General features: G+C 39.3%; 5 protein-coding genes across 20 annotated transcripts; all 5 read right to left on the bottom strand.

The window, feature by feature from the left end:
• Positions 1-112,040: 112,040 nt before the first annotated feature.
• ralba (v-ral simian leukemia viral oncogene homolog Ba (ras related)) lies at positions 112,041-126,480 on the bottom strand. The gene is made up of 5 exons (XM_020090108.2): positions 126,347-126,480; positions 116,044-116,237; positions 114,644-114,852; positions 113,826-114,003; positions 112,041-113,700 (listed from the first exon to the last, which is right to left on the bottom strand). The coding sequence occupies exons 2-5, from the start codon at positions 116,200-116,202 to the stop codon at positions 113,578-113,580; spliced, it is 669 nt and encodes a 222-aa protein (XP_019945667.1). The 5' UTR covers positions 116,203-116,237; positions 126,347-126,480; the 3' UTR covers positions 112,041-113,577.
• A 5,117-nt stretch (positions 126,481-131,597) lies between these two features.
• On the bottom strand, positions 131,598-135,580 carry nepro (nucleolus and neural progenitor protein). Its single transcript, XM_020089644.2, has 9 exons — positions 135,380-135,580; positions 134,739-134,893; positions 134,566-134,654; positions 133,853-133,981; positions 133,645-133,719; positions 133,201-133,508; positions 132,901-132,959; positions 132,619-132,815; positions 131,598-132,527 (listed from the first exon to the last, which is right to left on the bottom strand). The coding sequence occupies exons 1-9, from the start codon at positions 135,540-135,542 to the stop codon at positions 132,185-132,187; spliced, it is 1,518 nt and encodes a 505-aa protein (XP_019945203.2). The 5' UTR covers positions 135,543-135,580; the 3' UTR covers positions 131,598-132,184.
• Positions 135,581-138,382: 2,802 nt separating this feature from the next.
• Positions 138,383-141,014, bottom strand: tex30 (testis expressed 30). 2 transcript variants are annotated; one of them, XM_069533221.1, is made up of 5 exons: positions 140,907-140,956; positions 140,485-140,721; positions 140,346-140,397; positions 139,286-139,500; positions 138,383-138,587 (listed from the first exon to the last, which is right to left on the bottom strand). In XM_069533221.1, the coding sequence occupies exons 1-5, from the start codon at positions 140,946-140,948 to the stop codon at positions 138,417-138,419; spliced, it is 717 nt and encodes a 238-aa protein (XP_069389322.1). In that variant the 5' UTR covers positions 140,949-140,956; the 3' UTR covers positions 138,383-138,416. The 2 variants fall into 2 exon arrangements, with proteins under 2 accessions (XP_069389322.1, XP_019945385.2); XM_020089826.2 differs by lacking the exon at positions 140,346-140,397 and having other exon boundaries at positions 140,907-141,014.
• Positions 141,015-141,334: 320 nt separating this feature from the next.
• On the bottom strand, positions 141,335-147,808 carry poglut2 (protein O-glucosyltransferase 2). The gene is made up of 10 exons (XM_020089766.2): positions 147,390-147,808; positions 145,849-146,054; positions 145,509-145,714; positions 144,268-144,345; positions 143,814-143,986; positions 142,673-142,910; positions 142,205-142,414; positions 141,982-142,071; positions 141,658-141,762; positions 141,335-141,495 (listed from the first exon to the last, which is right to left on the bottom strand). Exons 1-10 carry the CDS (start codon positions 147,587-147,589, stop codon positions 141,478-141,480), a joined length of 1,524 nt encoding a protein of 507 aa, XP_019945325.2. The 5' UTR covers positions 147,590-147,808; the 3' UTR covers positions 141,335-141,477.
• An 835-nt stretch (positions 147,809-148,643) lies between these two features.
• On the bottom strand, positions 148,644-270,561 carry stxbp5l (syntaxin binding protein 5L). Of its 15 annotated transcripts, XM_020089623.2 has the most exons (30): positions 269,483-270,561; positions 251,867-251,964; positions 217,665-217,746; positions 211,272-211,372; positions 205,201-205,335; positions 197,462-197,525; positions 194,737-194,820; positions 192,270-192,393; positions 188,766-188,841; positions 187,787-187,941; positions 187,309-187,381; positions 186,308-186,455; positions 185,867-185,934; positions 185,592-185,632; positions 184,175-184,389; positions 183,837-184,006; positions 183,319-183,444; positions 180,663-180,814; positions 177,948-178,016; positions 176,734-176,799; positions 169,658-169,762; positions 165,746-165,799; positions 163,014-163,190; positions 157,589-157,690; positions 156,336-156,575; positions 153,574-153,937; positions 153,133-153,298; positions 152,633-152,744; positions 152,199-152,419; positions 148,644-151,476 (listed from the first exon to the last, which is right to left on the bottom strand). In XM_020089623.2, exons 1-30 carry the CDS (start codon positions 269,648-269,650, stop codon positions 151,435-151,437), a joined length of 3,798 nt encoding a protein of 1,265 aa, XP_019945182.1. In that variant the 5' UTR covers positions 269,651-270,561; the 3' UTR covers positions 148,644-151,434. The 15 variants fall into 15 exon arrangements, with proteins under 15 accessions (XP_019945182.1, XP_069388892.1, XP_069388893.1 ...); XM_069532791.1 differs by lacking the exon at positions 165,746-165,799; XM_069532792.1 differs by lacking the exon at positions 157,589-157,690 and having other exon boundaries at positions 269,483-270,560.
• Positions 270,562-288,358: the final 17,797 nt, after the last annotated feature.

The raw sequence follows: 288,358 nt of genomic DNA, 5'->3' as shown, positions 1-288,358 counted from the left end.
GGTAATTAGTTTGCCCATTTAGTTGCTGACAGTTGAACTGCTTTCATTCAAATACCACGGAATACCACAGAGGTGCTTCACTTTGCCAGCCATAACACGTTGGCCTCGGTGACCGGTGATTGCCAGCAACTCCCAGAGAAACAAGTCCTCAACCTGGTATCGTCCTAACTATCTATGTCATTCATTTAGCAGAGGATGAAATTCCATCTCCTGTGCACATTTTTCCCCCAAAGAAAACAACCCCTCTATGCCGGAGATGTCAAACCTCCTGATTATCTTTGTAACAGTGCTTTGTCTGCAAGCCAAGGCCAATATTGTGAGTAATAAGGGAAAAAGGGGCCTTTGAACAATGTCAGCTTGTTTCCGCAGGTGTCCACATTTTTTCCCCTCCTTTGAAAGGCTCATTAAATTTATGCAAATGACATTGTCACCCCTTGAAACATGCAAATGCAGTGTTATGAGATGAGCACCCTGCAGAAAGTGAAAATTTCCTCTTGGCAGTATTAACAGAGGTAGCATATCGGATGCTGACAAGGTCTGTAAATATTTTCCCCAAATCTTATTTCCTGTTTTCAAAACATTATGGAGTGTTGTTTATCTTATACCTGTAACGGAAGTAAGAAATAATCATCATATACAGATGCATTGATATACATTTCCCTGCAGCTTTCATCTTGACCAATCAGAAAACTATTATTTACAAATTTTAATTTGCATCCACAGACTTTTGTGGCACTATCTGCAGTGGTGCTCTCTAGCAGGGACATTAGGAGAGTAAGGAAAATAAATCATTACTCGTAAAAACACTTCAGGTGTGAGAAATAAAGGGTAATTAATGTTTAGGTTGCACAAAACCAGCAGACGCCATCTTGTTTAGTGTGTACCACAGTTAATTAGATTCTTTTTAATCAGCAAAGTCAATAAGATTGCTCCTCTGGGCACTACTATATTTACAAAATCCCAAATGCTGAAGACTCCAATGATGTTTTGATTAATGTGTGCATTGAGTTTGTATTTTTCTTTTCTTGTTGAAAAGATCTCTGCTGTAGGTCTCTTTATTAGAAATTATGAAATCTCCTTTGTGACAGAAACCTTCAAAGGCTTAGTTTGTCCAGTCTGGGCTACTGTAATAAACATTGCAGCTTCCATAGAGAGTATTTAGATATACATGGCCCATTCTAGGGTAAAGAAAACAACAATTTGTACAATTTAGATGAAACACACTATTGGAACATCACTAGAATTATTTTATATTCAATTTCTGCTAATAGATCCCTTTCACCTAAATCTTACACACTGAATCTGTAATATGTTGTTAATATAAAACATGAATAACCGTAGCTTTAACATAAGCCTGCTATGCTAGCACTGCATAATATATGATATGAAATGTGGTTTTCAGGAGGGCGACTATAATGAAAGACGTAAACAGAGCCACCCTCTAACTCTCTCACCAGCCACCGCCGCTGTCTTCGTCTAATTGGCCTTGGCTGTTTGTCCTTTCTTTCCTTCTTCTGCCGCAAGTACAGTTTATCTTTTTTTCCCCCACCTCATCTGTGCCTTCCATGATCCCATCCATGCCTCCAGTGTTGACCACACATAATGTATTTACAACTTAGACTGTTGATGCCTCCAGTGAAGCTCCACCGTGGCACCCACTGAATCGCCCGTGAGACCATCTGCATCTTGCCGTTCAGCTACTCTTCAGTCTCTCCGGTCCAGATCTGCAGGGTCTAGTGGAGCACCAGAATCTCCAGGCTTTGGTTCTGGCTGGAGTGGATATCAGGCAGCTTTCCCCCAGTTGAGCTCTTTAAAATAGGATTAGGCACGCTCAGTGGCTTCTTTGGAAACACAGCTCCATTGGCTCACACTTATCTGTGATGAGCAGTCATGAACTGATGGTAGAGGAATGAGAAGCAAAATTAGCCTTGAGGAAACACTTCAAATGGTACACAGTCTGTTGTAGCTGATCTGATTTACAGCATAACCTTGGTCCATCTAATTATTTCAGGAATGGAGGTCATAGTTTATCTAACTACAAAGTCATGGCCGGTGCCTGATGGGTTGTGTAGTTAGTTTTTCAGTTACATAAATTTTCATGAGCTTCATATAGTCAGAAAGGACACTGCAGCAACATCGTACACTTGGTAGGATATTTTATTAGTCAGATAACCCCTAATGAAGTACTTAATGCGGCCATGATGGGTCATTTGAGGTTGTGAAGTTTTCACAAAAAAGCCAATAATATGACAGTTTTCTTCTAGGTAATGACGATAATAATAAGAAATGTCGTCTGAAAAAAAGCTGAGCATTTATGTTTAAGATAAAATTATTCTCACATGAAAATCATGATATCATACTGAAGAATCTTTCATTCATTATCTGGAGTATCTGCAACAAGTTGGGGTGGGGCTTGTTGGGTTGTAGTTGGGAATCAATCATGATATGTCTGACAAATTTAATATTTTGTGGTCAATGTCTGTGCTTTGCCAAAGCCACTCAATCATGGGGCAACCTGAAAAGTCAAAATACACGTGTTTTCTGTCATATAAGGTGATTCAATCACACTGATATGTGTTCAAGTGCTCATTTATCTGGTAAGTTTGAATTAAATGTTGTTGTTGATGTTTTAAAAACAAGATAGCATGCACTTCACTTAAGAACATGCATTTAGTAGATAAGTCAGTAAGTTTGTTTTATCAAGGTTTTACATAAAAGCTCTAAACATATGAATAAAGAATTGTGAATATGAATCACTGTAAAGAATTCTCTGAATGACATGAAAATAAGCACTTGAACCATATCTTGACCTTCCCATAATCATAGCTGTGCGTTATTTATTGCAAACATGGTGATAAATGTGCGATATGTTGTTCCTGTTAGACTCCATGTGTTAATTACTGTAACCAAAGGTCTGAATGCCTGCCATTTTAGGGGCGCTGTTTCAGGAGATGCTCTGACAGAACATATCAGAGGGTATGGACAAACAACCTATATGATTGTCACGTTGTAGGGTGTGTTTGAAACTCAAACAAAATAACTGGAAAACTTAGTAATTCACTTAGATAAAATATTGACATTTTTAAGAATTGACTATCCTTATTACTAAGCTTGTGCTTCACTTTGTTCTGTCAGCTTAGCACAGTCACACTCCCCCCTACAAGATTATCTCAATTAGATACATCTCATGCAAGAAAATCACGGGTGGCATCACACTCGTCTGTGTGATTTGTGACCCAGCAGATGTTAATATCATTCTCCGTGCCAGTTCCTTGGAAAGCTAAGAATAAATTACTGTGATTCTCAAGGTCAGGTAGAATACAGCATTCCATATGAAATTCTCTTGAGTCTCTGGTCTATTACCATGGGGAAATCCTTGAAATATAATCTGGGGATCTGTGGCTTGGTTACACTGACAGAAAGTCACATTGTATGTCGGCACACTGTTTGCTAGTTCCATGATAAGAGATGCAGATTTGATTCATATGTCCAATTTGCAAGGCAGATCAGATGTCTTTTTCTCTGTTGTCTTGGTTTTTAAAATGTATTCATAATTTAAGATGTCATAGTGTTGTCTCAGAGTCCCATCCATTATGTTCTAACCCAGTGTTTTTCAGCACCCAGCCATGCTTTTTGAAGTAACATTTCCATATTTGTAATGCATATTTCATCTTACAACTAAAGTGCATGTTACATAATTACTACTCAAAGAAAACATGCCATACAGTGTAAAGGGCTGGCTTTGATTTACTGCAACATTTTATTAGTGTAGTTGTATTTGCCAGTTGCCCTTTATATCATAGTATTTCTTTCTCGGGCTGATGAAATAAACCCATACATTTTCAAATTTTGACATCAGTGACACAGAGTTCATTATAGTGACAAGGTGCTTTGAGCTAAATGCTAATGATCATGCTAACACTCTCTGAATAACATTGTTAAAAATGCTGTTGTTAATGTTTGCTAATTAGTACCAAACATAAACCAACAACCCGACACATAGAAACATAATTTATATACAACTTTATAAACCACTGCAACATAAGACAAAACACACATGAGACAAAACAACTAAATTTGTCAGACGGTTGTGACTTTGGGTATTTAGACAATTCAACATTTTAGTACAGTTTTCATCAACAACAGTTTTTTTTTTTGCCATATTTAATGTGTTTTTCATGTTACACCCCGTCACAATCACCACCATCACCACCTTGTAAATGTTAAAAATGCTGGTTGAGACCTAAGTGGTGGACCATATGCTGGACCTTCATTCTCATCTGTAAAACCAAGCCTGCGGCACAGCTAAAGAGTTAGGATTGATTTTAGAGGTGATATGGTGGTTGGCTAATAACATGTTTCTCTACCGCCCACTTTGGTCTGATTCAGTTGCACCAATGATGATATGCATTTCCACTACAGCCTAACTACAGAGAATAAGCAATATGCTGCGGCTCTGCTACACTGCAGGGCTGACCTGGGCCGACCCATTTCCCCCTCTGTCATCAGTGGTTACTCTGTGCAGAAGACCCTTTGTTTGTCACTTTGTGTTCAGCTCTTGCTGTATTTAGTGCTTATGTTGCTTCTACCTGAACCCTTTTGTTTATTTCCCTCCTGTGCTCCTCAGATATTAGACTTATATTGCTGTTTACTGATCCCTTTCAGCTGTATCAAGACTGTTGTTATTTCACATATGACCCTGTGGCTGTTTCACAATAAAGAATTTGCGCTGGCGGACGAGCACAGGGTTTTTATTATAGAAATGCAATATGTTTGTCACCAAATTATCTGGGTTTTTTTTCGTAAAATACATATCACTAGCCACCCACTGGAAACATGAAACACAGGAGAGTTGGTTTCACTTCATTTGTCATTTCTATCAGTCTCCATGAATGACAGCGGTTGTTTTACACCACAGCAAAACACGTAAGGTAAGTATCACTGGATTCATAATAAATTAAATGTCAAGGTTATATCTTAGAGTTAAGTCAGTGCTGCGCCAGGTGATAAGGTCATTTTATGAGATACAGCCCTGAGTGTTCAGCTCCATTTATACAGCCAGGCATTCAGAAAATCCTTCTTTGCATATGATGACATTTATGATATGGCCTGAGGGGAGACTGAATATGGAATAAGTAAAGTCAATGGAAAGTTTCTCCAGAGAGCTCTGCGCTAAACCCCAAAGAGAGGCAATGACAGTATTCCTCCAAACATTTTATGGTCAAGGTAGAGCTTTGAGAGAAATATAGAGGGTTGGATCAATACTCCCTCTCCCAGGATTTCTTCCATTCAAGATAACCTTATCCCAACCGAGAGGGTGCCCCCAACCAAAGCACTTGATGTGAATGACACAGAGGTAAGGGCTTTTTCCAAAGAGGCTTGGATCTCTTTGTCATTGTTGTTACCAGATAAGAGAGGGGAAAAAAACAAAACACACCTTATTTATCTCTGATTACTTGTTATTTAACCAAGGTCTTTACATGTCAAGCTCTAATCATCACCAAATGACACATCATACCAAAACAATGCTGTCAGTTATAGTTCAGAGAAAAATAAGACAACATAGAACATTTGCAGCTGTGTCTCTTAATTGATTAGCACAGTCATTTCCAATTGTGATGATGCTTCTTTCAGCTCATGGTCTTGACTGAATGACAGGATCATAACAGCTTTTGGCTTTTGCTGCCAGAGCTCCTACATTACTGTGTTCCATTGTGTGTGTGTGCTTGGTTGTTCTCTATCTGTCGCTGCTTTTTCTCCCAGTTTGGCTCCCTCAGTTTCCTGCGCAGTGCAGACCTTGTCACTGCTAACCCCACTGTTGGACATGTAGTGCTGCATGCGCTACCACTGTGACAGGTGTCATCAGCTGCTTTCTCTTCCCTGCCAGCAGTGAGCTTCACAGGGATGGTGCAATGCATTAGATGCCCATAATATCCCATTCAGTCCCCCCAGTTCCATCTCCCACTGTGCTGGCACCACAGCTTAACAACCAGCAATGAGATCTCTCATTGGCTTCCCACCAGGGAACATGGTCAAGTGTTTTGTACTTTGAATATACTTTAATGCTTTTTTGTCACTGTAACAAAGTAGAAATCTGGATGATGCTCTACTGATTATTTGCATGTGTCTCTGTAATAGGTTATTGAAGTATTTTGGTCTTCCATGGCAACACTGGCAAATTTGATAGAACTGGTCGTTTTGGATTCCTTTTGATCCTCTGAATGTGAGCGTGTCTTTGTGAGACCTGTGCTGTCCTGTGGTCTCAACAAATGCCCTCTTGGTGAACCCATTCAAATATGGCCTAATGTCTCCTCACGCATACAAGTATCAAATAGGGAGGTTGATGGTTTTCATTCAGGAGCCTGATCATCAGTAACGATTCCTGTATACAGCTCTTTTTCAGTCCCCACCTCATATTGCCAATGGAACATTTGAGCACACTCACATCAGTTGATGAACATTTAAAGTGCTCATTACAGTTATTGTCAGGCTCTGATGGCGATGGCTGACGGGTTTTTTTTCGCATTGTGACTTTCACCATGTAGAGGTCAATACCTGACACATCTCAGAGCCTGCACTTGTGAAGAGAGAACCTAGTCACGGAAAAATGTCTGTCTCATTCCCTTTCACAAATACCTTACAGGTAAATCAAACAAAAGAGTGTTTGTTCTGACAAATCTATCCATTACAACATATCCACATACGGTATCAAGCATACAATCAACACAAAGCCAGTGTGTGCTGCTCGGATTTGCTTGTTGTTTAGGGTTTGCTAAAACACAGTGGGTTTTTGTACTACAAGGATTTGCATGGCAAAGCTTTTGAACTATTGTTTATTCACACTTTTTATTAGACAATTGCCAGAATTGCAATGACAAGTTTCCAGTCCATGTCCATCTAAAGATTCCATCTGTATGTATTTATTATCATTAGGGGTATTGGTATGACTAGACATGTCCAAATACTTTTGTCCACATTGTGTGTGAGGGTGGTGTCTAGCAGACAACGAGTCAAGTTATACACAATTTAAGGTTAAGTAGTGTGTGTTACTTCTATAAGTGTGGTAATTGTATTCCATGTTCAAAACCTTTCGGTTGGATTTCTTTACATAGAGAACGGTGAGGATTCTTTTTTGAAGAATCTTCAATTCAGACGAGAGACAATGATTCTCAATTGAGGCACCCTAATACAGCCCTGGTTCAAAATAATCTCAGCACGCATTCATGAAGATATGAAGACCAAGGGAGGCAGAGAATTTATATCTCTCTTGTGGGGTAACACAAACAACACAGGAGGCTTCTACAGGAAGAGGCATCCTGTGGTAAACATTCCTAATGACCCTAAAATGTACCATTAGCTAATTTCCCATGGGGCATAACTTGTCAGTAATGATGCATGTTAATCATATGGACATGATAATACAAAATTCGAACAGCAAAAAACTGTCAAACTAGTATCAGTGTTGACTTTTGCTGTCAGAGCTCCCTCGTTTCATTCTTTTAAATGTGTATCACATTCATTTCTATTTGTTGTTACTTCTTCCCCCAGTTGGGAAACTTCCAGACAAACTGGCATATGTGATTGCTATATTTATTTATAATGTTATACACATGCAATACAACAGGATGGAGCAGCATAGTGGTTATACCTTATAATTCTGTTATTGGTAATAACAATAACAAACTTTTTTTGCACCTTTCATACAAGAAATGCAGCTCAAAGTGCTTTACATAGGATATAGATAAAAAATAAAACATGTTAATAAAATAAAAACTTGTTACAATGTAATTCATGTAAAATAACAATGGTGGGCACCTTTCCAATGGGGTATGAGGACATCAACAATTTATACCAGTTATTTATAATTCATAATTTTTGGTAAGAGGTTAAGAGCTAGAGTTGGTAAGTATGAATTTAAGGTGAAGATTCAAGTTGGTTGCATTGTGCTGGGGTATATTTGAGGCAATTTTTCAGTTTCCCACCACCAAAATTGTAAAGGTAGGACAGGGGATATACACTTTTTACAATAAATTAAAAATACTTTTAACATTATACAACAATATATGTAGCTATAAATAGTACTCAAATGCTTTGATTACAATAATAATTATATTTTTAATCGTCTTGCTAGCTGAGTAGTCAACTGCACACAAATTAGTGGAAAGTATCTTAAATTGAAGGGCAGTTGTTCTGCATTCATCAGGTATCGTCAACTTAGAGGCCAATTGGATGTATGATTAGCTACCATTAACTACTACTAAACTAAATGTATTGTTTACTTCACGTACTGACGGTAAGTAATGGTGAGGTCCAAAAAATATTGATTATGCAGATCATTAACTGTAATGTCTTTTAAAAAAGCTGTACATCTACAGACCCAGACATTCCTACAGGTTTTTACTTTATGTTGTTTAAAGTTTTAAAGTTTAATTCTGCCTAAACCCTATGATGTACTTTGTTTTAAGCCCACTGTTGCTATAATGGCCTTTTTTATAGTAACTCTCACACATTACCATCCTCATGTGTACAAGGCTGTTGTGCCCCTTGAAATAAAAATGTCCATCCATCCATTATCTACACCATTTATCCTTTGAGGGTCGCAGTGGAGCTAGAGCCAATCCCAGCAGACATTGGGTGGAGAGGCAGGGTACACCCAGCACAGGTCGCCAGTCCATCACAGGGCCGACACACAGAGACAAACAACCATTCATGCTCATATTTGTGCCTACGGGCAATTTCGAGGTCTCCAATTCATAGGATTCCTTGAACGTAATTTCTTGCTTTACTATCCCATACATCACAATGTCTATGAAAAGTGTTGTACTTGAACACCAGGCCTTCTGCGCTCCGACCCGAAGACCCCTACTGCATTCTTTTTAAATGTCATTCACAAAAGTATGCTCAGCCATAATATAATGGGTTGTAGTGGACATAATCATTATTAATTTTTAGTTTAAGCTATTTGCTATCTGTCTCTCTCAGCTCTATCTCCCTTTCTTGAATCATCACATTTTTGTTAAATGTGTAATATGATATGTCAGATTATAAACATATTAAAAACAACATCAGCTCTTCTTTATTTAACAAACAGAATGGTACATGCTGCGATGTTAGCATTATAACTTACACTTTATAATGTGCCTGCTAGTTACTGGATTATTTATTGGCGTTTCAGTTATTCATGGTCATATTTTAAAGGAGGGCCGCCTCTATCATAAACATGGATGTCAACAATGTAAGATTTATACAACTTATACAACTCAGAGCTACAATCTATATAAAAAAACATTCATCTGTGAACAGTAAATTAACCACATCCTGTTTATTTTCTGGTGAGTAATTTATTTCAGAATATAATAATTGCAAATATAGCAGCCCTCTCATATCAGAACATTAGTCAACTCTGACTCGTTTACAAACCTAATAGATGTTAACACATGTTAAAAGAGATGTTGCACACTCAAATATGTTCTTTTTGAGCTGTACACTAAATTATATGGCAAAATGCTGGTTTTAATAGCACATTTATTATTATTATATTTTTATATTTATGTGTTGAACATGTTGCTCATAACTTGGACCTTGCAGGGTAAATGCTTGCATAGTATAAAAATATGTATATATATATTTGAAAATGTCAACACCTTCTAATCAAAGGTTGGTTGCCGCACCCCACCAGTTAACACACGTGAGTGGGAATCTTGTGCTCATTCTCATACGTATTCTAAAACTAAAACGAAACCCCTGAACCACGTCACCATTCAGAGACAACCTCCATGCTCTCCTGCCCCTCGGCTGTCTCACACACACACTGTTTGAACTGCTATGCTTCAGTTGCTTCAGCCCCAGCTGTCTCAGTGGTTCCAATGGTTCAGGATAATTATAGTCTTGCCAAGGAGGTTAGAAGCTTCATAAGACATTTCTGCTGCTGTAGTAGTAGCAGTATAAACGTAGCATGACAACTAAGCTAATTGGTATGTTGTATCGGAGTGTGTGTGTGTGTGTGTGTGTGTGTGTGTGTGTGTGTGTGTGTGTGTGATGGTTAGGTGATAATCAACCAGAGCTAAAATAATGACATCACAACAGTTTACGTTTAAGACACTAACAAAGCAACTGAAAATGAAGAGAAGGCATGAGAGACAAAGCATTCTCCCTTAAAGGCTCGTCAGATATGGCATCAGACTGCAGGGCTGCTGAAAGGTCTCAGTCTTTCATTCTACCCAGAGCAGCACCTGAGCCAATGAGATAAAGGCTTCAGTGTTCATAAGAGCCAATCAGTAATACCTTAAGCACACCCAAACCAATTAATCTCTTGGGTGACATGAGCTTTGGAGAAATGGCCTGGTTTACTCCTGGTGGCACGCTAAGTCTAGATCGAAACCCTGCTGCTTTTCTTTCATCTGGCGGCAGACAGAACCGTGATGTTCCCCTGCAGCAGAGAGAACTTTTGAAAGATTTTGTTTCTGTTTGAAACTATACCTGCTCTTTCAAGCACTGAAAAGACAAGCTCTATCCTGGAATCACCTCAGCAATCTTTTGAAGAATTTGCTGTCAGAATAATTTATGCAGACACTTAAAGCATCTTTTCAGCCATTTTTTATTCCTCTGTAGTGACATACTTGACTAACTGGAAGACCAACATGTCTGCTCTCAACCCCCCGTAGATCAAAGCTAAGGATACGGTTGGGTGTTCCACATCCTCTCCCAGGTCTAAATGTCATGCTCTCTCTCTCTTCAATCACTTAGAGTTTTATTGAGACATTTTATTAAAGACCTGAGAAACACTAGCATCCTTAGTACACTGTGGACTTCAAATCAGATTGACTGAATCACTGGTGACTGTTGCTAAAGGATGTAAATAACACAACCAATGAAAACAAAAACATCACAATGCTAACCCATTGTTCTCCCTGCAGAACACCCACAGTGATTTTACTTTTAATATTGTGCAATTTGATTGAAATGTAATTATATTTATAGAATGGAGGCAATCACATACTTGAAGCAGGCACTGAGCACGTCTTTTCACAGCCATGATTAATGTTGGGAACGTCCGGTAACAAACACACTGTTGTTCAAGGTGTTCTCTGTCACAATTGCAGGGAGGGGGAGGAGTAATACATCATTAAGGCTGGTGGTTCGATACTAGACAACGCTGGTCTTTTTTGGATGAAGAGTGACTTTCATGTAGAATACTAATACATCAAACAATTTGTCATGTGCAACGGTTGCTGAAAGCAAAACGCACTACTGATGTTTCTTTTGAATTTCAAATATTTAAAATGCTGGTTCTGTTCATAGTATTCAGGTTTGATTGCTTCTGAAAATACTATGCCAGTCTCGATTAGAATATAATGTAAGGTAATTCAAAATTCAAGTAATCAGGTTCGTCCAAGAGCTTTCAATGTCATTCCTTCAGGGCAAATGTTAATAAGATTAAATTAATGAGTATATCATAAATTAATTTATTATACTTCAATTAAAAAAGTGATTGGTTATTTTGTTATGAGAAATTGTTTTTGTTTTTTAGTTTTTTTTTTTTGAGGACAATCACTGGAAATGTGGAGGTCAAGGGCTCTTAAGGGCTAAATATAACGTATTGGCTAAGTGTTGCACTAGAGCACCAAATTATATGCTGGCCACAATTAATATGTGTTCATTTACTATCAGAAAGGATGCGTACAAGCCAGCTCAACAATAAGCCTGTGCTAATATTGTTATGATATGTTGCCAGTAAACCAACAAGCTTAAGCAACATTTGGTGAACAAATTCATAATATTTGAAACAGCTAGTTAGCTAATGTTATAAAGGCTACTACAGCTGGTAAACAGCCATGTCGTGGCTGTTCACCTCAGATAAGCCAGACCATCATTGACTTTCTTGGAGGAAATTCTGGAAGGTCTCTTTCCCCTGAACACTTCAAGCTGGACTCTGAGGTGGGCTATCTGTTTCACAGGGAGGGATATGCAGCAGCATGCACATGAACTATTATGCATAAGAAATAACCTAAAACCAAACAAAGATCAGAAAAGCTCAGATCAACCTTATAAAAAGACAACCAACAACACATGCAAATATGCATTCAGTTTGGCGGTTCATTAAAGTAGCCAGAAAGCATTGTCCATGCAGCACTGGGTGCTTTAAGACTAAACAACATTCTTTGGATAAGAGTGGTAACTAACTGTCTGGAGGAGTTCATAAGTAGATGAGGCAATGTTTTGACAGAACCCAAGCCCCCTGATAACCAAGCATAACAGATCTGTCTGCTCTATTTGTCCATCTTGGCAGAGTGCATAATCCTACATGTCTCATAGCCAAAAGAGTCTCACTATCAGTTTGATGTAAGAAACAGAATGTGACAGAGGGGGTAATGGAGCAGGCACGTTGTCTTCATGCATTCAGGCCGCATATCCACAACACTTTGTACGCCACTTGCTACCCATCAACCCCCTCTCAGCCTACACGCCATCCTGGACAGGACCTGAATCAAAGAGAGGTCAGAATGATTGAATATAATCTTATGTCTTATCATGTTGAGTAAAATATGATTTGACACTGGAAGAAATGGGGGGACGGGGTTGGCTCGGGTTGGTGACGAAAGGCAAAGAAAGAGACATAAATGCTGTTCAAACAGGAATAAAAGCCTGTAGGTCGCTGTGGGAGTTCCATCCACAGGGGACAGATCTGCTTACATGCACAATGTGCCGCTCTTAGAGAGGCTTGGGTTGGGTGGGGGATGTTTTAACATCTGCATATCACAAAGCATCGACATACTTTATCACTTTGCTCTATTTTCAAATCTATCCATCTTTAGAAGAGATAACATACTCGCTTGCTTCTCATATTCAACCTGATTCTGTACAACTCAGCATCCATTCACGTCATAGATTCATCTTCTAAAACGCTACATCATACTGCTTGTAGACTATTGTATCAGCATGTGTAAATCATCAAAAAGAAGTGCATTAGTCAAAATGAATATTTGCATATTCTAAAGTGTACAGAGCATTATTGAAATCAGCACACTGAGTCATTTCTTATTCCCGTAATGTGTATCAAGGAAACTAGTGGCTATAATAGGATCCATTATTATTTAGACCAAGAGACCACTGAGCACTGGAAAGTATTTGAATTTCAAGCATGCTAGCTGTGTAATGGATAACAGAACAATGCCCTATTTGAAAACCTTATATTACATGATCTCTTCATCCTCCAGGTACAATGGATTCATGTGAATAAGAAAACAAGCTGGACCCCACTGTGAGATATGTACAGTAATGTTCAGGCCCCCTCTGTCATCTATGCACCCAATGGGCTAATCGTTGCGTAAACAAACAACTCCAAATGTGTTGTAACAGGAGCTCAGCGCTCTGCTGAGGTGAGATTATGATGACAGTGAATCAATGGGCTTCAATAACAAGGCTCTGATTTAAATCCTCTGTATGGCCTGAAATCCCTGCTGTCTAACATCAGGCATCAGTAACCCTTTTTTCACATGACAGTGAGTGACACAACAGGATTAATAGCTGCCGGTGTCCTCTTCATGCTTATTACACTGTCAAGTTGAAGTGTCCAAACTTGTGGGATGGAGACGTTTAAGGTCAAACGTGTGGAGAGGTTGTAGACCAGGCGTAGAAATAACACCGCATGATATCACAACTTTACCTCAGTTTTATGTCGGGCTTGGGCTCAATCCTGACGATTTAAAGATTACTTGTTTCGAATTATTCATCTTAAACAGCTTAGTTTGTTTTGTATTTATTAATAAAACTTCCTCCAAATGTTACCAAAGTACTTAAACTTACTTCAAGACTCTTGAGATATTCGGAACAGCACACCGAATTGATTACATATAAATTATAATATTATATAATTATTATAATATTTGCAACTTGTTCACAAATAAAAACACCAAAACAACTGCAAATGCAAAAATTGTGGTACAAAAATACTACGAATGGTGCAAATGAACTCTGAAATATTGACTTGCACCAACTATAAACAACTTGAAATTTGCTTACAGTTTGTTTAATTTGCTAACACGGATAAATACATTTTAAGAAAACATTCTATGTCTTTGTGTGTATGGACTCCAAATCTATCTAAGCTGCAAATACCAAAACCATCCAGCTTGGGTAGATTCTGTGTTACATATTTGTGTGAATCTTGGCAAGTTTTAAATCTGTGTGTTGCACTATGTTAGAAACAGGCCATTACCTAAGACTCCCCAAATTAATCTTTTTTAAATTATTATTATAGTAATTTGTTATAGGTTTTAGGTCACAATCTCCTCCAGCTATTCTGCTCTGATGGGCACTGGACCTGCACCTGCACCTGCAGCATTTCCTTGATTCTCAAGTTCCACCATCTCTGCCTGTAAGGGCATCTTTCATTGTCTATCCTCCATAGGGGGGTCAAGGAAGTAGAACTGTGTGTCTACTTGTGCTCATATTATTGTACACAGCCTGCAGCTTGTTTTTATGTCCTTGGTTAACAGAACGTCCTCGTCTGACACAGCAAAGACATCTTGCCTGCATAGCTCGAAACAGAGGCTGGTCAAGTAGTTTTCTCCAGACAAAATATCGTGAAGTCGTAGGCAGGTTATGGTTCTTTGTGAACAGCCTGCAGGACATCAGAGTCCTACTATTTAAGGGCATGGTGCTGTCTTTAGCATCAGACAGGTTCAGACAGACAGTTATCTCAAGAAGGCTCTGTGTTGTTGCTAGTTTCGATCGCAGCAATCAAAGCAGCCTTGTCCATTTTGAAAACAAGCCATTGATTTCCTCATTCAAACCTTCTATAGCAGGGGCATTAAATTAAAATTCAGAGAGGTCCAGAGAGAGAAAATAATCAATATTCTCACAATTATATTGGTAAGTTTTCATATTCAAGTGTAGGGATTATAAAAAGAACTTTAAAAGAAATTCTCTTTTGTAAAGTAAAATACAGATTATACAACAGAAAGCATTTATACACATTAAATCAAGCAGTTATGTTTCCCCTTTTCTTTTTTGGTGAACTCATTTTCAGTGTCAACCAAATTTATAACAATTTTAACATCTTATCAACTGAACATTTTCTAAACCAGCTTTTCTCTTCCTCTTATATTCTACCACCACTTTTCTTGTTCAGTGAGAGAAGTGACCTCTAGGTTGTCTGGGCTGGAATGGTGAACTGTTGGTTGACATTGCTGCTTTTAACAATCACAATGGACTCTGAACATTTTTGATCTACTGGTTTTGAAAGACCCATTGAAAGAATGAGCATGTTATATACTATGCAGTCCTGTTTACTTTTCTCTTTTGAGAGCACACCATATGTTTCTTACTTTTCTCTCTCTCCCCCCTCTTTTCTCTCCATGGGGAGTGAGATACAAACATCATCATCAGAATTCACAGATTCACTTGGCTTTGTGGCATCAAGTGTATTCATCAGTTATAGGTCTTGATCCAGATAAGACGGCATCTGGGTCCAGATCCAGACCACCGTCCACCTTTTTGTGACCCCTGATCAATAGTGTCGTCTGTATAAAATATATTTCTACAGCAAAAACAAGAGAACTAGATTTTGACCTGATTCATGTTCAGTTCTCTAAATGTCTTGGTAATACCTGCAGCTAACACACTGCCAAAACTATTGTGTTACTCATCACACCTCTAATTCCTAAAATCACACACTGGGGTGGCTTTATAACAGCTAGTTTGGTTCAATGTAAACAAGCAGAAGGGGGATTACAAGGTGTCCTCTTAACAGCATTATAGTATATCTCTGTATAATATGAGTGGAGGAGTTGAGCTGCAACACAATCATATTGGAGTAGTTTTTTTCTTAATATTGGCTTAATAGGGTCTTAATAATGCTGTTTTCATTTTTAGTGTAGCCTAATAATTATTAGTAATGTGAGATGCAGACAATCATAAATAAATAAAAACAACAACAATGGAAATTGTATTAATCATAATAGAACATATTATAAAATTAGAAATTGGTACATATGCCACAGTACACTATATTCCAGTTTTAAGAATAGTGTATTGAAAATACTGGGTAAGAAAATGTGAAACAACATAAATGATCAATAGACACAATAAAGAATCAAGTTTGTAGAAAGACATGTCGGATGCTAGGGGTAACAAATGACATTCAAGCCCCTCTGGCAGAGATGTAGGGAGCTACAACCCATGGGGATAGATGGGTGGGCGATAATGTCTTCCCCGAGGCCCCACTGAGCCCAGCACCCAACTCCCCCCAGGAGAAAAGACAGGTTGAGTACACACACACACACAAACAGAGAACAGCTATTCACCCAAGAGACTCCTGAGCCGTACAGGTGAGACCACACATGTATCACTTCAATTTATCATTCTCACAGGGCAGGCTTTGCAAACACACCATAGCTGTGCTAGATCAGCTGATATGAAACATGGCCAGACACTGGCTTCCCGACAGCTCTGTTGTCCTGAGATGGCAAAGGTGCACAACAGGAATTAAGTCAATGTGGCTTGCGGCGAATACAAACAAACACGTGGCATCAGTATGATCCAAAGTAATATTGTTATCTCTGTCATGAAAGGCACAGAGTAGCAGCTCATTTTGAAATGCTGGCTACGTACCAGTATCATGTCTGTTGATTTTCATCTTGGTGACTTTAATTTGAACAAACTGACATCATCTATATTTCTGTGCAGGTACAGTTTATGAGATTGGTCAGATATCACACTGTACATCTATTTCTCATTCAGTGAACAATATGACATGTTACCGCCATAAGTAGAACCCAAAGACACGATGGAACTATTGCTTCCTGTCATGGTGTTGAAAATCGGTAAACCCAAGGAAGAAAATGTTGTCGATTCCTGGCAGTCTGCTACAGATATGCTCAGTTGGCCGTTTATTGGGAACAACAAGCTAAAACTAATGCAGACTAATAAACCAGTCGTGCAATAAATCCTCCCTTCATGAAGGTTATAATGTCCTGTTTGTGCTGAAAACTGAGAGTTATAGTTGTTTTTAGAGAGTAGGGCATCTCCCTGTATAATACATTTCAACAGCAACACAAGATGCATCCTCCAAATCACCATACAATTGAATCAACACCTCTCTGAGGCAATTTCAATAAAGATTTGGCCATTATAACCTTCATGGAGGGAGGATTTGCTAGAGTACTGTTGTATTAGACTGTATTAGTGTTGGATAGTTGCACTTAAACTGCTGACTGGGTGTATGTCATGACATATACATCGATCGATTCCATGAGGAACAGCTGATCATGTGGCCGGTGGTCAGATTTGGCTGTGCGGTTGCGGTAGATAGAAAGAAAAGTAACACCACTCTGGGATGGGCTGCAGACCACTCACACATGAGGCTGTAATTGGAAGAGACCACATCTTCCTACAGTAATACCTTTTCTCAACCTATTTCATAGAAATCATCAGGTAGTGAGCATGTGTCTCAGCATGTGCCTCATGTGTCAGTCTAGATAACAGTAATTTTATGTTAATATGGTTGTGAATGCCAATTTCATGCTTTTTACAACAGCATGCTAATGTCCAAAATGTAGTTTAAATACAGTGGTCATGGCTGGGGGTTGAATCAAATAAGATGTCGTTATTTGTAGGCATTTTATTATAAAGATTAATCTACAATTAAGTCCACATAGACTACTTCTGGTGGAGGGTGTTTTGTGTTTTAGCCATCATTTCAATTTCAAAACACTGAATTGTAATCTTTTTATTACCCACGTGAACATAACAGATAAGATAAGGTTGAGACTTTCTGACAATGGGGTTTATTGAAAGTCTTTATACAGGATTTTCATTGAGATTGTTTAAATGACCTTATCCTCTGGTCCTTACTGGGTTTGGAATGGTATTATTGGTATAATAGTATAATTATTATTTTGTGTAATTGTATTTTACATCATGGTATGAGGCCATGTTTCTAATTTAATTCACATATAAATATGCAAGAAAGCTGAGAAGTCCAGTATGTGGACCTTTTGGAACAGTTACATTTTTTCATGACATGGATTTCACAAAATTTTCATGTTTACGTGACTACAATACATCACAACCCAAAGTTAGGCTGCTGAGGCCAGATTCTGACCCTACTGCCTGCATAACATCAGCAACAACACAGGTGATTGTATGCGGGTAGTAGGCTACTGAAGAAAGAATACAGTTTTGTTATTGACATTTTTCCAGTCTTCCGCTGTAGAGTTGTCTCCTCTATAGCCTCAGATTTATGTTCTTGACTGACAAGTGACAACCAATAGATCCTTCTGTTGTTGCAGCCTCAAGGTTTAACTTGTGCATTCTCCAACTTAAGGTTGTCTGAATTCCCCAAGGTGATTATGCATCACATTGTTGCCACATAATAATATACACAGTGGATTAATAAACCTTAATTTAAAACAGTCAGATCCTGTTTCGGTTTGATATGTGAATTATTTATAAAATCTTATTTGTTTTTGTCATCTTCAATAGGGCCAATCATCACATACCATGGAGCAATCACTGCACTAACAATAATGTGAAAGGGCATGAACTCCCCTAGCACTAGACCAAAAGCCTGGATTTAGATGGAATCAGTGGATGATGGATTTACCAAGGGAAGCAATTTACTGGGGCCTCAAGATTTCCGCATGTGTTCAACAGCAGAGAAAGCACAGACAGTTCAATGTCAAATCCATTAGACTGAACGTCTGACAGTATTAATTTGCACTCATACATTGCATGTTAAAAGCTTCAATAACATAGGGCAACACTTGTACACTACTCTATATTAAAATCAAGCATCCTGTACTACACGCAGCAAATGAAAAAGCCAATTCACACTGGCAGCAGGTATTGTTTTACCTTGAAGTGAAAGACTACAGTTGATCAGAGAATGTTGTAACAGCTTCATAGCTTAGTAAAAAAAAAAGATTCTTTAGCAAGACACAAGGTGCTACTTTGTGCAGATGCAAGCACAGCACAGTTTGGTGATAAAGACGGACGGTCAAAGACGGAGCTTATTTAATCCATGCAAGACGAATCAGGGGAGGGAGAGATATGGTGGCCTTTGAACCCAAACAACAGACTAGCTGAGCAACCGTCACCATCAGCAGAAAAGTCAACTCCCAAAATAGGCTGTGCTCTATATGATTCAGGTTACACCACTGTACATATTCACTGCAGCAACACAATCGACAAGTGAATGCAATGTTTGTTTTTCTAGTCTTTTTTTAATTGACTTTTTAGGGCTCTTTCAAGTTCCTATCAAGTGGTAAAAACATACTGTACTGTTGAGCCCCAGCAGCTTACTGTGACATTGAAGTCTCTGGATGCCTGTGCCTTATAAACACAGTTGGAGCTTAAGCACTGTGTTTCAACTCAACAGTATACCTCACGATATGTTGAGGTTATACTGCTGAAGTGTGAGGCAGTTAAAGCAAATGGAGGGTGATCAATATGTGTCTTATCTACCTTATACTGCAAAGTTATTCCCAAATTTCTCACATTTTATTTCAATGCTCCCAAGTGACAAACCCTCTGTTCACTCAGCCGTCTATTGTCAGACACAGCTGAAGCCGTCTTGCCAATTACAGGAAGAGGAGGCCTGGAAATCCAACCCGCTATGTCTCTCTACATTTCAGTGTGGGTAATAGCTTGGATATGACAGCGGTTGGATGAGTCATATACAGTACATTCTGCCAAGGAAATACATGGAACTGCTGGAACTGTAATGATTAAGGATTTGTACAGTGCTATGGCTGCAGTTAGAATAGCCTGGCTGTAGGTATATTATCACAACATAACCTTGGTTCACTATCAAACATCAATACCACTGCAAATACAGCACTTTCACATAGAAGCTTCAAGTACATGATGCACATGTAAGGTGGTTTGAGAAAGGGAATTTGGTTTTTTGTAACTGATGTGCAGTTTCTTGTGGTTTGATGGGTGCAAGAGCAGAGTCTGAGTGACTGATGAGATTACAGAGATTTGTGTTGGATGAATATCAGAGAGCAATTTATTTAAATATTAAAACAGAGGGCTAACAGTTAAAATTCAAGCACCCACTTAAAAACATAATAAATAAATAGCTTAGCTAAACTGAAAATCACAACTCGAACCCCTGTTGGACTGGGGTCTTTCTGTTTGGAGTTTGCTTGTTCTCACTGTTTCTGCCTGGGTTTTCTCCAGGTACAGCAGCTTCCTCCAAGAATTCAGTCATACAGTCTCTAAATTGACCATAGGTGTGGGTGTGAGTGCGAATGGTTGTTTGTCTCTGTATGCCAACTCTGCAATACACTGGCAACCTGTCCAGGGGCTATCCCGCCTCTCGGCCAATCTCAGATGGGATTGGTTCTTACCCCTCCTGTGACCCTCCAAAGGCTAAATGGTACAGATGATGAATGGATGGATATTTATAAAAGTTCCAAATACCGTGGGCTAAGATTCGTAAAAATACAAAGTAAAGGAGGTTGTGGAGAGGGAAATTAATTTTTAAAAATCCCAGCCAATTGGGACATTTGCATATGGTACCAGTCATTAATTCTGTGTGCCACTGATGCAGCATCTTTCTCACCAGGAGAAATGAACACAACCGTCAGGTGCACAAAGCAGAGCTCCTCACCCTGTCGTGCCACCACACTCTGGTCGTGCTTCCTCTCTCTGACCCTAGACCCATCCCTCGCACTCCCCTCTCCCATGGTGGAACATCTCCTGTGGTTTCTGGTGCAGTTCTGCTGCTCTTTTTTCCTTTCTCTGCCTCAACATCCTGTCGTCCTTCCTCAGCGCTGCCATCTCGCCATTTCTTCCCTCTTCTGTGTCTCCTTCTCCATCTGCTTGCTCCTGTGCCCCCTGCTCTCTCTGTCTTTTCTTCTGCTTTTGCTCATGTTGATCATCATTCTTTCTACCCTACTGGTTTCCAGGTAACAGCTTCACAGTTACAAATAATCAACATTAGCGTCATCATGAATCAAATCATGAATATATTTCAAACTAAAAGCATCATGGAATAAGAATCAAACAATCATAAAAACATAAGCAGAGGCAGAGTACGTACAGTACATAATGTAGTTGGAGTCCCAGTAGTCGGGCTGGTTGACAAGGCTGACCTTTGGATCGTTACGTCTGTTGTGTTGTGATTGATGAATCATTCTCTCAAGCTCAAAGCTACACCAATCAATGATTTCAAATTAACAATGGATCAAATAACTACGTTTTATATGTATGGTGTCATTCATACTGATTACCATGGAGAATATCCTGTGAAAACGTTGTGATAAGTGCACCCTGTGCTAACTGCCCCAGGAAGTGAGCAGTGAACATAGTGGAGTATATACATTTTTCTTTTTCAGGGGATTATTGAGACCTAAACCAAACTGAAGAAAAACTATATTTGTGAATTATGTGTAGCTGTTAGGCCATAACACATGTGTACAATGACAGTATGTCAGTGTTTTGATTAAATAGTGATTTTATTCTGAAGAAAGTATGACACACTTTCCTGCTGATTAGACACTTTTAGACAATGGTATTTATTTCACATCATTGATTGCATCCCTTCATTGCTTTGTCTTCTTGTTGGGTTGTTGCAAATTGGCTCAATAGGAAAATCACTGAGAGTTTGTGGACCACTCGGAAGATGTCTCAGCTAATGGCTACAAATAACTCTTGTTATGTTGTTTGTAGATATATAGTCGGTCAATTCAAAACAGGAGGAAATCTATGGTTACACGGTCACATTCCACCCCAAAATACAACGTGAGGTTTTTTTCTGACAGGTCCATATCCACAAAATGGAGAATACAAGATAGTAAAATTGTGTCCATCAGACTGTTGGGCCATTTAATAGCCTTTATTCACAAACATGGACAAACACATGGAGTAAAAAAGTAGGGGAAAGAAGCCAGCTCAGGGGGTCTGGGGGCATTGTTTATTTGTCTATTTGCTGGTGTTTGCACTTAACATGAGTTGACATGCACTCTGCCTCAAAGAGACAAACATTTTTGACACTCGCCTCCCACACTTCTCTCATGTTACTGCAGCCATGTCAGGGCTTTCGCATGTATCGATTATTGCTTGTGAGCTGACATTGTGTAAAAACAACTACCACTTTCTGCAAGACTTTGTGCAACTTTGTGCCAAGCAGCACTTTTCTTTGAATGTGTAATCTTTAAAGGAAGCATTGAACAAAAGCGGACTCCCAGAAACTGCAATAATGATCTCCTCCTCCACCGATATATTTTCCATTGTTGGTTAAGACAAAACTTTATGGCTCACTGTATTTTTTTAGTTATTTTCAGACATTTGGCCAATACGTATGGAGCTTTCAGAAAATGTTATTTGAATCCTTCATTGTCTCATACCTTGAGGTAATCCTACACCTTCCTCACAATGCCAGCAAAAATTATTACAATGCAATATCACTTAATACTGCACCATGGCAGGTCGGTCTTCGCCCTCCACAATATCACCACATAGCACATCTGCTGTGTCCCTTCCTTCTCTGGAGAGAATGATTATTTTTCACCCCATCCCATCCCCCTCTTCACACATCTGTCAGACCTGCTTGCGTTTATGAAATGTGGAAATCACTTTGTGTCTTAATGCGTGAAATGTCATCACTAGTTTCCAGTTAAAACATATTATCGTTTCAATTCTCATCTGACCTAGTCATATGATGGTAACTAGGGCATTAATTAAAACAACATTGTACATTGAACTGTTTTTTTAAATACATTTCTATGTGTGTTCTTGTTTTAATAATTGGTTTATGTAACTCAGTGGTGTAACTCAACTGTAAGTTTGGCCTCTCACTAGAACCATTACAGATACTGGTGGTTTTGTAGATCCCAAAACAAAATCTTGTGCTATGGAAGCATTGTTATTACTTTACTGGAGAAAGAAAACACACTCACACAAACAGGAAATGTGAAATGGACTTGGGAGAATCTGAATATAACCTTCAGGATCTGGACAACACTGTAAACATTGGGAAACTGGTATTGGTTTTGTTGGTGTAAAGATGTCGTCTGTGATTTGATTGTTTCTGTGAGAGAGTTCCAGAGGGGGGGGTTAGATCTGGTTCAGCTTGGTTCTGAGTGTAAGGAGGAATGGAGGCTACAGCAGGGCATGTGGTGGTGGAGCATGTCAGTGAGGTAGATGGGGGCCTGGTTATGGAGGCATATGCGGCTGAGGAGAAGGACCAGTTAAGTGTGTGTGAGCAGTCGAGCAGCGTATGTACTGCAGTTTATTGAGGACTAACAGTTGGTGCAAGTATACCAACTTTACACCAAGTCCACCAACTCTGTGGAGTGAGGCTACCTTTCAGCATGGAGCATTGTGTAGCTAGGATACATCAGTCTGAACTATTTATGAAAGGTTGTATGAAAAGTCTTTGTATCAGCACAACATGAATGTTTATTCCTCTAGTGATCTGCAGTTAAATGAAGCAGCATGTTGAATTAGCTTGATTGAGACTCGTTGTCATGTCTGGTGTTTTTTTCTTTAAACCTCTTTGTGTTTTTAAACTTGTTCTCTGTTAAGACACTCGCTCTGTCAGAAATGTTAAAGACCATGTTCCAATTTCCACTGCCCCGCTGTTGTTCCCCATGAATATAATGGCTCTATCTACTTTTTGGAGCTACCAAGTCCTGCTCCCAGGGAATAAGAGGGGAGGGAGGGCTTTTAGCTGCTGCTGATGAGGCCGGCACACTCCCCTTAAAGTGCTCTACTGGGATATTACTCATGTTTAAGCACAGCCTTTAGGTGAAGGTAATCTAGCAAATAATACAAATTTTAATCACCAGCGCGATTGCCAACACAGGTGCATAGGTGAATTAAAAGGGAGGCCTCAGCATTCATCTGGGACTTGCTGTAGCTAGTGGGAGGTGGAGATGGAGACTAAATTGTGGGAGCATTTGTATGCAGAAGCAGATGCTCTGCATTTTAAACAAGCAGAGGTAGGTTAAGGTTAAAAATTCAGGACACAATACTTACCCTAGATGTAGAATTTCACACCAGCACTGTACTCATAAACAAAACTCAGCTGCAGAGTTGCAATATGGCTTTTTCTCCCTTAGCTGCAGCAAGCATGAAAAGAGAAATTAGCCAATGAAATGCAATGCAAAGTAAACGTGGAAATGTTATTTGTGGTTTTAAAAAACCCTAACATATCATATACATAATTCTTTCTAATATAAAAATACACTGGTTTAGTCCGTCCTTGACGGTGTCCTTCTGTAAGAACAGTGAACATGTGTGGGTGTAATGCTTTTGGGGGTTTTGTCTGTCTTTGACATTTTGCCTATTGAGACTATGCTGCTTACGCACGTACCCAGTCGCAAACCATGGCAATTACTCCGGGGTCTTTTAAAATAAGGTGATTAGGATTGTGCATGGCACTGAACTCAGTCACTCCTAATTCTATTACAAACCCTCTCGCTCCCTCTGCCCGTCTCTGTTGCTCCCTCACACACACGTACCCACATGCACACACCTTGATAAGGATCACAGACTCTGAGCAAGACCTGAGAGGCCTGTGACAGAAAACTGTTGTCAGGCACCACATTTGCATTTCACTATTAGCATAAAGTACAGCGACAAAATCTAAAAAGGATAATGTTAAACCCCCAGGACTGTCCTCTCAGGTGGGGCCAAGGTTGGGAGATAACCACGACCAACTGCTCCAAAGATAAAAAAAAAATTCTCCAGCAGGAATCTAAAGCAGGACATTGAATTCATCATGACTTCAAAAGGAAATGACAATCAGAGTGAAACTTCAAAGCTAAAATAACTGCATGAATAAGCAAATCTTACACGGTGGCTCTTCAGTGACAGGTGCATGACTGTATTCCATATTTTATCAGCAGAGGTCGAACGAGGAGAGTAGGCAGTGATGAATTTTCAGAGGTTCATTTCTAATGTGCTGTATTCTTTGACATCATGGGACACCTGCCGTCTATCCAGCCTGGCATCGATCATGTGCAGTCAGCTGTGATCTGATGTGGCTTGTGGAAAAAAATTAATAAAAGCGGTGAGGCTTTAAATGACAAATACTTATTATCGTAAAGGAAAAAAGTGCATTTCTGTTCACATTACTAACAGTCAAGTGATCTGTCAGTCATAGCCCCTCTGACTTTTTATGCTGCAACACCATTAGTTTGACATTTGAGGTGCTGAGAGGAATTATTTCTTGATGAGTTGGCTGCAGACAGTCATTACCCTCAAGATGACATATATAAGCTGACAGCCCCCTGACCTTTCATCATCGTCACGATTTCAGTTTGTCCAATACTTTGGTTTATAATCAGATACCTGATGCCAATGCATCAACTTCACATCTATGGTAACATGCTATAATGTAAGATGGTGAACACGGTAAACATGTTTACATGCAAAGACCAGGATGTGTATGTTGTAATTGTGACTGTGCAAGATGGCAGTGTTTTTGTCCAGGGTATTTTGGCTTCAATTCTGGATAGTGGGAGGAAGTGACAATACAAACTGTATCACTTGAAAAATATTTTTAACAAGAGTGCAAAACACTCTCAGTGACTTCTAATGATTCTAAAACAGTAGAAAACAGAGCTCACTGCTGATTAACTATCAAGCAGGATTTGCAGTAACTCATACAGAGATCTGTCTTTTTGCTGCGTGGTTTCCCCGATTCTTACCCCTGCACTGTCCTGTCAGTAAAAGTGAAATGCCCCCAATACATCATTAAACCATTATTTTACCATCATGCTAATGTGAAACTACTGATTTATTCAGCAATCACTCAACAAATTGCAATTAACCAATAGCGGGTGATACGTGTGTAAAAGGTTCTAATTCATTACAAATATCTCAATATGAAGGATATAGTCACTAGTTCCTTTGTGGATAATTTGGGGCTATTGTTTTGCAGTTAGCTCATGGTTGGGTGCTTACACGTTGCTGTGTAACAACACTTGTGTGCTGTATTGCAAAGTCTTACCAGACACACAAAGTGTGATAAAAAAAAGGCATGAAGAGCCACCGGTGGCTGGTGACACAACACCTGAATCTGCTGTGTCCGTGTAGGCTTGGATTATCTATGCTTCAGTTTAGCCAAAGGGCTGAAGATTAAATACTGCAAGTGGCCCGAAGTCAGCAGTCTTGACCTCTGGTGCCAAACGAACATTGGAGTCTGGAGGCTCCGTTAGATCAGGGGCGATTTATTCCTCTTTCATACCATGGTTTAACTCAGGGGGCCACCTTGTAAACCAGCAATAAATCAGCACCGCTCCTTGTGTGGAAACCTTTGTTTCTTTGTGCTCCCTTATCTAATTCCTAATTTATTGTTGGTAAGACCTCAGGCCAGTGGTATATGTGGGAATATCAAGGATGAGACCAATAGTCCCCATATTATTCAGTGCTCTCTCTCTCTCTCTCTCCCACACACACACACACACACACACACACACACACACACACACACACACACACACACACACACTACTTTTTCATAATTAAAGATAATTGAAGAGTGAACTAAGTAGTAGAAATAATTTACTTGGCATATAAGGTACATATTTGAGATATACTCACTCCCCCATAACTCTTGCAACTAATGCAATTTTCCGATAGCTCTGTAAAATTTGATCATTTTAAATGGCCTATGGCTTTAGACACTGAGACAGTAGAGTATAATGATGTCTTTAAGTGAGTCAGATTCAGTTATGAGGGAAAGTGTTAAATAAACAACAATAAAACCTTTATTACTTCATCATCAATTCAACATTCTTGTAGAATAACATCTGAAGCTTTCACATTTTAAGACAAACAGTCCAAAGGTTCAGTGTATGTAAAATACAATAATAATTATTAGATTTGTCTGCCATAGAGAGGATTGTAATCATTAGAATAAATTGGTAAATTGGTTTTTCTCATGCACATCCCTAATTCCATTCAGTCCACTGGATGGTGAAATAATTAAATGGAGAACTGTGATAATCTGTGGAAAGTCGTCCTTTTGTCTTTCTCCACCCCCGTGTCAAGTAATGTGATCACAGGCAGATATTTAATTTGGCTGTAGAGCCCCGACAAGGTCAGGAGACACTTTGTGAGAGCTTGTTTGGTACGTACCCTTTCCAGCCCAATACAATGTCAAGAGAGGATGGGATCTAAGGGGCAAATTTGACATTTTTGAAAGCAAGTGAGAATTAACAGTACTCCGGTGTCACCATCTGAATTATGCAAAAATTCACCTTGTCATCAGGTGTTAGTTTGTTTAAAAAAAAGAAATTTCAATAAATTGCCTTTGTGTGCTGTCTCTATGGTCACATTTGGGTTTTGCCTCTGATACGATCAGAGGTGAGAAGTACAAATACTTTTTTTAACTGTACCCAAGCAGATTTTGCAGGTATCCAGACTGTTACTCCCAACATTTGAATACAAATATCTGTACATGTGTTATCCCAGCCTTGCCCTTTAAGTAGGGTGGCTGTGTGGGCATGACATAGGCCTTTAGAGGGGTTATAGGAGTGTGTGTGGGTGCAGGAGAGTGTTTGCTACATTTGTGGCCTGTTCCTGAACGCAGCACACCGACTCCTCATCCTTCTCCAGCCTAGTGCTCGAACCACTAAGCTAGTTACCTGCTAATAATCCAGTGCACTCCTTACTATGGTTCTGATAAACTGACAAGAGGTAACACAGGCTTGTTGTTTATGTTTTCAATCAACAGCGTCATACTTGCAAATCGTATATTATTTTTTTTCCTCTTATGTGAAGAGTAGTTTATGTGAAAAAGAAAAGTTCCCCTACTTTTAGACTATTAGTAAAGAGTTTGAATTAGTATTGTTACTTGAACCATTTTAGTACTTCCACTTGAATGAGTAATGTGTGGATTTTTTCCACCTCTGCAATTGAGGGACCCAGACAGCATTCAATTAGGACTCTGTCGCTGCCGCACCACTGTTAGGTGGAAGGTCAGTAATAGTTTTAGTAGGTTTCAGGCATACATGCATTAAAGATAACACCATACCAATTAGGGTTTCTGTAATATTTAAATTCAAGGAGTGAGCATGATGTTATCCAACCACAATATGTGAAGACAGTTACAGCTGATATCATCTTGACAACGTGTGCCCTTTTATAACAAAGCTTCATATCATATTTAATTCATATTCAATCCTCATTATATTGAAAATTTGCAGTCTGATTGAATGGTATTGTCAGCAGTGAAAAGGGCTGTGAGCAAACTGCATTTGGAGATCAATACCATGGAAACTAAGCTCACATAAATAAGTCAGGGTTTCTTTAGTGCTCAACTGAAGGCTCAGGTGGTATTTAACAGGTTTGGGTGATGGGTAAGGCCATAGGGGGGGGGAAAGCTCACCTTATTATGTGTATTAGAAGTTGGGGGTTTCGCCCAGATGGCATTTAACACCTGCCCCTTTTAGTTCAAAGTTGAAAACATCTGTTGAAAATAAAGCCGTAAAGACGGGTCAACAACTTCTTACACTAGATAACCTGAGCTGATCCACAGCCCGACACGAGCTGAATACTAAAACGTAAGAGGGTTCAAAAAGCTGCTGCCACGGACAGAGCCATAATTTTCTGTAAAGAATGGTTGCAAGGAAGTAAAGGCTTTTTGAAGATTCGTGGTGTTCTAGAAGATAACAGAAGCATATGAATGAACCCCATGAGAGTCAGAGCTCAGTGAGATGAATGAGCGTTTTGGTGTTTTTAGCTGGGATAATGTTCCTTCACAGTTAAAATGCAAGGTAGGGCGTATTATAAAGGACATCATATTCTGAAAACAGCACATCTGAGCTAGGATCTCTTGAGGTTTCACTACAATTACTTTGAGAATTTAGCCTTTAAATGGCACATCATGTTTAAACTTTGCCGTAGTTTCACAGCTTGATGTAAGGACCACCCTGACAGTTGGAGGAGGATGGACAATTAGCAGCATGCACTGTGGTGGATCGAAGTTTTACACTACTGGCAAAGCGACCGCAGGTGGGTTTGAAGGCGAGAGACAGTAAGGAGGTGTTTTCCTTTGCGTGAAGGTATTTTTAGTGTTGGGATATTTCATCTGCTCAGTCAAAAAAAACACAATAAGCAGTCTCTCAAAGACGATTTGAGCTTTAGGTATGCACTTTAGGTTCGAATCAGCATAAAACTTTACTTGTGCAATTATTATGTACCAATTATTTGTGCTTTTATGTAATTGAAATCTCAGAGCCCATCAGCTATTATGTGACGATGAATTAGCCACTGGGGTCAACAGACAATATTTTAGGGCTCCTGGAGTAGCACATACCCAGACTCTGTCTTCCATCGTACACTGTCTAGAGTCCAACTAGTTTCTTTTACGTTTCTCCACATTAAACATAAACAGTGAAAGTTTTTGTAGGTGATTCAGGCCCAGTCCCAATTCTCATAAATGTGAGTATAAAATCTTGCAAAATAACCATGAAAATGTAATTAAAACACTGTGACAAGCGTTTCAGGAAAATCGTTTATTAACACTGTCAAAACAAGTTACAAATAGTCAGAGGGAGAGTAACGAGTAACGGTAATTTCTCTCGTGTCCCATAAATGCAGTTTGAAAAAAACCTCCCTAATGCTGTAATGTGTTCAGTACGGTACAAACGTTTCTGTGGACAGGACTAAAGAAACATTGAAGTAACTGATGTAAACACGCTGACTGACTGTGTATTGATCAATAGATCAATCTGTCCTTTAGTTGTCAGATGTGTCACTATTATATTGTTGGTTGATAATGGTTTTTAATTGATATTGTTTGTCACTGGTTAGCTGCTGATGACATAGCGAGTGGTGTCCCAATTCCTAGGGGAAGATTTTCTAACCCTCTCCCCTTGTGGATCCGTTTGGAGGGGGAAGCTCCAACACACTAGTGAAGGGCAGTTCATGTCTAGGGGTAGGGCAAACAGAGAGGAATATGGACAGGGCATTAGATCCAGAAGACATTTCGGCTAATCTTTTAACAACTATCTGCATATGAATGCAGATAGATTAAAAAGACAACAGCTATATCTTGTCTGCCTCATCAGAAAAAGAGGAATAAATGGACATAAAAAGACTTTAACCACAATGCAAATAAACTTCAAGAACACAAATGAAACCTGCCAACAAAGTTACAGCTACGTTTTCAAACACAATGCAGAGGACGCAGCATGAGTACGGATGAGATTGTGCTGACAACACACAGCAGTGTGTGCTCCGGTGGCTCTAAAACCTCAGACCGAGCTGTCACTATTTTCAAACTGCTCAGCCTCCTTGAAAGATCCATCATCACCACAACCTTAAGTGCGTATGACCTGTAACTACACCTACGCACAAAGATATAACGACACAGCGAGAGGGGGAAGCAATAATGATTAAATCTGCATACATTTCCATCAAGCAAATATAGCCCATCTCTGTAAATCTCACCTAAGATAACCTACATCTTTCACTATCAACTTCCTGATGAGGACGGGACGGCAAATTCTTTTTTTATTAAGTCGAATTTCCTTCCTCAACTTGTGGAAGACACTAATATACGTTTTTCAAGTACCATCTATAACCCAATTAAAATTACAAGTAGAACTACATATTATAAGGAAACAAATGTATCAGAATAAAATATAAAAGTTCTAACAGGTTATGTGTCCACCAGCTTGAATGAGCATGACGCCTTTAAACACAAGAAAATAGAGACACGGTGCAAGATGGATGAGAGAACCAAGTAACACACAACAGATGTTTTCACAGCTGGTATTTCACAGTGGACTTGTAATAGCGCAGCACAGTTTGTTCCTGAAAACATGTACTAGACTGAAAAAATGCTACAGAGTCCTCAACCTGAAGCGGCAGCATTTTTTACACCTGTGGAGGACAGAAAAAAATGTGTGAGGGATTCATCAGTTTTGTGTCCATCAGAAATGAATGCATTGGTTGGACGTTCTGCTTCTGCATAGCCACTATACAGACACACTATGGCTGCCCAATAGGCTCATATCTTACCAGCTGACCTAGTTGTGCAAACCATCTCAAAGTGACATAGTCATGGTGATGAGTAAAATATTCCTTATTTGTATAAAGTTTAAAGTAAAAAAGTATGATAAAATTACATAAGATTTATAACCCATTATCCATATAATCCTCTTGATGTACCTTCTGTAGCCTAGAGTTTCATCAAATATTCAAATGTATTCTCTAAATCTGATTTATTTTGGTTTATCATGAAATTGGTGCATGATCAGAGACAAAACAAAAAGAAAGAATGTAAGAAGGGAAAGAAAATCCACATCCAGAACCTGATATTGTTGTGGCAGGGAGAAGATTAGAAGTAGTGAACAAATACAAATATCTAATTATATTATGTCTCATTAGCTGGACACAAACAGGTGGGACCACTTTGCAACCCATTCAAAGATTTTATAAGCAGGCTTTAAAATCATTTGATAAGAAGCCAAATTATTTTGATCACTGTAAATATGGTTTCTTGAGTGCTTGAGAAAATATGGTCAAATATGCAGATATTTGACTTGTATTTAAAATCGTCCACAGCTCCCCTTCCACTCAATGAGTTCATCAAACTGAATCAAAACACATCAGCAAGAGCTTCCACCAGAGGAGATTGTAAATACCATTTACAAAAAACTGTGCTGTCATTTTAATTTGAATTATTTTCCTCCATTTAATTGTCTTAATGTTACTGTGGGTATCGCCTCAGTGCGTATTGGTTTTTTACTTACATGCTTCGTGTTTGCTAATCATTTGGGTATTTGTGCTTAATAATTAAACAAACTATTGTTTTCTTTTTAAGCATCAACCTGCTAAAAGGGACTGCAGATGAAAATTAGTCTGGTACATTCCTATGAACCATTGTCCCTTTTTTCTAAATAAAATAAAATACAAAAGAAATATATATATTTAGTTTGTAGTTGCCATGTATTTGTGCAAAATGGTTTCCTTCAAAAGTGTTGTTAAGGGAATCAACTAAGTCATCCAGTAATTGCTCTCTATAGGAGACCGAAAAGAAAGCAAGAAATACTCTGTATGGACCCTGTATTCAGGGAATTCAGTGGTTCATGCTGTGAGTTGCTCAGTTTTAACAACTTAACTGACATTGGTTTGTGTTCTTCTACCACTTTAAAACCTTTACACACACTTCGTGAATGTGACGCTCATGACATGAGCAACCTTGAATTCTGCCAATTAACTTGCAATAATTAGATTTTTTTGGGGCTCTTGGTGGCAGTGTAAACAATAATGGAAGATATTACATTACACTATTGTCATGATAGAAGTCAAATTGGAATTTTTCTTACATTTTGTTTTTATTGTAAACTACGAAAACAAGTTAACCTTTCTTTGTCTTCTTTTTCTTTTTTTGCCAATTTGATTTTGTTTTCATCAGTTAAAAACGATTTAAAAAGGGGAGGTTGAGTAAAGAGACAGACACCAACAATAAAAACTTGAAGCTCCTGAAGTTTACCAAGATAAAAAACCTTCATGTATAGTATATGCAAACTTAACAGTTGCTAACTTGTTTCTAATTCATTTTATTAAAATGAATTAAATGCAACTCTTGAAACTGAAAACAGTTTTTAGGTATGTGTTGACATGTTGTAATAACATTACAAATGAGTTACTGGTGCATACAATTAACATAAACAAAATAATACAATAATTTGGTTTCAGTATATTGAGTAAATTGTGGCCAGAGTTATTATCCGAGTCCGCCGAGACGCCACGAGAGCGGCAAGACTGAATCGAAAGAGTAACATCACAACACAAAAAGCTCAATTAAGCTGAGGGGAGCTGCAGATTTGGGGGAAAATTGATGGTGATTGGTGACTCATACTGTGTAAAGTGATCATCAGTAGAAAAATAAAAGAGCAGGCCTCCCATGTTGCACTCCATCGTGATCCCAGGTGCATCACACAGTCTGAAATACATTGTGGAAGCTAAATTACTCCTCACAATTTAAACAACATGTTGAATCAGTTTATCTATCATGTTCTTAGGAATAACACACAAGTACATCACCAGTTTGATGCCTGAATAAAAGTCCTGTAACATTAGGATGATGTATTAGCTTGTCACAAATGTGATGGGGCAACAGAATGATGGGGAAATTATAGGATGTCTTTGAACTTGAGCAAAGAAACTCTTTTTGTATAATAAGGACGTTGTTCTACAGTGCAATAAATCGGAAAAGGTCGTCAGGCTTGGGCAGCCACAAGATGACTCAAGTAACAAATCCTGAGTGTAATTAGCTTTTAAGCCATCGCACATTCCCTTTTTCCGTGAGTGCTGCATTGAAATACTGACAGGTATGACAAGTCATAAATTATGAACTGTGGATATCCCCCCGCTGTCATGAATAAAGAAGCAAATTTAGCATTTGACATTACAAGAGCTTTGTTCACATGGATTTGTCCCGAAGCTCCACTTTGATTTAAATAAATATTAGTTGGATTTCTGACATCAAAGTTTCAGCTGATTTTACTGAAACACCATTATACAAACATGAAAAAACATCATGTACATCTCTGCTGGCAGGATTGCTTTCCTCATGTCAGCAAAACCTGTGGGTAAAGTAATGCAATGGTGATTTGCTCCAAGATGAAGTGAAAATATATCAGCCCTGGCTCCGTTCCACAGTATCACTCCACCACAAAATGTTACCTTGATATTAAGGCATGAAACCAGGCCGTTAAAATGAAAAATCAACCAACAACCCTGGCAAATACTATTGCCTCTTGGCAGAAGAGCAGCCGTAGCGTGGATCCTCCATCACAATCATACATCAACTGTAGCAGCTGCTGGACCAACAATAGCTGTATGCCTCATTGCTTTCATTAAAATAAAATAATTATTATTATTAAGCTGCAACCTTTTCCATGTCCTTTAATGAGAATCAGGAAAATGCAGCTGAGCAACAAAGGTCCACCGCTACGTGAGGAACCACTGACATGCTTTTCAAACAGAGTGAATCATATACTCCCCATGCTGTTGGCAGCCGTTTCATGTCACATACAAATAAAAAGAAATATATATATATATATTTCTCAAAATGTGGCTCACAGAAAATGTGTTGTGATTTAGGTCCAGCACAAAGGGATTGGACAGATGGTCTCTTTGCAAATATTAGGATTAGAATGGTCCATTTGTAAACTGCCAATACCAACAAACCACACACTCACACACGTGTTGTTCCTTTGTAACTGAATGTGTTTGTGATCATGCAACAAACTGAAGTTTATGATATACTGTGGGTTACCATAACAACCCTTTATGATCATCAAGGGAATTATTCTCCTGTGAAATGTTCCACAAAGACGAGAGGGAGCTTTCTTTGGATTTGTCTGACCTCTGATGGGGAAAAATTACCCAAATGACAAGTGCTTAAGTTCCATTTCATGGTCTCATGGTTACCTCCGAGCTGTCTAAGAATATTATTTTCTTTGCTCTCTCTTGTGAACCTTCAGTTGTGCATATTTTGATATATGAAATTTGGTCTCTTTTTAAGTAGTTGAGAAATCAGTTGTCATCTCTTATGTATAGTTAACATCCAAATGGTCAAAGTTACAGTCCAGCCTAAACTTTGAGATTGACCATTTGACCTGGGTCATCCATTAATTCTGGATAGTTTATTTTTACCATTGAAATACAATGCCTTTCTGTAAAGCACTGAATTGAGCCTGTGTGCACAACACAATGCCTTGTCTACAAGGTTTTTAAGTCTTCACTTAAAGGTTCAGTGAGTAGAATTTAGTGATATCTAGAGGTGGAGTTGCATGTTGCAGCTGAATACTCCTCACCTCACCCTTCCCTTCCCAACATGAAGGTTTTAGTTTGTCCAGTTTGGACGACAGTAAAAACTATGGCTGTCTCCACAGATAGGACCCTGCTCCATGTAAATATAAAGTATTTAAATATAAAGGGAAAAGAAAACAACAATTCATACAATTTATATGATTTCACACCAGTGAAAACATCACTAGGATTATGTTATATTCATATTTCTGCCAAAATCCATTTCACCTAAATCTTACACACTGGACCTTTAATTAAAACTTAGAGGACTGTATTTGCCAACGTTTTCTGCATTAATGTATACATTCATGGATATATATGATTTTAATGTAGTGGTGCAGTGTCCATTCTAAACCTGCCTGTTTGGAAGGGGCTGTTTGCTTGGCCTATAGTAATGCTGCTTGCAGCTTTCTTCCTGAAATTGTGAATGTGACTTATGATTGATATGATGAAATTAGATTTTCTTTATTAATGTTCATATGTGTGAACATAGGTTTGAATGATTTTGTCATCTGGGGTAGTTTTTTCATGAATTGCATATCGGCTATTTCAGAGTTCTGTTAAAAACCAACACAATCCTTGGACCTTAACTTCAAAACTCTCCAAAATAAAAGCTCTGTAATGCACTTCAATATTATCAATTTGATTTTACTTTGGAGACAGATTGCTTAAGAGGAAGAGATTTTATGAATGACATTGTCGTGACGGAGATCAGCACCTGTGTCACCTGTGAATGTCTGTGTTAGTCCGATAAAATGAATTAAAAATGATCAAATTATCAAAATGATCCCATATTGCCACATATCCTTTGTTTTGCTTAGTAAAAAGATGATAAACTTCTGGAATCAATAATAATGTTAAATGACACCAGATGCTCTGGCATTTTCCCAGTTTTTTTATAATGCAGCTATAGTTTTGCAGGAGTTAAGGAAGTTTTCTCTAAGACCCTCAAAAGTGATTCCTAACCTGGCCATCCTAAATTTCTTTCTGTGCTTAAATATGCATCGGTTTCAGCAAGTGCTTGCAGATATGATGTGGGAGTCCTGTGAGGTTAGATGCAAAGTTTGTCCTAGCAGGCTGCTGAGTTACACAGGGAATCCAGCAGCAAAAGGCATATTTAAATTCAATAGACCATGAAAATGGGTCTATATGATACAGTGTATGTGGTGAATTTAGCTTTTAGAAACAAGTTTATAAGGTGATGATATAAGTGAATTGAATCTCTATGGAGACTGTATTTCACAAGGGTAAATACTTGACTAAGCAAAGTGGTTGAAATGAACCGTTTGCATTGTGAATTGTGAATTATTAAGTACTCATAGAGCTGTATGACAATGGAAAAATATTTTCATCTCAACCTAGGAATAAATGATCATGTAGAGGCGAGAAAAAGAACAGCAGTGTAGTGATGTAATGATAAGTACCAGTGTGGATAATATAGTTTATCTTTATCTAATCTTAGTCTCTGTCTTTCTGTCTGACCTCTGCATTGTAATGGACAAATGTCAAATAAAAGTGCTCACAGAACTTTAAGACTTGGCATGTGTGTCAGTTTTAAAAAGTGTATATTTATTTAAATATTTAAAAAAAAATTGTATCTCACTTATTTCTATAGTTTGTCCAATGCCTCTATTAAAGCATACTCACCGAATTATCACTACAGCATGTTAACCAGAAGAGAAATGAAGCAAGAAATACAATCAGTCAAACAAACAAACACAGAGGTTGTAAACAAGCCAGTAATGCTGAGGTAGAACTCAGAAACGTAAATGTAATTACAGGAAAAAATTGTGAGTGTACAACTACAGCAAATACTGTGTGGTCAACAATGAACCATGAGGATTGTCTACAAACTATGAGGGATTATTCCCAACACTTTGATTTGAGACAAGGGACTGAATTATCATCAATCGCCCACTACTGTAAGTAGTTCCTGAATAATTGATAATTATTCCAATTAATTGTGTGCTCCTTGATATCTGTCATCATCATCATCTCTCGGCTACACTTGGGCTCCCCCTTACAGGTGGGATGTATATTTCACTGTCGTTAACATGAGTTTCGGTCGATCCGATGCACACAGTTGTACATATGTGCATTTGTTGAGAACCTGAACAACCATAAAAGCCAAGGTAGAGATTTAACACAAATATGAAAGGCTTGTTTAACTCACCAGCTTAACCTCTATCGAAATGGGTTGACCTGTCTTCTGAGGATAAACAAGCAAGTCGACAACTTCACTTACACAGCCCAGAGTCAAGCAAGCAGACAGCAGAAGACATAGCAAACAAGCAAAGGTTATGTCTTACTTGTCCAAAAAAATCGAAGCCAGGTCGACATCTGTCCTGCAACCTTCGGCCTCTTTGAACACAGTGAAATGTCCTCTGATATTCACTCTTCTTCGGTTTCTTCTTTAAGTCCTAAACGGTTTTTGGAATATATAACATATTTGTTTCCTGTTCGAAATAAATTAGATTCAATAATCCAAATCCTTTTGTCAAGCTTTTCATTATTGGGACACTACAGTAAATATTCAATTAATATTTGTGTGTGAAAACAAATATGAATATTCCACCACATTAGACTGGAGCTAACCATAGAACGCAATGGAGACAGTGGCAGATTTCAGATATTTCTACAATATCCCCAATAAAGGGATCATATTTGTTAGTCAGTGACTCTTTATAGGGTTACTACCAGGACAGGGGGAGTTTAGGGGCCAATCAGATTTCAGCAAGGGCCTCTGTACTGAGAGAGGCTTTTGTGGTTTGCTTCATCACCAGTGACTGAATTTGTATCCTTGGAGAATTTGAATTGTGTCTGTATGGCTACACCAGGATACACTCTGCTTTAGTTGAGCTCTATTATGACAGTGACCTGTATTCCTAAGTTTTGTAGTCAGTGTGCTCACAGTCACATCAACCGTCTACTGAGCATCTCCAGAGATTTTTACGACGGTGTCTCAGTTCCCTCTTTTCTTGATGAAATGGAGAAATGTTCTCACAAAACATTTTTCAAGATCATGGGCTAATAGGGATCCTGTAGATGACTCATCAGAACTCTTTCTCATTACTTCTTCACCTTACTGAACTCACATTTCATGGGCAGTCAAATCAAATTAGTTGTAAAAGTATGGCAACACTGAGAAAATGTAGTTCTAACCATCAGATGTAGAATTCAATTTTATTCAAACTACAAATTACAAACTGAGGAAAAATGGAAGATGTCACGTTTTTTCTGGGAGACAAATTAATTCTTCAGCCTGTCAACAAAGGTAATTGGTGATGATGAGCTACTTCACCACGGCATACAATACACCCAGTCCTCTTTTAAATTCATCCAGAGTGAGATGCAGCCAACTGCATCAGTCCTCAAAAATGAAGAGCTTTTTAGTGAAGCCAAATGTTCCCCACTATGTACAATATAATCTCTTTATAATCTGCAGGTGCAAACACTGAAAACATATGAACAGCTTTGCAGTTGGTCTGTGTGCATGCTGGCAGCAAAAAGCTACTCTCCACTACAAAGATGCTCAGGTGCTGTTTTTCCCGAGCAACTGTCCCATTCCCCATGCAGCCTTCCCCAACCCAGTACTCCCACATCTCCCCCTCTAATGGCCTTAGGAGCGCTGTGGGCAGTTAAAGCACTCATGTGTTACTGATCCTGGTGTACACACAAGTGCTGTCAGAAATTACTGAAACAAATCACCGAAAAGGATGAGTAGGAGGTCAGGCTCTAACAAAACTGGAGAGATCCGAATAATTCATGTTTTATGCAGCCATGCCCTCAAGTAAGACACACTAATGGGGAGTGAGTAAAGTCATTTGCGGATCTTTTTTCAGCTACATGTGTTTTAGGATGATATTTCTGTTCATTAAGATCAAATTGAATGAGTTCAACACTGAGGGTCTTTTTCTCTGGGACTCAAGGCTGGAGCACAAGTCTCAGTCAATGTGTGAGGCAGACTGGGTTTAAGTGGCAAATAATTTGGTAATTTCATCTACAACAAACCAGCAGCCCAGTTGGAAAACAGGGTTGGATTGATAGTAATCTATTTTCTTCTATCAGAAGTTGGTGTATTCGGGGAAGGTTAAACCCATACCTGTTTTATGCCCAAATAAGTGGGTTTACACAGGTTTTGAAACCAAGGTAAACATGCTAAAAAGGGCAATTGACTCCTTTCCCATTGCAAGTAGTAGAGTTTCCCTTTCTGTTTTTTATTTCCCCTGGTGAGTCATATTTGAAGTCATGAACATGCCAGAAGCTCTCTCACCTCGGCGTCTTTCCAGTCCTCCATCTTGCAAGATACAAAGAAAAAAATCCCTGTTTTCTCGTTGTTCCCAAGATGTAAAAAAACAATTAGTACACAAACACGTTCAAACAAAGATTCATGGCTTTTTAGGCACAAATGCCAGGAAGTTCAATTTGTGTCATTACGTTGCACAGAAGTGCAGCTTCAGCATTTAGACTGCTAATATAAAGAAGAAGAGGAAATTAACGTGTTAAACCAGGTGTCAAATTTCCATTATTACCGATCAGATCTTGAATGATTGAATCGTTTGACCGAGGGGTGGATACGGATAGTATCCGATCTACATTCTCATTGCACACAAAAGCCTGTTAGTGGGTTTTTTGACAAATGTAAACAGGGCTCTATTAACAGTAGCAGCATGAACCCCTGCCTTCTTTAAAGCACTGCCCTTCCCCAACATTGTGCACTAGTGAAAATGGCTTGAAGGGTTCAAACAAGTTTTCTAGAAAACCAATCTACCAAACAAAATCTAACACAGAAACAAACACAAACCTGATTACGAGCTACAGTTCAGCCACTCTGCAGTAATAAAGACAGAAAATAGTCTTCCTACCTAACTAACTGCACATACCTTTTTTTCCACATCTCATATTCAGTTCATTTGCCCTGCATGTGTAACTGATAACACCTCAGGCTGATAAACAATAAGCCCTGGGGCTGATATGGGAGGTGGTTATAAGCTGGAGAAAAAGCACAGGCGCACATTGGGGATCATCCGGCAGTTGAACTCGAGATGCCAAACATGTTCAAAAATCAGCTGGAGAACATATTTCCTGTTTATAGGATTTGCAGACATCTTCTGGGCACAGTGAAACAAAAACACAGAGTGGGAAACAGCTGGAGACTCCCGGTGTTTCAATGGCTGCATACCAAAGAGGGCAAAACCTGTCAAGCCTCAAGTGATGGAACTGGATTAGCTGCCACTCGCCCATTTACCTGATGAGAATTCAGTGCATTGTGGAATACAAGCCAGAATCTTTCACTGTGTATATTACGTGTTCCTCCATATCTTTCAGAGCAAATACAACTAAACACACCATGAACAGATAATCATCTGCAAGTTTGTGGGATGTCCTTGGTTTGAAAACCTGTTTTTTGTACCCAGAGTCAGTGCCAAAAAAACAGAGTCAACAATATCATCAAATCAAACTTGTAGAAATTATGGTTCTGAACAGCTTAACAAAAAAAACCGATTGTTTTATCTACTACGATAATGAGGATGTATTGTTTATCCATGTATTTGGAAAGTTACACACATTGATACTAAACACTGGAGTGAAATATTCAAAGACAACTTGTTTATTTTTACTCACACTTTTGCAGGAATTTGATCAAATATAGTTGGGATAGGTCAATGGTAAGAACGTGGGAATGCTTATTTTCCTTATGACTTTGATGGAAATTATATTTCATCATTTCACGTTTACCTTTAATTGACCTTTAGTTGACTAAAACTATTATCAGTTATCATCTGTCATCTAAGTCCCAGAGCTCTAAATACAACCCCTGCTTACAGCCTCCTCAGATAAATGTGATCTGAGTGATATCAGATTTTAATTGACAGGTCTGTCCATTTTTTGCCATTGGTCAGGAACCAGAGACTAATGAAGCAGCAGTATATCTCAGAGCCAATTCCAATAAACAACAGAGACTGTTGGATGTAACCAACACCCTGCAGCTTGATGCGTATCAGTGATGCCTGCCTTCTACTAGATTTTACCACTACTGCCAATTAAAGCTCTCACATCAGCATGAAATACATTTAATGCTCCGTGGGGTATGACTTGAAGTAAGTCCAGCTGCAGTGTTGGAATGAATATATAGCTAAGTTTTAAGCATAACTCATTTCCAAATGATGAAAGTCTGTAAGCTTATTATTCTTTAATTGATGTTACTATTAAAATGACAATTACCATCAATGTCAATTATTTTTAATGGACCCAGCATGAGTCTAAATTTGATTATTAGCATTGATAGTTGTTCATCATTATCAATGACCTTGGAATGTGGCATTTCGAACCCTTGCCATCCACTGGAATTTCTATTCTGGATATGTGGTACAATAGAAGACACACCAGCACACAGGATAACACAGTAGAATATGAATTGACCAAACAGGATCTCTTGTGACACTTCTAGTTTCCTTTGAGACTATAGCTGATTATTTACCCTGACAATATTGAGGTCACACAACATCCTATAGTAATGAACTGCATTGTGTTGTAAAGCATATTCAATGTTCTATCTTGTCCTGCACATAAAAGGGTGTTAACACAAAGACAATTTCATCATCAGTTGTCCCTAATCAAGTGGCCATTCCCTACAGTGACTGTAATCCTTATGGTTTCAGTTTTAATTCAATTTATTTAATTGTACATTTAAGTAGTGAATTGGGTTAAGAGGAAGTGTTTCTCTTTAAAGAAAATATGCATTAAGGAAATGTGCACAGAGACATAAGATTGATACTTTTTCCTATTACTTCTATAAATCAGTGTCTGATGTGTTCGGTGTGGGCTGGAGGACGTACTGCTCTTTACAGAGTGCTACTGCTAATCTCCTTTAGAATCTAGTGAATCAGAGAAAACCTGGAACAAATTAACCCCTGGCGCCTGTGTCCAAGGGATTTTCGAGAACCTCAGGAAGAGATATTTAAGATACTAACCTCAGGATCGGAGGCATAGATTTCTGCAGGAAAGAAAATCATTTTTTCACAGGTTTCAGGTGTTACATTACTAAGAGGGTTTATTAAATCAAATATATTATTTATATTAATTTTATCTATTCAAAGCCCAGTCTGCTTTATCAGCTTAGATGCTTTACCTTCACATTCCAAATACCAATTAATATTGTTTGGCCTTGTAATCATTGATTTTCTTCATGTTTTTTTAGGATATTACATTATGCATTGTCCACACTGTGCCATCATGTGTAGATCTTGCCATGTTTACTTGTTTACTGTTTGTTTCCGTATGTTTTATTGGTTCCAAGGAAAAGTCTGTCTGTTTTTGTTGAGCAATTTTTTCCTTTAAGAAACGTAATACCATATATTGAATGTTTATTAAATCAAATAAGAGAGGACTGTTACTGGATTTCAATTAAGGATTAATACAATGTCATCTGCAATACTTCACTTGCTAGTAATTCATCTGTGATGGCTCCAGAGACTTACAACTTATGCTGCAAGACCAACATAAATTGGATTTCTATAAATTGTTAATGTTGTCCTAGTTACCAGTAAAACAGAAATTCACACATAGAGTTTAGTATTTTATACAATTTTGATATTCTGATATGTCTTGTTTTTAAATTAGCAATGATTAGTGACAGGGGACCATATCTTTGCAAATTTTAACTTGTGTTTAGTTTCTCATTCCATATTTTGTAAATCGGTAATGTATTCCATTTATTTAAAATCGATAGTCAGCTCCCCTTGGTCAGTTATAATACCAGCAAAGGATGTTTTCCTTAATATATCAGACGAGCATCTTACCAGCTTTTTCACCTTTGTCATATAAAGTTTTTTGAGGCTAATTAAACTGTCTTAAACTTTTATTTAATATAAAGCTCCTCATACTCAGCTATAAGAGCAAGGAGTAATTTTCTGGAACTTAATTAGCTGAAAATGACTCCCCTTTCAGTTTTTGGTGCCCACCCTTTTCATGCTCTGATTAATTATTGGATCAAGAACTAGTGATGCTTACTATTTTATCTCCAAATACACATTTTTGTTTTATCTTCTCCCTTAAATACAGATTAAATTCCTTCCTGATGCCTGCCAATGACTGATCTGCATTAAATGTAAACATCTTTTATTCCTCCCACACATTTGAGCCAGAGTCTTGGAATCATTTTGGATGCAAAAGTCAATTAAAAAGAATCTTTATAATAATAACCTTAACTTTAATGTGTGCTCTGAGTACATGAGCAATTTTATAAGGAGGAAAGTAATTTAAAATCACATACATTCTATTACTTACCATTATCTCTATCATTTCATGTAAGCTGAAGCTCATATTTAACATCTGTTTTTCCCTTGATGGGTTTTTAACTACAAATCACTGCTATTAATAGAGACAGTAATAATGGGAACATTCCCACCCTGAACTGACACAGGGAAAATTGCATTTAGGAAAGAGAAACTAATTAACTAACAAAGACAAAATCTACTATAAATGGTACAATTACAGGAATTTACCTGAAAGCAGGACATGGAATAAGAGCTCAAATGGAGGAAAGAAGATTTATTTCTGGTTTTAAGGAAAGAGAGAGTCGTGATGGTTCTGATGATGATGAATAGAAGACTGGGATTGGTTGGCAAGACGGCAAAACAGCAAGCTGGATGCTAAGAAAGCAGGGCTGCAGGAAATACAAGGGCAAGTGGTGAGCGTGGTATCAGTGTGTGGCATGTGCACTTCAGGAGAGATGGTTTTTGCCATTGTTAACAGGTTGTTGGCAACACGACGGATAATAGCTTCTAGTTCCTGATTGGCCTTCATCTTCTGACCATTTGACTGTGGATGGAAGGCTTTCCTGTCAAGCCCTTTTTAAAAACATATCAGCAGCCTCATCCACAGTTTGGTTAGCATACCAGCTGGTAGCCTTATCTTATTATTCTTATTCTTTACTTTGTTCTCCCTCACATTACTGATATGCAGCTACAATAACTTATATAGACAATGTGGATTTATTCATGTATCCTAGACCTACATGAGTCCAAGCTCTGGACCTGACCCGATATCTACAATTATTACCAAATTAAATGTGGACCTGTTAACACATCACCTGCAACACAACACCTCATCCGTGATTAAACACACATGCTACACACACAGTCATTCCCACCGACCGGGTTATAGCCTCCTTGTCCTCCTGTTAATGGATTAATTGTGTTTTTAGAAACGTATCCGTGAATTGCCAGAGCACCTGTTGTTCTGCAACTGTCAAAGTGTTTCCTCTGTCACAATGTGCCAAGCTTGTTGATATCAAAAGCTAATACACTGTGGCACTTTTTTCCGAGCAGCAAAGCCACTGAAAATGTATTGATAATGGCTGTTTGTCATTAAGTGATGCATTTCATGTTCTGGCTGGTTAGGTGAGCGGAAGTGAAGTGGTTAAAGGTGGTGTCGTTGGCTTTCACTATAAAACAAATCCCTTGCAGCTCAATAAGTTTCATATACACCAATTTAAACGTTAAAAATACTGTACAATTATTTAATTCCTGATTTGTCAAAAATAAAATACTCTTGTTCTCACTAGCTGTCTGCCCACATTTAGTACATTTTAGCCTGTAGCTAAATTAATATAACTATATCTCTTATTCTTACACAACTAACTGTTACACATTAGCCAAGGGTATCTAAACGGGTGAAGTATCCTGGATGCTTCAAACACAGTGATGAGAGTAGTGCCCCTGTGCTTCAGTTTATTAGATATTCTCAGAATCGTTGTTGTTGCAATATAACATTTTCTCAGCTGACCACACTCTAAATCAAGAGTTGGGAACGTCTGGCCTCCAGGTCATATATGCCCAGCAGAATCACCAACCCTTGTCACACTGTCATGATTTAATGGGAAGCTTAAATCGAAAACAGAACTGAATGTTATTAGTATCATCTCTGGTTTTTCCACTGTGACATGTCAAATTGTCTGATGTGAACAAGATATGTGTTCAACAGTTTAGCAGAGCTCATGTTATAAAATTGACAGGAAGAAGGTCCCTCACCTTTTCTCTAAATGATTCTTTCCAATTGCCCCATCTTAGCGTTGGCGCCCTGCGTCTTCATATGACAGTGTTTTGATGTAACAGTTATTTTGAAGCTGTCATTGCTCTAATTAAAACAAGCAGTCTGATCAAAATGAACTCGGCTCATCTGAGATTTCAGTTTTCAGATTATTCAGCTCTGACTGAGCTATGGTTGGGCAGCTGGAAGTCAATTTTGGAGGATCAGATTAATTTTGTTTCACTCGAAAATTGGGTGCCACATTGATGTGAGTGTCACAGTGTTTGTTCACAGTCTCTCCCTCCTCTCAACCATTATTGCTGTGATGATGTTGCATCATTCCATATATGAAACATGGTGCAATACTGCTATAATTTAACGTTGAGTGAACACAAAAAGCTGTTGTTTTGAGGCTGGTACACTGACATGACTCCTCTGAGAATAATTCCCTGTCCCCGCTGTTGCAATTGTTACCCATCAACCTATTGTGTTTGGTATATACAGCAATAAATTACTTGTAAATGTATTGTACAGGTGCAAATGGCCTATTTTGCTGTAGTAGAGGAAAATATGGTGTTTTAGAGTTATAGTCAGCCATGTCTTTCAAAGCTTAGACTGTAGTCTGCCAAATGTCTTCACAAACCAGAGATAAACACACAATGTGTTCCTGATTAAAGCCTATTGCTCCTTCTGTCTGACATAACTCATCAACAAAGGCCCAGCAGTAGAAAACAAAAAAAATTGATTTGGTTGGTGGGAGGTCTGAGCCCAAGCCGAAATTGGGCATTAAAATGACACAGTCCATTGCTTGCACTCGCAATATTCCTCCTCGTGTCAGGGGAGACGCTGTGAGACTGTGCAATTAATGCTTACAGGCCGAGACTTGCATCTTTCAGTACCACACACTTTCCACATCCAACACAATAGAAAGCAAAGAAAAAATTACATCATTTAATTAAACTCTTGTTGACGTGTAGCTGTATTGTGATAAAAATTTACATGACAATAAAGTGAAAGTTATAAAAGGCTGTGGGTTATCTCTGGGACATATGCTGCAACATAGAAGTAAAGAGGGGGCCCAAAGAAGGGGCCAACCTTTTCATGTCAGCCCTTTGCACATTGATTTCAGTCAACACTTGTGTTTGTTGAGGCTTTGAAAAAGACACAATTCAGGAGGGATGCCTAATACGAGTTGTGTATGGTGTTATTTTTGTGCCCCATTAGTTAGCGCATTGCAACTCTCGCAAGCACATACTATATATTTAAACAGAAAATATAATTCTTGTCATTTGTTTCACCACTATTTATATAAAATACATGTCAAACATTTTAAAACATTTTTGAGAGTCTTTCCTTTGTGGATCTGCCATGATGTCCACACTGAGAATGTTGAGATAGTTGTCTCTTATAGCTAGCTGCTATACGTATGTCGTAAAGCAGGTCGTAATGTTCCAGTATGGTATATTAGAGTTACACAGTGCAGTTCAATGCTTCCGGGAAAGACTGTGGTTTTTAGGTATAAAAATATTAGCAAAAAGTCATTTCCCTGAGCCGTCTTGGAGAAATGAACCTGCCTGTCTTCAGATCTCTTTCTGAAATACAATAAGCTACATCTTTCTGTTCCGCTATTCAGTTTTGACTACAGTTTAACCATCAGTAGTCTGTTCTTGGGTGAGACTGCTCATGCAGAGAGACACTTTCTTTTAGAAACAGCAGCTTTAGTAAAGCAAATATTAGAATAGAGACTATTTTAAAAAGAAAAAAGATGTCTTTGTAGGCACCGAAAAAATCCCAGTATTTCCTTCCAGGATGAGGTCAGGCGGCCTAGCCATATTTGTTGTCTCCTTGTAATACTAGTGCTTTTGTTTATCTTGCACCCAGCAGAAATCTAATTTCCTTTGCTTTCCTGGTGATAAATTATGTTTATATGAATCTACTATCTGGCTGCTCTCAATTCAATACAGAAGAAGAGAAAAATTGACCTCCACTTCTTTCAGACACAATAATAAGCATTTCGTTTTTCATAATAGAATACAAGCAAACATAGGCACTCATACACAATATACAAACAGTCCTGTGAGATATTACATTAGTGTTTGTTGAGGATTTTTGCAAGTTTGACCTAAACATTTGTGAATTGTGTAAGTTTTTGTGTAAGCAGTCTGAAAAGCATTTGACACTACAGCTGAGGGCAGAGACAAGAATGGAGGTACATTATAAGGCAGGTAAAACCTAAACTCTGTGGTAATGACTGACATGGCCTTACCTCATGCTGGTCTTCCACATCTGTCGACTACCTATCGGAAGTATAGCATTGCAAAGATTCCTCAACATAAACAAAGAAGCAGCTTTCTTCTTCAGTCTCACGTTACCAAGAGGAAAGATTCTAAAGTTGGACAGAAAAGAGACGGCATGAAAATTCAATCTGCACAGTCAAATTGATGGCAAACCCCTCAGTGACCTGCCACGGGACAGATGGTGTTATAATATGAAGACATTGCTATTAAAAGAGTCATCCATTTTGTGTCTGTGCTGGGTGAGTAACATGTCATTATTGAGAGATTTTCTGAGACAGAATAGTCAGATGGGCACTCCACCTTTCAAAAGGGGAATTGGACTTACCAGCCCAATGATCCACTCTGTGTTCGGCCATTGCCAAGTAGCATCTCTTCACTTCTCACGTTGTCTTTTGATTATTATTGAGAACGTGATGTGCAAACCTGGCTACCTTTTATAACAATGTACAAGAACATTTCCCCCCTCCCCACCTCTGGGCTTTGAAGACAGAGTTTTCCTCGTTATGAAGTGCGTCTTTGCATTTAGAGATTGTCTGGACTTGAGAACCACTTTGCAGTTTTCATGAAAGGACAGTGAATTATATCCTGTTGAAGAAGAAAGGCAAAGTTAAGTGCTGCATTAATATTTCAGATTCACAATGTCTAATTGCACTCAATTAATGTGATTAAGAATGTAACGGTTGCCTCTACAATGAATCCAGAGAAAAAGCGGTAGGTGTCACTCCTGTGGAAAAATTTATTGATAAAAGTTATCAAAAGCACTGTTTGCATTTGCATTATAAGGTCACCCATTGGAACATTACGTATTGAAAAGCGGGTACAGAAAGAGAGAATAGTTTTAAAAATTAACATTTATTGCAGTAGCTTTGAAGACTTGCCTAAAAGCTTCTCCAAATATAGTTAAATGCTGAAAATTAATCAAATGCTCACATCCAAGACACATCTGTGACTTACTTTAGCAGAAAAGATCAACTGTTTAACTTAAATGTATATCAATTCTGATGAAAGCAGCAGCCAGCAGAAACTATTTATTACTTTTTAAATCAATACATCATAAATGATCTATTTTGCATTTGTATTGTTAATTTGCAAAGCCTTGTTTCGTTACAAGTTAGGATGATCCTTGTTTCATTTTAGCACACTAAAATGCATTGATAAAATCCAAAGAACATATATATATTCATTCTACAGTAATGTAAATTTACTTTACTACATTGCAAAATATAACTGAGAATATTGATGGCATGGATTAGCTCAGCAAAGCTAATATAGCAAGAAAACTGGGCAGATGGGGGAAACAGCTATCCTGGTTTTGTCTGAAAGACATCTGATCCTCTGTGTATAAACAGATCATCCAGCACCATTAATCATCACTTGATATTTTAACCACACAGAGACAGAGTAGCTGCTGGCTCTAGCTTTATATTTATTGTTTACATTGTTTACAAAGCATAAAGCGATGGAAAGTCACCAAATGCAGACCCGCACCAGTTACATACATATTTACATTAAGATGATTTAAATGCTGTTGTTTTATTCTATTTAAGAAATTCAAAATAATGCAACCTAGACACATATTTTGTTTCCTTGTTGTTAATAGTTTAATGGTGTAAATATTTCTTAAACAATTATTTTAAAGCTAAACGAGGATCATCTGACAGGGAAACACATTTTAGAGCATACATTATACACACACAACACCTGTTTTTGAAGGCACACTCACTGTACAGCCTCGGATGATGAATGCAGACCTTAAAACCTCAGGGGACACTGGTGCTTCTTCTGGGAGCTCGAAGGATTTGGAAAAAAAAAGAACAACCCAAGACTGTTGAGGAGGAAGCATTATATTTATTCAGATAATCTTGAAAACTTTTAAAACAATTTTAGGCCAAGACCTGCACACTTTATTGTTAAAAATTTATTATAATGTAAATTAATTCATTTTTTGGGTCACACCTGCATCACTCTGTTGAGTGGCCTTACATTTAGGAAGAGATGCGATGGAGGGGGGAAGTTCAATGATAAACCTGGCGCACAGTAAGTCATGTTTCCTCTGCCATGTTGCAGTGCACAATGCCTGCAACGCCCTGCACACTCTTGCCCTGTAACCTTTTCACCTCACATGATCACCTCATGCATGGCGAGTGTATGGAGGCAGGGTGTGAATACATGTCTGAGAGGCAGGGGACTCTCATCGGATTATAGAAGACGAGAAATGAGATTGGGTCACCAAAGCCTTTTTTCACATATTCGAAATCTGAAAAATATCAGTTAATAATGTAACACAGTAACAGTTCTGGAATGAAAAATAAGCACCTTTGAACTTCTCTGCTATCTTGCACAAAATGCATTCTGGGATACTTGGCTACCCCAAGTCCATGAGAGTAATCTCACCAAGTCTTGATGATAAGGTGGTTACATGAACACGGATCTGTAGACATGAACTGCACTGTGAGTGATGACATTTCAAAAATTCACAGGAACACAAGTGGAGAAAAATCACAGATAAAGGTCTCCAGTCTCCTGCATTTATCCCAGCACCACATGGTGTGGTTGCCTGGGCAACCGACCTGAATGACCAAAAACATGTTCCATTTTGTTGGTGACATTTTTGTGCCAAGATTTCAGGGCCCCTAGATGTGACAGGGTGTGATGTCTTTCTAGTATGTTAACACGTTAAAAACACAAGTTTAATGTGGAGTCACTAAGTCTCTTTATGTGCACGTGTGTCTGAAGTCCTTTTCTCATCTCGTGAACCATTCGTCCTATTGACTGAACACTTGGCTGGTGTATTTCTGGGGACACAAATGAGCTGCAGTTGGTTCACAATCTGGTGCAGTTTAATAAACTTTGAATAAACAAGCAATCTGCTCAGCTCAGCAGCAGCAGGGCAGGACTGTATGTCATGAGCAGAGCCAGGATCATGGCTGTACATCAGTTAGTGAAAGGTCATTTTACATGATGTGCTCTAAAAGGTACATAAATATGAAACTGATTTCATTCATTCACAAGTCGTCACAAGTATTTCTATCAGCTGAAGAAAGTATTAGTACTTATATCAGTCTAGCCAGCAAATCGCAGGGAGACACAACCATCCTTCCCTCTCACATTGACACTACTGATTTTTTAGAGTCTCCCATATCTGCATGTCTTTGGACTGTGGACGACAGGCTATGAAGGCATGTCCAGGGTGTACCCCTGCCTCGTGCCCAATGTCAGCTGGGATTGGCTCCCTGTGGCCCGCTAGGGATAAGCAGTGTAGATAATGGAATGTATGTTATCTTGATAAAAAACAATTCTGTTTATATGCCGGTTGAACATTGCAATATATTGTTCTCTGTAATAACTTTCATATTTCTAACATAGCTCTAATATAAGTAATAATGGCTCAAGACACTGTCCCCATTATTTAATCAAATACACTCCAAATGCAATTTGTACTGAAGTACTTTATGTGTCCTCCATCATTTCTTAGAAATTACCGAACTAGAATCTCTCCGCAGCTGCCCTAGAGAGAAAGAATATGACTGCATTGTCCAGTAACTCTTTCAAAGGACGCATGAGCACAGGAGAGCACAAGAGATGTGTGAGAAATAAATGTTAACGGCTAACCTTTTTTTTGTAACAGAGGGAGCTGCAGGAAGTTGCTTATCTTCAGAGCTGCCATAGAATTCACCCTGGTAGGAATGCAGTCTCTTCAAGCGGTCGAACACTAATGATGTACAGCCTCGCCTGTTTGGCACCGCAGACTAGCTCAAGGCAATATTCCATCAACAAATAACAGCTTGTAGAGAGGAAGGCCTGACAAGAGGCCCGCATCCATGTGATGAGTTTTTTTAATTTGTTCTTAGCAATGTCAAAGCATGCTCCTCCCACATACCAGAGGAAGCAACTGAACTTGATCTTCTTTACGTGCCTGCATCCATACTCAGCTTTAATAGTTAGTACACTAAACTGCTGCTGTAAGAAGAATGTAAATATTTGAGAGAACCCCATCCCAGGTTCTAACTGAAACGATTTGGGGATAATTGTGCTCTTTCATCTACAGTCAGGTAACCACACATAATCCAAAACCGACCGAAGAATATTTAATTTGTTTACTTTTTTCACAGTTTGAAAGTTTAGCAACTTTGCGTTCTGTCTTGTGTTTCAGGCTGTTCCAAGAGAGACAGCCGATAACTGTACATGGACAGTTGGCTCTCATATCTGTCTGCAGGACACACTTGTCAGTGATTAATAATATAAAAATGTCCTTAATTGCCCTAAAGTCTCATAACTGCCATATGATTTTTAATTTTCACCTAGTGGCATAAGTCTTAAATGTGTCTAAATGATTTAATCATGCAGTTCCTAAAACAAATGGTTCTGCAATCCACAGTTGTTCAGCTGGCAAATAACAAATTGCAAACATATGTACTTTATATTTGTCATAATATTATAAAGTGTATTGAAAGTCATAGGGCAGATGTGAATATATCCTTGATTATCTAAGGAATATGTAATGTATGTAAACCTAGAGTTAAAAGTAGCCTGTTGTGCTTTTAATTCACCCTTTTATGAATTACTTTACCTGATCAATAAGAATACTGCAATACTAGCAACGGTCCAGTTGTAACCTCTGGGCAACACTCAACATAAACACATCAATTTCTGAATGGCTGTGGTGCATCTACATACACACTGTTCTTTTCTAATGGAAAGAACTACACCCAGGAAAATCCATTACTGTTTACCACTGTGTGTTGTTTTCTCATCCATGACTGACAGCTTGCCACCATATTTGCTCTAACATCACCAGGAGTCAGAAAACTCAACAGTCCCTGGGCCTCGGAGTCTGTTTACACTCCTCAGATTTTAGTTTGCTGACACGTAAAAACCACAAGGTGTTTATCTTATGGTAATTGTTTCTGTGTCAGACACATTACTGCAAGAGATTCATGTAATGACCAAAAAAATGCTGCATGGCAGAAAAAAAAACTGAGATTATCTGTAGGTCGCTGCATGGGTTGTTACACTCAGTTAAAAGGCTATCAACTGTACGACTTGCAGAAGTTACAGGCATTAAGAACAAGGGCAATTTAGTCTTAGCATATCTTCATTTGTAACACAGCACGGGTTTACTTCTGCCCTGAGGTTTTAAATTTGTGTTTAATACATTCAGAATGGCAAAATGGCTGGTGTGTGCAGTATGTGTGTATTGTTTTACAACACAGTATCCATAGTGTAGTGTTTCCGTTACTGTGGGAGCTCTTTGTGCAGGGTATGTCCAAAACTGGTGTGTGTATGACTGGTCAACATGCCAGTGTGGCAGGCTGATATATGTTCATGTTATAGCTTGTGAATTGTATATATCATATCCATATGAATTTAACATATGGATAGAGAAATACACAATAAATATAAAAAATACAGAAATAATATATAGGTTAAAAATAAATAAAGAAATGAATACATTTAAAAATAATTAAATAAATAAATGTAGACATTTAAGGTATTGTCAGGAAGTGTTACTTCACCCCTAAGTTTTGGCTGAAGTTCCTCTCCTTAAAAATAATTTTCAAAAAATTGTATTGAACTCAGTGCTGAGGTGTGTGTGTAGCAGAGGGCAGCAGAGAATGGGGGCCCCCTCTGAATGGTAATATTATGGTTTAGGAGTTTAGTTTCAGCGTTGATTTTGAAAATGGCCACAGCTTTCCAAATTCTGACTTACAGAAGTCCCAAATAGTTGAATCTACATACAGTAAGTGTTGGGCCTGCATGGTCCAGGGTTAAAACAGTGGGTTGCATTTTGAGTCACGTTCAAACCATAAATGTAGATTTGGTGATAAATGTGATTTTAAAAGCAGCGTTAATGTATTTCCAATAATATAATTTACGGTGTGCAGGTATCACTTTAAGAATCAGCTCATGTTTGACAAATCCTATTCTGTAACAAATGTATTCAGTCAGTTTGTTCAACCTGCTCCTGTGACACAGGAGTGGATGTAGAGGGGGCAGCACTGATGACTGCTGCTGTTGGAATGAAAGCTTAGGCATAGGTTAAGGTGTGTGTTATCACGATCAAGACAATCCCCTAAGACAGGAGTAGGTGTGGAAAGGGCAACTTGACCAATGAAATAAAAACTGGAACAATGCCATCCAGCTGACTAACAGAGCATACAGCGACGTGACCTTCTTCAAATACCTCTGAATCACAAGACCATTATTTCAACAATAGCTGAATGGGCTGGAGCTCGCATGATTAGTCTTCATCTTCATTAAATGCTTGTGATTCATCAATTGGTTTTCCCCAAGATTCACAGTATTCAGTCTGGTTCTTCTATTCTCCTAGCTTCCCAATGTCTGTCATCACTATCTCAATTTGTCTTCATGACAAGTGACTAGGTAAAACCCGAAAAGTCATATTCGCAACTCAACAAAAGTTGTGCCTCATGTTTGGTTCCATAGATTCAATGAGGTTGTGAAAAAGTCTTCAACCTTATTTAGTGTAAGACACATGGTGTCTTCAATCAGATCCCTGTAGAACCCTGGTCTACGTACCGGAGCATTGGTCAGTATGTGGAACGTGTCCAGGTTTGCAAATTACAGGAACCTGAGATAGAAAGAATTAGGGTCAAGGGTTATCTTCAGCTGAAATGAAAATGGAAGCCAAATTGACATGGTTAACCGACTGTGAGATTGATATTCAGGCCAAAGGGTTTATTTTACAATTATATTTCTGAACTGGTCATTTATTTAATCAAATATCTGAGCTGAACATTAAAAATATTGAATATTTAGGTCAACTGACCACATCACTTGGAGACTGAATTCAGTGGTGAAATATTTTGAATTTATTGAGATGAAATAGAATAATTCTGCATGATGACCTGACTTCCCTGAAATAAATATTATTTTGATCATTTTTGATATAGAATTTAAAATAATTGGAGATTAAAGTATTTTTTTATTTACTTTATTTCCTTGTGAAATTCTGTCAGCTTTTATTGATTGACATGTGTTTACAATGATGAACTAAGAAGGGAGGAATATTTAGGTGTCTAGAAGCCACACCTGCATAGAGTGATGCTGTTTAATACTGTTACATCAATAATAAATTGTCAAAGACTGGTTAATTGCAACAATTTGTATTTTGGTTTTGTTTTGAGATCCTTTATCCATTTTTCCTTTGTGTTCTCAAGTTAAAGTGTGCTGAACTTTGTTTTTAAAAGCCCCCTAGTCTGCTGTCATTGGCCAGCTGGTCCACTCTGTTACGAATGGTCAACCTTTCCAGCACATGTTGGCCTCCGCTCTCATTTTACCTGACTTTGTTGTGGGGCGTGCCAGACTCGATGCTGGGTGTGTTTTATGCAAATATGGGCCATTGTGAAGTCACATGACGTGGCGATTCCCCAGAAGTCTTGGCAGGACTACTGGACTATTCAGGAGCTTCAGGAGCAGGGTTTTTGTGGGGGAGAAGAGCTCACTTTACTTACTTACTTAACTTCACCATATACAAACAAAATAAACGTATATAACACACTAGAGAAAAGAAAAACTGAACAATTGTAATATGTCTCCTTTAATCAAAGATCTGGCACATTGTAGATGTTAAATATCAGCTAAGCTGCAATTGCTGAAGAAGTGTGAAGAATATGAAACCGTTGCCTGTTAAAAAAGAAACAGGCTAGTTTATTTCAGGAGTTCAGTGTGGTGTTTGTATTCATGCGTCAGACTGGTCTTGACCAAGTAAATTATGTATTACATAAAACAGAGGAAAGTAAAGGCAGCACAGATAGGCCGTGCAGAGCGTGATTTTGGACAACACCAGGGGTAGCAACAGCAGACATAGAGAAATAGGTATGCAGTAAATGTGTCGCTGTTATGGACATTGCAGAGAAGCTCTATCAACCTGTCCCCAAATTCATTCGCATTCAGACCACATTAAGTAGAGTCTTGCATTTTAAAACTCTACCGATTGCTTCACAACGGCACCTCCCCGAAAGGCCGAAGAAAAATGATCGACGCATGCTTTAAATCTCCAATGGTTTCAGAAACTGAAAGAATGCATCACCCTGTTTCAACAAACACCAACAGAATAATAACTTCACCGATGTGGTGTCGACAAAACTCAGACTTTAGGCAGGACTCTCCCGTTAGGAGATACATGTTCAGTGAGGGCTTTCGGTAGGGCAGAGTTTATCTCATACATATAATAAGAATATGATTTTGATTAGTCCTTGTTTCGAGTTCACACATGATTATGTTACCATAGAAATGAGTTTGTTGACTTGTTCAGCAGGCAGTATAGAGAGAGTGACAGTATCATCTCAGCAGGAGCTCATCAGTCCTTCCTGAACCTGCTGTTTGGCCTGTTTTCATTCAAGTATCATTAACTGTGAGCTGTGCATTAATCTAAACTAAGCTCACTGTATCGATACCTTTCCTATGTTTTTTGTTTTTTGTTTGTTTCTTGACTGCAACTGGAAATCTGGATTGTTGTTCCTACTTAATTGCACTTTCCTGTAGGGGAAGAAAAACCATCTCAGACGTTGGGGAGCAGCATTTCTTCACGGAGGACGGGATGACCTCATTAACCCAGTGTGTTCTGAAAACAGCTCCACACCTCACTCTCGCTGTCTTAATGGCCACTTGAGGACTGTTGGCAATTACCGGAAATCCGTAATACAAGAAGGAACCTGGAAAAAATCCACTGACCACAAGTGTGAGTCTTGGGACCGAGCCAGATGTTCCATTAAGTAGCATCAATGATGTGTGTGGATGTTCTGTATCGTGTTACAATCAGGCTTTTGTTTTACATTTTGCTTCAATGCTGAGGGCAGAGATGGAACTAATGCACAGGTCAAGATGGTTTTGCTGACTGGATTGGAGCATACTGGAACATAATGCAATCTTTTAAGTGAAGGGCATTGCCTTCAACACATTTTTTTTTAAATGTCATGGGAAACCTGTTCATCAAAAAGTAGTTCCCACCTTCATATTGTTAAGAATCAGAGACCCAGACCTCTTTTAAGTTTTGAATTATATTCAGAGACATGGATTATTATTAATTTGGTTTTTGTCCCTAATCTATGTGACTGCATTTTTCATAGTATCTCCATAATGTTGCACAGCTTTGTTTAACGTCTACTATGTCTCCCTTCTGATGATCTATCCACCATCAAACATGATGAAAATAAAGCAACCTTTTACATCCCTACAATGCTGCTTTTGTTTATTTCAGTTTGAATGTTAAAGGAGGGTTATTGGGCTGTGGAATTGTATTGTTTTCTTTGTGAAATAATAAAGGGTTAGATACTTAGGGAATCTTCTGAATGGACTAGCTCGTCACATCACAACTGAGATGCCATGCAGACAGTTGTTAAGTGAAATATAGTTGTTTTTTTTTTGTGGTTTTCTTTCTGAGTTGAGTGTAAATTCAATAAAATACAGTACATTACTTTGATTGAAAATATTAATCATCAAACTAATGTTGCTATATGTAATTTTATCATTTTTTTTAACAAATTAAATTACATTTAATTATATGTAAAATACTCATCTTAACGCTGAATGTATGTATTTTCACCTGTATCTCATTTAGCGCTTTAACCATTTTTTGACAGTGTAGGTGTGAGCTTGGTGTATAAACAACAGTTGTTAGCACCGTTTTGTCCTTTCCTAGATGCATTCATATTTTTGTACTACCTTCATAACTCATAAACTAAAAGTTTTTCAACTTGTTTTCTTTTTTTCTGGTTTTCTCATGAATTTTTAGAGACTTTCATTCCTATGTAGCTTTCAGGAGAGCCCTTCATAATTGTTACAGTTTGTTGGCAAGTTGCACACAGACCTTGGTGGTTGGTACATGAATTAAGAAAAAAGACAGATTCATGCTGTTCTCCAATTATACGTGTCCTGCAGGGCTAGATGGCATTTAAGTGAGCAACTTTCCTAAACTGGTACTTTTCAGCTTTTTTGTGGAAATGTATCAATATTTTGATCAGCATGACTAATCGATGGTCAGGATTCATTCATTGTTTTACTATTATCGACAAATCTCAAAATAGAAACCAACACTGTTGTTCGATTTTCCCCCAAACAATACAGAAAGAAACACCATGCAGAAGCATTAAGAAATGTATTAATCTGCCTGTTTATGCATCTGCTCTAAAGACACAAGGACAGATACCTTTCACTAAGTATGTGAACTCAGGGTTTTCACAGCAGCGGATGCATTTTACTCCCACACTGTGCATGTTACTGGCTAGGTCACACTGGGTTGATGCCACAGGTCAAGTTCATAGTTAAACCAACCTCTCAAGTGAAGATGTGTTGGGTGTATTCACTTGAGAGGAACATTATTTAATCATTCATAAGAACGTTGTACTTGAAAAACAAATTTTTCTTCACTCCCTGCTAGAATGAGATTTTGCTTGCATTTGACCTCAGTTAAAACATGTAAATGGAGGTTAGGTTGTGGGTTTGTGTGTTTTATGACCCATATGTTTTTCTCTCACCACTACCATCACCATTGTTTACAACCACATGCTCAAAAATCCAGTCACATACAGTCAGTAGGTATCTTAACTAAATGACTCTAACTCCTAAAACAACTCTGTTCCAAATAAGATATGTGGGCAAAACATGTAGTTTCATACTACAGGTCTGCAATAATTTGTCAGAAGAGTACCTGGTCTGCACAGCCAAACAAACTAATGTTGTTTAAAAAAAAAATCAGTCAATAACTGCCACTGCTCCAGCAACATGATTTCATGCCACGCATCCCAGCAACAGCAGAACACAGTGAAAAGAGCTCACTGAGGAGTTGGAGGTGTGCAGCCTGTCACCCGCAGCTCTTCATCTTGCTGCTACTTCTTGTTCTACTGCTGCCTTAAATATTTAACACAACTCTGCTGTCAAAAAACGCACGAAAAAGAAATTGCCTCATTTTGTGGATGCATTTGTGAGTAATGGCTGCAGTTAGCGCTAAACTGTAAAAGAAATACGTCAATAAGATAACATTAACCAGAACTACATGCATGCCTCATGGACTCTCAATGAGCTGGGGATCAATTGACCCTCTGTTTAATGGACGGCCCGCTCTACCACAATAATGGAAATGATTGTACATATATTATTTATCAGTATGTGGTGATTATTAGAATTATTTAAATAAAAATACATTAAATAGAAAGGAAAAAATAAAAAACAATAATTAGGTAACACTTTATATTAGGGAACACACAAAGTGAACATATCCAAGCACTTGATTGTAATTCATGTACAACAACTTCCTTACTTACCATCAATAAGAAGTAATTAGGGGGTTATTAAGGGAAAACTGTTTATCAATGGAGTAGTTGCAGAATAAGGTCATTAAGAATAAGGCATTAAGTGTTTTATAATGACTAATAAACAGCCAATATGCCTCTAATATCCATGCTAATAAGCAACTAGTTAATGGTTGATATGTGTTCCCTATTATAAAGTGTTACCAATAATTGTATTAAAGACAGTGTTTAATTAAAAAAAGAATCCTAAAAGGATTGACTTTAAAGCCAGTGTATGCCACATAAACAGTACAGTGGACTACATGCATACATACATTTATATAGTACAATACCATCATTAAAGAATCTTAGCAATATGTATTACATTTCAGCACCCTCTCTCCTTAGACCCATGAATTACACAAGGAAAAACTCCAACCATCCATCCATTACCTATATGCTGCTTATCCTTTGAGAGACACGGGGGAAGCTGGAGCTTATCCCAGCTGACATGAGTGAGAGGTGGGGCACAACCTGGACACCTCACCAGTCCATCACACGGTCAACATATGGAACAAACCACCATTCACTCTCACATTCACATCTACTGTAATTCAGAGTCTTCAATCAAAATAAAACCCAAACTGCATGTCTTTGGACTGTGGGAGGAACTCAGAGAAAATGCCCAGAAGAATGTGTATGTTATGTCAGAAAAAATTCCACCCTAAGGACTTCCAAGATTTTAGACTGTAAATATTAATGAGGAATAGGGTTTGGGAGGAGCAGCCTCCAACACTCGAGCCACACTACTATCACTATGAAGACTTGGAAAGACGACAGACAACAAAGAACATACTGTACAAGAAACAAAACAAAGCAAATAATTTGGATGCCCAGGAGAAGGAAATAAAGACACCGGGACGCTTGAAGTAGAAAGATCCAGTTGCAAAACATCTGGAATGAGGCACCGACAGCCAGGAGAGAGGAAGATCCCAGGATGGCTAATGCTTGACTGAAGACCATTCAGCACCTAAAGAGGTAAAACATTCCCCTGAAGAGTTGGTGGAGATCAAAACAGAGTTAAAAGCAGAGTGAATTTTGGGTTTTCTTGGCGAGATGAAATGTATACCACTCCAAATGAGTGAATCCTTTAAGCTTGGGTTGGAAACTTGCTGCGCTGCCCCCAAATGGCCAAAAGAAAATCAATTATATGTAGGTTTAGGAGAGCTACTTGTGTAATGTTGGAAACATGTCATAAGGAGATCCATTAGTGTAAGATACTGATGATGATATTCTTCACTTCAGTTGCAGATTTCAAACTCCATTCATATGCACAGTGTTTGTAAATTATATCTGAAAAAAAATATTTATTTTTATCTATATAGTTCATTTAAAAAAAACATTAACAGGGAGAACAGATATTCATAATGGCTGCTCTCTTTACTTCTGTTATGTTCTGAGATGATGGCGATGTCGGGCCAGGCTGCCTTTCCCTCTCACTTCATTTAGAGGTGAATGGAGATCAGTGAGGGGGAGGCTCAGTCTCATCTCACCCCCTGTGAGATTAAAAAATGCTGAATCCCAATACACCCCCATTCTCCAGGGAGAGATCCCAGCGGAACAAGCTCATTCCCCAGAGTGGCTGGATGGTAAAAACCTCACCTTTTGATAAGCTATCATGAGCTGTCTCTGCTCTCAATCAGTACATATCCGCCGCGGCACCTGACTCATCTCGATTCTGTGCCGCGGCAAGGAGAGGCAGCATCAATACTGTCTCTACCCCACGCTGCTTTGAGGGAAATCGATTGAGAATTCTTCAGAAATTGAAAACTGAAACTCTGAGCTGTTCAAATAAGTAAAAGGCCACAAAAGTTTCCATTCTCTTAGGAACAGGTCTTGTTCTTAACACCTCCCTAATCTGACAACTTAATAATAGAAAAGTTTCTCTGGCAGGAATTATTTCAAAAGTGTATAGTTCAATTCACTTGCTTAATCAACCATTGGGTTAGAGTTTCAGACCTTTTAAAAGTGATAATATCGTACTGTTCTGTAATCTTTAAACTGTATGCCGCACCAATTATCTGCTAATAGAGTTGTTTCAGGACCATGGATAGCTCCAGATGAGGAAAGTGTATGTTTACACGACGAAGACTCTGCAAAGAATTAGTATTCATCAACTGTTTCCAGGATGTTACATGACTCGCTTATTGATGAGTTGTGATGTTTGGTGTGAACAGATTCACAGGAGTACAGATGTAGAGGAGCAGGTTGTCCTGGTGAAGTGTTGGCAGTCAGTCGTTTTTCTTTTTTACTGTATGCACAGAAGGGAGGTGTGAAGTAATTTGCATATCATCAACATACCTGTGAGAATGAAATCTGTTACTGAAACACACACACACATTTAATTTAGGATTTTATAAATGGTTTTACCATTTACTACATTTTTCCAGTCCAGTAATTAACGACTCAAAGCACTTCACATTACAAGCTGCATTCAAACAAACTTTCTCAGGGGCAATTTGGGTTCCAGCATCTTGCCAAGGACACTACGGCGCTCAGACTGGTGGAGCTCGGAATCAACTGACCCTCTGTTCAATGGACGGCACACTCTACCACAGCCACCTGGAAAATGTTAGGTTTTAATCAAAACAATGAATGAATATGACGTGAATGGAACTGAAAGCAAAATGGAGCAAACTAAGCAACAGACTGAAAAAACTGACACAAACAAAACAATTTTTTTTAACACATTTGACAAAGAACAGTAATTAGACTGCAGATCAATGCTAGATGAAAAAAATCAACTCAATATTAGCTATGTAAAAAACAAAAGACAATCATTTAAATAAAAAGCAGGTAAACATGACCAAATACGGTAACAGAAAACAAACAAATACTAATCTGACAAAGTTAATATGGAAAAAGTAACTCATAAACAAATGCAACGTAAGACTGTGGCTGTTTACAGACTTAAATGAGCAAAAAATATGCGGCTGAATTGAAAGGATTATCAAGTTTTATTCTGCTGGTGTGGCTCTGGGTGTGGTTATTACACAAAGCAATACACAAAAAGAATAATTCCATGAACAAATATTGGTCTTGATAATTACAATTTCAGCTCTGTCTGTCACAACTTTCACACTTTTTGAATTCAATACATGACAAGGACAATCCAAGGTTATTCCCGGGAGAATTGGATCCTAGAATCTATTAACGGTGTTCATTAGTAATTCACTTTCTATCTTACAGCATCTGCAGCATCTTTTGAGAGGAAGAGATGAGAAAATCATGCAGCTGGAGCAGTAATTCTGTGTCTTTTCTTTTCTGGCCAGCTTGTCGATACCCACACCACCTGTCACTTTGAGCAGCTACTTCTATCAAATACCATTAACTGCTGCATGTGAATTAACTTCAATTCAATATTCAGCTCAAAAACAATAATACATCCCCAGCAGGACAATTCAAAATATCCTCACATTATGCAGTTATTCTGTTATCAAATATCTTTGTATATGAATCAAACTAAAACCAAAATAGTGCTTTTTTCCACAATGTTATCTTAAGGGGCAACTGTGACAGTCCACAACTATCCACTAGTGATGCTTTTTTCAACAATAAAAGGCTTAAATTGTGATTCTTTCTGTGATTCTTCTCTAATAGTTCACTCACGACCAAGCAGCAGCTCATTGTTTCTCCTCTGCTTGTTGCTTCTCTCTCCCTGTTCTCATTTGTTCTTTAGTTTGCAGGAGCTCTTGGTCCGTGTCCTGCTGCTCAAACAAGTAGGGACTGCCATCAAAGTCAAATGCTTCACTGACATTGTCCTTATCATAAAAAGGTTCAGCCATAACAGTTTCTCTCAACCTCCTCTCTCTCTTTTTCACCTCTATCTTCCTGCAACAGGACTCCCTCTCAACAACCCTCAGAGAGATTTCTTGTTGAGCGAGACGCGTAAAGGAAAGACCCAGATTCCAAAAATATCGGGAGGTACCAGTGGCAGCTTGTTAATACAGGGCGCTGCCCCCTCCAACATCCTGAGGAAAAAAAGCCCATTAAAACATGTTAAGCATAATTTGATTAGATAAAAGATACTTGTACAATGCATCTGGTAGACTGTAAGCATGCAATATAAGTTGTTTTCAATTTGTATATTGTTCATTTCTGTCTAAATACATAATACTTTCTTGTGTGGGGCGCCAGCCAAATGAAAGTGAATGAGCTTCTTCCACTCTTGTTATGACAAACATAACTGGACGTGGTGTAAGTAATGCCTTTTACTGCTTCCCCTGATGTTTCAAAATGTCAACACAGAGTTACCGTGGACAACGAGGGGGGTGCAAGAACACAGTCAATTAGAGGTTACATTTTTGCGGGAGGCTAGCATTGCTCAGCAGCTCAATGAAGGCTACAGGATTGGCATATTATGTGTTGAGTTGTTTTTGTTGAGCCTGACAAAGTTTCTTTGTCCTTCTTTGCGGCTGGTAAATATCATCACCAGCCGCCACTGGTAGGTACTATTCATTTACACACCCACATTTATAAACATAGGGCTCAGACTGCAAATTAGCAGAATTCCCCTTTGGGGGAATGCATACAGCATACAAGAACACATCATGCTTATTGTTTGTGTGATTATTAGAGGGCAGGCTAATACTGTTTTTCTTGACATACCAATCTCAGTGTGGTGCCAGTCAAACTCAGGATCAGGGTCATAGTAATCATGGGAAATTGCAAACAATTGTTTTTTTTATCACAGCTTTGTTTAAAAAAAAAATAGGTTTGGGGTTATTTACTATTGAATCAATATGTCACACAAACAAGGAACATTGGAGAGATTGGGAATGACATGCAACAAATATCCTTCAGCCTAGAACAGAACAGATAATGTTGGGCCATAGGGGACACTTCCCACTGAAGTCTCAGATATTCTCCAAAACATGGTTTGCTTGTTTTTTTTATCTGTATTAAAATAAACTTTCCCAGGTTAACAAGGAGAAAAAAAGTTTGATAATCACTTGCGAGTTCATGCAAAGTGCACGGCACAGTATGCAAAAAGAATAGAGAGATAGCATCAGGACATCAAAGTCATGCACAAAGCCTAATTTAAGCAGAAACTGCAAACGATCTGTGAGGCAAGGTGTTTGAATTAATCTACTCTGTCATTATAATGCACCCAGAGACATTTAGATTCTTGTGTGGGGAGGGAAATTCAGTTTCTCAGCAAGTACATTGTCCGTGTTGGACTGCAGCACAACATTCTTTAATAAATTGATAATATAATGACAAAGGTTGGTAATAATCCTCTTTGTTTGGCATCTGCGTAAATTATATCGACATTCAGTTATGTGCATCTTGTCAATTATATTACTATGTGTAGTCGTGCTACAACGATCCAGAAGTAAACAGATGTCACAGCAAGGACACTAGAGGAGAACCGTAGGTGTTGTACATGTGCCATTACCTGAAATGACACTCCATTTGAGCATCGGTGTCCCACTGACTTTCAGGCATAGCATGATAAACTAATCTAATGTGAACTGGAATGGAACTATTAGCCCATTAAAATGGGAGCAGATGTAGAATCAGGCAGATGTTGCTTGTTAGTTTCATTTGGTTTGAATGATCCACAGCAAATTGTGTGACACAGCTGTGTTACTAAGTACAAGCTTTTAATAAAATAATCCCAGATGGTTTTTATTTGTATGTAGCTTAATGGTTGGAAACGGTACAAAGGACAGTAAGTAGCTATCTGGAATTTATAAGATTGGTAACTACCTTGCTGAGAGATGTCCAAAATAACTTTGTAGCAGATTTTTAATGATGGATAAAATGAATAACATACCTTTGTCTGAAAAAGGGAAATCAGTATTTAGACAAACGCGTGACTGTTCACTTCAGTTCATGGACAATATAATTTCAAAATGTTATCTTTCCAACATGCAGCACAGAATGTAATCCACTGAAATTACAGTTGTATTACCTCTGTCAAGGACATTGTGTTGTCACCCCTGTCGGATTGTGTGTTGCTTGGTTTGTTTGTTTGTTTGTTTGTTTGTTTGTACGCAAGATTACAGAAAAACTACTGGAGGGATTACCACTAAAGTTGGTGCGAATCCAAATCAGGGGGTAGATACAGGTATTTTTTAATCTATTATGAGACAGGATGTTTTCAATATTCTTACAAATATCTACTAATTAGATATTAAAATATACTAATATATATAACCCATCTACTCCACACTTATTCATCTGCGCTGTCTCAGATCTGACATTCTATTACAAATCCCAATCACCCGTCTAAAACTTGTGGTGACAGGTGTTTTTTAGAGAATGACATCAAAGTTGTGGGATGCCCATTCTACATCCTTAAGGTTTGCTGATTCTGTGGAATCATTTAAAAACCAGTTAAAATGTACTTGTAAAAACAGGCACATGTACCAGATCTGTCTCTATAGATCTACTTTACTGGACTCTATCATTTTCCCTGTAAAACATTTTGTGACTCTTGTTTGTGAAAATGCTATACATATAAATGTACTTATATATATATTATGCGACTATGAAATGACAATGGTCGTCTCCCCTGTTGTGATTAATGATCCGGCTGTTGTGTTTGTGCAGCAGTAATATAAACATGTTGGCACAGTAATTGATGACAAGCCGATCTTGGAGCTTCAGGTATATGCTGTGTGTAGAAAAGCACATCAGCTTATGTACTTTTATCTTAAGCGTTTTGTGGACAGAGACTCATAAAAATATTTTATTCTGGTTTTATTGAATCTGTCCTCACATTATCATTTGCCAGCCACTGCAGCTTATCCTCAAAAATCGGAAGATATTGCAGCGAATCGCCAAAGAGTGCAGTGAAATGTGTTGGCACAGGCTTTAATGGCTTAACTCATCTGTACAAGGTCAGGACTTTGAATAAGGCCCAGTCAATCCTGACTGATCCTGGCCACCCACCGTCCAAGGAGTTCAAGCTGCCTCCGTCTGGCTGCAGATACATTCTGCCAACATGCAGGACAAACAGACCTTACAACTCATTCGTCCCAGCTTCCTCTGGCTACTTCAATGTGATTATTATGCTCTATTTCTTATTGTTTGTCTGATTGTTGTGGGGCGACTGTACAACACATTATTGATAAAGGAATCCTTGTTTCCTCAGTGCTTGTAACATCAGGTAAATTGTACACAAATCTGATGCTTTAGAAATTATACACTTAACACCATGTATATGTTTTCACATGTCAAAAATAAGACAAGTGTGGCACTGTGGGTGAAACCAGTTTACTTTTTTCTTTGATTCAATCCACCAGTTAAATATTGCTTTAAATTGTCAAATCTGGCAAAAACACCAAAACTAACAATGTGATAGTTTAATCTCTCAGGACTTTCTGATTTATTTACACTGTGCAGCATTTAGAGCTCATTGAAAAATGGGTCACACATTTGTAATCTAATTTAAAAAAACTACCTTAATTAGCTTAACAGAAGGAAATATTGCATTTGTTGTGGCCTCTTTTTTTAAGATAAGATAAGATAAGATAGACTTTATTCATCCTACACTGGGGAAATTTGGACATTACAGCAGCAGAAGGGCATTAAGATAGAGAAAAATAAAAAAATAGAATAAAATAAGAATAACAATATACATATACATATAGAGAGAGAGAAAGAGATAAAGAAAAATGTAAACACTATACAAGGATTCTGGAAATTCACAGTGATATTGCACATGGGAAGTGGAAATATACATTTGATGTAACAATTCAAAAAGTATTGCACAACCCACCTGAAGATTGAATATGAATATTGCACATGATATATATATATATAGGAGGTAGATTCAGATTACTGTCCGTGTTCAGCAGTGATTTTATGAAAATGTTTTTCTTCCTTATGTAGCCCCGGGTTAATTACCCAGAGATTTGAGTGTCTATAATAATAATAAAGTAATAAACACTATGGGGTACGTCACTTTAAGATGTGTAAACTCTTTATAGTTTGTTTTGGGGGGACATCCTAACATGTGGGGGGACACACTACCTTGATCATGTAGGTGTCTACCTGTATTAGCTGCCTCTGATTCGTCAGTATAGAGAGACGTCACGTTTCCAAGGAGATGATTGGTTGAGAGGGCGGAAGTTTGTCACAGCACCAGTGTGTGTGTTCCCCTAATGTGGCGTCCAGCTACAAACAAGTTAAATCACGTGTGACAAGCGAATATAAAGTGTCCGTTTAAAGGCGTTCACGTGACAAGTGTTGGAGCTCACTCCTGCCGTTTAGCCTGCTGTGTAGCCACTTAGCATTCAGCTAATGCTGAGCTAGTTCGTGAAATACGGCCGTGGGAGCAGCACGTGGTCACCAGGTAGCGCCGTGTGACCGGAAGAGCCTGGTTGCACCTCTGGCTTCGAGGGAGACCAGCTGTCTCCTTTCTCCACGGCCAGTGGGACTGGATCTGCTGTCTGCCACCTGTCTCCAGAGGACGGAGGAGGACGGAGGAGGAAGGAGGAGGAAGGACTCATGGTACTGAGTGAGTAACTGACTTTGTCACCGCCTGTAAGAGTGAGGACTCCATTCATACTGTAAGTGCACGCACCCACACTCTCATTCAGGCCTGCAGCGGGTTTATTTGTGTTTTATCACCGGCTTGTTGTTTTTCATTTTCCATGTGGGCCCACAATCCAGTGTCTGTGGTTATTGTTTCATTCTGAGTGTTTCTGAAGTGTGTCCTACCTGAGTGCAGTTCATACTCCTCAGGTTAAAGACTGATCTCTCACATAACTAGTTTTTGCAAAGTGCCATACATTTTCTTTTGTTTTCATTTAAAGGTCACCTCTTGCAGTTTAATTGTGTTAGGGTTTTGCCTTGAAGAGGTTATACTGTGGTTATGTTTGAATAAGAAACTGTGAGACAGAATTGCAATGCCCCAGAAGGTGGTTTAATTTATTTAATTTCCCTTTTGTTTAATAAATAATCTATCTTCATACACATTCCCTTTGTGGGTCTCAATAAACAGGGTTTATTATTATTTCATAGGATCCCCAGGGATAACAGCACTATTCACTCTAAAAAAAAAAAAAAAAAACTTACTGTCATGCAAGTGGAGAACAGTATATATCATAAACAATTTATAGTAGTTCTCTAATAAAGTAATTTTTTTGACTACAGTGCCCATGTTCTTTTTTAGTGTAAATTAATAAATCTGAGAAACTCTCAAACACAGGAAAAAGAAAAGTAAGGTTTTGATGAGGAAGAAAAAAAAGAATGTTTCAATAAAACAACCTTGCCCTTTAATCTTACCACCAGTTTATTACTCCCTTGTGTTGCTGCTACTTTTTCTTTACTCCAGAAATATAGAAATATTTATCCATTGTTAAGAAAAACTATTATTTTACAGTATTGCACTTTGGAACTTATTATTTTTATTTTTTATTTTACATAGCATCACTTACAAATGAAATAATAACTTTTTTTGATCCATCCACCACCACATTCCTAAAGCTATGCATGCAGGCAAGATGCTCATTTTCTTTAGCACTTCAAAGACTTGTGCCAATCAGGAAAAGAGAACAACAGCAGAACACAGTCGGGGTTCTGACATAACAATAATTGTTGGGTCTGAAACTCAGGGAAGGTGCTATGCTGTCACTTCCTTTTCCTTAATTATATGATCCGTCAACGGTTTGTCATCACACATTTCACCTTTTAAGAGAGAACCAGGTTTTAATATTTATTTCCAGCAGTATGTGGTTGTTGTGTCATTTGTTATATTGTGGGATCGTATTCAGTTTTATGTGAACTATAACAGTCACAGAGAGAATCAAAGATTATTATGCTATCAACTGAAATTGTCTGTGGATCAGCACATAACACAACAGACATACAGTCAATGTTGCTTGAGTTTAAGTCAGTTAAGTAGCATAATAATATGTCTTTAATGAGTTAGTTCAGAAACAACGTCACACAACATCACTTAATTGTAATGGCAAATTGAAACTGAGCAAACGTGTTATTAAATTAAATTATTTTTTACACATTTGATTACCATGACCGATTTAAACTTTGACTCGTGTGTGTGTGTGTTTTGGGCAGGTAATTTCTTCCTTTGTTGGTATAATGTTTGAATACAGTGCAAAGAGAATAAGACACTCATTGTTTATTGTCTTCACAGATAATGCATGACTCGTGTTATCAAGGGGGGAATGTTGTTTCAATTCTGACTCCGCTCTGTTTTATTGCAGACACACACTGAAAATAAATGCTGTTCACGTTTTCCACAAAGGTGCTTTCAAGTGTCAATGAGTCCTTGATGTTTCTCTTTTGGAATTTTTCACAAAACCTTAATTGTTCATGGATTAAGAAACAGTGCTTTTAACAGAATAGCATTACATTATATTATAACGTTTTGCATTCCCATCACATGAGCTGTACAGTACATATTTCTGGTGGAGACCAAATAAAAGCTAAAAGGTCTTAAATACATGGCCAAAAACATGACAACAATGTTTTATGTGTCAGCTGGATAAAAGGTAATTATTTCCTCACATTTTTATCTTAATAAACTTTTATGAGGTGATAATGTTTTCAATGGAATTTTTTTTTTTATTATTCTCTTGCCTACCTAATCTTACTTGCCTGCTGCTGTAACATAATTTCCTCATCGTGGGATCATTAAAGTTTTTTTTATCTTATCTTATATCTGGTCAAAAGCTAAATAGGCTCAAAGAAATAATTTTACTTTCCGTGTTTAATGACCTAACTGAGTAATCTTCTGTGGGTTTTTTGTGTGGCTACAGTATGAAAATGATCTTGCCCAACAAATGAATGGTTAATGTTGCCCTGCAGCTGTTTAGTGTTAGTGAATCTTATGCTGATAATTTATTTGTAAATGCCATAGATTAAAAACACCTGCAGCGATATTGAGCCCATGGCAGCAGACAGTTGTTAAAGGTAGAGTGTTTAGAATGTAGTAATATCTAGTGTTTAAATTTCATGTTGCAGCTAAACACCCCTCACCCTCCCCTTCTAAACATGAAAAAGAACCTGTGGTAGCCTTCATTTGTCATAAAAACTCAAAAGATGTTTAGTTTGTCCAGTCTGGACTATAGTAAAAAACATGGCGGCCTCCGTGGAGAGGGTCCCCTCGATGTAAAAATAAAGTATTTGAATATAAAGGGCCTTTTCTGGGGTAAAGAAAACTACAATTCATACAATTTAGATAAAATGAACCAGTGAAAACATCTTGAGGATTATTCTACATAAGTTTGCTGCTAATAGTTCCCTTTCACCTAAATCTTACACACTGGACATTTAATGTACAAATCACTGTTGAGCTATAAGTACATGTTCAGCTTCCCTACATACTACTGCTTGTAGTTGGAGGTTTTCAGCTTGGGAAAACCAGAATTCTCTACTCAAGTTGAAACGGTTTATCTCAACTCAAGCAGATGAGTCTTTGCTTCGGTTCTTACACGAGAGTCTTTGCTGTGTCTATATTTTTAATGACTACATTGTGTAATGCAATTAAATGGTATTCGTGCAAATGAAGCCTGATTTTTATCCTCAACTAGTTTCAGAATCAGGCTGAATTTCTGCAGGATCGGTGATTATTGTGTGTGCAGTCTGAGGGGGTCAGGACGCCTAAGTAATTGCCTGAACAATGAATAATATGGCTCTTGAACGATCAGATGGGTTTCTGGCACGTCATAAATTTAGTTTGGCCGTCTTGCTGTTTCAGCAGTTTTATGGTCCAATTTCCCACATGGCTACTGACAAAAGATCTCTTATAAACCATGGTGAGCTCATTTGACTTATTCTGAGCTCATTTTACTGGAGCGCCGTTCTACATGTTGTGGTTAGAACTGTACCATTGAGACCACTGTGATGTAAAACAGAACAAACCGACCCTCTTGTCTGTTTCTTCAAGCTATAGTTTCTATTCTTTGTAGCAATGCTGCCTTGTTTCAATAAACTTTATTGCAATTGTCAATGGACAATATCAACTGAGTATTGTGTGCTTATGATTCAATGGTGTGTGTTTGATCCACACAGTGTGAGCATCAAAGTCGCAGGCTCCGTCTATTGAGGACGGAAAATTAAAATATTTTGTGTGAGCAAATAGATTTGTAAAAGCAGGCTGCTGTTCAACTTTACTCAAATACTATTGTGACTGCTCTGGGTAATTGGCTTGGCTGCTCCTACCTAAAATTGCTGCTGCCCAGATATGTATTCATACTAGTGTCATGATACGACTCCACTGGCAAACCGTTAGCTTTGTTTACCTATTATGCATCCTTTTGGCAGAGGGAGACAGTCAGGGAGACCCACTGGGCTGCATTTCTTTGAGGCTTCAATGTCTCTGCAACCTGAAGGCCGTATAGACAGCTTCTGAACGTACTTCATACAAACACGATGAATGATTTAAATTTGAATCACTTCCCCACTATGGAAAACAACAGCAATAGTCTCCTTGGCACAGCAAACTCCAGCTCAGGGGCCCAGAGGATCTTAAGCCTTTCCAATATAACCTTTATTGCTACAGTTCTGTGTCCATAATGTAAATAAAAAGTGTTTCATAAGGAGCGCCACAGGCAAGAGATCGAGGGGTTGTCCTCCGGGCAGTAGAGTGTAGACTGATTGTATTTGTTAATTTGCTATAATGCTTTTTGTTTTATCAGAGGTGCTGTTAAATATGACATTACAGTACATTACCTCATGTTTGCGTGTGTATTTTTCCAGTGATACCAGATTTATGATGTGGTTTCACAGATCAAGTATTCAGTGGCGTTGTGTGACAGACTGTATCCTGGTATGTAAATATGTATGAATTTGAATCGAGTTAATAAGCCTGAATGTTTGTCATGTTTCATCACATTATCCACTCTGAATCTAAAATGGCATCTCTCAAACAGCAGCAAGGTTCAATTATTTTTTTTGAAATAATGCATATTTCTTGTTTTGTTTGTGATTGGTCCGCAAATAGAATATATATTCATCGTCTCATTGTTTTGCACTGCACACTTCATAGTCTGTTTTGAAGGAAACAGTTTGGATTGTTTGAACTGTCAAAGATGATATTAGATGTGACTGAAACTGCATCCAGAGAGTAGATGGATGTTCAATTGCAGCCAAACCAGGGATATTCACCATCTTAAATGCCTAAGTCATCAAGACAACTTTTTTCCATTTGCCAATTTGGAAAACAACATTGTTTATATACAACAATTAGATTACAGCTTTTAACCCTTTTTAATAGCTTTTCAACATCATTACAGGAGGTGGTGAAGACCAGAACAGAGCTAAAAGGAGAGTATTGTTTAAATTCTTCACTTAACCCTTCCTTAATAGCATCATTTTCATTTGTAGTATATGGCACATATACTACACACATCGTTTTGTACATTAGCATTATTAATTCAGTGTGGTTTAAGTTGTGGAAAGATTATACTTGGACTTGAACAAATAAAAGAAATAAAAATGACCTCAGATGGAAATGGGAAGCAGACAGTCACAGTTATCTCCTGTCTAATTATTTTATTTCCACCTCTACTTTCACAATTTAACTATGGCTGCAAGGAAGCGTAGTCACTTTAACCTAAACTTGTGTAATTTTGGAGCAAATGTTTAAGCGACTGATTCTGTTGTTTGTGTGAAATAGCACAATAGAAACCCAATAGATATGCATGTGTATATGTAAATTTAATGAGCATACTACAGTCAAAGCATCTTTTTTTCAAACCACTGAACAAAAGTAAATCATTTTTAAATCAGTGCAACAACCTTTCAGTTTAATGTTATTCAATAAACTTATTCAACTCTGTTTTACTGACAAGCTGAAAGTTTTCAGTCTTTAACAACACACACAGTGAAGGCTGAAATCAATGCAGAAGTCCTCTAGAGATGTAATCCCTTCTTATGCTAAGCTCTAATCAATGTAGCAACCGCACTCGCATTTGGTCCAAGTTAAGTCAGCCCCTGACCGTGTTTGCATAGTATTTTCTATCATTGGTCAAAAACAACAGTATTTCTTAGCATTTGTGTTTGGTATTTCAGTTTTTATATACATTGCATACATACACAAGTACAAACAAAAGGGTTTGTTGTGTCTGTTGTTTCATTCACTTTTTTCAGTTTCTAGTGTCATATCAATAATCTGTTCTGTTGTGGTTCTTTGAAATGGACTTCACATATTATATTATCAGTGTATTATAGTTTGATCAGCTACACAGTGATAAAACATTTTAAAACTCTGAATTAAGTTTTAGTCAGTAAGTGGTGCTTGTCTAGCACTGTCTCTGTTGGAATTTGGTATTGTAAAATTTGTTGTTGACTTTGTTTGGCGTGAAATTTTTGATTTGATAGTTATTAGTTTGAATAACAGTCAAAAATGGCACATTTCATTACTGTGACCACGCCCTTGTAAGCTAGACACACTCGCTTGTCTTTGTTTTTTGGAAAGCTCAACATTTTACATCTACCTTTCTTGTCATTACAGATGTAAAAGCTACATGCATGTTCACACTGACTGTGACCTGACAAGCATACAGGTCATGTTAGTCTCTCTTATTTGATTTGTTGTTGTCATGATAATTTCCTTGTATTTCTGAGTTCGGATTAAATTGACCCACAGGCCATAAACAAGATAGCTCCCTCTCACTTTATAAACATTGGTTAGGTGAGGCACATTGGTTTCACAGGGAGGGACTCGCATGCGCTAAGATGCACATGCACTGTCATAAACACAAACCCGGACTAACTACTAAATCAAAGACCAGAAAACTCTCACAGGAGTGTGACTTTATTCTAAGCTCAGGACTTCTATCTTTACATAGACAATAGTTATTGGCTGCTATATTCGTGTTTAAAATCTTACATATGATTTTTTTTCAACATATTATATGCAGATTTGTAACGTACTGCAGACTTACCTGTTCCAAAAACAGAAAACATGAGGGAAACCATAGGAGAACAGAACAAACACACTGACTAAATCTCAAAGGAAGAGACAAAGCCCTTTTCTTCTTCCACCCCCTCGCACAATGCCCGGCGGCAGCCGACATAGCCCACACACAAATAGTAATTATTTGTGATTCCAGGAGACCATTTTCTTTTCTTGAGGTGGCCGGCTTTGTCTGATTATAATTATGAAGCTATTTGTAAATATCTGTGTGTGCTAACAGTGTTGTGCAGCATCCGGCCCTCTTGCACTGATGCTGGAATCAAACCAGTGACTAGCCTTTTGTAGTGCACTTTAAAATGGTTACTGTTTGTTGTGGATTCGCAAAACATATTGCAAATATGTTATTCAGTATGCCAGTAAAGTGTTAATATGGGTCTAAATGCAGAGGCATTAGACTTCTGTGTTTGAAAAATACATTGTAACACAAATTTGAAATTCTCCAGACTCCAGTGCTGAAGGCAGTGTGCATTTTTCTGGCAAAGCACAGTGATTGGCACTGAATAGATGTGAGCAGCCGGAGGCAGTCCAGTGTTGCTACATATCAATCACTGTTGATAAATAGCCCTCTCCACTGAAAACAAATGTCCCCTCTTTTACCACTGATTTAGATGAATTGGCCAAAGGACATCAATATCCAATTGGTCTGACTTGCTCCCCACTCATCAAACTACATCTGTTAGTCGTCTTTTAGTGGCAAAACAAATGTCCTCTAAAACCCTGGCACGCTTAAAATCTCATTTTCCTCCTACATAGTCACCTACATAAACAAAACCCTGTGTGAAGACAGACTTTTTACTCATGTTGAACAATGAACAATTTATTTCTCCTGAGTTTATTATTGCCTCTGACTATTACTGCCCTCTCCTTCGCTATCGCTCACACTCTGAGGCTCTTCTTCACTTGCAGTAGAATGGCTGTCAGAGTGAAATCTAAATAGGTAATTATCTATCTTGTGTGAAGCTGGTAGCGAGAGAGGGGGCCGCCAGCGGGCCCTCGTGACCGGCCTAAAATCAAGCCCACTTCTCAGCCCGGGAATATTAATTGGAGTTCCACCTTGTTTCTGGGACCTTCATTGGATCTCCTTGTTTTTACCAAACAAGGCAAAATGAGCAGAGCTTTTTCCATTCCCGCATTTGCCCATTGATTGTTTACTTAACAACTAAGCATTTGAGAGGCGCTTCATCTCAGGCATTATTAATTGAGTCCCTCAACTGACAATGAATGCTGATTTTTTTTTTTTTTTTTTTTTTTTCCTTCCTCTCATAGTAGGTGTGTGTGTCTGTGTGTGTGTCTGTGTGTGTGTCTGTGTGTGTGTCTGTGTGTGTGTCTGTGTGTGTGTCAGTGTGTGTGTCAGTGTGTGTGTCTGTGTGTGTGTCTCGAAGTAAGACAGAGATTAGTTGCCCTATACTTATCCTTGCCTCTCACTAACTGAATAACAGTCTGTTTCTGGGGAGTTACTGCCCCCAATAGGCCATAAGACTAAATACCAAATCATGAATAAGAATCGACTCATGCTGTCGCTTGTTGGTTCATTTTGTGCATTTAAATATTATGTTAGATAAGAAACACATAAAGACCCTGAACATATGCAACACTGTGTACTGTATATAGTATATATATATGTGTGTGTGGGTTTAAAACCTACTTATTCGCAATACGCAGTATGGGATGACTGTAAATGTGCCCACAGTTAATAGGTGCTATTAGCTTTATTCAATTTAATCTGCGCTATTGGCCCTGTCTCTGTTTATCTAACCATTTAACTATAAACCTGATAAATATCTTAATCATTTTATCTTTCTTTCTTTACCTGCCTTTGGTGTTTCCTCATTTTACATTTATATTTAACATAGTGATTTCTCATTTCCTGTTTTGCTCTGTGCATGGATGAAGTGGGTGGGGAGGTGGTGAGCTTAGTTTTTAGTGCTTTTATCAATGATTAATATTAAGTGAAGATGTAATATTATGATTCTAATTGTGAAAATGTAGAAGAATGCCAATAGGATGGTATATATTTGATATACTGTATTTGATATAAGAATAATTATCATATTTTCACAGTAGACATTTTGTCATGTTTGAACAGTGGCAATCAGTAACAATAGCTGCTTCAGTTCCAGGCCCCTGCATCTGCCTGGAATTGATTATCATTTAGTGTTATTGGCATCACCAATCATTTTCTTGCTATTACAGCGAGCCAGGGTGTCTGCTCGGAAAAAGGCCAGTTTTGCTGCATCACTCCAGGTCACATTTGAGGACAGCAGGAGCCTCATTTTTTTCATTTTCTTCTCTGGTACTTTAGCCGTATGTCGATTAATTAGCATCACCTTAAATGCTAATAACAGCCCCGGGCTTGCACAGAGATGGTGCGATGACGCACAGGGAATCATACATTGCAACATAAAATATACAGCCCTGGTAGATTCATAATTTCAGTTGCACATGGATATGCTCCTTATTGATCACATATCATGTGTAGTTTCTCTCACAGTCTGTGTCTATCAGATTTGCCTAAGGTCATACCACCTCACCTCCAATCTCGGTGTGGTCCGCAGACTCTTGACTGACTGCTAACAAATGATCATCCTCCTGGCTGCTGTCTGCAGCTCGGCTCAAATAACCCACAGTGGCTGGCTACTGCTCTCATACAGACGTAATGGAGGAGGGAGACGACTGGAGATGGATTCCCTCTATCATTCTCCACTCGACCATGCCAGACTCTATTTGAAGAGAGGAGCCATGTTTGAGTCCATGTCTCTAATTAGGCACATAGGCCTTTTGCCTTGTTCAGGGGCCCATTATACGGCTTACTAACAGCCAGCGCTGTGACCACAAAAGTCCTGACAGCAAATAACTAACACTCTCAGTTTAAAGATGCAGCTTTCTCCAAGTCCAAAATAAATGAGAGCACAGAATTGCATTTTGGGAGGATTTACAAGTATGCAAATATGCGGTATGTGTGCGTAAGCTAGTGCGTCCCGTAACAATGAGAAAAATGCCAGAGAAGTGGGTCTCCGATGATTAAGAGCCGCCTCTTTCCCCAGGCGTCTTTGGCTCTAGAGACACATCATCATCCTGATAGTTTCTAGGCTGAGCTTCGGCCCTGCGACAGATGACAGAGAGAGACGACCAGTGACTCTTCCTTTGTCTGGTTCAGGAGGGCAGACTGATGCATCTAGCTTTATTTATCTTACAAATGACTCCGACTCTAGGCACCCGTATTTGACTTCACAGCTGGATGATCGGGAGGATGAGGAACTCATCGCCACACTCTTCCTCCCGGTGTGTCACAATTTTTCTCCACACACATAAAATACATGAAGCCTCCTTCCAATAGTTCCAAAACTTTGCCAGTTCTCATAGAACATAGTGATTATCACAATTGATCTGGTCTGTGTTTCAGTTCCTTTTCTATTAAAAGATACCTCTGTGTAATCAAGAAGCCTCTGCGTGTTTCTGTTTTGCGTTTCTTTTCTTCTTCAACTGACAAAAACATGATCCATTTCCTAATTAACTAACACAGGGGCTTGTGAAGGAGCGAAAATAAAAGAGAGTATAGATTGTCTTCTGAGTAGAGGCAATTAGCACCTTTTCCATGGCGACAAGTAACATCACATGTTGCCTAAATAGTTGTTTCTCATTGTTACCTGGGTGTCTTCTCTGTTTTTCTTTTTTCTTTGTTGCCTCCTATGGCGACTGACCTATATGGAGAAGAAATGTCAAGCGTAAGGCAGGGAACAGATGAGAGAAACAGCAGAGAGAGGAGACAAAAGCAGACCAAAGCCTGCACTCAGATCCACTCATGCAGGAAATAGAAAGAAAAAATAAGATCCACCCTTTCTCTCCACGCTCCCCTGGAGAGATCACCTCTCTTCACAGTTACATAGTGAAAGCGGTCAGATGTGTGTGAGATGCCACGCCACTTTTTCTGATTGTTAACAAGTTCCAAGCCTAATTACAACCCGGCAGCATATTTATAGCTGTGCATGTTCAATGGCACAATTGTGGTCTTGCAAATTCCAGGAGTGAATTTCACGACTTGTGTCCGCGCCCAGCCGTGCACCCCAAGGCTGTAGATGTAGGAGGTGAGACTTGATCTGTGTTTTCATGCAGTTTCCTTTGTTCTTGTTTGGTTGTCACATCAAATGATGAGTGCAGTGAGCACCAGCTATCATGAAATGGAAGAAAATACCAGCAGAAACAAACTGTGACATCTCATTAACTTGCTTGGCATGTTTTAGGACCTGTTACTCAAAACACTGCTGCATTATTTGGCAACATAGACTTTAATTCAGGATTTGGCTGCAACAAATCCATTAGGATGCTAACACTCTCCTTCAGAATGATACATACATATATACTAAACTTTATTTATGAACACTTTTCATAGCATAAATGCAATTCTAAGTGCTTTACATAAAACAGAACAACAGAATCCTAAAAACAGGAAAATATGTTCAAACAATAAAATGTATAAAACAAGGGTTAAAAGTTGTGATTACAATGGAAGGCATGGTTGAATTAGAGTAAGATCATAAAAAATAAGTTCTGAGCACTTGCAATTCTAATTTGCAAATGTAGTTTGTTCCAAATCTTCAGTGCATAATTACAGAAAAGCTGCTACACCATATTTTTTGCTGCCAGCACAAGTACGATAATTTTAACATCTATCCTCAGTGTTACTGGCAACCAGTGAAGTGATGTGTGATATATCTCTTCCTTGTTTGGGCTAAGACTCCAGCTGCAGACTTTTTAAACAAGTTACAGATTAAATGCTCAATTGTCTGTGTGTATGTGGAACGCATCTTTTCACAAATAAAAGCCATACATTCATTCATCATTTATTATTTATATTTTTAATGACCTGAGAAAGTGCAGTATCAAATTTTATGTGATTTGGAAACATGATGCATTCAATATTAATACAATTTGGCACCTTGCAATCAGTGGGGGTGGGGCAGCATGGACCAGGAGCACATCTTCTTCTATATCTCAGATTAACCTTCAGCTGTGGTTGGAAACTGCTGGACCGGAAGCCAAAATCAATTAATTGATTGCTCAACCGACCTCTGAAATAGCCGACATGTAAAGTATGAACAAAAAGCAGCAGTTCACTAAATCATTCAAACTTATACATAAACCACACATGAGCAGTAAAAGCAAATTCAGTTTGATTGTATGAATAACTGTCGATAAAATCTTCATCACAGATAAACCAGGTGGGATGAACGCAGCGTGTTCTAACTTCGCTCTGCTCCATAGACTGTTTATTAAAAGTTCTGCACACAACGTCCACACAAACATTAAAAAGTGACAGTACATTGTAGAACTGTTTGAGGAGAAATCACTAATGCTAATAATAAAGGAAGAATTCTGAAGTAGCTCGAGGGCTTCAACACAGGAGAAGAGAACAGCCCATTCCAAAGAGACAGGTTTAGAACAGACACTGCACCAGTATATGTTAAGCACAATGTATATAGATGTATATAGTATAATAAGTATTACACTGAGGGAATCATCCTCTTTGCTTCAGTGATTAAAAGTGGGTAAATTATGGCTGTTCCTCTGAAGCTTTAAATCACTCATCTGCAGTTGGGACTTTGCTTCACTTGATGTCTAAGAGCTTCCATTAACATAAAAGTTGACAGTCCTGCCACAAAGCTTTTGCCGTTTATTTTAGTGTGTCAATCACGCAGCATGAGCGGCTTCTCAGGAGATATGCTGAGGTAACAATTTATGAAGACTGACAACTCGGTTCAGAAGATCCGCGAAAGCAATGATGCCAGGAAATAAAAAAATAAAAAAAGGTGTACTTGCACCTAAAAATATACATGATTGCCAGTGGAGATACTACAGCAGAAAATATATCACATCTTTGATGGTCCTCTTTTTCAGAGATCACTTTCACTCTAACAGCACATGGAGTCTCTGTAGTATCACTGCATTTCATCATAATGGAGGAATCGCTCTTTCCTTTCTTAACGAGACGTGACAAAGATAATAATATTGTAAGTGTTTTCATTTGGGTTTACAGGGACTAGGAGAGCTGACACTGAGCCTCTGGGATATGGTGTTCTGTCATCGTTCTTTGAAGATGCAGCTTTGATAACAGACGCACATGCTGACACTTATCCACAGCAAATACAGGCTACTTAACACCAAAATGAAAAGCACATCCAGGTTGGCCCCTGGCTAAGGCAAGCTGTGCCTATACACAATGACTGACAGTACTTGTACCAACTGTTGTCTCATGATGGACAATGATGTCACTGTCCTTGAGGCAGAAGTAATCGATGTCAATTAGGCCAAAAAGAATAATCATTTTACACACATTTAGCATTGTTTCATATTTGGTGCACTTCGCTAATGTACATACATCATGAGGAAAACATATTTTTGGTCCCAACTCACCTTTGTTCAACTTGACCTTTTATTTTGTCACATTTTTTTTTACATTTGCGTTGTGTGTGAACTCTGACTGATAACCTTTGAAACATCCATGGAGCAGAAACCACAAGGTCATGGCCACTGTCACCTACGCGTGTCTGTTATTGTTGTGTTGCCACGGCATGTACAGGGGCAGAGACACTTTCTAAAGGTAATTTGTCACATTCATAAGTAACTGGCTGAAACTCCACTGAGGCTTTTTCTCCGGGATCTGTTGGAGTCGAATTTCTCAAACTGCTTGGCTATTACTACACTTCAGTCGTCAAGGTGGACGCTTGAGGTCAAACATAGAGCTGCACAAGGTGCTCTGTTAATGATGGTGAGTGTAACCTCCCTCACCAAGGGCTCCTTACCAAGCTGCACTAGCAGCACCTATAATTCAAGCTTTGGAAGAATGGTTTGGCATTTTGAGCTGATTCCCACTCTTTTTAAAATGGGAAGATCAATACAAATCTCTTATGCTTTATAAAATATGCCAGCATAAAGGAAGTAAGCCTGGCTCGGTCCAAGTTCAAAAATATACATACAAGTACTAGCACTTAGGTGAAAGAGATCTATTGGCAGAAAATGAATATAAAAAAATCCTTGTGATGTTTTCACTGATCTGTTTCATCTAAATTGTACAAATTGTTATTTTCTTTACCCTAGAATGGGCCCTTTATATTTAAATACTTTATATTTAGATCAGGAGAGGTTCCTCTCTACAGAGGCCACCATGTTTTTTACCTTAGCCCAAAATAGACAAGCTAAACACCTTTTGAGTTTTTGTGACAACTGAAGGCTGCCACAGGTTCTCTTTCATGTTTTTGGAAGGAGAGGGTGAGATGAGTGGTATTCATCTGCAACATGAAACTTCACCATTAGAAATCACAAAGTACACACTAAGCCTTTAAGTGAAACACAGTGTATCCTGGAGAGAAATTAACCGCAGTAACAGTGAAACGTGCATTACATGATCTATTGTCTCTTATCTATGATGACCCCTGAAAACAAATACACAAGTCAAGGCATAAATATTAAAGGAAACACAAATAGGGAAAATGCATTTAACAAGAAGTGCTCCAGGATACTGGGAGGACTGTTGTGTTCAGATGAGCAGCAACCTAACAGAAACCCAGTGGGGCTTCATCTTCCTCACCGAACCATTTATTAAGTTATCATATTTTTCTGGGCAGGAAAGTGTTGGGAAATGTGATCAGTTTATCCATATAATATAATATTCTTATTATATATATATATTATTTTGTTTGGAAGTTTAACAACAGACCTGTCTCAATGTATGTGGTTGTTACATGTCTAGATATTCTGCCATGAAAGCACATTCTATATTAAATTTTGGTGTGTGTGTGTGTGTGTGTGTGTGTGTCAGGTATTACTCATGTTGTGGGGACCTTAATCTGACTTGTCTTCCTTATAGGGACACAAAACAAACAGTCCCCATAACGTAGATCAATACATTTTAAGACATGTACAGTATAAGGTAGGGTTAAGGTTAGAGTAAGTGTCCAGGAAAACAAACTTTGTTTTTCACAGTGAGGATGGTCAAAAATTCCTCAACAGTTCTGAGTTGATTAATTGATTGGTTGTTTATATGTGTGAACATCTATATTAGCCACAAATCATCAGAAACATATCACTCATTTTTCTATGTTCAGAGACTGATTCATCTCCAAAGCAACGACTTGCTCAGATGCAAAACAACACATTTAAAGCTTACAGCCCCTCTTTTCCTCCTCTTTATTCTAATCTACGATCATCACCACCCGGTTCTAGCTCCACAAGTTCTGCACAGATATTGTATAGAGCAATCAGTTGTCGTTTTGCAAGAAACCATGTGTTACTTGCTTTTCCAAAATGACAAACCATTTTTTTTTAATTGAAAAATGAAAAAGCCCTCTTGACTGTAATTTCACCAGATCATTTCTCCCTCTCTTCTCAGCTTGTTTACTTCCTCTCAATATTTGTCAAGGTATGCTGAGTCTGTCTTGCTTCCTTGATGTTTATCTTCCAAATGACAGAGGATATTGTTACCTGTAGAGAATAGTTGTATAATGTCAAGAAACAGCAGTCTGAGTGTCTTGTCTGTGTGTCAAATTTAGAAGAGAAAATTGGCTAAGCAATTATTTGGAAAGGTTTTGAAAAAACAAACATTAATCAGAGGCCAAGGCGCAAAAGCAAAGTACAGCAAATAGCATCTGGTGCAAACCATCACAACAAACAACTGCTTCAGGACTAATTCAACATTCATGACAAGAATCTCTGTGTTTTTCAACTGATAATCTGCAGTTTAGAAGCGCAGACGTTGAATTACCTTCTGTATTGCAGTTGAATTGTGAAGATGGGAATATTTCCATTATGCTAATGATGCTCTCGCTCACTCCTCTTTCTCTGTCTCCTTGCATATTTTAAGGGAGAAATCTATTGTGAAGATAACATGATAATCTAACCATTGGCAGCCTGGGCTATTTTTCACCCGATTCAATTTAAAAGGTCACGGTCCTGAAAATCCACCTGATGGACATGCAAGATTTGAATAATTACTCTTTTTTTTTTTGGTAGATGTGCCTGTTTTGTGACTGGGGACCAGTGTGCAGGTAGACAGGCAGACATAAAATCCAAGCTTAAAAATCATAGAGACACGAGACAACCGAAGCCTGAGCTAAGACTAGTGAGATGAACAGATTAAAAAAATAGAGAATTAAAAATGTCCAAAATACCCTATTCCCTGACAGTGATAGATCACGACACTACAACAATTCACAAATGGACCCAGAATATAAATTAATGGAGTCATTGTGCTGTGTGTTTGTGTTCATTTATAGACAATAGGTGGAACTGAGGAGGCCTGTCGAAAGTTGCACACTGTTGTGAAAAGATGTAGAGAACAACATGGAGATGTAGATGCTGAGGAGCTTTTGCAGAAGTTATCAAGGGCAGTCAGAGCCTTTCCTGTGAAAGACTGTGTACGTTTGTCACACCAGAAGCTCATAAAAAGCACATCTGAGGTCAAAGATGCTCTTGTTTAGATTACAACTGAGAACATTCATTCATACTAAGAATGAGTACAACTTCAGTCTTGAAATAACACCTTTAAATTACAACTTTGTTCTTGTGACATTTCAAATTTTTTCTCAGTTCCTATATTCTTATAATATTACAACTTTGTTCTTGTGACATTTCAAATTTTTTCTCAGTTCCTATATTCTTATAATATTACAACTTTACTCTTGTTAAATTATACATTGTCTCCCATGATACTCAAACTTTATGCTTTTAAAATAACACTGTTATTCATGCAACATTACGATTTCTTTCTTATAATACAGTATTAGGAAGTTTACTCTCTTTTTCTCCCCAATGGGTCATAATACTCCAAGATGATGGTCTAGACATGAAAAATCATTTTAAGCAGAAATAAAATGAAGCTGATTGATATATTAAACTACTTATTTCACTCAATGTTTTCCAACAATCATTACATCTCTCCTCCTCTCCAGGCCTTAACTGAGCTGTCCATGGTGCTGAAAAAGCTCAAAGTGTAGCGTATTGGAAACTACCAGTAAATTTAAACACTTTTCCGTCCCAAGCAAAGTATGCTTTTACTGCTGCTTGATTTAAGGCAATTATATGAGTTGTTCACATATCTCTCATTTTAAAAAATGGCATTGTTTTAGTTTTTACCAAGGCAATTATTTTAAATGCTGAGCTGCCCATGATGTAAGTGCACAACATAATATTGAGTAGGAGACCAAATATATATAATTGTTGTTTCAAACTAATCAGCAAAATAATTGCTACATGTAAACCTCTCTGTTGTTTGCTTTATGTACTCAACTATAGCATGCCAAGTTATATCGTGGTAACTGGAGGCAGAAAATCTCTTTTATGTCAAAGTAAAATGCTTTTCGTTGAGGTATAACATGTACTAAAGGATACTCTGACCTCCATGCTTAACATTGTCATCTGTGTTGAGATGTGGCAACAAATCACAGCAATGTGGTGTCAGCTTCATAATATTCACATACGATAATAACTTTGTAGTTTAATGAGAACAGCATTCAAGTTTTAGCTCTAATGGGTTAGTGAACCATATTGAAACTGTTCATTCCAGAGAGATAATATTGTGATGTACACACACAAACACAAGATGGAAATGAAATGTTACATGTGTTAACTTGCAGTGTTGCAGCAGAAGGATAAAGTCTTGTTTTAACAGCTCAGACTGTTGTTGGGGAATATCCTTTATCCCTCATGGACAATGGCTGCATCAACATCCAGATGGTTCGACAGAACCTGCGGGACATCATATGTTACATCTTTAATGTTGACGCTTGAGAAACAATATGTTTTTGCCATTTTTTCCGTGAAAGCTTTTGTATGGAGCAGTGGCACTTGTGGGGAACCAACAGTGTGAGTGATATGTTTGCCTGAGGGCAGAGGATGCTGGCAATAAGAGCTGGATGGCTTGAAAGCACCGGGGCTCCTCTTGAGAATGTAGCGCCACAACCTGGCTCAGCACTGAACAAAGAGGGAAGACCACACGTGAGTTGTTATGAAGACTATGTTTATATACTGAGAGGAGATTAATATGAAGACAAACTAACTAAAACAACTAAAGCAAATTGGGTGGAGGCCTTGGGAGAGTGACGGACCAGCTGACTGACTCCAACTTTTATAGTGTAGCTGGACCAGGTGAGCCGCCCTCGTGACCACCGTGCGTTCACCAGGCTCCTGAAGGGAGAGGGAGTGGCAAGCAAAATGTCTTGTGCAGTTATGCATCAGTGTTTGCTTTTTGATTTTGGTTTCAGCTTTGATGGAAAAAGAAAACCACCTTATGGATCTAAAACCAGGTCAGAAGGTAACTGCAGCGCACTGAGAGTTTTCTTTTCTAACTGAATGACCAATATGTTTTCCAGGTACAGTACTAAAGTCTGATAAAAGTTAAAAAAAACTCAGAAATGTCTGATATAATAGTGAGTTAAACGCAATGGAGCAAGGGCAAGGGCCAGAAAGTCCACTAGTATTTAGTTTTATTTGAAATCTAGGTTAAGTCAATAACCATTTTAAAATCAGTTAAATAACACTGTCCTGCCTCTGCACAAAATATTTTGCATGTCAACATGCCCCCCCATGTGCCTTTGTGTCTTTTAGTATTTCCACCTTAACACTGCAGTAAACAAATGCCAGTCTTCCATCAGCAGGGTTCTGTGATGTCACCTAAAATGTCATCATTCAATTCATTTTTTTATTTGTATAGCACCAATTCATAATATACATTATCTCAAGGCACTTAACATAGAAGGTCAAGACCTTAAAATTGTATTTAATATAGAGAAACCCAACAGTTCCCACAATGAGCAGCACTTTGGCGACTGATCAGAGGAAAAACTCCCTCGTTAACAGAGAGAAACCTCCAACAGAACCAGGCTCAATGTGGACCGGTTGGGGTGAGCAGAGAATAATGGGGAGGAGAGGGGAGATGGGTTGAAAAGAGGGGAGAGAAGAGAGAGAGAGATAGTGGGGAGGGGGGAGAGAGAGGCGAGAGAACAGGAACACTTGAGCAACATCAGGTAAAGAAGTTACTGATTATTAATGATAACAGCAACAATTCATATAATAATTAATACATGTACAAGTATTGTTGTAGTTAATAATAATAATAATAGTTGTTCTTCTGCAGTTCTTCATCATGTCAACTTGTGGGTGGGGCTCAAGAGTTGGAAAAGGCTCCTCTGCTGCAGGGGGCACTGTGAGGGTGAGGAGGCGGGGCCATGGATGGGGCTATATTAGCATATCAGTAGATGTCCCAGTCACAAAAGATGAAGGAACATGTAGAGTTACATTAAAGCCATATTAAGGTCAGAAAGGGAATTTTTTTCATGACAATCTTTTGAATATGTAAGTTTGAGGAATAAAGGGGTTTCGGGGATGTAATAAGCTACTGGAGTGGGACTTTAAGAGTGGCCGACATCTGGGTTCATCAAAAGCTTGAGATTTACTTTACAACTTCACAAGAGTGGACCCTGGACTTCAGTCTCTCATTGTTCAGTTTCACTTAACATTAGATAGTTAGAGGTCCCACCAGAGAGATGGATCCATTTCCAGGCCTCATACTGCCGATAAGATGAAGCCTAATATATGACAAAAAGGTTTGGTAAGGCAGTGTCCACTTTTTCTATAACCCTGACAGCAGACATACATTTCTCATTTGCTGTCTCCTGACACGACGTGAAAAAAAAACAGGTTACTAAGAACAGACTCTGAAAAATAACATAAACTCACTACTCCCCTCCTTTTATAAAGTTGTGTCTGACAATCCCCAGAAGAGCTGAGGAACTTTCTCACAATCAGATATCACTAACCAGGTACATCTCAGTTAAGGATTTTTTATTCGACAATAAACTCAACAAAATATGTTTTCAAAGCTGAAATCAGATAACCTGTTACACCACATGAAAGCTACCCAACGTTGTTAAGACATTTGGTCCAATATTACATTTCTCTGTGGGACAAATACAGCAGATGATTACTTCTGGAATCTGATATCTCAGGTTTTGGATCTTTTAAGCTGTTTATCTTAAATCAGCAGTTTGGATTTCTGATCTCAAATGGACATCAGAACTCTTGCTGCACGGGGGATGTTCACAAAGCTGCTGCTGCCATGGAAAGGAGGCAGGTGTTCGCTGTTTTGCCCAATCAGCTCGGCTGATTATCCCCCTGAAAGAGGCCATCATCAGCAGACGCCCTGACAGGCGACAGGATTTTTTGAGAGATGCAATTAAGGCCTCAATGGGAAATCTGCATCTGACACACACAGATAGGATTGTGGCGGCATCCCCCGACACACATGTGTGCATTACGCTCAAACTATGAAGTGGAAAGCTCACCTTGAGTCACATCAGATGACTTCTCCGTCAGTGTATTTGTCTGTGTCTCGGAGCTGATGGGGGAGCCTGAATTCTTGGTTACTGGCAATTACCTGCTGCATTCACTGTTCCACACCAATTATCACATGCAAATTAATAAAAACCGGTGTAGGATTATCTGTGTAATAATACACTGAAAATGACAAAGATTAAATGGGACTGACATTCAGACTTCCACTTCAAAGCGTAATTTCTCATTAGATATTCAATATGCAAACAACAGCAGGAAATGAAAGCAATATATGAAAGTTAAGTAGGAGAATAGGAGCAGTGATGCCTCATATCACATATCATTTTTAAATGATCTAACGGGTCACAGCAGCTGACTGCTGTGACACGGTCAATTTTACAGATTGTGGAGGATACAAGCAGGAGTGGAGAATAATGTGAGCAGCATTTGTAATAATTTGAATGAGGCCAGTCTGACAGCACAGCAAAGATGCCATTGCAAGAAGCAAGAGAGCACATCCCTGGAGGATCAGCACATTACTAATGTTATAAACCACGCTGCACTGTTCGGCAAGTTAACGTCTAACTCCTAGATTTCTAGATCTTCATGTATGTATCTGGAGCAACATGCCCTCAGCCGCACAGCTCCCAGTGTTATTTAAAGAAATGACTCATTTGCAGCTGAATGCCCACTTAAAGGCACAGTGTGTAGAATTTTGTGATATTGAGTGTTGAAATTACATGTTGCAGCTAAACACCCCACACCTCACCTGCCCCTTCCAAACATGAAAAAGAAACTTTTGCTTTTATTGTCATAAAAACTCAAAAGGTTTTTAGTTTGTTCAGTCAGGACTAAATAAAACTATAATTCATACAATTTATATGTAATGAACTAGTGAAAACATCATGAGGATTATTCTACATTAAATTTCTGCCAATTGTTCCCTTTCACCTCAATCTTACACACTGGACCTTTAAATACATGCTGTGGCTAACTCAGCTAGCATGCCAATAGAATTCCATCCATTATCAATACCGCTTGTCCTTTGGGCAGGGGACCTGGTGCCAATCCCAGCTGACATTAGGGGAGAGGCGACGTACATCCTGGACACGTTGACAGCGTATCACAGGGTCAACATACAGAGACAAATAACCATTCACACCTACATTCCATTCAGAGTCTCCAATGAACCTAACCCCAATCTGCATGTCTTTGGACTGTGGGTGGAAGCTGGAGTAAACCCAAGCAGACACAGGGAGAGCATGCAAAGAACAGGGATTCAAACCAGGAACCTTATTGCTGTGAGATGGAAAAAGAAAACCACCCCATGATGCCTTTTTTGTTTTCCTCTTTCTGCAATTCATGTTCTGCATAAATACTGGAGGGCAAACTGAACTGCATTCTCAGAAAGTCTTTTTGATCGTTCCATCATCCAAGCTTAGTCTTCTTTGGTGTCCCCAATGCTCTTGTTTTGTGTCTCCAATTATGGCCGTCTCGCTCCCTGGCTCGTTCTCTCCACACTTGTCCTCTCTCTGTCTCTGCTCCTCTGTCGATGGATGCACTGTTGCCATTCATCCCCATTGTAATGACCCCCTCTGAGACCCAGTAAAGCAGGTTGAAATTCCCCTGTTGTTTGTTGGGGGACTTTATACATTTGAAAAACAGACTGGTGACACAGATCAGCCCCTTGTTACCAGTGCAAGTGCAGAGACACCAATGTACAGATGAGGGGTCATTAGCAGATGCTACAAAAGACCCTGCTGCAGAGGGTCCCAAAACCTTTTCAAAGACCCTTTCGAGCACTAATGAATCTTATAATTAACACCCGTGCCACATTCACATCACACATCCTAAAGGATCCGATGTGGGCACAAGATTGCGGTGAAGAAAAAGGCATTTGCCTCGAAGTGGTAATTAAAAGTATGATGTGTGGATTTTTGGACGCTCTCCCACCTGGTGTCCCATATTGCAAAAGTGTGTCAGCAAAGGCGGTAAACACAACCATTAATCAATGTATGTCAACAGTCCAAGGTAATGAAAATCAAAAATTATTGGTGATAATGCACAACATTATACAGTCAGCTCTGTTTACAAAAATAGAAGCGACAGTCTCGAGATTTTCATGCAAAGGTTCGGTATATTAATCACCCACATTGCAAAGTGGGTCCGCAGTAGAGGATATTTCATCTACACTTAATGAGATACAGAGCTGAACAGAAATGACCATGTATCATTCCTTGATAATTATTAAACATACCTAAATATTTTCACACACACAATATAAAGGGTGAATATGTTCTCAGGTTCACAGGTCTAGAAGGCTGATGATGAATTTGTCAGATATACTATCAAAATAAAAAAGCTTGATCAAAGCCTAATGAAGTTATGTCATAAATTCATCATTCAAATATATCATTGCACAGCCGGACCTTGAATTCATGTCATTAAATCACTTAAATCAGAGGACATGTTAAAACAGCAAATTCGCTATGAGCATATTTAATTATCTGCACTTGGTGTATGTGGATTATATTCTAGTTTTAACAAAAATGCATCTGAAGTTGTCCACATTTAATTCATTTTACATTATGTTGCCATTTTTAAAAAATATGTGGAATGTTTGTAACATTTTTAATCTGTGACTTTCACCTCAGCATCATTTCTTTTTGTTGCTACACAACTTTTCATGTCTGCTACAGGAGTTTTCTTATCAAGGTCCTAAGTAATTTATTTCTTCCTGGGAACCACAGTGCAGAAGAAGAAAACTTATTCCAAAAACAGTATATTCCTCTTCCAAAAAAATACTCATTTGACATATGGATGATAAATTATTGAACCTGCAATACATTTGTTTAACCCTAAAAAATAAACGTATTATATATTTTTTAAGATATTTCAGTGGGTATGGTGGCAAAAACAAACAAAGAAACAGCAAAAACAAAATAATATTAGCTAGCTTTAGAATCCTGTTTTTAGAGTCCTTATAAATGTACTAAGTCCAATATCCACATTCTTTTTTCCTCTGTTTTGCTCTATACAAATGTCTGAGAAACAAATCTGACTAATCAGATGCTAAATGCTAAACTATGTTCACTATGATCATCAGCTAGGCATTCATTTTGATCTGCAGTTTGCTACTGTGGGCTATAAACCACAACAACTGGCTAAAATAAGCTTACATGCTCTTTATATCCGAGGAAACTGCAGAACAGTGTGTGTGTGTCGCTGCTGGAAACCTCTCTCACATTTTGCATTTCCATTTGGTGGATTGTGAATGTAGAAATATTACCATTCTTCTCTGGTATACATTTTAGTCTCAGTAAATGTCACTGCTCTGATTCTTCTGGTGTATATTAAAAACCTGCTTTCCAGAATGCACTTGAAAGTCCTCTAAAGTGGGCAAAACTGGTCTTCTAATCACATGCTGTCAGTAATGAATGTCAGTGGCCGGATGCTTGCACGCAGCCTGAAAATTAAAGTGGTACTTTTCTCACAGTTTTGCCGCCAGGCGTGAGGTCTCACTTCCTCATATTTAATCTGTCACACATCACCATTACACGCAATGGTAACAATTATGAACAAAAAAGATCTGCATCCTTCTGAAGGGCCCTGTTGACCCTGTTCCCTTTTTGTTGATTACAAAGAGAAAAAATTCCAACAAAATTAAATCCATTGTGCTGTCATCTGTGTGACATCTTGTAACCCACATGTGTGACACACTGAGAACTGGCAAAAAACTGAACACACCATCACCCAAGGGCCAGTGCTTGGCTAGGATAGCATAGGTGATGATTGGTAAATTAATCTAATTACATATATTTGTATCCACCTAAAGAAAACCAGAGAAGAGTGCTTGTAGTGATTTCTCGTGTTTCTGAAAATGATTTGATTAGAATCCAAAATCACAAACAAAATAAGTAAGGTGGCATTGGAAATAAGTACGATTATTCTGTTAGCTGGTTCACTCATGATCGTCATGCTCGGTGTTCAGAGGCAGCCAGCTGTCTGGGGCAGTACATGCATAACACAAACAAGAGGCCGTTGCTAATCTCAAAATGTTGAAATAAGAAAACCACAAACATCCTGAAACAGGAAATGTAATATGACCAATTAGTTCTATTAGACAGCAATTAAAATAAAAATGAATGTTTGCAATCTGCCAAGCTTTTTCCTCCATTTCGACTCCTGGTGGTCTGTTCACCATTGAAACCACTCGTTCATGCGGGTCTTCGCCCTTTCCTTATATTCTTTGTGTTAGCTGTAGTCTATGGTACTTCAGTACTTAGCATTTGGAGCCCTACTAAAAATGATTGTGAGTATAACGTCCTGACAGTAGTTATGACATAATGAAACTGTGGTGGCAGTGTACGTTTTCTGAGGACACTTTTTCATGCCGTCCTCCCATCTCTCGATAGTAGAAGGCAGACAAATTATTACAATATCTTGCTTGAGATAGAACAAGTGATGTTTCTACATATTAAGGAATTACTCCAAGAAAGAGGATTAGCATACCCTTAGCATATAGAGTTTATGATACAGAGTCGTGTCTTTTAACCGGTGCACACACAAAACATACAGTTAACGGTACATTGTAAGAAATTAGCAAAATTCCCTGGATTCAAATCGCCTTGATGACTTCCCCCTGCAGGATCCTTCTCTGATTCTTTGAGAGCTCCCTCAAAGAGCAGAGCATTTTCTGCAGACCGTACAAGCTTCTACTGTAAATGGTACTTTCCATAACAGAGGTGTCTCCACATGAAAATGGAAATGTAAAACATAACAAGGCCATTGTTACAGGAGATTTATCACCAAGGTTGGGCACTTTGAATGACACAAAAAATAGTTTGGCAGCCATCGGTGATGGCCTTTCATTTGGTCTTGGCTTTTATGGCAGCCATTACTGAGATGTTGTTATGATCATTGCTTTTACAGCAATACAACATTTCATTTCAAGTTATTTAAAGACACTGCACACCAATCATTCTGCAAATACTTATGTTTGCCCTTGTAAAAGCATGAGGTAGTAAATCTCGGTTATAATGGGCATTATTACAGTGAGCGTGCAGTTAGTGACTGGTCTGCTGTAATTAACGCACTCAGTATTTCATTTTATCACTGGACTTTTATCACTGAAATTAGCAAGAAACTCTCAATCATTTGAAGCTTACTCTCTGGTTCCTCTCAACAAAAATGTTTGAATGTTAAATATGTCGAGGGAAGAGACGTCCCTGCCGGCCTCATGAAAAGCATTATTATTATCTTATTAAGCTCAGCTCTTTCCTTCCCAACTGCAGCCAAGGTTTTGGGAACATACTGTATGGAGCCTCTCTAGGCCTTCCCTCAGCCTTATATTGGCCTCCTGCATCAACTACTCTCCTGGAACACTGCAGTGGCTGCACGATCAATAAAGAGTGACTTCATAAACTGGAAATATCTCCCCCATAAAAACACTTAACTAGTTACTGTTCTTAACAGGCCTGTCATCCTGGAAATATTTGATTTATACGTGTTAAGTGCTGAATGACACCACAGGTAATGTTCCATAATCCTCTTTAATAGTCCCAGCAGACTGACTGAGTCACACCAATTATCTGATGAGTCACACAAACACCCAAGTGCATAAAATAATGGGCAGTTTGTCAGGCTGGAGAGAGAGAAAGAGAGGGGAGAATGGATCCTTGTAATTAGGCTTTTTTATAATGTCCATTCAACTCAAATTATTACCAAAACAGATCATAGTAAATAGTGTCGACATTTCTTTGTTTTTTCTGTCATTTTTTGACTAATGACATTTAGCTGCAGTCAGCCACATAACCTCAGGGAAGAGAAACACCCCCAGAATTCCTTGCAGATTCAGGAAACTGGTTCAGCGCTGAGTTGCCTTATCTGACAACTTTTGAGGATGGTTGAAAGAGACGTTAGAGAACAACTATAACATGCATTTTTCACTTTAAATGTCTAAATTCTCCAGGGAGCCTCTTAAACGGGTCTAAATATAAATAAATAAATCAAAAATAAACAGATTCAGCAATCCCTCAAGAACGGCTGCGTCAGTATTTTTTTCTCTGTGACATCGCTGTCGTTTAATGACCTTCAAGTAGAAAATGAAATTGCTGTAAGTATAAGATAAGAGGTTAAAGAAGCATCTTATTCTTGTACTATCTAAGACTGTAATGCTTTGTGGTTCTTGAATAAACAACTGTCTCGGTAATGTGGGTCAAAACAAAAATCTCTTCGTCTTCAGTTTGAATGCAGAAAACAGAGGGTCTCTGGTGACTCTCAGAAACCAGAGAGAGACAAAACATGTAAATAGTCGACAAAGGTGAGGGTGAAAAGGTCATGAATATATCACCATACCAAATATCTGAATAATAACACTACTTCATCAAAGTTGTGTGGGAGTTCTGCTTTCGACCACGGTAAATTACACAGTGAGCGAGTCCACACGATACTTTTTTATATACAGTCTATGGTTCAGAAATGCGCATCCCACTAGACATGGAAATTGTTGCAGATAATATCATTGTAAAATACAGAATTTAACTGCACAACAGCTGTTAGCAAAGACAACAGGGACACTTGTAATTGATTGATTGATTGATTGACCATGGTGTGTTCTGCACTGGTTGTTTTCTTCCTACGTCATGACTGAAAAAACCCAATTAGCAAACGTATGTGTGTCTGCCAGCAGTGTTTCGTCCTCTAAATGCCTGGAGTAGTGTGGACAGCAGGCGTATCCTTAGCATAGCTGATACGTTTTCAAATGAAAACATAGTAGTGTGGAAGTAGCCTGAGTGAGTAATCCCTCTAGATTCTGCTAGCATTTACAGAATGTTTAGGCACTTGACCAATCAACCAGGCTTTGGTTGCCCACAGGTAAACAGTCCATGTGGAGAGACAAAGAGGCACAACCATTGACCGAAATGCATCTGCTATCTGTTTTCTAATTTATCTGATTTCATATGCAAATAGCTGTTCATAGAGATTAGCCAAAATGTCGTCTGGACCTCAAATGAAAAAAAGTCACAGTTTGTGTTTAACATGGATAAACGTTCGACTAATGTGATAAAGGAAACACGTCGAACTGAAAACAGTGCACAATGAGCAAAGGCGGCGTCATGGCCCAAATATCCACTATATAGACCGGAAGTCCCAAAATATTGTCCGTTCCCCCCAAAGGCAAATTCATTGTTAGGTGATGTCTGATGGGCTCCAAGATTGGTGATTGAGTTGTAACCCAGAAATCAGACACAGGCTGAGTTAATTTAGTCAGTGGTATTGATCAGTAACCTTATTAACCCCTTTTCCAGCCAGATTACTCTGGATATCTGTCCCTTTAATGATCATGATTGTCATCCTGAGTATGGGAGTGAGACAAATATGTGACTTATTGCTAGCATTTGCGAGGTAAGGTGTTGGGAGACAAACTCTTTTTCTATCTGGCTGCGCTCATGTCCCCATGATGTCTCCATCTTTGCTGCTATCAGTTAATGAAGCACAGTGTGGGGCGAGCAGCAGCTCTAAACCCATCTGCAGGACACACATGAGGAGTGGAGGGGATTTGTGGATGGTAAGACCCTCTCAGGCATTCAGCTTGGAGGCATAGAGCCTCAGTAAATGGTCTGATACAGTCTATCTTTGACTCGACATGCCTGAAATGGTAAAAACCTAAATATGGTAATCGAATATATAGCCCAGAGATTTACTGTATGTCACAAGTGTGGGCACTGAGGGGGCATGTTGTGTAAATGAAATCTGTAATTGAGTAGGCAGCAGCAGCGCTCCACAAAGCAAGTAAAAAAAATATATATATATATATAAACGTCAAAAATAGTTGAGTAGAAATATTCCCTAAAGATGTCTGCACCAGTAAGGAGGGAGTCAAGCCCTGTGGGTGGAAGGTGCCGTCAGGTTCACTGAATTCCACACAAGCCTATCAGTCTGAATATGACTTCACCTGAGGGAGTGGATCCCCCACATTCAGCTGTCTGCACTGAGCTGTTTTTCTCTCTGGGGGTAATTTGTGGCACCGCGCAGTGAGACATCAATTCTTTCTGACGTGTAGAGAAAATAGGAACATTTAAAGGCTTTTATTTGTCATCGTTTTTCCTCAGACAAATTTATTACCATGGAGGTCGCTGGCCTTGAGATACCCAGCCCGGGGTTATTGTATTTCTTTTTTTCATGCTCATGTGAGTGGTGCTTTGGACTCTTCTGTAACTACAGATGTATTTGTGCGCTCTCAGTTAAACACAGGCGAGCTGAGGCACTTAAAACACAGAACAAAGTGCTGTATGACACACTGGACAAACTGTTAATAAGCTAAGTGGCCCATATGACAAATATCATAAAGTTTGAGTACTGCTGAGTGCAAATTATCAACAAGAATTTATTTAACACCTAATACCTCATTTTTTCACTCTAGTGCAGTGCCCGTTCTAAACCTGCCTGTTTGCAACTATTTGAGAATGAATCCTTGTCATTAGTGAGTCCTTCTCAAACAGTTATACAACATACATTCATTTTTTATTGTTTGTTATTGAAAATATCGCATATCCAAGTAGCATTAAACTCTGAACTGCATTTTATCTGGAAATGTACAATAGAAATGCCAGCTGCAGTAGATTAGATGAACGGTTTGTGAGAGATCAGTTCCACATACAGACAGAAAGACAGACAGACGTTTGTAGAGTTGGTAGGTAGATATTTGATTTTACAGCAGTTCCATCTCGAAGCAGCTTTAAAGCAGTTGGCAGCGAAGTTAAGAATGAATACACAGTGCAGTCAGCTTCAATGTCAATTTGACTTGGTTCCTCTAACTTCTCGCTTGAATAAATACTCCATCTGTCTGCGCTGATCTCATCATCAACATTGCATATAATCCTCCTTCTTAGACGTCAGACTGTACCCTCTGACAATGCTCATCCAAGTCAGATGACATTCCGGGTCTCACCAGGGGGAGTCAAACCTCACCGAGTCTTAAATAGCTTCCGAGGCAACATTTTCGTCTAAACCCTCTCCTCACAGTGGACTTTTCTCTCCCCGCCCTTCAGCAGCGGCGCACAAACACAGCCTCATGCCAGGTAATCTGTCTTTTCCTGACATATGCACATATGTATGTACAGACACGCACACAAAGCTCTGTAAATGTGCACACACTTCACACTAAACAGACTTAATTCTGTCACACACAATCATGCACAGATATAGGAATACAGACACAGGCGGAAACAGACACACAACTCATCTTGGGCAGATGCAGGAACACACTCACACTCCAATAACTGAAAGGAGTAGAGGAAGCTCACAGAGGGAGTAATCCAGCACCAAGGAAAATGCCAAGTGTCTTATTAGTGGTTTAGTGGAGATGGCTGGGAATCGATGAGCGACCCCGCTGGTCACAACGCAGCACTCCCTGAGACACACATCATGGCACTCATTCTGCACTATCCATCATAACAAAACAAACGAAAAAAACTGTTTGACAGCTAAAGACTTTCTCCCTCTTATCCCCCGTCTGTCCTGTGCTTTGGGACCGACGAGGGTGTGCTGCCAAGCAGAGACACAGGCAACATAAGGAGTTCCTTATTTTCTGCTTTGGTCTTTGGAGATGACTCCTCATTTTCACCTCCACACTGCACACAACTTTTTGTTTTTCATGTTGTTCTTGAAACTCTTTTGATCGGGCAAAACTTTCTAAAATGCTTTTAGTAACAGCTGATCAAGGAGATTCAGTCTCTGTCTTCACTCCACTGATGTACACATGTAGTGTACAACAAAGCACTTGTTTTTAGTACATGTTAATAATTCAACAGTTCAAAGTAACTGTCTCGACGACAGTTTGAAGTACTCCTCCTTTTAATCCTTTATTTAAATAGGTAGTCTTGTCAAGATCGGGATGATTCATAGACTTTAAACATATACAGACACACAGTCGAATCACAGATTAAACATTTTTACATTTAAGAAAAACATGTCGGAATGACCTTGCCAATATATACACTTATGAAATGTTGAGGTAAAATAAGAGTTGATTTTTATGAATTCTTTTCACTTATAAGGTCATTTTTTAGGCATTCATTTTACTGGGTAGAGTTTCACATTTTGAGTTTGCTTTACTTCAGAGCGTCCCTTGCGGGCGGTTACTCTTTCATTGGGTTCACCTGTCCTTTTATTCCAAAAAGTCATCGAGAAAGCAAGGGGAAGTCCATCTAATAAAGCCGTGGAGGGTGGCAGTGGATGAACCCAGTTACAGAGTATAACTCTCTGAAGTAAAGCCAACGCACCCACAACGAAGCAGGGATCGTATCATTCATTTCATTGGTTGACCATTGGTCAAGACGACACCTGGCATTCTATTGGTTGGGGAATTTTGACAGGGTTGTAACAAAAGATTCCAAGAGCAGAGGAGAAATCCAAGAGCAGACGATTTAAGAGCGCAGAGAAAGCAGCCTGAGTGCGGAGAAGGGCTGAAGCAGGAGCGCAGGAAATATATCTGAGTGCAAGAACACCGTTTGAGCAGAAGCAGAGCACATTTAAGTGCAAACAAGAGCTATTTGAGTGCAAGGGCAGGGTTTTGATGCAAAGTAATACACAATCTGAAATTCAACAATTCATGCACTGAAAGACAACCCTCTTGATTCAAGATAAGAAAAAACCTCCATACCACGTGTATTTTTCATGTTTGGAGGGTGAGGTGAGGGATATTCAGCTGCAACATGCATAATCACCACTAAATTCTACACACTGAACCTTTAAACAAATACATCAGGTTGTTACTGAAATTATATTATCATTATTTCATTGTACTGTCTCCAATTAATTACCTTTTTCTTATAACCAGGAATCATTTTAATATGTCAAGCACTTCCTTATTACTAGACATGTAGATAAATGTGCTCCATTAGCTCTAATCCTCTGATGTTACAACCCCAAAATTATTAACAGAATATCAGGACAGGGGGAAAAAAATCTGCTCCGAAAGGCCTCATAATTTTACATAACCCCCAGTTCATGAACAAAAGCAATTATCCTCATAATTATCCTCTAATCCTGCAAAATATCATCCAGTCATGCATCGTGGTTCATTTCTATCCTTTGCAGTCAATTTAAGTAGATATTCGTGATGGGAAAATGTGGGTTTGTCCCTTACCCATCACGTTTTTGTTTTATTCCCAATCCCACAAAGAGTTTCCTGACTCTTTTGACATAGACTTGATTTTAAACTGTTGCTCAACACATCTGCTGCAAAAGTGACACCTACTATGATTAATGAAAGATTAAAATATATAGTCACAAACCAGGCAAGATGACACATTATCGTTTTTTTCCTCTCACTCCTCTGCCTCTTTTTAATCATTTGGCAAGCTGTTGTGGATGTATTGTGTGAGATGGGATAAACAAGGTTATTCCACATGAAAGATGTGCAGATTGCATGGCAGCGGTATAACAGACAGGGAAACAGCTGGTGGGTAATGGTGTTTCCAGAGGAGGAGATGCTGCAGTTTTGACCATCTTCCACACTGCACTGTTTTTTCCCCCTCATCATGACTCCTTATTTACCTTTGTCTATACCTGCACTCAGCCAGAAAATGAGCTCGAAAATGCCGAAGGGACTCAGGGGACCCACTCAGTAAACCAGTCGATAAAATAGTTGCCGGTCAGAAAACTATTCCCCAGTAACGGCTCCAGGAGCTTCACTCACCTGGGACAAATATTATTTGGCAATGTGAAGTGCAATGGCTTTAGAAAGTATTTAGACTCCCTTCACATTTTGCACTCTTTTGCTGTGTCCCTAAAGGGGCCGCCTCTTTCACAGGATTCAGACTATGTGGCCCTATAAGGAGGTGGTCTTTGTGGGCTGCTGTCACAGAGCTGCAGTTGGACCCAATGAGAAAGTTTTAGTGCCTCTTGGTTTTTTAACATGTTTGCTGTTAGCTGTTTGGTTGAGCACCAAACTCAAACATCTGATGTCTCGATGCTTGCCGGCACCGTTACCTCTGAAAAATGGTTTGTTACTAAAGTGCAATGAATCCAGGGAGAGTTTGGCCCGAGAAGGATCCACCCATTGGATTGGAAATGAGACACCTGAAAAATGCAGCCTCTGAATAGAGACACGGCAAATGTGTTGTAGATTTAGTTTTGAATGGACGCAAATGGTGTTTGTCTCCTACAAATCACACAATGACACAGTCATATTTGACATTTTTACCAATTAAAAATCAAAAAATCTCTTAATTACAAAAGTAGTCAGACCCCAAATTCATTTGCAGAGGCTCCTTCGGCAGCAACTCCAGCTTAGAGTCTTCTTGGGTAAGTCTCCGCAGGCTTTGCACACTTGGATTTGAGCAGTTCATCCCATTATTCCTGGCAGATCCTGTTTTAACCAGAAGATGGGCAGTGCCTGGTGTTAGCCAGACAAAGTGTTTGGAGTTCTGAACTTAATACCTTGATTTTTGAATCAACTCACTTTATATTCAAGTGTGTGTCCTTCTAATCTACTTCTAGTCTATTCAGTTTGCAACAGTTGGACTCTAATCAGTCACAGCTCCAGGAAAACTTAAACAAGCAAAATGAAGGGGAACACATATTTGATTATGACAGCAATGGGCCTGAATACTTCTGTAATGACCAATTTTAAGTTTTAAATATATATATATATATAATATATTTGCATTTACTTTATCAAAGTTACTTCTACAACATAATAAATCATGTAAAAAGTGTGATTGTTTTTTCTGAAGTCATCGATTAGAGATAATGAAGCAACAAAGAAACAATCCAAAAACAACATGTGAAAACAAACACATATTTAAAACAAGCTGGAAACTCCTCCAGACCCACCTACATACAGTATGTTTGCAATACAATTCATTCTGCACAAAACAAACTTGTGTGTGCGTAACACTCGAGAGCGATACTGTGAATGAAAGCTTTGTGCCTTTGTCTTGTTGTCTTCAGCCAAGCTCTGTTTGCTGATCTGAACACATCATTATCAGAATAGGAAGATTAGAAAGGTCCTTAATCAAAATGGAATTTCTGAAAGCAGCCACAGCATTTGTTTTTTAATGTTGGTATTTGCGTGTATCATAGCCATTTGAAAACAAAGGGATGGGATTATACACATCTGCAGGTTCTGGCACACAATTTTCAACTAATGATGATTATTGTTTCTTCTTGCCCTCACCATTGTGCCCGGATTAGGACCTGTGCACTTCTCGTTTTCTTCAATATTCCATAGAAATATCGCACATGAGTATCACTGTGGGGCTGTTTATATGTTATTATTATTTTCCTTATTGTCTGTATTTAGAATTACTTTCTTACACCCTGCCATAAAGATACAGTGTAGAATTTATTGATATCGAGTGTTGAAGTTGCATGTTGCAGCTGAACACCCCTCACCTCACCCTCTCCTTCTAAACATGAAAAAGAACCTGTGGTAGCTTCAATTGTCATAAAAACTCAAAAGGTGTTTAGTTTTTCCAGTCTGGACTAATGTAAAAAACATGGCAGCCTTCGTAGAGAGGACCCCCTCAATGTAAAAATAAAGTATTTAAATATAAAGGACCTTTTCTAGGGTAAAGAAAACTACAATTCATACAATTTAGATGAAACAACTTGAAAACATCCTGAGTATTATTCTACATTAAATTTCACCTAAATCTTACACACTGAAAACTTTAAGGTGACAATGAGCTTCTTCTTCTCGCTTTGCTAATCAGAAATCCATCTGCCGCGGTTATTAAATCAACAGACTCGGAGTAAAATCAGCAGACGAAAACAGCTTTTGTCCTGAAAAAAGAGGGTTTGTATTTTTCCTCTGTGTTTGTGACATTCACTTCATCGGGTTTCTAATTTCCCTTCCACCATTTCTGGCATCGGCAACACACATTATCATTTAGTGACTTGAAGGTTTTGAATTTCTCTCTGTACATGAACATTCTGCCAAATACCTAAAAGGTGCACATGCATTAGGTTCTTAGTTTGGCTCCAAATGGGTTTTAAACATAATTAGGGAGACAAATTCACGAGACAGCTTTGATGGAGGCTGCTTCATCACAAGCACATGCACTCTGCTATACGATAGATATGAGAGAAGCATCAATATTTTTAACTAACTCACTGCAAGAAGTCAATGTGCGATTCCCAAAATGTCAAACTATTCATTTCAGCTGCACCACCATTCATTCCCCCAGTCTCACACCATTTATTCACTTCAATAAGAAAATCAGTCTATCTATCAGTTTTGGCTGTTCAGTATTGTTGATGTCATGATCTAAGTGGTCCATATACAGTGGTGCATCAGGATTTTTCTTAATTGGGGGCCATAAAAGGGGCCACAATTTACACAGAGGGGTCAATTATATGTCCAGCATCCATGCACAGTTCCTGATAAACCAAGTTGTACAAGTCATTCCTTGTTTACTGTTGGCTGTATAGCTTTGACTCAAAGACACGCGTCATTGAGTTAATTTTAAACATTGCTCCTTGCACTGTGTTCTTCAAAAAAGTTTAAAAAAAAAAAAATGTTGACGTACTGTCATTTTCACTGTTAGCACTGATAGTAAGTGACTTGTTTATTTAAAATAAAATCTGGTCCCAGCTAGAATCTTTTAGCTGACCCCGCCCCCGGATCCACCCCCGTACTTATGACAGATATTAACATGCAGCTTATTAGCAATTTATTTATTTAAAATTAAGTGCAAGGTGCAGATTTCATAGCAATCAATCCAATAGGTTTTTCCCATTCTGAATCAAAGCATTGCACTGAATGATAAGTAATAAATTAGAGCGACTAAAACAACATACTGTAATAAATGCTGCAACCCAGCACACAGGTAAACTGTCACGGAGACAAACCCACTTTCTTGGCATAAAAGCACACGAGCAGGATAGAGGCACTGCGCTGGATAAGGATGAAGATGTCGAGCTCATCCCTGCCTTAAATCCAACTTAATCCCAGGGTCCAATCAGTATTCTGCTAAGGCCCTCTTTCAGACATATTTTCATCTGCTTCCAGTGTGTGTTACAGCATCTCAAGTGAAAAACTTAGTGCTTCACCAGGTAACCACAGAGAAACAGTGAATTTCAGTAATAAGCCGAGAGGTGGCGTTCACTCCTGACAGCATTAAGCATCGATTTTCAGTTTTGTATTGTGAAACTTATCAAATCTTTTAAGATGCTGTACTTTTTTACTGCTTTTATAAAGCCATATCCAACAATTGTTCACAAATAAGTGTCAGGGTACATCACAACAGTAACGCAGTACCTAAACACCTATTGTGAATAAACTTGACCAATATCCGCAAGTCTCAAGTAAGTCTCAAGTCCTCCTCTATATTTGAAACCCCAGAGACGTGATCGAATCAATCAAGAGATCAATTAAACAGTGACAGAGAAATAACGATGCAGACATTTCAACAGGTTTTTGATGACACAAGTTTCAGCCCCCTCAGTCCTTTTGTTAATCATCTGTTCACTTCACATTGTTCTGCCTTGATGAGTGACATGACACCACTGTGCACAAACATCTGGAGAGTAACTGTCAGCTCTCATTGTGAAGCTGTTAAGCAATAAGCTGCTAATTGTGTAACAGGTACATGTCACCGACTGATTATATCCGTGTGGCTTTATTTTCCTTCGAAGTTAGAAAGTGAAAAAACTGCTCCTGAGATAATTGTCGTCTGTTATTGGAACGTATATTTGGCAATGTGTCTTTGAAAAGCATCACTTGAGCGTGCGTTTACAGACTTGAGAGAAGAATAACATTTTTCTGAAAGAGAAAATCCAAACACAATAAATAGAAATCAACAATGGAGAAGCTGTGCATCTTTTTCCCCCCTCTGAAAGGTCACCATAGGCCTTTGGCTGTACTTGATTGGCAGTGACCAGGATATTGCCGAGGCTGAGCGAGCCGGCTGTTATCCCCGCTGCATCTTTGACTTAATCTGAATCCTCGAATCTCTCATATGCCACAGTACCTTGCAGTTGACGCACTTTAGAGGAGAAAAGATAAATCACTTTGGATGTTAAGACACAAGCTGGAGCAGGAGGGTTGCCTGTGAGTCCTATGAGACCTGAGTGGATAGTATTTTACCTGGAAGAGAGCAATATCTTATCTGAATAACTGTTTGATATCTTAGTTATTCACAGCCCATTGCTATATAATGGCCACCTAATTCTCCTACCTCATTGCGCATGGTATGCAAATGTTATGCATCTTACAGTCCACCCTAATACCTGAGGGAGATTGCTATGTAGGTGTACAAAAGGCCATCCAGCAGCAACGCAGTTGTGGAAACAGAGAGGTGTCTGATTAGCATGGGGATCGGAAGTAGAGCCAAACTTCAGCTAATCCCACAGCGGCTGGTTTTGGGTCAGCACTTCCCAAACAAGCGTGGTCACTTAGAACAACATCCATTCACACATTTGATAAAGCACATAATAAATGGATGAGGCAGCGCGCCTGTTTCCCCCGCGATAATTAAAGCGCCGAGGACTCATGAAACCCGAAGTGCTGCTCCCTGCCTGAGAGAGACACACTAACATATCAGATGAAAACTTAATGAACAGTGTGCAGCAGGTATTGGTCAATTCATTTAAAATCCACGTTAAACTCTGCATGCAAACAGTCCTAAATTGACATTGTAACAATTTTTCAAACAAAGCATCTCATGAAATGGCTCCACGACGAGGCACTTCATCTCAGATTTGACTCTGAGTTAGAGTTTTTGAAGTTGCTGCAGGATTTAATACAATATCCTTTTTGACACATTGCTCTAACTCATCACACCTGTCAGCCAAGTGTGGCAGCTTTACGCCTACTGCACGAGGATGCATGCTGTGTTGAGGTTCATAACAACTCACCCCTACTGCCACATGTGCTCAGATTGAATTCATTACTCTTTTAATGGCACGCACACAATAACGTAATTTCCTGACGCAATTATTGCCCGTACGCCTCATGCAGGTAAATGTGAGCAGCCCATGTATCCCGCTGTTGCTCATTATAAATAGCTCCTAATGAATCATTACTTTCAAACCTTTGACATGAGTTATATGTTACAGGGGTCGTGAGAGCGTTCTGCCAGGATTCGTCCGATGGGGGAATCATTGCCTCTTTCAGTTTGATCCGGTCTGGCCACAGCTCAGCCCTACATGTTGCTCTGACATTGCACAGAGGTGTTGGAGAGTTGGGTTGTTGTTTCTAGCTTTGTTTGCTGTAGAGATTTCAGCTCAGCCTTCGACAATAATATTAAACTGTGTGATATGTATAATTGTTCTTGATATTACACTCGCGTGAGTGCTACTCTATCGATTCTAAATAACAAACAGGCTGCAGCACAAAACCTTTTATTGTCTAGTTGAGGAGATAAATGATCATCAGTGTGCTGCTCAAAGGAAATAATATTATTACTAGAACAGCATGATTAACCTTCATCTCTTTTCAACCACTACCACACTTAAACTGTGAATCTCCACAAGACTGGCCCCCTCCTCTGGGTCTGAGAGCAGCTTTCAGGGCCCGCAATGGGCCAGTTCCCTCCTCTATAGGGTTTTTGGGGGCAGCCCCGAGATGGCAGTCAAGGCAAAAAAAAAAAAAGATAAAATATCAAACACACAACGATAAAATTAGCATGTCCCTACCGAGCCGTTCCGACCAGTGGATAGGGCAGTTAACACCCCAAATTAACAAAGTGTTAAGATTACAATTAGTTGTGGTAATGGTTATAATAGTAATGTTTCTTATTTTCTGTTATTATATTGCAGTGGTGACGAGATGAGGATATTAGGATAAGCATCAATGCAACTTTTTGTTCTTTCTTCTTTAATTTAAATCCAGCTGTACCAAAGTTCACACATAGATATCTATTCTGTTCCCTAAATATGTCCGACTTTTTCCACCAAGCTCCATGAATTATTCCCTGGGAAAGCAGTGAAAATGTTGAAAAATACCCTTGAAATCTCGCAATCTAAAAGAGAAAAAAGCACCTGGACCCACACAAAAATGAAATGGGTCTCATACAGCACCCTTCCACCAGGTTTTTGGTAGTATAATCATTTCTTCTGGAATAATCTTGCTAGTATTATGTTAATTGCTCTGGTCTGGAGTTTGAGAAGTGACGATCCTTTCTAAGCTGAGCTGTGAGACTGGAAACAACAGCTTCTTTTAGCCTTCGCATGGCAGCAATAAGCCATAAATTTCCCTGAAGACTTGGTTAAGACGCACAAATAATTAAGAACCAATATTTGTTTCCTGTTAAACGACTATGAAATATCTAGCGTGACGAGACGTGTTGCAGATCCTCCGTAATTACATCCACAGTGGGTGTGCGCCAACGCTCACCTATATCATGTGGCCTCTCTGTGATCAGAGTGATGAAGAGTTTCTTGTGTAACATGCTGATAGATGATACTGTCGTTTTGGCAACATCATAAGACAAATTAATGGAGAAACCTTGCATACATTGTGACTGACTGCGTCGCCTATGGCGTGGTTGTAAATGAGGGCTGAACAAGGTTCATGGCAGTCATGGGCTCTGATGAAGAGTGCTAGCAAATCAACAGTGGCATCTTTACAGTCGTGCATTGTAAAAAAGTACAGCAGCCTTGGAAGTGTTTGAAGCCGCCTTGTCATCTGCCGTTATGCATTCATGTGAAGGTTGTGCCAAAAGGCCTCTAAAAATCTAACGAGAACCTTAACTGTATGTGGCCAGGGTGGGCGAGCGAGGACCCAAGCTGACCTGTTTGTAAGCAGCAGGGCTCCCATCAAAATACACTCTTCATTGCCTCATATCTTTATTCTTAATGGGAATGTGTGTGTGTGTGTGTCCATCGCATTCTAATCGTCTCCAACTCCCTGATCATTTTGTATTTGCATAAACAGACTGCTCCGGTGACAGAGTTTCAACAAGGCATTTTGGCGTGCTCAGGGGTACATACGTTTGTTGTGTTGCAGCCGGCTGGTGCTGGTTGTGAGAGATTTAATCAAGGTAACCACAGTGGATCGGGTGTCAGTAATTACACTCAAATTAGACTCTGCAGATACCTGCGTTAATCGGCTGAGAGGGAAGTGGGTCTTCTCATATATGCAAGTTGTTGTGGGTAACATATGCCGCTACAGATCAGACATGAATCTTTAATCAGCATAATCAGTAACACTTTGACCCCCATTATTTAGTATTTATAAGCAGTATGTAAACACTTCATTTATTTGTAAGTCATTGTGTATTAATGCATTTGACAAGAACTGTAAATTATCCTTTGAGCAGCTGTAAGTGAGGTCTGATCAATGATGACTGACTATATAATAAACCACATATATAATCATATAAAATATACCTTAATTTGATGTCATAATTTTTAACAGAATGTAATTTCAAACACTTAACATGCTCCTCTATATGAGTACAACTACATTTGAGTGCATCATAAACCATTTAGTGTGTCATATATAAATGTTAACTGGGTAGGAGTCAAGGTAAAGTCATATCAAAATGATTAAAACCTGGATTTAAAGACAAAGCCAACGTGTTCTTTGCCCCCCCCCTGCACCCGCACAAAAACATGTTTTAATTGTGCACCTTATACACTTAAACCCTGCAGTCCTCAACCACACTTCACAAACCAATCATTTAAGAGTAAATGTGAATATAAGCCCCACAGTACAGTGGAACGGCATCTTGTTTATTCTTCAGCCCTGTTTGAAGCTGCGCTGCCACAGATGGTGAGAGAACTGAAGCTCAAGATGAAAGACACAAGGTGTAAAATGGTTCATTTAAATTCAAGGGATTAGTGGTTTGTTCAAAAAAAAATGGCGCAAACTCACTGTTATACTGCTTTAAAAAAGCAAGCCAGCCCTGAAAAAAAAGAGGAAAAGAAGATTTAATGTTTTTTCTAAACAAAACAGATTTCAAGGTGGGTAGTAATCCAAATATTCTCATAATGATAAGTGCAAAATTGCAGCATTGCAGCCCTTTATTTCAAAATAAAGTACAAAATAAAAAAATACAGTATATATAGTAGTTTTATTTTGTTTTCTAGCACTCATGTGGTTTATTTTGATTGTCAGCAAATCTTTGCTTTGTTCAGCCAAAATGAAACATACAGTGTTTAGAACGATGAAGACTTCTGAAGTTGCATAAAGCTCAAATCACAGTTTGAGAGCGAAAGAAAGGAAGAAAGAAAAGCATGCTTTCACATGAAAATCATCAAGACTACCTGCAGAAACAAAATAAATTATAACTCCTTTAACGTTTTTATCATTGAGAATTTAAATTTAGTTTCAGCTGTCATGTTGTTATTGCTGTGCCAGGTGAAGCTGGCCTTCATCAGGGTCCGCCGAAGACGAGATGGGCTTTTATTGAATACGTCACCTGCGAGTCGGAAGCCCATGTAGTGAGCTGCGTGACATACTCTAATTCACACTGTTTGCTTAAACCTCCAATCGGTCCTGCTAGATTGCTTCTCTCATTAATTTCAGCGTCCACGCTTGAAGCTATGTCTCCTGCGTTACCGAATACAGGAGGTAATCTAATTTGTGTGTACTGCCAAGCCTCTGCTCTCCCACAGTCCAATAACTGCCACGGTGTAGTGAGGGCTGCATGTCCACAAAAAAATAAAATAGAGATTGCTGGTTGTTTATGTGGCTGCGCCATGTTTTAAATCTCGACTCCACTGTGACAGGGCTTGGTTTTCCATTTTTGGCTTCAACAAGACGCTGTTATTACACACATCAATTAGACATAATTAGACCACAGGTTTAACATATGCAGATTCTTATGAAGTATAAGAAAACAGTCTTGACAGTGTTAATCATACAGTTTCACAGCTATGTTCACTGCTCTGTCTCCTGTCATTCCATACAAGTCATTGAGGACACTAATTTATTACTCATAATAAATTATGACAAACTGAATTTAAAAATCATAAGAATTATTCCTTGTCATTAGTGAGTCCTCCCATAATAGTTCTACAGTTTACTGTACTTTTTATTGTTCTTGTTCTAAAAGATGTGTGCAGAGCTTTTTTTAAAACAGTCTATGTGCAGAGTGAAGTGAGAAAACTTTGTGTTCATCCTACCTGGTTCATCTACAGTCAATGCTGTTTGTAAAATGAATTTGACTTATTATTCTTTAGATGTGTGGTTTATATGTCAGTTTGAATGCTTTACGCATTTTTTCCAAACATACCCAAGTTCACAACATTTCAAAATAAAAGCTCTGTATTTCAGCTCAATGTCAATAAAATGAATATTGTGCTTTTACTTTGAAGGGAACTTTTTAAAGAGGGAGCGATTCTATGAATGTCGTTGCCATGACAAAGATTAGCTCCAGCATCACCTGTGAATGTCTGACTCAGTCTGATATGGTGAAGTAAAGTTATCAGAAAATCAAAAAGGGTTTTTATTGGTTGCAGGCAGTCAGTTGCCGACCACTGCTGTAGTTTATCAGAGGACTAGGAGGAAAAAATGTTTAACTGAGTCCACAGATTAAAAGCACACTGCCCCATCCTCACTGAGTGCTGCACAATCCCACCAAATTTAACACTGCACATCCCTGGACCACTAAGCATATACATGCTAAGTGTGAAATCAATAAGATTAGCAGTTCACGAGATATCCCTTCCACATACACACAGACTAGTGGGTAAATGACACAAGAAGTGACTTGTTAAATGTGACCTGTTGTCATACACATGTAAAAAGAAGATCCAGGTGTTCCTGAAGTTAGACAAAGGCACCTCTACCTGAGTGGTAACAGGAGGTGTATTCACTGTGTTTTACAGGAGGAGCCAATATGCTGCAAAATGAGTCTTCATCAGCTGCCCAGTGAGGATCTGACACATGTATAGCCAGCCTCTAAAGTAGCGATCCCCAACGGTTTTTTTATTGGCTTGTGAGCCCTTATATATAAAAGCAAGTTTCTGGCTTAGGCACCTTTTTCACATTTCAAAAATTTATGAGTTGTTAGCAGTTCTACCAAAAAAGTGATTGCCCCTCTAAACTTCTTAAATGGTTTCACTTAAATAACTGTTAGGCTCCGGGATGTAAAACTGTCCGGTATTTCATTATAGCAGCCAAGATTCAGTCAAAAATAATAAAATAATTAATAATGAAAACATATTATGTTGCAGATGCTGCATCCCCAAAGCAGACATATCAAAATAAAAGTGTATAACGTGATGGTGAAGACGGGTAATACTAACAAAGAAATTGTCATAGAACATATATATATATTCAACAAGAATGGCACTCAGTAGAGCACATACCTCTCCAAAGGCTGCTACCTCACAATGAAATGAAATTCCTGGATCCACCTCTTTGCCCCGATCCATGTCAAAGTTTAATGGGTTCTTTCTTTGTCCATGTCCCATTCTTCCACCAAGTATTGTTAAAATCAGATTTGTAGTTCCTGCGTTACCTTGCTGACAAACAAACAAACTCAGAGAAGCGCATACCTCAGCCAAGGCCTAACACCTGAAACCCCTTTCAAATCCATGACATCTGTGTATGTTGGGGGGGCTCTGCACCACGTTGCACACACACATACGTCGTCTAAACGTGCGCCTTTTTATTAAGCTCCATTCATTTTTCTCAGAGAAATCAATGAAAATGTGGAAAAATGGCTTATCTCTCAATGTTAAAGAAAGTAAAATAAAAATCCTTGATCCTATGTCCTACCCCTCAACAAAATTTCACACACACATACACACACAGTAACAGAAGCAGTAAAATATGAAGACACTGTCTGCAGAGAGGATTTGCTGAGGGAGCGACTCACTCCTTTTCTAAACGGCATGAGTGGAGGAGAAAATAACAGATGGTTCAAACAGGCTTTCGTTCTTCCAGCGCAGGTCATTTGTGCTGCAGTGTGGAGCTGTTGATAGTTTTGCTATTATAGCCACACAATGCAATGTGGGAGAAGTATGGGCTGATGTTGCATGACAGTCCAGATAGGTTCTCCTATCTTTTCTTTTTTTTTTTAAGTGATAATAGCAGCAATACACATCTTAAGTGAGCATACGGTCACATTTCACATTTGTTTGATGCAGTGTTATGGTTCCCTGAAGAGGACGAGTGTTGTTGTTGAGAGTGAACAGAATATTTTTTGACTTTCCTCTTGTCATTCAGTAAATATTTTTATTCAACATGAGTGTAGAGTTAAGAGAATTTGTTTCAGAAATTAATGATGTGGATTAGGTTGTTTTCAGTGCCCAGCTGGTGATGTTAACTTTGTCCAAGGAAACTTGTTCTTGATTTATACAAATGAAAAACAAAGATTAAGCTGTTAGAATTGCTACTGATGTGATAATTAATATATTAACAGGCATTTGTGAATTATTCATTCATTCTGCATGAACTGATTGTTAAATATGGGCTAATCCATTCACTCAGTGGCAGTCAGTCAGTCAATGGTCCCCACTAAATGAAGCCTCGTATTGGAAAAGCATAGTGAGAGCACTAATGATGCATAGAGCAGCAGAGCGCCAGCACAGAATACCAAGACTGCCATCCAATGGCCAGAGTGTGAACATGTCTCCCCCTCTGAGACGCACAGTGCAGACAGCAGGATGTGGCACAGTCGCTAAAATTGGAGTTATTCTCTGTCCATTGCATTTATCTTTTAGGTCGAGCACAATTCCACCGAGTCTGTTTCTCTTTCTGTATAATGAAGGACTGTGATGGTGCTTTATCACTTGAACATCCTCATCCCCAACATTAGCTCTGATATAATGAGGGTTACTCAGAGGACGGGGGCCCTCTCTGCAGAATGATAAAAGACCCGAGAGTGCGCCGGTGACACTGCATCGGTCATTAGCCTGTCTCACTTTGCCCTTTCATATATTTCTAAATAAGTGCTTTCCTGTGGGTTTAACAGACCACCTAATCTGCCTACTTAGAGGTACAGAGGGGGGAGAGTAGAAATCCAGAGAGGTGAGTGTCAGGCAGGTAAATGTGCTTATGAGAGCTGTGACATGTTTAGCTGCTCTTGTGGAAAAATGCTGCCACAGTCTTTTAAACCCGGTGTGTTTCAGCGCTGATATAAATTATGGGGGGGATTAGTGTGTTTGTGTGAGGTAAACAAAGAGCCGTGGCTGCCATTAAAGTTGCAGCACGTTTAAATTCCCACAGAATTAGTTTCTCCTGCAAGGAGCAACACTAAATTGAAGTATTCACCCTGTGATGGGCCGTCTGATCAATACTTGTAAATACACAATTCTCTCCAAAAGAGCCGAGAAGTGAGTCTTATCTGCGATGCTGTCGAGATGCACAGCCCGGAGCGGCTTCATCGCCAACAAATGGCCAATTGATTTGGGGACATGAGGGATACTTTAGTGTCGACACCAAAGGGGACTTAATGCTAAAATACACCTGGAAAAGATGGACTCTCCGTCCCCAGGAGGTTGGAGAAATATCACTGTAAATCATCCATCCCGGCAGGAATACTGCAGTAGAATTTAAAATAAAGCAGAATAAGGTCACTATAAACTCATACTTGAGTAAGAGAGACGCAAGAAAGTCCCTACAGGTATTTGTTTGGAACATTTTAGTCCTACATGGATCTCAAAGGCAGTGGATGCATATCAGAGAGTGGAATATAGAACATGTAGTCATACTAAAAGTCAACTGTACTCCCTTCGTTTTACACACCACAAAGGGAAGACACTTCCTCTTATCCTTCACTGGAAAACTATTTTCAAAGTGATGTATGGTCAGCCTTTGCCTGGTGGTGTAGTCAACCCTGTGTTCACGTTGTGAAATGAGTTTCGCTGACCCGGCCACCCCCAGGGGTTCCACGATGAGAGCCCGTGACTGATTCAACTCGAGGGTTATGTTACACCATCCCTGCCATGTCAGATAAGCATGTAAGGTTAATAAAAAATGGAGGTTGTATATCACTGTCAAATTGAGGAAAAACAAGCTGTTGGCACTCGTTTCTAGATGGCAGAGGAACAATCAATGCAAAGTGAGTAACTGGTTGATTCTTTGACTGAACTGGGGCATGGGATGCCCCTGGGGAAACAGGAAATGACAAGCATAACATTTCACTTAGGTGGTCAATGCCAACGTGGCTGCACAGTGTCCATATAATAAGTAGTTTCATGACCACCATGAAACAATGGAGGTGTTTATGACTTATGTAAGGCTTCTGGGGGAAGCAAATTCACTCATTTAAACTTTTTTCACAAATTAGACCAAATATAAATCATGTTATAGTGGTTATGACAGGAAAATCTGATTTTCCTGGCACGTGTAGCCTAATGGTGAAGACTCACATCACATAACCACGTCATACCCCCTTCCCCCTCCACACTGACAGTTGAATAAAAGAAACTTAGTTTTTAAGGGTTTTCGCACAAACAAAATAGCATCCAGTATTTACAAAGAAAAAAAAGCATTTATTCGGGAAACACTCTCCCTGCAGAGAGACAGAAGCATATTCACAGTAGTATAGGAAGTAAAGGAGAAAAAAAAGGACATGTTACAAAGAATGGTTCAGGCAGTGGTAGAAACATCTTGTTTTTACTGTAGCACTTGATCAAGCAGTTCAGAAGTTGGCACCCTCATCAAAGCTTCAGTAACACAGATGGAAAGGTAAGTTGGGTTTCCTGGTAAATGCACATATGCTCAGGTAACACACTGTACATCCACAAACATGGTTAAAGTTTTTTTTGTAATTTTTTCTTGGCACAAATGTTTCCAAAATCTCCAGCTTGACATCATTCTGCATGAAGCCCACTTCTTAGGCAATGGCAATGTAGTGCATATTATTTGAAAGACCCAGGACTAAAAAAGGAAGGACATCAGTATTGTTCCGATTCTTAAGCAGCTACTGATTTGAACGACATCGTGGGACAGAAGCGTGACAGCCTCCTGGATTGTCGACACCTGTCTCACAGTGCAGAACCAGCAAAGACTCCAAACTTCGACTCTACCCCAAACAGGAAGTAGTCTGCAGTGTGAGAAGGGTGGAAAAGGCCAGAATGCATGAACATGGCAGAGCCCCATGAAGAAAACCAGAACCACTCTCACCTCTCACTCGCTGCTCAGCATACTCATGACAATATTACAGCCTGGCTTTCATGTAGAGTATCTATCAGACATTTCAGGGATTTCTATGACATTAAATCAAGATCAAGATTTCACTTTGCAGCAATAATTCTGAAGACTGCAAAGCATCTTGTGACTTATGTGCACTCACCATGTAAGGCCTGTTAATGGAATTTAAAAAAAAAAAACTTTTTGGCAACAAATATTTAGTTTGCACAATGATTATTCTGTGGTCAAAAAAAATATCACACATCATTGGATCAGCTGAAAAAAGCAGCCTCAACAATGAAAACATTTGACACAGTTTCAACAGTCATTCCAAGCACACGCTGAAGTCTGGACAGATGAGTGAATGAGGCTGACATCTTCACAGACAGGACACTGTCATCATGAATCATTACAAATATGACAGACACCAGCTTTAGAGTTCTAAACTGATAATCATAGACTCAAGGGGTCCATACCAAGACTGAAAATGTGCAGGTTAAGATCAAGAGCAGATGAAGAAATTAAGAGCACTGTTTTTGACAAAGACTCAAGAATTCGGGTGTAAAACACACTGAACCAAAGTCGAAGGCAGTATAATCGCTGAGTTAAACAGTGGAGCAGCAGAGTTAGTGTCAGTGGCAGTTTGGTCACTGGCTTCACCTTGAGCCATCAAGCACTGCAGTCACAGTCACAACAGTGGTTATCTTCCAATGAAACAGCAAAAAATAGTGGTTGAGACTGTTCTAGACACTTAACTACAACGGTTACTAAAAAAAAGATTACATATCCTTTGAATGACAATCGCAATGACGCTCTGCTTTGTTGCCCAACTCCACAGTTGTATTGTGGGGTTGTGTGTTAATGTCCATGAGGAGTTCAAAGTAAACAGCATCTCTCTTTGAAACTCTTCTTGTTCTTCTTATTCTTTCCTTTACCATTTTTGTTTTCATTTTCAGACTTTTTCTTGCCTCGTACTTCACGCATCAGGTCAAAGAATACCTGGAAAGAAGAAAAAAAGAAGAAGAAGAAGAAATCAGTTAAGGGATAAAAAGATACATTTCAAATAAAGTAAATAAAGTTCTGAATATGAATATACTGAGTGTTTTTTGTGTGTATAAATGCACCTTGTCGACGTTGGCTCTGGTTTTGGCTGATGTCTCCACATACTGGACGCCCCACTCCTCAGCTTTCCCTCGGGCCTCATCCACGGACACCTGCCGGCGCTCCTCCAGGTCTGACTTATTCCCCACCACCAGGAGAGGGATCTTGTCCTCCTCCGCTTTCACCCGCAAGATCTGCTCCCTGTCGGCACAGAGCAGATGTGTGTGTTTTTGGTACTTTCACTACTTGTCGCGATGTAAATAAGCTTGTGATGTTTGATTGTTGTTTACAGGTAGGACTGTTGTAAGTACATCCACTTATGTGATCCTTCACTGGTCCACTGCTTCAAGTTAATCAACATTTTGGAGCTGTACATGATTCTACAGTGCTGCTGCCTAAAATTTGCATTTGAGCTTCAGTATTTTGTTCATGTTGAAGATGAATAGAAGCTGTCTAAATCCTCTCAAAACCTTCCTGCCATAACAGATCCACTTAAAACACACATTCACACAGCACAGCACACACACTAGAGAATAACATAAAAGCAGGAGCTGTGGTGCAAGTTCTTCTTAACAATCTTCTTACCTGGATTTGCATTATTAATTTAGGTATTGGCAGAGAGATCAGCAGCAAGAAAATAAATAAATGATTTAAAGCAGCATACCAACATTTTACTGGCTGTTTAGGGCCTTTGCCTACTTTGAATCCATTCTCCAACAATCACAATGACAACTGTTTGATTGATTACAGTCCAGCACCAACATAGTCATTTTAAAAAAATAGTTATCCTCTATTCAAAGTTCATGGAGTGAAGCTTAAATTTACACTCTTTCATCTGTACCTGAATTCAGCAGTGGCGGTGAAAGACTCGTGCTCTGTGATGGAGAAGACCAGTAGGAAGCCCTCCCCGCTGCGAAAGTAGTTGTCCCTGATAGCAGCGTAGTCCTCCTGCCCTGCTGTGTCCAGAATGTCAATCTGGACCTCCTCCCCATCCAGAACAACCTTCTTTCTGTAGCTGTCTGCCTTGGTGGGCTCGTAGTCTTCCACAAACTGGGAGTGAAAAGATTATTTCCTTTTTGAAGCTTAGAAAAGCTGTTAAATTATGCATTTACATGCCTAAAGTGAAGCAAGAGCAGATAATGCATGCAGCTGATGGAGACGTCTACAATAGTTAAAATGGACCTGTCACTGAGCCAATGGAGATCAGACTGATGATTGAAAGCAGCTGCTAATTAGGGTTGGGTATTGTTTGGGCTTTTTGCTGACACCAGTACCAATCAAAACTTTTAAAACTGTACCAGTGCCTAAACAAGGCCAGGACTGATGGCTTTAAAAAAACAAGGGTTGACTATAAGAACAGATTAACTGTTAACAGTCTAACATTATAAATAAAATGAACAGACTACAATAATTTAACACTAAATAACAGTTTCTGTGATTAATATAACAAAATTCTCCAGCTCCAAACTCGTCATCTCCCACCGCCAGGGCCAGGGACGCTCACACTGCCGGCTGATGTGTTGATGATGCTCACTCAAACATGGAGCATCACTCTGCTTTCAAATGCTTTCATCCGTTCACCAGGTGCTTCATAAAGTTTTACATGTTTCCTTCTTTTATGCGGTGTCTGAATCATATCGCCTATGAAGCCACACTTTAGATCATTTACCTTTAGGCATTTTGTTGTCGTGTCAACCCAAGTTTGAGCAAGCTACTGGCTAACTGTAGGCTAATGTTAGGTGCTGCCAGAGCCATGTGAGTTACGTAAATGGAATGTTAACTAAGCATGCGTGCTAATGTTTGTTGCTTGTAAGCAGGGCAACTATTTCAGGGTAAAGCTCAGGCCCCGAAATCTGCATTGCGATTGGGTCTAGTCCTGGCTGTGGTTGATATGACAAACTGATCATATCCTCACTTGTGTAGAGTCAGAGAATCAGTGGCAAGAAAGGGCAACCGACAGCAGCATTTCAATGAAGGTTCCTTGGAATTGCTTCACATTAAAAGTGTTTCTTTGTTGAACCATTGAAATGAAGGCATTAAATGTGGAGCAGTTGCAGAAAGTGCTGAGTTATTTAACCACCAACCACTTATTTAGCCAGTAATTGATACTTACATTAAACAAATAATAAAAAAGTGAACTGGCTAGACATAAATGCTTACTGTTGGAACCGCTGCTTTTCTATCTGCTGTGGTCATTAAGTCACAGCAGTGTCTAGTGTTTAAAGTGCTGTGTTAACTCACCTCATCATACATGAACTGCAGGGTGAGGGCCGACTTCCCCACACCTCCACTTCCCACCATTATCACCTTGTGCAGTGCCAGGGAGCTCTGGTTTTTACTTTTACTGGTCGCCATTGCTGGATTCTTTGCATTCAAACACACACACACACCCGCATTCATATAGTTCTCTGAACCCAAACGGTCACTGACACAACCTGTGAACAAGAGTAGAAACATAGCATTAGCCTTCGGTAAAAAAAACCCATACATAGAGAAGAGAAGTGTGCGGACAAGGGCTGGGACAGATGGTAGTTGTTACTTAACAGCTTTCACTGTGACAGTAACTCCCTGTGCCAAGGCTCTAGGCTTTGCTCCAACAAATCTTGAATCCTCACCCCCCACCCCTCCTATTAAAGTGCCAAATTGCCTACTCATGAATCCTAGATCTTTATAAAGTTCGCCATCAAAAGGTCATTGCAGCTGATCAGTAGTAATGAAGCTGTCATTCTCCACTGCAAGACAGCATCGTGTGCGAAACCCCTTCCATAGAAGATAGACGTCACTGGTCATCTATCTGCTCAACGATGGCCCTGCCCTTAGAAGGTGAACATGTAGTCTACTGCTTCTGCCTGACGCCACAACGTGTCGACCAGAACTTCCAACAGAGCACAAACTGACAGTCAATGACTGCATGCCATGTCTTCACTTGCATAGCCTGTGGACAGACAGGAAATCATTGTATCACTAATGTCACATATGCACAGGGTTTATTAAAAGACAAGGATATATTGTAAATAACTTTGCAAGGACAATTTTGTTCATTATGTCTTTGACCAGAGAGGACTACCTCTCCATTAGATTACTGAGTCAGGGAGGCATGAAATGTTGGTCATTTTCTCAGTTGGACAATAACTGGCAAAGCAATGAAGACTATTTATAGTTGTATCCACAGACATTACCATAAAAATGATTGGATATTGGTAAAAGTTTCATTTCAGAGCATCACTAGTTCGACTATAATGGTACACTGCATTAAAACGATAATTAAAACAGGCAGTGATGGCTGTTTTAATGGTGGTTTAATCCTTCAGAGACTCTCTCTATCATTTTGCCTTTTATTGTAATGGTCGAAAGTTGTAAGTCAGTGACAGAAGATGTGACAATAGTGAAATCCTGTGCCTGCATCAGAGGATGTATCCTAACCCGATGAGACTGAAGAGCCAATATCCTGTTTTCTTATAAGTCAAAGCCCACCACTTCCTGTGGACTCACATACAATTCTGACAGTGAATACACAGTTGATATCTTAATTCTACCTTTGGCGATCCAAAGGTCAAGAATAAGCAACAACTGTAAACCCACAATGGTATAATGAGAGACTAATAGAGCTAGTGCTGTGACAGACTTGGTATCTTGGGGCCTTTTTTCTTTGCTTTCTTAACCAACCTCATTTCCACGCATGAACTCCTGGACATAGTCTCTCCTATCCCCTCATGATCCTGGTCAGCTGATAGTATCCCTACTAAATTCCTTAAAACATTTCTTCCAGTTATTTCCCTCTATCCTCGATCCATTATCAATCAATCTTTCTCTTCCCTGGCTGCATACCTGATTTTTTCAGGATGGGCAGTGTGTTCCCTCTCCTCAGAAAACCTTCCCTAGATACCAACACTAAGGGCTCCTCTCCAAATTCTTTTCTAAAAAAACGTTGTTGTCCACCAGTTTCTAATACCTCCTAAAAGCATACTTTTATTACATAAGCTTATCTTTTCTCATTTAATTTACTGTAACTCTCACTTGTATTCCTCGGTCCTCCCAGCTCGTCTTCAGCATGCCCGAAATTCTGCAGCAAGACCATTAACTGATACTGGTTTTCAGCTCCACGTCACCCAAATCCTTGACTTCCTTCACTGGCTTTCAATAAAATATAAAATTGATTTCAAAATTCTATTAATTACATGGCTCGTGATTGTGTAGCCAAGATGCTGAGCCCTTTTACAAGTTTTCAGCCTCTCTGATCATCTGCTCTCTGCAGGTTATCTGTTCCTCGTTCATATTTAAAATGCAAGGGTGATAATGCTGTTGAGGTTGTTGCTCTTAAACTTTGGAACACAGTTCCTCTTTCCATCAGATGTGCTGAATTTGTGCTTTGTTTCAAAAGGCTTCTGAAATCTCATTTCTACAGATTAGCCTTTTTATAACACTCCACATTGGCCTTAAGCTATTCTTTATTTTGGTTGCATTCTTAATTCATGTGTATGTGTACGTATGGATGTATGTTCAATCGTATGTAGTTATGCTTGTGAATGTCTGTTTCTTTGTATTCCTGTATTTTAACCTATATTTGAAGCACTTTTTAACCGTTTTGTGCTATAAAAGTAAATTATTAAAATGTTATTCTCTCCCCACATCATTTTATCTCTATCTGTAGAAAGATTCTGTCGCTTCCTCTTTGAATGTCAAACTAATGGGAACAATGAGGTGATTCATATCATTATTCACAATCTGCTCCTCCCTAACAGTAAACATTTCATTTCAGCTGACACAGTGAGGTTCACCAGACCTGAATGAGGAGAGAAAACTTTGGCTCTAAGAAGCACATGAAAGCAGTAAAAAAAAAAAAAAGGACAGTGACATTTCATCGTTGTTCCACGTAAGCATTGTAAAGTGTCATAATAGAAAAAAAGGATTGCTACATAAATGTGCAGTTGTGTATGTGAGCATCTGCTGCAACATTTCCTTGCATTGTCCAAAGAACAACATGTCATTTGTATCAAATTAACCTTCAGTTCAGTATGCAGAAGTTAAAGTGTGATGATAATGAGGACTGCTCCCTCTGATCAGGAAGTAAAGTCTGACCTGTGCTCTTCCTGTCTTTGTTATCAGTAACCAGGCCAGTGAAAGGGTTTATGGAAAGGATACACCCCCACACACTCATACAGACACCAACAACACTGAACTCAGCACTTTATCATAGAGGTCACCACTTAAATTATTCATTTCTAACCCACTTTCCTGTGTGCATGTACACTACAAACAGATTGTAATGATTTGAATAAAGCAATCATAGTTAATTCACTGATGACAAAAAAATGCTTAGCACAAGAAAAGTGCTTAGTGAATACTTTCCAAAGGAAGATCGATATTTTGGGGTTCCCTGCCATATTCCCAGGTCAACACAAGTTGCACTCAGGGTTAAAATAGATGGCACTGGCAAGAAAGAAATGAATATTTAGGCCTGACCCAGATATTGAACTGCAGTCTTCTAAGGTAGAGGTCTGTTTTAGGGGATGTCGGGTTATGGAGGGAGGGGCTCTGGCCTTACAGACCACTCTGGTTGCTAAGCTCCTGAAATATAGATGACACCAGTGCAGTGTGGGTTACAGGGATTCATTAAGATTCCCTGTGGAGAAGGGGCCAGTTGTTCCCTCCCTGCACATCTTAACACTTTGGCAGTGATGCGAAAAGGTTGCAGAGACTTACACAGATACTAATAAAAGATTACAGCACACATATCAAGCCAAAGAACCAATGTTGATGTTACCAGACATTGCAAATAGATTTCCTTAAATCTTTCAAAAATGTACATCACTGAGTATGCTTTGATTGATTAGGAAAATGAGCAAAATCAGCTGTATGGCTAAAGTAAAAATGAATGTCGTGTACTGAGATGCCTTGTTGAAATTCAAAATCTCTGAGCCACAGTTGAGCTCCATGACTCTCCCCCTGTCTCTCTCTCTCTACATTCCAGAGGGCACAGGGGTGAGGGGATTTCCTCTCCTCGTCTAATGGAGAAAACAGGGGCTTTCTCAGGCCCAATAGTGAGCCTCCAAATTCCAAGGATTTGAGAAGGAGATTAGCTCACTGTTATTATTCCTCTCATCATCTCTACTGGTCATCTGAGTCAACCAAAACACTCTGAGGTGGCTCAGTTGGTCTGTGGTTTAACTTTAACACTGTGATATAGCAGTGATGCTACGTGAATATCTTACAGAAGATACAGGATGTGGTGTCATTTCAGGGAAGAACATTTATGGTGGTATTCCTCTCAAAAATGTAGTTGTATTCAACCCACTTGCACAACTTGTTGTACCTCTCAATTTTCAAACTTAAACCACTAACTCCTGTTATTCTCCCTGATGCCACTGAATAGAAAGCTCCCTCACAAGTGCCCCACCTCAGAACTCTTGCTGTGTCTCATCCAGTTTCTACCAATGCAAGACAAATGTTATTCTACTGCAGCAAATGTGAAGGGAGAGCTTCTGGACTGCTGCCTGTCTACCTAGTCATAATTACCACTCTCTGTGACCAAAACAATAAACTCTAGATGAGTCACCAGTCAGGAGAAACGTGCAAGAATGGGTATTCTGTAACGCACAACAATTGGGATTTGTTTATCACCCAGCAACCATCAATTTAACAGCAGAGGAATTTGCATAAACATTTTCAGTCAAAACACAGCAGTTTTCATGGTCACTGCCAGAGAAGCTGAGAAATTATCTAGACTAACTAGACAGTATACTGCGGTAGCAAGGAAGACACTTTCAAAAAGCATTCCACAGTGCATACTAACAAGTCTTGGCCAGCGGAGTGCACAGAGGAGCCTTTGACAAAACTGGGCAGCTAAGTCCTTCATGTGCTACAATCCTTCCTACTTCAGCAACCCTGAGTGAGCTGCTTTTTTCAAATACATCTCTATTCTTAACCTTTTTTTCTTCTTTCTTACTCTTGTGGAAATAATCTTTGAGGTGCAAATGTTCACGGTCTTCACTGATCCCCTTAGTTTCAGAAAGATTTTCACAGAACATAATGTTGTGATATGGACGGAACACACATTATTACACAATTACATTGGGATGCCAAAGCTTTTGGCCTGAAATGCACACAACAATTCTCTTCTAACCTCCCTGCAGCTGTGAGATGTCATCTAAACATTCACATCTTTTCCATTACCTAAGCATTCCACTGCACTGATCCGGGGCGGGAGGAATGAAGAGTTCAGCTCTCAGTTTGCATCCATGGACAAATCTATTCGTTCCTGCAGAGTAACTCCCTACTGCCCACTTATCTCCAACTTGCTATTTTTTTTTTGCCTGGCAGGAAACAACAGACTCAGTTACATACCACCTACACCATGCTAGGGGCCTGTGGTGCCATCATGGTTTAAAACTGGCGGAGCTGTAAACCATGAAAATACCAAAGATAAGTCTATCTAACATCCACTGATATCCCTCTCCACTCCTAGCTCGGATGGATTCTCTGGGTCTGTGGTGCCTGTAAACCTCGCTGCTTGTCGGGCTAGCATTTTGAAAAGCTTGGACAGTCAAATGCCTTCTGCAATGCAATATTTACATCCTGGGACAACAGAGCATACTGTAGCCTACAGCTTTGACACAGCAGACATAATAAGAAAGCAGGGGTCCCTTCTTTGTCACCAGCTTCAACATATGGTGAATGGGCACACAAGAATACATTTATGGGCTGAGACAAACCTCTCATTGCATGTTTGTGAAAGGGTGTCCTTGTCTGAAGGAGCACAGCAAACGTTCAGAGTGCAGGTGCAGATGAGCGGGATTTCAAATATCCATACCCAATCTCAGTCTGCAGCCTCAGGATACTAGCAAGATAAAGTCGTGTTAGCATGCTGTTGACATTGCCAGATGAGTAATGACAAGCGGATTTAACATTGCATACATGAAGGTTACTGCTCATCATTTTCAAGCCATGCTTATCTTTAACTACCTCCGAGGCACCACAATGGACATGAACTTGTAATTGGTCTTGTATTTATTGTGCTCTTCTTATCTTGTAGACTACTCAAAGTGCTTTACGGTATAGTTTTGCCATTCACACACACATTCATACAATGCATCTATGTGCACATGTTTTTCACTCGCACACTGCCGATTCAGCCATCAGGGTTTCAGTGTCTTGCCCAAGGAAACTTCAGCACATGGAATGGAGGAGCCAGGGATTTAACCACCAACCTTCTGCTTATCTCTACCTCCTGAGCCACAGCAACCCTGTTTTGAATTGTTCAAACTCGAATCACGTTTGAAACATGCACTTCATAATATTAATTATAAATAATATTACAAACACGTATTCAAAAGAAGTCACGTGAAGTGAGAAATAAAAAAACTCTTAACCACAATTTTGTATTCATCAGCTGGACTTTTGAACGGCCATTAATCTTTGGTCACTACAACATTCCATAACATATTGTACATCACATGAATATAATACAGTCAAGTTGATTATAGCATCGACTTACTACATTATTTATTATTTTCCCCCCCATGAATAATTGTTCTCTCATAAACACATAGGAGAAAAGATAGTCTCAAACTGAGTTCTTGTGCACTTGTGGTATATTTGACATTCCTTTGTGACTCCATGATACGTGACTATATTTTGTAAGAAGACAAACACACCCTTCACAGTTAGCCTCCTCACCAACAGGCTCTACTCACTGGATGCCAGCAGTGGGTAAAGGGGAATTGATGCATCTAAAAAAGTTGAGTTATCATAGTGTTCTGCAAATAAATATTTGCACAGCTTGTTCCTCTTTCAGAAAGAAACAGGATGCTCTGTTTTTCATTGCTTTCATAACTACTGTATATGCCAGTGCATCAAATTGGCTGCCTTGGGGGAAGAAAAAGATCTGTCTACATTTAAAGTAATTGATTCTCTGGAGGGGCGTATGTAATTTTCTTATTCACAGATCTTGAACAAGAGTTGGGATTTCACAATTTTAATGTAAATGCAGTTATAAAAATCATTGTGCTGAACTTTAAAATTGCTAAAGACAGCAGGATTCTCTCTGTTTTAAGATTAATATTTTTCTTGGTTTCCTTTTTTACCTTTTTACGAATACCAAACAAACAAAAAGGAAAACTACAATAATTCTCCTATATGTACCTGTCAAACAAATATTGTGGAAAATAGCCTTTATTCTGTCAAATGATTGTCGCGATCTGCAAATATCTGCTGAATGAGCAAAAACACTTTCAACAAAACCAAGTGTATTCAGCATTCTGCACAGAGGCAACACTTATTTTAGTTCCTCTTGCATGGTTCAAATAGTAATTAACTGACACAGTCACACGAAATATGTAACCCTCCCTTCCTCCTTGCTGACAGGCGGCAGACAATTGATGGCGGCCTGGTATGCACTTATCTACATCATCTACCATCCCCTACAGATTATCACTCACTTTATAAGTCCAGTAAAAAAGGCCTTGCACTGGTCTGTGTGCCCTTGCCCTTCACTTTCACTGCCAACATCATTAGCAGATGGTTTTCTGACTCCAGTGCCGTTACGCACCAAGAGCCCAGGTCATTAGGGAACCTCATCAGAAAATGAAAAACTGATCATAAAAGCAGATGGAGCTCTTTGATATGGGCCAGCTAGATTGTGTCCAAAACAAAGGAAATTATATGCAGAAAATGTTTTCCATATCCTGATAAGCTGAGGCAATAGCAGGGAACAGGGCTTAGCATTATGAAAATCATTCAAGTGAGGACGAGGTTGGGGCATAGGAATAAACATCCAGAGAGTCTTCAGAGTGAAGGAGGAGGAATGCAGGGCCAGTTCAGCCTCATTCGCAAAATCTCTCCCCCACTGACATCACCGCTTACTATAGGTCTACAACTACGCAACACCTGCACTTTGACAGGCTCAGATACAATCCTGCTGTGTTGTTGTTTTTGCTTTAAGAGGTTAAAATGTGGCCAAAGTTGGTTCAAGTCAATCAAGGCACTGACCTGTTGTATTAGCCTGGATTTCACTGGAGGGTTTTAACTTCCGGTGACAGTCAAAATGTTGATTTAGGCTTTTTCCTGAATACTGTGAAATTTTAGTTTGTGAGAGAAATAATGATATGGTGCTGTAGGGAAAACACTAAATACTTGGATGGTGTAGTTATAGAAAACACCTCATCAAAAAACCGGAGCTCTAGAACAATTCCTGAAGGTACTTCCCTGAAAATGTTGCGATTGTGCTTGAATCAGCATTTAGCATAACATTTAACGAGGGGTTGACAACATGTAACTCCAGACATGTTAATGGCTGACTTGATTCTAGCTCACCAAACAAACAACTTAAGCAAACACTCAACAATGAACATAAAGCTGAGGATACACATGACAAGTTTATTACTCTAAAATGTAGGAGACCTCACACGCACACAACAGCTATATTCACTAATTCTGAGAGAATACTGACACTATGCACTTTACATAACTTATGTCTGAGTACTGTGAAATCAGCCACCAACAAACAAACCTTAGTGATTATGATATAGCCTGAGGGATGAAAACTTTAGCCCCAGGTGAATTCTAATACAACAGAGAAAAGATCATATAACAGTGATAATAACATACTAGTATTTGTTGTTGTGTTGTGTCTGTGACCCTGACAGGACTGTAATAAACACAAACAACACGCTACAGATGAAAATGCAAAAATTAAAAAAAATATCTTGCGTTGAAGAAGCTTTAATTTGATGGACCACTGTCCTTAACCTCCTTTATCTATATCCAAACAAGAACAGGGGTGATAAGAAGTGAAAAGGTTACACCCATCTGCAAACCGGACCATCAGTAAACACAGAATACATGTCCATCACCCTGCACCCTCACAGGACAGTGTATATATGTAAACATCACTCACAGAAAGTTGACTTTGTTGCCTAAACATTTACATCTCTATACTACTTTGACCTTTCTGTTGACTACTTCAGACTTTCTGTTCAGACTTGGTATTAACATCTGTCCTGAGAGAAATTGGACAGTGTTACATGTGTGTGTTCACACAGATGTTTACATATGTTACAGATGACAATGAGTGTGTCTAAATGAATGAGAGAGAGAAAGAGAGTGAGCTGAGTCAGGAGGGACTGAGTGAATGAATGCACGCAGCTATGAAGAAGAAAAAAAAAAATTTAAGAAAAGTACCAGTCATTATGTGGTGATCAGTGCTGGTACTGTGGAAGTGGCCACAAACAAACCAACGTACAAAAATATGTTTGATTTATTGTTAAACTTTGGGGTCAGAGGACGTCATCTGAGAGGGAGATATTTCCTTTGTGGCTCAGGATGCATCTGCGTTTACACAGCGAGAAGATAGTGGAAACATGCGTCCCAGACCACCTTTGAATGTGTTTTTTTTGTGATCAGAACCCAGGATGCATTTGGGTGCATTCAGCCCTGCACTTAAACCTGACCACTTGTGATCGGATCACTCAGGACGGATGTAAATACACAACAGATCTAATTTATTTCTGTGGATTAGACATTTAAAGGACATCTTATATGAGATATACCAGCATTGTGCTACATTAAAATAACTGCTTTACTAGTGTGTTCACTGTCATTATGACCAGAGAGTCGCAACTTCTTCTTTTAACTTCTTAAAACCCATTTTTATAGACTTGCTTCCATGAGATATACTGATTTTTATCGCCCCCCCCCCCCTTTTTATAACTTCCCTTCACTTATTTGTATTGTCATTTTACTGTTTTTACGTGTTCAAGTTTGAACTGACATTTCTTGCTCTGTCGTCAAAGCACTTTGTAAGCTCTGTTTTTAAAAAGCGGTGTATAAATTAAGTTTATTATAATATCATTATTATTATTATTATAAGGCTGGGCGTTTTGTTGACAGTTAGAATTACAGCTGGAGAAACCCTGAGCCAGTTTGGGTGTGTCCTCTCAAGAGGGAACACTAAATAAACAGAGTAATCCTCTCCATCTAAACACATACACACACACACCACAGTCCACTGGCTCTAGTAATCAGGCGTAGCGCTGTTATAAGTGAACCCAGTGAACGTGTCTGTGGGTTACAGCTGTCAAACACGCAGGGGAAGTCATGTGTGCGCCGCTGGACAATAACAGGAGCGGACCATCACCGATGAACACTCTTCAGATAAACAGTTATTTCTAGAATGAAAGAGAACACACTCACACATCATTAACATCCCCTTTACACGGACCGAGTGGTCTGAGGTTAAAGCAGAAGTTAACACCGAGTTAAACGGTGCCTGCTGGCTAACCTGACGAGAAATGACCATTAGCATGCCGGCTAATGTTGACGCTAATGCTGGGTCCGTTGAACATGAGCAGAATGAGCAGATAACGAAAGCTAACCACGACTGACCAAGTGTTGCACCCATTTTATCCCTGTCCCCCTCTCTCTGTGTCTGTCCCTGTGTCCGTGGGCTCGCTCCTTGAAGCAGGTGAAGGGTTTTACTATCGCTCTCTAAAGGTCTCGTCAACAAACACACACGTGTGTCCGCGGGGACACGTCTGTGAAGTCTTACCTCAGTCACCCGTGTCTCTGGTGGATGTTATCTGGACGCCTGCATGAATAGTGGATTTGGACTCATCGACTTCCCTGATACAAACCGCTCCTGCAACAAAAGCCCCACCTTCCGGATGTGAGGCTACACATGACCGGAAGTGCCGACAGCATCACATGGGACTGTATTTAGAAAGGCCTGTCATCATTTTTTTTCTTCTTTTTATACTCACTCTGGTTTTATGTGCTGTTTTTGTATTGACCTTTGTAATATCCACTCTTTGATTCTAATAAAGAAGTTTTTTTCTTTTTTTTAATTGCTAAAATTATTAGATTAGATTAGATATACTTTATTCATCCCACAACAGGGACATTTACTTGTTACAGCAGCAGAAAGAAAGTGTAGCATACTCTATTGAAATTAAAGTTGAAAAGGCAAAATCACAGAAAAAAAAACAGACAGAAATTTCTGTAACCTACACAATATAAAGAAAACAATCAAACTGCAAACAGACAATGTGCAAAAAGGTACTGAGGATAAAAGAGTGGCATGATATCAAAAGTATTGTGATATAAAGTGACCATAATATAAGTAATATTGCAAGAGTAAGTGACCATGACATGAATAATACTGCAAGGCATAAATGAAATAAAATGAAACAAGAAAATAGTATATATGTAATATTACATATTATAGCATGTAATATGATACTGGAGAGTTTTATGAAATTACATCGTCTGCAAGAAAGTCTGGATGATTGCTCATAAATACCTGATTGTGAATAAGATAATGGCAGAATTATTTACAAATATTGCCCTGCCAATCATGGGGAAATTCAAAAGAGACATAATCAAATTTATAAGTACCACCAGGAAACTGTGTTGCATCTTTGTTTGTTGATGTCCCCACACCACAACATTATGGCAATCTTTAGTAGATTTGTCACTGACAGTGTTCTCAAAGAATGTGTAATGTTTCTCTCATTCCAAAACAAAAAGAAGGTACGTTTATTTTTCACATCATAAAAGTATGAATCATTTAGCTTTTTGTTTATCCATACATGTAATTTTAGGAATTATATATTATAATATTTTTAACTCTACTTACGAAAAGGCCTTTGAAACCCTTTTGCTAATAAAACTACTTGAATTGTGGAAAATCCAAATACCTGTAGATTAATGTTCTGCCATTGAATTAATAAATTGATCAACAAATTAAATGATTGTGCCTCTTACCCTTTAAACGGAGGCATATTTCATGAGTGAGCCAAGTGATTTTGATTTTTGCATTAATTAATAGAAATCACTGGCTGTATAGATTGTTACAGTACACATCCCTATATCCGGATGTTAGCGACAGAGCTTGTAAAATGGGCAGCTGTGAGATTTAATATCGTAAACTGGGTTAATGTCAAACCACTGATATGTCCTTTTAACAATAAAACTATATAAAACAATGAACCTTAATCTTTGACTAAGCATTAGCACTTGTAAAAGCTTTAAGAGTTGCTACCGTTTAAAAAATGCAAATAAAACTGTCCTACTATATTACACAAATAGCTGATGCCTGGTTCCGCCTGCCTTTTGCAAGTCACAGCCAATGAGCATGTAATAAATTTTTATTTATTTGTTGGCATAATATAGGATTTCACAGCATGTTATCTAATGATATTATCTGAACAGACATGTAGAAACAGACATCTTGTAGAAATACACCAGAATCTCTTTCTGTATTACATTATTTTGATTGAACATCATATTTTACAGATTTTATTTTCTCTTAAAATCTTCGCTATAGAGAAGAGATCAACAATAAGACAGGTTCAGTTTCAAAGACAGTGTTAAACATATAAGACCCATGTTGACATTAAAATGAAGCCTGGCGTAAAGTAAATGTAATCTACTGTGTCTGACAGTACAGGCAATGCAATGTTTTATTGCAATACTATAATAGAACACACTGTGACCCTGAAGGAGAATATGTTAGAATTGAAAATAAATGGTTGGATGCTAATGGTACAACTGGGGGCTGTTTTGGGTCATTTGTAGAGTTGAGTAAAAACTTGTCACCGTGCTCTCCTCTCCCAACAGATTCAGTAAACCAGGTGAGCCCACATGGCCTCTAATGTGAAAAAGAGTATAAAGGTCTGCACATAAGGCATGTTACTTTATCTTCTTTCAAATGCAGCAGGGGAATGGAGCCATTCTACATATACATATACAGTATGTGTCAGGTCTCAGTTCTCTAGTGTAAGGGACTGATGAGGGGCAGTTTGTACACAGGCTTTTTTAATGCTCTGGAGGCTTTTTCTCACATATGTTCTTGGGCGTGGACATAAAAAGAGCATCAGTCTTGAACATACATGTGAGTAAAGAATTTGTGTTTTATTGACTTGGATAAAATACAATGCATTGATATATATAAAATGAGAAGCAAAACCTACAAAACCTAATTAATTTCATGAGGAGATTTAAACTCAATTGACGACCATAATTGGAAGCTTAAATCTACTATGTGTGGACATGATATCACAACATAGAGAGTATTTCTTGATGTAATTAACAAATTAAATGTACAGGGATTTGTGGCTTGCACCCATTGTAGACAGAAAAAATAATTGCATTGGACATTTTATATATTTAGTGTCCCCCTCAGGCCTTAATGAGGATTTTGACACTTCACTCAATCTATACTTATTTGCCCTCATTCTATTCATGGTCTTTATTCCTTAGATTAATCCAAATTTAAACATGACAAAGTAATTTTGCTCAATCAAATACATTAATAAAAAAAAATGATGGTAAATAAACCAATTTAAAATATCTGACATAAATGGATTAAATTGATTTTAAATAAATGAAGTTGAATTAACCTTAATTCAACAAAATAAATTGAATTGTGTTAACTCAAAGCATTGATCTATTGGGGACTACAGGCTGAGAAGAATAAATGATGATACACCAGGTTTTGCCACTGTGAGCCCACTTTTCATTTCCCTGTCTCTGTGGAGGTAATGGTGTAGTGATTGTATACACCTCTGAGTATTTCTGTTCCCTAAGTCCTGCTCCATACAGAACCTAAAAATGTACATGTCAATGCTCCATTCCCCTGCTGCTATTAAGAAGGCAGGACAATAAACTGAAGAACAGCGAATTGAGGTTGCAGACCTGCGTATTCTTATTTTAGGTCATATTATGCCAGAGGCCCTCACTGATGCATTTGCAGAATCCTTGGAGAGCCATCCATCCCAATAAATATATGTGCAACTTCAGCACTAAGCCGAGTGTGTGGAACCACCTGTATACAATCATGTCCTATTAGATATCTCTCGGCTGACAGAAGTGGACAGACGCAATGTCTCACAGTCTACAGTCCTGCCACCATAAGTACTGACGACTTGCTGCTGCAGCCGGATAATGATGCAGAGCTGAGAGAGACAAAAATCATAATGGATCCATTTCAGACCCATGTACCAAAGCCACCAATTATGTTGGTTCAGAGTTTTTCTGAGTTATACAACTGATTCTCAGATTTTTTCAACATTTGCCATCTGATGACTGCTAACTAACAACAAATTGAACTCTCACAATTTGCACCATATCGATTTACAAGTGGCTAACAGTGGTCTAAAAATGGCCACGGTTAGTGAATGTGAAGACCCCTCAATGGCCTCAGCAGCCCACAGAGATGTACAGTACATACTCACACTCGGTTGGTCACTTTATGTAGTCTAGAGTATAGAATTTTTTGTCATGCACATTATGTGCTAATGCAGCCTGAAACAGGTGTAAGCATTATGTATATAAGGACAACGTACAAGAAAAAAACAGCAGCTGATTAGCAGCATCAGTAATAAAACTAAACAAATAAACCATCCTGATGTTATTTTCCAAGATTTAGAAACAAAGTTAGCCAACTCATGTGCATTCAAATGAAACAAGCGTTCCAGTCTGGTGCACCAGAACATTTCATGTGATATCGATCAGACTGTGTATAGACTGGAACAAACGTTTTCTTGTCCTTTAATACGACACCAAATTTAATACTATAATGTTCAACAACAGGCATCATATGGTTTTGCTGTTTAACCATTCCATGAATTGTCTTCAGAACAATTGAGTTGAGAGCCTAAAATAAAGATATGTTCTGTACATTTAAAGACCTTCATTGCTCTCAGGGGTAAGGGTAAAAATCATTCTTTATTTTATAGTGTAACCGAGTATTTAAAGAATTTCTTTCTCAAATTAGAAGCAGTTTTAAAATATTATTGTGCCAGATTGATCTAGATAAAAAACAGTTAGAACAGATCTTAATAATTTGTCTGAACACTTCTTATTCAGAAAACGAATTCAATTTCTAAGAGGTGTTGAACTGGGGACTGAGAGTTTAAATAAATTACATAAATATATATATATATATATAAATAGATCTAAGAAACATATTTCCCTGTGTGCTATATAGCCTCATTTACAATTTAATGCCATGAATATTCACCCTCTGTCTAGACAAGCATTTCAATTTTTATTTTAAATTTCAAACTTTCTTATCAAGCTGTTCCTCTAAAATTTTTGTAAAATTAAATTGTAATAAATAATGGCTATAAAGATCTTAATTGTTGAGACATGATGATAATGATGATTACTTTTGTTATTCAGACTCAGGATCAAAATAAAACCCACCACAACACGGATTGAGATACATACAAAATATATTAATATTAATGCCTCCACAGTAAGGATTGGAAATGAGTTGTAAACCTAATTTGATGAAACCAAGATGATGACATTTAGTCACATGAGCTTTCATAGGGCAGAGCTGAGAGTGTGGACTCCTCACAAACCTTTCATTTGCACTCGACAGTCTCTTCAGTAATAATCTCATAGAATCATAGTTAGCACCTCCATGTTTCTGTCAGCTTGCTTTTTTGTAGTTTGACCACAGGTGGGCAGTACAGGGCAATATGTGCAATATACTCTGACATAGTCACTCCATCTGTGCACCAACTAAACCTGCATAAAATGTTTGCTTGAGCAATCGCCATGGCTGTAGATATCCTCATCTGTCATCCCATACAATGACCAAGATATTTTTAACTTATTACTGAGCTGAGTTTATTTAGTATTTTTTTCTCACTGAGTTGCTATCATCATGTTTACACTGTGTTAGTGAGTACAGTCATCTTAATTTAATCCTTTACATTTTCAGCATTCATCTTGAGTTGATATGTTGTTATTAGTTATTACAGTCTCAGAGACTAAACGTTACGAGTAAAAACCTTGATGTATTGTACTGGTTTTATTCCTTCTCACACGTCCATGTCATTTATGTCATATCCAGATAAATGTAAATACACATCTTATGCAGACATTTTGTATTATAGTCAACAGGCATTTAAAACCTTTCTGCATTGACATCCTGCACTTTGTAAATATCAGAAAATCCTTTCTTCTTGCAGATGGGAGGTTTGTGTCCTAATATGATATTTTCCATTAAATTTCTAAATTTAAAGTGCTTAAACACTGTGTTATTAGAAATTGATAACCATGAAGAGTTCAACTGATCCCTGGCAACATGTAACTCAGACACAGGATCAATAATAAAAAGGTTTTATTATACCTAAGGCACAAACTCCTATATTGCAAGTGTCACCAGTTAAAACCTTTTTTACTGACTGATGTCTTTAAATCAAGCCACATCCCTGTTGTGATGGTGGGTGTGGTCAGAGCTGCACCAGACTCTCACCTTTAAACCAACCAGCACATCCCAACTCAACATTCTTTGGCTTCATTATTTTAAAAACAGGAATGAGACAGAGAGCATAATGAGCTCAGCTGCACACAGTGAGTTTGTTTCAAAGTGTCACAAACCTACAGAGGCAAAAATATCATCTATGTCATCTTGGCCTTCACAGTCAGTGGTCTGAGGTGTCTCCTTATGTGTGGTCCAGGTTCTCTGTTCATCCTCTGACAGTCCAGATGCTGATAACTCAAACCTCCTTCTACTCTTGCTCCACAGGTGTTTCTTTTTTATACCAGTCTTGATTGTTGACAACCTTATTTGTCTCCTGAGGAACTGGAAACGTGCTCTCTGGCGAGGGTTCATCCTCAGGGCAGCAGAGAAGCGGCAGGTTCTCGGCGCTGGACCACGAGGAGATGAAGCCCAGAGAGCTTCCTGTCTGAAGCTCTGCAACCTCCTCTGGACACTGAGGATCAGGAGAAATATATATTTAATACTGCAACCTCATCATAGTAGTTCTACCTCAACAACTTCCTATTGTGTGGTGCTGCTCTTACTTATAGCCAGCAGCCTCCAGGCACGTCATCTTGTGGCACTTCAACTGCAGGAAGGTTAAAAGACATTTTTCCTTTTGTCTTTGCTGGGATTTACACCATCTGATCCTTTCTTCCAGACAAGCTGCCATGTCTTTGAATGAAGTCGCTTCTCTCAATAGTTTCTTGAAGCTTTGTGCCCTGTCTTTCTTGTTAGGTGTCTGTGGGAAGGATTTGTCAAAGGATCAGTACACTGGATGATCAGTTGACAGGTAAATAAACACTGCATCCGATTTGCTCACATACCTCCTTAAAGTTCCTGAAAACCTCCAGAAATGGCTTCATGTCTGTGTCATGAACTAAACCTTGGAAATAAAGACAGAAAAAAAAAGTTGTATTCAGTATTACTTATTAAAAATAACAGCCTTATACTAACCTGTCACATTTAAAGAACATATTAGAACAGTAGGACATTTGTTTCTTTATCCACTTCTAATTGACTTGAATGAATGAAACAAACAGGCACATACTTTAAGACAGTATCATATTACTCCCCTGATTTAAGTGTTTCAGACAAAATACAAATCCTAGGATAAGGCTCCACACCTCTTTGAATAGCCACGCCCAGGTCTTCTTTAACCTTCCCCTTCTGTCCTCTGTTACTGACTTGAACAGAAGATCTCTTCTTCTTCTTCTTCTTCTGTGTCACCTTGTGGTCTTTGGCCTGGGCACCATGCTTTGGTCTTTTGATCAGTAACGATGCATGAGAAGGACTCAGGAGCTGAGCCACATCTGCGGGCAGGGAGAAGTCTGTGAGGAAGGGCATGGGCTGAGCTTGGGCGACTTCTCTGAGGAACTCCAGGAGCTGCTGGTACAGAGTAGACAGGCTGACCAGGACACCACGGAAAATCACCCTGATGGAGGCACAGAGATGGGTGGATTTAGATGGTGGTGATGGAGAAAAAACACTTTTCTAAATCTTAATGCAAATTCAGAGTGCACATTCTAATTCTGCCGCTTCCAACTTCAACAATGAGGACAAACACTCACCACAATCGACTGAGCAAGCTGGTTATCACCAAATTCAAGATAACAAACTCCAATTTCATCTGCTGATTTGAGAGTCTGAAACAAATCTGTTAAGGGCATGAGGTGACTTAATTGATTAAAGAGGCAGACACTCAATTCAAACATACAGATTCACATCTTCAAAGATTTCTATCATGTTTCACAACAGTACCACATTTGGAAAGGATACGAGAATGCTCTGATGCAGCGGTCCAACGTGCAGCTCATCAGCTGGGTAGCTCCCAGCACTTTGAGACAGAGCCACTCCAGCATTGGCTGACTGGGAACATCACAATCACCAGTCTTGATGCCGAGTCCTCTAAAAACACACACACACAAGCACAAACATCCCATAATTACTGCTTAATTACTAAGGCTACCAAGCACATTGATTAAACTTGGAGTGAAGAGCATTTTTTGTACTCTGTTGTGATTTATTTGGGATTAAATTAACACCCCAATTTTAGTTAATTGTTTTTTTTTTCTTTTAAACACACCCAGATGTCTCCAGCTGATGTGAAAGTACCTCAACTCATAGTAAATGGATCTACAACTGACTGAAGCTTGATTTATTTTCACTGCTTGGTTTGTTTTACACAAAAAACACAGATGACAGTAAGTGAGAAAAGGATGAGTGATCTTTGAAGATTCTTCATAATGTAGATTCTTGTTTTTCTTCCATATTGTATGAAGAGTATCTACTCTTTGTCGTATTTTATTATTTATTATTCTTTATCAAGATCATTACCTACATTCAAGAGTATGTGATAAGTCTCTCTTTTACTGAGAACGTTGTTGTTGGGCGTTTATTTAAGTATATGTGTTTATTCAAATCGATGAATACTCAATAAAGACAGGATACATGGCTCAACCACCATGTCACACTAACCAAGTTTTAACTACCTTTGAATCCTGTTGGGACACAGATAAGTCAGTTCATCAAGAGCCACGTCCAGCTTCATGTTCTTCAGCCTGTTTACACATTGTTCAACCTGGGGGCAGATAAGACAAGATGTGAAACACAACTGAGAAACATGGACACAGTAAACCCACTGAAGCAGATCACACATCCTCACCTGCTTTAAACTTTTGAGCGTCTTGTTTCCCCTGAAGCTGTTGTTGAGGATGTACAGCAGCTCGTAGAGAACGCGGACCTCCGTCTGAAGAACCTCACTGCGGAGCAGTTTGAGGACGTTCTCGTTTTCAACCAACAGAGCTGCAACATTTTTACCTGCAAGACAGCGACGATACACACATGAACAACTCACACACGAGGGAGGACATGGAGGTGCAGCACAGTACAGCAGAGTCCAGCACAGCACACTATCACATCATAGCACAGTGCACTAGCACAGCATACTAGCACAGCATACTAGCCCAGCACACTAGCCCAGCACACTAGCCCAGCCCATTAGCACAGTGCACTATCACATCATAGCACTATGCACTAGCACAGCCCAGCACATTAGCACAGTACGCTAGCACAGCACAATAACACAGGACACTACGCCAGCACATTAGCACTATGCACTAGCCAAGCGCACAGCCCAGCACATTAGCACAGTGCACTAGCACAACACACAAGCACAGCCTAGCACACTAGCACAACACACAAGCACAGCCTAGCACACTAGCACAGCACAGCTGGACTGGAAGCGACATGACGCAGCAGTGTGAGATGCGCGCCATATTGTTCTAGGATGAACTGCGGTGGTACCTGTAGCTGAGCTGAAAGTTACCCGGACACTTGAAACAGCTCCAGGGAAGGAAATGTTTACTCTGTTCCACGGTTCAGCTGCCATGCTGCTCTGCAGGAGCAACTCACACCCGGAAGTGAGCCAGCCAATCGAAGCCGACCGCACCGTGACGTCAGAGTCCATGTTAAAGGCACAGCGCACAGAAACTAAAGAAAGTACGTTCTTCTTCTTCTTCTTCTTCTTCTTCTTCTTCTTCTTCTTCTTCTTCTTCTTCTGGTTGTTTCCTGGCGGGTGGCACCGAACGTTGAAGGTGCATTACCGCCACCTACCAGGCTGGAGTGTGGATCAGCGTGTTTTTTGCCAGTCAGTCATGATGCTACTTCTAATTCTAGTTTTGGCTTCAGCCTTACTGAATGTTACCTCCACACTTATTTCCTGTTTTAATGCTTGAGAGTGAGTCTGTCATTTCATTTCACACAATGCCTCTGTGAGCTGGGATCCACACCTGACTTCAGTTAGTGAATGATGCAGTCTATAAAGTGTTTTATATATTTCATAAGGAATATTTGCTCTGCAGTGGGATGACACTGATTGTAGTGATACCAATACTGATAGTGAATTTAAACATACTATAACCTCTGTCTTGTTTTGCTCTGTCCACTGTATTACCAACATCTCTACTGTATAAAAGTATATTTTATATATTGTTTGGCTCCTTTGACCCATCTGTGTATATTGGGACCAGAGTATTGTGTGCAGTCTTTAATTGTCCCTCTGCTATGTCTGCCCAATTTCCTTTTCCTTTGTCTCTCTTCATCTTTTCTTGGACGTAACAGTCTAATCAGACAGGGGGAAATCAGCATGTCGGTGTCACAGGATAAGGAGCTGTTGCACTGTAGAGTAAACTAAAGTAGATTAAAGTCGTAAATCTCAGTCTTCTTAACAGGTCAGATTTTTTTCATCAAGATCCATCAATTATTGTCTGAGAAATCGAGAAAAAAATGTTGGAAAAACAATACAGACTAATCTTAGCTGCTCCTGTGGCTGCTGTGGATTTAATTACATTACTGCTATTAGTAGTAGTAGAATTAATGAACTAAATGTATCTGGACCTTTTTAAGAAGTTAGCCTATGTTGAACTATATTCTATAATATACAGAAATAAATCTTGAACAGGTCTAACCCTCTCCAATTCTAACTACTTAATCATGTTAATATTGTTCTCATTATTGGTAGTTTAACAATCTGTCAGAAAACCTCTAACTATTTCTCTCTATTGCTCATCATTTCAAATACTGAGATAAAACTACATCAAAATAAATGTATCAGTTTATCATAAATCGGACCCAAAGCCAAAGTCCTCTACACAAATGAAAAAAATGTTAATTAATGGATATTATTCTTATTTTTGCCCCCAAATTCTGCACACTGGACCTTTAATAAGCAGCTGATGTTTCATCATCATCATCGAGGTCCAGTCAGCTCATGAAGACCTGCGGGAGGAGAGTGGGTGGGTCAGCTGTCTGCAGAATATACATCCAGAGAAACTGAGGACCGTGCTGCTTCCGTGAAGCTGAGTGGCAGCTGCAGACAGGAGGGAGATGTTCCTGGCTGCCATGGCAACACAGGACAGGGATGGTGACTTCTTGACTCTGCAGGATCCTAGGATGACTCCCCTCAAATCCCCAGCAGAGGGCGCTGTCATACTGACATCTAATCCTCACATGATGGCGCCTCAGAGATGAGCCGAGCATCATCCAGAGGGATGGAGGAGACATTGTTGGACCGACTTCCAGAGTAAAACTTCAGCTGGTATCATTCAGGCTGAGTACAAATTACCCGAATCTCTAATAGTCTGTAACCAAAATCAAAGTTGACGTCATACACTGCTTGTGTCCATCGTCCACACAGTCTTTTCTTCTGGGTTATTTATCCTTTTATTTATCCTTGAATGACATCATGACTCCTGCTGCCTCTTAAAAAATCATAGACCCCAAGGTGCATGCTGGTCCAAGCAAAAGCTGAGGTGCCTACAGTGCTGCACAGTTCTTACATAATAATAATAATACAAATAATAAGTGTATCTATTCTAACTATCTATATTAACAAATGCTAAATAACACCACAAATTAAAATAGCTTGAACTGTATCTTTCATTTTTATTATTGGCTCCATCATTCCTTTAATTGTGTTATGATGCAGGTTGAGCCCAGTGCACAACATTTTCAATCAACCTTTTAGTTTATTGTCTGTGACTTTATAAAAAGATATTTATCAGACATGAACCTGGAAAGTCTGGAAGTATATATTTATTTTAAAATAAAATACTTAACAATTATTCCCTCCAACATTTCTTAATCGACCAAGTCTAGTCTCATATATTAGAAGATTGAGTCTGATTGCATTTTTCGAAAGAGCCTCAACTTGATCAGTGACACTACTACTTTATTTTAGATCAGTTTAAATTTGTAAATTATTTTCACAATACAATCAACCAATCAATGCAGTCTGATATAAATGTGTTACTTTAATGAAATATTATTTCATATAAATAAAAGTATATAATGCACTGATGACTGGCACCGTGAACTACTCCTATCTACATCAACAGCACAGCAGCAGCACCACAATATGAAATGTTACTTGATTATTCATTCAAAATAACTCAGATCTTCATTATACATTATTTTCCTTGACAGGCAACTTAAACTGAAAACTGTGTATTACATCTTATAAACCAGACACCTGCACTGCATTTTACCACTTTGCATAATTTCTTGTTAAACTTACTTGAACTGTCAAAGAAAGTCTGTTGTAGTTTTTAAAGTCACTTTCTTGTGGAGCTTTTCATTGAGTTGTAGATGAGCCACTGAGGTCAGATGCAAATGTCCAGCTACAAGGGCTGAATGTAAAAAGTTGTTTTGTTAGGTAATAAAAATGTGGTTTTGGTTGATTTAAATAATATCTCCATTAGGTTTTTACGAAATTTCTGAAAAACAAAAGACTCTCTGTGACAAATACACTTAATTCAACAAACACATCTAAACAAACATGACATTAACTGATCTGTGCTTCCTGTTTACTTATCCAGGTAATGACTTGTAAGTTGACTTCATCCATCACAGACTCCTCTGACCTGCCCTTCACTGACAGCCCGTGGCTGCCTCCTTTTACCCAGTAAACCTCAGTTGGAGCTTTTAACTCTGTCACCATCGTGTCAAAAAGCACCTGAGCAAAGACAGAAAGCAAAATCATTGTTGTGGCACAAAATACATTGCACAAGCTACAACTGTGGATTAATCAGAAAACAGCATTTCTTAAGTTGCAATTCATGCAGTTGATTACAGGACTGGATTTTCCACTGCCCACCAACAAATGATATCTACAACTTTAAAATAAAGACAAAAAAATACATACACTATATGGACAAAGACATTGGGACACCTCTTACACCTACAGAAGCTTTTATGACATCCCATTCAAATCCGTGGCTTTAATATGGTGTTGGTCCCATATTGCAGCCATAACAGCTTCCACTCTTCTGGGACGGCTTTCAACAAGATTTTGGAGTGTTTCTGTGTTTTGCCCATTCATCCAGAAGAGCGTCTGTGAGGTCAGACACTGACGTTCGACTAGAGGGTCGATGGGGTTGAGGTCAGTGCTCCGTGCTGGCCTGTCAAAACTTTATGGACCCTGCTTTGTGCACTGGAGCAGAGTCATGGACAGAAAAGGGTCTTCCCCAAACTGTTCCCACAAAGTTGAAAGCATAGAATTGTCCAAAACGTCTTGGTAAGCTGACGCATTAAGGGACAAGTCCAACCAATGACAATAGAACTGAATGAAACACATGAATACCATGATTAAGAGGTGTGTCCCTCTACTTTTGTCCATATAATGCACATTTAAAACAGTGGAGGCAAACTCACCTTATCACACATGTTGTCCTCGGTGCCTGACACAAACAGCACTGGCACGTGTTCTGGCAGTGCCCTGAGATCCTCACTCCTCTGGCGGTGGGTGTGTGTCTGTCCTGGGGGGTGCAGAGGGAAAGACAGGCAGATGACACCCTGCACCGCTCCCTCTGTTCCCTCACTCAGCTGTCGGGCTAAAGCTGCAGCGGCACGACTCCCCATTGACCTGCCTGTGGAGACACACACGTTATACAGAGAATAAATCCCAAACAGCCGCAACACAAGAGTTTAATGCACAATATTACGTTTTTCAGACAATATGTGATCTTGTCAAGTGAACCCACAAAATATTAAAATGGGAATTGTGAATTTCATTGATTGGCTTTAAAAGTTGTTGGTTTTATTATTACCTCCACCGAAGAGGTTCTGTTTCTGTCTGCATTTGTTTGTCTGTTTATAAGACACTTATCAGGATTACGCAAAAACCACAGGATGGATGACCACGAAACTTGGAGGAAAGATGAGTTAGGGAAAAAGGACATTACGTTTCGGTCTGACTCCTCAGTTTATTGCAGATCTACAACCCGGCTGACGCTTCGAAATCCTCTGGCAGTTTAACTCCAGATTCTCAGCTAAAGACCAGGGGGACAGAGATTTTGAAATAAGAGCTATAAGGCTCTGGAACAGCCTACCCAACGGAATACAGCAGGGTGAGTCAGTAACTTCCTTAAAATCAAAGCTGAAAACTTTCTTTTATCATATTGAATTCCCTGATTCTACCTAATTCTAGTTTTTGTACTGGGCGGTGCATGCTGTTTTCATTGTTTTCATTTAATTTGTATGTACTTGTGTCTTTTATTTGTGAAACACTTTGCAACATTATTTTACGAAGAGCTATATAAACAAAGATATCATTATTATTAATATCATTAGTACATTTAAATGTGTTTTTAAAGGGGGGCTGATTGCCTAGCAAACAGATTGATTTCAGTTTAACTTGTACAGTAAGGGTACAAATCTTTAATTGTAATGCAAAGTCACACACACACTGTATAAAACACTGTGTATCACCCACCTCCAATGAATATGTGCTTGATGTTAAACCTCTGCAGTGATTTCAAATAGTCCTGTAAGAGGAAACCACATCTTACTCCTGCAGATTCCCACAGAACGAGGATGTAAACAGTGTCTGTTGAATGAACGGAGCCCCTCACCCACACAGCGTGGAACACCTTCACCCTGTAGCTCAGGTTTAAGGCTCTGCAGGTGAAACGCAGGCAGATGAAGCCGCTTGAGGCCAGAGAGTGAGCCAGAGACACGAGGTGAGAGAGGTGCATGTCTCCACCGGCTCCATGTGTGAGGATCACCGCGGAGCGGACACGTGTCTCTGAGGCAGGGACACACACAGCGGCGTCCACACACTTTGTCCCCACCTGCACCTTCACTGTGTCCTGCACCGGAAACAAGAGGCAGCGTCCACCACAGCGACATTTAGCTTTAACACATGTCTCTTGTGGGGAATGACGCAGTTTGACACATTACCTAAACTAAACAGCGACTGCAACAGAGAGTTAAAGCTGGTGTTGTACCAGGATCGTGTCTCTCTTACTTTAGAAGATGGAAAGTTCATATTTACCTCCACAAACTTCTCCATCGCTTCTGCGATACCTCGTGACATGGCTGCTGACTAGTGACATCTAGCGGTTGGGAGTAGTTTTTACAACTTCAATGTACGACTTTTTTCCATTGGAAAAAAACACATCTATCTATCTATCTATCTATCTATCTATCTACCTATCTATCTATCTATCAGTATACAGAGAAATCAGGAATAATGTTGACAGCCCATGTGAAGCATGGTAAGTGTACATTATAGGGTAATGACAGAGAACAGAAAAAAAAGAGATGCAAATAACAGTAGAGTAGATATCAACCAACTTAATGGCTGATATCTATAGATATCAAATAATACAATTGTCTAATACTTTGATTGAAATTGATATAAGGCCTTTCTGAATGTGTGTGAGTGTGTAATATAATAGCAGATAAAAAAACATACACATGTAAAAAAGAAATACATTTATTTAAAAAAGATGACCTAAGGTGATATTTATCAACATCACTCATTCATACAATTAATCCACATTTGTACAAATTATTTGGCACTATATCAGATATGAAGGACTTCTCTGTAAGTGACAGGTCCATCAAAGTTCATCTTTTGCCTAAAAAACAAACAAAAACACGGACGTTAGAATTAGGAGTGATGTATATACATTATGTTACAAAACTCTGTTTGAGTAACCTTTAGGTGCAACCTGCAGTATTTTAGGTGGAGAATGTATAAAAGTCATTTGATGCAAGGGAAACATATCTGTGTCCTTTACCCTCGTCCTGTGGCAGTAACATGGGAACAGGTCGTCAGTCGGCTGCTTTACAAGCTCCATGTCCTTACGAACCGCAGGCGCAGTCACCTGGAGTTTGGCATATGCCTTCAAGAAGAAAATTGAACTCACAGAGAGAAATACAACAGGCAGAGGCAGTTCATCATGATAACAACAACCTTATTAAAACATATTTCTGAATTATGTGAAATTATTTTATCCAGAATAACTTAAATATTGTTTATCAACACCAACGTAATATATTTGCGAGCCCTGGATGATTGTGTGATGAGGAAGAGGGGTACAAACTTTCTTGTAGTACTGTACCTGGAAAAGTTTGTAGTAGTAACAAAGTATACTGTCTCCCATAAGATGATTGCGGGCAAACTGTTGACCTGCCAGTGCAATTTTCTTTACCTGAAAGAAGAATCAGAGGGACTTGGCTTCATTTTTTAATCACAACACAGAAGAGCGAGGCCAACAAGTATCCCCTCAAAAAATTCATACCAGATCAAATGGTGTTAAAAACCAAATGAATAATCATCATCACCTCTTCATCGTGGTCACGGGCCCACTGGATCTTTTCCAGCAGGTCTCCCAGGTCCGCCCTTATTGGGATGAAGTGCTCCCATGGTCGCAGCTCATTGTAAAAATGCTCGTAGTAGCCCGAGTCCTGCTTTAACACCACACTGTCTCCTGCCAACAGGTACGGCAGCCGATACGCTGCCACCGTGCCGTCAATGTTTATTTGGTACTTGTACTGGAGGTGGACATGGAACACAAATTTAAAAAATCAGTGCTAGTTAGAGTAGCGAGGGAACATTTAGAGCTACATGGAAACCTAACCGAAGATGTGTGTTCTGACAACAAGTAACTGGACCTTTAGATCTGTCCAGAAGAAAATATGAGTCTTTATCATAGACACTGCTTCACCTGAGCCTCCTGCCTTTTTGTGCAGACTGCGTTTCTTCAAGGTTTATTTTTTAGAAGACACTGCCAGCTATAACGGTGCACTTACCTTGAAAAAGTCAAAGAATGAGACGTGTTTGACCAAGGGCCCGTAGAGACTCTCGTCGTGCTTGAAGAAGAAGAAGTTGGTGAAAGCTGCGTCTATCATGTGAGGATGAGCCCTTGATAGTTTGACCAGCTCCAGTCGCTCCTGACGACTGTCCCTCCCCCTCCAGAAGGCCGTGGTGTTCTTCTCTGGCCATGGCGGCCCTGAGTTGGCCTGAACTGACATCATGTCCAGACTTACTCTGTTGATTGGGTGGACACAATGATGAAAGTCAAATCTGGCACATTCATTCATATCAGCATCTGGAACTTTAAATGTATGTCTTCATACAGGTATATAAATAATACCCTGGTGTCAATACAGGGTGAGACTTTCTGCAGGGCTGAATCCAGGCTATGTCTGGGTTTGCTGGGAGTTTTTGTCACGCACAAATCAGCCATCTCACACTTCATAAAAATGCATGAGGCTTTATACAAGCAGAGAGGCATGCAGAGAAAATAATGAGCATCCTGACACAGGTTTATTTGAGTTTCATTACTCTGTCTGCACTGTGGCGGTGTCAGGGAACAGGCCTGTCCACACTGTCACCTGCTAAAGAAAGATATTTAAAAACCTTCATAACATTGACTTAAGACCTAGATACTGAAAGACTCAATGTTTTTTTTTGTATTTATAGACAAGCTAAGTTTATATTCATATCAGATTGTCCTGAACAAGTTCATTTATCAAATCTACCAAACCAACCAGAAAAAAAATACAGAATGTATTATTAAAATGTCCACAGAATCTTAATATTACTGTCGTATAAGCTCCCTGTGACACAAGGTCACTGTTAGAACCCACTGTGGAATGAATCCCACCTGACTGCAGATCCTCTGCTCAATGAAGGAAAAAGCTCAAGTTTTGGAGACCTGTTTTTTTATTCTTTTATACTTGTAAGAATTATGGTGGACTCTCCGGATGACATTCCTGAGGTTTTTTTTGCCGACTATTTCGAAAATGGTTGTTCACTGTACTTACAGGTGGTGATGGGGGAGTTGATTTGCATAAGTTGCTCAGTATGTGTCGACTTTTACTTTTATAGAGTAAATGAATCATGTAGCTTAATCAAAATTGCTTTATAATTTCCTTTTTGGACACTTACCTTCCCATGGTCTCCAGGACAGACTCAGTCAGGTCGTACGTGGGCATGACAATATCTCTAGTATTGTTGGAGCCGCACCAAGAAAAGATGGGATGGAGCTTGTCACCTGGTTTCCTCTTCTCCAGTGGCCAGTCACCCAGGTTAACAAAAAACTCAATGTCAGGGAGCTGCACCTGCACACAAACAACAATACAGAGAAGAAAACTGGTGTGTGTTCGTGTGAAGGAAAGTGTCAGTCATTACAAAACAATATTAGAAGAATAATATCTCAAAAGAGAGGAGATACTGTGCGTGCCTTATTAAAGACTTTGAATTCATATATAATGCTACAACCGCCTAATTAAATATATTAAATTATGTGGAAGATAATAGTCAAGAATGGAATGATAAATAAAACTTATCATGAGGTGTGTGGAGAATAAAAATGTCTGAATACTGCTAAAGAAGAGCTTACCTTCCTGGTGAGTGACAGGAGGATAGAATCCATAAAGATCCTAAAACCTACATGTTCTCCCAACGTTTTCACGTAAACCTGAAGCAAATTCAAAAAAGTTATAAGAACATAAAATTAACACATTAGGGCTCAGGAATTCATTTTTAATGCTTAACTTTAGACTAATTCAAATTTAAAGTCCTATAATAAAATGATAACAGCTACTGAACCAACATGTCAACAGATCCATCAGCATAACAGCTGAGCTACCGTCACCTGCTCAGGAAAGCTTCAGACAAAACAGTTTTGTCAGACTAGTATTTCAGTTATCAAGAAGAAACTCAAATGTGTATCACAGGACTTAATTCACAATCATAGATTGTATGGGCCCCAGACAAATGAGACTTGGGGGCCCCTATATTGAACCAAACCAATACGGTTTTATGTACAGAGCAGATCATAACATTTAAGGTGGTTGTTGTTGCTGTGGACTGATGAGCCTTTCTCATGGGCCCCAGGGAATTGCCTGCTTTGCCTACTCTGTTGTCACACCCCTGTTCCCAATGAGATATACAAAGAAATGACAACCAAATAATGAGGAACACAGGAACACAGAAACATAACGCAGAAATGACAAACAGGGAGTGGGAATGATTGACAACGGATTACTAATACGTCCAGATAATGTTAGCACTGTGTGAATAAGGTTTAGACATATCACTGTTACAGCCACCTGGATCGACGGTGGTATTTTGAGAAGATTGTACGCTTGAACACGGGATAACACGCTGCTCTTACAGGTGTGTCGCACAGCCTCAGGCTCTCCTGGCCGACTTCACATTAATCTATGTCCCTAACTACTATTCAGCCCAAGGAAACACGACCCTTTATTACTCTACTTAACTATCCTCTGTCTATTTAAAAGGCAAACTGGGGATTTTCTTGTAAAATGACAAATGTGTTAATGGACCTCACTTCTTCGCTGTTAATTTAACTACAGATAAATCATTACATTACTTTACAAACTGTGCTAAGAATAAAATATCACCACTCACTTGGTGTTTCGTACCAGACGTTGTTTTTTAATGACACCTTCACTCAACCCAAACGCTGATGTATCAGCATCTTTTGAGCCATATTTACGGCGAGAAATATTTCATGCACATTTAATATTTCTAACATGATGATTTGGATGTTTATTGCTGATGTTGCTGCTTAGTTTGTCTGTTTTTAGTGGTTTTGGTGTCTCAGGTGTTGTGTACCTTGTTGTCTTTGATGGTATAATGACAGAGGCTTTGCCGCTGTCCAAAGCGCTGTGGGATCTCCTCAGCGTTACGATCAGGGTCAACACTCTCGTAAAGAGAAAGGTCCCTGTCTATCTGGGGGAAGGACTGAGGACAGTGCATGTGGGCCTCCCATACAGAACCACTGGGCTGGGGACAGTCACAGACCTCATGGTAGACTGGGCCTGTGGAGGACAAACACAGAAACAGCAATAAGATCTTTCACATGCAGGAACATGAGCTTTTCTATTGTGACCTAAAAGATCCAGACAATTCCAAATCAAAACGTACTTTGTCAGCAGCTTGAGGTGTGTTCTACCTTTGAGAATGAACGGCGACTTGGCGACATGCTTGTTCTTGAGCAGAACGTGGATGTGAAGGTCTGTGTAGGTGGCGTACATTCTGTATCGAACCAGGAATGACCCATCACGACGATCCAGGACCTGGATCCAAATCCTGGTGAACTGCTCCACCGGAGACAAAATCTTCACGTCGAAGGTTTTCTCACCAGGGGAAGCTGTGACACTGTGAGGGAAAGAACATGGAGAACGAGCTCCTGTTAGGAGAAGAGCTGGAAAAACCTGGCATGCTGGAATGTGCAGATGGGTATGACAGATGGGATACATCTGATTGTATAAATAATAACAATCGGCCACCAAAAATCTGTATTGTTCGAGCTGTAGATCTGTTTAGGATCATTATTGTGCTGAACCTTTATTGTGTTGTGTTCATTTTTGTTGTTCAGTGTATGTTGCTGCTGATATAATCTCATGGCAAAGCACGTGTGAAAGTGACACCCACTGAGTGACTATGCATGGAGTGGGATACCCTCAGCTTTTGGATGAAAGGGGTCACTGGAGGTTCTCTAACATCTTTGTGCCTGAGGCGCAGACTTTTCATGTCTAGCCATTATCGACTAGTTTAGCATTTCATCTTTCACACTACACCACGCACGGTTCAAAGATTTACGTCTACGATTACTTTCTTTGTAATCGAGCTGTGTTGAGTTGTTAATAGAGATTCTGTAACAGTGACCTGTCTCATCAGAACTGGAGGGAGGTTATGTTTCCACCCGTCTCTACACTTCGCAACCAGGACGTCTCAGAGACAGCGCAAGCCCACATGAGAACCATTTAAAATTGCATTAGGAAAAGTGTGTGCAACATTAGAGGACATTTAGTTTCCCAGGTTAAGTATGGTGGCTCTAAAGTGCAAATCACAAAAGTTGACAACAAATCGCATTTGCAACGACAAATCAGAAATATAATCAGCATTTCTTTACTGTTTAAAAGACAGAGTACATCCATCCAATCAGAGACAAGCCTTATTGGTAGCAGGTATGTTCTTTTACCTTTAGAAGTTAATACCATTGTGATTTGTTGTCATGTTGTTTTCTGTTTGTATTTGCTATTGTGATTTATTTTCTGACTTTCTGTTGTTGTTTGTGATTTTTCGTTGTGTTTCCTTTCTTGTTGTTCTGTATTATTGTTGTGTTTTCTGTTGTGTTTTGTGATTTGACGTTTTGCAGTTCAGGGTCACCATTCATAAAAAAATGAATCTAGCCCTCATAGAAACACAAACATTGATGACGAAGTCTTGACAGAACTGTGCCTTAATGTCTCCTTTATTCATTCAATCAATAATGGATATGCCATTTGTCCAACTTTGTCTGTTGACTCAAGTAAACAAAGTTGCAGAGATTATATGAATCTATATAATACATGTTTAACTTTGCTCATCTCCAGTCAGACGCTACGTGGAGCTCTTGAAAGCAGAGCAGTGACATCCAGGTTGCCACAACGGAAAAGTCAAAGTTATGGCTCCAACAACAGATCTGCACTGGGCCCGAGAGTGACTTACTTCCGCCCGGAGCTGTCCACCGCCTGGATGTAGAAGAACCGAGCCGGGAGAACAACGTCGGCCTCCAGTCCCGGTCCCCACACCAGAGTGTCCGCGGCACTGAGGACCGAGGCCCCGGGGACTTCATGTGAGGACACGTCCAGGCAGCAGGACAGCAGCAGCAGCGGCGGCAGCAGCCACGAACACAGCCGGGGACACATCACCGTGCCGGGGGGAGACTCTCTGACTCTGCCGCTGAGAGGAGGAGCTCCTCTTCTCACTCAGCTCTGACACAAAGACTCGCCATTGTTGTTCAGAGCGTCCAGATGCACCGGGGTCAGTCTGAGAGCGGCGCTCGTCCTGTCTCCATCAGGGACAACTCCGTGAGACGGGTGGTGACTGACAGGAGCTCCTCCGTCTGCTGAATGAGCAGGGGGCGGGACGACGACGCGTAACACAGCGATCCGATTGGTCACCCCTCCACACTATTCTGGATCGGATTGGCTCAGTGAGCAGTGGGACTCCTGAACGAAAACCTGATTGGACGCACACCCGGAAGTTAAACTCTCGGCTTTCTGATTGTGTCTCTGACTCTCTTATTGTGGGTGTGGCATGTTATTAATTAATAATCTAGATAGTATTATAATAATTACAACAATAATATGATTATAATTGTTGTTATACTAATGATACAGATAAATGTCCGAAAGTAAATTTTACAAAAGTGAAAGTATGAGAGTGAAGTATCTGATATTATGGCTGATGTATTATTGTGTTAGTAGTATCTTACTTTTGAGATGTTGAACGTTTTATGCACAGTTACATGATGCAATCTGTAATTACAATAGATAACATTCATAAAGCCCATATGTCTTGCACATGAAATCCTATTTTGAAAAGTAACTGTTACTGTTAGGTAAATTTTGTGATGTATTTCCCAATCAATTTCACTTAAGAGGCATTAAATAACATTAAATAAGTAAACTAGTAGAGTAAATACACTTAGTTACATTTCACCGATGGGCTTTATGATGAGCAAATATGGAGGACACCCCATTATCTGTGTAAATTCAAGGTACAGGATTACACAGCATAACTTATTGTGGTAAATAACTTTGTCTGTATTATTAAGAGTAAAACGTCCTGGGAACAACTGGTAAAATGGTCGTTGATATAGAGGCTCTGAAACAAGAAGGTAATAATCCCCACACATGAAACACTGATTTGCACTTATTATACACAATTCTATATAAAGCGACCAGTGAAACTTAGCTCTCAACTGTGTACATCAATCAATGTTTATTTCAGCTTTTGCATCAACATATTTTCAGTTCTTTTTTTTTTTTTGCCAAGTAATTTTCTAATACACTAGTATAATATCAATAAGAACAAAAAGTGGTAGAATCCATTTAAATAAGACAAACTTTGCTGCCATCATTGAGAAAACCAGAGAAATGCCTTTTTCAGGATACGACAGTGTGAAGAAGAACTACAGAGTCCCAGTGATTTAGACAGAGCCAGAATACCAGATACAGTACCAGCAGTAACAGGTACAACACATACAGAGAAAAATATCCCAAGAGTGTCTTCTTCTTTTTTTGTTTCACCTTTCACCCAAGATTGAACTGTACAGTTAATATAAAAAACAAAAACATACTAACAAAACACCCTGTCAGTAGAAGTCTGATTTATTTATTTTTTTAATCAATTTTCTTTTGGTTTTGTGGTTTTTCTTTTTATGTGTTTTCTCCGCCATTGACAGAACTGCACTGAACACAAATCTCATTGACGGTACAGAGATAGAAGAAAAATGTATCATTTCTTTTGTCATGTTGAAGACATCCCATTCAATCCAGTCAGGTATATTCACTGAAATCCCTGAGGCTCTGCTTCTGGATTTCAGGCGAAAACAAATGGGTTTGAAGGCCTTTTAATTAAGCCTCAACTGACAGGAAGTAGTCTGAAATGACGAAGCGGATTCACCCGGGTCTGGGATTTTTTGAGTATGCGTGTCACTGCGCGTATTTTACTTGGGAGTGACGTCAACGTGATCAAGACACAATGCGTCACATGAGTTAATGCTTGTGCGCATAAAGGCCTGATGTGTGAGAGATAAGATATCAATAATCCCCGTTCAGCTTTTCAGATCGATTCAAAATACAGACGAATGCACAAGTACAAAATATCCCCTTCAGTTAATGCTGTTTTAACATGTCGTGTGGCTACCCATTGACATGTACAACACAATCACAATATGATACACAACAATGTATCATGGAACATTTGTCGTTTTTCACATACAAAAGCCTCCGGTTGAGAGGCCTTTCACCATCAAATATAAGACTGTAACAAGAGGATATAGTCATCAAGAACGATATTGAACGGAAATAAAAATCAAACATATTTGCCTTCAGTTGAAATTGTTGCAAATGTTTTACACATGTACATAGTTTCTTCACTGACTCAACATCTGAACATCACTGGAAAAAAAAATACTCTTACTTCTCCTGAAACTCACGAGCGTTTAAACTGACGTGATTCCAGCTCTCCTCTTTGTGTTCCCGAGGACCACTCCGCTTCTACGCTTGAAAACACACACACCACAACTTTGAGGACCGAGGGAGAGATAGACGGGAGGGTGTCATTCATTTTTGATTGCTTTGGCAGAGAAAGAGTCTGCTTGAACATTTGTTGGCGCTCTCTCACTGTAACACTAACACACACACACACACACCCACACACACACTCACACACACACACACACACACACAACCTAATGGCCCACTAAACTTGTATACTCGACAAAGGCAGCTAATGACTCAAATGGCGAACGATTGACAACCCAAGAAATAATAAAAAACACCCTCATATACTGTATATATATATATATATTTTGATTTTATTTTCCAAAAGAAAAAAGGACTTTGATAAATGCCCTCTATGGCCAAGAACTTTCTCTCATCTGTTCTGATCAACAGGAAACACATGATGAATACTCACTAGTCTTTAGCTCTTTGTTTATTTACAGTAAGTAGATTCACCCATCTTGTTTTTTTATGGCACGAGAATAGTATATATGTTTGTATAGATATAAACACACTGTGTCCAGAATACACTTTAAACTGTCTTTCAGCCTTCGTGTCCGTCTCATATCAATCTGCTCTCTGCTGTTTTCATACAATTATAGTTGGGGAGCGAGATATTCTCATTATTGTTTAATGCTTTTATGTAGCAGCAGCCGTAAAGTGAAAATAAATGTGTGTGATCAGACTGTGCAGAGTTAAGTGTAAATACTACTGATTTGTGTTTGCACTGTGCAGCCCAGAGTAATTGGTAATAACAAAGTTTTAGCGCTATGCTAAGTGTGTTTAGAGAAAGCTAAGTATGTGCATTTATATTGTGTCAAGTAATATTTGCTGAAACTGAGAACACAAAATGAACTGAAAAAGTAAAAATAAATAAAGGGAAAGGAACACAACTTTTGGCTTAATAGCAATGCAGGTATACATTTCCCTTTTTATATATATATATATTTTTTGTCAGTATTTCAAAAAATATAAAGTTTTTTATAGTTTCTGTTGTTGGCTTACATTATTAAATAAAACTTTTTTTGTATCTCCTGTTAAAGTAGCATGCTGCTTTTTAATATGGCAGTTGGATATTTTTAATAGTCATCCATTTTTGTTTCATGCATTGTTGTTGGTTTCTTAACTTTTGAGTATCTACACAGTGAGGTCCAGAAAATCCAACCATACACACACACACACACACACACGCACGCACACACACACATACACATTTGCCGGATATTCCCACGTCCTTAAAACGTCGCCACCGTCTCTCTTTCCTCATCACAGTGTGACTAGACAAGGAACTAAGGAACTAGCCCGTCCCCGTCATTCAACAAGGTGACAGTGCTGCACACATAGCCAGTCCACAAGCCGTAAAGACAAAGTCACTCTTGAGTCTCTCTTTTAATTGCTCCCATTGGTAGAGTGAAAGTCCCTGTCCCGGCATGAAGCTCTCAGCAGTCCCAGGGCAGCCTCCGCCCTCTGTCCTGCTGCTATTAGAACTGGTACCACTTCTTGTCCTTGCACTTAAGCATCAGCTGTGAAAAGACAAAATCACTAACGGTCAGTGATGACAAAGTTATCACGACTTTACTTAATGCCAGGGACAAGGTTTTTGTGATAAATAATAAACAAATCCTTGTCTACTTCTGAAACAAACAAACATCAGTGTAGGAGGAAATGAAAGAGACTGTGATGGTGAACTGTCACAATAATTTTGGTTTTGAGGCATAAACCATGATTACTAGAAAACTATACAACATACTAAAAAAGAGAATGAGCTGAAACTAATTAAGCTTGTTTGGTGGAATTTCACATATTAGCTTCCATCCGCTCTGATCTTCAAATTCAATATTAACACAGTATTTTTGTACCATTTACAAAGTTATGTCTGTTTTTTTAAAGCTAACATTTTTTGCCTTAATTGTTAGGACAGCACAAGTGTAAAATGGGAAAAGAGGGAGGAAGGAAGGAAGACAGGCAGCAAAGAGCTGGACTGTAACAGAATCAGCTGCTGCTGCAGTCGGGGTCAAACCTCCATATACGGACTCACCTGGTTAAGCTGAGATTCATTTAACAAAAATGTATACCAGTATTCCACTTTAGTTTGTTTAGTTTTTATTTAGTTTCATGCTTAAACTTTTATCTTATCTTAATTGTACTTCAGTATTCATTAACTCATATTTAGACCAAGAGTAAGATTTTTTAAATCATACATATTTAGTTTATAAATAACAACCATAAGAGTTCTTGTGTTCACCTCATGAGCGTGTTTGGAGAAGGTTTCTGCACTGGTCATCATGAGAGCGGTGCGTTCCTCCAGCTCCCCCAGTCTCTGGCCTCTCTCATCCAGAGCGATACGGGCCCGAGCCAGATCCCCCACTGCTCCGCCCGCTGCCACCTTCATGCCCTCCATCCCCCCCTGTCCAGGGATGTGCTGAGCCAGACTGCGGGACGCCTTCCCAGCTGCTGCCTCACCGACTGTCAACAACATCAGGTTCAAAGTAAAGAGAGAAAGCGATGGAGAAATGTAAAGCAGAATCACACAACCCTTAGCTAATTGCACAGTTAACCCTTGAAAATATGAGACCTCATGATTCTTATATGATTATCACTTATGTCATCTTTTGAGTGAATTAGCACACACTGAAATCAAGCACTTTACATTGAGAAAAAATAAAAAAATAAACGCACAGAGCTCCTCTCTGTCGAAGGTGTTGGCGTTTCCTCCAAAGAAGCCCTTTAGAAAACCTCTGTTCTGGGCTTCTGGCGTTTCTATTGGTGTAAACAGCTCTCCGAGCATTTCCTGCAAATAATAAACATGAACAAAATCAAAGAATTCTCAGCAATTGATACAAACCTTTTTTATCACACAATTATTTCCAATTGTGCACAAGGCACATAGCACCAACAATTGTTAATCACACTATTGACAGTGAGAACCATAATGTAAGTAACCAACCACTTTTTGCCTGTAGGTGGCACTATGGCAACATCATTTTCACAGCTCCACTGACATGTGATCTTTACTGAGAGTGCAGTGATGGTTGTTGAGAATAAACACCTCTATGAATATGACTGGGTTCAGAGAGACACACACACACACACACACACACACACACACACACACACACACACACACACACACACACACACACACACACACACACACACACACCAACTGCGGTGCTGACCTGCAGGTTGTCACACATCTCCTGGCTGTATGTAATTCTCTGGATCTCTGTCGGGGAGCTGAGATACAGAGCCTGACCCCCATTGGTGAAGCAAAAGGTTCTTGCGATGCGCATGTCTGTCAGAGGCAGGTAATTGACATCCATCAGCGGTCTAAGACTGGGCAAACTAGGCAAGAAGAAAGAGACGAGTTAGATAACATGCAGGAACATCTATATGAAAAAAACACTGCACAGTAAACCACACCACAGAAACAACACGTTAACAGAAATATAATAGTTGTGATTATCAAATCTAAATTAATCTAATCAAAAATCAGGATTTATCACAATTTATATCACAAATGTATCAAAACTTTGTTGCACAAAATGTGCCACCACTTCAGTGCATTCATATATTCAGACTCCTTCACTATTTTTACATTGTTGCAGCTGTCTGTGTACCTGAGTGTCATGATGTGACCGTTGGCACAAAAGCAGGCCAGGCACACGCTGTTACACACCGACACCACGTCAGCTCGCAGCACAAATGACGACTCTGTGATGTTGTGGACAAAGAGGCAAGACTGCGAGGGCATCAAGAACACTTTGGCCTGCCTCTCCGAGCAAACCACGGCCAGATGTCCGTCCCCGCAGGCGTCCTGGGACGACGACGGTGAAAAGTGGACCAGCTTGCGCCTCCGCGGTCGATCGGGGTCCTCTGGGGCGTTGAGGTCCCTCCAAGTCTCGTAAGGGCTCTGAATGACCGCCCCCATGCAGTCCAAGAAGCCAAAGCGCAGCACTGAGCCCTTCAGCATCAGGACCATTCCTGCAAGTGTTTAGGTTGAGACAAGAGAGGAGACCTAAATTGTCCGAAGCCAAAGACGACTATCACAAAAAGTGTAGGATATAAATGAAAAGAAGTCACTTATCTCCATAGCAACCTGGTGTTTGAACATATGAGAATAATACACATAATGCTGAGATGAATTGGTTTTTACTTATAAACTTGACTATTCAATCCTCTGTTAGTTTACCCGGGAACACAGACTTGAAACTTTATTGTCTGTTAAAAAAAAATCATCTCTCAAATCGTACTTTTACAGAACAGATTTACTTTTTTTCTTTTTAGCCTAAAATTATATTTATTTTATAATTTTCTTTTGCCATTACTTGTAATTGATGTTGTATTGTTTTATCTGCTGTCTTTGATTTTAGATTTTTTATGATCAAATACAAACAAATACTTTTTAAATGACATTGTATTAATTAGTTTCTTATCTTGTTTTCTTGTTTTTATTTGTCCTCTTTGTGATGGCTGTTTTAAAAAGGTGCTATATAAATAAAGTTATTTTTGTTTTCATTATTATTAGAATGGGATTGGCATCACATCATTTGTTGCGTTAGAGACGATTCACTCTCTCCAGAGGAAATCCACAGCAGCACACAGAGAGCTCAGCAATCCACGCTTCTCTCTTCGCCAGTTTTTCCTTGGAACAGGATCTGTGACCTTCCAGTAAAAAGCTCGCTTCTTGTACATTTGGTCTCCAGAGAACAGCTGCTGCTTCAAAGGGCCTGAATTTTTGGTTCAATTGATGTTTATACCCTGAGACGAGAGACCTTTTTCCTCACACAGCGGGGCTCCTGGACTGGTGATGTGTTAATTCACAGGCTCAGTTTTGTTTAGTCAGAGTGCAAACACGACAAAGCTGTAAAATCCATCCTTGCTCTGAGTGCAGAATTAAGTCAATGTGACACCATGCATGACAAATGCCCGTCAAGAGTTTCTCCATGACAACAAACTCCCCCTCTAATTGAGACTAATGACATTTTAGAAGCTTTCTAGTATGAGCAGGACCTGGGGAGAGTTGAGCCTTCGAGTGGTGCTCGCAACGGCACATTTAATTCCTGAGGAAATTGCCTGCTCTTATTCTAAAAGCCTTGTTTTGCACTGAAATGTCTCATTTGTCTGAGTGGATGTTTTGTGTCAAACATACAAGTGGTGTTGAAAGAGAAGCTAATGTTTTACTTCAGATCAGAGTCTTGTGGTTTTTTGAGCACTATGTCATTGTTTCTGAAACGGCTTCACATCCCATTCATAAGGGAAACAAAGAAAATACAAAAGGCTCATTGCTGCAATGTGACCATGTTGGTTTGGAGCTGTGCTGTTCGCTGTTGGATGGCAACACTATACATGAAAACCAATCAAATTCAAGATGGCTTTTTACTGACTGAACAGTTCACTCTGGCTAATATCTTACTGCCATGGATCAGATGATAGTGTAAGGTTAAGAAGGGAAGTCAGTGCATGAGTTAATTCATTAATTAATTAAAACATATGCAGTGTTTTCAGTTAACTATCTAGACATTTACATCATACAGTTATCATTTACATGTTTAAATTCTACTTGATCTTTAGAAACATGACTTTAAATGAACTCTAATGTTGCTCCATATCTGCTGGATATTTATTTAAGTTATTGTTTTTATTTCAACATTCACCATATCAACTTTATTAGATGATACTATTGATCATTTAGTTGCACTGCTCCCAATCGTCCATCAAGTAAGGTCCAAAACATAACTCACTTTGATTCGGTTTATTAGATGTTGAATAAACCTCTCACATGCAAAACACAAAATACTGGTCAAATTAAAACATGATAAAATGTATATAATATTTAATATACTGAAATAATTCTTCTTAACTTTATTTATCCTCTTAATTTTTTGGCTGATAATAGATGTAGGCTGTGCAACTTATCAGTGTTATTATCTTCATCAAGGGGGTTATGCGTTTGTTTATTTGTCTGTTTCTCAGCAGGATTCGTAAAAACTATTAAACTGATCTCCGTGAGACTTGACGGTAGGATGGGTCATGGACCAAGAAAGAACCCATTTTCACTTTCTTTAACATTGTGAGACAAGATGTTTTTGACAGTCAATCTGACATATTTAGGGGACAAGCTATGCTGTGAGTGTATGCAATTTGATTCAACTTGAATTTAAAGGAACATTGGGCCTTAGTGGAAGTATGTGCTCTACTTACTCTACTTTTAAAGGTCTTTGATTACATGCATTTGTGATAACATTGTACACACCAAAGTATTACTGAGATCTTAAACACCAGTGCAAACCAGAAAAGTAAGAATCCCTGCACAAACAACTACATTTACTAAGAACCTGAGTAAGGTACATGACACCTCTGATGAAACCCTTGTACTTACCACTGGGGCCAATGGTGACCGGCTCCTCCATCCTCTCCTCCTGGTCAGTAGGAATGGACATCGGGATGAGCACGACCACGCCTAAGCTGGTGCCCACCCACAAACACGGGGTAGGCAGGGCATCACTCTTGCGCCCGTAGGACTCTCCAAACTGCAGCGTGGTGATTGCCTCTTTGGTGTCTCGGTCGATGCTGGACACGCTGGAGCTGCGCGAGCGGCTGAAGGAGTTTTCACGGCTTTCTGCAGCAGCCACCAAACACAGGCGGAAACGATGCGATAGAAGAGAGACATGAAGCAGTGACAAGAGAAGGAATGGAAAGAGAAGACAGAAGAAAGAGAAAATAGTGTTGGAGGACAGAAATTTATGGCAGCAACGAGATGGACGAAGAAGACGGATAGGTGATATGAGGGGACGAGAAGTTAAATAGAAAAAGGAATTCTGTGTGTAAGGAGAGAGAGTGATACGCAGTGCAAAAGATAAATACTATAAAAGTCAAACATGATTCGTGTGCAGACCGTGTGTCATGTAAAACGCTGGAACAAACAGGGAAATGCCAATGAGAGGTGACACACTGAGAAGAAAAGTGATCAAACATTACGAGGGCACGACAAGACGGAAACCTTATTTTCACACGCCTGTGTACACAGAAACACTTCTGTTGTCTTTAATTGAGACTGCTGGTTCTACTCACTGTTCAGCGGCCTGACGATACACACACTGAGAGACAGACACACACACACACACACACACACACACACACACGAGAATGCCACACATACACACACTGCACGGAACCCAGAAAACACCTTTAACTCTATTTTAGTGCTGTCCATTCACGTCCTCCATTGTGTACTTTAAGAATCCATCAAAAAAGTATTTCTGTAGTGCTGCATTTCTGAATAATTCAAAGCCAGGCAATGTGGAGTACTGCCTTCCCCGGCAAGCATTACAGAATGCAGAGTTTATGTAACAACAACTGCTGTGTGCCAAAAAAGTATGCTGACTGCAAAACACACACTTTAAACTGCTGCTATATAAAGATGGCATCACAGCCGCCCTTACACCTCAGGACGAGAGCACTTCTAGGCATGTTTCAGACAGAACAGGGCCACGGGACGGACATACTGACTAACGGAGGGACGGACATACTGACTGACGGAGGGAAGGACATGCTGACTGACGGAGGGACGGACAAACGTGTATCAGTCAGCAGGACAGCGGTTTGATGGGTTTGTGGCCGAGGCCCCCTTACCTCTCTCGCTCCAGCAGTAGGGGCTGGTGATGTGGTGCTCGTCGTGGGAGTACATAGTGACTCCGTGAAACTGCTGAAGCATCGCCCTCCTCGACGCATAACCTATTCGTCCCCCACCACAACATGAAACCCGTCGGACAAAACACACCGGCCATGACCCAGAGAAATCAATACACACACACACACACACACACACACACACACACATGGGTGCACACACATAGCCACCCAGCAAAGAACCAGACATGATGGACAGCAGTACCAGAGGATGAAAGAAAGGGGAAGAGAGAAAGATGCAGCTGAGTTTGACTGAGAGATTCCTTGAAATATTAACAGAGACAGAAAGAGAGAGTGACTGAAAAAGAGGCTACGTTTCTTGTGGCCACACAACCTTTACTCAAAAATCCATCTTCTCTCTAAACACCATCTCAACACCAACAAGAGCAAAGCAAAACTCAATTTAACACAAAAGGGACATGGAAACTCAGATAAAGACGTCAAGAATGCAAATTCTTGTTGTTGGATTTGTGTTTCTGCTTTACCACAGTATCAGATCAGCAGTTTAGTGAAAAATTCTGGTATCGTGACAACACTGCTGCACACGCTGCTGGCAGCCACAGAGACGAAACAGCCTTCTGCTGTGAGTCTCGGTAGCAGCAGCTCGGTTTTTGCTGTTTGTCACTGGGGTGTGTTTACGCTGTGTGACAGAGCCTGTGGGGGGCTGGCTAATGAAAGTCAGGCAGAGTGGTACACTGGCAGGACACAGGGACCCCTGGGGTGGGGGCTGCTTCACAGGGAGCTTTAGAGCCAGGTGAGGCAGTGTCAGAGGGTGATAAGAAGAGGCAGACGATGAGGCGGTGAGACGGACAGTGTGCCAGATTCAGTGGTACACGCAGATACATCCACACGCTTTGGAGAGACGAGGACAGACACATGGAGACTGCTACTGAACCCCTTGTCATATCTATGTACCACCGATGACTGTGGAGAATTGTGCATTTAATTTGGAATTGATAAATGTTTGACCCATAAAAACAAGGTACTGAAATGCAGAGATTCAACAGGGACTGTTTTTATAACAATATCAGGTGTGTGGTTTCAGGTTTGGTTTTTTATGTGGGTGTGCGGAGGTGCAGAACAGAACGTCTTTTGAAAGCCTCTTCAGCATCTGGCCAGGTAGTTACTGAGTCACCATAGCACTGTGCACAGAGAAATATATTTTAGTTTTACTCCTTCATTTACCTGTGTGTGCACATTATGAGATACTATTACCTAATATATTGTTTGTGAGTTAAATTTAAATCAAAGGGTACACTCCTCTCTTTACTTAATAACAACACACACACTATCTTACAGGTGTTCCTCTTCTTAAAGTTCCACAGGCAAATCTAATGTTATCATACCATTACATCTTCAATATTTAATTGTTGTGCTGCCTAACCGATCTAGCAGGCAGTGATGTGGTTACTGTATATTCAGTTTGGCTTCCCTTGCCATTTCCCTCCTCTGTCTCCTCTCCTGGAATGCAGGCCTCATTAACATCGGGCTCATCTCTCTCACTGCTTGTTGACCTTTAATTATTCCAGTGATCCTGCTGGCTCTTCACTGTGGTAACCCAGTGCAACTGATAAACAACAGCGCCCAAGGTAGGCGACAGTCAGTGAATATGCAACGGTCTGCTGAGAAATGAAATGAATGAATAACAGCACATTAAAGCTATAGTGCAGATAGTGGCTATTCTTGATTTTTCAACTTATTTCCTCCCACACTGTTTTAGACATTTTGACATCGAAATCATTGTATTTCCTTCTGTACTTGACTACAACAGCCAAGAAACCCAGCTAAAAATAAATGTGTTGGTAATCTAACTTACGTCCATCTATGATATCTTGTGAGTATACAATACTACAAAGTCTAAGTGTGTACAACTGCGTGCACATTTTTGATTTAAACAGCACAAATGTGCCAAAGAATATCAAACCGTGGACAAGCATGGACGGTTTAATCTGCACTCAATGTGTAACTCTGTTTAATATGCAAATCCAACAGCATCGGATCAAGTTCTCAATACTGTTCTAAAGCCCTGGTAGTTGTATATGGCAGGTATCCACTATCAAGAGCTGCCTGTTAGATTATGTAATATCTCGTGTGCCAAGTTGACAATTTGGTGGCACAAGAGGAAAACTGGTGAAGTGTCCAGTCTGGGAAAGTCAAAGATGGCTTTGATATAAAAGACAATTTAACTGGGTCCAATACCATATCATGGACTTTGAACACAAGACAATTTACCCTCATGTCATACCATGTGACATTCTGGATAGTGGTGACCACTGTAAATCGTTTAAAGCCGCAGCCACTCTATCCAAGCTTCCTCAGCACATTTGAGCAGGAGCACAGATTGTACCACTCAGGCACACAGATGTGAGGCTGCTGTCTCTGGAGAGATGCTGACATTCTTCTTTAGTGTGAGACAGATTGTTGAATATTGTTAAATATAATTTAGGTCAAGCATTTATTCAGTGGATGTCTAAACGCAGGGTTTGATTGAAAAATGGATTTCGTGATGAGTTCACGTCCCTCAATTGTCATTTTGTATCTAGGTAACATGACCCGGTGATTGGTGCCATTCTACGGACTCTGAATCTTACATGGCAGAAGCTGACATCTGTAATACAATGCTAGGATAGCCTATGGTTAGTATAAGGTCTCATATTAAATTGCTCACAAAGTCTGTCAACCTGTTTTATGGATATTTTCAAATATGCCTTAAAGCTGTGGCAAATAAATGTATTCTTTTGTCTGCACTGGTGTGGTTGCTGTTGCAGCTGTAGCCCAGGTGGTGGCTTTAATAAAACATTCAGCTTATGTTGATGAAACATTTCTTCTCCCCTGGCTCCAGGTCAATGTGGTATAATGAGGTTGATGAAGATGGCAGAGGGAATCTAATTGCAGAATTGTAAAGGATCAACTGAGGCTCAACAAGCAACACTGCACTTATTCTGATTATTTTTCAATCAATATCAATATCAATATCTTATATCAATATCTTACACCAGCATGTTTGTTCGAACCACTTACAATTTGCACAATCGGACAAAGGCCCAGATTAGATACCTTTATAATTCTAAAGCTTTACACAGTAGCAGTAGAAGACAATGAGATTTGTTAAACTGAAACAGCCTCGAGCAAAAAAATCAAATTAGAGCATTAAAATGTTCGGCCAATCATTGTGTTTGTCAGTTTTTAGGAATCATCCTCTTCCTCAAGCTGCAGTCACTGGCCATTGTCTGCCGTCCCCACTTTTATTTCCACCACCGTCAAAACAAAGGAAATCTACAAATTTGCAGCTACAGTCACCTCACCGATTTGCCTGATGGGGGAATCAAAGGTCCAATATTACAGGAAAGTGTCAAGACGGCAGATGTGTCTCACTTTCGTCTGAGAGGATATTGTTTATTCAAAGTAAATAGATGTCCTGCAGTGATGCCTGAAATGACAGACTAAGTGCAAGATTTCATACTGTGTGATTAAATGTTGTTGCACATTTCCGACAGAGGCCATTTTCTGTGTCGGTTCTGAGGTCAAAATCTTAAAATGACGCTGCTTGGAGTGTCATTTTAAGTCTTTACTTGACAACACATTCAATTATTAGCTTTTTTACTGGCAATGAAAAATGTGCGGTCGATTTTTTCAGACCCCACTTAAACCCTGAATACAGCAGCGATAACAAATACCTTTAGGCATCACACACACAGAGACAGAGGGACATATTTACACACTCAAAACACACACCACACCCACGCAAATACTTCACTAATCATGGGTATATGAGGCCCGCTTGGCAAATCCATTTCCAGGCAGTGCAAGTCAAAGTCAGGGTGTGAATAAAATGTCAAAATGCCAGAGTGCAAATTGGGCTCCAATGTTCGTCATGAACTACTTTTATGTGTATGCATGTTGAAAGGGCTATTCGAATCTGGACAAAAAAAGAGCATGAACTGCAATACAAAGACATTGTATATATTCACACACAAGGACATAAACTATATAAACGGTGATGGTACGCCTCCCTCGGCTCAAAACTTTGTGGATTATGAGAAAGTTGGACAGTGTGGCCACACTATACAAACCTCATGTGAGCTCCTTTAATTAAAACATCTACAATCTATTAACCAAAAGAGAAAGAAAATTACTGAAAATGTTACTTCACCGAACTATATGACTGAACGGGGAGAAAAAACGCAACATTCATTTCTAACACCTCAGTGCTGCTGTTAAAGTGAAATAGTTGCAAAAATTTGATGCAGAGGATTAAAAAAGAATAACAGGCATTGAAGAAATCTATGTTAATCAGTTAATACACTTAAAAATTGCACAAACCTTCAGGGCTGGGACATAGTCGACACAGGCAATAGTATTAAGAGGCACAATGCAAGAGCTCTTTCTTGCATCCTGTAGTCCAAATGTTGTAATGCTAATGCAAGCTGCAGAAAATATATGTTTGAAGTAGCAAAGTAGCTCACACACTGCTTAATGTGGAAGTAGCTGCTGTTAGTGTAAACCTACAGCAGCCATAATCTTCATGTTCTCACCGTCAACACCTATTGCCTGATTTCCAACTATCACATCTAGAGATTTTAAGTGGCCAATTGAATAAATTGATCATTCATCAAACCCCACCCATTTCTAAAATGGTAATAGTCAAACAAGTATTTTAGCTGTGTATTCTGAGAGAGAATATCTGGTAAAGTTTCTTGAGAAGGTAAACAACTTTTTTATTGATATTCATTTGAACTAGTTCAAAGCTTTGTCACCAACATGCACATACTGCAAGGTTTCCTGTGGTTCTCTAAATTCACCTAATGTAACTGATTCTTTCGCTCATCTGTCATAATCACTTAAGGGGTCACGTGAGGTAGAAGAAAATCAGATGACTGATTTTTTATTTGTATGGCATTTAATATTCAACTCTTCTTAAAATTATGGTTAAAATATGCTATTTCAAAAAGTGTTTTAATTTCTATTTATTTATGGAAATCATCTTCTGACCCCCAGGGGGGTCCTTACCCCCTAGTATGGGAACCCCTGCTTTACAGTGCAGGTTTAACTCTTACTGCAGCACCATATACACTGCTTCAACATGTAGAGAGATCCAGTGGTTAACAGACCTGACATGTTATGGTTGCTATATTTCGATTGGATGGCCGCTGCTTGGGAAGGACAGTCTAACCCACTAGCATCTGCTCCTGATGATTTGAGTTTGTAAGTTGCTAACTTGCATTAGCATATGCTTGCCTTGTGTTAACTATGTATCAGGCCTTAAACCACTTACCCCAGGGTGAGAGGAAGGCATGCACTTGTTGGGAGGGAGAACATGTTAGAGAGGTTTAGGGATGGGGGGGGGGTTGGGAAGACAAGCACACACCTTCAGTGTGGGACACAGGCAAAGAGATCTCCATGCAAGCAGCAGACTGGGCCTTGCGGAAGGGCGGTCGGCCAGGGCCTCTGCGGGTAAGCCGTGGCCCCTCAGGACCCATTGGGACGCGAGGCTTCCCTGCCAAGGGCTGGGAGGTGGGGCTAGTGCAATGTCCATTGACATGATCTGTAACAACGGCAAAGCATTAGCAAACAACACAAAGAGGGAAATAGAGAAAATTTCATTCATTACTAATCCAGGACTGCAATATCCATCATCACAGGTCACTTAGTTTGATAACGAATGATTTTAACAAAATGCTTATTTATAATCCTGTTTTATCAGTTTAAAGGAAATATCTCCTTTTCTTTTTAAAATGCAGATTTATTCCTTCAATACAATAGGACATTGCATGACCTATGAAGATGGACATTTCTGCAGTGTTAGAGAAGCAAGCTGGTGTTGAAGATCAGATTGTCAGTAAGAAAGATGGCGGAAGGTAAAAAGGGAGTAAAGAGTGGGTTGCAAGGAATCGGAGAGTGGTTGGAAGTCATTATGAACAAGAAGGAGAGAGAGATGCTGGGGGGTAAAAGAAAAGTGGGTAAAATGTGGAGGCAAATTGTAGTGCAGATTCATCCAGTCTGTGCCAGGAAAGAGATATGAAAATCAAAAAGAAAACAGGCTTGAAAACAGGCTTGTTTCATTTCCACTTTGTTTATTTTCTCCTTGGAGAATCGTTAGAAAACCCTGTTTTTTAGCAGAAACTGTTTATTTCTTTTGAAGGCCGGGAGATTTACAGTATTTAGTGGCTTTGACAAAAAGCTTAAAGTGAAGATCAAACAAATAAAACAGAATATAAAAACTACAATATATATATATATATTTGTATTCATTCCTTTAGTTGGTCCCGTAGTTAAGTTGGTTGGGCTACATGATCAGCTACAGACGATGCTGAGAGGAAAAACATTCTGGGATCATTGCTTTACATGGCTGGCCCTCAGGGACTGACAGTGGAAGCTTGTCCTTACTTTTTTTTGAGTCAAACCTTATTAATAAGACAAAGCAAAGCAACTTTATGTGGGCTGGTTACACTTTGCGGTTCTTTGTTTCCTGCAGTTCAGTTGGCATGTGATGAAAAAGCTGCCTGGACAGATAATTACAGCTTCATGATACCAAATGCCTGAGCAGTTTTATTATCACTTCCTCTCAGTGACGAGTAAAAAGAAGAAAAAACAGGGCTCTTTTCTTGAATGACATCTATGTTGTAGAAAACCCCAAAGTTAAAACAAACTGTCCTTGATAGGAAGGTGTGATAGAGGCTTCCCACTTTTTAATTTATTTATTATTACCTTCCTCACTGAACTTCTCTTGCATGGTTGATGCACAAATGATTCAGTTTCAAAGTGAAGATGAAAAGCTCCGGGGTTCCACCCAGTCCGCGTGCAACACTCACAGTTTCACAGCAGGACGGGCCGAGGCAAAGCAGGGAATTGAAAACTGAGGTTAGTATCGGGCCGACTGATACGAGAGCTGCGTGACGACACCGCTGTGCCTCTGTAATAATGTTTTCTCACTCTGAATTTCAAACAGAGATGCGGCCAATCAGTCATTTGCCCAGAAATGTTCTGCAGGAAACTACATAGCAGAAAGAATGGCACTATATCCTTATACACATCACCCAACGCACGGACGGCCACACACATCAAGAGTGCACATACACCCACTCACGCACGCACGCTAGCACACACACACAAGATATATTCCCCACAATAGACTAATCCGACCAAAAAAAACCCAGATTCCTATTGAAGTGACTAACCAGATTAAGATTAGATCAAAATAGATGAATGATTCAAATGAATTAATAAGTATAATGTTGTATTAATATGTATTTCTTTCCATTTTACATACAACACACAATACTGACACTTTGTTGTTTAAACCTCACACAAAGCTTAAAATGTGTGATGAGGCAAACAAGGTTGCTATTTTCCAATTTTTTGGGGATCTGGCTCATAAATGATGTCAATAAAATAAAACCATTGTTTTTAAACTGTCACATACCAACACGTTATTGAATGAGTCACAGGAATAAGTAAGCACTGGCACATTTTGTGTTGAAGAAGCAGAAGGTGTTTGAGGGGACAGCATGTATGACACTGCAGAAGCAGAGAAAAGAGAAACCTGAGGTTGTGATGTATATATATATATATATATGTGGCACTCATGTAGCAGATGTATGGGTGAGGGGGGGCACTCAGTATCTGTAATGCAGATGATCCAGTCATAATGAAAAGAGGGCTGTGTCAGAGAGAAATGATCCAGTTAAAGTGAGGGAGGGAGCGAGTGATCAAATCACTGTAGAGCAAGGCTGTCAATGGAGGAAAAGGTTGTGTAAAATCAGAGGATGGTCCAATCATGATAAAGCGATAGAAAGCCTCAAATTTAAACATGGGCATGAGCTGCAAATCACCTTTATAAACACTTGCAAAATGTAGAAGGAACGAACACAGAAGATCGAAATCAAAATACATTAAAGGGGCACAATGGGCGAACAAGTCAGGCCGACAGTCTCATGGGCTGCTTGAACAGGAGAGAGTGACAAGTAAACTGATAAAAGAAAGTTTGAGTAAGAAAAAAATAAACGAATGCTACATTAAAGCCTAGAATACGTGACAAAAGCAGAAAGTCAATGATTCAAAGGAAATTAAATGAAAACTTCTGGCTTTCGCCTACCGTACCAAGATCAGTCTTAAGATCTGTTGGCAGACTTAACTTTCTGCCGGGCCCCTTTACTGAAACGAAAGAATAGGAAACAAAACACCAGTTAATCCTTTTAAATAAAATAAAATAAAAAATGAATCTACGGAACCCCTGAAGATGATGTTTTTTTATCTTGTGTGCACAAGTTATTATCTAGTGGGAACAACTTATTTATCTTGTGCATACAAGATAAATAAGTTGTGCACAAAGAGCTGATATCTGATTAGTAAAGACATGATTGGCTGATGCTTTGAAGACAACACTAAGTTTTAAGAGATGGCTTATTTCTCAAGTACCATGCTTGAAACATATTTCCTTCTGTTGGCTGAATGTTTTGTTCTTCAGTATGAGCAGCAAATGGTTCCAGACAACCCTGTGTCTCTGTGCAAGAGCAACAAGAATTTCATTGTGTGACATTAAAAGGTGAAAATAAAACTTGATTCACTGAGTTTTCTCCATGCTATTGGCTGTGAGCTCAATCTGAGTGATTGAAACACATATATCTTCTTAAAATAAATATCTTGTGCGGACAAGATAGTAATTTGTTCCCAGAAGATAATAACTTGTGCGCACAAGATAAAAAATATAATCTTTTGGGACTTCAGGAGCTTCGTACTAGTCTAAGACAAAGAATGACCCAAACAAAAGTGCAAAAAGAAGAAAAAAACTAAAACCAAACAAAATAGAAGTCAATTCAAATGAACAAAGAACCAGAACATGCAAATCGGTGCAGTTGCACACAGCAGGCATATTTCAAAATGCATGCTCCATTGTTGTCCCAGGCCAGTGTAGCCAGCTATATCTACAAGATTAGTAATACCCAGTGAAATAAATGGTCCAGTGAATCATCCAGGCACTCGGAGCAGGATTTATCCTCTTACAACTAATGGTCAATGTCTTGTTGAGCTGAACAAGATACATGAATTTACCCTGGATGTCAAACTCCAGTCAGTGCACACATTTCTGGAATCGGATTAACATTAACTTGATTTACATACTGAAATAGGGCTGTTTTGTATTTCTAAGGCCTGGGATGTCTGACATGGAAGCACAGACAAACAGAGTGACACCACAGGGTGTCAAAAACCAGACACTGGAGGGGACAAAATAACTTGTTTAAACATTTTGCAAGTATTTTGCAGTAAGTGGAGAACTGCAAAGGTCAGAGTTGAGATGTCATGAGTCAGTTTCCCCTTTCATAAAGAAGGCAATACTTTATTGTTTCTTTGTGGAAGATACAAGATGGCGTTCACATGACGTCTGATTCATTAAAAGACCACATGGAAAAACAGCATGACTGTGAATTTGCATTGTCTAGGGTTTTGACCATTGTTTAGTTTTGATTTGGAAAATGTATCAAAGGAATAAATTGACTCAGGTTTTAATCCTTCTGCAACAGAGGATGTGGGCCGACTGGCGGAAATGGTGAAACTATTTTTAATCTGCTTTAATATAATACAGTTCATTCCATTTATGCATCTTATTTGCTGTGAAGGACCACGTAGTTATCTTAGTATCAAAGGTCATTTTGAGGAAAAATATATTTCCTTTATGACAGAGGAGGAAATTAGGGTGGCATGGTGCCCTAATTGAATTCCTCAATCGATGAACTTCTGTTTCCATTTTTTTTCAGGAATAACTAAAGCATTTCAGTTTAGTGTTGCTAATGAGATAATAGATGAGATATGCATGTGAATATGTGTGTGAGCTTGTGTGTGTTTTCTTCATAATGAACCATGGGGAGCAGATGCTGCTGCAGCGATATAAAGTGTGCAGTGTTCGGGCTACAGTGACAGAGTAAATGTTCTCATAATAAACAAGTCTCAAACAGATGGTTCCTCTGTTTAAAAGCTCAGTGGCTGAATTAACAATTCATAAAATGTTCATTGTAAATATGAAGAACACGTAGCCAACACTGCATGTACCAAGATTCATGACCATGGGTTTTAATAACGACATGCTCATTTAAATCTGGTCAGTTGAGAAACAATAGTTTTGAATGATTTCCCCAATCTGTGTTGATAATAATATTATGACATAATTATGATAATAGATAGATAGATAGATAGACATACTTTATTCATCCCTGAGGGGAAATTCTTGTTTTCTAGCAGTACAGACACGTGCAATAAGTACAATTGCAATAAGTACTTATTGCTTATAAGTACAATAAGTCTATGTGCATGGACATTTTTACTTTTAGTATAACATACGTAACTCATGTTTGCCAACAGTTTGTGTTGGAATACCCCCATTTATGAACTCAACACTGTTACTTCATTATTTGTTCAAGTAGCATTCCCAAAGTGAAACGATCGCAAAATTACAACGTTATTTCCTGGCTGGGCAGTGGGTGGCACCTTTAAAGGTGATTTATGACTCTGTCTGACTGAGGCAGGATTGGTGTTTAAATGGTGTTTAAACATTTCTGTTGAATGTGCTGTCCTGGTTTTCTCCTTTTCTCCTCTGTGCAAGGCCATGGCAGGTTTTTCTGACAGATAATAGACCCCCGTCCCCCCTGAGGTCCATAGAAAAGGCTGATGGACTGAATCATAGTAACATATAGAGTGCTGAGATCCATAAAGGGTCTAATGCTTGGATTTGATCAGGCCACAACACTGATGTTGACGTACAAAGCAAGCCAAAGTCATTTTCATCAGCACCACGACTGGCCACTTAGTGGCCACCATGCAGTTGGTTAGAAATGAGACAGTGATGAATGTTAGCGCAGAGGACAACACGATGAGATTGCAGGTTTATTGACACACAATCACAAAGACACAATTAGAGACATTTGGAGCGCCACAGCCTGGTAAAGTAGCATATTGTCCTTCAGTGACAAAGATGTGTGGTTCCAGTGGAGGCACGATGATTAACATCACAGAGAATGAAGCACAAGAGGCTCTGACCAGCGAGGAGAAGTACCCAGTAGGAATACAACCCCTTCCTCTTTCTAAGCCCGCCTGCCTTGCAGGATTGCTGAATGGTGACGGATCCACTCAATTCCCCAATCTGGCACGTACAACGAACATCACAACATCTGCCCCCCCTCCCCACTGCAACTGGGGCAGAGAGACAACACAACACCATCAACCGTCCGCACAAAAGCATGGAAGACATTGACGAAGCAGCAGCAGACAGTCAGTCACGAGAAACACAGTCCCTGTCAGCTTGTTTACACTGCAAGCAACCTGTTTGATGGTTGATCTGTGTTGACCTATCGTGGTGTGAGACTGCATTAGGTGGTGAAAGGCTCTGACGACATTCTGCTTATGAAAAATGTGATGTTTTATTTGAAAATGTGATATTGTTGCTCATCTGTGTTTCAGTTTGGAGAGCTCAACTCCACAGTCACTGCTAACCAACCAGTAGGAGTCGCCAGTGCAAAAACAATGACGAAAACCTTTTCCTTTAACACATGTGAACCCCATTGTTTAGGACATTTTTTAAAATGTCATTTCATGTTGCTTGTGTTAATTGCATTCACTATTTCATTCAATGATGGGTTTTAAATGGCTGTAACCTCAGCTACATACATATGTGTGTTTTTCAGATACCAAGCGAAAAAATCAGCTTTGCTCTTGATCATCAATGACCATGAAAGATTCTGCCGTAGCCCAGCTCTTTCAAAGCCACCAGTTTTATTTGAAATACCTAAAACGCCCCTTCCTCTGTGCTTGTGTCGGGAATTAAAGGACTTCTGGTGTCTCTCTGATAGAGTTGCTCACAGTGTGGAAGCGGAGTTGGCATGCAAGGTGCGACACTGAACCAACTACCTGCCCAAAAACAACCCAATTATCCCAGCTCCCTCCCTCGTTTTGCCATAAAATAAAAGCCACAAGCAGATGTCCATGAAGAGGCTGACATCCCTGAGACATCCCTCCTCTTACCATTGTCCAGCAAGTAAAAGACTGGACTGCAGTGGCTGGCTCTCAGACTGGCCACAGGCTCGGGCAGGACGCGTGGGTCATTGTGAAGGGAGGTTGGGTATTGAACTGGAATAGGAGATCCAACAGAACAGACAGAGACTTTTCAGGGAAATGGGGTAAAGAGACAAACAGAGCAGTTGAACTGGGGAAGATGAGAGTATTGGAGTTAACAAGAAGAAAACAGTTGAGAGGTTATGAAAATAAAAAGGTTAATAAGCAGCAGAGAAAGGACAGCACTATTCAACCAGCAATGCGATACTCAAACAGGTTCACAAGCACAACTAATACTAACACAAAGAACACTGCTAACCACTACTACTACTACTTTTACAGCATCTCATCACCACTAGTATCACATTTATAATCTCCACGACTGGTATTTTCACAATATTTGTTGTCTCCAACAGCTGTATTCAGCCTGTCAGTCCTCCAGACTTATTATTAACATCACTTTTATTGCTTTGAGGCAATTTTGTAAATCATTTTAACTTCCAAACAAACACTGCCACCACATCTAAGTTTTATAGTCACTGTCAAATACCTGACACTTCATAAAGACAGTTAAAATGGATCCATCCACATCTTGAGGGAACACTACATAATACAGCCAGCAATTTATAGTGTCATTTTCCAATATTCACTGTGTAACTCCTCTGAACTTAAAGTGAAATTATGTTCGTTTTTACGTCTCGGTTTGAAGATAGAAGTCTCCTGAGCTGTGAGGTTGTGAAAGGTTAGTTTGTTTTTCTCTTCTGTTCTGTCCCTTGTGAGCTGGACAAACAAAGGAGCCATTCCTCCACTTGTACCCACTGTTTCAGGTTGTTATAGAAAAACAACTGAGACCATATAACTGTTACAACTCAGAAGGATTCATTCATGCTTGGCAGTATATTAACAATATAGTTATTCTATATATTGCTGGACAGAGCATACCCATCCTTATATACTTCAGATAATCCACAAGTATTCTTACCCGAGGTACTCTTGAAAGGCGTTAAATTAAGAAACCATTACATTAAAAGGAATTGACTTCTCAAAATATCATGTGAAAATGAAATTGAACCTTGGATTGGTAAAAAATCTTCCTTGTAGAAAAGAAAAGAAAATGAAAGGAGGAAACTTTCCTCCTTTAAACTTAATGAGTCCTATATCAGTCCCTCAAACAGTAGTGCTGAAACAAGCAGTCTTCAATCCAAAAACAATGTGTCTCTTTAGAATCCTGTCATTGTCTTTAGTTGAGAAGTGAACTGTTGGCCAGCCAAACAAAATGAAGTTGTATATAGACAGAGCTTTTTAAAGAAGGATGTGGATATGTTGTCTGCTGTACTCGAGCAGGTCCCAGAGGTTGTGTAGCAGCAGCTGTCAGCAGCTCTCCTGCAGCCACAGGACAACAGCAGCAGTCACTCTTCATCAGAAATACACCTCAAAGCCACCAGGAGGGTATCACACAAGCAGGCGATTTGAGAATCGGAGCCTTTTTTAGCTCAACAATAATAATACGCAATAGTAACCATAACTCACAACATGTTAAATGCAAAACAAATTACACGCTATAAGAAGTAAATGTATGACATAGAAACAACATATTCCTGTGGCGTTCATCTTAAAACTGCACAAGGGTGAGGCTCTAAACAGTTTGTCTGAGCCAGTGTTTCCAGTGTCTGTTTTTTATTGCTCCCAATGAGGTGAGAGCGTATAAGGCCGCCTCTCGTAAAAGAGCTACATACCCAGCATATGTACCAAGCTCCTCCTTTATTCGTGTGGCTTTTCTTTTCAGGCAACCAATCAGATGGGGCAGAACTTGTCTCCCTGGTAAGTGAGAACATGCAGATGCTTGTTGTCTCTGTGTCGGTCTTTCCTGACATGATATGCCACAAAATGAAGCTGTCACAACAAATATGACACATCATCTAGAGACAGTTAGGATTCTGTCTAATTTGTGTCTAAAGACTTTGGCCATATCAGAATTAGCATATCTCAGTAAGGTTGGTTTAATTATTTAGGTTAAAATAATTTCATATGCAGCATGTACAATCTTTTTATGTTTATTTATTATTTGTTTAAGCTAATAAGGCTACCAGGTAGAGGGCACTTACTTTAATCTTCATTTTTGTTTCCCGGGCAAACTAGCCAATTGGTTAGTCGGTACAATTTCAGTCGACCTAGATTTCATCTGGTTATAGGTCTTATAATATTATTATAATTTAATAGACATTATACCAAAACTGGCTTATGAGTGGTGAAATAATGTACATGAAAAAGTTTACATGACATGTTATAAGGCATTATGAGAACAATGTAAAAACCAGAACAGGGTTTCGTTGTAACATTGTTGTAAGGCTTATTTTAACTTTTATCAAATTTAATTGCGTAGTTGTAGGCGTCAATTCAGCACACTAAAATTTCAGCTGTTTCCTCCACCCTTCCTCTCCTCATGTGCCCATTGCTAAATATATCCTGCTGGGTCAGGGACCCATCACAGCATCTCAGCTTGTTAGTCCATCTCACAAGTGGGTTTGGTCAAGTAAGCCCTGACACAGACACACGTGGGATAAAGCTAAGGAAATGTGATTCATAATCTCCAACTAAAACAACAGACCTCATGACGCAGAAAAGAAGGCGCCAGAGAGGAATGGAGAAAAACAGCTTTCTGGCAGGAGAAGGACCAATTACTGGACCTAATGACGAATGGAAGATAGAAAATAGGCAAGAAGGGGGAATACGTGTTAAGAAGGCGAGAGACGCCTGCGGTTATTGACACGCGGGGTGAATCAGGACGCTGTCTGGCTGTCCTCTGTCTGTAGATGGCCTTGAACAGACATCTTCTAAGCTGTCACAAAATCCACAAACAAATTAAACCAACATTAACATTTTCATTTATACTGATTGTAGATCTGCCTTCATCCTCACTCTGAGTAAATGCAACAGCGAATCAGACACTGTGTTCCGCATCCACAATTCCGCCTTCCTTCCATCTCTCTAATTAGAAGATGACAGGCCTGTAATGGGACAGAATGACCATGACCTAGTCAACATCACAATGCTGAAAGACTCAGCAAGACAGCAAACAACATCTTGTCCTGGTTCTGTTATCCTCTTAAGGATAAGAGGCTTGAAACAAGGCTGACTGAACACGCATAAGATGGCTTTTTTTTTTTAAGACAAAAGGCTCAAAGGTTACACAACCAGTTTCTGTGTCCTGGACAATACGGTTCAAGACATCAACCAGACTAATTCACACTGAATTAGTATTTATATCATATAAACTGCTCAAATCGAATAATTTACAATTTTGTATGAATAAATACTTTAAACATTGACACACCTTTACATTATACCATTTTTTTTTCTTCTTCTAATCGATGTTGTAAATATCTTAATTTTATTAATGTGTTCAGCTACATGCAGCATCTGTTGCACTCCTGTCCGTCCTGGGAGAGGATCCCTCACATGTGGCTCTCAATGAGGTTTCTACTGTTAACAGGATTTTTTTTCAGTATTTTTTCCTCACTCTTGTTGAGGATTAAGGACAGAGGATGTCACACCTTGTTAAGTCCTATGACACAAATTGTGATTTGTGAATATGGGCAATACAAATAAAATGTGATTGATTGATTGAAATCGTAAGTAATGACTGGAGGGGTTCGCTGATGAGGAGAGACATCTTATCAAGTCAGGACAAATTTATTTGTACAGCCCATCACTGTGAATAAAACTTCAAAAACCTCAAAAAAGTGGAAGGAAAGAGAGGGTAAAATAAAAGAAGAAGCTTTTTGTCCTTAATATCTCAAATGCAACAACACTGCTGCTCTTCCTGTAGCACAGTCCTCCATCACAGAGCAGCTGAATGTTATTAAAACCACAGATATCGCTGAGTCATTGTTGAGTCACACTTTTTAGCCTCCTGTGGATGAAGGCATTGTTCTTTCTGTGCTGCTGGGCAATAAATTGTTTACTTATGTATCTGCCAATGAGGAAAATGATAAAGTTTTTATTTTTTCAGTCTGTACAATCTTTGCGGCGGCTTCACCAGACACATTAAAAAAGTAAGACTTAACTACTATAGCACAGTCAGTCAACATCTATTGACTGACAATATTAAAGTCTGTTAACATCTGACTACATAACCTGGTTCTGTATATATAAAGAAAAGCTTAGTGCAATATAAGATGTATATGTCCTTCTTCCTATCTAGTTAGTAGATAACCTTCAGGACTAACCCAAGAAGTTCTCAGGCCACAAGAGATACACAGTGATTTTTGCACAATGGCTTTGTAAAGAGATTACCCACAAATCCTCTGCAGTAGACCTGGGTAGGCATGTACCTTGTCTTCCAGCCGTGCCAGAGGCTGTGTTAAGGGTCTTTCACTGAGTGTCCTCACCTCCTCCTGGTGGTGTCTGATAGGCTCCCTGATCATCACATGCGCTTCTATTCAGAACTCCCCTTGTCCCTAACGGAGAACCCACAAACGTCCCCTGCAGGAACTTCAGGAGGAAAGCATTTGGGTATCCCTGTGACTCTGGAAAGGAGTCTTTAAAAGACTTGGACACATGAAGTCCATGTGGACACAGTCTGACAAAGCAGAATGGAGCCAAGTGAGCAGCTCACCACCGGTAAGGACAGAAGTGAAGCTCAGGTGCTACACTGTTCCTTCAAAGCTCCTGGTGGCCTGAACCATAGTAGATCCCAAAAGTTTTTATTCTGTATAAATCACATCAAAACCATTTTTAATATTTGCACACAGTGGTATCATTATTATGCCTCAGCTCTGACAGAGTGTGACGCATCAATTATCACCAGGTAATTACAGTTGTATAACCCTGTTTAAAAGAACCATACTGCTGCTTAGAAGATACTATATTTTCAGTACATCTCCAATTGCCCTCTTTTCCTAGGAATTTGGGTTAGTTGTTTGATAAACCAAGTTAATTATACGAAGATTAATTAATCAATTATTAGGATGACAAACATGTTTCAGCTCTGTGTTGGGGCTGATACTGAAACATGCACCTCACCGGTTTTATAGAGAATAAGGTTTTTGATATAAATGAACTACTAAACTATATTTATCAACTGTTGAAAATGTTCTATACTGGATGTAAACATTGCTTTACATCCTAAGTTAAATCAAGTTGGTTTTAAATACCTTGGAAAATAAAGACATAAAGCAGACAGACAGAAGGAGCCTTGAGAAAACAGCATGACTGCTTGGCAGTGTCTTCAGCACAGATTTACATGCACTTACACTCTCTCCATTTGACCTTTAAATTCTGAATTTGCTGAGATAACGTGATCTCCCACCACACGTACAAGTGCACCTGCTGGGAAATGTTCTCATTTCTCCTCCAATTATGCGTTAGATTTTTTTTCCTCTATGCAATCATGAACATAGACTCATTCATTTGCCCTGTCTCCAAACACACAAATCCAACATTCTCCTAACAACCTGGCAATTTAAACTCTAATCTGCTGCATCCATTCACTCACAGACCAAGCTATTCACAAGCCAGCCCTCACAGCTTATCTCTCACTCTTCTTCCAATCTAATATCACATCTCCGAAGGGTGATCCAAGTGACAAGATAATACAACATCAACCGCAAACATTGATTGCATTTACATTGTTTGGTTCATCAAACCATTCCCCTCCAAGTTAGCATGTCTGTTTTATCATAATCCTGCTGCATCTAGTCAAGCAATGCTACGCACCAATATGCCAGAAAATATTTAACTTAGAGCAGCTCACAGGAGGATTTTATGATATATTATGGATGATAAAAATACATATTTCAACAGCTTTGAGAACTGTTCTGATCTCGTCTCAGACAAGCCTTGATCTTGTAAAATGATGCAGGTTACTGTCACCTCTTATCAACTCGAGGTTGTCACCCTGGCTCTCAGCTCATATCTGACATGAGTTGAAAGTAAACATGTAACTTCATATTTCCTTGTGAAAAGAGTTTTAAGGCCGACCAATACAAAATCCATCATGACCATAAAACCGTTGGTTCAAAGCCGACAAATTATTGGAAAAACTGAAAAAAGGCGTTTACTGTGTACATACTTATTTTAAGAGTGAGGCAACAACACATCCTATAAACCACTGCTAATGCACAAGCTGGCCCTCACTAATACTACTCTCCAGTACATGACCTGACTTTGGATGCTTCACCATCACTAAAAAACCTCAGCATGTCAAAAAGGGAAATAATGGTTGCTCTGTGGTAATGTAACGCTGAATCATCATCATCCATCCCATTGTGGCCTACATGACTTTCCCATTTGCAATAAACATTTTCATGGTAACCAACAATCAGAGACATAGCTACCACCCTTGAGGATTATGGGTTATGTAGTACTTCACCTTGATATCGCAAATAAAAACCTAAGTTCATATCACACGGAGTTGTGGCTTCTACAGGATCATAACAGATTGTGTCGCTTGTGGTATGAGGTGGTATAGCTTGTGGAATAAACAAAATCTCTATTCAGAAAATGAATTGGATTTTAACTTCCAGGACCACGTTGTTGAGCTCTCCTGCTTTCTCTCCAAACCAGAGATTTTGTCACAAAAGTGGCAGAACCTATAACTCAGTCCAAGAGTGGGATAAAAGCCAAAATTAGAAAGCCATAAACAGAGAGGGAGAGCAGGAGGAAAGTGGAGAAATCATAAAATCAATACACAACAGAGGAATACAGTGAAACCAGCTGGAAACTGTGACAAAAATCATCAGGCAGACCACAACATACTGCAACCAAACATAATACTACATGTTCTCAGTAACAACTTTCCATTGGAAGGGATTTTCAGCAATTCTTGCACTGGACATACAACAACATTGAACAACAGCTGCCATTCTCATCAGGTGAAGATGCTCTGGTGATGGGTGAGGTGTCCACGTGCTGTACAGTTCAAATATAAAGACAGTGTCTTCCCAGCAAAGCTCCACAGTGCAATTCACATTTCAATACAGGGGAGATGGACTTTGTAGTGGCTGGAATGTGTGTGTGTGTGTATGTGTGTGTGAGTGGGTTACCTGAAGTGGGTGACTTGCTTCTCTCCATGTCAATGGACTGCTGGTTGTCAGAGAGTTCAGTAAGGCCTGCGGCAGCCAATGGCAGCCAAGAGGAAGAAGAGGTAGGAACACAGAGTCTGTCAGATTATTTCAATCATGTCAATCGTTCAGACTTTAAAGGAGTCGGCTTGTTTGAGGTCAGCCACATGAATCCCCAAGAAAGAATCAGCAACTCGTAGTTCATCCTCTCTGGTAACTTACATTCGCAGTATTATTACTATTATTATGTCTTAAAGTATGATACTATGGAATCATTTGTCTTATGGGAGTAGAGTGGCAGCACTACAGTCAAATCAATAAATGTATAAATCATCTATTATTTTGAATTTCCAATCCAGTTACATATCTACAGAATGTAGTGCAAATCTCATGATAGAGTGGCAAATACAGTCAAACTACAAAACAGAACAAACATTTATGATCATGCACCAAGCACAGGCCAGTAAAAAAAAAAAAAAAACAAACATCACAAATGCTGAAATTTCGAATCCCTGTGGGGAGTTTAAGCCGTGTTCATTATGGCTTCATTAACAGTGTCACTGAGTTGTCACACTTCGAAAAGTTTTGATTGATTCAATTATTTCTTCTCAGTCAAAGTTTCCAGCAAAACTTCCTCATGCAGATTTCCCTTCAATCATTGACACTGGCTTTGATGATTGAAGGCACCAGAAGTCTGATTTAAACTTTGCTGAAGAATAAAATGAAAACATAATTTGTAATCATTGATTCAAAATACACATTAAAGATACAGTGGATGAACAAGGCTTTATTCACCCCACTGACTAACCTTCACCTAAAATATACATCATGTGGATCATATAATATTTATAATTGCCCTGGGATTCAATTGGAGTGGCTCTCTTTCTGCAAAGGACATACTGCTGGACATGACTGGAATAGATTAAAATAGTTTTATATAGAAAAGTACAGAGATGATATTCTGCTGTACGACCAGGAACAACCACTTTCATTCCAATCATCTCCTTGGTTTGTCCCTTGGCTTTTAGTCCACATCATCCCTTCCCAATCTCTATAGCAACCATTTCTATCAACCCTGTTGTCCTAGAACTGTATGTTCCAACAAAACACTGCCCCACCCTCCCCCATCCCTCCTGCACACACACACACAAACAAACACACAGAGCCCCCCCAGCCTTCAGGAAGGCCTGACTTACTCTGATAGGATGTACGGATCCTTTTCTTTGAATCTGAATAAAAGTTAGACAGGCCACGCATGCAAACCTCTGTCAGGCAGGCCCACATGCCCACACCAGCAGCCACAGAGTCACCATGAGGAGGGAGGAGGAGGAGGACAAGAGGGAAAGAAAAGGAGAAGAAGGAGAGGTGTCCAAGTGGGGTAGGGCAGAAGGTAGAAATAATAGAAAAGAAACGATGGATAGAATGTGAAGTAAAGTGGGAGAGGATAGTAGTTGTAACATTTTAGGATGTAGGGAAGGGAGGGGAGGGAGGGGAAAAGGGAGGGGAAGGGGAGAGAGAAGAACACACAGGCTTAGAGTGGAAAAGAAAGTGAGAGCAAGCAGCACCCGCGTTAGTGTCAGGGGGAGGACAGACAAGAAATACCCGCTAGTCCTGCAAACCCTGGTAACGCTGACGTGATTGGTCATTTGCACAGGAAGTAAACTACCGTAATATCAGGGAACATAAGATTACTTACAAAGCAGTATCAAATGATACATAACAATTAATTGGTTTACATTTCATTTGCTCATATGTTTTTTTCCTATAGAGATACTATCCTTACATGTGGAGGCTGCATTACACTAGAGCAACACACCTAGAATGATCAATAATTGAGCATCATTTAATGAAATGAATGCATTAGACTTGACTGACATGTATATATAGAATGCACATACACATATGTGTGGTGATAACAGCTAAAAATGCTGTGGGAAGGACAGAAACCTATATTCTCACAAGTTGGAACGCTCCAAAAATAGAAGATGCCAAAAGCTTTAACGCGGATTAACATGTGCTGCGTACTTCACTTTTTCCTTTGACTGTGTTTCTGAAGTTTTGTCTGCAGCAATATATTATCTCCAGCACAGCGAGGGCTTGAGATCATAACACCACCACCTGGGGTGGAGAGAAAAGGGCACAGACGCCTGTTTTTATCTTCCCCTCAGTCTCAAAATTGATCTTAAAGAGCCAACGCGGAAAGACTTTAACAAAAGCGGACGTTGGGAACAGTAAGTGCTGTAGTAGTCAATAATGCAACAACGAAGTCTTGGCTCTGAAGTTCAAAGTCACCCATCCCTCCATCGAACTTGATATTCCCCTTCGCAAAATCCTGAGGATGTATAAATCATTTTCACATACACTTTTGGAAATAATGTAATGAGAAAATCTTGGTACTTTCAATTGCTTAATAGACCTTAGACTGCTCCTCCTTCACATCCAAATGTTAGTCTGGGGTCAAATCAAAGTGTGATTTTAGTGCGGCAGGGGTTGAATATCTTTATAGTAAGAGGCTGCCTTCGTGACAGGAGACCATCACCAGCCAAGAATAGTAAGAGAACAAAGGGAGGCAGGGGTCAGGAAGTACAACGAGACCTCTGTGGCTTGTCACTACAGCTCTATGCTCAAGCAGGACTAGAAACAGAAAGGACAGAGAAACCAAATGATAACATGCATAAAAATGCCGACGTGGAATGACACGCAGCCTGTTCACATGCACTTCATATCATAGTGCAGACCCGTGACAGGCAGATGAGTTTTTCACTGAATGTTTAAGTCATTGTATGTTATAGTGTGAGAGAAAAAGAGCAAAGAGAGAAGAAAAATAGTTGGACTGATGCAGACCTTTGAATACTGGTACAATTCATTTAATTTGTAGATTTAACGAGATACTGCCACACTACATTTGGGATTAAAGACTGGATTTTGTCTCCTAAATTAACTGTTTTCAGAGTAAATTAGGCCAAAATACTTCAGTAAATGTTTTTAGAGCTTTAATTTTTAAATAAAAAATACAGCTATATAAGAGTATGTGAAAAATACATATATGTATAGTAATATAATTTATATAGTAATATTTCAAATTGAAGAAAAAGTTACCCCTTGTTACTGCTGATTTCGTCTCATGACAACTCGAGATAGCTGCAGTTACTGCAGCAGTAACTAGGAGGAGGTTATCAGAGGACATTTAGGCTAAAAACAGGGTGTAAATTACACAGTTTCGAGTTGAATTTGAATGTCAGCACTTAAAGATACTTGGATGACACCCTATGGAAGCTGTTTTTTTACGTTTAAAGAAAGAGTCACCAGTTACTTCAATTGTAGTGGATTTGGCTGCAACACTGTTTACCTGTGAAACTCCAAAAGTGTTTTGTTGACTCAAACACTTCACCCACCCCTCTATTAGCAGAGTGGTGAGTAGATCAGCCAGTTTCATTTATTGTATAGTACTGCATAACTTTTCTAGGAGCTTTAGGAAATGACATTTGTCTTTAAGTGTTGTATTTGAGTGAATGTGATTGGTAACTTTTTACCATCTCTGATAGAGTGAGGGGCTTGAGAGCAGTGGTATTGATTTAATTACACGAGGAAAGTAATTAGATCACCCTCATCATTGATTTCGTGTAACTTAGGTAATTTGCCTGATTGATCAGTCAAGCCTTAGAAAGAAGAATTGATACAGAGGAAGGGGACAGAAGAAAAGGAAGAAGAAACATCAGTGGAGGTAGAAAAAAGAGAGAGTGGACAGGAGGATAGATAAACAGGTGAGACAGTAAGATACAGTTGTCTGCATGTAATGGCTACATTTGTGGCACCTTTTCGCATTGATGCAAAGTGAGTGTTAGTTGTGTACGTGCACGTGAGTGGCGAGATCCCAGAGGTGTGTGTGTGTGTGTGTGTGTGTGTGTTACCTGAGGTGGACTGTCTGTTCCTGCGGGGGGAGCGGGTAAGGCGCTGGTAGGGGTCTGCGGCTCCGTACAGATCCAGTGTTGACATACACAACAGGATGGTTTTCTGCAAGTAGTCCACTATTGCAAGGCCATTGCAGTTCCCAAACGCCAAACTGGACGTACACAATTACAGCGAGGAGGAACGTGCACATGCACAGACACACAAACACATATGTATTGAAGATATTTCTGCAGATTTATTTCACCAGGTTGTTCTAATTGACAAAAAAGGTGCAACATGTAGCACAATCAAACACTGTGAAATTAACTGGGATATTTTCATGTAATTACTCCACCTCACATCGAGTGTCGTTATCTCACACTGCTCATGCTGTTTTTGAATATTAATACTTGATTTCCAATACGCTCCACTAACATCTGCTACCTTGCTCTTCTCGATGATCACAACAAACTGGTTAGCAGTAATTCTTCTGTTTGTCGCAACCACTGAATTTGTTTTTGCGCAATATATGTTCCAGCTGATCAGGCACTGACCAGAGTTCGATGATATTTAAAACAAATGGCAATCAGTGGCTTTTCTACACAGCAATCTGACAAAATATAAAACAAGCAAAGAGAAAGCTGCTCTGTCCACATCTCAAGATACATCACTCTGAATACATGATAAACCTGCAAAGCAAACAGTGGGCAAACCCCACACTCTACCACCCTGTCAGTATAAGCTCCATGACACATTGTGGGAGCCTGAGCACAGCAAAGATGGCACAACCAGGAAACCTCAGCATTCATAGATCCAGACTAGAGGCTCAACAGCTGCAGGGAAGAGATGTTGAAAGAAACATCTTGTCAACATGCTCATGTTAAGAATAACAGCAGCTTTAAACATGTTCCTGTTATTATCATTGCTGCTTCAGTAATTTGCATTATGCTGGTACAAGCTGCAGCACAGTGTTTCTTCTGTCAGTGAATGTTTCAGTGATTTTATTTATAAATGGTACAAACATTTTTAGGAAAACTTTGAGTGAGCGGCAGTAAACTTGTAAGCCTTTGGTTTAGATGTTCATGCCGTAAACATGACCAGAGGAGACAGTCCTGTATTTTTACTGCTAGTTTACTGATGATATATCATTGTTTACAAATGTGGAGCTTTGTGTATTATGGTTTAATGTTGCTGTTGCTAACAATAATTTTGATTATGAGTCAGTACATCATTTAAAATAGTAAACAGAAACAGAATTTCATAATTTTAACTCTGTGTTGAACATTTTCACATGACTTTTGGGATGTTTGAAGCTTTTTGTTGACTTTCATTAGGAGTATTTTATGATAATTCGTGTATGAATTCCTCAGTAATGGGCAATGACCTTGAACTGTGTTTTCTAAAAACTATTCAATCCAATTTTTTTCTCCAATGTTTGTGCTAAATACAGAACATTTTTAAGAATGCAACCACATACCAAATACATAAAACAAAGACAAACCTCTGGACACAGGGGTGGTCGGTGCAGAGGAATGAAAAAGAATAAAAGTAAATAAATCAATTTCTGCAATTCCATCCCAGCAGCGAATGGCTTCAGAGGAGAGGGGTAATGAAGGCCCTGCTCTGAGCCAAAGAGCTTTCTAAAAGAGATTTTCTTTTTCTTTTATATTCTATTCAATATAACATATTTTAAAAGGATCGGCACATCTTGTTGGAAATGTTGCAGACAACTACTTTTGTAAAATACCGTCCTGATTTGAATTTAGTTTAATCAGTGGTAAAATATGGTCTCAGAAAATATGGATGTTTTTCTGATTGGCTAATGGCCCTTTGTAGGACACGAAAACTCCAGACCTAGTTAAGAATTGTTCTAACCTTGTACTCAGAGAAGGTTAACACCAGGCAATTATAGATTGAATGTTAATACTAGGAACATCCTTCTTTTTTTTCCCTATAAAATGAGCTAAAGTTCCCAATCGAATTCACTCAATGATATGGTATTCTTCACCTCCACAATTATCCATTATTTTTGTGTCAGAACAGAACAGTGTGAAACATACTGCATCCTTATATTCTGAAATTGTACAGAAAAATCCATAGAGCCATTATGTATAGTGCTTCTCCTTTTAAAGGGTCGTGAGAGTGGGTGGTGGGGGGCAGTCTATCACAAGGTTGACAACAACATAGGCATTAATGTGCATGTCTGCGGGGTGGGGGAGGATGCCAGATTACCTGCTAAACCTCAGGAAACGGAGAGAGACCATGCAAACTCCTTTCAGAAAGGCTCAATAGAAACCACTCCAGAAAACCTGCCTCTTATTAAGACATAAGCCAATGGAGACACAGATACACACAGACAGATGAGAACCTCATGGTCTCTCTCGTGTAATTTTGGTGCAGTTTCCAACCTGTTTCACTTCCAACAATGCTGTTATGACAACACTAAGAAGCTGAACAACTGTCAAAGTACCATTAGGCCACAACACTTATCAAAGATCTCAGGCATCCAGCATTATCCATAATCAATTTGAGCAAGCACCTCTAAACTACACCAAGGATTGCTGTTCTGAGTGGAGACTGATTGGTGCAATGGATTTTTTTAGGGATAAAAGACAGACAGACAGACAGACAGACAGACAGACAGACAGACAGACAGTCCAGCCTCTTGTGACTTACAGGCCATAGGCAGAGTTGATGTCCAGGGTGGTGATCTGTTGCGGAGGTTCTCCATCTACCCACAGCAGCTGGATGACCAGCTCTGCCTGGTAACCAGGGGGGACCCGAACCACCCGGTCTTTCACTCTGAAACAGACACATATAGAAGAGAATCTAGAGTACTGTGACAAAATGATTCCACATGCATTTGTGTCACTCAGGTAAATTAACCTTCTCAGGTGTGTTAAAAATCTCCAAGCATCATAATTATAATAATAGGTGCATCAGAATCAGCTTTATTGGTCAAGTATGTGGAGACATACAATATTTTTGACTCTGGTTTTACACTGATCTCAGTAAACTTACATAGAAATGGACATACAGCTATGGAAAGGGAAAAAAAACCCTGATCAAATAAGTTATGAATGGTACAAAAATAAGTAAATCATAGTGGTAGATGATCCAGACTGTAGAGTTCACTGATCTGATTTGATTTTATCAGATGCAGTGAACCGATGATGTGCATGAAGGGGTCTTACTTGAGGCAGGGGATGCTGTCTTTGATTCCCTCTGGTGTTCCACTGCTGGGGCTAGCTGGGTGTTGGGGCTGGGGAGAGTGGGAGCCGGGCTCTGGGAAGCATGGATTGTTTTCATTCTCAGAGGGAGTGATGACATCATCAGACTCGCACTGCAGGCGTACGTCTAGACACTGGTTACAAAAGAGACTCGGAATTAAAGAATGCAGATACATGTTCTCAACAATGTTGGATGAACTTTGACAATGTCTGCATTAACTTACATTGGAAAAATTACATTGGATTTATGCACCAAATCATCAGGATGCATTCCCTTTAGCTTTAAATGTGATTTCACTCACCACTATCTGAGTATTGGCATCGTATTTGCTGAATCGATAGAGGATGACGTGAGCTGAGATGCCAACCACACAGAAGATGCGACTCTGAGGGCACCAGCTGACCATCTGGACCGCGAAAGGGTCTTCCTCCACTAAATCGGCAGCTCGGCCCTCGCCGGGCTTTGGCTTCTCAAACACTTTGGAGGTTTTCAACTTGTACAACATCTGCAGCGTGACTGGTCAGAGACATTTTTATTGAGAAGATATTCTACACGGCAACATGCATACACTGAGAAAGACAACATGCCAGTGGTGGAAGATCCTACACAATATGATGCCCAGTGAAACATGTGCTATTATTGTAGTGTTTTTATGTGGCAGATGGGAAGTCTGGCCTGAGTGAATGAGCTAAACCAAATAATGTCCCTAAAAACTACTTCATATGATGCATGTAAGTGTAACTTCACCATAAAGTTTTGGCTAAAGGGTCTCTTTGGAAATCAAAACAATTCCTTTGGAAATGCAGTGCTGGAAAGCCCCGAAATTCAAATTTGACGTGTCATTTGCACCATGCTTTTAGCCTAAATGTCCTCTGATATCCTTCTCTGGAGCTGCGGTCACGTTAGCACGCACACACTGCACACACTGCACACAATGCACACAAGCTCTCGCCCGAGGGCATGTGCTTGGTAGCATCGCTACTTCCTTATGTCTTCTTCCGGTAGCAGATGTTTAGGCTTAAAACATGGTGTAAATTAAACTCCCAAAGTGTTTTGTAGACTCAAACACATCGGTGTAGTGGTGAGTAAAATTTGAGTTTAAATCGCGGTGAACTTACATTTTTTGGTGAACTATCCCTTTCAGGAGACAAGTGTGAGAACTAGTATATTACTTCACATTGATGATTAAATTGTGGTTTTGATATATTACTGTCACATAAAGTTGGAATGCTAGGTAACTATAAAATGCTATCTGAACTAGAGTTAGTTGTAACTCAGAGAGTCACTTAAGGTGAGGGGAAGTCTGGGAGAAGCTACTCTCACTAAGCAATCAATTGATGTCAAGACGGCAACACCAGATGTGATGCAATCAAAAGAAATGTCATCCTCCGACATCCCACAGATTCACAGACTGCAAGATTATGAGGAAACCACACATTTGCATGCTAGGTATTTATGATGTACTCATCTGTGAACATGATAATGGGCGATGTGCCTCGTCTGTTGTGGAGCATCTCATATCACCACTGTGCCATTAACTACCTTTGATTTCAGAGCCCATGGCTAATCTAAAATTACTCGCCATGGAACTTGTGAAGATATAGTGTGCATTGAAGCATGCTGTGTGACAAAAGCCTGAGCCGAACAAAATGCATCACTTGAGTTTAGCTCAGAGACAATGAGAAGGAGAGAAAGAAAAGTTTAGAGTAAGGACTTACTTGCAGATGCATCCCAAAACTTAATAGATCCATCAGCATGCCTAAACAAAGAGATAGTTATATGTTACTTAAGTCTTTTTGGCCTAATTAGTGCACATATTAAATGATCAAAACACATGTCCTTAAGTTGAAACACAAATGCAGGCACACTTTAATTTTGATGGGTGAAACTGCAAATTTTTGGTTTCCAGCAGTTTTAGTCGATAGGTGTTTGGACTTGTTACATAAGCTTCATTTCTGGCCTTAGAATATTTCTCTCAGTATCTCTTACTCACCCAGTGATGATGATTTCTGGGTAGGTGTGGGAGCCTAATGTCCACGTTCCTCCACTAATGGGCCACTCCTGACATGGACACAGAAAGAATGTCCATTATTTTGAAAACCCAATCACAAAACACACGCTGTCATTTGCAAAAAATAAAACTGTGGCGTTAAAAAATTGTTCATGATTTTTGAATAAGGGATAACAGCAATTCAATAAAAGGCTGAATTTACTTGATAATTACTGAAAAGCTTTCACTTTCCAGTTTAATATTGGCAACCTGGAGAAAGCACCTTTTATATGTTCTGTCTGCATTGAACAGAGAAGTTGAGAATAAAGCTGTTTTTCCACTTAAAGCCTTGAAACATGCTCAAACATGTCAAGAGGAATTCATTATCGCTATCAACAAGAGCCTGAAAAAAATATTACCAAAAGCCAAATTCCCCAACCCTACCTTCTGACTGTAGCCGGTCTTCTTGTGTTTAGCTCCTATAGAGTAAAGGATGGGGATGATGTCAGGTGGACAGTCTGCAAAATAAGCTGTGCAGGTAACCGGAGACTCATGGATGTCCATGGGGTAAGGGTTCTCAAAGACTGGGAAGCTGCATGACACAAAATAAACAGAAATGAAAGCTCAAGTTATAATGGACATTTGTTTAACACACTGAATATGTGATAAACCTCAAATGGATAATTTAGGGTGGACAGGTATTCATTTATCTACCTTGATTTAAAACACCTCTTTGCAGGTGAGGCAAAAAAAGAAAAATCTCTGCTAGGTGTCTGCATGAAAACATGTCTACAGCAAAAACTCCCACCATGTAAATTGCTACACAAGCACTAATTATTCCTTTCCTAACTTTATAATTATTGGTATGAGCATAGATACTGAGTATAAATTGTCAAAACTACACCCTCTCTGTGCAGGCCACTGACTGCCCAATAATAACCCATTTAAATGCAATTAGCAGCTCATCAACGATCTGACCCTGTCGACAGTTCGGACATGTTAAAACTACATTAAGCCTTATCAGAAGATATTCATATCTTGCAGCTTTAATTAGCTCACCCAATTAACTGGGTGACCTAATTTATAGTTAAGTGTTTTGCTGCTATTTAAATGCATTCACAAGGCTTAGGTGTTAATCAATCAACACTGCGTCTTTCACCTTTCATCTTCATTCCATCCCATAATGATAACAAGTTAATTTAGCTGGAGAGGAAGCATTTGCACCTTGATAGCAAAGTGGCATATATCACCTCTGTTTCTGCCCTTTAGAATAGTTCTGAATGACACGGTTAGCTCTTTATCCCACATCATTTTGCTGTTGGCTCTAAGGATTGGGCTTATGGATGACAGGTATATGTTGTGTTTTCCAGGAAGTGATACAAGGTCATGTCATCTCATGTCAAAAACTAGCATGGACTGTCGATTTCGCTATATGAAGCACGTACTTGCTCTGTGTCAGATCCACAACAATCAAGTCCTTCTCCAGAAGCACCACCACTGCAGAAGGCTCCTGCACCTCTGTAAAATACAAAACCAAACTGAAAAGGATAACGCTCAACAACACAAACACCTACAACCACACTTTTCAGAAGATCATTTTTCATTCAACTACATCCATTTTTCACAATCAGTGCCTTTATCATTGTTTTTACATTTGACTGTATTGCTGATTCAACTTGAGTCACAGAGGATCACAAATGTACAAACCAATCTTTGAAAAGCACAGTTTGTTTGACATCACGATAGTGTTTTTAATTTCCAAAATACTCGTCCTACATTACTAAAAAAGATTTTCACCAAAAACAACTAAAAATCTACTGTGTGTAGCAGAATATTTTTCATCTAACAGGCCCAAATGTCATACCTACCGTCCATTTCATCAGTATGGACACCAGCTATGTCATTGTCTTTGGACACACTCACCGTTGTTGTAAGGAGTCTCACAGAGCACCATGAACTCTACAATGGGATAGTCCATCTCGAGCACAGTGATGGCTTTGCCATGCATGATGGTTAACGTTGGTCGCCGTCCTGCCTTGTCATACGAAAGTCCCCCAGAGAAGACAATAAAAGGCTCACTGTTGTGAAAGTAGAACCGGATGTTAGGAATGGTTCCTCTCGGGCTACACAAGTGTTAGCAGCTAAACCTGACTATGTAATAATTGAATAAAAACATTTATATACCAATAAGTCAATCTAACCTTTTATGAGACATGCATATGATTTTCAATCTGTTTATAAGTCAGTTATTTCAAGCCACTAACAAAATAAAATGAATGAATAAAAAAAAAAGAATGCTGATGCTTAAAGCTATGAAACTATGTCACACTAACTGAGATAAACAGTAAAAGATTGAAGCTTTGACTCTCACTCTAGAATCTATAGGACCGCGTGTCATTCAACACAATTGTAGGATACAATGTAACAGCAACAATGACCTCTGAAGGCTGACATAAAGCAAATCCACTGTGAAGTGAACTGAATCTGAATTAATTACAAACCCAAACATATGAAGTGTTTTATTATCTCTGTGCTGGTTCTGCAGGAGTTATGGAAGTGATCCAAAAGAACGAACCAGCTGGAGACTGGTTTAAAAGCACAGTGTAATCATGTATAATTTTACTCCCCTCTTGGCCCATGAGCACAATTTAAGAGGCTATAATTATAAAATAATGCTTTGCCTAAAACATAACTGCTTTTTGCTTCTATTGGAGGCTCGTGATTATCACTGTCTGGGGTAACATTAGCAAAATCCTCGTTATTTCACTAGATGATGAAATAACCACAGGATAAAGAAAAACTTCCTAAGCACCAAAACTGAAATCACAGTTTATTGTAATCAAACTCAGGACTCAATGAAAATCAGGAAATGTGGATGTGAATGTCTGTTTAAGAAACACACCTGCTCCTTGAGGTCTTGTATTCCACTTTGAGGATGGGTTTACATGACTCCTTCCTCCCATCCCTCTGTATCTTACCTGAATTAGAGAAAAGAACAAATAATGAACAATATTTAAAGACAATAAAATTAACATCTGAGGTTTTCACAACCCTCTCAGTTGAGTTTTTATCATTTATTATATAGACCACCCACTAATTTAGAGCGATATATAACCGTGCATGGAGACAGACAGACCTCAGAGTTTCCCACAATAGCATGCGTTGCAGTTCTGCAGGAAACATTGCAGATCCACTTGAACCAATACACTTTTTAGGAAACTTGCTAAGGTTAGTTCAGTCAGGAACACTCTCTTTATAATGAAACAAGTTATTGCAACAAATTGAAATACACAATACTTGGTACTGATGGCTCCACTTGGAAAATGCTCCCTGGATTAGCCAAGGAGCTTCCTAAGCTAAACAGGGAGCACAATGCAGGAAACCCCTAATACAAGAATGAGGCCAAAGCAGGACACTGAGTAACATTCTAGACATTTGACAGGTTAAGACTCTAATCTAGAAAGGTGAATGCAAAACGATGCCATCAGCAGTATGAGGTAGCAATAGTGTAGCAGGATCAATGCGGAGGACATCATATTTAAATGGTGTGTGACTGATTGGACTCCAATCAGTTCGCTTTCAACTGATTACAGTTTGGATGTCTGACTTCTGTGTCAACTAACGCAAAGCTTCTTTTTTGTGCAACCACTCAGTTTCTTCCCTTTATGACAATTTAAATTAACAAAAGAGCAAACTACCAAAGAGAAATTGGGAAATGAATTAGTCTTCAACTTTTATTATGTGTTATGATGACCCCCCTTCAAGCAATTCATTCTATTCTGCATAACTACATTAATTAATGGAAGTTCACAGCCCTATCCTCCCTAGCCATTATGACAAAGACGTAATAGTGACTAACACTGTATGTCTCATTATAAGTCACCATGACAGTTCCAGAGAAACAATCCCGATCGGAACAAAGAAAAAAGTTCCCTCTATACTTAATTATTATCACTGTGTAATATTTCCAATTCTTCCTTTCAGGAAACGTCAAGAGTGGCAGACCAACATCAGTGTTGGCACATTACAGAGAGTTATTTTTCAGCTGCTTCACATAATGAAATGATTTTGCCTTTGATATAAAGAGGAAATCTCTCGGCTGGAAGGCAGAGGGACCTTGGGTTTTTGCATCACGGACAAAGTGCTCTGAACAAAAGCCAAGCACCTTCTGAAACATGATTCTGAACTGCGAGGCTTTTCTCTACTGCTGCTTTTCACAGAATGGAATGCAGCAATTTCAAATACAGTCCTAATGCTGAATCCAGCATAGTTGAACCTTATTTTTTACTTGTTAAAAATAAAGCATGACGGAAAACTTAATGACCTCAATACAAAATCTTATTATGCACACTTATGTGCAATCATGAGCTCAAACTAGTGTGGCTGGAGCAGCAACTTTCTTTCTGAACCCGAACCATAGAGAAAAAAAACCTGACACCCATTCTGTCTTTAACCCGACCCGAGTCTGACAAGATGAGCAAGCCAATGTGATGGAGCTCAACCAAAACAATGAGTCTTGATGAGCTCGGGTCACGTATCCACACTGTAGCTTAAACTGTTTGTTCATTGGTTTCTTTAAGACTCGATTCAACCAAAGCCTTTACAATTGTGTTCCACTGTGATCAAAAGAGCCAAAGTGAAGGATTATATGAGGACCAACGTGGAGCCGAGAGCCAGAGTCTCCTCGTATTATCCTGCACAGCACAACTTATCTTCTATTATTGAATACATATATCTCAACCTGGTGTCTCTGTAATTGTGTTCTGCAATGAAAGTCCAACCAACATCTATACCAACGCCTAATTTAAATGGATTTATTAAATATATTTAAATTAATACAGTCGTAGGTTTATTGTCATGATAAAAAACTATTTATAAATGCCTTTTAAAGCAGTATAGTACAGTGTAATGCATAAAGTAATGTGCAGTTGGATGAATTCCATAGCGGAATATGCTCAGGGTCTGACCACTTCATTTATTTAATGCAAGAATAAAGGGAGTGTTCCATTCATATAAGCAGACAGGTTTACGGTTTATGTGTCTTCTTTTTCCAAGTCTCAATTCACCTCTGTTCATTTACAGTTACTCCTGTCCTTCACTTGCTTTCTTGTTTATCTGTTATCTTAACAAACTACTGGTATTTAACCGTGTCTTAGGGACTGCTGTGCTGTCCTCAACATTCATCGCCCACATCCTTCCCTATGCCTCACTCTTTTGTGATTCTGATCACAGCTCAAAAGTCAAAGGGAGGAAATATTCACCACCAGATATCTGACAATTTAAGAGTGGTAGGGAAGAGAAGAGACAAAGAGAGGATACGTTGGCAGAAGACGATTGAGGACTGGGTATAAAGTGGAAATCATTCAATCCACTGTTCTGTACTCAGAGCCAGATTTGCTTTGTCATGCACTCTCAATGTGAAATCACTTGGCAAAGAGCTTGGTTGAATAATACGGAGCTAATGGCTCTACACAGCTGCACTGCTCATCAAAGCCAGGATAACCAGGAGTGACTCCAAGGATTTGGTAATGGTAAAGACTACATTTATAACTAGTCTGAATGACCACTCAAAGTGTTTTACAGTATGTTTACCATTCAAAGATTCACAAACACATTCCACACTCTCTATCACACACAAGGGAAGGGGCAGTTCATGGTCCAGTGTCTTACCCAAGAATATTACCACATGCAGAATTAAGGAATTGGGGATCAACCCACCGACTTTCTGGTTAGTGCACAACCATCTCTAATTTCTGACTGACAGAGAGAACCAGTGTCTATGATGTACAGCATGATGTTTTCCACATGGAATAACCCCAATCTCCCCATTAACCAGTTCATACAATTGGATAGTTTCAGATATTTTCAACCTGGGGGCTATGTTTAGAAATGTTGGTGTGTAAATTGTTCTCACAAAAAGCATTAGAATCTGTCCAGAAGATCACCTCTGCTGACAGCTACAAGATGGCAGCAGTAATGTAATCTTATGGGGCAAGAGCAATAGTCCACAAAATGTCTGTCTATAAGTGTTTTATTTTCACCGATAAAAGGCTCACATTCACACTTATCTGTGGTCTTCTAATGAATCTACTTTCCCTTAAGTAGAGGTTTAGACTATATTTACATAACATATACATTTGCAATTTTACAACTCACAACTAAAATGAGCATAAAGGTAGACTTTCTCCAGGCCTTACTTTTACCATTTGAATCTCAACCCATAGAGAGTCAACCATTCATTTATTCTACGATTGATGAAATTTAAGATTTATCCTAAAGTATGTGTCCTTTTTGTCTGTTGTGTCAGTGAGCAGCCCAATGACCCAGTTCTTTCAGCTTGGAAATATATATGTCCTGATTCTGTTAATAATAAAAAAAAGTAGAGTAGTGTGGGTGTGACTCTCACCGTGAGGGAAGGTGACCTGAAATGGCTTGGTGGTGTTTCTGAGGTTCCACATCGTCAGGCTGCCGTCTGAGTGACTGCACATGAACTGCTTCCCTTCATGATGCCAGCTGACTGAGTGGATGGCCTGTGCCCACGACAGAGAGGGAGCAGATGTTTGATGAGCGTGTCATGTCATTCACATGAGGTTAAAAGTGTCATAAGTAGCTTTAAACCTTCATAACTAATCCACAACAGTTTCTACTTACAGATAATTACCTTCACAAACTGTGAATTTCCTGTGTTTTTTAAGAAAATAAAAGATTTACAACAGCAACAGAAGCAAAACAGAAAGGCAATATGAAATAAACAATAATGTGCAGCGTGATTCATGGTTTATCAACATGAGCACAACATACAGTATTTCACTTCCACCAGTGAGAGTAGCTGAAGGTTCCTCGTCTAAGATGTGAGTGGTGCTTTTTTTTTTTTGTTCATCCCTTTTTTGTTTTTTGTACTCAGCTGAAGAGGTGTGACACAGAGATGCCATGCTACACTGGAGGTGGTGCACATGAGACCACCTTAATGAATGTGAGCAGGATGTGACTCTTCACAGGAGATGGGACAGGAGATGAGCGATGGCAACTGATTGAGAAGATCAGCGCTATGAGGTGAAATTGTCCAAGGGGCAAATTGGGTTTGAGGCCACAGAGGTTAAAAAAAAAAACCCAGAAAAAAAATGAGATGGATGATGTGTGTTTGACAGTGGTTGTGTATGTACCTGAATGTGTGTGTGTGTGTGTGTGTGTGCGTGTGTGTGTGTGTGTGTGTATATCCTGTAATAAAAATACTGAATAGGCAAAAATTAGACCGATTTGAAGCTTTTCAATTAAGACTCGTTCAATCTATTTTTTGCTGTGTAATTTCACAATGTGCATTTTCACTGAGGCTTCCATACCTGATAAAGGGAAGAGCAGGAAATGTTGTCTTGCTGATCATCATTTTGCCGATAACCTAATTAACTGCTACATAAACTAGTTGGTTTCATAATTTGTATAATCATGTATAGCATATATGTCTATATACCTTTTAACATTAACTATGCTTACATGGACATCAATAATCTGCATATTGACCTTGAATGAGACATTAGTTTGACTATGATGTTTACATGAGCTGCTAATAGGGTTTTATTCATATTCCCATTTACATGTTAGAGAGCCTAGAGTGCGTAATGTTGACATGAGGCAACATTATGTCCACTACATCATATGTCTGATGTTTCTGACACAATTTTAAAACCCTAACCTGAAATAGTTTAATGGATGATGCTACAGTATACCAATTTTTTTTTCTACTTTTCCAAAACCTTTAACTCCTCATTATTTTTCAATGTTATCTACACTCAAACACTGTGCATGCATCATTAAGCAGTTACCAACTGCTTAATTAACATAATGCAGTTATGTTAATGTTGCAAAAATGCTGTGAAAACCCAAATAGGGTATAAGAAGTATACATGTCTACATAATGCAACTAAGGCCACAATACCCCACATCTTAATTCTGCGTATGGGCTTATGCAGGTTAAGGTCATCCAAAAATGTTGTTTACACAGCAGTGTCTTATTCCGACTTTTGTCTTGATCAGTTAAATATAAGAATAATTGTTGCAGATGGTCAGAACAGCGAGGACACACAAACTAAACTTCACCAAACGCAAAGGACAGAGCCTTATGTTGCACTGCACCTCTAACTGGGTGAAATGACAACTATATTCTTCACCTGTTTGTGTGAGCTGTCGTAGGCAGCTCAAACTGGTATGAGCGAGCCTAGGTTCTCCAATTACTGCCTCTTATTCAAGCAGCAGTAATTGGCCGGCACAAGCGACAGGCAAAGAAATACCTCAGTTGATGACAAAGGTGCCAGATTGAAAACAAGAAAAGTTGATGCTGATCAAAGATGATAATGGTACAACCTGCGGCTGAGTTACAAATTATTGGTAGAACAAATGGGTAATGTCTGTTCCTGAGCAGGATAAGTGATGGAAGGAGGATGAGAAGATCAGATGAAGGCTTTTACAGGCCCAGAAATGGATTCATGTAAATGCACTTTCTTCCTCTCCTATATGAACCAATCGATACCTTTGTTAAGTCTTTGTTTCCACAGAATTCTGAAGTCAAGGAAGGTTTGTAAATATTGACTTACATCACTCACGTACCCCCCTCTGTGTGAACATGATTCATTTTTTACGACCTGGATTTTGCCAAATTCTGATATACTACATATCCTACACCCTGCTGCTATGACAAACGCCCCCCCACAGAGAACACTGAACATTTATGAATATAATTATCCAAGTTACACCGAAGGCCTCTTGAAAATCCACTTTAAATGTCAGAGTGACACGATGCCAAAATAGGAGGAAACAAAACGTCGTCACCTGACTTCTCACTCAAGTTGGTGAAACAGGAGTGCACAGTGGAAACTCACCTCATCGTAGTAGATTCTGAAGTCAGCCTTCTTGCACCGGAGGTCCCATTGAACGACCGTCCCGCTCTCAAACCCTATAAGCAGCTTCAGAGGGGAGCGTGACAAGGAATGAAAGGGAGGTATAAGACCAGAGAAAACAATTGAAAACAGCACCAATTTAATTTAAGTAATTTCACGATTTTCTGTGATGAGACATTTCTTTAATCCTTCCTCTTTAGAGTTCTCTTTTTCAGAGAAAGTTTCTTAGCTTTCTTAGTTTCTTAAATATGTATTACTGAGCTTTCTACAATTTATTTAAATACCTGTGTGGGTCTGTTTTCTGCCACACTTGCAGACACACATATATTTATTGATTTATACATGTGCAGAAATACGTATATACACCTGTTACTAGTTTACATGACAGGATGTGAGTATGTGTCTGTACATACACGTACACACATCCTGTGCACATGCCTTGTGGCACATAACCCGTGGATGAAAACAGGCAAAAACAACAACCTCACAAAAACACCCACACACTACGACATCGTTGCACACTCATAGGTTTGGAGGAGAGATAAAAGACAGCACAGTGTGATCACAGATCAGAGGAGAGAGATCGAGAGTAACGTTGGAGAGGCACAGCCTGCAAGGCAGAGCGGAGGAAACAACTCTCTTGCTGAAAGGAGACGACGTGTGTAAAAACTAAGACGAGGAGTTGAGACAGGAGAAGTGGAGCTTTACATTAGCAACACCAACAGTCTCAAATGTAAACAAACAGGTGAGATGAATGATGTCACACTGTATAGGCTCGGAGGCTCGTCGCATCTTCCACACAGATCTGCTTTGACATGCACTGAATTTTTTATTATCGAGCCATCTTCCACAAAACTTGTTTGGAGAGTTTGAAAACAGAGGATGTTATTTTCAGGAGAAAATGTGCTTTTGAGTGAAGATGGTTTTCAAGGCATTGTTATTATTTCCATGCAATAAAATGTCAGCACAAGAAGAATAGCTAAGTTAATACTACTATAAAAGAAAGTATTGCTGATTCACTCACATAATTGATTGGGCCACTTAAGTGTACAGGAGACATTATTAATTAGTCAAACCTTTTTCTATGTCTTTTTCTGCTGCCACTTAAGTCTGCTGGGAAGAAGTCTTTCAGTGAAGCAACTCATGAACCATCAATTTATATGCCAACAATTGTTTTCTGGATTAACTGATTAAGAATTTGGTTGGTAACACGACAAGAAAACAATGAAAAATACAGAGGATTACATCATCAAATGCTTCCTTTTAAAGCCAATGATCTTTAGTGTAATGTATAACTAATAATGTGCTAAAAAGATTTGCATACATTATTCTCAAAACAAGTTGATTCTTTTTTGCCGATGACCAAACAAGTTTATCCACTTATCATTGTAGCTCTAATTGTTTTTGATGATTATGATGAAGCTGCAGGAAAAGTTAAAAACACACACAATCTAATTTACTGGTGGTTTCTAAAATGTTGGATTACATGATACAGCAGAAATGGAGCAAAAATAAATCATAGTCATATTTCTGGTCACCTGAATTATAGTTAATGGCTTGTATTGTTAACTTGGATAAAGTGATCCTTATATTCGCCAAATGTCAGGGTGAATGACACTGTGTGAAAAAACTTTTGTGATGGATTTTTAATATATGTGACTAACCCAGTTACTGTTCACAACGAGTGAGACAACCCCTTTTTTTCCCACCAGGTTACAACCTGACATATTATTTTCACAGCCCTGTAGTTCTCTGAGCTGTTTTTGGATTTTTTTTCTTGTGAGTCTGAGCCACTCTTAACAAAGTTTCCTGCCATATTTACTACAGTTATTACGAGTGTACAGTTTCTAGTGGACCATGGATGAAATTTCTTTTAAAATAAGTTTTAATGTCTATTCCCTGCTGTCAGACCCCAGTCATAATTAGGAATCTGGAACTGTCGGCTTTTTATTTACCACAAATAAAGTGAATAATAAGCACAAAAAGCAAAAGCTTTGAGAAATAAAAACACTTGAACTTGTAGAATCCTGTATCTGTCTCTACTCTTTTAGATTACATTAATAACATGTTCTAATGCTGCACACAGCACTTCTTCCTTTGTCCTGTGTGACTACAGTGTGTGAGAACAGCTGCACACTCCTCACTCGTCTTTATGTCTTCATTGCTTGTCAAGCCTGGTTTGACCCAAGGCAGAAAAATCCATTGGGAAAAATCAATATGCTCTTCAACGACCTCTCTTTGTACAGCAACCTCAGCCTGCCACCTTTCCTACCAATCTGACTGTGACATGACCCTGACAAACACGACCGTCCTCAGAAGATATTACGTAAGTCCCTCACACTTCATATTATCTGTGTGTATATGTGAAGAGCCCGAGGGACGGAGAAAAAGAACATGAGAGCAACAAGGAGAGATACTATAGAGAGAATGTTGTGCGGTCGGTAAGCCAGTAAGAAGAACTGAAAGAGGTGAGACTTAAAATAAGAAAAATGTACGGAAATAGAGAGTAGGGAAAGATATGATGGAAATGCAATGACAGCAGAAGCAGGTTGAATGACAGATGAAGGAAGGGATTTGACTAAAGGCAAGATTTAACACAGGGAAATATGATGGGGGGCTCTATGTTGCAGAAAGTGATCAGGTTAAGATTGGGTGCTTGAGGAGAACCAGGAGGTGTCTGTGGTGTTTCTTTTATCTTCTTTCTCACCTTCCCTTCATCCTTTGGGCTGTCGCTCAAATGAACCACAGGTCCTGGATGAGTTTTAGTTGATCTGTGATGAGAGGGAGAGATAAGAGAGAGATGAAATAGACCCATAACTCTTTGTTTTGGAGAGGACGTGGAAGCAATGACTAATGAGCAATTCTACAGTTTTACACTTGACATACAAGTCACATTTCCCTGTTCAGTCCAAAATTATAGTGTATAGTAACATGCTGCAAGGTAGAACAACTTTAACAAGCACAGTATTTAAGGAAATAATTGACTGATAACCACATTTTCAAAGTACTTGCATTTTAGAACTGTTAAAATTGTTATTTCCTTTAAACGATCTGTCTTTCTACAGTATCTATCTGTCTGTCTGTCAAACTATGTAATAATGCAAAAATATCTCTCTGCATACTGAGTCGAGCTTCACTAAACTTTGAATAAAAACGGTGAACAGCTCTTTGTGCAGAAGTGGTGGTGCAGCTTCAGGGTTCTGAGGACTGCGTCCCACAGTTGGACTTGCTCTGGCTAAATTAATCACTATTACAGAAACAAGCATTAACACACGCCAAAGAAAACCACCCATTTCAAATGGAAAGAGCAAAATATCTGGGATGGGAAGGAACTGAGTACATTAACACAAGCACTTTACCTAAGCACAATTTGAGTTACTTGTTATTAATACTCAGCTATGGAGTTGACTTATTTCACTCAAAATACTGTATATCTTATATCACGTTTAAAAACTTGTCGTTGATCATGAACAATATGATATCATGAATGATTTCATAATGTTACGATTGAATTCTAATACTTTAAAAATATATAATTATTAGATATAATAATATGTGATGTGTATTGTATATAATTATTACATTATTATCTGTAACATTCTGAATGCAGATAATAACACAGATAATAATGTATTTAGAATATAAGACAACCTCTTGCCCTATATACTAAAAATGTAACTATTATCTGTAACATTTTAAATGCATTTTAAATTTTATTTGTAAGAGTATTCTACACAGTGGTATTGTCAAATTTGCACAAATATTTTGCCATTTTGAACACAGATGGCCACATAATCTGTCAGTATCATATGGGATTGTGACAAAATACACGTATGCAGAAGTAAAGGGACGTCTTGTTTTTGAGTTAATCAAATGTTCTCCCAAAACTTACTGCATAAAAAAAATATATATTTTTCCAAGAACCACTTGGTCACTGGCCAACTTCACTGCAGCAGCCACGAGAGCATGATGACTGGAATGTGAGCTGATCTGGAAAGCCGAGGTAAACTGTGACTGACACGTTCATAACTGGCCATTTAGTTATGCCTGCTGTGGGAGGGCGATAAAAACAACTCAATATCTTCCTGTTTGACAGTCAAAGAAGCAAAATGCAAAGGTATCACCAAAACGTCCACGACACACAAGAGCTGTCCAGTCACTGCAGCGCAACAATGAGTGAAACTGGCTGCACAAGCCATTTAGCAAAAATAACACATTCAGCTGATGCTCAAATTCTGATGTAACATGCATATGCTCTTTTGACACTAGATAATGCATTGTACATGAACAAACCTATACCCCACATAACTTAAAAACAAAACTAGATATTAAGTTGTTGAAGAGATAATACTGGCAGCAGTTATTGGGTTTTGGATACAGTGGATTTGACCCGGGGCAAGCACTTGTTATTGTATAAGTAAGGTTGTTTTTTCTTTGGTTTATGAAACTCTGTGCAGACAAATACGTGAATTGAGGTGAGTTCCTGACTGACTTAGGGACTCCTAATAAAGTTTGCCTTTCAGTTGACAAGGCCACTTTTTGAAGAGCACACAAATCAAATCAGGATGTTTTAAGAAAAGATTGATTTTACTCATGAATAGAGTGTCTGTCTAGCTGTGGGGCTACATGAACTGCTGAAATATATCCAACTCAAAAAATATATATCTTTCTTTTCTTTCTTTCTATTTATCTGTCCTTCAATTTTGTGAAAAACACACTCAAACTTGCAGGATGGATTTCTGGAGACCGCTTGAAATGTGGTGTTGACTGTTTCATTGTGAGTTTGTAAATGTAACCCACTTCTTCATAATTCGTACTACAGACTCAAACTTTAAATGGGTCTCATACATTAAACTTTTTGAACAATCACATTTGAGGTTTAATGTTTTTTTTCTAAGATTTAGATTTTTGTGAAATAGCTGCATAAAGACATCATAAAGCCGTACTTTGCCAAGATGGATCTAATTTCAAAGCGATCACCACATCTTTCCCCTTCCCTAAAAAACCCAGTGGACCAAGAGACCATGCTCGGGACTATCTAACTGTCTGTCTGTATTTCCCTTTTGCTCAGATGAATGCTCTTTAGATTAATAGATAAACACTAACTTCTCCAAAATCAAACCATTCTTTTAACTGGAGCTGGTATGACGCAGCAAATTTAAAAATAAAATTGAAAATTACGAAGGAAGAGCGAAATATTATTTTCCAGATATGGAAAAAATGTAAATATGGCTACGGATAACCACACACACAAATGGAAAGACACCTTGAGCTGAAGCAGGGCCAGTGGAGCCATGGCAACCAATCACAGGAGAGACCAAATAATCAACGTGACAGATTAAGGAGGAGGGAGAAAAGGCAGGAAAAAGCATGTCAGCTGCAGAGATGTCAAGGACATGACATGTTTGAATTGTATAGTGAGTAATATTCAAATAGCATCACAGCAGAGGCTGTATACCACATTGTGATGTCTCCTGTACATCTACATCTATCAGAGGTGAAATGAAAAATCAAGGCAGTGTAATGCCTCAGCATGCAAACGTATCGTGTGGTTGTATATCTATTAACTTGGACTGTATTTACAGTTGTTTTCCAGTCTTGTCGGCCGGTCCAACTGCTTTACAGTACAAGTTGCAGTCACCCATTCACACACTGTTGGCACAGCCTTCAGGTATTTGGGGCTCAGTATCTTGCCCAAGGACAATTTGTAATGCAGAATGGAGGTGCTGGAGATTGAACCACCGACCTTATGGCTAGTACATAGATTCAAATGTGCAACAACTTGCATCAACAGCATCTCTGTCCCTGATATTAGTGTTGGGTAATGTGATTCCATGAAGAGAATTTTCCGTTTCCTAAATTTGGTCATGTGTAATTGTTGAACTTTAACCATCTGCTGACATGGAGTCTATAGGTTTTGGCTCAGATGATGTTGAGGTATTCAGGAGAAGACGTGCACCGAGGAGGAGGAGGACGAAAGAAGACATGTAACTGCTCAGAAATGATAAAAACACAACACCCACGTTTTGCTTATAGGAAACAGCTCAGCCACTCAGCTGCATCCTGAGCGAGCCTCTTCATTGGCTCTTTCCCTCAACATGCATTCAGCCCTTAGTATACCCACAATCCTTTTCACCTAGTGTACAAAGAGACAAAAACATTTCAGACAAGCAGCCTACATTTCCTCCTTTTTGACATCTTACTTTTTTTTTCATGTTTTCCTTTGCTGCAAAAGTCAAAAATATAACAATATAGAGCTTAGGATGTTATTCCCCTCCTTCATTTTCAGTGAGGATTAGCTGTGCATTCGACTCAGGGAGATAATATTTAGAGTCATAAGAGTCAGAGAGACGGAAATAATGAAATAAGACAGTGTCTCTAAACAGTGTTTATGTTCTACTACAGCATAGCAGGAGCAAATTGATCTGACAGGTCTCAACATATATCATAATGACTGTAGTCTTATAGTGAAATACACAACAATTTTACTATTATATAATCTATAATATAACTTGCTTTCATATTTGCTTAACAGTAATATTAGAAAAGGCTCAACCTATACTGCTTGTGATTGACTTGGCACACATGGTCTCCTTATTGGCTGTCCGGCATGGCTGACAGGCTAGTGGGGGTGGAGTTAACTTTTCAAATATGACAGGGAGTTTGGAAAGGAGGCGCGTCAACCTCATCATGAGAGAGTCAACCTCATCATGAGTGAGGGACTGAGAGAAGCAGGGAGACACGTGGTGGAAAAGTTTAAGAGTGTCATTGGAGGACGAGACCCTCGAGTTCTGTCTGTGTTAATGTTTACAAATGAACTCATTGGCATACTGACACTGAATGAAAACTAAGAGCGAGCTGGCCAGCCCATACCAGTAAGCTCATCAATCTTTTCCTCTTGCCTGAAGCCGCAAAGTTACCCTCTGTGTACTCATGGGCAACCGCACCTTGGAAGCCTTAGACAAGCTGTAATTCATCAAATCTCCGAGGATGCCTTGCCGTGACATAATGCAATTTGGAAGAATACAATTTCTAAACCACCAATCAGAGGCAGGAGGAGAGTCTGACCAAGTTTCAATCACTGCTTGAGCTCAGCTCAGAGGAAATGGAGGAGTTGTATTCATTTAAATGATCTCTTTCTCTCTCCACTCTAGTTTTGAAATCCTACTGTGGATTTAAGAATAGGAGATTGACAAGGCACTATGTATAAGTTATGTATTGAATTTAAATGCCATTATAAATCACAGTATTCACATATGATAAATATAGCACATTGCTGACAAGTCTTTTATTATTTCTTCTGTTTCATGTTTGTATGGACAGAGCACCTTAATCACAAATAATTCAGATGGAACCTTCAAACCAAATATCCTGCAATATTTATGTGCTTTGGTAAAAAAAAGAAGACATTTCATTCAGTTGTATTGTTTGTGTACATGAAGATATTTGATCTATTGTCCACTTTTTCATGACTGTGTTTTCATAGCCACTTCAGCTCAGTGACAGTGTCATCTCTGATCGGATACTTGATTCTTGTAGCAGCTATTTCAAACGGTATTTTCACCCAACCTGCCCCATCATCACAGACCCAGGCAGCTTCCATGGAATAGGCTGGTGAACATGGGGTGGTCTCTTATATGGTGGGTTAAATATAGAGAAAAACTAAAAAGATCTTTTCGCGTGCATGTTTCAGTGTTTTACATTTACCAGGACAATGATCTATTACTAAACTTATACAGATGCTTTGGGCTTCCTATATATGACTATCCAAATGTTGTCTGTGCTTTAAACAAAAAGAACAACAGGGAGAAAACGGTGTAACATTTGAGCATGTGAACATTTGGCAGACCATAACAATCCATACATTTGCAAATGTTCAGTGTTATATAGGGTTTCTATTGCCATGTGCTTCTTCTGTATCTGCAGAGCTCATTTGCATTTTAACACTACTTATTCATTCTGCACCAAAACAAATTGAAAAGAGGTTGGACCAGGAGGATGCTGAGAGCTTTCAGAAATAGCCAAACATGCCAATGCTGATTATGGCAGACGCGATGCCAGGCGTAAACATAATTCTGTTCACCAGAGGGATATATATGAACTGCAGCAGGGTGCGCGCAAGGCTGCTGTGTCTTTTTTCCCATTTCCCTCTTGCATCTCATTTTTTATACCTCATTTTGGAATGAATCTCCTGAAGATGAAATTGTGCATTTAATATGTTGCGTACCCATTTGAATTTCAATGAGAGTCACGGCCCTCCTGTTTGGGAACATTGGCCCCAGTTGAACTGTCGCTATAATTGATTCTTTTTCGATAGAGCATACTTAGGTTTGTGTTCAATTATGTGAATTGCTGGCACACAAACAAATGCTGGGATGACATACACACACATACACACACACACACAGACACACACACACACTCACTGAATGACTCTCACTCTGCTGTTTGTAAACAGCACACGGAGTGGATAAGTTCTCCTTTGCTCACTAGACGATCAACTGCAGGAATAACAGAATCCCCACTCATCCCTATTCATGTTCGGTAGAAAACGTCCCCAGCCAAACTATGAAATTCCCCGGTCGCTGTGTGTGTTGATGAAAGAAGATGCTCTCTATACTAGTTCAACTTCTCATGAACTCCACTTCAGAAAGGTACAGAGTGCTGACGGTTAGAAAATATAGAATACATTATACATTGTCTTGCAAACTCAAACAGAATGAAATATAGATTGTTCATAATACAGATTGTTCAAATGTGATCTCCCAACATTATGCAAATGTTTGTCAGAAATGTGATTATATATACAAATAAAAAGATGATTTGTTTTTTCTAAATGCATCTCTTTTACACAGTAGCTGCAGCCACTGTGTAGTGCTTCTGCCCCCTTTTCAATTGTGTTCACATTTGCAAGTCTAAGTCGTTTAACTATTTCCAGATTTAAGACTAAAGGAGACAGAGCCTTTGCAGGACTGGCTCCTCAGCTCTGAAACAGCGTTCCACAAATCAGTTGACTCTGCTGCTACTTTTACATCTTGTTTCAAAACTTAAGATAGATTTTACTTAGGTGGTATGAGCTGCTGATTCATTTTTGGGGGTTGCACTTACTGAGAGTTTTATATTTTTTTTCTGCATGTGTTTGTATATGCATTACTGTATATGTCTGTTTAAGTATTTATGTATGTTCTAAAAGTACACATTTCATTATTTACACTTTAATTATTTAATGTTGCATATGTTCTGTTCTTCTGAACATTGAATGCTGCATTAAATGCTTTATTGTGTCCACAGAAAGCACTTTGTGCTTATTTGCTTGAAAAGTGCTGTGTAAGTAAAATTATTATTACTATTTCATAAATATGTAAAAATATCCTAACATGTTAATGAAGCAGTGTTTTTTTATGGCAGGCAGCAGGACTGAAAGACAAAGACATACCAACATACAACTGAAAATTCCTTCCTCACATTTTTAGACTTTTAAAGAAGCTTCAAAAATTCTGATTATGAGATGCAAAATAAAATGGAGCGTCCTCTCTGCAGCAAGAAATCAACAAACCAAAACGTCTGTTCAAATCTCAAACACTGTCTTGGCCTTCGAGACTTGAGCAGTGATTGGCAGACAGACCTCCCACACATAAACACCAGTGTTGTGACTGCTCTCTCCAGTTTGGGCTGTCACGAGGCAACAAGCTGGTTTGGTATGGAAGTGACTTGTGACTGACACTGCAGCAGGGGACTTGTCAGGGTAACACCACATGAACAGTGTGTAGGTGGGTGAAACCAAAAGAAACAAACAGGCATACAACGGAGCTGCGCCCCATTTGTACACTTGACGATGCCTTTAATTGTCAATCTGCAGCATGATTTAGCAGCACAAACAAACGTGCACATCAACAAAGAAATATATAATCTATTCAAACAAAGGCAGTTCGGTTATTTGTTTGATTACAGCCAAACAACCATCCACATATTCATCCAATGCAACAGCTAAAACAATGAAATCCCATGTGGTGATTGCTTCTCTCCACATTATAACATGTTGTTAGATCCCAAAAGCTTCAGTGTCTCCAATTAAACATTTTTACCCATTTACATCTGACGTTTAAACCAGAAAATAATGATAAATGACTGTGGCTGAATTCTGCACGACTACCAACAAAGGTATCAGTTATTGAGTTAACAAGAGGCACAACAGAGTTTATCTTTCAAACATATGATTCTTGAGATAAGTAATCTTTCTGTTTGTCACCACTGATGAATTTATTTCATAGAAGAAGGCATCAGTAGAAGACCAAGTTAACTGCCATTCAATATTTCACCATTCATATGAACCAGTGCCCTCCGCAGCACCACCATCAGGATCATTACTTTAGAAAGCGTCACTGTCATCACCATAGCTGGTACCACTGTTTGGGGGATCTCCAGCATTGAGCATTAGCTACTCACAGTTCTATGGCCTTGTTCCACATGATGACGTATCCGGACAAAATGAAGGACTCGATGTTGACCATGTGTGTGTTTCCACGCTCCGTCCCCACGTACAGCCATTTACTCTGAAAGGGAAGGTGGCAAAACGTGACCCTGGAGAACAAGAAACAAAGGAGGAAAGAGACTGGGTGTTAGAATATCGATATAAAATCATTAAGTCAGTTTGCTTCAAGGATTGGTGGCTGTGATAGCACAGTGTATTCTCACTTTTTTGTACAAATGCACATTGAGGTAAACATGTAAATGTGCTAAATTTGTGTTTATAATGAGGATAATTAAGTTAGTTATTATTAATGTGTCTTTACACCAATCTGCCACTCAAATAAAATGCAAAACTGGTTTTATCTGATCGGGGTGTTTTTTTCTTGTTTAGAAAGAATGATTTAAAACCTAATGTCAATTCCAATCACGACTGAATGAAGTTAGTCACACTGCTATTTCATCAGCAAAGAGGAGTAACATTAAACTGAATGTTTTTCTTTTTTAGAGGATGGATTATATGCATCATTACAAGGCACAGAGGAGAAGGCTGCTAATGTTACATTGGGAAAGACAAAACAATTTCAAGTGTTTCCTGCTTGTGCACAGGTCAGAGTCTCAGCTTTCAGATAACGGGTCAAGTTTCCGATGTTATTTCTGGGGCTTTTCAGATTCAGGCACAAATGTTTGGAACAGTGAGGAACTCCAGTGTCAATTATTAACAGCACAACAAAACCAGTTACCTGTTTTATTGTGGTTAATCAATGTATTAGTCACAATGTATCCTACAATAGGATCGAGCAAAATTAAATTGAACGAGTCACTTTGCTGCTCTTTCTTTTTAACAGCTATACAGACTGTCTTCTGGTGACTCAACATTGGCTCCGTGGTCCGTTCTCCAACCTTCAGTATAGTCTTTTCAGTGCACATGACAGATGGTGACTTTGTCACAATTAGCTAATGATGATAATTGTCCTCTCAACAGAAGTCATGGTCTCACTCATTCATGAATATCCAACGAAGATGGCCTGACTCATTGTGTCATGGTTTAATTTAGCACTTGGCAGGAAGGTGGAAATCGCTTTCTCTCCACAATGCGGAAGCTGGTGTATAGGAATTATCGCCTACATTTGCTCATCCTGCGCTTTATGTTGCCACTCATGCTCCTCTCTTGTCAGAGAACTCATACACTCAGTCTGTGCGCTCACCCTAAGCTGGTATAAATAGTTATTTTAAGAGCCCTTCAAAACAACTGCCAGAAGTAGAAGCCTGAACTTTTTCTGTGTGCGGTTACATTTCACTGTAGCCTGCAGACATACTGTACGCACCACAGGCTGAACTGGTCCACTGTTCCACACATAATCACTACCCCTCTGTACTCAAAGCTTTAAATAGAATCAAATCTTAATTATTGAATGCAGAATTTTTCCCCGCACAGTCTACATTTTGCATATGTATGAATTCTCAAATGTACCTCAAGTGAGAATCACTCCAGGCAATAACGATATAACTTAACTGTAGAAGCTCACAATTACCATACCTGAGTGTTTGCATGACTGTTCAAGCTTTGCACTGAAAATTACACAGACCATGTTTGAAACATAATGATTTTGAAGCCACAAACTATTTATTAAATCATTTTCTATGACCCAGTAAATGGTAGGATTATAAGATGGAAGACAAATGACACAGCAAGCAATTCAATAAGGATTCTGGTGGCTCGGGGAGATAACAACATTCAAACTGTTGGAGGTGGTGGGGATGTGCTTCATGAGGAAGAAAGTCTTCTGTCTTTTGCAACGTATTTATCTTCAAGAAGCTTTGTGATCAATGTTTATGGATTATTAGCTCTTTACTACAAAATATCTTCACAAATTGTTGGGCTGTAATGATTCATTGATCTGGATCAATATATCGATTCATTAAGCAACAATATAATGTATCGCTGCAAAAGTTAGTGGGGATCATTCGGTTGTGTGGAATTATTTTGGATTTGGAAAACAGGTCAGCAGCTTTTCATAAAACACATGACGAGATAAGACACTCAGAAAATACCACAAACTTATTATTTTTCCAAAGACAAGAGGCCTCACAATAAATTTGAATACAGATTGAGTCAAGACTGAACTAAAAAAAGGTAAATTAGTGTCTTTTTGTGACTTGATATAGATGTAACTAATTTTGGAATATTGGTTTTATGGCAGGCTGTCCAATATGACGCATTTCAAAAAACATCTGCAGTACCCCTACAAGTCTTGATTCTCCCCCTGATAATAAAAAAGGGAAATAGTCAAAGAAAAGTCACAGCTTTAAAGAAAAAAACATATACTAAATGAAGAAGCAATCAGAAAATTAAAAGACGTGGGAGGAGTGAGTAGAGGCGAATACAGATCTGGAGTCAAATGTATGGTTTTGACTCCAGACAGTGGGACCAGGTTTATAATTAGCAATCAAAGAGGACAGGAAGAGACCTGGGTTTAGCCTCCAGCTGACCAGCCATCGCCAAACCAGCAAATATCCTTAATTAACTAAACAGATGTAGAGATTAATTGAATTGCTGACATCATCTAGGGAACGGGCGACCTGGCCATCTGCTCTGCATGAGACACGACACTATTAAAGGAATTCTGCAAAGACTACCTAAGATATCCCAGCAGTCATATTGGATAGATCAAAACCACGGATGCTTACATTAGCTCAACTGTCTCCTTTTATTGTGCTCAAAACTGCAGGGAGTGTGTGACGCTTCATGTGTTGTGATGTGCATTTTGTTTGGTATGAAGGTCTTCAGATTCCTTTCGACATGACAAGCGAGGAGGGCCGGCAGCCACGAGATGCTGACTGACAGTTATCACAAAACAATTCTCCTCACAGTTTCCAGTGATTCATATGTTATTCTCTAGGGATTGTGAGGGGGTGTTAGGGTGCTAATTGTAAGAGGTCCAACCTAGAGAGACAGAGCTAAATGGAAAATCACTACCCAGCCTCTGATGGATGACTCATGATGCCCCCCTTCTTCATTATCTTCAAGTATGATTCACTGCTCTGCAACTGAGAGTGAACGGTCCTGACTCCTACCTCACTGCACCACAGGACAGGTAGAAAGAAACTGAAGAAGGGTTTCTTTTTAAACAATTGAATCAAAACAATATTCCTAAGGTTCACACGTGTGTTCGTTTGGGCATGCTACAGAATGAGAATCACAGGGATGGGTTCAGCTGCAGGGTCTGCAGAGAAATCTCAGATGGACAGGTTTACAGTGTGTGTATGATAATTTCTCTAAACATTCAAATGTAACTTTGCCACTAAGTTTTGTCTGAAGTGTCTTCCAGAGCTTCCTGACGGCCAAATCCATATTCATCCTGGGCTGTCAGAACCCCCAGGACAGGTGCCCTGTGCCAATACAGAGAGGGAAAAACTATGTCTGAGGAATGCGGTGGTTCAGAAACTCAACAAATTTAACCAAGGCAACCGCTGCTGAGACAGCTGCCTAAACCTTTAATATCCTTTATTCATTTGTATTTATATTTGTGATATTAAAACAAGCATTAATTAAAAAAAACACAATTGTGCAGTGCAGAAGTTATTGTACTATATGTTATGCTGTGCAACAATAAAGGCAAAGTATCATGACGAGTTTTAGATATGAAGAGTTCTTCAAAATTTGAATGAATTTGATAGAGTTCCTTGAAATGTCAGTAGGTCTCATCACTGCATTACAGAGACACCATGTTCTTTCCTTAACCTTCAGACAGTATGTGGATTTAACAAGCCCTTATCCTCTCAGGCTCTGTTGCATTATGAACGTGCCCCTGGTTGAGTTTTACGATGCTGTTTCCTTTTTTTACTGCGGGACTGGATTTTTCCGTCTCGTGGAGGAAGCTCATTGCTGTCTCGGGATGGAAAGTTTTAGCTGAGAGAAAACATGCCCCGTGACTCAGATGAAGTCCTTGACTTCAGTTGAGTTCCGCTGTGGTGCGAAAATTATAACTGGCTTTGACCCTGATGTTCCGTGATGTTATGAATAGATAAAAATCTTTAATGTAAAAGAAAATACATGTGCTTTGCAATTTGTTTGCATGGTTTATATTTCACATTTGGTCAAAATTCAGTCATATTCATTAAATTCATTAAAATGTCCTTGACCATGAGACAGATGCAGACATCAAACTGAAGCTGGAAGAAATATGAAACATCTATTTAATGATTTCAGTCAAAGAAGCATTTCTTATATGATGAATTAGAAGAGGAATGTAAAATATATAAGCACAAAGTTAATCGAATTTGTGTCTGTACTGTCCTGTCTTTTGTGTTTTGCTTTGAATACATCTTATATAATTATGCTTCCATTGTGTATGAAGGTTGCTTCACTTGATTTCTTCCACCATGTCTGTGAACTTTCTTAGCCTCAATGGGTAAGAGAACATTGGTGCAGCTTACTTTTAAAAGAAGCTTTAATTTGACACCAAGATTATTATTTTACTTTGTTGTCATTTAATTGTTTAATAATTTATTTTCTAATAGTGTCTCTTTTGTCTGCAGTTATAACATGTAAAGATAGGGCAGAATGAGAACAAACTGACCAAATGAATCCCTACTTACTATTTTACCCCGTGGACATTAATGATGGACTATGAATGTGTGCTCTGGATAGTTACATAACTACAGTGGACACTCCTTGGATTAAACAACAGGTGTTGTTTTTAACAACTGAGCTACTTCTGTGTTTGGCCAGGAAACGTTTCAAAAACCAAATGTCAGCATTAGAAGCCTTTGTTTGCCATTAAAGTTAATATACGTTAACTGCAGTGATCAGGTTTATCCAGTTTATTGAGCAATTCTGGCATCAAATGGTGCAGAGGAAGCTGTCGGGTAAAAGCTTAACCTTCAAGACCCTCAATTGGTGTCAGATTAAGAAACAGACAGAGGATAGAGGCTCTCTGTCTTATTGCTGTAGGCACATAACACTCATACATCAAACAAACAATCCTGGCTTTCAACAACCTTTGCAAAAGATTTTAATTTGACTCTTAATTTTAGATGTTAAATTTAAGCACAGCTTCTCTCATGGTGTCAGGTTATAGACACCGTGCGAAAGGTGAGTTATGTGGCAACATGTCAAAGGCGATGGATTCAGTTTTCTAATTACCACTCGGAAGTCATCTGTCACAGCCAGGGGTGGCGGTATTGGGGGAGATTTCTCACAAGTTCAATGGAGTCAGAAGATGAGGTTTCTCAGGTTTATCAAAGAGGGTAGAAAAGGTTTTCAGTCAAAGGGAGGAGCGGGAGGAGTGGGAGGAGGTCTCTTCTTCTCGACACAGACAGAGCTGATTAAATGTGTTTCTGACCGCTGCCGATGATGCGGCTGAGAGATGGTATAGTTAAATAAAGCTGGGCTCAGACAAATTTATTTTGAAATCAGGCTGCATCACAAACATGAGGAGATCTTCACACATTCAATATAAACAAGACCACACTACACGATTAGAAAGTAATGGGGATATTATTAAGATTATTGCCCCAGAGGAGACGACACACCACCTCGTGTCTCTCATGTGTCCTCAAAGGGAAGCTGATGTAGACAAAGTGGAGATTTGGCGAGGAGCTACAACTTGCTGCCCAAAGCAGAATGAGTGTGGATGAGAAAATGATCAAGGGCACGTGGTCAGCATGAGATATTTATCTTTTCTTCAGGTGATATTTCAACAGTTTTCTGTTGAAATATTATTATATTATCTGTTAACTGTAGTGCATTATCTGACTTTAGCCAGAATGTTTACCAAAGCTTGATATCACCGTCAGCTGCTCAGGTCGCTCTGTCTCATTGACTGTTGGGGTTCAGCTTGGAAACGACACTCTCTAAATCTAAATATCAAACACCTTTAATGAGTATCAGGGAGGTTCCCGATTATTCTGCGGGCAGTTTGGGAGGTTCAAGAATGGAACTTGAACCCCTCACACTACCAGATAATCTGGGACGAACATCAGTACCAACCAAGGTAAGAGTCTTGGGGAAACAAATCAGGGTTAAATTGGCCTGAAAGGCTTACCTCTCTCTGTTGAATTTGAGCGAATGCAGGATCGCCGGCCGCCTCTGACGCAGATTCCACAAGTGTAGCGTGTCATCTGCACAGGCTGTGACCAACGCCCCCTAAAGCACAGAAAACCAGAAAGTATCAGTAGGGAATAATTACAGGGAGGCAGACGACACCTTGCCTTTTGGGTTCAAGTCCTGTGATCCTGGCTGATGAGATTTTGGAAGATTACACAAAAAGCGAAAAACATATCAGATTCAAGGTGTAGGGCACCAAGGACATACACATGGAAAGTGAACATTTAGCCACAACAACATGAGGTATGTACAGTCTTATATACACATAAAAGCAGAAATGAATAGGTTCAAAAAATACCAAAATAACATTGTATATATTGTAAAGCCAGTGGCTACCAGAACACACACACGACTTGAAGCTGAATTAAAACCTAGAGGAAGTTTTCAAATGACATCAGCGGGTTGGGAACCTGCTTCTGAGGGCAGCTAATTGTAATTACAGTGAAATTCCCACTGCGGGTTTGCTACCAGAGCGTCACTGTAAAGACTGGAGCCCAGTGAGAATTGGCTGTAGATTACAAACTTAATCATGGGATTAAAGACTGTACAACACGAGCGTATTTCACTGAATGTTTTCCCTTTGTTCAAATACATAACATCTGCTTAAGGGGTGATTATAGAATAATACTAAAACTATAGACCAGAAATGTAGAGTCGGGTGGATTTTGTGGGGACCATTATTATCTCTGGAGACAACATAGTCTTGTAATTGCACTCTGTTGGAAAATGACTTTGTCTGACTGATTGTCTTAACCATAAACTTGCCCAACTCTAATTATGAATAAATTACCTTAACTTTTCCTTGATTCATCTGATTGTCATGATTAACTAAAGTCTACTTTAAAAGTTTGTGAGACAAATCATTTGTCTTCCAAAAGCAAGCAACAGACAAGAAAGAAGTAATATACAACATAATTATTTGACTTTTATCCGCCCGCTGCCTCATATTTTGTCCGTCACTCTGTCTCCATACTGTTTTGCTGCTGTTTATCTTTGTCAAATTTGATTGAGAGGGAACCGGTGATGAAGATTACCTGGTATGTCTGGGTATTTGACCGTCTTAAAATTGATATGATTCTGTATTCCTATATTTATTTCATTTTGTTATTTACATAAAAAGCCATTATGACTTTGAAAACATACAGGGACAATATTTAGGTAAATGTGCATTAGTCATGCTTAGCCAAAGTTTATATATATATACATACATATACTGTATATAGAAGGAAACCTGGGGCCAACTTCAATGGACCAGAAGCAGCTGAAAAAAATATGAATAATGTTCTATGTAATTTACAGGTCATATGAATGAAGAATGATGATGAATCATCAGCCAGAATTCATCACCATGCAGCAGAGCCAAAGCTCAGCATTATTGCATTCTGCATTTTGAAATGTCTTTTTTGTTTTTGTTTATGTTACACTTCTCTTAAGATTCTATAGAGGATATTCTACTCAATACACATAAAGCTCTTTCTGTTCTCTGTATGTTAACTTATTCTGAGACCAACAGATGGAGTAAACTATTTTAAAACAGAAGTGTAATGGAAGCACTGGGCTGCCAGGTGTGATTGTGTGGCAAATGGTTTTCACTGCTCATGGGTCAGGTAGGGGGTCCCATTAGTAGAATTTTGCTAAGGACCCCAGGGAGTAAGAATCACCTCTGGGTAACTGCTTCATAATCTCCCTCCCCCTTACCCTGGTACTATGTCTGTATCTGACCCTATATGTTTAGCGCCAGGTCCTCAGCTCCATTATGGTATATTTGTGTCGACGGCTTGATGGCAACAAGGGTGAGTCAGCCAGGTTCAGCTATTGTACACAGCACAGGTAAAATGGCAGGGGCCAGGGCCAACAGAAGATACCTCTATACAAACTGAATAAATACCATTATGTTCACAAGGTTGGTGGATCAACATTTCATATTTGGCTGGTAATCACTTACAATAGCTCTCATTAAACACTCTGCATCAGAGAATCTATTATTGCTTGATTAACCAACTGTTCATTACATGGTCTGATACAAAGCCCTTTCTTAAGAGAGGTCCCTGAGTTGAGGCACAAAGCTTAAATGATTTTCTTCGGAAGTTCTTTAAACCTGAAAAAAAAAGCAATGAAAATCTGATTTTAACACTGAATATGAGGCTTAATAAATTATAAATAATAAAGTGTAATTTATGTTTCTCCTAAAACAAATTAATAATGATGCAGAGTTACTAAAATGTGAAGATTCTCTGTTTCTGAGGGAAGTGGGCTTTGTTAATAATATGCAATAAAAGAGTTTACCCTGCAATTTAAAACCATTAATCATTGTACCTGTTCAGAGGACTAGGAGGTCTGAATGTTCCAAAGATGAATCACTGACACTGGTCCCTGTAATGCACCTCATTAATGCAGCAGATGGCAAAGAGTTCCCAAATCATAAGTTCTTTTCCCTGTCATCAATTTTAAAGCAGCAACATAACATAGTCTTTTTGATGTTGGTTTGTCAGTGTAGTGTGTGGACTGTATAGACCGATGAAAACAAACTCGTTTTTGGTAACTGTAAACAATCACCTGCATCTCGTCCTTTCTTTTGAAAATACATGTACTATTAAATTACAAGTCTACAAGTCGTGTATAGAATCCCGCTGGCCCATCCTTCCTCTCTCAGCTTTGAACAACATCATTCTCACCTTTTTCCTTCCCCCGAGCAGTGTCTACACCCCTCCACCCATCACCACCAAACCTCATGTGACACCAATCTTCGACATCCCCCTCAGCCTCTTGAGACGTATTATTCATGACGCAACATAATGAATTCAGAAGACACAAACAAACGCATTCATTTGCCTATTCATACCCTCACAAACACAATGGCATGGTAGGGGCTTGACAACACTATAAAATAGGTGACAACTAAATACTTTGAATTGACTTCTATGTGATGTAGAAAAGACACTACAGTCAGGCAATTGGAAGTTTACATATTATATATTTGGACATTTATTTTCTATCAGCCCACCGTCAGTTGTTTTTTTTGGGGGGGGGCATTGTTTGGGCGATTTGACATTTCAGTTTGCTGATGTAATGCTCTGCCTCAGAGAAATAATTCAACTGTATAAATGAACCTACAAATTTGAACCCAATATATTTCATATGAAATGACTTTCATGCATTAATTCATTCATTCACTTTCTCTGTCTGTCTCTCTCTCTCACACACCTACTCAGCTGAAGTCTCTGACCTGCAGTTTATATGTTGATTTGTTTGAAACCACCACATTATCAACACTGATCACCACATAATGATGGATACTTTTCTTAAATGCATTAAATCTTGCATTCATTATTTTATTCACCCCCTCCTGACACCGCTTGCTCTCTTCCCCTCTCTCTCTCTCTCGCAGTGACACACAAACACAGGGTCATCTGACACGTGTGAATTCAGTCTGGGTAAAAATGAACATAATTTGGTCTTCATCAACACTGATGTCACGTTTATTTGCACACAGAGCGGTGAAATGAGATCTGATCACAAGTGGTCACAGCTCTTCCATAACTGCATTCACCAATAGTAGGGTGCGCCCCACACACACTTGTACAAATATATCGGTAATTGGCAGTTGCTGCTGACTGTGGCCCATTGGAAAATTTGAGTAAACCACCCAAACCCTGGAAGAGACCCACTCTTGATGCATGAAACAGATACGTACAAGGAGTGGGTTGAATATGCCTAATGGGGGTAAGCTGTTACATCTAAGTGAATGTGAAGAGGCTGGTCTGAAAATGTAAGTCAAACATTAGCAGGAAGGCTGACCGCCCACACAGTGAATCTAAAAGAGGACACTGACATGCTGCACAGCTATTAGTCGACCTGTCAAACGATGGGAGGACCTACAGTAATCACTGTGAGGGCCTGTTGATATACAAGAGACAAACACAAAAGCACATATTAGGTTGAATCCCACTCGTTTCACAATGAAAGTGCAACAATTCATTTGTAAATATGCACAAACTACAATGGCACTCAGCCGAGATCACAAGGAGGTGAAGGGGAAAATTACTCCATATAGGTTTAGCAGCACACAGCTGTTGCTAAACGTTATATATGTTGTTGTTGTTTTTTTAAGTGCACTTGACATTGGTTGATACACACAGTCCAGGTATCGGAATTGGTATCAGAAAGGGAAAAACCATTAATAGTCTCTGGAAAATGGCTGAGAAGGTAAAAAGAAAAGATTCCATGTTACAATCAACTGGTTTAGTAGTTTTTGTATAATCCTGCTAACAGACCAACACCAATGAAAACATAACATTCTTGGCAAAGGTTTTAAAACACACACACATGACGACTTCTACTTGAGCCTCCACACACATACTCAAAGCCAGTACCTGACACACACATACACACACACACTTCAGGCCCATACATATCCATTTGCCTCAGACAGACACATCACAAGTAGGCCAATGAGTGATGGAGAAGTGGGCTGAAAGAGCCAGTGGGCATAAAAAGAGACAGAGTGGTTCTACACAAAAAACAGAGAGAGAGGTAGGAGGAGCAAATGGATTAAAGAAGGATAAAGGATAAAGAGAATCACAGAGTGGAGAGAACCGTGTGACTCAGCTCCTGATCTTTAACACCAGGACCTGTTTTTCTTCTGCTAATACACCTACAGTATTCTGTTAGTAAACAACACATGGAATCAAACTGCAGCACACAGAGTAAGCTGTTGTGAAAGGCCTAAAAGAACCACTGCTATGTGTCAGCCCACACAGCAAAAACAGACAGCGAGGGGAAATAGTTTTAGAGACATAGAGGAAACAAATCTATGCATCTTTGAGCGAGCAATGATCCTAATGATCATTTGATTTAAGTGGTTCATTACAGAGTGCTTTGTCTCCTGCTGTCATCAGCTCCTCCACATTAAACAACTGAGAGTTTATAACTGATTCACAAACAAGACTGAGTGCTAAATATTGTAAACTCAAATATGTCAATATGTACTTTCAAAGATGGAAAAATCCATCTTTGAAAGTAACCACTGAATTGGAAACTAAATCTGCAGTCAAGAACAAAAACAACGGTGTGAAAGTGAATGCATCATTTATGGTGCCCATCTGCCAAAGGGGTACCAGGGTTATAGTTTCATGATTGATTGTTTTCACACACAAGGCAAACTGAGATCCTTTTCATGAGACAACTCGAGTGGTTGGATCATTTTATCCTCAGTGGTCTTGATTTCTGGGTTATGTAGTGGGCCAAACCCAACATGGACAAAATAAAGCTTCAGGAGCATTTTCTGATTTAATATTTACACAAATGTCCACATGGTAAAGATGTTGCTGTTTAACACAAAACACAATTTTACACCTGTACGCCTTAAACAAAGAACATCAATTATTGTGACCAGGGCTGACAGAAATTTTCTGGCAGCTCTCTGAAGCCGTTATTGAAAAGGTGGATGAACTTTGGTCGCCCATATATGAGACTATATATGGCATAGGAGACTAGAACCACTGAAATCAAATCATAGAGTCAATGAATTCAAATTGTATTAAGTATTGTAAGTAAATTTACTCAATTACTGTATTCAAATTTGAGGGACTACATTGTTAATTGCAAATGTACTTTTTAAGTAGCTAATTACTTTACAAATTAAGATATTTCCATACAAACAGTTAAAATCTTGATTTTAGATCAATGCAAATGTAATAATAAGAAAGTGCATTCATTATGAAAAGAAAATCCAACCAGCATCATAGACAGGAGAGCAGGAGTAGGGTGCCAGGCAACAGTGCGAAGGAGCGTGTACAAGGTGAGGTTGTGCTCTGAACGGTCATATAATGCTCAGCAAACATTGGTGTTGAATTTGACTCAAACTTTAAAAAATCGCACAATAACAAGTGAGTAAACCACCATAAAAAGGTGCATAAACACTATTTTATTTTGAAAAGTTATGTAAACAGTGTTCTGCCCTCGCTATAGCCCTGATTGTGACAAAGCCAAATCTGCAGAACTTTTGGAAATTGAGTCTTACCTGCATTTTAGAAGGTGCTTGATTTGTTGTACTTACTAAAAATGACTTATGTCAGATATTAGATGACAGTGCAACTTAAAGCACAAGTCTGAGGTTACTTATTAACAAATCCCATGAAATAAGAAATAATGATAAATACACAATTAATTAATTCTACTCACAAGCATTGCTTGAGTAGCTTCAGAGACAGAATTCCTCTCTACTCTTCACAAAAATAATCCAACACCGTGCATCCACCATTTAAAAAAAAGTAATTGTCTTCATCATTATCATAATCAAAAAAATAGACAAAGGACGACTATGTCTTACCTCATTGATGAGGAACTGCAGTTGAAGAACAGCTGCTCCGCTCTCATGCTGACAGTAGCAGTCCACCCCCGGCCGTCCCAGTCTGATGACATCACAGAGTCAAGGAAATGTGTACAGAGGTGCACTATGGGTATATCAGCACAGCATGGTCAAAAAGAGAGCATACCTTTATGTGTCAGTGATGGTGGTGTACTATAAGACAACACTTAAGGCAACACTTTAGCTCTACTGTTTGTACATTACACTGTGATGGACATGACTCTTTATATACAGTCTATGCTAATACCTCATACTGATTGATTTTTTTCTACAATACTATAATCAAAGGGCAGAGGAGTTTAATTATTTGTGTAAGAAGGGGAATAAATAAGTAAAGTTCACACCAATACCTGACACATTCAGTATGTTGGATCAGAGTGAAACTATCTGTGCATGATTTCTTTTTAAAACTAAACTTGAAATAAAAAACCTTTAACACTAAGCAGCTATGTGTGATCATTTGATAACATAGACCAACGTGATTTGAGTCTGTCCAGCCACCACACAGTGTACACCCATGCTGACAGACACAGTATTTACTGAACATGTACAGGAATAATCCTGTGATCAGCAAATAGATCAACATGCGGTTTGTTGCGGAGACAAGTATAGTTACCAGAGGAAGCAAAATCCCCAAGCACTTCCACAAGAGCAGGTGGGAATCAGCAGGAGGGGGAGATGACTCAAAGTGAGAACAGAGTCAGTTGGATCTGGTACAGGAGCAGTTATTTAACCACTATCACAGAATTCACTATAGTTGCTGCACAAGGTTCAGAACACAGCCACATGTACACAGAGTGGCAACCTGTTAAGTATTTCATTTTCCTTTGCTGATTCGCTCTTAATTAATCTTTTTGCATGGAAACCTAAAACATTTATATAATTGCATCATGAGTGCATCAAATTAAAGTATATGATAATAATAATAATGGAATTACAACCTTACAGTTTAATAGTCAATATTCAGGAAATATAGTTGCAATGTTATAATGCAGAGTTCTGTTTGAGTTATGAAGCTGAATGTGTTTGTCCTTTTCTAAATAAAATGTCAAATACCCAATGCTTCGAGCTTCGGTGATTACTGGAGAGGAGACATAAATATAGAAGTATACTCATTTTATTCTCAAAACAGCTGATGTCAATATTTAATGGTAAATGCATGTCAGTTCAATAGTCATAATAAAGTTCTGTGTGTCCGTTTTTTGTTTTGATTACCATTTATGTCACTACTTGGTTTATTATCATAAAACAATATTATTTGTAATATCTATTTGTATGACTTTTGTAAACAGGAGGATAGGATTTTATAATAATCCACCCATTTCTCATCATTTCATATAGTGGACAGTTGCTGTATCTTATGATTTCATGGAGTCTGAAAATGTAATAAAGCTCCAACTCAAAGCTCATGATGTGTCTGGTTTGCCCTTCTCCCTCTAGAGATTTCTGTCCACCTCACTTAACATCAATGGTTACCTTTCAGCACCCTTCAAACAGCTCAGGGCAAGGTGTAACATGTACGAGGAGCAAGTATTTGCTCTGTCAGTGAGAAACAAATAGAAAAACCTGAGTGACAGAAAAACATTCAGTTAATAATGAAAAATACGAGTAACAGGCGAGGGTAGGAGGCTTCAGTGCAAAGGTTTACCTGCTGTAGCTAAATGATGAACACACAGAGTTTGAATTTCCAAAATGCAACTGTGGTAATGCTCAGTAATGTTTTACATATGGCCGATAAGTCAGCACATTGATAGTATGCAGAGTAAGCCCGTCTCATTTCAGTTTCACAATGTACTCTGAAACCAACAGGGCAGAAACGTCTTGTCTTGCTAGACTGAATTATCACATCTACAGCAGCAGTGCTGAATTGTTGAACCAGGCTGCAGATCTCAGGTGCACTGAGGAGGAAAGACTCAAACAGTTCATGGTTCAAAATGCTGCTTGTGGCCTTCAGTGAAAGATGCATTTCAAATCTCTTCGAAATGTTCTTTTTAATTTTTTAATATTTTCCCAAATAAACAAGTATTTCCTATGGCTGCACTTCTTTCCTAAAACGGCCCGATTATCCTCCAGTGTGCAGAAGCCTTTAGAGTTGTTGCAGACTAAGGAACCTCTAAGAACAAATGTGACAGATCATGTGACACTTTGATTGTGCATAAATGGCCTTTATCAACATATCATTTAAGGGATTCATAGCAAACGTTTCAGCTTTTATAGTTTTTTTTATCAATGCTTATTTATTACACTCCAACATTAAAAAATTCAACAAGCAAAAATAATATTTAAATAAAAAGAGCTGCAGCAGGGGTTAGCATGCCTCAAATACTTTTCTATATATTTCTATCATGTGCTAGTGCAAACATGCATAAATGTTTTGTCACATTACAGTCAACACCTACATGCAGCCGACTTTTCCACACTTCAGCCAGTTGAGGTTCTATTAAGATCTCCTAGAGCTGATGTCTACAGTGTTGTTTTTATTCTGTTTCTGACATGTCTTTGATTCTACCAATAGCATATTATAATTCTTGTATTGTAATTACGTGACGGATAAACACCAGCAATGCTGACATTGGCTATAGAAAAGTACAACTTAAAAAGCTCCTTTCTTTTGTTTCAACTTCCTATAATGAAATTCCAAGAGAATGCAGGAACAGACCAAAAGTCTGCATCAATGTTTTGTGAGCACAAAGCATCACTGGAAAAAAAGTGGTCAAATAGGAATCCCCCAAAAGATTTCTGCCCCCTTTTCTCCGTCAGCTCTTCTTCATTCCCACTCAAAAACACAAAAAGGATAAAAAGACATTTTGCTCTCATGCACATTCATTGAGCCATCAAAACCAAAAGAAGCCTGCGCATTTAGTCAGTCTGTATGTATTTCTCCTCTGGATACCCACACAGCTGGTGACTGAAATAAATACAAGTCAGAGATGGCTGCTTGTGAGTGTTCACAGTGTGAGTGAGGCTTGCTATAGTAGGCAATACTGTACATACAAATCATATACAGATATCACAGGGGCTTAATGTTGTGTAAGTGTACAGTGGTGTAATTTTCTACATACGCTATGTACTATGTAGTGTACTTTCAAAATCAACTATTTGAAAGAAGATATATTTTCACATGGGAATTCTGCATGTATTATGGTCTGAGCTGTAATAGTCAACATAACAGGAGTAATAGTTGCTTTCTGAATATCAGTTAGAGTACACTTTAACATATAACCAAGAACAAACCGCTCTTGTCTATATAATCATATAATCACATATCACTGTCTTTGTTTTTGTTTTTTTTATAACATGGCTCATAACCACCCAGTGTTTCTAACCATCTTGGACCTAACATGGAGTAAACAGTTTCAATCTCTGCGTCATGACATTTACAGATATTTGAGAAGATTAACTCTAATCAAAGGTGGGCCGCATTACCAGCGATTAATTGATTCATTTCCAATAGAGGCACTTCAGCCAAATATCGGGGGTTAGGTTAGACTTCAGGTGGTGCTTTGAGAAATTATTATTCGTAGATCACTCTCACTAAGGTTCACTTTTATCAAACTTAATACCCGTAAGAGCCACAAAAGAAATAAAGCACATTTCAGCTTTATTAAGTTGGGAGCAGGGTGTGAGGATGTTGTCTGTCCACTTGCTGCTCAAAGATACCATCTGCACAGCCACTTTGCTAAATGGGCTAAAGTAATTACAATTCTCAGTGAATTATTTTCTGAATGTGGAAAAACAATCAAATTAGTTTCAAACAGGACGCTAAAGCAGAACACAATGGGCTCCGGTCACAAGGCTGTGTTTAGCTCAGCAGAAAGGGCAACACATTCAGTATGTCCACTGCTAGAAACAATGGCAAAGGCTCTTGTTTGTTTTGCAGTAACAACAAGCAAAGACAACAGAGGAAGGAATGGGGAGGCCAAGATTTTAATTGCATCACAGCCTGTTTGATGAAATTACCATAATTACCTGTGTAAACATTCAAGCCAAAATGAGTACAATAAGAAAAGACCAATCAGCTACTTTCAGTGGTAAATCAACATTTACACTGAAAGAGGTAGATCGATGTTTGTACACTATAAGTAAACACAGGGAAGTCCTCTACTTCCAGTCAGTATACAAATGGCAGGGCATATAGACAAAGCAGGGACTGTTACTTGTAACTGACCCCTATCTTCTGCAGAGTTACTTTCATTTACAGAGTGAATCAACATTTGCTTTGTCTTATAGTGCACAACACATCCAAATAATTTAAGAGCAATCTATTATCAGACAGGCCCAGAGAACTGTAGAAGATCCATGTTCCAGCTTCTATCTTCTTCCCAAGAGAAGACTTGCCTCTGTCCATTAAGCTTCTCAACTGTAACATGCAATGGCCATGAGTGTTGTGCAATGATATGTTATGAAATGTAGATGCTGACCATGTAGTCAGCATCTACATTGTCACCATTCTTACTTCTTAGGTATGTATGTGTATTGTAATTGTTGTACTGTAAATTTGCACATACTTTTTCTCCATCATATGATTTTGTACTATATGACTTTATGCTATTTGACAGGCTATGTATGATGTATGACCTCATATATGATAAATGACTTTATCTTCTGTGGAACAGCAGGCTATACTTCGATGTCCCTAAAATGCCATTCTAAAATGCCCATATATACCATGGGGACATGTGCAGAGAGGTTTGTTATGTGTGTGTGTGTGTGTGTGTGTGTGTGTGTATATATATATATACATATACACACACACACCTAGTTTATACCATATTTAATTACATGGTGGCACTAACTGAATCAGATAAACGAGTCAGCAACATCACATAAGATACCTTCTAGGACAATGTTGGTGCAGTATGATGTTGAATGTGTAACAATGTACCAGACTAGCAGAGCCACATTTATTATGAAGATGAACAGTGCTGTGTATGTGAACCACGTAGCCAGTCAGTTGTAATGTGCCGAATCACAAGCTATAACCATAGACCGCATATAAAAAGGCTTTAACAGACCTCTCTGCAACACACTGTATTTTCAAATTCTTCTGTCCATGCCATATGTACGACTTATCTTAAAAACAGAGTCGGGAGACTAGACTGTTTATTATTTACAATAACAAAACATTTAATTTCGGTATGAAATTAATAAAATCACAACACAATCATAAACTGTCCATATGCTCTGACCAGATAATTCTGGTGTCGATGAGAACACCAGGAAACAGATAAAAGTATATTTTTTAAATGTCAAAACCCCTTATGAATATGCAGCATTTAATGAACACATGCACAGTGATCATGTTCTGTCCGTATGTGGAGCATACTGTGCTTTGTGTGTATATGATGCTCATTTAATTTCAGACATCGTCTTCTGCACAACTGAAAGTGATGATAAACATAAAACACTTCTATGGTGTGTCAGTCATTAGCATGTTACTGTGTTTCCTGTGAGGGGTATGCATGATGAGTCCTCCACTGATGTTGTGTCTCCCTCTGGACCAATTAGCAGCCAAAAACAAACTATTTCTTCCAGAGTTCCAATAAGATTTGACAGGCAACCAGTTTTTATGTGTAAAACTATTCTCACTGCTTCCACATTCTGCTCAAACGAAATACCTAAATTCTGATTCCATGTTGTCTTGTCTGTATGTACACTGCATCACATTTCCAGTTTTCTCTAAAATGAATCATCATTGTTATTCCGGTTTGCTGTTACTCGTCATATTAAAAACCATGTTGTTTGACAATGGATGAAAAAACATGGCTGTTATATCAGAAAAATGTTCAAAGGTGTGTTTTTGTGTCAAAGTACAAATGCTACAATTAATTACTCTTGGATTGTGATTGTAGGAGCCATTGTTGTTACAGTACTGCTGATTACTGCTTTTTCTCCCCAGTAATTACCTTCAAATAAAAATGTTATGTTATTTTATATTGTTGTATTTGATGCATTTGTACGTGTGTATTCTGAGTATTACTGCCGTTGAAGTAACTGTTTATATACTCACATCACATTACGGGGACTGTTAATAATAGACATTTTAGTGTCCCCACTCTCAAATATTCCTTGCACTTTGTTTTTAAAATGAATCATACCGGATGAAGAGTTGAACATGTTGAAAATAGTCAGTGTCTGCAGAGAGGTCTGGTACAGCCTGTGATTTAGCCACAAACATAGAATAGTGTGACAAAGGCAGGTACTCAAAACAGCAATCTAATTTTAAGTTAAAGCCATTAAACTTAAACTTATGTATGAGCAGTTGTGTTGAGTGTGTGAGTTCTTCCAACATGAGCCTAGATTTAATGTTAATACTGGATAAACAGTGTTTGACTTTTTCTGAAGTCTTACATCTACATGTTTACATATTACAAGTTACCAGTACTCTGGTTTCCTTGCAAAGTCCAAAAAAATGACTGTAGCCCAATGTCAGTGGATTAGCTAAGTGCTAGATAATGGATTGATGGATAACATTCTTTGTTATTTATCTTTGACTTGAGCAGAGCTGTACATTTGTTCTTTCTTTTTAGTTGTGAACAGTCAAGTTTATGATATAATCTGAAGATGTGAAAAGATAACTGAGAATTGATTTTGGCTACGGATGCATGGAATGATATTAAAACCCGAGTGCTACAAAAATCAAACTTATCATCAAATATAATTCACATCCACTTGACTTGACACCACAGTTGGGTGGTGAAGTCAAAGTGGTGGCATTTTACACTGCACTTCTTCTTTTAACTGTGAGAGACTAGATTCTCCTATTTATAGAATGGCTCCATAAAGAGATTTATGTTTGGGCTTGTGTGTGTGACTGACAGGAGTCACAGCCTGTCGGTACTGCTGTGTTGGCCACTTGCTTGTCACAGCTCGACACAGTTTTTTCACTTGGATTTTCTGTGGTAAACTAGAATTCAGGTTTCAATTTTCTCCAGAAACCTCAGGGTTAAATTTCACATCCTACGACCATGTTTTTCTTCAAGCAGTGGTAGTAATGCCCCGGCTGGGTCGTCACTCAAAGTGCTGACCTTTAAATTCATAGTTGATTACAGCCGTGCAATTTCTCAAAATCACACCTCTTAAATAAATCCCAGTGTGATTGTTTCTCAATCCAAATGGTCTGTTATCCACTCATCCCCCTCTTTTTCTCTCCATCCACACTCAAAAATCTCTGCTTCATGCTGAATGAATCTTGTCCTGCTCTTTTCTTCTCCTTCTCTCTGTGTTTGTGTGTGTGTGTCTCTTAGTGTGGTGTGTGTCTGTTTGATTTTGAAAGGGGGTGTAAAATAACTGTTTTGTGTGTGTTTAATAATGCTGGTGGAGCAGTGGGGACACAGCTGGGCAATTTAGCTTTGAGCATAAACATCTCACAGCAGAGTGGATACAGAAAAAGGTGTGTGTGTGTGCAGAGAGTGTGTAATTGTGTGTCTAACTGTGTGTGGGTACTCTATACAGCTCTGTGCAAAACTACTCTTACTACTCTTACTGGCAGAGCCGACTTAATCTCTGACATGCAGGTGATGCTGTAAACACGAGTCACTAATGTGTACAGCTAACATTTTATATGAAGATAGTTCAATTTTAACTGCAGGTACTTGTTCACATATGTACCTCTCACTATGTGTTAACATGTAACATGCCTATGTTTAAGTAAAACTGTCAATTTATATTCTTTAACATGAAAAACACACTTGTGTTGTCATTAACTTGTTTGCACTGTTGTCATTACTTACTAAACAAATGAAGCTTGCTATGATCTTGTGCAAGTCAAATTCCATTTTGCTAATTAATTGTTTGCTGTTTCCAGCTAAAGAATCATGCATTAGGTTCTCCATGAATTTAATGGCTACATACGGTGCATGATATATAAAAAAGCTAAAGCTTATAAACCCAAAGTAACTAACTGATATGGCACCATTCTTGTTCTACAGGGTGGGGCAGATTAAATACCTTGGGCAAACTGCCCTAAATGTAATAAAGAGCAGGACAAAACCACTAACATTACCATACACTCTTGATTTAGTAAGCAATGGTGATTGGCTCTGGTCTTAGCAGTGCTATTAATAACAACACCGAAGGGCTGATGTTACCCACGGATTCAATTTAGTCAATTCATACACTTTGAGGAAGTGGTTCTAAAATAGGGGTCCACAGCACACTGCCAGGGGGACCGTGAAAACCTCTACGTTTAGCATGAAATATGGGTATTTTGTGTTGACAGGGTGTAAATATTTTTCCAAGACATTTATTTTTTGTTACATTCACATATATAAGAAGTATAAAAAAAATAGCCATGCCAATTTATTCCAAGGAAAATACATTAATACTTATACCCACTAAAATTGTATTATTATTGTTATTGTATTATATTATTAATATAACTTGTAGGCTTGTATGTTTAAGACCTGCACAGACACAAATAACATGGTCACAATCAAAAGTCACAAATATACGCAATGTAAAAACTGCACACAGCCCAACATTTAGGTAGGTTACCTCTGTGCTAATGTGCACAGGGCATTTAATCCATTTCATATGTTTTTGTTTTTTTCTTGAATTTTGTCATTGGCCAAAAAAAGGATTTCAGTATTGGTCTTACAAGCACCCAGATGTTGTAAACTGACAAAACTCCAAAGCTTACATCAAGTGTGGACAACCTATGTTCACTTTCATCTGAGGAAGTGGCTGGGTGAGGCTATATGACTGCTGGTACTGAACCAAAAAAGGTGTCAATTAAATGGTAGCTGCCGTCAGTCAGCCAACTTTTAATTTTTTCTTGAGTCTAGTCTCGCTGACATTTTAAATTCCTCTGTTTATTTTTGACCTGTGGGAAAAAGTGTTTACTGTGGCATGGAAGACATTTCTTTCTGTAGCACGCAGTGCTTATCCTTGTATTACATGAAAGCTGCTGTCAAAGAGAGGACAGCTGAACTGAAACCTCTTTCTGCTATGAATCATTTTAATTTATACCTCCACCAAGGAAGTTATGTTTTCATCCCTGTCCATTTGTTTGTTGGTTGGTTGGTTTGTCAGCAGGACTACAGACAAACCTTTGGAGGCAGCATGGGACATGGACCAAGAAAGAATTGGTCTAATTTTGGGCGTGGATCTGGAGAAAGGGGGTGGATGCAGGAATTTCACTTTCACAAATCCTAGGGAATAATTTGTGGGTCTTGATGGCATATGTAAGGAAGTGATCTATGAGTGTGTGCAATTTTGTGCAGCTTGATAGATTTTAAGGGACTATTGACCTTGGTAGAGTTATGCGCTCTACTGAGTGCCATTCAAGTTATACAAAGGATTGTGTGAATGTCTACATAATTAACAATCCGGACACTCAGTCAATCACTTCTAATGTGATTTACTGGGAAAGACAAATCTATCATACTAAAAAGGCTTTTATTAGTTTACACCTCAACCTTTAAATGCATTTCATCAGGCACACTACTTCCTTTACTGCTCACACCACATCAGATGTGGTGGAAGCTGTCAGAAAGGGCATTTGTCTTGCTCAAGCCATCTTAATTTAAATATATGTGCATGTAATTGGCTATTTGACTGTTTCACATCATTGTGATTAAAATGCTGAAGCACATCTGCTTTCTGCAGACTTTGTCTTTCATTCCAAGGACACCCAGGCCACAATCTGTGTTCACTAAAATCTCAGCTGATTGTCATTGGATAAGACTGTAGTTTGGTGCTTATATGTAATACATATAATCTGATGTAGAAATAAATCTCATTATTACATGTTTCCATGTGCATTTAGCACATTAATTTCCCATACTGCACTTTTGTATCCTTTATTAAACTTGTTGTTATTTATTAATCCACTCTGACCATAATGATGATTTCTTTCCTTGTCTAATATTAGCATTTTCATTACATTTAAATTTAATTTACTATCCTTTTATCTTTGAACTGCTAATAGAAAATATTTGCTGTACTTTGTAGATCACTTTGTTTCCCCTCTGTTACATGTCATTGCCATAAATGTCATACCGAAAACCATTCATACTCAGCATTTTTAACAAAATTACACCATAACAAGTTCATTCATTCTCGTAAATTCTACAATAATAGCTGCAGAATAACATCACACAAATGTACAACATACAAAAATATTCACTCCCACAATTTCTCACAGCCTCATTCAAAAACACTACATCACTGTGGGGCAACATTTCAGTTATTAACTCCTCCTCATCTCCTCTGACAAATGAAATCTTATACTTTTCAATTTCAACAATTATTGCTTCTGTTAACTATCATTATGTAGATCATTACATCGTGAATTAGTGTCTGGTAACATTATGTTCAGGATGCACCACATCCAAACACGAACTCTGCCCCTGGAGCTCTGTATTAACACCCTTCTGCTGTGCACGACGTAGAAACAATTTAAACTAGAAGCACAAGAAAAGATATCAGGTGCTAGAGGTGGGGTACACCCTGGACAGGTTGCCAGAGTATCCCCGGGCTGACATAAACAAACAAACACCAATTCACACCTACTGCGTAATGTGAAGTCTCCAATTAACCTTACCCTTACCCCAATCTACATGTTTTTAGACTTTGGTAGCCGGAGCACCCATGAGAAGACCTAAGCATACTCCACACAGAAAGTCCTCTGTGGATCCAGGATTCAAACCCCTTTTGCTGTGAGGAAACACTGCTAACCACCTCATCACGGTCCAATTATGATTACAGTCACCCGTAAAGTACAGTTATGGCAGAGGACATTGTAGAAAACTATGAGTATGAAAGATTTAAACATCTGGTGCCCTTGAGGGTCTTTAAGACACCCTTTGACTACAACTCTATAACTGAATTTGACCTGAAACTATGAAAAAGTATATTCATCCTCCAAAACCATGGTTTGTGATGGGAGGTTGTCATGTGAACCCCTCTCTCCGATTTGAGCTCAACCTGTAAATTATATTTTAACAGAATAGGACCTTATTCCTTTTCTGCTCTGGCAAAGCTGTTATCGTTCGTATCTAATTTGACATTTCTGGCAAAAACCTTAAATGCCAGAACCACAGACTCTAAAGAGCACCACTTTACTTCTGTGAACGTGATCAAATATATATGTGTGTAATAATGCTACAGGTGTTCTATTGCATGGGCCACGGTTGTACCTTACTGCCATGCATGACAATCATGTATAAGCAATTACACACACATGCCTGAGGTTGCACACCCTTTGCATGCTCTTGGCTGCATCTCAGTGAGCAGCTCAGTGAGTAATTAACCTGCAGATAACCTGCTTTGAGGCAATAAAATTGGTGCCCTAGAAGCTGAAAACATGTCTGCAGTACAGAGACTTTTATAGGTCAGAAAGGGAATGGACTGCAAATGCACCAGCCTGAGGTTGCTTTCATAAACCAGTAAAGGAAGAGAATCAGGATAAGCCTGGTGCGACTCTGTCCTCAAAATAACGTTGTAAAAAGTGTCACTTCTCGAAAAGCTTAAAGCTTGTATGAGTGAAATTTTAATTCAAAACTTCAGTATCAAAAGAAGTGTTGTTACAGACATTAATGCAAGCAGATGTGGTTGAAGGTACAAAAAGCCACAATAATAAATGTTGTATTGTTAGTAATAAATAGTAGTAAAACTCTTGATAGAACAATTCACTCAAGAGGCCAGCACTTAGTGGGATTTATGAATACCTGGCACAATTTTTTGCCGACTCATATCAGCCAAACAGTGCCCCTGTGCATGTGCAAGTCCAGCTTAGAGCCTGCACATGTTATTGTTTTCTGCACAGGAACTATACTTGGAATTTACAAAATGTATTGTTTTGTTGCTTAATCATCGTTGATAGCACAGAAAAGTAGATACGTTTCATGATTCAGTTACCCTACTTTTTACGCATCGATGCATCCAGGCTTGTCAAAAACAGTAGTTACAGCTGTTACAGTAAGTGGTCACGGCTTGTAGGAATATGATAATAAAATATTGTGTGTATTGGATTTCTGTTGATTTGATTGCTATTTTCTATGTGACCATTACTCCAATTAGTCTTCTATGATATAGTGTCACAAAATATTTAAGAAATGTGTATTCAGTTTAAGAGTAGTAGCTTTGCCTTTTCATGAGGTAAACCAACATCTCCTGTTAAAAGGCAAAATCAATGACCTTCTTACGGAAAATATAATTCGAGGCTTGTCCTCCAACTGCCAAGATGTACAGTAAAGGACAGAGCAGCCAATGAGGATTCAATGTGCCAAGTTAAAATGAATTGTCAGATGCTGATGTTGGCACCAGCTGAACGGTTCAATCACAGGAGGTGATAAAATGGAAAGCCTTCAAGACAAATTTAGAGCGTGAGAGCAATACGACTTTGGGTACATGTCCGCCTAGATCAATCACAGTGAAGCAGCAAACCAGCCCACAGTATATCTGAGTAGATGAACCTTGTTTCCAACACACACAGGCACTGACATTTTGGTAGCCTGATAATAAAACAGATTTGCCATTTGGTCACCACACATTATTCGGTCTGACAATGCTTTCCACTCAGCTAAACTGATTCTGCAGGGGGTTAATTTTGTGAATTAAGTTGACGCTGTGGAACAGTAAGTGTATGCATTATGACAGAGCATAATGTGTGGTATCTTCTTATCAGAGAACATACACAGAGCCATCATGCTAATGTAAGCTTGCTAACCAAGGTAGGCAATTAATGATTGTTGCTACGTTCATTTATGTTCTAACAATGTGTAAGCATGTTTCTAATATGCAACAATTGCAATGTCGTTAATTTGACGGAAGACGGAAATGGCATCGATTAACTTTCACACCTAAACTATGGTCTGAGTACAAGGTTCATGTTTGTGTTCCCTTGTTTACGTTTGATTCAGTTAGCTTTGATTTCACATTGCAATTGCAAACATATGTCCCATTGTCATAACCAACGTTGGATGCATCTACCTATACCTAGCAGTGATTGATTTATAGACAGCTGTGCATCTGATGTCGGTGTGTTGTCAATTGGGCAGGTAGTAATCTTTCCATTTGAATAGAGCAAATGAATGAATTGGTTTATTTTGTTAACTTCTGTGCCACTGTACATCATGAGCAGTATTTAACAATTGTTTGAATGCACCCAATGAACGTCCTTGTAGTTCAAACATTATCTTACTCTGGATCAGGGTCTGAGGCACCTTTCACACCTGTCATTTGGGTTTATACTAAATTGACAAGTTCGAATGTTTGGACTCAATAAGGCAGGTGTGAAAGCGCCTTTAGTTAATGTAGATTAAATTAAATCAGTGCTCAAACAAAGCCTGGCTACCTTCATCAGCTTGTTTCTTACATACAAATATGTACTAGAATACACACACCATACACAAGCATGGCCTTAGAAATCTTATGTACACATGTATCACTCCCCCACACATTTGCATCCACATGTCAGCAAATCTTAGACTCCATGCACTGGGGATTATATTTGCATTTTAAATTAACATGTAAGTGTCAGCATGAGTCCTGTAAGCAGTGTTTCGAAAGGTATTAAAGACAAATTAATTTTCTGCTTTCAGGCAACAAAATTATTACAGATATTACCTAACATTAGGTTTTTAAAAGCTTGCTTGAGCTTTTTGTAATACCTAAGCACATCACAAAAGTGCCAGCCTCAAAATTTATGCAAGCTTCTGTATATACAAGCAACACTCTTCTTGTTTAAATCCCCCTTTTCCCTCGCTCCCTCATCTTTTCTCTTTTCTGTGAAGAAGACCAAGTAAGACCTGTGCCTGTGTGTGCACATTTTAGACTTAAGAGTTTTTTTTCCCCCTTTCAGTATCCAAAGATTATCTTCCATTTGTTTTTTTTTCTATCAACCTGGCTTCTTTCACCTGCCACTTAGCTGTCTGCCACAACCCCTGCCATTTCTGTCTGCATCCCCACCCCCTCCATCCTTTGTCTTTCTTTCCATTTCCCTTCATTTAACGTTTATTATAGCCATCATTAGCTTGCCCTCTCTTGCTCCTACTGTTCCTCTTTCTCCACACAGTATCTCTGCCTAGATAGGGAGGCATTGAGGCACGCAAAGAAGCAGGCTGGGGCTGAGCTGTGGGTCATAATGATGGTGCTGGCTTCTATAAAAAGCCTGGCAGGGAGCTGAATCGATATCTCCTGTTGTCAAATCGCACGTTACCCAGAGAGAGCGACAGAGGATCTTGAGATTCTACTGGCTGCTGCAGTGTGTGCACTCTGCGTGTGTGTGTGCTTCTTGTATCTGTGTGATTCTGAAGTGCTAGCGCAAGTACCGTGGTGGACTCGGCCACAGCAGGACCTTGTATTAGCTGCACTTAATTCTTTGGAGCAGAAAATCTTTCTGGGCGTGTCATCGTAGTACTTGCCAAACAGCTCAGTCCTGCTCTTCAGAGACCTGGAACATACACACCCATGTGACAGATCATTTCAAACAAGCCCTGTTAAGAGATTAATTTTTCTACATCTTACTACTGGTCGTATTATTAATTCATATATGTCATGTGTATATGTACCTGTTTAGTAGTATTTTATTGAAGTAAAATATGCACAATACATATGTGAACTGTAGGTCTGTTTTATACAGTTCCTTAAAATATTCAGTGACAACAACTTAGCCTAGGATAAAAAATACTGTGTTGTTTTACATAGATGGATTCTGGCCATTTTAAGGGGTCTTCTGGAATGAGACCTGAGATTAGGACTGGGTCTTTGCATGTAATGTCTTCACAAGTAATGCACATCATAAACCTCTATGTTTATAGTGTTCATGTGCATATCTAACAGTAATGCAAAGGGTTAATGTTTAATCTGTTAGATATGTGTGTGATCCATCCTCAGTAGTACATCCTGCTTTTATCACTCAGTAGGAGCTCTAGATGTTCAAAAGCTGCAGAGCTGCTGACAGGGTGAACAGTAAAAAAAAAGAAAAGTAGGACGGAGAGAGAGCCAGGCAATTAAAAATAAAAAACACAGCACAACCTTGCCCTGTCCTTGGAGCTACACATGTACTGCACCTGTACATGTATGAATATTTTGTAATACATCTATAATTACAGTATATGACCAAATTTATGTGGACATCAAGGACACACTATGATGCTGCTCTTATAACAATGTCACCTGCTGCTGTTTACAATGTGAAGAGTTTGTTGCGAAAGCATGTTAACGGGATAGCTATGCTGATAGAGGGGTGGGTGAAGTGTTTGAGTCCACAAAACACTTTTGGAGTTTCAGGGGTAAACAGCATTGCAGCCAAATCCAATAAAATTGATGTAACTGGGGGAACGACACAAACAAAACAACAGAAAAAAATGCCTCCATTCTGCTCCTGTGGTGTCATCCAAGTATCCGTAACCCCGACATTCAAATCCAGCTTGAAACTGCATCATTCACACCATGTTTTTAGCCTTAATGTCGTCTGTTATCCTCCTAGCCTGGAGCCACGTTGGAGCTCACACTGCTCAAGCTCTCACTCAAGGGGTGCGAGATGAGATCAGCGAGAAACCCCGATAGCTGCACAGCTATGCTTACATGATACCGGAACTTACAATACACACAACAGAGAGAGAGCAGCTCGCATAAAGTGACTTTTAAAGCTTACAGTTTACTTTTCAAACTTTCATCCAACTTCCATCATGAGTGAATTTTCATTTTTGGGTGAATTATCCCTTTAATTCTATAACAAGCACTTAACATAAAGTAGCTGAGGTTGATTGGAATCAGTTTAAGATCATTAGATTTACAGATATTCTGTAATAAACCAAATTATTGGACAAATCGTGATTTTATAAAGTCAGGGGCTGATTTTCAACTAATGATAACTGAAAAGCCTGCAATTGAGATTTGCCTTCCTTAGCTTTTCAAACATGAGAATCACAAAACCTGGACTCACAAGGTTTCTATTCAACAGTCACAGTATGAAACTTTTGATAACCATCATTTCTGCTGCTACAGAGTATTCCTCCATTCCTTCCTAATGGCCTGTTATTTCAGGGATCCAATTTTCCTGTGATTGGCTCACTGATGAGCCAAACCTATGCTGGTGCATACTGATAATCACTTTGGGTGTCAAAACTCCTGTCTCGCTCCAGCGCTGAGTATCGACCAGAATATGCATCCTCTTTGCACTTGTCAGGACCGCTCTCTGTGGCACTCACTACAGCTCATACTGTTAGTGATGCATGTCGCCAGGTGGAAGAGCTCCGTTGATGATTGAGCTCATCCAGTCAGATGCCATTTTCATCAGAGCAATTATCTATGTAAACTGTATTTCTCTATGGCTGTATCTTGGATGTTGCTCTCATGTGGATGAGGCCGTGTTTGTTTCCCTGAATTGTCTGCACACCTGTCTAGTGTTGTCGGTGTGATGTTTAGTCATACTCAAGTCTATGAGCATTAAAGCAGCTTTAAAGAGAGGCGTCTCAATTAAATGCGTCTTTTGAGCAGTAAATTCAAATATATTTTTTGATGAATCACATTAATGCTGTTTTTTATATCATATATCATATATTTATGAAACACAAGCAAACGTTTGTGAATTAGGAAATGTGTGCTCATTTTCAAATCTATGCTGAAACGAAACCACTAAACCACCACATGCTTTACTATTTAGAGACGTCCTCCATCCTGTCCTCCCCTCCATGTCCTGCAGACACAGCTTCTACACATTCAGCTGTCTCACACACACACATTTGTGACAGAAATGTCGTATGAGGTGCATGGCTTCTCGCCTCCACAGTTTCCTGACGGCCAAGACCACGGTTGTTCTGAGTCGTTTGAACAGCTGGCTGAGACAACCACCTGTGCCAGTGGTTTGAGCGGCTCGGTACCTCCGCTCTCCTCAGACACAGTCGCTTCAGCCCTGGTTGTCTCAGCACCAGCTGCCTGTGCAGGTGGTTCAAATGGCTCAGGACAACTGTGGCGTCAGTCTTGGCCGTCAGGAAACTCCACAGGCGAAAATTAATTTATGTTGCAAAAGTGTTTGTGCTGCCACTGGAATCACTCATATATAGACAATCTAGATGACTTGCCTTCAGCAAGAGTGTGTGTGGAGGGGGCATTGACAGCCATAATGTAGGGTAGAAGTTACACTATCATTACTATTTTTCCTGTATTGTGTATGTAAATTCCAGTTTAGTTCTGCCACAGTTGTTTTCTATGCAACACAAGCAGATTTCTAAGTCTTGAGTTGTAACTGCTCCTTAGATGCTGCATATCCGAATAAGCTCAACTATTCTGTCAGTGTGAGGCGAATGGTGCCACTCTCAGAGGCAACAGAGCAGCAGTGGGAGGGGGACTGGGTCTGAACACGCAGAGAGACACAATCAAGAGCGCCCCATAAAACATGAGTGACATTAAGTGTTCAGTGGGGCTCATCAAGTGCTTTTAAGAGTCAGATGTGAGACATTGAGGGGACGCAAGTCATCATGGTAGACAAGTGCATACTTATGTCAGTGTACACGTGTTGACTGGCACATAGCAGCTCATGATGGAAAAGCATGCTCTTACTATTCACCACATGCGCTTATACATGACTACTCATATGTAAACGCAGTGATACACAGATGTTTTCAGTATACATTAAATATATTGAACTACATAAGCACACACATGTACAAACCATACAACGAGTGTAATCTTTGCCAGGTATTTACTGCACACATTTCCAATAGTGGCACATTATTACTTGGCACATGATGGTGATTGCTTAAGGCAGTCACCCAAGCACAGCAGTCCTCCCACACACACGTTGCCAACCAACCATGTGTAACAAGGTTAAAATATACTATCTGTACTGTCCTTACTCTCTGCTCTGGGATCCATGGTCTGATGTGGATGATGTGTGAACATGTTCCTCATCAGATCACATATAAATACAGAGTGTCATGTGACACTGACAGCCTTGCACAACCCACTTATTTGGAAAGATTTCATATTAATAGATTTAGACAGTGGATTCAGTGTCCTAAGACTCCCCTCAAGCAGACATCATGACAGTGTACAGTGCACTCAATGGTTAATGTTTGTATGTCTATAGATAGGCCTATCTATATATATTAGAGATGTGAGGATTGGCTCTGACGACATCCGAATCCGCACGTATGCTTGACTCATCTGCCCAACACCCACCTGAAGGAATTATTTTCTCCAATTTAGAGACCTGCACCTGCATTAACATTCCACTTCACCTCTACTGGTGATAATATGGTAACATATTACACTTAAGAAGGCTGGTTTCAATTAAATTCACCTTTATTTTTTATTTATTTATGAATAACTCGTGGCCACGAGATATGCATCTGTTCTTTACAAACTAGACCTGGCGAACTGGACTGAAGAAGCCTCTTGGATGAGAGATGAAACGTTTCACTTAATCACATGATGTAGCTTCTATAATGAGCTTTAGTTTGACACACACTGTCTGACTCGGATTGAAGGCACCCTGTGGAAACATTTGCAATAACTAGTCATTAAAAACATATGGACCTATTTTTGTGCACCATGGCACAGGGAGCGTGATTGTGCACATTTGGTAGTTTGGTGACAGGATGCATCTGGTGCATCTGGAAACAGGGAGAGATTGAAATGAAGTGGGTGTGTTGTTGATGCCCTACTTTCCGCATTATCCTGTGAAATCCAAACTGTCTGATTCCCTCTTCTCGCCTTCTCCTTCCCTATTCTTCTCCCCCCCCATTCTCTCTATCACTTTATCTGTATCTTTTAGTAGCTGCTTTGAAATGTAAACTGTATGGGTGACAAATGGTGAGTCACAATGTGGGAAGATAAATCAGCCTAACTCTGCAACGCTGCCAAGAACCTATCGCTCGATCTTACCTCTTTCTCTCCTCCTTTCTGTGCAGGTGTCCCTGTGTTAACCCTTGGGTTCACACATGCACACATGTACACCCACAATTGCTAGCTTATTCTTGGAGGTGAGCATCCTTTTCTGAAGAGCTTACAAAACCTCTTCCAACCTCTCCCGCCTTTTCTCTCACTCGTAGGCACAGACACACACACGCGTCATGTTGGATTCATGGCTACACATACACAAATAAGAGATTAGATTCCTGCTGTGACTATGGCTCATTCACAACAGAAACTACACATGTTTATAACAAGAGACTAAATATATTATTTAAATGGAGAGGGAGTGAGAGGAATGGAAAGGAAAAATTGAAGGGAAAAAAGAAGTGGATCAATGTTTTGCATTGTGTTAATGTACATGCTCGCAGAAATATCACCTCCAATCTAATCACTTAACAACACAGCAGCACACAATTTTCCTAAAAGGGAATTCACTCTGAATACAGGTCCTCTGCTGTTCAGCCCACTCTGGTTGCACCAACCACACCTTTGTTTTGCTATCTTGCTTCCCCGTTTAATCCCCCTCTGTTAGGTTTCTTTTCTGCATCTCCCTCTCTCACAGCCTGATCCTGCAGTATCCTCTTATCTGTCTCTGGGAATTTGTTTCTCCCAGGTCTGGCCTTTTTATCATTCTGCCTCATCTATCAGGGGCCAAAAGAGCAGATAAAAGAGCCAACTATCGGCCCAAGCATGAAACAAGAAAGCCAGCGGAAATAGCAGCAACTGGCATTTGTTCTCGCCTATCTACACTCTGCTCTGAGGCATGACCGGCAAGGAAAGAGGGTCTGTTATACACGTACGTTATGAAAATCTCCTTCTTGAAAAGGCAGCACATACACATGCACGGGTGGTAAAAAAAGAACAGTAAAAGTACAATTAAGCTAATAGCCTCTAAATATAGGGAGAATTTATTATGAGCACAGTTCCATATATTTGCAGGTTTTGTGACTCCAGGTTCACTGTAATGGTAGTTGGCAAACTAGGACAGGGAGCAGTTAAAAAATCAGCAAACTCTGCCGTCACTCAAGATGTCACCAATGGCATTTACAAATTAGGACAAACTAAATTTAATGGTCCTAGAATTTGCATATAATTAAGTACACTTGACCACTGCACTTTCTTCCTGTAATGTATTTCATCATGTAATAGTCGTCACATTGAAGCATGGTATGTATGTGCTCACAAATATGACCTGCAGCTCAGTTATAAAAAAACAAATAATATCAGCCAATATGAGCCTGTCAGGGCCATATCAGTTCTGAACATTTTTTTGCAGATTTGCACAAATATAAAAACTTTTATTTTTCAGAATAAATAAATGTGTATTCATATTTATATTATATGTAAATGTTTATGTTTATCTTCTCTATTATTTTGAAGTTGTAAACGTGATTAAATATGTGTTTTCTTTATATTTATAGTTGTTTATAATAAAGTTCATGGTTTCATGGTCAATTTTTTCACATCTTTCACACCTTTTTTTACATTTTGGCCGATATATTAGTAATTGGAACGTTTTTAGTCTCTAATGTCAGTATGGGCAAATCAATATTTGTCGGGGTCTAATAAAAACCACAAATTACGTTGTTTGGTTGTTTATCATTGATGTTTGTTTGGTTGTCAGTTGGCAAAAACTTTACCTGGCCCAAGGAGCATGGTCAGATGTATTTGTTTCTCCCACACCATCTCCGCCTACTGCTCGAACAGCGCAGGTGTGGAGGTGTGGGTGAAGGCCACAAGTCTGACACAACAGAATTGTGGGAGGAGTCCTACACCAAATCACTGAGGTTTTCCAGAGGTTGTATGTTCACCAAGACATAGCCACATTTGAAGGATCAAATCATTGGGCAATGTGATTAAAACCCCTCCAAACTATGCTCCATCTGTATAAACGATTTGACAAGTACATAGTCACATTACAGCGGGTAAAGATTCTCCAGCTGCCATTTCACTGGAGCTTTAAAATAATTAAAAAATGAAATATGTTACTGTGTATCAAAACCAAACCGTATGAAACAGATGGCACAGGTGTTGTTTACTTATTATATCTGGGAATTTTCAAAGCCACCCACCATATCCTGTGGAAAGTACAGGAAAACAATGTATTTTATTGTCTATCAGAAAGTTATGATTATCAAACTATGTCCTTGAAAGTCTCCATTCACTTTTCAAATGAAGTAATTTCATATTTGCATATTTTTCAGCTTTGGCCTGCACTACCTCCTCCAACGATGGCCTTCACTCCCCCTCACTACTGCATGATTCCTCATCTCGCTGTCTTCTCTCATCAGTCCCACAAAAGTGAGCAAGACAGAGCTGCATCCTTCTCTAGCACCTGCAGTCAATTTGGCCATATCCCACAAACAAAGAGGCATGCGAAGGAGAATGAAAACATGAAAAATACAACAACAAAAGTCCCTTTGTCCTCACAAGCAGATGTCTCGACAAAACTGCTGGACAGCTCAATGGCTGACTGCACTCGTCCTGGGCGATGAGGTGAGGAATCAAATTAAAAAGGGAGGCAGCTGGCTTTGGTAAAGCCCTTTGGCCAGGGTCTACTGTTCTGGTGACAGACTGGATGAATTGATGAGATGTGATGTCGCCTTGCTGCACTGTTCCATCTTGTGACACTGATGGCGGTCACAACACCTTTTCTGTGCTCACCAGGGACACGTGTTTTGTATTATCTTCATCAAGGCATTGACAAGCAACAGTGTGATATGTTCTGAGTGAATGTGTAGTGGAAAAATAAGTGACACAAACAAAGGACCCTCTGCTGTTGATTCATATCCATCCCTCTAGCAGCTGGGTCCACGTCACATACTGCACTGAAACCATTGATTTGTCAGGGCAGTTTTAGGGAGTTCTGCACATGTCATGCATTATAATAGTAGCTGTAAAAAACAAACAAGTAACCTGTGCTTTTGTTTTCCTCTTTTAATGTGACAGATGAAACAGATGGCCAAGCATATCTGGGCAGTCCACATGAGACGAGATGAGATGTGTTCAAGTAGCCATGGCAACATCACAAAATCAAACTCTCCATTTGTGAAGTAGTTCATGCCCTACAACCCTTTCACACAGCACTGAACATGTCTTCCGCATGATTGTGAACCGCTCTAGAAGGTCCTCTTAGTGGATAACGCTTCGTAAAGTGGAGGTACATACACAGGATGGGTATGTACTGATAAAACCCAGTGGCAGTTTGATTGAACAACAGAGCCCACCCAGCACTGCACCCTGTGGCCGATGGGGTGAAAAATGCAAAACACAACTGGTTTGCATTGCTGTGTGCTGGTCTAGATATGGAAAGGATCGTCTTTCTCAACACAGCACGTTTGATCTTTTAAAATATGCCAGTAACTACACCCAATCCCAGCTGTAATTGGACAAGAGGCAGCGTACACCCCGGATAGGTCACCAGCTTAGCGGAGGGCCAATTAACAGACCACTATCAGACAACCATTCACTATCAATTTATAGTCTTCAATTAACCTAACTCCACACTTCATGTCTTTGGAAATCCCTTGCAGACACAGAGAGACCATGCAAACAGCAACACAGAAAGACCCAGAAACCAGATATTATCCTTAGGAACAGACACCCATTAACAAATCTCCACCTCTACTATGTGATTCACACTTTACAGGGATGTACCTGCCCATTAAATTCCCTTGCCATCCGTCTCACACCACTGAAAGAGCAGTATGGTTCTATATGAGCTTGTTAACAACAATGCAGTGTATTTATATGTGCTGTAAACCCAGTTGTTTCATTGCACTTCTGTTTGTCTTTCTCTGTCTCTTTCTGTCTATGTATGTTTACGTTTGACTGTGTTGTGGGCGTGAAACTCCTCACCCTCTTCTGGTTTTCCGACTGTCAATCTACCACCACAGCAGCTATGAATCTACGGATCAGCCCATCAGTGTATCAATCAATCAAATTTCATTTGTATAGCCCATATTCACAAATTACAATTAATCTCATAGAGTTTAACAAGATGCAACATTCTTTGTCCTAAACCCTCAACAAGAGTAAGGAGACCCTACCAAAAAATAAATAAATAAAACATAGAGACCTCAGAGAGGGCCACATGTGAGGAATCCCTCTCCCTGGACGGACAGAAGTGCAACAGATGCCGCATCTAACTGAATCTTAAGATCCTCCCCTGTGTATGTGTTCATCTGCTCGACTGTCCACCCATGACACTCACTGCTCAGCTCACCTCCCCAAGACCTGCTCATCACCGCTGGCCTCCAGCTTCCCTCAAGCCCCTATCTCCCCCCGTCAGCTCATCTGTCATCATTCTCTGCTCTGCCAGCTGCCCTTTGACCCAGCCTTCCCTTCCCACTCAACTCAGCCCTGCCGCCCGCCTTGTTTACCTTTGCCCTCCACCTTTGCCTGCTGGAACCCTCACTCTGCCATTCACCATCCATTATATGGATGTACCTGTACATGTGACAAAGGTTGGATCTAATAAGTTATGACAGACCAACAAGGCCAAACACATTTAATGGGTGCTGATGATTGCATCCTGCTTTTAAATAAGACTGAAGGTCCACAGCATCCTACAATCCATTCTGCAGCACTCAGTGGTTTAATGGTGCATTCAGGACATCGACTCATAAAGTCAGAACAAGTCATTAGAAAAAATAACACAGCAATATGTAGAGTAAACAATAGAAGCTAGAACTCATTGTTTTTGTTAGCAGCTTAGGTATCTTGATAATCACAGACAGCTACAGAATAAGCACAAAACCAGCCAGATGCATGTCCCATGTGGAATAATTTAGGGACATTTTAATATATGGAGAATGTCCTGCTTTATGAAAACCTAATTTAAAAGTCTCTATGTCTCTACGGTGATGACAGACAAAAGAAAAACATGAATAGATGAGTGAATGAAGGTAACTAATGCAGCTACTTCAACACAGGTGCACTCCATACTACAATTAAGCAATTAAAATCCAATCAGGCTCTGTGGTGTTTACAGTAGAAAACGCTGAGCAGGCCCAGGTCTGATTTTGTATTGTCAAGAAGGAACGATCTGAGTGACTTTGACAGAGGGTTCGATGTTGGCAGGTGCTTCAGTCATAACGATGCTCAAACGGCCGGTTTTTCAAAAGTAACAAGAATAAATATCATGTAAAAAAAGGACAGCAGCGAGTATGATGTATGTCCACTGACACTGTTAGTGTTTGTGTAAAATGTCTCTGTGTGTCAGTACGAGAGTCAGTGAGAGAGAGGGAGGGAGAGAGTGTGTGAGAATGGCTGAATAAAGGAATGAACTTCTCTCTTCAGTTGTGAAGAAAGATTTTACTCATTTAAGAGAAGTATTGAACATAATGTGGTGAGCCGTGTTTGAAATCAATGTTTAAACCACATTTGCTGTATCTGGGTTTGTGTGTGTGTGACTGCCTGTCAAACCAAGAGAGAGAAAAGTGAGCGAGCAGAGTCAGGGTGGACTTAATTAATATAATGCTAGTTTGTGGGTTAATTCATACAATTGGTTCACCCCAAACTCCCTTATCTGAACTGTACACCCGGTCAGTGAGACACCATTCCTTCCAGTTACTGGCATCAGGCAGATGTTACCTGGCCTGAAAAAACATCTACAAGAAGTCCTTCATTCCCTCTGCAATACCTACCTTCAACAAATGTCTATGTTATACATTTTGTGTAAGTTATAAATTAAGTGTGTGCACAATGTGGAAGACACATGAATGTTCCACATTTGCATCACTTGCAGGTATAGCATGGCAATCTCCTTAAATTCATACGACTTAAACGGGAGAGGAGTGAAAAGCTATACCTCATTATCGTTCTTATTACTTCTTGACTTTTCAATTCCAGACACAGATCTAATGGTCCAATTTCCCTCTGTGTTGCAATGCACACAGTTTTCCACGTGACATCACTGGTTTTTGAGATAAGAATACGGAGCTGCTCTTTGTCTCCTCTCTGTCACACACACTCCAAAACAACCCCCCCATCATTCACTCTTTCACTTTCACTGCCTCTGCCGAGATGAGACTGTGCATGCATACGAGCACCTCCTCACTGTCACGTGGAGTAAACATAAGTCCCAACAAGCGTAGTCATTTAATTCAAAGGGACATGTAATCTGATCTAATTAAAGACCTACAGATTACATGCACCATTGCATTGGCAGCACAACTAATTGCATTCACAGAATTTCGTTTTGCGGTTTGCAATAATAACGGCATGAGCACCATGCAGCCAAATTGTGGCTTTATTTGCATACTTCCCACAAAAAACGTATTGTAAATGTTATAGTGAGGGGGGAAGACTCAAACTGCATGAGAATAAACTCGTACTAATAAAGATTCTACTATGGCATAGTTTAGGTTTATGATAGTCGACTCTGACTGGACAAACTAAACACCTTTTGAGTTTTTATGACAATTAAAGGCTACCACAGTTTCTTCTTCATGTTTGGAAGGAGAGGGTGAGGTGAAGGTTGTTCAGCTGCAACATGCAATTTCAACACTAGATATCACACAATTCTACACACTGTACCTTTAACACTAAGGCAGCTTTAAGAAAAAATGCTTCCTTGCTGTTGAAGGAGATTTATCAGACAGGAACTGTGAAGGACAGCACAGAAATCTGATGACCTCATGTGGCCAACCTCCATTTTTGTAGATGAGACATGCAGGTGCATGAAGAGGATTATTGTCAGTGTGTTTTGTCATTACCATATTTAACAGTCATCATTTGTCATTGCCTTTTAGCAAATCTGTTCACATTATATACTTAGTTGGATAACACACAATGCAAAGTAGTTCCTTTTAAGTGCACCCAGTCCTCGTGGTAGGAAAAGAATCTATTATCATACATCGTAGGGGTGAGACCAACAGGGGAACACTTGTCCTCTTTAAATGTTGTCTGTAGTAATCCATTGCTTTTGGATGAAAACACCAAGAGAGGATTGGTCATAATGGACGGTCTCATGGGAAATTTACACAGTCCTTTCTGGAATTGTGAAATTGTTTCCAATCTAGTCATTTCCCATCTTTCACTTGGTTTACACTGGATGAGAAACTGTGCAGAGTTAGATGGAAACAAAAGGTGATGAGTGTGTGGTTATTTTCCAACAGTCTAATAGTGGTTGCACAAATTTAGAAAGTGGATCTGGCGTGCATGATTGCGGCCGACAAAGCGTTACACTCCAAACATAGACTGCAGACAGATCACAGACCTGTCGTTATTCAGCTGAATAACTTCATACAGAACAGCTACTCTGAAAGTACTTTTCCAGCACAGAGCCATGTTTTCTGTTACGCCTTACACTGCAATTTGAACTACGTGAAAATAGACTTTCACCTCTTTTGGTACATTCATTTCATTCTTTCTCCCTCCTTCTGCACCTTGTGCTCTCTACCCACTCAAGGTATCCATCTTTTATGGAGGGATATTGACGGCTCAGATGTATGCATGGACATGTGCACACATAAACGTAGGCAGGCGCGCTGACGCATACAGGCCTCTTTTTACATTTCCTTTTGCTTCCATTTCACGGTCCTCTCAGCTGGAGGGTACAGCACAGTATAGTCAACAGAGTCCCTGTATGATATTTCTCCACAAAACATCATTAGACTTGATCTGTTTGCTTGTAACTGGTACAGCCTCAGAGCCAGGGGGCTGATGAGTAACACGTCTTAGCAACAAGGCTCCTTTACTCAAAAACAGAATACTATTTTATTTACACAACAAGTCCTCATATCTAAACGTCAAATTGAGTTTTTTGGTGTGCTGCAAAACCAAACCTGTGTTTTAGAAACATATTGAAATAACAGGTAACTGAAAGTAAAGTGCTTTGAGATAAAATTGTATCTAAATGTTTGTCAGTTTCTCTCCATCAGTTTGCTTTCTGCCACTTTCCCGTTTGACTTTTGACTTTTCAGTGTCAATGATCTCATAGTAAAATAATCACAGAAGCTTTCAGCAACCTTTTTGCAGTAAAGGTTAGCAATCTTAACACATCAGATAAAATCAAAGGTCAGGCTGCCAGCTCTTTACCGAACAACTCCCATTTTTTCGAAAAAAAAATACAAGTGTAAAAAAAGAGAAAGAGAAACTTTCATGTATTGTGTTTTACCTAAGGTGCTTAAATATATATGTATATTCATATTTACATAAACCTAAAGTACTACACAAAATTAGTGAGACCGGGTCTGAAAACAAACAGCTGGATTTGTGCGCTGGGTGAGATTTGAAGTAGCTCTCATGTTCAGAGAGTAGGTTGTTTATTTGTTGTGTTTTGCTCTTCTATGATGCTTCATATGGACGGTAAGAGTTAGTTCACATTGTCCACCAACAAGTCTGAAAAACCATTTTATTTTTGCTTTACAACTCTACTTCAATTGAGAAAGGCTCCTGTCATGTTGTTTACATTTTGCACTGTATCATTTAGCAGTGGATGGACTGTGAATGTATACCACTGGCATTTCCTGGACTCTTCTCAGCGCTGCTATTAATAGTCAGCTGACCTTTCATTACTCATCTACCTCGCCATCCCCATCAGAGTGGACGAAGGAACAGCGAGCACAGAAAACAATGAGGATGAGGAGGATAAGGATGAAGAAGAGGAGAATGTAAAAGCACAGTTTGGAGCATGAGAGCAGGACATTTGCAGTGAAAAGTCTGATTGTCCACATATGCATGTGCAAAAAACACTAATCTGTCAGATTATTAGGTACACCTATACCTGCTACCTAATGATAATACAGTAAAAATGAGGTCTTGATTAAAAGATTTTTTCAGATGATGTTATTTGTGTTGTGTGTTATATAAATATTGTATAGCTTGGAACACACTGCAGTACAATATCACCGTACATTCAGTACTTTTCTGCATATTTCTCTCCACCAAGCATCCTAATTTACATTAGAACACAAAAGAGGACAATAGGGCTTCTTCTCCTCCAGCTGCTCTTCAACACTGCACTAGCTACACATGACATTAATGCAATCAAGCTCAACTAAAACTATTTTCACACATTGAGTAACACACACAGAAGAATCCATTCTCCTCCCCTCCAAATTAAAATACTTTGTGTAATATTTTGACATTGATGCAATTATACTGACAATAAATGACTATGAGGGAGAAAATGTACCAGTTTGTGCAATGCATTTTACTTGGGATTGTGTTTCAGAGTGCTCAGATTCAAGCACAAATAAAGTGAATATTTTCATAATCTTTTCTTAAATTGAAGACAGACAAAAATAAATAAAAGAAAACACTTCACACTGTTCAGTAAAGCCAGAACACCACAAAGGAGGCAGCAGCACACAAATCAGAGGAAGGAGCTGGTCTCATTGATTTGTAGCAATTACTTTTAGCAAAACAAACAAAAATTACAGCAGATTATATTGATTATTTTCACATTAATATATGATATAAGAGTATACTGCTTGGTGTTACACAAAGCCATATTCTTATATGACCCACAGGAAGAGAAAAGGAGAGTAAAATGGGAAGAAAACAAAAAAGTAGTTGGATAAAAATGGGAGGATGAATAGATAAAGACAGGAAAAACTGAAAGTTAAGAGAAAATACAAATGCATGATCCAAGACAAGTAAGACAAGAGAGAATGAGACACAGAAGGAGAACAGGATCAAATCCAACAGATACTTTCATTTTACTTATCTTTTCTCACAGCCAGGACTTTACAGGCAAAGTGTTAAATGGCCGACAGACACCAACAAACTGCAATGTATCATGGGGCATTGGTGCTTCCCTGTCCCCCTCTAAATGGCACAGCACTATAAATGAGATCATTATATAGCTGGAGGGAAATGAGTGGTCTTCAACCCAAACCAAAAATACCAGTGTTAATGGAGCCCTGAGGAAGGATGGCAACTAATTAAAAGAGGGTGGGGCCAAAAGGCGAACTGAGACCACTAAAACATGAAGGTTACCAGCTCGTGGATCCAGGCCATTAGTAAAAACAAGTTAAGATGACATGATATTATCTGCTACTATCTATATTATGAAGAACTTAAAAGAAAAAGAAGAGGTTTAAAGTGGTTTTGGTGCTAGGATGTGGTGTGTAGGAAAAAAACAGGACGTAGAGGAGAGGATACAACATGGAACATAATTATCTGGCCTCATTAAAACGTTTTTTACATATTCTGGTCTCAAACTTATCCGAGCAGGTAAGAGACACTAAGATTACATTCAGATTAACTTTAACATGCCTGAAAAAAAGAAGAAACTGCCTCTTACATATGATTTAATGTCACTTTATGAAATAATTTGCACTAAAGATAGAAAACACAATCAAGAATCTGACTTTGTTGATGGGAAATGCAAGGAAAAGAATAATCAATGTTGTTTCAAGTCAATTTTGTTGTTCCTGCATCTCAAAAGTAAAAATATGCACCCCTTTTGATTTTTTCAAATCATTTAAATCATTGTGGAATCTACTAAATATTTTAAATGTTAGATGATGCCTTGGTTTTTGGGAACATGCAGTGGACATTTGCCATTTCTAATTTAAGCAATCAGTCATTACCTAATCATTTTTTACAAATAATGCTCAAGTTGCAGTCCTAATCCAATCCATAAAGCATTGATTAAAGGAAAAATATTTTTTCTGCGCTTCATTCTAATTCAAATTACTTACTGCACACACACACTGTGTTTCCTTTAACCAGGAGGTGAACTGCAGGGTAGATCCATTAATTCAATGAATGTGCGCCTTGCAAAGGTAAAGTAAGGATAGAGTGAGGTGTGGTTATGAAGAGCTTAATATTGCTGCTTCATCTCTTTTCTGTCCTGCGACCAGAGCAGCACTTTTGCATGCTCATTTCCGACGCCAGTCAAAACTGCCTTTACTCTTCGTTTCCAAACAGAGGGCTGCAAATCCTGTTTTAAGTAATTCAATCAAGACTGAATCACTGGGCAGGACTGTACATGTCTCACTGTGATTGTGTGCTTTTGCTCATATCCATGGCAACAGGGGTGTTGATAATGAGCTCAAGTTTGGAAATTTTGCAGCAACAATGGTGATGGAAATTATTTAAATAGAGCATGGTGTGGGCAAACGCACCCAGCACTTAATCTGAGGAGCATCTTGATTGAGGCACCAGCGGCCTCCTGCAGGAGCGGAGTCATTATGTTTGCAGGCCTACTCACACAGTCAGCAAAGACAGCGACACAGTGTGACAACAATGAATGCTTAATTGATGACTCTCTGATGTTATTGTTTGTCTAACTGGCACTGCAAAGCTGTCCTGTCACACACACACACACACACACACACACACACACACAGGCAGTAAGACTGTGTGATTGATAATGCACTAAAAGTTGCTCTGTGTTTACACAGTCACCTCCTCCCATTGCCTGCTCATGCTCCATTGGCCAGATTAGGTTTGCTAATTGCTTGCTGCTGGTCACTCGGCTGTGGTGAAGAGAAAATTGTCCCTGAAAGTAAAAGCTGCAGTCATCTCTTTACCCAGCGGTAGTCTGAATGTTAGCTAACTTATCTCAAATGCTCAGCACTGTTGGTACATTTCTGCCAGGCTGATGGGGGACATCGTGCAAGATCAGCTGAAGGGGAGTCTATTTCACATCATGAGATATTATGGATCAGGATTCAATATAAGACATTTATTTTATTATGTATGTGTATGTATGTATGTGTAAAGTCTGCACAGTTATTTTAATGTATTGTATTTTGTATTTTATTGTGTATTTTTAAGCAGATGGCATCCTACTCTAATTGCACTAGTTTTCACTGTAATTTATGCTTATTTTGTATTTATTCTCTATTTTACATCAACATATGTAGGTTGTGTTTTTATGGGGAGGGGGTTATGTGTTTTGTTTCTTATCTTGTTATGTGTTATGCTGTAATTGTTGTCTCGTCGTGGGCACACTGAGGCAAATTCCAAACAACTGAGTTGTGTTGGAACAAAGTATTGAATCTTGAACCACAATATCATGAGGTGTTCCTGATATTCACTGTATTTTATTATATCAAAATAATTAAATAGATTTTCTGATGTAACACACTATTATGAATCAGATAAAAATGATCAAAACATTAGAATGAAACCCTTAAATAACTAAATATTGAAAATGATCTCATCAGGATAATACAATACTACTAGTTGGTAAACAGTACTTTTGAATTGTCGTCCAGGCCTTGTCTCAACTAAAAAAAAACCTTAATGTTAAGTGCATGTGCTATAAACAATACAATACAAACAAAATACTCTGTCATCTTCCTTCCTCCCATTACTGTTTTCCCATTTCTCTTTCCATTACTCACACTTGTTCTGCAGCTATGAGAAGTTACTGTCCATCAGACTCTGGATAATTCTATTACTTGAACCTTTTCCAGAAACTAAGTCCACTTTTACTGCACCAACACACAAACCAATAACAGACATGAATACATTCTTGTACAGAGATGATGACAATACTGACACAGGTAGATGGTACACATGGATGCACACTCAGCAAGCAGACAAACACACACACACACACACACATTTGTTAAACTCTGTGTTCTTTGTGCTCTCTCTCAAAATCTCAGCATATCTTGGTCATCTCGCCCCAGCCAGAGGGAGGAGTGTCCTAGGAGTCCACTGCAGAGATGCTCATTGCCAACCCACTGCACCAGCCCTGATGACATTGTCACTATGCACCATTCACCAGGGCAGGACCATTCCTTCAGTGTTCATGGTGTGACATCAAGAACAAGCAATTGTGGCAACAGTCAGTAAGCTAATGTTACTGTTAGTGTTTCTTGATGATTAAGAGGGGTTTAGATTCCTCCCACTGCAAAAACAATAAGATGCAGTTTGAAAAAAGTGATGGGTCATTGAGGGAAGGCAAAATGCCCTGAACTGACAAAACAGTAAATAATATTAACACACATGGATTCTATGATTTCTTGCTAATTTGTAGCAGGGACAGGTTGTGTAGAGGGTAGGGGATACAGGTCCAGAGAGAGCACAAGATTCAGATGAGAAAATCAATAGACTCAGGGATTGTGCTGCTGTTTCAACCACATGACCTTGTTATGTATTGAAACATTGTTTCACAAATTGTATACCTAATGACATTTGCATTCATTTCTATGCAAAGAGGTCTGATGATATCCGTAAGCACCACGTTCTTCAGAGACAATACTGTGGCAGCTGTAGATCAGGAGGGTTGTCCACTAATAGGTAAAGTCGTTGCTTTAAACCTTCCATCAACATATGGAACCCAATTGCCCCTGATGGCTGAACCATTGGTGTGTAGATGGTATGAATGAGATACTTGTTTGTTACATGTGCAAATCAGGGAATCAAATGTTTTCTGACAACAGCAACAACACTCCACTGCAAACTCAGATATATTGATCACTCCTCTGCCTGTATTGACACACATGTCACACATGCCTACACACCACACGCTGGAAAGAAGCACATCCCACAGAGAGCACACTTAACAGCCGTCCCACACAGTCGATCAGAAGTGTCATCCGAATGTTTCACTTTAAGCCCTGGGAGATGAAAACAGATTACAGGGGCGAAATATATATTTCTGCCAAATAATGATGTGTTACCGCAGCAGCTAAGGTATCGGGTCAGTGACGGCAGACAAACAGAAGAGAAAGAGACAGGGTTCTAACTTTAAATTGCTTGTTTTTACACACTGCTCCACCCAGGAGACACTAGGTGAGGAAAATAAAAATCGGATGAAATATCTGTGAAAGGCTGTGCTTGAAGCACTCAACGTAGTGGCAGTGGAGAATAAAAGCAAAAGGAAGGCTAGTCCACTGCTTATGAAGTAGAAATAGAGCATGAGAAATTCCTGCAATGACTCCCACTATGTAAAGGGCTAATACAGCTGCAAAGAAAGTGACATAGTGTGGAGAAAAGCAATAGAGAAGCTACAGCGAAAAAAAATAACGAAGAGAGACCGAGACCTTGACAGAAGATGACAGGCGGATGTTCAAAGCGCTGGTAAGAAAAGTGAGACAGGCAGTGAAGGACACTAGAAAGGTGAATTAAATAAATACAAGCAGAAATAGAGGAAAACGTGGTGCTCTAGCAGGCGATGCAGTAGGAGGCAGAATAAGATCACAGCAAAATAGATTTGTGTGGTGTATATGAGTGCATGCAACTAAAAGAGAAAGTCATTGACAGGCCACATAGGAGCAGAGGACGGTGTGTGTGCAGCATGTCAATACATATTCTAAGCCACTCAAGCATCAATTCAGCTGAAATCTCAGCCTTGCTTTACAGTTGCATTCACTTGAGACATATAGAGAAAAGAAATGGATTGAGAGAAAAACAGGAATGATGGATATCAATATCTACATTCAGCTAATCATGTAATCAAGCCACATTTGGAACCCTTTTCATCAGCTGTTGTGTGTCATCAAACACATTAGAGGACTTTTACCTTTCTCCCCAACATTCAGCCGCCTATCCTCCATTGCTTTTCCTTTTCAAATATTCAAAGAATGTCACATCTCCCTCTGTCATCATCTCTCTTTTATCCTGTTGGTTTCAGCATCGAGATCATTCAGTCTATACATCCACTACCCCAGCAGGACCTGCAGTGCAGCTGCCGTAGCATCAATAATTGTTTGTTGCCTCAGTCCCCGGTTCCCTTAAGGGATGCTGGGAAGCTTGGGTATTTATGAGAGAGTAATCTCCTACCTGGGTTGCACTTACACGTCCTCTCTCCCGGCCCTGTGACCTGGTGACCCAGGGGACGGGCTGTTGGACGGACAGTTCTGCGCCTGCGACATGACAGCCGAGCAACATTAAATGACAGGACGGAAAGAGGGATGAGAATTAGGAGTGGAGAAGGAGGAAAGGGGATGGAGGAGAGGAGGCTCTGTCTGGAGACTGTACTGCAGTGCCACAGGTTTGAGACAAACTATTTCTGTTGGCATATCTGTTATTCTGCCTGATACTATTTTCAGTTTTTATATTACATATATCTTAAATGATATGATTTTTTTTTTATTTGCTAATTTATAACTTAATTACTTTCCTGCCAAAGGAAGACAAAATGATAAAATGTATTATTTAAAACAATTTTATATTACAATGTCCTAGGTACATACAACTGGTCATACATTATCAACATTAGCATTAAGTTTACTATGATAGATCATGTTTCATTGTGCAGTAATAAAAAGGGGCAAAGGCAATGCATTTACATTAATCACATAAATATGTGTTAATGTACAGTATGTGTGTCTCCAGACTAGATGAGGGAAGGAAGTGAGCAGATGAGGAGTAAAGGATACATCCGTACGCCGCCTGTTCTTGAGCCGACGGCCAGGATCTTCTGCACGGGGTCAAAGGCCAAGGCTGTGGGTTGGTAAGGGAAACCATGCCGCACCGTCTACAAAGAAAAAAACACAGGGCACTATTTTAATTAAACAAGAGCAACATTTTCTTTTGATGACTTTATCATTTAATTAGATTTTTACCGTGTAATGAAACCAGATGAAGCTTTATGAATTTGTAAAACTGCAACCTTTTATCTGTTAAAACAATTCAATCCTCTGAAATGTTATTGTTTTCTGATTTAATGGTAAATGTGATAAGACATATATATTTTTATTTGACATTTCCATGTTGCTGCGATTGCCGAGAGTACACATCCATTCTCATGTAAAGACATGAGACAAACAGAGAACTGGCCTCAGCATTCATATGCCAAGGCTTGATTACACAAAAGAACAGTGAGACACACACACACACATACAAACACACACACTCACACACACACACACACACACACACATCTCTCTCTCTGAGATGCGCTGCAGCTGTCTGCCATTAGTCATGTTAAATTTCCCAGCAGAGCTCACTTGCAGTAATCTGCTCTGGAGCGATATTGAAGACATGGACATTACTAATGTAATGGAAATGTTACCACATGATATTACTGTTTTACCAGCAAACTGTCTCCAGTATAAGAAAAAAGTGATTCAAGCACTGTGCAAGGCTACAGCTAAAGTAGTCTAATAAAAGACCCCAGTATTGAATAAGCCTGCTCGACATTATTGTTCAAAATGATATGTATTTAATATCGTCTTTTAGTTATTCATTTGTTTGTTTAATATTGTCTAATATCATATTTAATCTGTAAAATTCTTAACAGAGGTTGGTCAATAATAATTCCCCTCGTCTCTTCACCAGCACAAACACCTTTGTCTGGCTGTCTGAATTGTTCTCATAGGGTTTTGTGTGCTCACACAACAGAGGCATGAATTTACGAAGATCAAATGAGAGCCTGTGAATGAATTAAATGGTTGTGAAATCACTCAGCGGTGATCAGACTGGACAGAGGAAAATGAGAAACAACACACACACACACTGTATCACACTGTGACTATAGGTGCAAGCCTGTACGTTTCCTTTTCATATACGGTAAACACGAGCTTCTAAATGTTTATTAACACGTGTTACATATTCATGGGCTCATTATGATGATGATTTATTTCTGTTATCTAGGGTCAACAGGACTGTGTGTATTCACTGCTGTAGTGCACCAATTAAAAGCACTTGACCTTGAGATGCACACATATCTGTCACATCACTAATACATAAACAGCAGGGTTCAACTGCTACATTTAGGCCAACGAGTGCCTTGCATACAAATGTAGTAGCAAATAATAACAAAAAATCTTTCTAAAAAAAAAAGGTATAATGTAATATGTTAGGGTACAAGTATAATGACATAGCTGTTGGCATTGACTGGTCTCATTGATATATTAAAATGTTATGATTGTATAACTCGTGAATTCTGTAAGCAACACACAGTTATTTTTTATTGGATACAGCAGGGAATGCTAATTAGGAATCTGTGATTGGATTTCTGTTGTATCATTGCAAATGCTGTAATGCTTCTTAATCTGTTTCTCTTTTACTAAAGTGGAATGAGCTGAATTTGAACCCAAAGCAACGAAAAAACATGTTGCACACACATAATATAATGTACAAATGTTTTAATAGTGTTGGAACAATCCAAAAAATACATATTCTATGTCATGTGGCCATTTAATTACACTGAATAAATGTATTGCTGAGTATGCAAGTAAACAATTCCTGGCTTTGCCCCTAGATTCACACCAAAACTGAATGGGTTCTTCCCTGACACATTTTGCCACCCTCCACCAAGTTGTGTGGTTATCTGTCCAGTATAGTTTTCTCATAACATTCACGGGGGTGAAAACATAACATCCTTGGCAGAGGTAACAATGCAGGAAATGCACCTGGCAGTGGCTTATAACACTAAGACATGGATCGTGACCATCAATATACCAAGAGAACATATATCCTTTTTATGGAATTAAGATATTTTATTTTGCAATTCTGGAAATTGGAAAGGTGGGACATGAAGCCAGAAACAGACACTTTTTAAGGGGTTCAAGAGGAGGTGAAACAAGATTACAGAGTTGAAGAAAAGAAACTTAAACACCCAAATACAGAGGACAGGTAATATATGCCTCAGACTAGTGGGGAGAGATCTTCAGATACAGGCTCTGCTGTTTTACACTGACGTAAAAGGAGTTTTTGATTTGAACCCAAACGCATCAGCAAATGAGTCTGACATTACAGAAAGTGATAAGAGTAGGTCATGCTCATTCATACACAACACACGTATGTAAGGGCCATGCACAAACACAAACACACATACACACACACACACACACACACACACACACACTGAGCTGCTGGGCTACAGCAGAGCCACTCCCCATATACTGTACATAAAAGACAGCCAAGAAGTGGATGAGGGATGCATTTACTCTGGTGGATCTCAGAGCAGCTCATACATATTTTAGGCCGAAGCCATAAAGCTATTTTTTCCCTCTTTTAGTGTGCATTTTCAAATACATGTGCATGTGTGCATGGAAGATTCAAACATACTTCCATCCTCTATCCATCTATCTACTTATCTGTTGTCCGACAATACAATAACAATACCACAACTTCACATCAATGCAGTTTTACATAGATAAGTATTTATAATTACTGATTAGGTAGCTGCTTATCAACGTATGTGCTAAATCCCCCAGGCAAAGACAGCCCAGAAGAATCAACATGAAAAATAAACAAGGAGGAATTACTAAATATGTAATCATGCTGTTGAATCAGCCAAGATATACATTTTGAAATAATACAGTCAGCTCTGCAGGAATTGTGGATCTGCCTCTACAGAACCTGCGTTATGGCTGCCAGAAGCTGCATTACATCAACTCCTCTCTCAATCTACCTCCTCCCCTCTCCTCTTTCTTTGTTGTGTTGTCTTCTCCCCTCCACACAAACACAGTCTTTATGCACAGGAGCCCTGATGCTCAATCTGATGAACTACAGACACCCCCACCTCCCTCCAAAGACAAATACCACCTCATGTCACCCTCCACCCTCTCTCTCCACACCACATTCAGCTGTAGAGCAGGTTTAGATCCCTGGCTCTATAAATAGCAAGTAGCACCCGAGTCTGTCTACCACAGCCAGAAAACTAAGCAGCATCTCCAAACACAGATCAACACAGTGAGATACAACGTTTAATTCTTATTTGTGTGTGATTACAGTAACATTTACTCTGATATAAAAGTATCGCACATACACAATTAGTTAACACTAATGATGTTAAACCTATTCTGTGTTTTGATTATCTTAAACATTTGCCAATACAATTTTGTATTAAGATTCAATGCTGTGTGTGGATTTTTTCTCGAGAACTGTTAATCTTATTGGCTTCACACTTGGTATGTGAATTTTTTTTTCCAGTTGTGTTAATGAACTTACAGTGTATGGATATGGACAAGAGGTGTACATCGGTCACTTGTATGTAGAGTAGTGTAAGATACTGTTCACCACCTAGCAATATCACTTAAGGTTAACTATGCTGAGCGAACGTAGCATCCACATACCTACTATTCTTTATATGTCAACAACTGAATAGAGTTAAGTGTATATGTGTATTACATGCATGTATTTATCCTTACAACTGTGATCGCTCTATCTTCAGAGCTACACTGAGACGGGTAGTGTGCAAGTTGAATCTGGTCCAACTGATTCACTGCTGCAGCCCTTGAATATGGCACATGGCAGTACATCCCTGCAGGTGCTCTGTAGATACTGAGACACGTGAGTAATGTACTGAGCAGACTCTACTGTTTGGCCTTGATGGTTCTTGCATACGTTCATCTACACAACACAATCACAGGGAAAGTGCTGCAATCCTACATTCACTGTCATTCTTACTTTGTGATCATAGGTTTATGATCAAGTATCTGATTGAATAAATGGAAACATATTTGTTTTAATCCAGAGTATTCATTTTACTTTAAGATATTGAATCCAGGCCTGTGTGTCTCAGAATAGGATTCTGGGTGAATTCGACCCACGTGCGTGACCAATATTTAAAATTCAAATGGGAGTGTTTCAGTGTTGCCATGACAATGAGGGCAACCCTGAACTACATAGCTGTCCTCTGCTGGTTGAAGAACTCTGCATATCTGGCTATGAATCCCACTGATGATGGCAGAGCAAGTGTTTTATAAATGACAGACATTTGTACATAAATGGCAGGTACCCAGGATCTGGGAATGCTGCTAGGAGCTAAAGCGTGTTGATCGCTCCTTATAGGTATGCATAGCTTTGTGAGCACATTATCCATACAGTTCGCCTTTGTGTGTGCTTCATCTTTCCTGTGTGCATACAAATTCTCCCTCTGCATCACTCAGGTGTATTAGTTACTTCTCCCTAAGGCTAAATGTCAGGATGAGAGACAGTAGTGGAGAGGAAAGTAGAATATTCCAGTCACATTCATCCAGTCCAATTTCCTTTACAGACTCAGATTCCCCCCAAAACAAACAGAGTTTCAAGTGGCTTCCCTGATCACTGTATGAAGGGAGATACTTTGAGGTTGATCTAAAATTCGTTTGATCTTGTCGGGAGCAGCCCAAAATAAAATGAAAAAAGAGGCATAGTTGAACGTGGGTAGGAGAGAAGACGTAAGAGGGGAGAGGAGATCTGGGGGTTTCTGAATGTGTGAAACGAGTTGGAAACACACAGTGGTTACACAACACAGCACAACCTCATTCATTTCTTGTCAGACACATTCTTGGGTTTATTTTGTACCCGAGGATTTATCCTTAATTGTTTAGATGCCCATCAGGTCCACCTCGGGTCCAGGGTGTTCTTGTTTTGTTCCATGAAAGACGAAATGCAAATTCAGGATTCAGCTCAATCCAATACATGTACCATATTCAAACATGCAGGAGTGAAAAGATATGTGTGCTCTACAGTCAGCGTAGGCTGTAGCCTACAGTCATTTGGTTGAAGGTTCAAACATCTTGGTTTTATCTGCTACAATAACAAACATTCGTCCCGAATAAGATATGTAAAATGTGTATATTTTGTCTTTTTTGTCGTTATGTAGCAGGTTTATTACGAAACCTGATATAAGTTGAAATTTAAATGAAGCTTCAAGAATGACATAACAGCTGTTAAACACAAACAAGGTTACTGCAGAATTTTATACAAGGGAGTAATTGCTGTCTTCGAAGGCGATGTTTGGCTCAAAGGGGTGGACTTGTTTGAGCTAGAGTCGTGCTGGCTCAAACCAGCTGTGACTATCATCATCATCATCGGACATCAGAAGCCTCACTAAAGCAGTCTCAGCCATTGCATCATGGACCTTCATATGAAAAAAGTTCCCCACCCCTGATGTACAGGATACATCATATTACATAAACAATGACATGGATACAGCCTCATATCAAGCACTGACAGTATGTTTGTCAGCACCATTCACACAGACAGTAGAAAGCTCCAAATATTTAATGTACAAGAAGTAAATTGTCTAATAGAACAAGAATATGGCGGCTTGCAGTGAGAACAACCCCTCTTCTAAGCAGCTGTTACGCCAGCCAACAGGATCCTTCTCTAATGTTTCCAGATGGCAAATGTAAGATAAGATCTCAGATGATTTTTACAGCTACTTCGTTCGAGAAGAAGTGAGACACTGGTAGGGAGAGCCAGCGGCCCTCAAATGGGACAGGTTGCACAAAGGTCTCAGAGTCTGTACATCAGATGGCGCAAAGTAGGTTCCGTGAATTTTTTATGTTTCCCGAATGCATCCCTGTCAAATTCAGGGTCAAGATTAGGACAATTTCACTGTCAGATCCAGTATACTGGAAGGAACCTTAAGTCGAGATTTGTAGAGCCATGGCCTTATTACTGTCGTAAATGTGACACAAATTATACATAGGATGAATGGTTAACTGCCATGAGGTAGCATTGGCTTTTAAAGATGACAGTAGAAGAAAAGGGAGGAGGGTGCAAAAAGAAAAGCATCATGGATCTTTGAAATGTGCGTATGTGCCTTTACTTCTGTAGATACCACCATACCTAAAATTAACTCAATGATTGTGGAATAAAGAATAGAAGTGTCACCATTTCCAAACTACATTACAGTTGGATTCATAAAAGGTGTGTGACCTGAATAAGACAAAAGATATATGTTCTCTTGGTGCATTGATGGTCACGATCCATGTCTTAGTGTTATAAACCACTGCCAGGTGCATTTCCTGCATTGTTACCTCTGCCAAGGATGTAAAAGATTTCATACCTGTTTGTATGAAAATATGGCTGGTAGTTTAAAGACTGTTGAAAACCACCATGGTAGAGGGTGCAAATGAAAATGTGCTTGCTCCTGGAGCTCATTTCATCAACAGAAAATACAAGAAAAAACCACTCTATTTCTTTCTTTAACAGGTGATGTGAGCCGCCACAGAAATGAATGTTTGACATGTTTTAGATAGAAATGGAACATGTGTTACATGCAGGCAAGCAGGACTATGATATCAAAAACTCCTGCTGATGTCTTATTCCACTGTTTTTGGTCATGAATAAAGTGACTCAAAATGTCCACGGTGTGATTGTTTAGCATACTGAAAGCCAAAGGATTCAGGGACTTTGATTCATCACAGAGGCTGGGACTGATCTAATAAGCACTATGTGCTCACCACACATGAATACACACACACACACACACACACACACACACACACAGAACACCAGACAAATGAGCACAGGGTGAGAATGCTGTGAGAGCGATTGGAAGTATGAAAACGAATGAATGAGCCTGGATAAGCCTCTCTCCCTGCTGAGTGTAGTGGGGTCATTAGTATGAGAGCTGCAGACTGTATGTGTGGCCAGAGGAAGCGAGGGAGAGACATGTTTGTATGTTTGCTGCTTTGTCCATCTTTGCATTTATATTACACTTGAATTACTATTTTTATCCGAGGGGATGATTATGTACATATTACCACCCAAACACACCTGAACATAGGGAGATACTGCACAAACAGGTGCAGCATACAGTTGTTATCTGGCAACCTTTGACAAAAACAGCTAAAGGAAGTGTTGTAAGGCCTGGACGTCCAAGACTGCTGCACCAATCCAACTGTTTTATTGATAGACAAATGGTAACATACATCATGTATGTTGTTGCAGCATTCTGTGCACAACACTGCTGGCTTTCAAATGCACTGATGCTCGACTTAAAGGGTATGTCTATAGGAAGCTTATTCGTAAAAAGAGACAGGATGAAGGCAATAAGGTGCTATAGGTGGAGGAAGAGTTATCTCCTGTTGCTGCAGCAGTGAAATAGCAGGGTAGTGAAGAAAGGGGCTCTTATATACGAGATAGTCATTTACATATGTTTATAGCTACATTATATAAAAACAATATGCTAATACAATATGTAAATCATCTAAAATAAGACTAATTCCAAGGAACACTAGTGTGTGATGGAACAACAATGGCATTTACATGGACAGCAATATACTGACAACTGACCTTATTCTGTAAAAGACATTATTTCTACTACGATGTTTAAATGAGTTGCTACAAGAATATTCCATGTATATTCCTGTTTACATGTTACAGAGCAGAGTTTTCCTTTAATCTATAATTTGTGTGCTCAAATAAACGGATGAAACGATTAATATCATATCAAAGAAATTGAAAAATAAGATGTTTATAATGTTATTATCACATCAAAAAATGAGAGTCAGATAGATTTGAGTTGGCATATGCTTGCATCATCTTTATGACCAGGCCAGGGGAGAGGAGGAGAAAAGCGGATATGATGAGTGCGACAGACAGATGAGATGCCAAGTGTTACTGGAGATGTGAAGAAGAGGAGACTATCAGACACACGGATATGACACAGAGCTAATAGAGTTTGTCACAGTTCTCAAAAGGAGCCCTTGTCACACAGTGGAAGCAGAAGCTATGAGTCCAGTGATAGTCGGTTTTTGAAAACTGAACAACTTTGACATCATGCAATATAGGGCAACTTCATCAACATCAAAGCTCCTATTTGTTCAAAGGGTTGTGCTCGTACAGGAGAAAATAAATGAAATGAATGGAGTTAAGTGAGAATATCAATATCATGGTGTCAAAGACCAATGTCTTTTGATAGAGCACAGAGAAATTTCAGATTATCTGCATGGGCTGAATCCTCAATGTTTCAAGGTTCCCAACAAGAATCAGGCATGTGCCCCTACAGAAGGAATCATCAACATTTTTAATTTCTATAACTATAAAGCAATCTTTTCTGTTTGTGTGGGGAGGAGGAGATTATGATTGTTTGCTCATGTCGTGCTTTCTTGCAGCCATGGAGTCAGAGACCAGCCATGTGCAGAGTAGTGTATATGTGGTTTAACCTTTTTAACCACAGCAGCAGGCATGTCAGTGAGCCTGTAATGGTATCAACATTGTGCCTTCAGGCTTGAGGAAAAAAGTAGGAGGAGCGGACAAAGTGTAGTCACATGTAACCACCCACTACACTGTAATGTCATGTAACTGTGCCCCCTCATCTTAACCGAAAAGATCCAATATCCTCACATGGTTGTTTTACAAAGTAAATGTTTGGTGCTTTTTGGCAGGAGAAGAAAGTATGGCTATGGATATCAGGGGCAGAAGCAGGAATTCTTCACCCCTTTTTTAAATACATTTTCTTTTTGAAAAACGGAGACTGATATCTACGTAATGTGCAAGTTGGTGCAGCATAATGAAATTAAAGGGGACAGTTGCCCTCGGTGCAGAATGCTTCTTACTGAGTATCATTCTAGTTGTCTTATCGTTTGAAGAGCTCTCTTTACCACAGTTAACTTGGAAATGATGTAATCCTTAGTATTTAAATTTTGGTGGTTAGCTTGCCTCCTGCATGTTAAGGCACTATGGGTAAGATGCTGAAACTGAATCCACTCAAGGGCTAAAAATCAGTTAAGTTAAACTATATCACAAAGTGAAGAAAATAATGATTGAATGAATAATGCATTACCAACTCCGCCAAGGAGGTTATGTTTTTTAGTTTGCATTTGTTTGATATTTAGTGAGATTATGTAAAAAACTACTCAACTGATTCCCATTAAAACTTTATTTCTTAGAGAATAATTGGATCATGATGAAAATAAAATGATACTTGTTTAAGGGACTGATATTTGAGTTTGTGCAAGTTGGTGCAAATCCAAATAAAAATCTGGATAAAGTGAATTTAAAATGTAGTTTCATTGTTGGGCCTTGGTATCAGTATGCACTGAGTGTCATTGAGGTAAAAAGTTTAGTCTCACAAAATATATACCTGTAATTCTTTTTATCTGTCACTACAATTGATCTTCAGTGTCCAAAACAATCGGAGAAATGTTTAAAATAATACAAATGATGATTCCTGTGAAACTTGCTGTCTCATGTTGCAGATGAATCACATTTAAAGGCTGAACATAGCAGATGTCGATCGTCGGTCCTGCCTCCACATATAAAGATAACTTTTTAATTTTGATTATTAAACTAAAATGCACCAATGATAAAAGAAGGTCAACATTCATATAAGGCTGAGGCACAGGAAATAAATTGCCTCTTCAATATGCTGTCTCTTACTTATTGAATGCACTGCTGCAAGGCTTCTTCTAAGTCCCTTTTAACTGAATTATGAAAAGAAAAAGAGGAACCTTGAATCCTATAACAAGCTGCACTTCTGTTATAAAATAGATAAATACATTTAAAAAACCTCAACTCCAGCTTCTCCATCCACCCTTTAGATACTTTGAGAGCCACATCAAGCAGATGAGGTTTGTCAAGTGTCTGAGAGAAGCTCTTAAGAGCAGATGGATCCAATAACCACTCAGAGGCAGGGAAGAAACCCCAATGTTGGTTTAAAGCTTCGCAGCACTGCAGCTCCAAGTGGATTGTTTTCCATAATCAGGTTTGAACTCAGCACTCTCAGTTGTGCAGTAAAAACTTTGTGTTTGGATCGTTTTTGCTCAAACGTTCTCCCACAGTAGGTGAACAGAGGGGGATACATTTACCAAAATATGCAAAACTGAAATGAACATTTCTCTACAAGAAGCCTCATGAAAGACAGATGGAAGAACAGCTGATGGTAGGAGCTTACTTTTTTCAGAACTGCAGAACATCTAGGGCAAGTAAGCATTTATTTTTATGAACACTCCCAAAAAATGATTGTGTGTCAGTGGATTTGTGATGATTGCCTTCCACCATCTCCTTTCTCCCCAAACTTTTTATGGATAGTTTCTCACTCGTCGCACTTTGTCAAGCCCAATGAGGCAAATTGTGATTTGTGAATATGGGCTATACAAATAAAATTGTATTGATTTGTTGATTATAAATTTGAATTCGTTTTTATCTTCATATATTAACGGCTGTAGTTACAACTCACATCCTGATACCTGCAATAGGATAGGATGTTTTTCAACTGATATTTACTGAGTGTTTGCAATCTGGTGCAGATCTAAATAAAATCCGGATCTATTAAATTTAAATGTGGTGTCATAAGGGGGCTGTTGGTGGAGGTATGAGCTCTCTGAGTGTCAATCTAATAAAAAAGATACCATTTAATTAAACAAGAATTAAGTTCTCAACAAGAGCTTCATTTCACACAAAAAAGACGTTTCTGTATTGGTTCATCAAATACTGAAGAAATTTAAACTGACTTCATCAGAGAGTCAGAGTGATGGAATACTGAGTGAGATGAAGGGCTGTTTGAAAAGCTCGCACGAGTGTATTTGCACAGCATGAGGAGAGGCAGCGCAGTCTGCCGTCACCTACAGACCGAATGGACAAAGCATTATGAAAGCCCACACAAAATCAAACAGAAGCTATTTCTTTTGGCTCGCTCTGTCTCTCTCTCTCTCTCTCTCTCTCACACACACACACACACACTCAAATACAACACTGTAGTTGATCATTTCATATACACAGGATGGTCGCTGCATACTGAGCGAGCAGTATATAGTTTACTGAACGTCTCTCCTCCTTTTCCCCTGTGACATCAACTCCTCCTTAATTGATCCCACACTGTGGCTTCTGACAGGCAGCCGACACATGGTAATGTGAGACTAGCTGGAAGTCAACCCACTGAGTCATCACACCCATGGAGAGCTCATGGGCTCGCTGCAGAGGGAGTGAGGTGATGTCATCGTTACAAGCCCACGTATCATGCTGTCGGAGGATAACGATGAGAGGGGTGGGGGGGTGGGGAGTCACTTGACCTCTGACCTGCATCTTTGAGTTTAATACAAAATGTTTCAACTCATCTTCTAAACATTGGATTGTTTTACACCTTTAATGGACTAAAATGTTGAAACTTTTGCTTTTCATTAATCTAAATATGGCTCAAAGCAGCTTTTCTTCATCAGTCTAAATCTAATTGGATCCTCCAAATGGACATAGAAACTATGCTTCTTAAGAGGAAACCTAATTTGAAATGTGATTGTGCTGGTGTTGTGGGTAATCATACTTCCTCTTCTGAGATAAATCACTTATTAGAAGGAGGGGGAGTGTGAACAGGGACAGGATGTCTCAGTAGTGCACCTTTTAACAAGCTCAGGATGCAAAAATATTAAAAAACACGTAGAACCTCATGAATCACATGAATTTGCTGCAATAATCAGGGACGAATAAAATAATTTCTCTCTTTTCTCCAGCATTCATGTTTATATGTGCTCATTGCTCTTTTTTTAGGTATTTCAGTAGTTCCACAAGCTTCTAAATAAGGAACTTTTCTATAGTTGGATGTTTGGGTGGACAATTAATTTTGACACCCAAGAACATTTCCTCCTAAAACATCTAAGATGTGAAAAATAAAGTGTAGCAACATAGGGTGCTTACATGTTTTTGCAAGGGCCGTGCAGCTTGGTTGATGTCTCTGACTTGCCCAGGTTATCTTTAAGTTGCTGTGACATGTTTAGTCATGTGTGATCACAAATATCCAGTCACAGATTATACTCCTGAACAGTGATGGATCCTGGAGGGCTTCGACTACATCTGCATCCATTTAAGTCGTGAGCTCATGTGTCGGAATCATTATGTTTTTCACATCGGATTACCAATGTCTGCGACCAAAACTATATATTATAAATATATATATATAAACATAAATTCTGGTTAATGTTGAGTTGAGTTGAGTTGAGTTGGAGCCATTCTCGCCACAGTGGCCTCATAGAAACAATCACTTTCCATTCATTAGAATTCTACAGTTAGAGGAAAGGTGATGGGGTTAAAACAAAAAAGAAGTGGCACATGCAATATGGATGAAGTCACTTGAGCTTTAGACTTTGCAGAACACAAATTACAGTCATTATCACCGGCAGTGATTAGCATTAAACACAACGCTGTCAGTGATTTTTAAACTGTAAAAATCTGGCTAAAAAGCAGGCTGCATATCTGTTATAATTCAATGCTCTAGTCCTGCTCTACCTCTGTGAGGCTTATTGTATGTTTAATGACCATGTGTAATACAAGTGACTGTATGGTATGAACATTTTAAGGCTTGATTTTGTGTTGTTGTTATGCTCTAAACTGGGGCACATTTTTACCATGGTGGAGGACGTCATGCTTTTACCTCTGTCTGTTTGTGTGTTTGCTTTCAAGCAAGATTACACAGAAACAACTGATCATATTGGCACAAAACTTTGTAGGATGTGGTATGGGTCACGGAGTAACAAATTAAATAGGTGCAAATCCAATAATTTTTTTTCAAATTGTTGCCTATTTACACATCCAGCAGCAACATTAGCATTAATCTGTAGCCTCCACTAATTCACCTGTTAGTTGTAATGTGTGTTGGTTGGTGACAGTGAAAACGTCTTCCAAAAAATGAAAATCAAAGTAAATAGCTCAAAGATGTTAAAAATGATGCCAATTAACTGCAGAGGTAAATCAGAACAATCTCTGGAACCATCACAACAAGCAAACACCACTTACAAGAGTCATGTTAATCCAGTGTTAATGTAAAAATGAAAATCATCGCAGCCATTTTTAACATCAGAGTATATATTTTGAAGTTTCAAAGTCAAATTGGATGATAAGGTTTGCATTTTTTGCTGGACTACTGGATAATCAGCTCTTCATTAAATACTGTCCATTAATTTTTTCCGTTTTCCAAAGACTTGCTAACCCGTCCATACCACACTGAGACCTCCAGATGAACAGAAAGAACAGAAAGGTCTGATTGAACAGAGAAAAACATTGAACAAAGATGATGAGGCCCAATTGTATTATGTCTCTTCCCTGTCTGATGTGGATTCAACCAGTTACTGACTGAAGACCTGCAAGGTGTTTAGAAGGGAAATCATGCTACAAACTTTGTGCACTGCCATTTTCTAGAAGTGCTCCACTTGTTGCACATGTGGAAATTGAAAAGGACGACCAAGACAAGCAATGTGTTCCTGGATTCACAATGCGATGATGATAGCTGTCAGTAGCAATTTAGAGGAGGCATGAAAGGATGCACCTGGCTGACTAAGACTCATTATCCTTGTTCTTCTTGTCTATGGATCAGACTGTAATGTTTTCTCTTTGTGTACTGCCTACTAGGATTAGCTGGGGGTTGACCAGACACCAGAATCTGAACATCTACAGGAACCATTTATTTTATTGTAGCAGGTACAGAATACACAGATAAAATTAAAATTAAATACCTGATGCAGGCATCGATTATAGCAGAGGCTATTTTGCAAGAGCCCTCCTTAAGATGACTTTTGTAAAATAAGAGGTAAAGTGAACACTATAAAAGTCAGTAAAACATAGTTACAGGAAACTAGAAACTAAAATGAAGGTCATTTGAGGATGGCAATATACAATAAAATACGAATTTAATAGTAACAGTGTCAGGGTTTGCAAGACCGAAATGCAGATGATGGACTTAGCAGCAAAGAACAAAATGTTTAAATGATTAAACAGACTCACAGTCACAGGAAGGCAGAGAGACTATGTATACAAGGGAGGCAGAGATCAGTGAAGACATCAGGTGAAACACATTAGGAAGAGGTGCAGATGATCACAGGGGCGGGAAACAGGATAAAGACAGGAAATAAAGCAAGAGAGAAACACAAGGAACTATGTTTCAAAGTAAAACAGGAACCCAAAAGGTTAAAGGTACAGTGTGTAGAATTTAGTGATGTCGAGTGTTGAAATTTCATGTTGCAGCTGAACACCCCTCACCTCACCCTCTCCTTCCAAACATGAAAAAGAACCTGTGGTGAACTTCAGTCATCATAAAAACTCAAAAGGTGTTTAGTCTGTTCAGTCTGGACGACTGTAAAAAAAAGATGGCGGCCTCCGTAGAGAGGACCCCCTCGATGTAAATATAAAGTATTTAAATATAAAGGGCCTTTTCTAGGGTAAAGAAAACAACAAATTCATACAATTTAGATGAAACAAACTGTTGAAAACATCATTAGGATTATTCTACATTAAATTTATTTCACGTAAATCTAAAATCACGTAAAAACACACTGGACCTTTAAGGGGCAAACAAACACAAATCAACAAATCAGAAAGCTTAAACACAGATATTGAGTTCATAACATAAAATATTCCAAAGACAAAAAGGTCCAGTCGGAGCGGAATGGTGACACATTGCTATAGAGAGGTAGACATGAGTGGAGGTCTGTTAGTGAACTAACCTGGACTTTGGTCTGACAAAAAAAACATTTACAGAATGAAAGTCTACTGGTGAATCTGCACTAGTGGATCTGCTGCTGCTCTGTTGTCTATGTATTTATGTATTTAAACTTTTACACATAGAGAGTATATGACAAAAATCAGTAAAGTTCGTAAAAGTTAAAATAGGCTATTCACGTAAAATGCACTGACAGACACTGATCTGTTTGCTGACTGGTTGACCTACTGGACCATTTTTTTCCAGAGACTCACACAAGCTTGTGTCAGCTCTGACATTTCCGAAAAGTAATGGAGACAGCGTCATCCCATTCTTCCCCTCTCTCTGGGTTTGGGTTGTTCAACTGTGGTTTTAGCCAAAGGCAAAGTGCTGTTTCTATTGTTTTCTTTTTCTTTTTTTTTTTTAGGTTTGATCACCTATTCATGTTTTTTAGTTTGTCTTGAAGCTATTTCTGTTTATAGTGCAAAAGTGCAAAAGTGAAAGCTGTGAACTGATTTAAAGGGAAAGGTGTTATGGTGCATTATAGTAAAATATGTGTGGGTAAATAAGTAGAATTTGCTTGTTGATAGCAAAAAGAAAAGGGCAGTTTGTAGTGTTTAAGCCTGAACTATTGTAAGTGCTTTCAGAAAAGGCATGTTAGCGAATATAAAGCTTGTACTTCAGCTGTCATTTAGCCTCCTCTTTCCGTTTTCCTCTTAACTTTACTTGAATTGTATCACTGATGCAACATAGTCAGGACTACACTGATAGAGCTGCATGATGGAGTTGTGTACATGGTCTGTATATGCCGTGTTTTCACACAACTCAATATGTGTATGAGGGTTGGGGATAATTTTCAGAGCTCTTCCGATGAATTAATTCAATTGGTATCCAACAGATGCAACTTGTTCTCTCGCCCTCTTCATGACATTGTTTCTCAGAAATATAGATTCAATGAGACTCTCAGCCACCTCATCACTTCACGTTTCCCCCTTTTTTTACTTCCTCAGTCTGAGAGAGATTTCATCATTTTCACTTCGCTATTGTGATCATGAACTGTGAGCAAAAAAATACTGTATAATCCAAACAAAATGAGCTGTTGTATCTTCCCACACTGTACAGCGAGGACAGAAGTCGTGGCTAACTTCAAAAAGTTATCCAAGATGCCAAACACTCCCACACATGCTGCACTGGCTCACAAATCCCCATTGGACAGTGTGGATCCTAATTGAAAAAGTATTTGGAGCACTGAATGAAAATGGCAAAATCAGATGATTATACTGTATTTTCTCTGTCAAGTTTATTTGTGTTTAAAATAAACGTGTCTCTTTGTGCTTTGAATGGAGTTGGAGACTGTGCATTTGCTTTACTTTCAGGAAATACACTGATTCATGCTCACCCAGACGTTTGATGCAGCTATACTGTCTTTTCCTCCCTCTCCCTCCGTGGCTGTCTCTCACTTCCTTTCACATACACATAAACAGCCACACAAAGGCCGACATACAACCTGCACCTGCACAAACTCAAATACAAAGCCCACTGAGGAGACGTGGTGATGGTGGGATTTAGGGCATATTTGCGCATTCATGGCTTTTTCATCAGAGGTTAATAGAGGTTTTTAAAAAAACAACCGCCCTGCATTAAGCCACTCACTGAGGAGGAGCAGCTTCCTGCATGGGACCAGGAAATCTTGCTGTTCTTTTCCAGCACTTTCTCCTCCCTGCCCGCCCGTCTGTCTGCTGAGGGAGCTCTGCAGCATCCTTTTCAGCTTGTGAATCAACCTCCTTCCTCCTCACTCCCCTCCTCCCCCAGCTCCATACAGAAATACCCCCCCCACACACACACACACACACACACACACACACACACACACACACACTCCACCAGTATCACTCAGCCCAATAATGAAGCAGCTCCAACAAACAACCCACTTTCTCCATGGTTTCTTAATGAATTATTCACAGACGTATCCAAAATTTAACCCCCCGTTTCTTTAAGGGTGAGGAATAATCGCTGCAGTCAGCTCCAAAAATTGCATCCAGGAAAGGGCTGCAATGGGCGGCAAAGGCTGCTATAAATACTCCCACCACCCTGCACCCCCACCTTCCCCCAGTCTCTCTCTCTCTCCCTTCTTCTCAGTGAAAAAGCACATCAGCTAGGACAGTATACTGCAGGGTCTCTCCGCTGGCTCTTGCTGTGCACTTTTTTTCATAATGCAAGGGAGGGACACCAGTTATGTCATCGCTCCTACACTATTTGTGTCCGCTTGCTGATGCAACGAGGAGGAGGAGGCTGCTATTCATTGACTTCCTTTGGATTGTTTGTCTCACATGTGTGTAAGGCTGCTGCAGCCCTGATGACGGGGCACATACACTTTAGCTACATACTGACTGCACAGACTGGTGGAAGTGTACAGCCAAAAACAGCACATACACACACGCACACACAAACACGCACGCACAAGCACAGCCAGCTTCACCAGCTGTGCACACATGTCCGCGGGGGCATAGGCTTTATGTAGATGAACACTGGGTGACTAATGGAATAACTGCAGTTCTTTACAATTAAGGCCCTATAAACACAAACTAAGACTGATAGGAATATAATATAATCGTGTGTTTATTGACGGTTTAAGTTTGTTTGCTGCCATTTGGAAAAATAATTAGCTTTAATTCTCAGGAGACCGGAAACGAGGAGCTGTCGATGATGCTGAACTTTCAAGGTAAACAGAACACAGCAGGCCACCAAATCTACAGCATCAGCAGCTGAACTCAATCCACATTCAACTTTTATGACCTCTTCTCCTTGCAGGCACAACTGTATCCATGAGCTCTATACATGTGGTAAAAGGGGATGTGGCAAAAATCATTGTACAAGGTGTTGCATGCTGTTTATGTCCTGAAGATGCTCTTTATGTACCCACCTTGCACAGCTGAAAGTTTTCCGAAACAAGCGTCTCTTGCACATCGATCTCCTTGGGAGTCGGCGCCGTGGTGGGAGTCCCTGCCGCGCTGCCGCACGATGGGGACCCGATAGTCCCCCCCGGAGAGGAGGTGGTCAAGCCGTCCAGCACCTTCCGAAATTTCTTCATTTTCTTTTATATAGCCTGTATGTCACGTTTCTGGTTGATGGGAGGGAATCAAGACCACTCTGCTTCTTCCTTTGTTTCCCACAGAGTTCCCAGTCTCCTCTCAGATGCCAACTGGATTAGGCAGCTGTATAAAGAAAGAAAGAAAGAAAAAACGTCGCCTCCCGCAGCAGGGTAAAAGGACCACCCTCTATCTCTCTCTTAGGTGTGATTCAAAAAGTCACACAGGCACCTCATCTTGCTCTCTGAAAAAATGAATGCGTCTGATCCACTCTGATCTCAGGGATTACAGCCAATGTTGCGGATGCAGGTCGCCTATCTCATCTCTGAGCACGCACCGACGGCTACTGACACCGTTCAACTTCATCTTTCGTCTTCATCCTGGAGCAGCCTGACATCCACACCTGGGCTCCGAGGAAAACCACACACCTCAACATAATCAAGGGACCGAGCAGACTGAAGTGTACGGCTGAGAAATGACAGAGAAAGAGAAAATAGTAATGGGAAAAAAAACTTGGAAGGAGGTCAGTCCACTCCCTCCCCTCCGAAAAAAGTACTTTCACTGCGCCGTCGTTGCCAGAAACAGGAAGAGCATGGGAGACGCATAGGCAATGCAGTCCACGGTCAGGCCGAGAAAACGCTGGGAGTCATCGGGCACTGAGGAGGAGAGGAAAAGGGGGGAGAAAAAGAAGAGATGCGGCTCGATGCGTTGACGCTGTGAGCTGGAGGTGAATCTACGGATCGATGTGGGTCGGGTGTTTTTCTTCATACAGTGCCCAGATGTGTGGCCAGATCTGTCCTCTGTCCAGATGTGTCGCCTCCCTGCAGCCCAGAGCCACCAGCAGGAGACGGGAGCTGTCCGCGGTGCTGAAAAACCATCACCAGCCAGCCCCGCCTCCCAACTCAACCACGCTCTCTCACTCACTCACTCACTCACTCACACCCTCGCTCTTCTTTTGCCCCGCCCACCCTCACCAAGGATTGGGTGAATGGTCTAAATGAAAGAAACTGAATGTTGTATTGGCACAAAACCAGGGAAAACAATACAGGAGCAGTTCACCTCAATAAAATAACGAAATTCATTGACCATTCAATTGCTTTTTTTATTTTCAAAGGCACTTTACACCATGAGACCATACAATAACATCAAGAAACCCAAGATCTTCTACATCCACACGCATCAAACAAAACGTAACAACTTTTTTTATAGAGCACTTCTCAACAAAAAGTGCTGCATAGAAAGAAAATATATAATGGTATATACCAGAAAATATGGTAGTATGGTTATAATAATGATAATATTAATAAAAGAGATGAAAGGTCAATAGTAACCTGGTACCCAAAGTAAATTCAGGAATATGCCTTTCAAAAGAAGAACCTTTTTAGCCAAGACTTAATGAAGCCACCTTCTAAGTTAAACTTTTTCATAACCATTATTTTCCTGATGGCAAACTCACTCTGTCCGCCCCTTTAGACTCAGGAAGTGACTGCAGACCTTTGCCTGAAGATCAGATGGTGCACCGAAGCATTTAAGGAATCAAAACATCAGAGATTAACCCGGGGCCAGGCCACGAGGAGCCATAAAAGTAATCAACACATCTAAAAACAAACTGGGAGCCAATGTAAATCTGATAAAACAGTTGTGATGTGATGATATATCTTGGTTCTAGTTAAAAGCCAATCTCATACAGACTGCAGTTGCTTCAGGCGGATCTGAGGAAGACCAGAGAAAAGGTTGTTGCAGGAATCAATGCGTGAGGTAATAAGACCATGCATGTAAAGACATGTAAAAAACATAAAGTTGCATTGTGCCTCGTGGGGTTTAAACCTAGCCTAGAGTGCTGAGTTGTGTTTTTTGTTAACTGGATCCATTTAGCTGTTAACTGCCTGCCATTTTTTTTTTTTACCTTACAATGTGTTGTAAGGTCTGAGCGTCCTTATTTAGTGCAGCTATAAACCCCTCACATTACTGTAAGAGCTATGGACTTAAAATCTCTTGATGATACACTTGAATGTCAAATAAAAACACATTTGATTAGCATTTAACTGCAATCACAGTTGTGACATTCTGTATGGAGGGATGTCAATCTATATTTAAAGTTTCTCTTTTTTTAAACAATGTTCTTTCTTTTTGTAATAAACAAACAGCTGCTGTTTTTAGAGGTGCTACTATGTATAGATGTACACGCTTCCACGTTTATTAGAGCTCCAGTGAGATGAGTAGGTTTGTTCACGAGCTGGTTTCTATCGGTCTAAAACTCAACGTGATCTACACAACAATCATAGCTTGATCATCAAGTAGACTACTGAACAAATGAGAGAAGGCACAAATGGTCTTTGCTGGTGGTTCTATGTAATTTCAAATGACAAATAGTATTTCTGTGTGGTTCTTAAAATGTTTTGTTTTTATTGCTGGTTTCAGACAAGTCATACTGTGCAAATAATTATTCACAATACAGTGGAAAACATGGTTTTAGTCCATTAACCGACAAGAAAATACACTTTACATGACCACAAACCATTTTGCAAAGCCTATCATAAGTGTGTGGATAGCTGTTCCTTCCAGGCAGCCATTTGTCTCTCTTCATTTCAGAACAATCTACCAGTTTATTCATTTAATAATAGTCAAGGTTAAATTATTTTGACAACAAAGGCTGTTTTGTCAGCCGGGTGAACAGCTGTGGTGGAAATCTGTCAATAAACGGGTGGCTGAATGTTTCTTTGGTCTCAGAGTGAGTTATATTGAAGCTTTCTACAGAAAGGATCACACAGGCAAGACAGATGTTGCGAGTGTGATGAAAAAGTGAAGTGTCTATTCTCATATTTAAGTGTCTCTGTGACAATGGGGTTACATGCTTGACAGTGGATGTACATGTTATATGCCATAATGTTTATGTTGAGCTGTACCCGAGATAGAAATGTCTTCTGTAAGCATAAACTAAGTAGTTATTAAGTAAACGTCCATTACACACCCAAAGAGCATTATTATACAATGTAAAAAAATAAAAAACAGGCATGAATCTTGGCCTTTTCTCACCCAGATGGTAAGTGTGAGAAGTCAGAGCATCCCTGAAAGCCCAAAGTAGAAGCTTATGAGAATAATGGAATTTGGTAAACTCTCCAACAAATGAAAAAAAATGTTTAAGCATTAGAATATTCATCACAGGCTCTTCTGAGAAATATTAACTATAATCACCTCATTTGAATGTTCAGTACCAGTGATATTGCATAAGCACTTACATCACCAGCCTTTGCCCCCTGGTGATACTTGATGTTAAGGAGTCAGAGCACGGCACACATGGTCAGTCTGTCCTGTTCTCCAATCTAAGATAAGAAGATAAAAAGACCTCACTCTGTGGCTTGTGTCACCAGAACACTAATAAGAATGTGTCTACAGATGTTAATACACTAAACAAGAGGTGCACTGGCTCCTAGATCTGTGAGAAGGGTTGAGTCCTCCTCTCATCACAAGGGAACAACATGGCGTAGAGGTGGGTAAGGCACAACTGCAGCGCACTGTGGGGTGGGGGGGTAGGGGTCATTTCAGAACATGGCAAATTGGATGAAACTCACATCTGAAGCTCGTCATGACTCCATTGAGACCAAGTCATGCAGTTTTTAGACAAAGTTATGGAGCCCAGCAGTATCTTCTCTATCTTCTCGAAACCATTGTCTTTTTAATGTGCTGATAGATAGATTCATACTGGGAAGTACTGTAGAAGCAAAGGATAAATGTGAAAACAGAACAAATGAACTATGTGCATACAGGGCTTGAGCATTTAGAGCCAGAGTCTGCGCAGCATGGCGATCGAGGGATGGAGCCGCAGGATTGAGGTTCAGCCAATACATCCGCTTCAAAAATCAAGTGAGACATTTCATCCCATTTTGAAAGCTTCAAATAAGTAATTAACTCTTAAACATACATTAGGGTAATGAGAACTACCCAAAATAACAGGAACAATCTTTGAGAAAATTAATTTGATGTGTATTTTGTATTTTGACAGACATACTCATACATGGCGGGGTGGCACCTGGTCGTGTAATCCATCTTTATATAGTCGAACTAACAAAGTGAAGCAGAAAACAAATAAATGGAGAATCATCAGCATCAGCACAATATACTGTAAGCAACGTGTGTCCTTGCAATACACTATAGATAAATAAAATAAAGCAGGGAAAGAAACATGCTGACCTTGGTCTGTGATGTGCAGTCAGTACGACTTCACTGTCGACAGGTTTGTATCAGATATGGTGTGTTCTGGTCAGATCCACGGTAGCCAGCAATTTTCTCTGCTGGAGGAAAGACAGGGGAACGAATGAAATGATCGAGGAAATGTCTCCCGTGACTACACCAACACACCAGACCATTAGCTATGTTACTTGCTTCTCGATACACAAGGACTCGACCTCAGGGAGGGGTTTTTTTTCACACAGGATGTTCAGCAGTGTTTCTTCAATGCTACGCCACGCTGCCCTCAAAAGCAGCTCTATCATTACCGACATTTTAATGTTTTGTGCTGGAGACATTCAAAGACATTGAGGTGGTGTTTGTCTTTGTGTATGCGCAGCTTGATTTTTTGCTGTTTTGACACCTGAAGTGAGGAGGAATAGAGACAGATGCAGAGAATGATTTTTGTGTTGGGTTTTGTTCACGGACAATGATGCTGTATACAAACATGCGCCCACAGAGAGCTTTTGTTTTGGGTATTTACATGGTAATCAGGCTGCTTGTTAATTTATGGCCTAAGATAATGTGTGGGTTTCATTGAAGAACCCCCCCCCCCAAGCAGAAATAAGAACAAAACAAGAATATCAAGTACATTTAGTATTTGAAGATGGATATTGTCTCACTTTTAAACATCTCCTACATGGTTTCTTTTCCTTTCAACCAATATATGTGGCTGTATTCAAGAAAAATATAAGAAGATTTAAAGACCACTTACCCGCAAAGTCCGTTTGAAGGTCAGTTCAGAGCCAGTTCCTTATCTGTTAGTTCCCTAATAGAAGAACTACTTGTCTCAAGAGCTTTCCTTGCAGAGAACCAAGAGCTGTTTATGTCAGGGGCTGGAGAATGGATTATTATGACCAATCAAAACTTTGGCGAAACCAATGAAGCATCTAGTCTCAGCCTAATCCAAAGAAGAAGAAGACGCTACATGTTCAAATCGGGAAAAGAAAACCTTGGAAAGAGACAATGTATGCCATTGTTGTTGTTGTGCTTGGTAACATTACAGGTAAAGCTGAGAAATATATAGAGAGATAGTGATGTAGTTATGCTCTGGTTCTCTCGCAAACCCAACCGTAAAAGATTCACAAGTTGAACCTTCTCTGAATCGGCACAAGCACCCACAGGTCTGTGGTGTGTGGAAAGAGGGTAAATGGTAATTATAACTCACCACTGATTGAGAATAAATGGCAAGATTGTGCAACGCTTGACCTCTGAATCATGGGAATACTGACCTGGTGTTCAGTCAGCCTCGTCTCAGAGATGATTTGCGAGAGAGTTGATTAATTTTTAAGAGCAGATGTAATTAAAAACCCGTCCAAACTGAGCTCAGAATGAATTCAGTTTGTAATGAATTTATGCAAACGTGCATGTGTGTGCCTGCGCAGACATACATACACACATACCACCAAGTGCATTAAAACAACTCGATCAGAATATGGGTTATCTTGTTCAGTGTACAAAGAAGCGCAAACCAGCTTTTCAGCTTCGTAACCACTTACTCTCTTAATCTTCTATAGGCCTTTAATATAAACCTGTGTGATATAGAAGCTAACACACACACACACACACACAAAATGTGAAAACAATACCCCGCTCATGGCTGCACCGGTGTGTAAGGTATAATAATATCCAGTCGGGTCTTTGTGCACTGTAACTGAAATGAGATGTGATGTCTTCAAACCTGGTTGGGAACGAACACATAAAAGGCCAACCCTAGCAGTCAGATATAATCCATCTTAAAATGGTTTCATTAATTTCATGCACCCTATGGACCCCCCCCCAATAGTGAGCTGATTAACACTGATTTAGACCACCCACCAATCTGTAAGTCACTTTAGCCCAATTAATACCTGCTGGGTGATTTGATAAAAGTGCACAGAAGCAGAGTTTAGAAGCCACAAAAAAGTTGTTTTTATTCAATTTCCTATTAATAATTCATCCCTGTCTGTGGGACCACTGGTAATTGAGTCAAGGTGGAGGAAGTAGAGGCCTGAGAGGTGGGGCTGATTCTTCAGGGACTGTTCATTTCCATATAAATGAGCAGATGAAAGCTTGCCTGATTGTCAAGATTCGTTATTGACCAAAAGACGAAGACAACTAATGACTACTTTCCTTTTTCTCTAAGGTTCAAGATTGATTTTTTTAGTTCAAAACTGATACAACCATGTCTGTTATCTGTCTTAGAGAGGGTGCAGAGTGCAGATGGTATGTTTCATATAACAAACCAAAGAAGTCAATCATTCCCACAAAGCAAAGCAGCATCTCTAATGGACGAGAGACAGAGGGAGTCCTGGTGAATCCCTGTGGCATTTCTTCATGCATGGTATCTAAATCTCCTCAGTGTGAGTCAATACTCACTTTGACACTATTTAGGAAATGGTCACAAAAAACATACATTAATGTGGGAAATGTGGCACATGGATTTTAAAATGAATGTATTAAATATTCAATGATCTATTATTGTGCTGAGAGATAAATAAACACGTAGTGTGTTTCAGCGGTACTGTGTTGTAGTGTGTTACTGGTATTGACTGGTATTGAGTAGATAGACCGCACATGTGCAGTGTTTATTAAGAGAGAACTAACCCTTTTCCTCGAATGGGGAAGGAACTGGAGCTGGTGTGGGAGGTAGAGCTTTACCAATATAGCTGGGCTGTACTCTATAGGGTCAGGAAACAAACTCCTAGAGAGGGAATGTCTCTGGACTGAGTGACAGACAACAAGCAGATGTGGGAATACTAACAAATCCCTACTTGAGCCACAATTTGTTGGAGCTCTGCGAATGAGTTGACCTTGAACAACTTGACTATGGATGGACAGTGGGATTGACTGTCAGATTTCTGCAGCATCAGCAGGGATGTGAAAGTTGTACCGGATCAACATGGCGAAGAGGGAGCTGAGCCTTAGATCTCTGTTCCAACCCCTCATCTATGGAAATGAGCTTTGGGCAGTGACCAAAAGATTGAGATCGCAGACACATGCAGCTGTAAATAGTTTCCTCTGCGGGGTGTATGGGCTCGGCCTCAGGGTGAGGAGCATCTGTGGTCAGTCTAATGATCACATAAAATTAATTTCATGGATGAGTTTTGTCACCAAAAAGCTGCATGTTTTTCCAAATCTGACACCCTGGTGTCCATCCACTATGGGCAGCACATTTTCTATGGTGGAAAACAAAGCCCTCATCTAAAAAGGTTTGGAATAAAAACCAGCCAAAATATGAAGAAACATATTCAGAAGACATTATATTGAAATAGAGGATCATTATGTTTAACTGTTCACTGTAAATGATTAGTTTGGTAAAACAAAAATCCAAATGTGGTTTGCTTTTATAATCTGGAAAGTGTTATTTGGTGATGGATTTGCTTGATATAAAATAATTTGAGTAAGTTTTTCGTGATTTGATTATACTCCACGCTGGGATGTCACAATAACTCACTGAGGTATTGATACTTGTGTATATATGTGCTTTCTTTTTCTCTTGCATTTATCCCACATTTAAAAATACAGAATAATAAAACAGAGTCAGATATGCTATTAGCTGAAAATGTCCCCATTCTCTTACATTTAACAAAAATAAAGAGCCAGACAGCAATACAGCGAGGACAAAGAGGGACATGATCCATCGATCTGTCCCACTTATCTTTCTTTCTCTGCTTTGGAAAATCCCCACTGTGCTCATCTAGTCCTGCTGGGTGGCACTATCTGCAGAACATGATGTGAAAACTGACATTTCATGGTAATGTTTTCCTTTTAGACACTTACTGGGCCTCACAGAATTACTGACAGAAAACAAGATGTCATCCAAAATGCAATATCTTGATTTGCCTTTTCAGAGAAAACAGATTGAATCCATGCAAAGGAAGTTTTTTTTTTTCTTAGTCATGAACGAAGAAAATGTCCTCACAATCCCATTATCTTGTTTAATAGTTGATTTTATTGTGGATTCACATGGTGTCGGAATAATCAGAAAAATTTGTTCCCAGCAGGGGAAATTCACAACTTTGAAAGTCTGCAAACACTTTGGTACATGATTTGCTGAGTTTCTGACGACTGCACTTATGAACCAATCAAGATAATATTAACAAGTTAATAATATTTATCCAAGATTAGCAGGTAAATAGAACTAAGGCAGTCCAAAAAACTAAAACTCGGGTTAACAAACTGAACGGAACACAGAGCACAGAGACTAAATACACAAGGGAACAAAAATAAAACACGTGCAGGCAAGGACAAAGACAAGAAGTAAGAAAGTAGGAGACAAAGTTGAAGACAAGTTGAATGGTTCTACACAGATGAAACTAGCAGTGGAAACCATTTGAAGCATTGATGCTTTCATTATATCAATGCTCCCTTCAGCTCCCTTCCCTTCAATGTGTTAACATATGTGGGTGAGTACATGCATGTATCCAACACGAGGCCATGGTTATTGCTGATCCTCAAGGAGATAAACACTATTCAAACTCACAAAGACATTTATAGCACAGCTGACAGCAAGAAAATCTCAACCTTAGAACATAACCTTTCTCAGTAGTTGAGTCACCTGTAAAATTTCTATCTGCATAATGCTGTGTAAGTAAGAATCCTGCAAGGGTCCATCTTTGTAAACCCACAGCTGCCTGCACCCACAAAGCTCCATACCGGACCCAACCCGTTACCCACTACTATCTCCAAGTCAAATCTAGATCCCCAGGAACAACAACATATGACCCGTGACCCGACCCGCCACATGTGAGTTAACACACAAGCTACATACAGTCACTCAGATCAAATGGGTTAGGGTCTCCATGTCCTCTTGAGTTTTGTTCTTGGAAAAGTATCTGTGAAAAAACACCTGATGCTCCTGCAGCTGTCAATGTGTTTCCTCAGTGATGACGTGCCTTACTTGATTGTCAAATGCATTTCCTTTTGGGCAGCAAAAACACTGATGACATGTTCAACACTGGCTATTTTTGCCTCTGTGGGATCTATTTCCATGTTCTAGCTTGTACGATGTCTGTAGTGACAGTTATTTGAGTGGAAGTAACAGGCTTTCACAATAAAATAAATCCTTGCAGCAGATTACATTTCAGACTTCTTCAGAAAAGAAAGAAAAAAAACTGCCTGTCCGTGTTTATAAAATTTTTACCCACGGCCATACCTGTGAATTAATATGTGGAGGTGAGGGGGCTGGGAAAGCACCTTCAATCGGCACAGGTGAGAGCTGTTAGCTCACTGATCCTCAGGTTTTAAAGGCAGCAGCTGAGCTGCCTCACTGAGACATGCGGAGAGACACAGGACATGAAGCTCACAGAGGACTGAGACCGGAGAGACATTAAGCTGAGCTGCAAAGCCAGACACAGCAAAAAGGGCTGGTGCTTTAAATTCAGGTTATGTGAATTAATGTTGAAGTTTAACAAATCATGCTGAAAACCGAATGGTTCATCTCCGGTTGCTGTGGTGACACCCCCGTGGGAACCTCTTTTGCCACATTATATAAATATATTTTTACCCACAGGGTATCCAACCCTGTTCAGGACTCCAGTGGTAGATGCTGATTTATCTTTTGCCCAAGTGACACATCTTCACTTTGCAGAAAAACCAATGACAGAATCGTATTGATTTACACGAGTCAATAACTGAAGGACTTGTACCAGTGCACAGACAATCAGAATGTGTAGTCACAATGGACTTGACGCGTGCGTTACATTTTCAGTGCCTGACATGAAACCTAATTATTCTAAGTGAATGTTTCACCTCTGAGCACTAACATGTGTGAGTTTGAGGTCTCTGGTCTGCTGGATGACAATGGGGCTCGTAGCTGTCAATGTCGTCAGCAGCAGCAGGAAGCTAACGCTGTGTCGCAGGGATCTGCAGCAGCAGCCATATGGGCGCCTGTTGGAGCAGAATCTGTCTTCAGTCTGATCGGAGTTTGATGACAGCCGGCACCAGCACAGCCGAGAGGAGCTTTAACACACAGGCTGGTGACACAGAGACACATCGCAAACATCCAAAGAGTCAAACATGTAGTGATGGACCTGTGTTGTAGAATGTACAGATACATGCCGTACATGTATGAATACATTTCAGATGGATTCATGCATATAAATGAAGAAATACAGTTTCAATCAAGCATCAAAAATGCATTGACTAATCTAACCTGCTAATGGCTCCGTTCTTTCAAAAGAAAACATAATTTCTGTCTTGTTACAAGGACAAAGACTGCCCCTGCTGGGACTGATGTTCGTAAACTGAATCTCTCCCACCATGTGATATGATCTGACTTCTAAGTGACATGATGATACCATTCCTACCATATGATCATAAATTATATTTCAATCAATTTAAACGTAAGGTCATGTCAATAGTCCTGTAGCCACAAAACTTTGATTGGGATCCACACCAACATGTAATGGGTTCTTTATTGACCCATACAACATCTTTCTATCAGGTGTGGTAGTAATCTGTCCACTAGTCTGAATTTGTTTTGCGTAATCCTGCTAAATAACGGACAACCAAACAAATAAATAAACAAATGCAGATAAAAACCTAATTTTCTGATTTCCCTGTTACTTCTCCATGATGTCACCTGTCATATAACATCTTATCATAGATTCAGAGAAGTATATAATTGCTGGTCAAAATAAAACACTTAGATGTACTGTGAGTAAAAGAATATCTCAATATTACTCATCATGATTCATCCTTAAGCTGAGCACAGACAAATGGGATAAGGATGTTTTGACCTGACGGTTGAATCACTGTGCCGTCAAAGGGAGTGGAACAGTATCAAATCACACCGGTAGTCTCTTTTATTCAGCAGGATGAAACTCTGGGTTAATGTGAGCACATTATAAAGATGAATGAGTCACGCATTAATGAATAGTTGCTTTCCTGTGGGGCCTGAAAGTTTCATTTTGCCAGGAGACAGAGACAAGGCTTTTGTTTGGTGGCATAGAAACAAGTTCCTCTGTTGGACAACCATTGATATAATGAGGAGGTGACGTCAACGCCGTGGGCTCGTGGGACTTTTCCCATAGAGCCCGGAGGCGGATGGAGGAGGAGGTGTGAAGCCAGAGGGACATCAGATGAGAAAATGAAGGGGGAGAGAGAAACATGCTCAAGGCAAATTATTTAAGATGTTGAAGCTCCTGCATTTTCTGCAGTTGATGCTTCAGACATCTTGATTCAGACTTTCAGGCCTTCACATCCATCACATTATGGTTAATGTTAAATTTGAGTCACAATTTGAATGGCAGGGTTAGAGTGCATCTGCTAGTTTATTGTATTTGTGACCTGACAGTGTTTAAAATGACTAATGGGTCATACTTGACCCCAATGACCTCAGTGTGTATGGACACAAATTTGGGGGGGGGGGTTCAAGAAGAACAGAGACATGCATTCAGTTTACAATTACAACAGGTCCTCCATCATAGAATGGACAAGGGAAAAAGATTGATAATTATAAGTTACTGTTAATCATTAATAACAAATACTGAGACCACAGAGATAGAACACACTTTACCTTAAATAGTGGGCACCATAATATAGGCAGCATACTTACCATGGGGAGATTCTATCACAAACCCCAGTAGATACCACCACGTGAGCACACAACATCACTACCACTGCAACTCCCACTGAAAGGACAAAACCACAACACACTGTTCAAGTGACCACCACCCTTCAGGACTACCACACTGCATGCAAAGTGGGGTGAATCCCACAACTTCCCCGTGGGTCGTCCAGCTGCCTAAAACAAGTTGGTTCATGGTCAAAATAAAAAAAACGGAAAAAAAAAACAAACAATCAATATGATTAAAAGTCGCACAGCCACCCAACACAGCAGTCACCATCTACCAGGCATCAGACAAAGAGGCAGTTATTGCCTGCACTTGTCCTTATAAGGGCGGTGCTCTCACTCGTATATAGCTGTCAACTGTCACATCTTGTATGCAAAGTTTTTGTGACATGATTAAAATAAAATCTGACCATGTAAAATTTCAACTGCATGAATAATTCAAGAAGAGTATGCGAATGTCAGTTTCCAATAATTCCAACAGTTGTGTCTGCTGATAATGCAATGACAGCTAATCAGAAATACACAAACCCAATACACAGACACAATGGAACATTTGTGTTTGGCATTTGTGAACCAAAGTAAATACATGAGAAGTTAAGTAAAGGCAGCTAACAAAATTAAAGATCAACAGGCAGAACGAGCAGGTGATAACGCCGGATGGGCAGGAGTGTCAGGGCACAGACGACAGGCAGGAGTCAGACTGATAACAGGCTCTGGCACCAGACAATCTGGCAAACAGGTCCTGAAACCTGGCCTCTGTTTACTGCATCCTGAGAGGCTGATAACAGCAGCAGGGACTGACAGTACCGAGAGGGAATGGATCAGGAGACTCAGCGAGGGCCACTAGAGGAGAGGTGGAGCATGACAGGTGCTGGAAACTATGATTTGCAGGGAGAAGTTTGTTTGGGGTTTTTTCTAACCATATTTTTGTTGACCTTGACTGATCAGCTTCAAAAGTTGATCAACTGGAGATACCCTTGATAGCAATAACACACACGCACACCAAAGTGAAGACAATACTTGGGCAGGGTAACATGAAAATGACATTAAAATACAGCAATGATCATTGCTACATAATCCATTTTACACAGCAGACTATATTTCCGGACCTGCTAATGGCTCCGTTTTAGCCTCTACTGCCATAGTAACAACCTTTTTCTGTCTTGTTACAAGGACAAAGACTGCCCCTGCTGGGACTGATGTTCTTAAACTGAATCTCTCCCAATTTAAAAGGGACGTCCGGAGACCTTCGATAGGTGCAAGGAGCTACACGCTGAAATAAAAGTCCTGCTGTTGTGGAAACATGATGCACAATGATTTTCATTCCTGCTCTTACAATGGGCGTGGCACAGAAAGCGTTTCATTAATTCCGATGTACAGAGCAATAGAGCAGGACTGGAAATCACTCAGAAGTTAATCAGCCATGAGAGGACTGAGCGATAGTCCCAGCTCCCCGTGGAGAGAGGAATGATCAAAGGTCAATAGTCCACTCATATCAACTCTCAGGGGTCCCTGCGCTTGAAGGTGGGGCTACAAACAAAAGGAGCAGAGACACTTCCGCTTTATCAGTGCTCATCCATTACACCCCTGAAATTTAAAATTTTTAAATGTAGTCATTGGACATTTTGACGAAATTGAAAAATGGTTCTAAACATAATTAATCTTGGGATCCTGCAAAGTGTGACAGCCTCTGAAGGATGCAGCTATATCCTGTGTATAAAGATGTGGCCCTTCTTCCTCCCACCATTCCAAAGAAGAAGCCAAAGAAACACACTAAACCAATTTAAAGTCAGTATCATGACATTTAACTCCAGATTCATGGCATCAAAAACAAGAAAAATTAACACTTTGACAAATATCACACTGTTAGCCTTTGCTGTATTTTTTACAATTAAATACCACAAAACTATATTGACCTGACCAGACAGGAAGCAGTGAACTGAAAACAATTTGTCTGAGTCCTATTGTTTATATGACTTGTAACCTGGATCATGTTGATGACAGCATATGTGATTTGTGACATCGGAGGATCTTATCAACCATTAAATAATGGTCACATGCACCCATTCAGTCACACACAGACACTCATTCATCACTTTACACAGACTAAGAAAATAAGGATATTTACAACCTTGATGAGAAAAGATGGTGCCTTACATGAATGGAGAGGTGCATCAAGGTTTAAAGTATTTATACTAAAGAAATGCAATGACAATTGTAATGACAATTCTGTTAGGCTGATGACAACTGAGTAAAACCTTGTGGTACCACTCAAACAACATGGGCTCCCCTCCTCTCGACAACTCACTGTGGTAAAGTAAGCTGTTCCTATGAAGCAGCAAATATTGTTTACCTGAAAAGAATCTTCAAGTGCAGTTTACATTCTCCATTTCTATGATGACCCTGTTCAACAAATTTCCTTTAATATTCTGCATTTATTTTCATGGTTATAATTGAAAATATAATCATTGTGCCATTATTAAAATAGACCCTCATCATGTACTTCAAACAAAGACAAAATAAAGAGATTTCCACAGCACCCATGCAAAGCAGCTGTCATTTGAAGTCAGTGTTAATACCAGGTGTGAAGAGGCCTGTACACTGTGTGTCAGGCTGACGTGAGTGGCCCTCCTCAGATGCATTACTGTCCCTGGCTGCTGTGGACACAGAGTGTGGGGACTATCATGAATAAATGATGTGAATAATGGTTGTTCTTTTCAGAGTGGATATGAAATGCTTCTACAAAAGGTTAACAGCCTCTAAATAAGAACAGACATTTGTCATGGTTGCAGTGATGGAAGCTGAACATGTGCAGCTGCAGCACAACAACCCCTCAATTCCAGACTCGACGGACGGGCGGATAATAGATCGTTCCACTGTGACAGTTCAAGTCATTGCTGAAGGATAGATGGCTAGATGAACGGATAAAGAGATAGATAGATAGATGGATGGATGGTTGGATAGATAGAGAGATAGATAGATGGATGGATGGATGAATGGATGGATAAATAGATAGATGGATGGATGGATGGATGGAGAGATTGGTGGATAGATACATTGTGGGAACTGTTCAGTTTCTCTATATTTTGTTTTAAGGTCTGGACCTTCTATGTCAAGTGCCTTTAAATAAAGTATATTGTGTATTGCCGCTATACAAATAGAATAGAGAGAGAGAGTGAGACAGATAGACAGAAGTAATAACGTATCCTTGAAATGCATCAGGGACTATATCTCATTGTTGTCATTGATCATGCAACAATGTCAGAATGAAATATCTCTCTACAGTGTTTTCTTCCCCTTTTACATTATTGTGTCTTTTATGAGAGTCTGACTGCAGAACACCGTAATAAAAGGGATGAATTTCAGTTTTTCCAGTATTTTAAAACCAGCAAAACTGATTTGTGCTTTTATTTCAACCAGGAAACAAGCTTAAAACCTTTAAAATCTCATTAGCCTTGTTTTTGGACATTATTTCATTGCATCTAAAATATTTTTCAAATTTCAATTATTATAATAATGAATTATTATAATATTAAAACCAGCCACTAGGGACACACTTTTGGGTAGCTCTAGTGCCGGTCCCAAGCCCGGATAAATGGTGAGGGTTGCGACGCAGAAGCAGTTGTGCCAAAACAAACATGCGGATCACAAATAGGAGGGGTAGTGGATATATTGGCAGATGATCCGCTGTGGTGACCCCAAAAAAGGAGCAGCCGAAAGATGAAGAAGAAGAATTATTATAATTTTAGCTAACTAACTTTTTATTGTTTGTTTAAAATCTTTGAAGCAGTTTGGACTCCACTATCCTATAGTACTTAAGTTTGATTGATTAATTAGCCAAAGCTACTGAAAACCTTAACTAAGACGGTGAAGACGATAAAAAATATACTAAAAAAATCAGCATGCTATAAATCTTAGTTTTGTTTTCATGTTTTTAGAAATCAATTAAACTAGAACATAATCCAGCTGCTGAAATATGCTGTAAAAAGCATAAATGCTGGGAAATATTAATCAAATATTCAAGTGCATTGGAGCTTTTTGCGGTTGTGGCAGTTAATAATGGTTATTCCCCTACGCACCACAGTTGTTTCCACTGTAGTTGCCGATTTTCTTCCTTGATGCACATGGAGGTCATTCCTCCATGCAGGAAGCTTCACCAGGACGGTGTAAAATGTTCAGATGACCTCCCTCTCTGAAATATTTAGAACCATGCCGTCATGTTGACGTTTGCACTATTAAATGTGGTGATGTGTCTGCTCTGATAAAATGGTGTCTGGAAATTAGCAAATTGGAGTCTGAATGACAGACGGCCAAACTGGGTCGATCATTAAGTCATTAATGTTGGCTCATTATTGGATGAGGAGTGACAGAGACACCTCCAATCAATCAGCCCTTATGTAATCTTCCCAGGCAGAGCTCATGAAGCATCAGTCCAACCTGCCTCTGTGAGTCCACACACACACACACACACACACACACACACACACACACACACACACACACACACACACACACACACACACACACACACACACACACACACACACACACACACTAAATATAAACACAGCTACACCAAATCCTGACCCAGGGAAATGCCACCCGCTCCCTGCAGGTCAACACTGTTAAATTATTTTCCTGAGAAATGGAATAATGTCCATTTGTGTCCAAATCAACAGAAAAAAATGCAAGAGGGACGACCAGTTCTGTGCCCTAACTCCAGAATCAATGTTTAAATGAATTAACCACAATCTCACTGCTGCACCTGATCTTCAAGGTCCCCCAATTTTTTTTTTTTTTTTTTTTTTTTACAGCTTTGCGGAATCCCTACAGAGTTCTGTTCATCCTCCCTGAAACCCAGCCTACCTCCCCACTCTCAGGCTCGCCTGGGCAGATCAATGGAACAGCGTGAGGTTAGCTTTTTAATTGAGCTGTCCTGAAAGGTGGGGGTTGTACTAATGAGGCCAGGTCCTGTTTTCATCCTGACCTTTAAGACTCTGCCCTACAGGTGTCCATCCTCTAACTTAAAAGGAATGTATGGGCTTGTCGAGCCGCCCGAGAGGTGCCCGACCTCACCAAGCCCCTCTGCAGTGTGACATTTTAACCCGAATCCAATACACCAGGTGTGTAAATGATGTACAGTGTATGTGACATCAAGTCACCCAAACCAAGGGCTTTTTTCATATCATGCACACGGTTAGACCTTTAAGTTCCAGCTGTTTCCATGCAGCCAAACTGCACAGATTGTTTTAATGTCGAGTTGACTGCAAATGTTGCACTTGAACTCACATTTAAAAGATGAATAAAGGCAAGTATTTAAATCCATAATTTCACATGGTTTGTGCAGTATATGCATGGCTGGGTAAAGTGCAGAGGTAATAGGCCAAGATTAAAACCTTCTAGTACCAATTCCCTCGGAGCTGCCTTTAATTAATCTCTGGCCTCTAGAGCAGACTATCGTTTTGGCTCACTTGTTGGCAAACACTTCTCTAATTATACATTACACACTCCTTACACAGTAGACACACAACAGCAGCAGCATTTGTTTGGAATCACGTTTTTAGGCCAGTCGACAAACATTAATTACAACATTCACTTGTTTTTCATTATTTTGGTCACATCATCAACTACTGAAATAAATATATGAGTATTGAGATAGTAGAGGCTCAAACATCCCCACTGCATAACATTTGGAACAATAGAACAAGCAATACATATTTTTGAACATTTGGGTATTCCTGTGAAGCCCCTTTTCCACTGGTCAAAAACACCTCTAACATCTGGCTGTAGTCTGCAGTGGGAATGGATTATATCAGCATTCACTTTCACGTTTAACGACTCTGCAGTCGACACAGGTTTTTTGTCAGCTCCAGCTCGGATCGTCAGTTATGGAGATGTAACACCCGAGATTTAACATCTTGGCGGAGGTGAATGCACAAACATGATTAAATATATATAACTATTATATTACTATTCAGGAAAAGCCATTTAACAGACACTATATTGGTTTTCTTTCAGTGAAACCCCCAGTGTTTGTCTCATACTAGTATCTTGGATCGTTATCATATTGTGTCATCTAGCAGATGATTGCAGTGTAAAGGGTGGGCTATAGATTTTTACAAATCCTCAAATGTCATATTTCTTATATCGGCAACATTTATTCAGCTTTAATTCTTCTATTATTTGGACTAGATTCCAGCATAATGCTAACACCTTCCTCATGGCAGAGACTTGTGCTGCATCTTGCTGGAAAAGAAAACAAGAGGAGAGGTTGGATTTGAGCGGGCAAACGACAGGTGGAACATTCAATGTTTTATTTGAAAAGGACGATTTTCTGTAAATGCCAGACCCACATCAGTATTCACACCTCTGCTTTGAGGTGAAATTGCTCCCATTATGAGCATGTGACCCGGTGCCATGGGTTACCATGGTTACATAAAACAGTCATTATTTAAGAAAAATACTCTACATCCTGCTGGATCACATCCGGAGGAGTAGACGGAGCTTGTTCTCAATAAATTAGCATCTCCTGGATGTGACCCAGAGGAACAGCAGAGGTTTGTGTAATACATCTTAGTTTTTCTCAATTGATGTGGGATGCTCTTCCATTCCCAAGAAAATGTGGATATGCATTTGTAGTAAGGGCTATTAAGTAGGTGTAGTAAATTTACCACTTTAGCTTTTAAAGGGGGTGTATAATAACAGACTCTGAGCGCTGGGTTCAGTTGTTTCTACTTATTTGACGAACTGACATCCAATTTCTTTACAGTGATCTTCTCAAAGCACATTCACCCAAAACAGTCAACTTGAATAATATCACTAACATTGAATGTGGCCCAGCATTTAATATAGAGTTTGGTGACTAGCAGTGTTTGCGTTTGAATTTCCTGACTGCAGAGATTCTAGCACAATTCCCACATGTCCA

The sequence above is a fragment of the Paralichthys olivaceus genome, chromosome 10 (assembly GCF_024713975.1).
Source record: "Paralichthys olivaceus isolate ysfri-2021 chromosome 10, ASM2471397v2, whole genome shotgun sequence".
Lineage (NCBI taxonomy): Eukaryota > Metazoa > Chordata > Actinopteri > Pleuronectiformes > Paralichthyidae > Paralichthys > Paralichthys olivaceus.
This window is presented reverse-complemented; position numbering and strand designations above follow the sequence as displayed.

Bases quoted from the DNA above. Each gene is read 5' to 3' on its own strand.
- stxbp5l (XM_020089623.2), bottom strand. From the start codon at position 269,650: ATGAAGAAATTTCGGAAGGTGCTGGACGGCTTGACCACCTCCTCTCCG. The intron at 185,633-185,866 runs GTGAGTAAGAGA...CTCTTTGTTTAG, and splicing joins CCAGAAATCATCATCACTGG to GCATGCTGATGGATCTATTA. The intron at 163,191-165,745 runs GTACGGTAGGCG...CCGTTGTTACAG, and splicing joins AGATCTTAAGACTGATCTTG to ATCATGTCAATGGACATTGC.
- ralba (XM_020090108.2), bottom strand. From the start codon at position 116,202: ATGAATGCGGGTGTGTGTGTGTGTTTGAATGCAAAGAATCCAGCAATG. The intron at 114,004-114,643 runs GTACAGATGAAA...CTGTGCCGACAG, and splicing joins ACCGCCACTGCTGAATTCAG to GGAGCAGATCTTGCGGGTGA. The intron at 113,701-113,825 runs GTGCATTTATAC...TCTTCTTTCCAG, and splicing joins CCAGAGCCAACGTCGACAAG to GTATTCTTTGACCTGATGCG.
- tex30 (XM_069533221.1), bottom strand. From the start codon at position 140,948: ATGTCACGAGGTATCGCAGAAGCGATGGAGAAGTTTGTGGAG. The intron at 140,722-140,906 runs GTAAATATGAAC...TTTCCGGTGCAG, and splicing joins CGATGGAGAAGTTTGTGGAG to GACACAGTGAAGGTGCAGGT. The intron at 138,588-139,285 runs GTGAGTTTGCCT...GTCTTTGCTCAG, and splicing joins AGGACAACATGTGTGATAAG to GTGCTTTTTGACACGATGGT.
- nepro (XM_020089644.2), bottom strand. From the start codon at position 135,542: ATGGACTCTGACGTCACGGTGCGGTCGGCTTCGATTGGCTGGCTCACT. The intron at 132,960-133,200 runs GTGTGGAGCCTT...TTTATTTCCAAG, and splicing joins GGGCGTGGCTATTCAAAGAG to GTTTAGTTCATGACACAGAC. The intron at 132,816-132,900 runs GTATGTGAGCAA...TCCTTCCCACAG, and splicing joins TTTTCAGGAACTTTAAGGAG to ACACCTAACAAGAAAGACAG.
- poglut2 (XM_020089766.2), bottom strand. From the start codon at position 147,589: ATGTGTCCCCGGCTGTGTTCGTGGCTGCTGCCGCCGCTGCTGCTGCTG. The intron at 142,072-142,204 runs GTGATGATGATT...TTCTTCTTTCAG, and splicing joins CCCGTGACCACGATGAAGAG to GTAAAGAAAATTGCACTGGC. The intron at 141,763-141,981 runs GTACAGTACTAC...TTCTTCTTGAAG, and splicing joins ACTACTACAAACTTTTCCAG to GCATATGCCAAACTCCAGGT.